This window comes from Chelon labrosus (assembly GCF_963514085.1).
Source record: "Chelon labrosus genome assembly, chromosome: 9".
Lineage (NCBI taxonomy): Eukaryota > Metazoa > Chordata > Actinopteri > Mugiliformes > Mugilidae > Chelon > Chelon labrosus.
In genome coordinates, this window is record NC_140359.1 from 19,238,070 (window position 1) to 19,471,134 (window position 233,065).

Genomic DNA, 233,065 nt, shown 5'->3' on the forward strand with positions numbered 1-233,065 from the left:
ATGAAATGTATCAATTGATATTCCCATGGTCTTTGTAGCTTCTGTCAGGCAGCCAGGCTCAGCCAACCACAATAACCTGTTTACATGTATCCAACACTGACAGTGGTGCCACAGGATGACTAAATCAGTGTATGTAGTTTGTCGAGTGTGTGTGTGTTTGTGTAGACATGTTTTTGTGTGCGCTGCAGCCCCCTTGTTTGCATTCCTCCGTGTGTCTGTTTTAGTGTGTGTGTGTGTGCGATCGAGGCCTTTAGGGAGTGAATGGGAACAGGTGGTAGCTCCAGACTACAGGAGCTCCTGACAGCAGTAAGGTCCCCAGACTCCCAGCCCCTCATTAAACATTGACACAAAAACACTGCAACTGTCTGTGTGTGAACAGTAATGAAGCGCAGACGGATACACGGGTATACACACTGCAACTTAGCACAGCACGAGCTTTCAGTCCTCATCCCTGTGTGTATGTGTGTGTGTGTGTGTGTGTGTTGTCCATCTGTGGGCGCTCATTAATGAGGTACATTTGTCCATAGAGGTGTCCACTTAGATATCGAGGAATTTGTCAGGTTTAGCAACAAAAGCGCCAGTCTGCTGTCAGAGGCCAGACAGGACTGTCCATTTCTTATGAGATGGATGCCTGCCTGTGACGAATAAAACACGCCGGCGCGTGTGTGTGTCCATGCGAGTAAGCGTACACTTGCTTGCATTTTTTTGTGTGTGTGTGTGCGAGACCACTTCCTGCGTGTCTGACCTGTGCTCAGGTCCCTGCTCAGTTCCAGTTGGTAATGACGTCCCTTGGGTGCAGCACGGTGCAGCAGCCTCCTCCAGTCTGTCTCACTGTATACTTCTAATGACATCATGATCACACACTGGCCCCCTTTCATGCCAAAAGCCCTCTTCCTCACCACCACCATCAAAACTCCTATCTGGAGCATTCAACGTCTCTTTCGCGCGCACACACGCGCACGTACACACCCCGCGTCACGACTTCACAAGGACTTGACATTTCCTTGTACAACTGAGGCTCTATTATGTTTTATATTTTCACCTATGGAAAGCATATTTTGAAGTCGAATGTGCTGCGTAAGACGGATTGTAGCAGCAGGCGAACGCTGCCGAGCAGAAAAGTGTGTCTTTAACTTTTTTATCTTTATTTTAAAGTCATGATCTGCACACAAGGCTGCTGTTGTACACCTCCCTGCTAGAATAGTGCCGATAAAAGACATGAGCCCTTGGAGAATATCTATAGAGTTGCTCACATTTGTGTCAAGGTTTTCTTTTAATCGATGTAGGACACTGGAGTCTCCTCTATGCTTTAACAGTACCATCTCTGAACTAATCTTGTTTCCTGTTACCATTTGAGACCTCAGCCTTATGTTATCCATGATGTATTCTGCATTTGCCTTTTTTTTTTACCTTTTTTTTTTTACCTCTAACTCAGCAAGGTACCTGTGTGACCTGTCTAACCAACTTCCCTGCTGCCCACAACTTGTTTGTGGGGGAAAGGTGGTCTGGAACCATTCCGTTGGAAACTGATTATGTGGTGATGAACAGAAGCGTAAAGGCTCATTTAAGGTACAGCGGGCTGTCGCGGGGAGCTACAGCGTCAAATTGACGCAGAAGCCTAAACCGCCTATAATAGTGAGCTAGTCATACGCGACATCTGAGCACCGTTGAGTTGAATTTGTTTACAAGTTACTGGTTCTGATTGGTACGATTAGTACGGTGGAGACCCTTTCTGTGTCCGGCTACGCCTTTTACCTTTTACCTTTTACCTGGAATTTCCACATGGGCTGTTCTCTTGTTTTTGGCTGGAAGCCGCATTTTAAGATTTAAAAGTGTCCCATGTAAACATGTTATCTTTGAAGGGACACAGCAGACATCTGTGGATCACAAATACACTGTGTACTGTGTATGCACTGGCATACAGTATCCATGAGCCTGTGCTACCACTGCTAGGATCAGGATCAGTTGGTCAGTTGTGAATCAGACCAACAGTTGCAGGATGTAACCCAGAATCTGAAACGACCTGATTTGAACTGCAAAATGTTTTGTGTCTACAAACCTTTCTTTCCTGATTTCTATTGGTGGCTCATCGCACGCAACAGGAGTGATTAGATGTTTCTAATAGAAACGCTGTCTGCGTGCTAGAACACTTTCCCTAAGGCGTTTTTTTTATTAATATTTTTCTAATGTTCAACTTGTCGTCCTGCTGATGTAACTGGGAGAGCTCCACACCAATTTAAATTGAAGGCCCACTCACTGCAAATCACCTGGCAATGTCTGAGCAGAACATGGCTGCTTCCAGGATCATGTATCCTCAAAATAACTCGTCTCACTTCGCAAATCTGGATTAGGCGTTATATCTGGAATCCGAACTATATTTATGGACAGGGGTTTATGAATGTGCATTGGACCACGCTTTTATCCTCATTCCCTAAGCTATAATAATAAGGCTTTCAGTGAGGTTTTCAGTACTAACAGAGTCCGTCTAGGAAAAGCTCACAGTCTGCACATTTACAATATCTGAGAGTGCAGTCTATGTTCTTTAAACACTACCTCTTTCTGCAAAAGGTCCAAGGCCTTTGTGGTGCATCAAGTTTGCCATCATTACAGGAGTACAAAAAGAGGATCATAGACATGTGTTTTTCAGCATTGCCTGCAGCATCAGCCCGGCTTCCACAGGGACTCTCTTCCTTTCCTGCTCTTCTTTCAGAAGGCCGTTGGAGTTTGATCTCCTCTCTCCCCCTCCATCGGCCCCGAGGCGTCTGATTAAATGCTAATTAAAGCCGTTAGCGCTGCTATCACCGCTGCTAACTCCTCTCTCTCTGTCACAGAGATTAATGCCCCTCGTTCATCATCCCACCTCTCCCAGCCTGAGTACCTGCCCGGCTCGCAAAAGCTGATCAAGTCATCAGCCCCCAAACCCCTCTCCGCCACCGCCTCCCATCGCACCAAGATGGACGAGGGGTTTAAATTTTAATTTGAAAATTGCCCTCAATTACGTCTGTGCCGACCACTTGCCGGAGCTTCTCATGTGGCTGAGTGGGAAGGGGTTACGGCGGCGGGTCAGTGGCCGTGATGAGCGATAAGGGGACATTAATAAGAAAGGCAGAGGTTCATTTAAAAGCAGAAAGGACAGTGGGAGCAGCTTTCTCATTATTTAACTCCCCCAGCTTTATTTAAAGGACTTTATTTAAGGATACCAAGTTAATGTGTCCTCCAGGACAGACGGTTAAAGCGCCTGACAGAGTGAGAAAGTTACGGTCATAACTTACACCCTGAGCACACACTGTGGTGCCATCTTTTTTACCTTTTTTGACATTCTCGCCGTTTTCAGGCAGAGCGGAACGAGCCTCGGAGGGACATAAAATGTTAGAACAAAGTTACACACATCATTTAATTTTATTCTTTCACAATTTCTGGCTCACAAATGTTTTATTGGTTCCAATATCGGTAATCATTATAAGCTATTGGAATATATTGAGCTATGTATAACAAGTCAGCCAAATGTCACTTGAACTACCACCAGATTGGGGGAGCTGTGCCCTGGAATATGCAGCTAGTCTGTGGGGTCTCATCTGGTGTTTGTTTTATGCATGTGATTTTTACCGGACTGCACTCGCAACTCTCAAACGAGAACGATAAAGGTTTTTCCTTGTACTTGAACACACCTCGGAGCAAAAAGGTTGCTGCTGTTGTCGGAGCGCTACCACTTGCTTGCGGAAATTTCTTTCATGCCTCCACGCTGGCGACAGCCGGGGCCGCAGGCAATATGTTTTCAGGTTGTACAAACATACAAACATAGGTGTGTCCTATACTTATGAATAGGGGTTGGACTCGATTAAAAAATAATCGAATTAGTCAGAGGCTTTGTAATTAATTAATCGCGATTAATCGCATTTCAATCGCAAAACAATATTTGCACCCAAAAGCAACATTTTTTTTTATTTAAATGGATTTTAGTGAATCAAACAATAGACACAGACATGAATATGAGACTCAAGCTCCTTTAATGTCTGGAAAAATGCATTTAATTGCATTTCAATTCAAAACAGTAGAAAAAAGAAATATCCCAAAAACAATTTGGGCTGCCGACACGTCTTTTTGACAGCTCTTTAACCAGAAACGTCCACATTCACTGAAGCAGGAAGTGATTTGATTTTGATAGTCAAAGTTCACTCCTACTTAACATGATATAATGATGAGGTGGTGACATTTTTGCAACCAAAGGATCAAAGGTCAATGTCATTGTGACTTAATCTTCTGCAAAAACAGAAGTCGAGTTTGTGGCCGTATTTCACAGCTGGTTGGACACCGAATGGAGGCCCATGCTGAAATTGCAGCTATTGTATAAATCTTCTGTGCTGTCATGTTGAAGATTTACATAAAAAAAGCATCTACGTTTTAAAACTTGAAGCTTCTTTAGTTCGAAATCAAATTAAATTCAGCTTTATTAGCCATGTATACATGTACACTGAATTAGTTCTCTGCATTAAACCCTTCCATTTTTACACATAGAGTAGTCAGCAGACTTGGAGCAGTGGGCAGCCATGCAAAGCCCCTGGGGAGCCGTTTGGGAGGTTTAGGTGCAATGGGCGTAGGGGAATTCAAACCAGTGACCTCACAGTCCCAAAGCTCTAACCACTAGTATTTGCTCCAACATGTACTGTATACTTGAAGCTGTGCCTCCTGTCACGGTGACAGCTTTGTCTTTTATTCGAAACAGCACTTGCAGATTGACTGGTTGGCAGATGCACGCGGCCACAAGACAGAAATAAATCGTGGACATGTCAGAGTGTTGACAGATAATATAATGTGTTAATATTTCTATTATTAATAATAAAATACAAACTATTTTGATCTACTTTAACCCACACTGTACCTGCCTTCCAGTCTGAGCAACGAAACCCAGCCAACAGTGCAGTCATCCAGTGGTTTCCAAACACAATTAACAAATACGCAGAGATTTATGCACCTGCGGCCTAGACTGTTCCCACCCAAAAAGAAAACGCTTTCACTTCATCTCTCACCGTTCTTGCCAACACTCTGCCGGATGCCTGTCCAAAGACTCTAAATCTGTCTGCCAGTGTTTATATTGTCACAGTGAATGCTGGGAAATGGAGGAAAACCCCACTTACCGTCTTTTTTTCATTCTTCTAACATGTTTCACAGACATAAAACACACATGTAACAGGACGTCAAACCTGCACAGCTTTCAAACTGAAGGCTCGGCGGTGGAAATGTCACAGACTTTAATAAAGGTGCTGCAGAGATAGAATTTGAGTTGATAATAATTTCACACATTCGCTTAGGTTTGCAGAGTAGCCCTCAGGGCCAATCAGAGTTTCAGATTCCAGGTAGTGTGACATTTAATAGTGTGTGCAACATGCTCTGGAGGGTCTGGGGCTGCTGCACGCTGCAAGAATACGCAACACCCCGGCGAAGGTGGTGCAGGCTTCTCCCAGCTAAGAGGTGGCTTTAACATTCCAGAGCTGCTTGATTAAAAGCCTAAATGAGTAACAGCATAATCTCCGCCACTCGCTCCATCATCCGTCCGCTGCTTCTTTTTTTTTTTTTTTCCTATCCGGCAGCAGCAGGCAGCGTGCGTCCGGCGATCAGGAACAAAGAAAGGGGAAGAGAGACAGAGAAAAAGAAGGATGGAGCGACAGGAAGAGGAGAGAATGAGAGCATATATCAAGGCCGGTTTCACTGACATTTGTGCTCTCGGTGTGGAGAGCCACTATGAATATCAATATGAACCCATGGAGAGGAAACATAGTCCTTTTTTTTTTTTTTCTTCCTTCTCACTGAGCTATTCATGCACACAAGAAATCTATTCAAGTCAATGTAATGGCCGGTCTCTGAGCCTGTGCACAGTTGTGTGAACAGCGCTGCCTTGGCTCCACATTTTCTCTCGCTCTCACGAGCGGTGTGGCTGGGCTCGTGTAAGTGAAAAACACTTTATGTCAAGTGCAACTGTGGTGAACACTACAGTATGTAAATTAGTTTTGGATGAAATGCGCGCATGAGCTGAGCTTGAAGGCACCAATCAGCAACAGCTACCGACCAACTGTGTTCTCGGTGTGATTTTTAATTTTTGTTTTGTGACAGTCCTCTCCTCTCCTCTCCTCTCCTCCTTCCTCTGCTGCTTGGAGATATACTGTAGAGTCAAAGGGATGCAAATCTACCCACTTCCTTCCTCCCCTCCCCCATCTGCAAACACAGATAGCCCCAGGCCAGTCCCAGGCCTTTCTATATGCAGAACCAGTGACAGGAGTTACGCACTATATTCTCCCACTGTAACAAACTGTTCCCTCCATAACAAGCTCCAAGCCTCGCTCTCTCCGGGCTGCATGTATGAAGCTGTGTGATTGGTTTGGTATGGTAATAATAATACGGGGATAGTGCGATGGCTGCCTCCTCCCTTTTGCATGTGGATTTTTTTTTTCTTTTTCTTTTACCGCCTCCTCTCTCCTTCCCTTTCCTGCTCACCTTTGTGGGTGTACGAGTGCGTGCACGCCGTGTCTGTGTGTGTGTGTGTGTGTGTGTGTGTGATTGTGGACTGCTGGATCCAGGCTTATTACTTTAAGTTGTCTCCAGCCCCGGCGCTAATCCCTGTCTTCTTCAGGGAGGGATAACAATAATACAACAAGATCCAGAGGTACTAATGAAATCCTATCAGGTTCCTGAATGTCAGAGAGAAAGGGGGGAGAGAGAGGGAGAGAGAGAGGTGAGGAGACTGAGAGTGTATGAGGTATTGATTGAATGGAGACCAAAGAGAGAGGGAGACAGAGGAGGAGGGGGGAGTGAGAAGTGAGGAGCAAGAGAAAGGCAAAGAAGAGTAGTCATGAAGAGAGTTACTGAAAAGCAAGTGAATAAACAGAGGGAGGTGTGAATGGGGGAACACGGCAGAAATAAATTAGACAGCGGCGAGTGAACAGAGGAGGAGCAGAGAAGGGGAGGACAGATTAAGAGTGGATACAAAAGTTGGGTATGAGTGCAGATAGAATGTTTTTTCTTCGGCGGCTGAGCATGCAGCAGCTAAAACACATCAGCCCTGACTTGAATAGGTTTCAGACCCAGACCAATTCTCCCTCTGCGTCTCCGCCAGACCCACCATTCGCCCCTGGGATTGAATTAGGCCTGCCCCATTATACAGTTGCCATGGGGACCCTGACACCTCCACTGACGAAGTGAGAGCCACGCAAGGCTGAGTTGCTGATCAGAATGTGTGTGTGTGTGTGTGTGTGTGTGTGTGTCTCGTGTGAGTGTGCACATGCGCTTGTGTCTGTTACTGGTACAGCCTTGTTCACTCAGATATGTGCACGTCTGTGGGTATCACTCGCATTTTATGAACAGGTTGAAATAACTGGGGACTTTTACATATTTTAATATACACATTTCATTTTTATTCACTTTTGGTTTGCATGTCAACAAACGATGCTTGTCCTCCGGAAACACTTTTCTTGAGTTAAGAAAAAATAGTAAAAGGATATCTCATTGCCTAATTTGGAGATACATGCTTTTACAAGACAGCTAAAAAAAAAGCTGGATGGGAACCTCCCTAATTTATAATGTTAATAATAACTAAAGTGGTTCCCTCAGTGCAGAATTATCAAGCTGCAAAGTTACTCCACATGTAATTTTTTTTTGCCTCAAGATATTCAAATCAAATCACATTTTGGAAATGTGGTGGAGTTCATGCTCTCCAGTCTACATTTTTTTTGTCACTTGGGGGACACAGTACAACAAGCAGAAGGTCACAGATTTGACATTATGGCCTCGAAGGGCAGAAATTGGTCATGTTTCTGGCCACCTGGACAATAGTCCAATGATAATTTTAGCTCTGTTTTGGTCTCCTCCCAACTGTGAAGTAGCAACACAAATCTGTCATCGGTACCTGCGTGTCTTTGGAAGGATTGGCTGGAGCCTATCCCAGCTGGCACTGGGTGATAGTGAGTATACAACTTTCACAGGTTGCCATCAATGAAAGACAAACAGGTTTATAAACGAGTACTTGTCTGGACTTGTGTTCTTACTTGTGAAATGTCATCATTTGCTAATGGTTTAAATGTTGGGATGTGTTACAGCCAGGTCAGTTTTCTCTAGGACGTATTGGGAGATAAGTTGGTACTTGGGTTTTCATCAAATACACTGCTGTTCCAATTCCAGAATGACTGTACTTGGTTCTCTAGAGTCGGTACATCCGTATTTCGCATGCTTGGTACTGATAAACTTGGTACTGGTAAACTCTCACACTCACATGCACACCTATGGCCAATTAACTTAACCAGAACCTTCTCACTGTGAGGCATCGGTGCTAACCATCAGCCCTTGATACCAAACATGTGCGTCAAATATTCCCTGACAACACTTCCATTTTGATTTTCTCAAAAATTTGATTTTGAAATACTACTGATTTTTAAAATGTCTACAGAGTTACAGCTGTGTTCAGGGACTGGCAGAAGATGGCTAATATTTATAATATTTCCCTAACTTTCAAAAGTCTGAACTCTGGTTTCTATTCCTGTGTTTCTGCAACCTGACCAGTGTTATTTTGTAATACACAAATGTAATTTTTGGTCGTTTTTATCAGCGCTTTCACAGTTGGTAGTACATGTAATGGTGACATCCCATAAAACCAAAGCAGTGTAGTGAAAGAACACGTTTCCAGAGACGAAGGGAAAAGGAGATTTAATTAAAAATTGCTACTCTTTATCACTACGCTAATTCATGTTCCTTTTATTCTTACTGGATCATTGATAATATGAAAAAAATAAGCATCTATGAGAATCAAAATTTTCTCTAAAGCCATTTAGACAGAAGGTGTCCTCCAAACATTTAAAGAATAAACAAGATTAGTGAAGATGCAGCTTTTTTTCTGTGACCAAAATTAATATAACAGAGTGAAAGCTGAAAATAAGCTTAATTAATTTTGTTCAGTTGCTGTAGTAAAAGTCCGCATCCAAAGGGGAGACAAGAGTAATTTTGCTCCCTAAATGAATCAGGTACAAATTAGTATTTCTAACCTCTTCCAAGTCCCTGCGGCGTGCAGACATAAGTTTTAGTTTTAGACAAATTTTTGGACACTGCACATACATTTATTTATTTCTCCGACTTAACTCGCGTCCCCGGAGATCCCAGTTATCCACTTCTAACATCCTCACTGCACACACACACAAAAACAAACAGTGTGACGGGCGCTGAAAGTGGATACTTTGTCCGTCTCCCCACACTGGAATTTTGTCACCAACACGGTTCTAATGGACGGCCAGAGAAAAGGATGCCACCCACAGCACCATCTGGCTAATGCCCCGTCTTCTGCTTATGAATTACGCTAAATTGTGCCCAAGAGAGAGGAGCCACATGTTCATTATGAAAGCTGCAGGGGTATTAGAGATCCCTAGAGTCGCGCCAAACGAGCCGCATGTCACAGGACGGCGTGACACACGACACGGTGCCGTGAAGGAGGGGGGTAAAAAAAAAAAGAAGATACAAGCATCTCCAGATTTAATAGGATGCATTCATCAGGCAGCCTTGACTGAGCTCTGACAGGAATGGTTGTCTTTTGTTTTGCGATGATCAACTTTTCTCTCAGAGCTGAACATGTACAGTGCGGTTAGGCTGCTTGGAAAGTCATACTGCTTCACAACCTCTAGGAGCCATTGAAGGTTGCGTGAAATCACCACCGTTGCCAAGCGCCAAGAAGGATTTGAACTGATGTCCTCCAACCTGAACAACTATGCTATGTACATTGTTTGTCTCAGTCGACTAAATACAACAGGGAGCAGTCAGTTTCTTAATTAGCATCAGATATTTTGGCTATGTATTTGGACAAAAACACTTGGATTCGTGGAAAAGATCCAGGTTCTGGGGACCTTGATTGTTATTGTGATATATTGACATGGGAACACTCATGTTTAAAAGTCCCATGTTCCAGCTCTAGTGTTTTATCAACCCAACAATCCACCCCAGCCTCCTATATGTAGCTCTATAGTGACAGTATTTCCCGATTACTACAGTAGCTACGGAGTATTTTCTCTAGGAAAACTTTTGGCTCGTGATGAGATGCAAATAACTCATATAGGGTTTTCAGTCTCCAGTTGAAACATGGTGGCCATTTTGAAGCAAAATGCTTACAGCAGCAGCCAGTGTACGCAAACCACCATTAGGAGTCTTTATCTGCGTCTAGACCATCATGTGAGCAGCCTAACAGCATCTGTCAGTCCCTGCAAAAACTCCCCTGGTACCATAAAAGACCGGGGCCCTTTACTAAAGGAACCGAGGCTAGAGAACCCAGCGGGGACCCATACGAAGGTATGGAGAGAAATAAAATGATCTGCTGTTGTTGTTTTTTTTTTCTTCTCTTACTTTCATTCCACCACGGCGTGCGCCATGCATCGCCATGGAGGCAGATGGGGGAGGTGGAGGTGGAAATAAAACATGCATGAGTCGCCTGCAGCCCAGGAAAATAATTACTGTCATTTAGCAGACATGTAGAGGAGAGCAGCGCGGCCCAGTCTGCCCACAGTATACCGCCACACCGCCTGCATACCGATGAACTGGAGGGAAAACAGAGAGGTGGGGACGCACTGAGTGGGAGAGAGTTGTGTGAGAGACGGCAGAAATTTCTCCTTGTTTGATGGTTGTAGACGCGGTAGTTTATTTTTGGGGATGTTTTCATGTGTCACTCACAGGCAGCCGAATCCTCACACACTGTTGCAATCACAAGAAATTAAACAATGAGAACAATTTCCATCGGTCCCTTTCCTCGCAGGATTTTTTTCGACATGGCTCCATACATTATTTAGCACTGTTCCCGGCTCCGGTAGTCTCAAAGGACACATGAAGTACAGTATATTTCTGCAAAGATCAGAGCATAAGATTTGACCTCTGTGTCTTGACTGAGTCTAAATCATGCGCTCCTTCCCTCTCTTTTACTCTGTCACTCATCCCTTTTCTCCCCCTCCTCCATTTTTTCCACATCTGTCCGTCTCCTTCCTTTCGTCTCCCACCTTTCCTTCCCTTCTTAGTTTTTTCCCTTTTTTTTCTCCGCCTGGAGTCAGACTACGGCACAAATTTATAGGAGTTGGGGGGGGGGGGGGGGGGGGGGGGATGCCAGTGGAGGTCAAACGCGTGAGCCGCTTCCCGTCTGCCTCCCCTATCATTCTTTATGGCTGATCTAGTGGCGGAGCCTTCATTACCCTGAATTATACGCTGCGATTATTACCTCTCCCCCCGGCCTATGCAGAACGGCCCTGGCCTTATCATCTTATCATCTTACCCAGGAGGAACGTAACGCAGGGAACTCTGGATATATGGCCCAACATCTGTCTCCAACATGACTCCACTGCGGATCTTTGAACTTCACATCTATACATCCACACTATGTGATCTATGTGGTGTAAGACTTAGATCACAGGTTTATTTGGGGAGAGCTATAATGGGCTGCAGAGGCATATTGTCTGATGCGGGTATGGGATTCCAGGCTGCGTATATTCTGTAGGTTTAATTACACATACTGATCCCCATGTGGCTGAAAATAAAAATGTCTTTCTTGTTCTAAAGTGGAAACCCACCAAAACTCCTGTAACTGTAGACTGTCTGCTCTCCAGGAGCTCCACCACACCTCCGTTGCCACCGTCTCCACTGTACGTTGAAGCATCTGAGCGTACAGCCTGCATTTTGTTAACTATTTTCCCGTTGGCCCCTCAGATGAAGCAGCTTCCACATGCTTATTTGTAGATTTTTTTCCCCCCCTCCCATCTGGTTTTGATGTTTGGGAGAAACAGCAATGACCCAACTGCAAAGAAATCTGGTTTCAAAGCTAAAGACTCACCCAGATTGTTTCCAAATTATATCCTCAAAAATTCAAACTGTACAAACCCACTCAGTCTGGACTCGTGTTGTTGTTGCTCCTTTCCTCACCAGCACACCACCATTACACATGTTTGTTACCGCCGAGGAACCGAGGTGCCACCGCGAAGCCCGATAATCTGGGAAATCAGCGGGGTGTTCAGATAGCAGCGAGCTTTGGCAGTCTTTATACATTGTACTTTTTCACAACTCATTTTTGAGTGGGCACGCTGAGAGAACCTGCGCCGTACCGTGGAGTAAATATCAATGCCGGCACAGAGGGGGGTAGCCAGACGAGGACGAGGATGACACACACACTGCAGCATGCTTCATCGTCTAGGTTACAAATCAGAAATGTATCTCAGGGAGTCTGACGAAAGTTTTGCCGTACGGATATCTTCCTCGCAAAACACGCAAAAACGCATTCTTTGGTTCTAGTCAAGCCTCGGGAGTTGTAAATGCGCACCAGGTGGAGACGTGAGGGTGGTTGCGGTGCTTTTTCCACCTGGAAATGTGTCTAGCAGCTCAAGACGTATACGGGCGTGCTGAAAATGTATTCCATTAAATGTAAAAAAACCCAACAACTTGTGTTTCCAATATTTTGTTCATCCCAGTTACAACAGTTCAACACTTCTCAACACTGAGCTAAAGCCTCCAATATAATCAAAGTTAAACCATCCCCCCTCAAACATAACTTACATCACGGACTGTCATGAGGTTCTGCTACAAAGGGATTGAATTCAGGATACTCCATGGACAAGGACAAGGGTACGACAGCAATAGTTTGTTGTGGTTATCGATTGGGTCGTGAAGACATCCACGGACCCCCTCACCCCCACTCCTGAGCAGAATGGGATCCAGCCAGACAATCTGGTTCTCCTCTCCCGCGCTCAGCAACAGATGCCAGAGAAGACCAGAATGGCTGCGAAAGAGTCAGCAGGCCTAGGCCGCTAAAGCCTGTCTGCAGAGCTCCTGTCCATCACCTATGACCCAGGTAAGACTACAAAAAGGAATAAAACCTTCCTGAAAGTAGGATTTATTATTTATTGGGTTTTGTTTCATTGGCATATATTAGCTCTACTAAGTTCTACAATAAGGGGCAAAATATATATAAAACAATATGACAACAATAAAATAAATAACATGATCTCTGAGTTATTCATCGGCGCTATTTGTACATATGCATCATCTCAAATTTTTGCATTGCATTTTATTCATTTCATTCCTATTTTTCTTTTTACTAGTGTTTTTTTTTTTGCAACTGAGCTACTGTGACCGAGCAATTTCCCTTGTGGATCAATAAAGTCTAAGTCTATAAACATGGCAGCCAATAAATGTATACAATATGTCTTGGTGAGGGTTTTGTTAACATGTTACTAGAAATGCAGCCATGGAACTCGTGGTACTCGCCAGAAAACCTAAATATATATATACGTGAAAATAGTCCATGACAAATGTACAATTTACTCCGGTTGGAGTCAGTTGTAAAGATTTATGACTTCAACAGGAACCGTGGTGTGCCCCAGACAGGTTAGTGAGTCAGAGAGTAATGAGAGATGGACATTTTTGTCTTTTCATGAAACTTGTTGACAACAGGAAATGGTAACGCCGGATTAGTCCTTAGAAGCAGCTGTCGAGCATGTGCTGCTCCTTAAAACACTGAGACCAAGATATTTAATTTATTAGTCAGCTAAAAACGGCAGGACCAGTGCAACTCATTACCATAATTCATTAGAGCCTTCCTGGTTAATAAACACCTATTGTATGTGTTTGAGACATGATGCCTAAAGTTTGTAGAGCATGCATGCATACATCATTATCTCAGACACCAAGCGGATCAGTTCAACTATCATGTGTTTTGGTACCTTTTGTTATCCAGTTTGGCTTTATTTTGTAATTGTTTTATTTTTTTTTTCATTGCATTTTAGTTTTAATCCCTGTCTTTTTCTTTTCCCGCCCCTGTGATTACGCTCACCTGTCTTGCCTTGTGACTTTAGCTCCTCCCCTCATTGGTTTCACCTGTGTCTCCTTACTCACCTAAGCCCTCGTGTGTGTATATATAGTCAGACACAAGCACTGAGTCCACCCTTTCTCTTTGTCTCTTGTCAAGTCATCTGTGGGTTTAACCTTGTTGGTGTTTCTTAGTATTTTGGTTCAGTTTCTCGTGCTCCTCTGTCTGTTTTCCTGAGTTCGTGTCTAGCCTTTTGTGGGTTTTTTTTGGATTTCACCTGTCTTTGGATTTGTGTTTTTGGATACCCTGCCAACCCTGCAGCGCTTTTTGTTCCAGTTTTCATTAAACTTCTTTTGTTTCCTGGTCCTGCCTCCCTCTGTATCCTGTGTTTGTGTCTTACCTCACCACTTAACATAACATGGAAATGAAGTCAAGTAAATAGTACAGCAATACGTTTTCACCAACACTCTTTGGAATGGAAACTTTTTAATCTATATCTGCATATGCTACAGTGAGGTTATATAATCATACGGCATATACACATATATATATATATATATATAGAGAGAGAGAGAGAGAGAATGTCTCAGTCTCCTCAGTCTCTCTAAACCTCAGTCTCCTGTATAAAAAAAATACAGGACACACAGCATTTGATTAGTGTACATAAACATTTTCTCGTTATGTGAACTTGCTTTCTATGTGTGGAGCTGGAGCAGAAGTACACTACCAGTTTGTTTTGTTTTTTTTGTATTGCGGCACTCGCTTCCAAACAACATGAAACAAAGCCAGAAGGTGAACACAGCAGAAGGCCGTGTAGCACATACAAGGCCATCAGCTCCATCAGTGTGCACAATTACAGAACTTGCTGTGCTGTATCATGACCTGAATGTAAGTACAGACTCAGCGGGGGGTCGTAGACAGGCTTTGGATGGCGCGCACACACACACACACACACACGCACAGAACCTCACCAAGTGTGCTGCTATATCAGGCAGTTGGGCAGGGAGTCAGGGAGCAGTAACAGGGCTATTAGGACTCCCAGGGACCCTATCGATCTCCTTATTGATCCCCTCCTGCCTTGGCTAGTCCAGACAACCACGAGGGTTTATGCAGCTACTACCGGAAAGAGCAGTGAAACACTACAGGTAAGAGCACATGTAATGGCAGAGAGGAGTGATGGAAAGAGCAGCAAGAGAGCCACTTGGAAAGTTTCAAACCTTCCTTTCATCCTTCCTTCCTTCCTTTTTTCCCCTTGCCTTCCCGCCTTCTTCCCTTTTCCTTCACACCATGTTTGAAGATTATCATTTCTCTCCACAGACATGGCCCACAAATCTCCGTTATCTGTAATAGCATCGTGCAAAAGGATAAAATGACACAATGGCTGGAGATTGCATGAATGGTTGAACGACGTGTTTCCTCAGAGCTCAGAAGATTTATAGCATGTGGCAAAACGGGGAGAGAGAAAAAACTAAAGCCACAATCCCCAGCATGATAGAGCAATATTGTGGTTAGTAAAACCAGGCTGGAGCTTTCACCCTGCTTCAAACGGGACCATATGCAGCCAAATGAATCAGATATAATTTAACTAAATCTAAAGAACCTATCAAACCAAAATAAATAAATAAAAAGCAAACATTTAAGATATATATTTCAAATCTTCCCACATCTACCAAGCAGTGCTGCAGGGCTCCCACTCACAAACCGCTGGTACAGGTCAAATAGAATAATACAACACTGCCCCCAGTGGACGCCCGGTGGTACTACTACTGCAACAAACAGCCAACACAGACTACAGTGTTTATGCATAAACTGCCCGCGTGTGGACATAACATAATCATCCAAACAATCCAATTATTGATATCTATTGAGTCAGTGGCCGCATAATAAGTGATGCTGTGTACTGCTGAGTGTGCAGTCTGACCCTGATTAATGACAAGAGGTGGCAGGTCCTCGTCAGAGTCCGTCTGATTAATAACCGGCCCTTCACTCCTTCCCTCACGACTAATGGCTCCCTGTCTCACTCTGTCTATTATTATCACTCAATAATGAGATCTAAAAGGAGGAAGAAGTGTGTGTGTGTGTGTGTGTGTGTGTGTGTTTGAGGGCAAGAGAGAGCTTGATTTGGCCTGTGCGTGCAGTGGGTTGCACACAGAATTTATTAGCTGTTTACATGCGCAACGTCTCCTGTGGTGGTGGAATGTAATTAGATTCTGCTCTATACACTTTTTGTCCACTTAAATAGGGAAATATATTGTAGTATTTTTTTTTTTTTTTTACTAGTAAGAGCTTTAGTTGAAAAATGAAAAATGAAATCTGCATTACAGATTAAACATAGAACAGTACATAAAATAGTAGGAACTGGCTTTTACTACATTGCACATTGATTGTCGGTTCAGTTATAATGACAAGTTATTGTGTTATTTAATACATGCTGCATTTGCTATCTGTATCTTTATATTGCAGAACTGTATAAAGTATCTAAATACACTTTTAAAGGGTCAGTTCGTTCACAGTTGAAAAGAAAATGCTATGGCTGATTTCAGAGAGGCTTCTTCACTAAGTAAATGGGCACTGCACTGGCTGGACGGACATGCTTCTGCTGAATTTAATGCTGCGAGGTTTCAAAAACAAAAACTGCAACCACTCAGTAGAACTGGTGTTGAGGACAACGTCTCATTTTTATTGTCAAGCGACAGTGCAGCGTGCGCAGAAAATGAAAAGAGAGACAGAGTTGGGTTTGGAGAGCCTGGACAAATTATTAATCAAGGTTGCAAACCAGGTGACAAAGGCAAAACCTGAATAAATACGTGGTGAAAACGCAGCTAATGCGGGGGCTTCTGTGCAGGGCATGAGGGGTCGCTGGAGGCTGTGATTAGTATGAAAATGATGTGAATAATATGCTATAATTATAAACTGCTTGCACTCTTAACACTGATGTGAGAGATGCTGCTCTCGGGCTCTGGGATTAACTTAGCAAAGGTAAAACTCTCTCTGTTTTACCAGAGAGAGTTTTACCTATCCATAGGTAACCTGTCCATAGACTTCAAATCTACAGGGGAGCTGATCCTTTGTTTTTTTCATATTTTGTAATGTGGGTGAACCAAACCTTTAAAGTCCCACTTAAAACAGTGTGTTTATATGTTATGTCTCACACACCGGTATCTGCTCCTGCTGTTTTAAGTATTTTTAATAGTATATTAGAGTTGGTCATTACCTGAAAAACCCCCAAAATATTAATGACTCATCCTGCACTCAGGGGTGTAAACTAATTTTCCTACAGCAGCAGCTATAAAAAAAGCTTTAAAAAAGCTATTTTTTATTTTTTATTGTGCGTTGCAGGGCTTGGCACAACAGGTGCACATCAGATACATACAGCAATTAAATACAAATAAAATAAATCACCAGCGAGACCTCCAAGAGAAGCGGGAAAACACTTTGCTACAGGATTTCTCACCTACAGTGGATCTGTTATAATGACGTACAAATCCCTGTGAGCAACAACGACTTCCCGGATGAAAATTGCACACGGCGCTGGAGATCGAGACTGCCGGCTTCTGCTTATTTGCCTGAGTATCTGCTATGTGCAGATAGCATGCTGCAAGTTTCATTCTCCCGGTTTCAAGACTTCAGTTTATTTCCTCTTATAGGTCAGCTCATTCGCGTTATCAGTCCAGACTATTTGCAATAACAGTGCCAAAGATAGAGCTGTCAGAGGATACACTATCTGCAGTCATTATTATCAAAACATTTCATAACCGAGTAAAGTTCCCGGACCACTGAAAGAATCATAATTTGACATTTCAAAGCTTTGCATCAGGTTGCTGCATGTGTAGCTCACACAGTGGTTCATACTCAGCTTAGTGCCACTATTACAAGAAGTTTCGTAGTATGATATATGTAAATATGCATCAGACACAGGAGTGTGTTAACATGCTGAAAAACATCACCATGGTGCAATATCCAGATACTACCCAAGCTGAGCTCAGGGGATTAAATCCACACTGATAAGACTGATAAGCTTCATAAAACCATTAAACTCTCAGAGTCCTTATAAGGGCTCTGTTGACAGTGCTGCAGTCATAAGAAGTGTTGGGGGGGTGTGGGAGGATTTCATTCATAATACCATTCATGAAAAACGAAACGCCATGCATAATAAAACGTAATTAAGTGACAATGTTGATCAGTAAACAAGGAGCAAGGTCGCAATCAGTCACGTGTGTCACGTAGAGGAACATACTGCTAACTTTTATTGCGTTATTATTCATACATTCATTCATTTTCTCTAACCTCTTGTCCTCTGGAGGGTCATGGAGGGGCTGGAGCCTATCCCAGCTGTCATTGGGCGAGAGGCGGGCTACACCCTGGACAGATCGCCAGGCTATCACAGGGCTATTGCATTATTATGTTGTATATTATGTAATTATAAATAACAAGCAGGCATATGCTTTGACACGATATCTTTTCCTTTGCACAAACTTTGCAAAAGCTGTTGTTTTGAGCTGCTGACTCTTTTCCAGGTGTGGCCATTCACCTTATAGTTTGTCATTCAGATTTATGTAACTAGGACGTCATATTTTCACAGTAAAGGTTTAAACATTACAGTTTGTTAGACTTGTGAAGTTCAAAGTACATGCAGGGCAGTGAAAGGTGCTTTAACCTGGAAGACACTGACATCAGATTTAAGGGAAACGAAAAGATGCAAAAGGAGAATTAGAGAAAGTTCATGTATATAGACAATATAATATATAGACAGCGTCAAAGCGCAGACTGCTTGACATTTTATCAGCACGGACTGCCTCACGACGTACAAGATCCCTTCCAGCTTTTGCGTCTGGTAGTGATGCGAAAGCTTAGTCATGCTCATCAAATTACAGATGCAGTTCTCTACATGAACATGGATCCATCTGAGATAAGATAAGATAAGATAATCCTTTATGGATGTCGTGTTGACGTTTACAGTGTTACAGCAGCAGAGGGAATGGAACAGTAACAGACAGGATCAGTACAAAATTAAGAATGAACAGTACAGAAGTGAAAAAAAGCATAAATACAAACAACAATAGTATAAAAGAGGCTCTAATATTGGTAAAGTACAAAGACTGTAAATGAAATTCTCTAAACACGAGTCATAATGGTGCAGGAGTTGATTCACTTCTCGAATCTTAAACAACACATCCTTCTGTTACATGCAATATGATCTACTTTATTCATATCAGTTCAGATAATGTTAGCAATGTATGGTAGATAAAATCAGATCCAATGGTTAAATCAGAGGAAACAAAAATATTTATATAAGGACATAAAGCAAAAAGATTTGAGTATGTATTGTGTATGGAGATGCATGTACAGGGCCAACATCTGGTGTAGATTTACGCTGAATTTTTGGATAAAATCTACTTATTTCTTATTTTTGTTTGCAGCATCATAATTAATCATTTAACAAAGCCTAACCCGCATATATAGGTATGACACTATGCATGGTGCCATGTACTGAGTGTGAAGGTTAAATGGAAAGATTACTGCAAAAAGACGAAGAAAGGAAAACAGTGCAAACAAAATTAAATAAATATTGAATTAAATACATTGCAGGATGGAGTTTTGGTGCACACTTTTCACTTTTGTTCATTTTATTTTTATATTCACTTCATTTCATTTATGTTGCTAATGTTCACAAGCATCAATAAAGCAACCTTGGATCTAAATATTTAATTAGAAGTGGCATTATCTATAAGTTTTCATGTTTAACATCTTTCACAATATGTGTTATTAAATTCAGTAAATGAGTACACGCTTTTACAGATAGGAGTCATAAAATTTTTACACAGTCAGTTATTCTGTGTTGACATGAATTGTAATATTTATTTTTACAGATGAGTGAATTGTCCTAGCCTTGACACTTTATTTAAAAAATATTTGCAAAAGTATCCCACATTTCACAATGGAAAAAGAAAAAAAGAAAAAAGGTCAGTAGATAAGTAAAGTCAAGATTTTTATTTTTTAGTGTTTTTCTTTTCTCTTCATGCGTTCTTAAGCATTTTGAGACCTCTTGGATTTCTACCATATTACCTTCAGCCTTCAACCGTGTATAAACAGCCAATGTCTTCAACACATGAAGTCAATTCACTTATCTGGAATCACAATCTTGCCAATCTTTATACGACCTACAGCATATGGTGATACAGTGTTTGTTGTCTTACCTGCTTTCGGCGAAAAGGATTTTTCTGGCTGCCTCTCTGCCAGCCCTATCTCTCTCCTCCGCCTGACCCCAGATTAATACTGTGTTAATATACAACCGAGGAGGCAGGTACCTCGCAGCCACTTCCCCTCGTGTCTGAAGAGGCAGGGCAGCTCAGACGGACAAACAAAAGCAGCTGCATTTGTTGCTACTCAATCTTGGTGAGGGTGTTTGTTTATTTATGCTAAAGAGGCACGACAGGACTTATACCAGTGGCATCAAAACTTGTGCAGAAGCCAAGAAATAGGCACACGTGAACTCCAGCAAGGAAGCAACAAGTGAGTTGACTGATCATGAATGTGAAGAAGCAGCTGTGTTCCCTGGCCCGTACGGTTCTGCCTGCGGTGGGGTTTGCGTTGACGTGCATCGGGGCCTATCTGGTGTCCCTGCAGGGCGACTTTAAGGACTCTTTGACGCTCATTCCTGTCTACATCATGGTTGTCTTTGGATTCCTTTTCATGCTGGCTGGGGTATTCTGGACAATCTGCCACAGCATGAAGAGCAAGATTTACCAGAGAAGAGGAGGACGTGAGCGGCACGTCCAGGTCTTCACAGTTGAACGGTAAAAACCCTGTATGGTACTCACCTTTGCAAAGTGTTCCTGTGAAACTGAGACAAACGGAATAAAGTGTGTCATTTAGTTTGTATTTCAAACCTGAACATAAATGTTAATCCATGTTAAAACCCTTCTTTTGTACAATATGGAACTTTTAGACTGTTTCTAAATGATTTAATTATTTTTGCAAAATAGTAACTGAACAAATTGTCATACTAGCATAAAAGTATGTGTTTTGTAGAAGAAACTGCTGGTCAGAAAAGTTTGCATTTTGTTTCTGCATCATAAGTCTTCAAATAGTACTGGTCACATACTCTAGGTCATGTTTCAAACATTGCATTTCAGCTATTATAGTTTTTTTTTTTTTTTTAGCAGTCTTTGCGTCACTGTAAAACAAAGCTAAACTAAAGGACTACGTTTTGTCCTCTGCAGACCAAGCAGCTTTCCTCCGTCGTACGAAGAGTCCCGGGACAGCCAAGTCTGTCCCGACACCCCTCGTGAATTTGTGGTCACAATCGACGGGGTGGATGTGGTGATGAGCCTGGCTCCTCCGCTGTACAGCCAGGACAGCTCGGAGGCCCCGGACTGCACGTGGAGCTGGGAGAGACCTCCGCGATACAGTCAGGTGGAGCGTATTCAGCAGGGACGGATGGATGCGGAGGTGCAGAGGGAGGTCGTGTCCGTTCACTGAGGGAAGCGCAGGTCTGAGCTAAGACGGAAAATTCCAGAAAGACTGGAGATGGTTTGTGTGCCCAACTGTCGCATGATGGATCACAGAGACATTAGCCTTGTGCCATGAGCCTATACCCAGTGTCCATGGTCTGACTGGATCCTGTATTGACAGTCTACTTTATGCCTGACAACCTGAGGTCACGGAGGTTACGGGCCATTGGTGCGGGGCTGTTACTCAGAAGTTTTGGTCTCTGTTTCCGTCCACTAGTGAGCTGCAAAACTCTACGTTGTTGTGATACATAACAGAGGACATCAGTTATTGGGTCTGTGGATGTCTGGACTGACAGAGATGACTTCCTTTTATTTGCACTGTCTCCAACTCTGAGCAAAATCAAACACTCCGATGTGTTTACAAGTACAACACAACCGAATGTATTCAAGTGTTCAGAGGTGATTTGTGTTACGCAGTAAAACTGTAATGCTTAACGTGTACTGTCATTAAATTATTTGTGTTTTGAAGCTTCAGTCGGCTTGTTTTTGGCTATGAAACACAGTACATGTACTTTCACACTCATCAAGAAACATTATAGAATAATTCATAAATAATTTGTTTTGTTTTTTAAAGAAATGTTCTCACCGTGCGATCTGATATAAAGTCAGAGTAGTAAAATCATGAATTGTTAACTACTGTAAACAACTAAACTGACTGTGGCAATGGCCCCGCTTCCACTTGAAAACAAGCTCTCTTAACTGCAGTAATAACGCAGCTGCACAGGACAATACGTTGTAAATAGTTGAAGTAAATACGACAGCAATAAATCTCACGTCTGACTTGAACCGGGAATACTAGACTTTACATGGAGGGCATCTTCAAACCTCGGCCAACTAGATTTTTAAAACATTGAGCTGCTGGTGGCTGCCTCTGTACTCAGATTTCTTGTATGCATGCTCACACGTAGTCAAGTAGAGCTGATTATGATTAAGTTTGAAAAACCCCTTTGCAAGATGGTAAACAAGGGACAATCAAAGAATAAAACTACAGTAAAAGCAGGAAATCACTAAACTGAAACGTCAGACCACAAACTTAAATTTATCAAGTTTTGATTTTCGATTACGAACTTTTCGTAGTAGATGGATTTATACGTAAAGGTTTCAGATTTCCGTTTGCATTAGTTGAACAGTACACCTTGTGACCGACAAAACTAACTTGCACCAATGACTGGTTACAAATATAAATGATGTGCTTGGCAGATCAGTATTTATTGTAGGACATCCGTATAGCGTGATCCAGTAACAAGGTATTTTAGACTGTGCTGAAATTACACATGCTTTCAAATCTTTAATAATAAAAAAAGGGATACTCTCTCAAGCACAACTGACAGCACACTTCACCACTATAAAAATGTCTGCGGGGCAATACCTGCAACTTCGCAGCTTATCCATTTTTTGCACGTTATAAATTAAAAGGTGGTTGATGGCGCTGTTTTAATTACAAAGACCCTTTGGTGGAACGTGTGAATTTAATCATGTTAGACACTCGTGCGATTTGTGCCTAAACCCGAAACATCTTTTGAGCAACAAATTCAGAGCTGATAAACTGCCACCGATCCTCTCCCCAACCTCAGAAAGAACCCCTGACATTATGAAACAGTTGGATGGGGCAATAACCTGTAATGGCTGACAGGTTATGTCTGGCAGACTGAGTGAACACATCCTTGCGGATATCCACTGGCATATCCTCAACTCGTAATGACGGCTATCAGCGTGTTTATGAGTTCCTGCTCTCTGTGTCTTATTCGGCCCGTATAAAGATCAGCCCTCTTCATTCCTTATCTCCCCGCAACACCGCTCGACACATTTCGTGCTCGGTTTCAAAACCACGTGCAGACAAAAGCCTCCCTTTCTTCCTCCGGGATGTTCAATCACCGCATGATGTATGGTATCAGCGCAACAGCGTGCTCTTAATTATGAAGAATTTGTTTAATTAAAATCCAAAAATGCCTAAGGGCAACATATCTCGCTCTGATGTGTTTTTTTTTTATTATTATTTGTTCCCATTGGACCTGTCCCATTCAATTAAATAAGGCAAAGCACTACACACAAAAATGTTTATTTGGATTTAAAAAAAAAAAGAAAAAAAAAAGTAATATATTCAAACTCCGATGAATAAAATAAAGGGAAAAAACGTAAAATCCTTTTGGAATATAGTATTTTGTTCCTTGTCTTGCCAAGGCAGCTCAGTTATTTTACATTTTGAAAGCCCTGACCTTAAGCGAGTGTGACTACTTCCCATGTCTTCACAGAGCAACAACATTTCACTTCACTGCGTTACATTGCTCGTGGTGCAATGCCGGCTTTCGTTTATTTACTTCGGCAGGAAACAGTTGAAAAGTTATTGCGACACGAGAGGCCAGATACATAGAGATATGAGACATGAATGCTGAGCTGTGATATAAAAGCAGGTGAATTTAACAAATACGTCTTGATAAAAGCGCAAACATGAGCGCATGCCAGTCTGCACATTCACAATATGTCTACTGTTCACACAGTTTCCACTATTTATTCATAGCAACACTTAAACGGCCTCCCTAGTTTAGACGGCTTCAAATTTTCATCAGCCGACAGATGATAAACAACAGAGAGAACCGTTACGTAACGTTAACTTAGTTTTTGGGAGATAAACTCCAGGAGGAAGCATTCGGTTTAGTCACTATTTTAAGAAAGTGGAAATTAGGCCGAAGCTGCAGAGATGGTATTCTGAAGTAATTTTTGTTTTTTTGTTTTTTTGTTTTTTAATCAGTGTGAGCAGGTAGATGCATGTGGTTTTTTCTTTTCCTGCTCGCTCATGTGATGACATTCGGGCCACGGCGTCCTGTCCTCTCATGAATGTTGGAGATCTTCAGGGCGATGGCAATGAGAGGACCCAGCACCACCTGCAGAGAGAACAAACACGGCTCCGTTCACTGCCTCGTTTTGAAACATTAGAACTAGTCTGAGAGGAAGTCTGGATTTTAAGTCCTGTAAGATTGAGCAGAAAATATAATAAAACACCAGGTTCTCTCAGTCCTCTCAGTCTATACCAAAAATATTTTATCATACTCTTTCAATGGGCAGATGCTGGCGACCAAATTGATTTCAGCATAAAACCTTTCACTCTATACTGCAGCTGATGAATGTCTTTTTTTTTATTGTCAAGTAGACATTGGCCTGGTCTTTTGTTTTGTTGTGCAAGGCAGCACGTAAAACACATACCTGTCATGTGAGGCCTAAAAACACAGTGCAGATAAACAGTTTCCTCAGTAGATAACCAAGTTAGAAATCTGTCGTCTTAGACCTTTAAAAAATGCTTTGACATGTACATCTTAAGGATTTTTATAGAGGCTTTAACCTAGTTGCCCAACCAGTTGTCGTTACTTGTTACATACAATTCATTCAGAAAATCTACACAAAGGAAATCAGCTTTGGGAAGTTGCTGTGTTGCACCATTTAAACGACATTAGATGCAACAAAATACGTCTTATAATAACATCCACTAAATCTGAAGAATGAATGACTGATAACCAAAAGGATGTTGACACAGTGCTTGCATGTACCCTACATGTGACTGACAATTATATGATGGCATGACTCAGGGGTTTTATGTTGTTGTTGAGTTGCTACTGTGTTTTTGAAACCTGCTATGATTTGGGGCTCGTGTGAAGAACCTCAAATGCTCATTATATGAAATGCAAACTTAATTATAACCTATGCGACACACCGACAACGTGTAGTTTGCATACAAACGCACACAGCTTGTGGCTTTTATTCTTGGCTGAGAATTGCGTGTGTATAAAAGTATATGGAGTACCTCTAATCTATCTGAAAAGCATTTAGTCTAATCATGTGCAGGTATGTGCCTCACTGATAATTAATATGTGCCAGGAAAGGGGCAGAATGATTGGATGCTGTATTTATGATCTTATTACAGATGATCCACGGGTTCAGCGTAGGTCCAAGAGCAGAAACAAGGACAATATCATACCAGTGCTACAAATAACACAATTGTTTTGATCCATGTTTAGCAGCTAAATATATGCTCATGTGTTCTGCTCATCAACAGAAGATGTTAACTCTGGACATTTTGGTCCATACTTGATTGATAAATATTTTATACTTTTCTTAATGTTAAAAAGGTATTTCCACTTTTCATATCTATTCAGTGTTCAAGGTTTAAATTCTTGCACCTGCAGTTTACTCAAATGCATTTGGCAACATTGATGCTCGGGTTTAATTTATGATAAGGCAGGAGGGAGACATCATTGGTTGTGTTTTGGGCATATGCACATACAGTATACATAAACAAAAATACAAAACTTGTACAAAGCTAAATGAGGCTGTCTAGTCATTGCGTCTGCAGCTTTACAACCCCTGGCTATGTTTAAAGTGCACTACCTATCCCGACATCCATAACCACACGAGCAGCTGGTGTTCCTAACCACTCCAAAGTCTACAGGTCGAAAAGCCCCAGTAGTATCGCCTGAGGTTTCACGTCACGCCATGTTTTCTCCTTTCACTTCAATCTAATATGAAGATCAAAACAATTTATTTACACTTCTTTTTTCAGTGTGCACACAGAAAAAGTGATTTAAACTGAGACAACTCTGTTTTAAATTAGACTTTGGAAAAGAAATGCAGCAGCTACTTAGGTTGTGCGTTGCATTATATATTCATGTATATAAACACTAAACCCGAATGCACATTCTGCAAATGTTATCTTTATCAGATAGTACGTATATATTATACTGAATAGCCTTGTCGTAAAGCGCCTCCTCAAATCTTTTCTATTGTGATAAAACCGTCTGAATACTGCAGATCAAGATCAACGTTGGATAAGTGCACACGTGGAATACTTGAGAGCAGAGTTTAGGATTTCCCAAAGGATGCCAAGTATTACATCTGCACGCACAAACGCAGTAAGAGCACAGACACACCCTCACAGCCTCTCTGTACCTGTGTCTCTCTGTTGTGTCTCTCGGGGTCCCTCTCAAAGCTCTCGGCGTATAAGCGAACGGTGGCACCCATCCCTCCGCCGCTCCCGCTCAACCGAAACACCAGGCGGGAGCCATCGTTGAAGACGATCCTTAAACCCTAGAAGCAAACATTTAATAAAGCAATTTATTAACTTTTGTTTTCAATTAGTGTTTGCCTTTCTTTTGAAAATGCTGAAATTAATTGGAAGTTTACATGGCAAACAATTGCATGCTTTATCATGCACACATATCCACAGATTTATTATTATAATGATCAGTGTATTCAAACAGAAATAGGATCAATTCATTTTATGATCGTCGGTAAAGTAAAATTAAAATAGCTCTGCAAACTTCCAACGTGTTGTTGTTTTCGCTAGTGTACCAACTCACTTGACAGTTCATTTGGTACACTAGCGAAAACAAATGCATTCAAATTTAACAGTGCTGCACTAAATCTAATCTGCATAAGGTTTATGGAACTGAGCATTTGTTTAAAAGCTGTTGATTCACCTGTGTTTTCATTTTAGTGACTGTGACTGGTAGTAATATCGGATGTCAGGGATTTTAGTAAATCATCGAACAGCTGAATTACCAACTTTCTTGCACTTTTTCAACATAAAGTGGCCATTATAACAGTCATAAAGTGGGTCTAGTGCTGGATTGTCATATTAGGATGCTTTCGTTTTAACTAATGTACCTAATTTACTGGCAAATTATGTATGTAAGTATCAGACCCGAATTCAAATATCTAATCCTATAGTGTGCAGTAACCACCAACACCCACTAGGTGTCAGTGTTACAGTGTATTTTGCCGAGAACGAATTCCTTCACAGCAAATGCAACACACTCAAGGATTCAAGGATTCAAGGATTCAATCCTCCTCACACCCCTCTTAGCTGTAAAGTTGAATGTATTAACTACTGCAGGTCAGTCCAAGAAGTTTTATGAACTCCAGCGCTGAATTTTATTCACTAGGTCATATCTGTTGTAATTCCACAGTTTCGTTATGATTCTGACAACAGAGAAAAACTTCACTCCACCATCACATCAAACTGGCCTCTATTCTTGACTCTTTAAACTTGACCAAGGCATTTTAAGCAAAAACAGGATATTGCTGCATGGGGGTAACAGCTATGTTTCCATGTGAAAGATAAGACCCTTTCACTAATGGATGAGTGACTCTTATCGGTCCTGAATTCCACAGTGTCTCTTTTCTCATCCCAATAGGGTAAAAGACGAGCTCAGATGAAAAGACAACAAAATGTTTTGACAAAAAACAAGAATGATCATAGATACTTTTTACAGAATCATACCATTGCCTTAGTTGAGTGTAATTGTCTAAAGATATATTCCCAGGAGTAAAGTCGTTGATCAGCTCATCAGCTTCATTGTTTATAGATCATTAAAAATAAAAAGCTCTCATTTCTCCTAATCTGACCGACCGAGGAAGGATAACATGTCAGAGTTCTGGCCGGGAGGGACGGCGATAATGAGAGATGTCCGTCCGCCCGCCCGGCTGTCTGTCCGTCTTTCTATCTGCGAGTGTGTCAGCTCATCTCTAACAATAGAGGAGCAGTTATCAGGGGGCTGACTAATGCCTGTTAAAAACACCATCCGCTTCGGGGCTCAGAGGCCCTGAGTGGAGCACATACCAGCTATAAATGATGTGTGTCTGCAGTCATCCGTCTATCGATCCATCTACCCTACTGCTATCCTGAGGTGCTCAGTGATTTTAGGAAACACTTGTGTGCGCGAACGTCTGTCAGCTAGCAAACTGTGTAATCTATGGATGTCTGCAATTATTAATGGACCAATTTTGGTGCTGAAATATGGAAAAAAGTATTTTTTTCTTATGCGCAATCACTGTTGGACCTAAAACAATATTTTCTTTCATCAAGGAGTGCTTTCAGGTGTGAGATTTTGTCGGACATCGGGAGTGTATGCAGGAAAGTAAGTGCCTTACAAATGTTAGCATTGCACTCTCAGTAAGTAGTTCTTGGTTTTCCAACAACAAAGTGGTGGTACCGCTTTCTCCTTGGATGTTGAAACAAGGATTCGAGATGCGGAATGAATTCAGTAGCCAGCAACAAAAGTGCGCCATGCCACTGTTGTGTAAATCCCCCACAGCTTTGTCTTGTGCGCTCGTGTTTGTGTCTGTGTGCCAACTTCTCCCCCTTCAAACACACTTGCTGTGGAGAGACCGCAAGTGAGACGACAGCTGATATAATTCCATCCTGGGAGGAATGCGCACTGTAATAACATTCACCGGGGTGACTGGGACGCTGAGGATTTACCAGTATTTTTGGGGTGACTGACTAAGTGTCTGTAGACCTGCTGTTTCCGTGGTAACACGGCAGAGTACTCACAGCGGGATAGAGACAAACGTTGTCCCTCCTTTACGCCGGGACAAAGTCGCCAGCAAACAAAAGTGTGAACAGAGGTAGGCCATGAAGGGGTATGCATGTGTTCACACTTGCGCACTCGGACAACTGGACAACTGACACTCCAAAAATCACAATGTGCGTGTGCGTATGTGGTATTAGGAGGGGCAGGAGCCAAGAAGTGTTGACGCCAGGGCCCAAGTTTCCACTCACTTCTGGGCAGAACAGAGGAGTCAGCTGGTTATACTTCACAAAGAACCGGTGGGGGGAGGGAGGGAAGGAAGGAAGGAAGAGAACAGGGAGGATAAGCTGACCTCGCAAGTTATCAGTGTTTGGAAGAATCTGTGATGTGTGCAACGTATGTGTATGCATATGTTTATGTTCAAAATGGAAGATGGACTGTAATGTCCAAACATGGAACCGCTCTAATGAGACAACACTGAAGCTCACTGGGTGGTCTGGTTTGCGAGAGGCTGAGTACATGTGCATGAAAGAGACAGAGAAAGAGAAAGAGTGATGTCTTCACCAGATTTGAACTAATGTGCAGCAGGTTCTGGGTCACACTTTCTAGTCCAAGTCAATGTGATGTTAGGTTTGACCCATATTATGCTACTGGTCTGGGCTATGAGCAAACATTTGAGTCAATCTCAGTTTCAAATAACCAGTCTTAGGTCGGATACCAACTTCAGAGGAGTATGTATTACAGAACAGGTTGCTCTCATAGACCTAATCATTTAAAGCGCCAATGAGAAGAGTTTGACAATATCCATATAACACGACACCAAAACTACAAGGACACTGTAAACCAATATCATTTGCTATCATAGTTACATACACGTCAGCTGGCTGGAACCTTTCATAATCCATGTTGACATCTCATTTGTAACGTCATAATTGCTGATAAATTCCTATGAACGTTAGGAAGTTATTTATAGCCTACAGTATGCTACACGTACACAAGGTAAAAACCTCAGACGCACATGACAAAGCTAATGCTATATCTTCTTGATGGAATACAATCACAGCTAGCTAGTTTAGCTGCCATCTTTACATGCAAGATGCTGTTTTAATGGCGCCATTTTGGGGATTTTGATCATTTTGATAGTCGTCTAACTCTAAGAAAACTATCAGACTTGTAGTGTTAATGACTAGGAAAAGGAATTGGTAATATCAGTTGTAAACGCTTATTAAAGGTACTGCAGGACTAGACTAACCTATACACGTAACCGACATTTATACTTGTACACTTGTCAGTCTGGCTCGCTCTGTAAAAACACCACCCAAACGCTAGTCGTCTTTTCTGCCAGTTGGATTAATTTTTATTTCTACTTCCTGTGTCACTTCCCACCTCCTGCATCACTCTCAACAATGGCGACTGAAACTTTCGCCGAAATTTCGCTTAAGACGAGTCATACAAATGTTTGTATCTCCGAACCTCCTCAGTTAACCTTTCCTCGATGTGTTCCATTATTATTGATCCAAAAGAATCAATTCGGATCAAATTGCGGAGATGGAGAAGCAGCTGGAAATACTAAAGCGGAAACATGCTACTACCAAGAGGACCAATCACAGCTCTTGCGGTCTGCAATGCCGCGGCACGTAGTTACATTTCTGGGGAGGTGCATGTCAGGCTATGGTGTTAGGGTCTGTGTAGGGTCTGAGCTGTCACGCCTACGGTAAACCGCTTACAAGTCCTCTCGTTGGTCTGACCACTAGCAAGCTAATGACTGTAGCTTCACAACACGTGAACTTGGACCGTAACAAAAATAGTCAATACACGAGATTCATTCGTCTTCTGTAACCGCTTAGTCCTGTGAAGGGTCGCGGGGTCTGCTGGAGCCTATCCCAGCTGTCATCGGGCGAGAGGCGGGGTACACCCTGGACAAGTCGCCAGTCTATCGCAGGGCTAACACAGACAGACCATTCACACTCACATTCACACCTACGGCCAATTTAGAATCACCAATTAACCTAACGAGCATGTCTTTGGACAGTGGGAGGAAGCTGGAGTACCTGGAGAGAACCCACGCAGACACAGGGAGAACATGCAAACTCCACACAGAAATTCCCAGTCGGCCCATGACACGAGATTCATATTGTCTTTCCTTGAGAACATAATAAACACAACCCCATCAGAAGGCAACATCTGCAACAGCAGCCAATTAACTCAATAAATACTTTTGTAAATACAATAAATCTACACTTCTGCAGTGCTATTTATTGTTGACAATTAACAAATAGGTTAATTTTGATATTTTGACATACAACACTAAGAAACCTTATTTCTAGTATCAATAACCATGTAAATGTTGATGTGATCAGTGATAACTTCCTATAAACACTGCCCTGTGTTCGCAAGCTATTTTGCATGTACACAAGATGAGAAATATCTTGCAGGAAAATTTGCAACAGTAAAATCTTGTCAATGTGTACCAAACAATACATAAGGTTTCAATCCCAGCCTCAATGGCTTCAATACAGCCCACAGTCGAATTAACTAGGGAAAAATTCAAGTTCAAAATTATTAAGGAAATAACGCATCTGCTCATTTGTACTTATCTAGTTCCGTCACTTAACATCCTGCTCTAACAGTCTTCCCACACTGACCTGGTTTCGAGCCACTGTTCCATCCACTGGGTCAATGTACTCAAAGTTGTCGGCCCGCTCCACACTGTAGATGTGGTCCCCAACAGCGAACTTCTGGCTGGTGAACGCTTTGTCTGAGATTACTCCTTCCAGATCCCTCATCAGGTAAAAAGCTGCACGTGGATCCAGGCCTTCATAGTCAAACCTGACAAACACAAGACCCAGAAAAAGAAATGAACACACACACACACGCTCACTCAGGAACTATGGCTGACATCAGGATGTAGCAAAGGGGATGTTTTTTATTGTCCCTCATACATGTTAAAACTTTTAGTCTCGTCAACTATGATAAGGCACTCGAGCCAGGTTATGGTCCAACTGATGACAGATGTTTGTGTTTTGGGCATCTGGTCCTTGGCCTGTCATGCATGTCCTCTCCATCTATGTGTTGTGGGAAACGTGCATCAGTTTAGAAAAGCTCTCTGTGGGAACATGAAAATCTGCAGCAACACTCAGTGGGAACATTAACTGCAGAAACTATCTCTGCCTCTCACAGGGGAGAGGTTAAAATAAGAGCGAGTGACAACCAGTGGGAAGCACTGGAGGAGAAACAGATGAAGGTGAAGGCCTGGGAGACATATTTGGTAGGGACTGTGATGAAGAAGACATAATTCAAGTAAGTCTCTGGGAGGAATGCAGTTATTTAAGTAAATTCAGCACTCAGTCATGGAAAGTGCCGTAATGAATACACGAGGGACAAGAGGAACAGCCGGTTAGTTCAATGGGCAGACAAATGGAAAAGACCCGACTGAATATATTTCAAAGAGATCGCTTAGCTGGTTACCTGCAGAAGAAGTTGCGTCCAAACTTGGCCCAGTGCTCTCTGACAATCTGCTCCACACCTTGCTTCCTAGCTGCCATGATGGACAACCACACCAACACAGACCACAAGCCATCTTTCTCGCGAATGTGGTCTGAGCCTAAAGGAGAAAGAAAACATTACAACTCATGATAAACATCACTTACTTTTTGGACGTGAACCACCAAATAAATGTTTTATTTTAAACCAAATTTAACATTATCGATTGCTAAATATGCTTTATCGAAAACCATGAAAAAAGCTTAATATAGCACAAAAACAATGTCATAAAGAGGCAGAGTGAGCTTTAGAGGTGACGGTTGACAGCATATCCGAAAAAAGAAAGCTGAAACAAAGGCAACTGGACTTGTTTAGCTTCTTGAAGACATTTATCCAATCATCCAAGTAGATTATTCAATTCAAACCGATGAGGAGTTGGTTTTTATTTTGGGAACATACTTGGTTGCTCCTAACTAAGCCCTCCAATTACAGGTAAGTATGTAGTTATTAACAGTCATGTGAGTTTCCAGTGGGCACCACCCTTAGCTGCTCCTAACTCCTGACCTGAAATTATTAACTTGGATTAGAGGCAAAACATCTTCAAGAAACTCAACAAGTCGTTACCCCTTATCCTAACCCCAACCATCTCCACTAAGTGCCTAACCCTAACCCGTGTTCTAATCTTAACTATAACCTAATTGTAACCTTTACCCTCAAACCAAGTCTTAACCCTCAAACCATCTTGTAAAGAAGTGAGGACTGGACAAAATGTCCTCACTTGCACAAATGTCCTCACTCGGATGGTGTAAAACTTGAAACAGGTCCTCAGTAAGATAGCTGTACAAGAGCAAACCCACACACACACATCTATCATCCCATACCCTAATCATCTCAACTTGGAGCCTATCTCCAACGCTTACCCTAATCCTAACTATAACATCATAACAGGTTTTAACCCCTTAGAGAGTTGCGTGGCACAGAAAAATGCCTCCACAGATACAACATGGCCCCACAAGGTTAGTGTTCCGCAAGAGTTTGGCCCCCACAACTCAATATAAACCAGACCGTACACACACACTTAAACAGAGGAGCAGATCACACCCTCGGTCTCCTTCGCTGGGAAGCTATCAGTTTGTTTGCAAAGACAGCTGCATAGTAAAGGTATCTGTTAAGGTTAAGTATGTGTCAGTAATATTTTCCTGCGAGTGCTTGAAGTGGGACATGGTCCAAGCTGTTGGGTTCAGTCCTAAGTTGCATCTATATCTTAAGGAAATGGAAAGAAAGGAAAAACATGGGAGTGTCTATTATAATAATAGTAATAATTCTGTGAGTCAAAAACGAGAAGTGTAATGTCAAACTCTGCGCCTGGCTCTAGACAGCTGTTAGGAAACTGACAGTTGTCATTATGTAATCCCTGCCTTACTGTCTGTCGCCCTTTGTTTGTGTCTGTTTGTCCCTCATCCTGAGAGAGAAGGAGACGGAGGCGGTCACCTAATAAAATAGATTTAAGAGTTGAATCCACATCGCACAACCGTATCTCATCAATAAACTTTCGTCACAGTGCGGCTTCTGTTTTCAGCTACTAGTCTGCAACTCGTTGACCTGTTTCTGTGGTGCCATTAAAAGGCGACAGCAGAAATCAAGACCTCTATCAAAAGGCATTCAAAGCTTGTGTGCACTAACAACATCCATGCAGCAAAGTTTGACACTTCAACTGGCTAAAATTAATACCGTTCATGCTATGTGTGTCTTGAGAGTTGGTAATAAGCTCTGAGACTAGCGAACAGCTCGGATGATTTACTACGCAGGGCTCCCTCTGAGTTTTTTGCCTTACAAGGATAGACAACGAGTAAGCTCCCATAGTCCTCTGTGCTCTCTCTGTCTCTGCTCCTTCCCTTCCTCTCGTCCTCGTCAATACTCTTCATATTTGGCCTCACTCACCACCCTCTCCTCTCCTTCCTACAAGGTTCTTTTCACTTCTGTCTGACTATCGTGCTCTATTGTGCTGCTGTATTTCTCAAATGCACTACCTTATACTATCAGACAAGTCCAAAAAAAAACTCCCAGATGAATTAAACAAAGACTAAATGTTGGGTCAGGTCAGAACTATGACATGTTGAACAGGAAAATGGAGTGACAGACACTTGGAAGGACAGCATGGATAAACCGTACTATTTAAGTGTGCAAACTGTTGATATTTTCTGACCATGTATGCGCGTGTCTGCGTTTGCATTCATTGAAAACATTGCCACTGGAGGCCTGTCGGCATGTTGCCGTGATTCAGGGAGCCCCTGTCTCCTTTTATAGCAGAAGAATGGGGATTATTTACACATGCAGTCAGGGTCACAGCCCTCTCTCATCTGTTAGACGACTCTGACTGGAGCTGCATGCAGTGAGGATGCACTGACTACAAACCTGGACCTGGAAGAGACTGGAATAATAGGGAAATTAGAATGAAAATGATGATTTTTATGAACACTTGGATGTATTTTTTTGTAGTTTCATCATCATTCCCACCAGTATTATCTCATCAATAACACTGAAGAACAAGGCATAAACACATTAGGGGTCCTGTGATGATTCAAGTTTTAAACAAATCCCCGGCAGAGTTAAACTTATTCTGCAGATAAAAGAAAAGTAAAGGTGAAATATTTAGAAATGTTATTCACTGTCCCTTTGTTGGCTTTCTGACTGTTCTCCGGTCCACCAACTAGAGGGTGACCCATTGTCAAATCCCGACTTCCTATGTTACTGTTACTAGGTTAAACAAATAATAGCAATGGGCAATTATAAATCTTCAAAAAATGTGACGTAACCATACATAAAAAACATGAAAACATGTGAAAATGCGAAAAAAATGCCTGTAAACGTTAGCACGTTAGCATGTGTCTTCTAGACTCTGTTATTAGAGGTTTTCAATGTTTTCTATGGGAATGGACCCTCGCATAACTATTGTTTGTCTAATAGGCGGTTTATAGGAGGGTACGGCAACAACGCAGACCCCTACGCAGACCATAGCACCGCAGCTGACGTGCAGCTCCCCAGAAATGTAACTACGGGCCGAGGCGATGCATAGTGCAGGAGCTACGATTGGTCCGGTTGGTAGTAGTGTATTTCCGCTTTAGTGTTTCTGCCTGCTTCTCCATCTCTGCAATTTTTGATTTGATTGTTCTGGATCAATAAAGATAGAACACATCAAGGAAAGGTTAGTTTCGGCAAAAGTTTCACTCGCCATTGCTGAAAGATAGAGGACTTGAGTAGAAGCCATCTCATTGGTGGTCAGCAGACCAATTAGAAGGCAATTGCAAAGGGGCAATTAGAAATATTTGTTGTAAGCAATCATCCCTGTTTACGGTACAATTTAGCTTTTACGAACTCAATTTACTGCAGAAACCTTAGGTTAGAGGATGTCATAATCTGTTCCACTCATCGCTTTCATTATATTAATGTTGTTTTGTTCCCTAATACAACGGTAATGTTGGATGAAACTATCAAAATAACACGCAAGTTGTGGCAAAAAGTAATTTTCTTATACTGGTTGAGGGACTGTTGACTGGATGCATTTGTTACTTGAATGCTAACCTTTGCTCTGACAAAGGCCTCCAGACCATGGTGTTAGCATGTTTGCTGAAAATTAGATTGTTTTGATCCCTGTGTGCTGACTTTTTGCCTTTAGGTATTCAATATAGGACACATTTGTTGCTCGTGTGTTTCATCGAGTCCTCCGTGCACATTAACAGCTACAGCAGCAGCTGGCTAGTCGAGTCCTCTAGCGATGGCCTTGTTTGCAGGCAGCTCGTCAACAGTTGTTGGGGAGTTGAGGGGAGGGGATTTCTCAGCCACACACCCACTCACATTTTCCAAGCCAGTCCAGGGATTCAAATCCGTGACCTTTTCTTCCCAATCTGACAGCCTGCTCCTGCCTTGAATTTGTATTCATTAAATTTATGTATCTGGAGTTTTTGGCCATCTCAAATCTCTCCTTACGAGTGGAGTGTTCTGTTGTTTGGATTGCGAGGGAGCATGCCAGATCATACCTGTCCCAAAGCTCTCCTCCCCGCAGAGGGAACACCGCCCAGAATCCATCAGGTTTCCAAAGTACCTCCAGCCTGTGGGAGTCTCGTACAGTGCCAGTTTCATGGCCTTGGCAACCCTACAAGCAATCAGAGAAGAACAGAGAAACAAAAACAAACCTAGTACTCACAGTATCGCTCACAATAAGCACACAATATATTTATTTCTCACTAACATCAGCCTCTCCCTGTTCTGATATCGAGATAAGCTTACACACAAATACTCTGACCTTTGAAATAAAGTGCACCAAATGCTGCATGCTCATCCAACAACTTAATAAGGCAAAGGCAAGAGGAACAAAGCGAGTTAACCTTTTAGCTGATGTTTGCTTTGAAGTGGAGCCATGTCCGAGGAGAAGAAGGAGTGTGTGTGAGTGACTGTGTGCATGAACACAATTGTAAGGGTCATTAAAGGGCAAACAGAACAATATGAAGTGGAGTGCAAAGGAACCTGCTGGCTAATAAAATCTTTCAGTGCAAACCTACAGCAAATTAATTGCCAGATACAAAGTTATGAAGTTAAAATAAACATAAAAAAAGCTGTATTTCTTAGAATGATCAAACTCTGCATTCCTTCAAAATTCAATGAAACGTTTTAGCAACTTCAGGTTTTAGGAGCCACAACTGTTTTGGTTTTGCGCTCATCGTTCTGGCAGCACGCTGTAGTTTTCCAGCAAGAGCAGCAGGCAGCTCTGCACAGAAAATGAAAAGTCAGCACCAAACTACAGACAAACAAAGAATGCAACTCGCTGGAAAACATAGTGGAGAATCCAAGGAGCCACATGTTTCCTTCAGGCGTTATGAGTTTTGTCACAAGGAGAGAGAAATTGGGATTTCCAAAAAATAACAATTCCAAGTAAATGGAATTGCTCAATTTTTCCCATAACAATATTAGAGCAATAGAAAAATATGTTATTTCTGGTAGTGTCGGAACAACTTGTCTATTTAATTTGCTGGTGACTAGTACAAAAATATACTCAGTATTTTTTAAATGTTTACTACAGTCCTGCTAATGGAGCTGTATTTGTCGCTAAGTTATAACTTTTCCTGTACAGTTTTAGCCTGGAAGCCAGCCCGAACTTGCCCCGCCAACAAAATTTAGGTGGGGGGAAAGCTGTTCCGGACTGGTCCGTTGGGAACTGAGAAAAAAAGATCTGCAAGGCCAATCATATCGTTTGGGCGGGCTTTATGCGGTAATAAAGGGAAGAGTAATAGCTGCATAGTCATACATGTCAAATGACCACCGTTGAATGGAATTTGTTTAAAAAACATATAAATACAAAATAGCTCCGATTGTTTGTAGGATTATCGAGTTGTGTGAAGATCTGTAGCGGTTGAAACACGCCTCATAATGAAATCCACAGAACCAACAGATGATAGCTAGCAGAGAGTGCTGAGACTTTAGTTACTATCTCAACTTAAAAAGAGAGAGATTTTGCAACACTAATGAATGCACAGTGTCCTCCCTGATGCCCGCAGACCGCTCCTCAATCACACCATCGTCCACGCCTCCTCAGTGATGTAAACACAATTCCCAGGACTCGGCTAAGAACTGCTGGACGAAATAGTCAAAACGACAAATCTGATGTTGACGTTGCTGCCGAAGAAACAAACAAGCGAGTCAACAACCTCAAATGCTTTTGCTGCGTGGTGCTGTGGGAATACACCGCGCAATATATGTGAACGTGGGTGGGTTTCAAGGATTTTAAGTGGCAGTGTACACATCCACATAATCGCCATGCATATAAATAAACGCCGCAGTGCCCTGTGCAGTTGTTTACAGGAGGACGGGATAAATTACCAAATAAGAGTAAACCAGCTTTATTCCCCTCTGGGGAAGCAAGTGCTGGAACGGAAAGCCTGGCATTCCTAAAAGAAAACAGAAACTCTGGCCTTCTGACGAGCTTTTGATGTTTTGGACTGCACGTCCTTTGGCCGACATAAGCACTGATACTGAATGTGGAAGCACGTATTGCAAAAATGTAAGGACAAAAGAGAAAGCTGTCAGAAAATTGGTTTCTAAAGTTTTATGGCTGCACCAGCTGAACTTTAACTAAACAAAACACAAGCACAGCTTTTATTCACACATACGGACTGAGTGTGGACATCCACTCATAGGCAATACCACAAACTAAATCACACTCAGAAATAAATCAAGGGTTCACTTGCACAATCATAACTGGAAGAATTATACTTAAACAGATACAGTACACCGTCTCAGGCCTGTCAGGATTGGTGGATGTTTTGCCAAAACAGAAAAATGCTGGCTGACTCGCACGACTGGAGACACAAGGAATGAACTTGGAAAGTTTCTATTTGGGTCTGTAATCCCCTCGTGTGTAGGTGTGACTTCTCAAATCTAAGGTTCTTCTGTAAGAAAAAATGAATAAATTCCTTATTTTCGGTGGCTAAAATGTGTTTTACCACTGCCGTTTATTGCTTGCTGCTGTGACGATACTCCTACTTGGTTTTCCAAACTGTGGGTGTGTCCACCACCATCTGCTGTAGGTAATACAAGGATGGAGTTGGAGAGCTTCAGAGCAGATCCTTTTCTTAATGATTTAGATGGTTTTCCCCCAATAAGGTGACCAGTACTTTCTCTCTCTCCACTCTCTCTGATGCACACACTCTTACAATACGACCTTACAAAGAACACACTACGCAGCCAGTATCTCCTTGGCTTTCCTTCCTTTTTTATAAATATCTCTGTTGCACATCTCTCGAATGCATAATGAGCAAAAGTTTCTTTGCGTCCGTGGAGTGTAATATTGCCAGCTTTCGGCCTTGGCTTTTATAATTTACCAAACATAGCATCCAGCGTCCTCACTCCTCACCTCGGCCTCTGAGGAGAGCTCATCGTGGGTTTAAAGGCTTAAACTGGCATTCAGACAAAGCACACAGGAGTTTTACTCAAGTTTGACCTGAAACAGCAACCGGGTGGTGGCATGTTGCCAGAGCAGTGTAACTCTGGGAAAATACTTAAGATGATTCCTGTAAGTGGTCATAGCTGATATCGACATTGTTTTCTTTTTGTGGCGCCGGTCTCCAAATACCTTCTCTGATTCCAGCTTGAAAGAGACTTGTCCAAAGTTGTGTCAAAAATATGTTTACATCTAATAATAGTACATAACTTGTTGGGCAAATGTTTAACTTGGCTACCTTCAGCATCTTGCTTCCTGTCTAAATATTGTTACGTAATACAGTGTTGCACAGTTTAACCTTAAGAAAAGAAAAACACACATACGCAAGTGGAGCCCCACCAAAACTCGACTGGTATGCTCTTATTTTGATACTGTGCTGAGTTCAAATAAGAGTGAATGTCTAAAACCAGTTCTAACATACATACATCACAATGGACCTTTGAAGGGAATCTGGAGGCCAGGTCAACACCTTGTGCTGTTTTTCATGTTTTTTGAGTTGTTCCTAAACCATTTTTGTCTGTGTGTGTCTGTGTCAGGCTGCATCCTGCTGGGGATGGCTGCTGCCATCAAGGAGTGTCATTGCCGTGGGGTGGGGCTGCCTGGTCTGGTCTAGGTGGGTGGTACATGTCTAAGTAACATCCACACAAATGCCAGGTCCAAAGGTTTTCCAGCAGAACATTGCATTGTCACAATGTGGTCAATGTCATTTACTTCTGCTGTCAGTGGTCGTGGTGTTGTGGCTGATTGGTGTATAAAGCAATGTGAAAATGTTTTGGAATCTTATCCATCATGCAATATCACCAGGGAGGCATCACAAATTCTTTCTGGAGCAAGACAGCGACTCCAAACACGCAGCCAGAGTCATAAAGAACTCCTTTCACTGTATTACAGCACAAAATTTTAATTTTTTTCTTTGCTGCAATGCTAATGAGCAGTACAGGAACTCATACTTCATCCTGGTAACCTCTCCTCTTTTCTCGCAACATCCTTCCATCCCTGGAACTGCTAAAGGAGAGGCAGATGTTTCCTTTACCAAAATTTCCCTCCCCATTTCCCTTCCTCCCTCGATGCACCGGCCTTCGTTTTGTATGTGCCCGGAGAGACCCGGACAGCTACACAGCACACACAGACTGACACCCTCAGCCCAGCCAAGAATGATAGATTTAACACCTGCAACTGCAGCCTCCTGTCCGTCTGAATCCAATCAATTTCCAGGCATGACAAAGCATCCTCTGAACGCTTATCTGAACGCAGCAACATCCTCGCCCCCGCTGTCATTTTCCCATATTTCCCTGTAGACACACACATCTACACGCTGTATATACACCATCACATTTATCAAGGCTTTTATAACACAGTTTGCTCCGCTGTGCATAAACACGAAGCAAGGGAGGGCGGCTCAGTCTAAACACTGAGCACGCAGACACACAAAGCAGGGCCACACAACTCTCCTAAAAAGGCCTACACTTGGGCAGGCTCCAGGGGTCCGACATCAAACTACTAAGTACTTCAACACTTCCTGGAGTTCGTCAAAGACATGCAGCTATGCGTGTTAGTGTTATGTGGGGACTACGGTTGTGAAGTTGAACAAAGTGACCCTGCAACATATCTGTAATTATCAATGAATAATCACAGAGGTAGATGTATTTTGCATAAGACACTTAAAGCGTTATTGTAAAGTAAAATAAATAAAGTGCTACATTATTTAATATATTTCTGAAAAAGCTGTTTGGAAGGCCCACATAATTATATAATCTGTGGTTTAAGCATTGTTAATGATGCAGGCATCATTCAGTATGGTAATGCAATTTGCACAACTAAGTTTCCAGAAAGTTAAATTAGTGCAACCCTCAGTACAAACAAGGCTAAATGCTGAGGAAAAAGGCAAAGATAGACGAGTGAGATATTTTTGTTGATGAAAAGTCTGTTTTATCTACAGCAAGTGTGTGCACCAGAGGAGAAGTCGGTGACTCATGGTTGCAGGGGGCCATGTGACACTTGTTTCTAAGATCTTAGTCAGTGTGCGTCTCAGTCAGGCAGGGTCGACATCCGGCAGGGTTGACCGTGTAAGAAAACCTTTCAAGCAGCTCTTTCAGAGCGATCCGTGCGGCTCAGCATCATAAGACTCAGCCTTAGGCGAGGGCACAGGGAGTTACAGTACGCGTGTGGGCGTATCTGCGTGCATGCCCGAGTGTGTCGGAGTCTCTGCACAAATAAAGATGACCAATAATTCTGTGATGTAACGTCCCCACTTCATATATCCACGCATCATTCGTAGCTGCGAAACCCAGAGAGGTCCCAACTGGCCGTGAGATCACTTCCTTAACGTCTGCCAATACTAACATACAGCAACGCGCACGCTCGCCCTTCCTCTTTGCATCTATTTCTTTAAGGCATCAGTATAACTTGAAATATTCTAAAAAATAGTATCTTTAATGAAGAAATCTTACTTGTCTAATCTTATAGCGTCTGTTATTCATGTCATACATCAGCATTCTGCCGGATATACTGAGGAAAACCGTCAGTAGAGGAGTAGAAAATTTTTCAGGGGTCTATCGTAAATACTGGCAGGAGGTCAGAAAATGGTTTATTCAGAACTGTATCTATTATTCAGAAATGAATACAATACATTTACATACTTATATCTAGTGACTAATTGCAGGACAAATCTAAACAGTGGAAGATAGTGGAAGAAACTATCCACTTAACTGAACTTAGTGAGTGCGGAAATATGCACTCACTTGCCAATTCATTAAGTACACTAAACAAAGGCATTCTAATATAACAGCGCTGCAGTAAATCTCAGCTTCATGAAGGTTGTGGTCTTCAGCATTTGCTTAGATTAAAGGACAAAACTGTGTTTTCATTCTGGAGGCTGTGGTTTGTGGTACTGTTGAATTGCGTTTGGTTCGTACCGACGCATGTTTCTATTATTTTGACAACCCTGTTTTAGCTTAACAACACCACTAACTACATCCCCCAAAAATTATCATACAGCTGAATTACCATGAACTAGATAAAGTTTCTTTACATCCGTGGAGTGTAATATTGCCAGATTTTGACCTCGGCTTGATATTTTACCAGACATAGCATCCGGTGCAGGGGTGTTATATTAGAAATGCATTAATTTTCACAAGTGTACCTAATGTATTGGCTTCTCGGTGTACACACACACAACCCACACACACACACAGGCGTAATGAACTGATCTTTTCTGTTTCCCTCAGTGTAAATGAGCAGCATTCTGTTGAAGCCTCAGCCGTGCTGGGATCTTTCGTACTGGAACAATGTCGACAATGATGACTTTATCTCTGATCACATCCTCTCACTCAGCTCCGCTCTAGACTTACATAACTGACAATATTTATATTTATAGTGTGTGTGTGTGTGTGTCTGTAAGGGGGGAGGGGGCGTGTATGTGATCTCAAATCTTATTCATAGAGGGTGTCATCCCTCTCATGAAATCAGGTGGCGGCACTAGTTTGTGGAGAGGGACTGAGTGGTGTGACCCACCAAGTGTGTGTGTGTGTGCGTGTGAGAGAGAGTTGTACCTGTCAAGGGCGGTGCTTGTGGGCATACTCCGAGCAAATCCTTTGACGCCTTGATGTCTGAAGAAGGGGATGGTGGAAAGGTTAGCAGCCATGATGGCCACAGAGTCTGACGGGCTCACAAAGAAGCCGTTCTCTCCGAGGATCATGTACCGGTCCTGAGAAGAGTTTGTAGAGTTAGTTATACTTGTAAATGTAGGGAGGCTTTGATCCGGTGATGATCAGGCAGCAGAACCAACCGAAAAAGATAACGTGCTGTTTGGTGTCTTCCATCTTCATCGGTTGGTTCTGCTGCCCGTCACTACCGGCTCAACTGCCCATTTGCGCAACGGTAACTCTACTTGGACAAACTGCCCGAAATGCGTTGCCAGAGACGTTCAGAGTCATTCTGAAGTAAAGATGGGTTAACTGCGTTAAAATTTTTAATCAGATTAATCATGATGATGGATTCATCTGCGTTAACGCGATCATTTTGACAGCCCTAGAAGATACCAATCCTTGTGGGAGGAAAAGGGCAGGTATGAGTCATTCCCCTGATGCTAAGCTAATTTACTTAGCAAAGGGTGTGTGTGTATACAGCAGAAATGTCTATTGGATGACACTGTGGAAAAAGTGAGCTGCTCGTCAGATCGTCTTAGATGCACTACTATTTCGCCGACGTTGCCGTTCTTCCTGTTGTCGACGTGCAAACAAAAACAAATCAAAAATAAACAAGGATGTGTCTGGTATCTATGGACAGAGCCTAAATAGCCCAAACTTAGTCTTTAAAAAAAAAATAGCCAGTTTAGAACAAATTAATGAATGTATTTTTGAGTGATTTAAGATATTCCACTGTGTATTTTATATACCATAAAAACATCAATGTAATAAAATGTGCCTTTTTCTACTGGAACTTCTCCTGTCTCTCTTTTATTATTTAAACTAATTAGGAACGAAGTGAGCCTCTTTCTAATGAAATATGACTACTAATCAACGGGCAAGTACACAGCATCACATTGTTTTAATATAAAACTGATGGATCAGTTGGGTCGCCTCCAAGAGCTCTAAGATCTTTTTATTAGTCTGTGAGTGCTACCTTCCAAGAAAATCCCTATAAGCTGAGCAAATATTGGGATCTTTTTCAAAACTCAAAGTATTCTTCGTGTTCCAGATTATTTGCTTTAGATATTTCAACTGTTGCTTTACTTACTGCCTTGATCGCATCCCAGACCACTATAGGGTCAGAGACAAATGTGTCACTGCGAAGCCAATCATTTTTACGATGCTACAGGATGCAAAATTTGCAATAATGGGATGCTGGACTCCTTACCCCATCTGCGTCAAATGCAGCTCCAAAACCAAAGTCGCCTCCTTTCATGGCATCTACCAGAGAGGTGGCGTAAGTCAGGCTGGGCTCAGGGGGTCTGCCACCAAAATCCTCCAGGGGGACACAGTTGACAGCAGAGTTAGCGGGGGCTCCCAGCTCGTCACACAAGATCCTACGTACGTACGGGCCCATCACTGTGACACAAAGAGAGGAGAGGCGGTTATAATCTGTTATAATCTGTATAATCTTCATTAACATTAACAACAGCTCGGGGGGCCGTTCAAGGCACCTCACCTCCATTCATAGCATCTATGTGTATCTTTAGCTGATTTGGTCCCGTGAGGAGACTTTTAATGGCAGCGAAGTCAAAGATGTTTCGCAGCAGTTGTAGATACACGTCAACCGAGTCTACGATCTCCACTGGAAACACACAGAAGAACAGTTATTGATGAAGGACAACAGGTTGTTAAAGACAGACAGGGTGGGCCGGTAATACGTTATTTCTGCAGCAATGATGGACAGTCACTTGTAGAGATACTCCAAAGTATGAGCCAGTGTTCATGCTCATATGTAATATTGATAAATTCAGAAAGGTTTTGACTGAAAAGTACCCCTGAAAGGTTTGAACTTGTTCTCCAGGTCAATCTCTTGTCTTCCCAGCCTAGAGAGGTCAATGCGGAGATCGGGGCAGATGGCGTACTCCTCGAGCGTCCTGCTCACCTGGTAGATCCTCTCCATCACTATGTCCGGAGACGGGCCTGTCACGCAAAAGAAAGAGAGAAATTCACTAACATTGCAGACTTGCATCTGCTCTCAGACTCGATCCTTTGACTTCTCAGTACACTGGACGACACTTTGAAAGACGTGTCCTCACCTCCATTTGCCACATTGAACTTGATTCCAAAGTCTCCACCAGGGCCTCCGGGGTTGTGACTAGCCGTGAGGATAATGCCACCAATGGCCTTGATCTTCCTGATGATGCACGACACGGCAGGGGTGGACAGGAGACCATTGTGGCCGATCACCAGACGACCAATCTGCACAGGAGATGTTAGTGTGGAGCAGTGTCAGTTCTTCATCATTCCAGGATATCGCCTACTTTAAAATAATTCTCTACCCTGACCTGAAAAAGTTCAAGAGCACTGTTTAGCTCAGAGTGACAGCAACCCCGGCCCAAGGCATCTCGTCACTCTACAAGTCTGTCTGCTTTATAAAGCAAATGATCTCCCTCAAGGGGTTGCCTAAATAACAGAGCTGAGCTCTCTATTTATACTTTGTATGCCACTTATAAAGTGGTAATACCGCCTGCATCCCATAATTCCCCTGCATATCAGCAACTCAAAATAAAAGTGTTCTCACTGGAGAGGAATTTTTTTCTTCTGGCATTAGTGTATCCTCCCAATATCCGGGATGTTGCACAAAGAATACACAAGAAAAGTGAGGGGAAACCCTTGAGAAATGCAATCTGTTATTTATTCCATGTATACGGGACAGTAAGTGCATCTGAGTCGGATGTTTGCAAATGTAGCCACTATCCTTTTGGTCCTTTGCCACCCAGCATGACAGGGGATCCCCAGCATTGTACAGTTTGGCCCTGGAGAGATGGAACAGCGAGGCGGGGGCAGGATGGCATGGGACAAACGTAGGCAGGAAAATAGAGCAGGATGGATGGAAGTGCTGATAAGGCTGACATCAAGAGACATTTGGCTGGGCCAGCAGAAAAAAAAACACCAACTGATCTCAAAAACAAATTATATTCCCTTCAGATTTTCCTTTGGCACTTGTCCAAACCAATCACCAAGATCTCACAGCAGCATTTTAAAAAGAGCTGCTGGGATTTTTTTCCTCTTCTCTGTCTCTCCTCACTCTGGTCTCCTATTTTCATTTGTCTTCAGCTGACCACTTGATTTCTGACACATTTTGGACTGGTGACAAGTTTGTCATTGCAAATAAGGAACAACTACTAAAGCTATAATTCAGATTTCTCATTTTTACATAAAAATGTCTCATTCTGAGTCATTCTATGCTTTTAACAAGTGACAGGATTATCTCTGGTGGCAGTAAATTGGCTTTGTAAATCCTTGCATTAGGCTTCGGCAGTGCCCCCCTAGTCTGCCTTGCTGGTGACCTCTAAAGACAAAGTTTAGGTTTTCTTGTGAGATAGGAGCTCAGAGCAGAAGATGTATAATTTCTGGTGCATTTTTTTAATGACTTTTAGTTGTTTTAAAGGCCTGAAGACGTGAAAAGGTTAAAATAAGTGGCCTTATTAGAAAAATATCGTTATTATTTATGGCGGAATTATGTTATTTGCTTCACTGGAAATAAATTACTTTAGATTCGTCCTGTGACCACTTGTTGGAGTCCCGACCCCCAGGATGAGAAACAGCTTAAACTTAAAGGTCCTGAACTCAAAATCTTATATATTGATGATTCTTGCATGTTTGTTGAAATCAAAACGATTTATCTTACTGATATGTGCTACATTGCTTTACTCTGATCTCACTATTACAATTCCTAATGAAGATGCATCAACTTGAAAAGTAATTGTATTTTTTTTAAATATATATATATATATATATATATATCTGCACAATGCACATGCATGTCAGCCTCTGCAGACAGGTGGTCGCCCTCGCCCTTCTTACCCCGTTGGCAGCTGCCATCTGAACTATCACCTCGATGGCGACTCGGCTGAAGTAGCGGCCGTCGCTGCCCACCACCATGGTGCAGCCCTGTCGGTCCCGCAGGTCGATGGAGGACAGCACGCTCTGGATGTAGTTCTGCAAGTAGTTCTTCTTCCCCTCGAACATGGCTGTCTTCCTCCTGAGCCCGTTGGTACCGGGCCGCTGGTCGTCGAAGGGGGCGGTTTGGACCGTCAACACCGGGATGGGGTTCGTCTCCATCTTCCTCCTCCTCGTCGGGGACCTTACAGGAGGACGCCTGTCAAATAAGCTGAAGTGAGGTCTGAAGTCAGACGTCTGGGTGGTGTGTTGGTGTGAAGAATTGACCACAAGATGGATCCTAACAGCCCTTTAAAGTAAAGTTCAGTCTCACACAGGCATGAATAAGAAGAAAAGGAAACACCCAAACAAACTCCTCACCTCGACTTTACAGTAGGTTAAAGCCAGATGATCTGCATCCCTCAGAACTGACTGAGCCAAACTCTCCTCTGCTGTAGGACAACTCCCTCTTTTCCTAATAAGCCTGAACAACTGACTGCAAGTCAAGAAAAAAAAAATCAGGGAGGGACAGAATCGTCGAGGCCAACAATCAGCTGAGCCACGGGCCAAAAATAGACATCTGACTGATGGCAGGGGGGAATTGTGTAGGGACCGATCTGCAACCGGACACTGGCTCTGTGCGCACTTGTCCGCACGTCCCGGTGTGAAAATACAGACAACGACGAGTCTAGGCACTTATAGCAAGTGTATATGTTGAGAAAATGCCAGGGCACCAAGCAAAACTTCCCTCCTCGGATCAGTTTTTATTTGAACGAGTCATTTCAAGATTTTCTATAATGTGTCTCTTCCACAGAGCCTGGGGTGAATTAGATTTGAAAATGCAAAAACGGGGTTCGTGTCTGTAACATTACTCCAAGTGTCATGCTATAGGATGACCCATAATGTTAAGTCAGCGACGGAGCAGACTGTTAGTAAACAGCGCCGCCTTGTGGCAGGAAGAAAGAATTGAACTTTCACTTGATAAAACTCCTGCGCAGCATCAGTCCCACTAAGACACAACTGCACTGTAAGACTGTGTTTTTGCCATGTATTTTTTGTAATTAAAAAACAAAGGTTTAAAACTTCAAACTTTAATTCAGACTAAAATAATCAGAGCTGTTGCACAAATGTCAAAACGGATGGCATCAAGACTTTTGTCCAAAAAGACTTTACAGTATTTCTAAAAGTTAAAATATCAGCTATAGTTGCATTAATTTACCTATAGTGACATATTTGACTTTAAATGTAGAGAAGATATCATCCTCATTAACTTGGGGGCTGCACATTTAGTTTGATACTTAATTTTTCCAGAGATTAACCATAAAACAAAGTTTTTTGAGTAGCCTACATTATTCTAACTAAGAGGAGGCTGGGCTACATTAATTAGATAAACGTTTTAATCGTGTTGAAATGGCTATAAGCAGAATATTATAATATAACTGGACAGAAGAGCTCTTGTATTTTCTACTCCTGCAGACTGTTCTGGTATCCCTTCATTTAAAACACCACTGTATATTTAATCCCAATAATCACCAAACATCAATTTATTTTCAGGCCTTTATTTGACACGTTAGTTAATAACAAAACATTCGTCAGCGAGGGCTTCCCCTGCTGAGACAAATATATTACCACTCATCTTATTTACATTACTCTTTCAAGACATAATTTTGAAGGAAAACGCACATAAATATCATGCAATTAAAATATTTCTTTAAGAAATGACCTACACACACATCATTGAACATAAATACACTGTAAAGTTTCTTATAACCAGAGGCTTTCAGCAGTGAGGGTACGAAAGTCTGAGATGCTCGTTTATTAAAGGAGCGGAGCTCAGCATTGGAGGAGGGCAGAATGGCGTCCTGGAAGGCTGCATGAGAGTCGGTACCAAACAGGCAGTAGGGCCCGACATGAGATGACCGTATGCAAGAGCGTTGTGAGGGCTTTGCTGTGGATTTAGGTTCTGCTGAAAGATAGGAGAGGGTCTGCTCATGATGCTGTCAATGCTGAAGGAGGACTTAGCCAGCGGGCCAGGCTTTGGCTCAGTGGGTTCTGTTGCGCACAGCTGAGCTCTGAAGTCTTTAGGCCCACTGCACTTTCCGTGACTGTTCAGGGTTTGTGGCACAAGGTGGTAGGAGGTGGGTGGCATCATGATGCCATCGTGAAGGGGCATGTATCGAATAGGAGCAGCTGATGTGGGGCTTCCATGACCCTGCATGCTGTATGGTTGTCCGTAAGGCCGGTAGGAGTTCAAGCTGGAATACAAAATAAGTCCCTCTTTGCCAAACTCTGGCTGGTTTCTCTTGAACCTCTTCCTTCGGCGAAGGAAGCTGCCGTTGTCGAACATGTCCTCCGAGGCAGGGTCCAGAGACCAGTAGTTGCCTTTGCCCGGATTTCCAGGCTCCCTCGGAATCTTGATGAAACAGTCATTTAGAGAGAGGTTATGCCTGATGGAGTTCTGCCATGCGGGGAACTTGTCTCTGTAGTAGGGGAACTTGTTGCTGATGAAGTCACATATGCCACTCAGCGTCAGCTTCTTGAGGGGGCTCTGCAGGATGGCCATGGTGATGAGGGCAATGTAGGAGTAGGGAGGCTTCACCGAGCTGCTCTGTGCTTTCCTGGACGGCGGTGCGTCTGCGCAGAAACTGTTCTCGCTTTCCCCCGAGGAGTCTGGCTCTGAAGAGTCAAAGTCAGCGCCAGATTCTGCTGAGCAACCGGCGTCCGCGGAGCACTCATTTCTATACAACCGCCCGTGGATAGGCTCATCCTCGCCCACGATGTCAATCTCATCCTCCTCTGGAGCCAGTCCAGCGTGTTGCGAAGCTTCAAATTCACTGGAGAGAGTCATGGTCACACGCAGAAAGTTCCACAACGCGTAAAAAACGCAATGTGCCCAAGAGGCCTTAATGGCTCGCCGTGCGTAAAAACCAAAGGGGTCCCTTTCATGCGTAAAAGCGCATCCGATTCCTCTTAAACCCTGTGTACCAGTCGTTTGCCGTAGTACTGAGAGCAGGGGCTTTATATCCTAGGAGGCTGCTGCCCTGCAGGCCAGTCCCATTAACCCTCCGGACCTATCAGAGTGGCCCCTCACCGCAAGCACACAGGTGGGGAGGGGGCGCGGGTTTTCATCCATTGTAAACCATCGATGGCAGTTTGTTGTATTGTAAGCAATATGCCAGCCCTTTTTCAGATGCTGTTTTCAGGTGTCAAATGGTTGGAATGAGAGCCCCCACTTACAGAGTTACATCAAATAAAATCTGGAGAATAAGAAAGAAAAGGCACACTTCTTCATATTTAGACTATTCTGGATAAATGCGGGCCCCAAACTCACTTTGGTTTTTAATTTGGACAATTCTTATATGTTGCACTCCTGTATGTAACACCATCACTTTGACTAAAACCCATGTTAAACCTGGTTGTACACGGTGGGTATTGTTCTGTGGTTGTCCTGTGCAGAGGTGCTGTGCCAAAGTCATGGCAGGTTACATTTTTCTCAATTGATATTACAAATCGTACAGCTGCACAGTCGGGGATGGGATGCTCCTGGGAATTTTAACACCACGCCTAACCCGTGATAAGAAACCAGTATCCCCCCTTGGAACCCCCGCGGGTTCGTTTAGTTTGCCACCTCTGGATGCCCGCGGGTGGTGTGACCATGAAAATGGCCGTGGTTGGGCTTCCCGCAGCCAGCAGAGAAAAGAGGCAATAGTCGCCTTAACGAGGCCATCAGCATCAGAATCGAGGAGGAAACGGCTCAGCTGCACGACGCGCTCTGTGTTACGGGCTCAGCTCTGGGTTTTACGACCGGGATGAATAAGCAGAGCAATCCTCAAAGCAAACCGGTCCGACAGCGGATATGTGCTAAGACCGTGCTGCTAAAACATCTCCATTGCAAATGACCAGGTTTGTGAAAACTCCACCAGTTTCCTCACCTGACGTGGCCTACTATGTGTGAGAGAGGGATGGTTCTCACATGATTGTACCAATGTAGGTTTAAATAACAAACAAAAAAGAAAGAAAGAAAGAAAAAAGAATGAAAATCAATGGATGGCTGTAATTTGTCAAGTGTTACTACCACATATATAATTACAGCTGCAGGAAAAACCCCACACAGCTGCAAAAGTCAATATGTAAAAGTAATTCTTAAATGCAATCCTGAATTGGAAAAGATAATCAACTACTGATAAACAAATTTTTTAAAAATATTTAAAGACTGCATCACATTGGGAACAAGAGCAGGAGTGTCCATTGGATGCAAAACTCTTTGTATGCGTTTCAAAACAATAAAGGATGAAATGTTAATTTTCTTCGAGGCCTTTTTCACACTTTGATTATCATAGTGAACTTACCACTGTAGCACAATGGGTCTCAGCCTCTATTATGTTAATAGCCTGGAGGTGGTCAAAGCCTAGTTTACTAATTAAAAGCATTATTTTGTTCAAGTATATTGGAAAAGTGGGGGGAAAAAACAGCATCTTCAGAAGATTTCTTATTTTATTGTTTTGAATAATTTAAAAATACAGTCAGAAAAATAAGAAGGGCTAGTTTGAATGTACCACACTTGATACAGTACATGCAGCACTTGGGATGCCAGCCTTCAACAACAGCCATCTTTCTAAAAATGCAATTGTCTAGATTACATTTCTAGACAACGCAAGTCTTTCTTTTAGAGGTCAGTTTCTGAGATCACGTTTGGTCTTTTTCCAGGGTCAGGAGGACCCCTTTATTAAGCACTCGTGCAGCTTTTGAAGCCAGTTGCAACAGTTGAAATGTCTGTTCTGACTACAGATATCTTAGCCATCCCCTTACGAAACCTCATCCTCAGATAGAAAAGGAAGTGAATGCCTGGAAGACAATCTCAGTTTTATGGATGGCCAATGCCTCAATTTTTTGCACCAGAATCAACAGCCTTTTATGCGGAGAAGTGAGCAGGGCCTTAAGTTAATTTCTCTCTGCGCCCAGTACCACTTTAGAAATGAACTGTTCCTGTAGAATGTCCTTGTCCAGGTTTCTACCTGCAAAAAACAGAGAGGAGACAAAAGTATGTCAACTTTAACAGAGCATGGATACGTGTAGAGACATGGAAATGAACATTGTTGCTCTTGCAGTTAAACTGATCTCTCTATTTTCCAAATAATATGCATTTAATTATACATTTTCCTAAAAAAATTACAGTAAAATGTTACATTATGTACCTGTATAAAGCGTTAACCAAAAAACTATGATGCATAAAAATAGAAAACAACTTTCAAATTAAGTGACTGTTGGCACAGACGTGCTTACATGTTTTACCAGAAGAAGCCAGTTTGATTAATATAGTAAAACTCATTGCAATGTCTGCCTTCACACAGACGTGTTAGAATTGTGCACAGACAAAAAGACAAAACTGAAACAAGTATGCGTGTCCTTGCCTATAAAGACCAGCCGGTTGATCCGTGGGTTCTCCTCCCAAAGCTGCGGAGTCTCATTCAGCTCGTACAGCTCGTGGACCCCCTGCAGCATCACTTGATGGGGTTTACCCGCAAATGAAACGATGCCCTGAAACACACACACACATACACGAGTAACGAGTGACACATTAACCGGCACTGAATGAAGCACTCGGAAGCGATTAATATAGATAATGAAGCCGGTGTTATTGATCACCGCGGCCGCTGGTGGCGTCTATTGTGCTCTGCTGTACCTTTAACCGGATGACAGTCATGGGTTGGCCCTCTTTGTTGGAGAACATCTTTTCCCACAGGAGATCCTGAACCGGTGGAGAATGGCTGTTTACTTTTCAACGGACTTTATAGCATTACAGCTGATTATTAGTAACGGGGTCTGAACTGGGCCTTTACCTGGATGAAGGCATTCAGTGCATCCTCGGACAGATCTCCAGACACTTCGAACGTCACAGTTAAAATACTCTGAGGATGACACACAACACATTAAGATGTTGTAAGAGTATATAATACATAATGTATAATATAAAAGTACAAGAAGGTATATGCAAGAAGTTTGATATGTTGTGGTTTAATGGGGAGCGGGCGCTGGTTTTCAACACACAAGTCACTTTGAAAATATAACTGAGGGTGGTGGAAATAGTATTTTTTAAGTTATAGCATAACCACAATGACGCAATATTGATTATAAACAAAGAATATGCAAGCAAGTACCTGTAGATGTCAGATAAATGTTGTAGAAAAATACATATTTCCCAGAGAAATGTGGCTTAGAAGTATTAAGTCCATTAAAAAGAACCACTGCTTTCATATCTTGAGAATCATTTTTTCATGAGATATGTGGGACACTGGAGACATTTATTTAAGCTGCATTTTCACACATATCTTCAGTTTACTGAAACTTGCAAAGCCATTATTAATCCTAAACAAAAGAAGCCCCTTTTCACGCCCCGACTGATGACTTTGCCAACGGACGTGTCAAAAACCACGACTCCGAGTGGCACCTGAAACCCAGTAACGGCATCCATCTTTACCCCCCTCTCTCTTTTTCTTTCCCTATCTCTTACACACACACACAGTCCCTCCTCTCCTCCATACTTCCTTCCAGCATTAAAAGGGCACTTTGCAGATATTTGGGAGGGGGGTTTGTGTCGAAGTGTTAAGCTTACACACTTCCTTGTCATTTGGTATAACAACAGAAAAACGGCATTCTCATTTGCATGAAAAGAGCAACAGGGGGGTAGGGCCTCATGCGGGAAAGGGAACCTGAGAGAAAACAGACAACAATGCCGCTATTTACCCACACAAATAACCCTCATCTCTCCTCATCCTGTGATAAAAGTTCATGGGTATAAAGCTCAACTGAAAACAATATGAGGCCTAATTGCTGCGAGGAGTCACTTGGTCTAACACCGGATGAAAAATAACATCCACAGAGATGACATAAAGCTGATTCTGGATGAAACAATAAGAGACCTTTCAGTGAAAAGACTTAGATGTAGGAGATTGAGGATAATCTGTATATTTCCTCACAAAAATGGTGCTGCACTTGATTATTAGAGGTACAATTTTACGACAACTGGACTCAACCACAACTGTAAAGTCGTAAGATGAAGCCAAGACTCTAGTCAGTCTAGCCAACACCCAAGTAAGTCGAGAGGGGTTTCAGTGTCTCAGTGTGTATGACCCATACCGGGTCCATTTGTAATGTAACAAGACAACATCAAAAGCCTCAAGTTGATCTCACCACAAACAGCAAAGCAGGGAGGGAGTTTTCACCCCAGTGTCACAGCCCGGGGGAATGCAAGGCACAGATTTAGAGCCTGAGGAAAATGCATGCCCCCCCCCCCCCCCCCCCCCCTTTATCCTTTAGGAAATGATGTGTTGAAATAAATTAGCAAACAAAACAAGGAAAACTCTTGGGAGGCGCACAAAGAGTAAGCACACGGGAACGAACACACCTCAGACGCAATCGGAACGGGACAGGCAATACCTTGTCGAGATGCGGTCTGGTAGATTTCACAAGTTGGAGCTTCTCTGCGAGGCTTTTGGAGTAGAGAAACAATTAAACACGCATTTTTCAAGACAGATTTTCACTTACAAGAAAATATCAAAAGATTCTGCAGTTATTGCATTTACTACTACTACTACTGGGAGAAGTAGAGCAGAATTAATTTACGAAACTGTTTAAGTGAAAGTTAAGTTGAGTTTAGTTTTTGGGTGAGCTGCCGTACATCCGGACCTCTTGCACATCATAACATGCTGGACTGACGATAGTAATTTTGGCAATTTGGCCTCGTTCTAATACGTTCCAATTTCTGTGGGAAGCCTGTGGAATACGGATACAAATTTGAAAACAACTGATTTTATGTTGGTCTGGTTTAGTTAATGTTTTCAGAAAAAAGCGGAAAAATCATTTTTGGAACAGTGCGGTTTGGGAATTATTGGCAAGCGAGAAATTTCCTCTTATTTTCTCGCAAATTACTGGAACATTTTACTTCTTCGAGACCCTCTAGCGTGAACAGGGATGAAAACAGTGATTGAACTGGTCATAACCTGATGGTCAGCCCCAGATGAGAGCTAACAAGTGGACACTATCTTGTATTTCGGGCTAACAAGTCTAAAAGTTTGTTTATTGTTGGTTAAATAAAGGATAACCAATTAACAAATGCGTCTTTTATTTTAGTTTGTCTGCATCCTTGCACTTTTCTGGAGAAGACGAGTCAATTATCCTTTTATTTTCCTCTGTGTTTCATCTCATAGTATAATGCTTAACGACACAGCTCTAAATGGACTTGGGAAGACTTTAGGAATTGCAATTAAATCCTATAGAACACCCACCACCACCCCCCAAACAAACTATAGCCCTTGTCCCCCCCACATCTCCCTGACCTCACAAGGAGGATAAATGTTGTGTCCAGCTGCTTGAGCCCTGCGTGCTGTTAGTGCCACACAGGCAGAGCAGCGGGGGGCCGCTTCAAACAGCCAGCATGGGACGGAGGGGAGGAGGGGCGGGGACTCTCAAAGACAGGGGGAAAGGAGCTATCTGTTGGGACAAGGGGAACTCCTCGGGAGCCAGTGGACACACACAGCTCTAATCCTCCGCAGCTGGTCCCAGAGACACTGACTCAGGGCATGTAAGAGAGCTTTAACGCGGCGGCCCGCTTCATTCACATGAAAGGATGAACACTGACTCTATTCATAAGAATGACATTCTGCCGGGGACACAATATGATGACCGTCCTGCGGTGAGACAGGGGGACGCTCAATAAAAAAGTCTGTTAATTAGAGAGAAACACGGGCAGCTACAGTATCAAAGACGGACGGATTATCAGTTCAAACAAACCAGCAACGGATGCCACAAACAAAGCCAAAATAAGTTTTTAATCCCTCAGTGCTACTTTTAAAATACAACACCATTGTTACACATATATTTTAACCCCAATATTATTACTGAAAACACTGACATTTGCACGTACAGTAGGTCCAGTGATAAGTATCGGTATCTGTGCTAGTGAGTAAGTAAAAAGTGTTTCTTTTTTTCACCTATGAAAGATGAAGTGTTCAATATCCACGTTGCATTCGCTAAACTCTGTAAATTTGAATTGTCATAAGAAATTATCCAGTATATAAACCTTTCAATATTAAATTAGTGTCAGTGACTTGTCAGCTGTGATACTGTATTTGACTTTCAAGTCATTTTTGTCTAATTTAAATAATTCAAGGAGCGAATGAATAGGTTTTCTGTTCATAAACAGTGAAATGGGACAGAAGTAACTCACTTTGCTCCGTCCTTAGTGTCGAAGCAATGCAGATCCAGCACCTCAGAGAGGTCCACCCTGTGGAAGAAGATCTCAGATTATTTTAATTTCATATCCAAACACACCACAGAGGTTAAAAAACAATGCAAAAATGCCACCAAATAATATTAAAGGTAATAACGTGAGCTGTCTCAAAGATATTTGGAAATGTTTTTTTGATTAACCCCTCGCTGCCCGGTGTCTTTCATCTGCTCACCCTGGTCTGAACTCTGTGGGAGTTCCCAGACCTTTGATACATGCTGCTCCTGTTAGCCAGATGCTACCTGGGTTCAATAACACAACACGCTAAATGAGAGGGTGCATGCGCACACATATCTGGACACGTGCACGTGCACAAACGTGCCATCCTGTCCGGTTGGTGACCTGGGGTCAGAGAGCAAAGACTTGAGGGTAAATGGACACCGTTGAAGGTTTGGTGTTTACTCAGGACACAGCGGTTCGTGTTTGCATATGTGCGTGTCCCGGGCGCAATGTCACGCCTGAACTGCTTCATCTTTGATACAAAGATCTGAGCAGGAGTTACACCGGACCCAGCGTGAAAGCTGGCCACAGAAAAGCCACTTAACCCTGTCTCACGGATTGATCCTCTGTTTGTTTGGGGGAGGAAAAATGACTTACCTTGATCTCTGGGTTTCAAGAATCTTGACAAGACCATTTATAGACCTGAAGTGAGAGAAAACAAACACTTCAGACTTACTTTCATTTTTTCCAAACAACAGATGCCTTAGAAAAGAGATGACGGGCAGTATGTTGACCTGACAGTGTCTCTGACTCGGTTTAACTCCTCTTCATTCACCAGGTCTGTCTTGTTGATAATGGTCAGGTCGGCGACAGCAATCTGTCTGAAAGGGAAGATTAAAATACAACACTGGTTTAATGTGGCATGTTGATATACTCATTATAATGTGTCTGGCACCAACAAGAAAGAAGGATATCCACCTTGAATGTCAAAAATTAAAAACAGCAGGATTTTGCATCTCGCACTTTTAATTCCAACATAGAAAAACCCAAAGTATATGAGTCTTAATGGGTGGCAGTGGGTAATACGTGCCAAACTCTGATGTGAGCGGAAGTCTGTTCAGTTTAGAGGTGAAAATACACAGAAAAACAATGCAAAGTGCATCCAAGGGGTCCTTTTTTCATCTGTGTATGTGTTCAACAACAACACCACCACACAGCTGCTGAAGAGACGAACTGGGAGGCAGACAGATCCGTGGCAAGAGTACGGCTCTCTGCAAGTTATGAAACCTGGTGTGGTAAACACTAAGCATTCAGTCTTTATGGTAAAAAGCCTATATGCAACTTGTGTCTGCGTGGCAAATGCATACACTCACTTGCCAGTTTATTAGGTACACTAGTGACAATGACTACAGCCCTGCCTTAAAACCCTCGTCTTGACTTGAAACAGTGTAAGAAAGGTGGTAATTCAACTGTATGATGTAGTTTGGGTGTGCTTTTAATCGTTTTTCTGTTATTTAGCCTTGCCTGCTGACTAGAAAGGGGCTGCCATACATAATGGAAGCATGCATCGCTACAACACAATTCGATAGTCCTGCGAACCACAGCCTCCAAAATATAAACACAGTCAAATCAACCTTCAAGAAGCTAAGATTTAGTGTAGGACTGATATATTAGAGGGCATTTGTTTTCCCTAATGCACCTAATGAGCTGGCAAGTGAGTGTAAAGCTATCACCAGCAGCTGGCAGCAGGTAGCATCTCATGTGTTTAATACATTTACACGGACAGATTGCAGCGAGCATACCTGGCCGCCTCATTGACGAGTCCGTCCGCTTTCTCCTCTGTTAGTTGCTGCAGAGACAATGAACATTACTTAGTTTGCGGCACAGCCTGATAAAAAGGCCCGCGTGTCATCTCGGCGACTTTCCCAACAAGCGGAAAAACCACAAGAGATCGCTTTTCATTTTTTTCTGTTTGCATCTGTGCTTTCGCGCTGGGGATGGCTGCATTTTCCAAAACAGTTTAATATGTAATAACAGACAAAGCAGGAGATGTTAATCTAGATTCTGACCACCCCCCTGTCAATCTGTCACTGCGCCAGTCACCACAGCTTGATCTCTGAAGGATTGAACGGCAAAAATGTATTAAATAAAACTTGATAGAATGGCCGACCGCCGCCTACATGTAACATCATCGGTATCGTGGGATGTGTGAGGGCAAGGGCAGGCGGATATGTGATGAGACAGATGAGAGGAGATTCAGGTGAGTGGATGTGACACTCCTATTACAGGGGTCACTTCTCTGATATCAATTACTTTGTCAGGATCTCCTTCTTTCTGTCAGGACTCTTCCTTCACCCCGCCTCCGTGCACTCTCGAGGACGGAGCCTAGGCCACGAGATGTGTCACCTCACCGAGCTTGACACCTTCAAATTAGAGCCCATTATCTAGGTGTCACTTGTCCCGTTCCTTTTAAATACTTCACAGAGCGGGGCAGGATGTGAATGCTGTCGTTCAGCGGGGGTTTACGAACTCTGCCGCAAATACGCTTTGAAGTTTGGGAACAACGTGATCGAAGCTGCATCTAATTCTTATTTTCAGTAGTGCAGAACTTTAGGATTAGGTTTTTAATAAAAAAAATTAGTCTATAAAGTGTCACACGCTTTATCCCAAAGATGACAACAGGTCCCAAACTGTAAATGAATTATCAGTTGATCATCTCCAACCAAAATAAATTTTTCTAGTCACATACCTGCAGTCCATATTTGGCGTCGATGACGGTGACGATGCCTGGATGAAGAAAATAAACAGGATCAAAGTGAGCGCCACAGTTTGTGCACAATCTGCTCCGTTTGCAGCCTTTTGGTGTTTAGTCTTTAAGACACTCTCTCTGTATTATTTGAACAACACTTTTGGTCTACCGGCCTGTCACAACAGAGCGGACAGCTGGGTATTTAGTGCGGGGAGCAAGACACAGTTCATCCAAACACTCTCCTACCGTATGACTGGGGCAGGTAAATAAATATGTTAGACACAAAATATGTGAGATAAAATGTCTGAATTATGCACATTTGCCAAATTAGTTAAGTAACACAAAAAGTTCGACACCTACCAGTTGTTATTTGAACGGAAAGTTGGATCCATGCAGTAAGTTACAAGTTAATCCGTTTAAAAATCGGACACAAACAAACCGCCGTCATTGCACGAAGTACGAAAACTCGCTTACCGTCCAAGTAGATGTCGCTGCCAAGCTCTGCATCCACCCAGAACATGGAGGCCACAGCTCCTGTCAGAGGCACAAACATATTCCTACAAAGTTATTTCAGTTAATTAAAAATATTTAATGTGTCTATATTTAGTAGATGCTCCTTTGGTCGCAATCACTTCAGGCTTGCACAACAAATTAAATTAACCATGATTTATTTATAAAAGAAATAAAGGAGGAAAACATCCAAGGGCACCGTGCATATACACAACTCAAGTGTGTGTTGAGGAGAAAAGTTGTTTCAGGCAGTCAAAGGAGGCCACATTGTTTTCTTTCACTCGTCTGCATTTATTCTTCTTCAAAAGAATAGAGGAAGCTGATGCTATAAATGCAGCTCTTTGCGGAAATACTTGATTTATACAAAAGAATACAGCATGAACTGTATTAGAGCTCTTAGTCGCACAATAAAGAAAGTGCATTGTTTCCTCTTAGCAGTTACTTTAAGGATGCAAATAGTTGTTTTTTCAAGTTGAAAAAATAATCACCCATTCAACTCAAAGTTAAATTGTCTGCAAAATGCAAATGCAAATATACTTAATGTGTACATGTATACATGTAGTATTACTTCTGATTTAGAGATTTATGGAGTAATTTATGTTGTGTTGTTGGCGTCTTATCTTAGAAGGTAAAATAGAAAATCCTCTCATCATGATTCACATTTTAGCTCATTATTCAAACATGTAATAATGTATATTTATTCACGAATCTATTTAGTAATACCTCCTTTATCTTTAAAGTTGGTAAAGTGTTATTGTCCGAAACCCTGCCTGTATTGTTTTTTCTGTCTGAGCTCTGTGGATGAGATAAAACCAATATCAGAATCTTTCAATTGTTTATGTCCTCCTGGTACATTTGGTTTGTTTCTATTTCCCTGCAGATACGGTTATCACAAGACCCTCTGTTACCATGCCAGCCACCGCTTGTTCACATAATGCACTTTTGTCAAACTGCCAAGCGAGAATAAGAAAGCATTGTAAATATTTGATGGGTGCGTAATGAAAACACTGTTTTTGAGTGGCATGCTTCACATAACTCATCGAGCCTGCCCGCGCACGGAAGCAGAGAATCCCCCAGGGGAGTCTTTATGATTGGCAGCGCTGCCAGAGCCAATGACAGGCCTTGTCCCAGTCCATAACAAGCCAATGACATGGCAGAGGAGTGAGGGCAGCCCCAGTCTGAGCGTGCTCTGTTGGTTCCGTCTGTGAAGCCGAGTGGCGTGTGTCTGCCCGCGCCGCTACCTCCTGACACCTGTCACTTAGCGACACACTCCGATCGCCACAGCACTCCCCCTGTAATAGCCTAATATTGATTTCCTCATTCAAATCCGAGACGACAGCCAGCTGAGTTTTTATTTTTTTGGATGGGCGGGGGGTCTTGATCATCCCATAACAGCAGAACAAGATGGATCCTCAGTTATTTATCAAATGTGTTATTGCTGGATCTATACACCGATCAGGCATAACATTATGACCACCTTCCTAATATTGTGTAGGTCTCCCTTGTGCCTCCAAAACAGGTCTGACTGATCAGAGAATGGACATGGGCCTTCTGAGGGTGTCCTGTGGTGTCTGGCAACAGAATGTTGTTAGTGGGGGCCATTGGGTCCTATGAATTGAGAGGAGGGGCCTCTGTGGATCATCCCACATATACTTGATCAGTTTGGGATCTAGTGAATTTGGAGGCCATGTCAAAACCTTAAGCTGTTTTTCATGTTTTTTTAGTTGTTCCTAAAGCATTTTTTTGTGTGTTCCTATGTCAGGCTGCATCCTCCTGGGGATGCTTACTTCTCCTGTCAGTGGTCATAATGTTGTGGCTGATCGGAGTATGTACACACATTCATAGAACTGATATTCCCTGATGGCAGTGGCCTGTTTCAGCAGGACACAAAGTAACAATCATATAGGAATGGTTTCAGAACCACCACAGCAACGAGTTCAAGGTGTTTACTTGGTCTCCAAACTCCCCAGATCTCAATCCAATTGCATCTGTGAGATGTGCTGGACAAAGAAAGTCCCCACCATGCAACTTGCAAGATAGATAAGGATCAGATACCATAGCACACCTTCAGAATGGGTGTTACACAAACTGTTAGCAGGACCTATTTGAATACCTGTTTCTCATTAGCGTGTTCACCGTCTGCCACCCACAATATAACACTGAAAAGCATTACATTCTAGGTTTATGCTGCTCTCAAGGCAAAATTGGGCAATCAGCAAATTTATGATTCAAATGTGATTAATTCCTTTTTCAAATACAGCAGATGCTGCCAGTGGGATGTCAAACGCCTGTGGCATGAGCTGTTTCTGTGTGTGTTTGTGTGTGTGTGGGCTGGAACAACCTCATTGCCTCCAGCCCACATACACACACACCTCCCGACGAAACAGCTGCTGACTCCGGTTTGACTGTCTATACGGCCCAAAAGCCAGACAAATAACGGTCTACAATGAAATACAAATTTATGATCCTGATTATTTATTCTTATTTCACTAAATGTATGTATTTATGTTACCTGGATCAGCGAGTCCTGTGGTTTCTAATAAAATATAGTCAAACTTTCCCTTTTTCTCCATCAGGTTTTCAATGGCTTTAAGACCGTTGTCCCTGAAAAAACAATGAAGAATCAATAATATTTAAAGAACACAGCAACTTGCAGTACAATTCAAGCTGTACAGCAAAAACTGAAATTGATTTTCAGCTTCAATAAATGCTTGAACACCAAACAGACTACAGCAGTTACTCCACGTACTTGACGGAGCAGCAGAGACAGCCATTTCTCAGTTCCAGCCACTCCTCATAGAGCTCTCCTGCCTGGCTCACAGCGAGGGACTTCTCAAGGGCGCTGCCTGCAGAGAATCAGCAGAAGCTCAGCTAAGACTCAGCAATTTCTACCAAAAATGTTGGTGTATATGTTCTACAGAGGTCTACAGATTTCCAAAACTCAAACACAAGATGCTTTACTCTAATTCAACAAATTCTGACAAATAAATAAATAAATAAACCACCCCCAGCTTAACTAAACATACATGGAAAGTAAATGTATTGTAAATCAAATGCTTAAAAACTCAGGACACATGCTGCTCTCTTGTGGAGACCTGAGGAACCAACATCAATCAACAGCATGTGTCTGGAGGTTCTCAGTCATCCAGGTCATGGTATTTCTAAAAACTGGACTTGTAGAGTTTCTTTAAGACAGACAATAGTCAAGCGAGTTTCTGGCAGGTAACGCCCACAGATGTGCCTATTTAAACCCCAACTCCAACTCCCTACCGGTCCTTTAGAACTGAATACACTACTTTGATAAGAGGCGAAACATCTTCAGGAAACTTTACCAAGTCCAGTAAGCTTTTTTTAACGTTTCTCGATATATCAGCAAACCACCTGGCATCAACTTCCTAAAGCAAACAGTATGAATCAGTTTTGATCTGAACGAAATCGGATGAATTGACTGTTTACCTTCTCCAAATTCATTGAGTATGACAGCAATTCGCTTGTTGTGTTGTTCAGTTAAGATATAGTTCAGCAGTGTTGTTTTCCCAGCACCTGTAAAGGAACAAGCACATACAAAAATGAAGGAAGCATGTTGATCATTTATGATTTTTTAAATACAACTGTTAAAACAGCCTGAGTAGACAACACCCTAGTACATCGCGCTGAAAATGGACAAACAAACGCCTGAGACTATAATCTTCTTTATAAGCTCATTACAGCTGTAAGTAATAATCCCTCTCACCGAGGTAGCCTGTGATGATGGTGACAGGTATCTGCTCTGCAGGAGGACCGGGCTGGGTGTCGATAGGCACCAACTCCGGGCAGTCATCCTCCTCCTCTTCCATCGTCATGCCATCCATCCCAGAAATAATGTTTGTCTGCAGTCACACAAGCAGGATCTGATCTGATGAATGAGCACAGAAACACACATTTAGCCGTTGCATTCACAGTGTGATCAGTCGTTCATGCGTGCATCCTCATGTTTAGAATCACATTTAATTAATTATTGTGTGTGCTATAGAACAAAAAGAAGAATATAAGACTTTAAGTTCATGACACGCCTGAGGAAATCCCTGAATGAAAATAGAAATCAGTCATGTTTGTTTCACCATATCATCAAATCAAGATGGATTTTTACTACTTAGATCTGTCAGGGGGTTGTAATACTAAGGCAATAAAATGACTGAGGAACTATATTGTGTTGATTTATACAAGACACAATCTAAACAACACAAAAAAACCGTAAAGTAATTACAACTCCTGCGCCTCGGTCACAAAATCCACTGAATCACAATCATGGAGTCCTACCTGTTCAATAGTAGCGACAGCGGAAGCAACACCTCTTTTCTTGATTTAAAAATACTTTGAATAGACACCCAAGAGGTCTTTTTAAAATTGCAGCTACTGACAGCGCTCTCCTAGCTATGCTGTTGCTTCAGACAGCGTGCAACACCGTCAATAATCCGTTAAAATCCTGACGCTGCAGCAATGGTTCCGCTTGCGTTGCAGCGATAGAGACACAAGATATGCAACAAGGAAAGGATATAGATATTAAACGACAAAGAATTTGTTAATAATTATAACGTTTACGTGGAAATAAATGCTCTAACCCGTGTGCTTAGCAGCAGTTTCTTAGCGAGGACTAAACTTGGTGTGATGAGCAACATCCACCGCAAGATGGCGACAGAAACCAGATCATGTCAACACCCTTACAGACAAGGATCAGTATCAAGCTACAGAGGGCAGTTGGACAAAAGAAAAATAATAGTAAATTATAACTCATCCAGTTAAAAATTAGCAGTAGTTACATTTGCAACACAAGATTCAAACATGATTTTGTAAAATTTGTGGATCCCAAAAGCACATTTGGATCCCTTGGGATAAGCAGCGAAAAAATGGAGGAATGAATAGATTTTACAGCTGTTAAGGACAACAACTGATATTACTCAAAACGATATAAGACTACCATGTATCAGCTATTCAATAGTAAAAGAGGATTCCAGATTAAACTACACCTCATTTCAAAGGGATGACTATTATGTGTCGTAAAGTTGGAAATCTTGTAGCATACACAACAGACGCAAGATATATCTATCTATCTATCTATATATATATATATATATATATATATATATATATATATATATATATATATATATATATATATATATATATATATATTTCATTAACTGACACAATTACTGTCACAGAAAAATGTTGTTAGATGTGCCTATTTCCTGTCTATCCAGCTTTACGGCATGGGAGTAGAACCGATCCATTCCCTCAGGATGTAACCCGGGCAGATAACCCCGATGACACCACAAAGGTGATTCAGCCACATTGCAGAAAACTTCCTCCAAGGAGACGGAGGATGTTACAAAACCCATTTTTCTGCAAGCTAAGGAGTTGGCTAATAATATTCGCCTGTTAAGGCTGGATTTTATACACACAGTTGGAGGAATTAAACTGGGCAAACATGCATAGGCCTAATCACTTTCTTATTAGAGTTAGATTACTGGTAACACGTTTATGGTAAATAACACAACAGGTTCTCCAACCTAAAAAAAACCCATGTGTCTCCTCTTTCATTTTATACTAAAGATTGTAGAAGGATATTACCCATTGAGCATTTGCAAAAAATAATGCTTCCTAATAATGACAAGAAACATGACTTATTGTCACTTCTGGTTGGCCATGGACAGTCCATGGTATAGGCACAAAAACAACTTGGTTAGGGTCAAGTAACGATTAACATTTAGGTAGATGACCTTATACAGTGTTTGTGATTAAAAGTGAGGTTTAGTGTGGATTTTGTGATGTCATAACTATTTTTATCAGGTTTTTGGCCAAAATTAACTGCAAAATAACATTTCAATTTTTTCCAGTTTTGTGCTAAGCTAGGCCAACTAGCTACATTGTTAAATACATTCACTGAAGTGTTGCGCAAGCTGATGATGATGTTGGTGAAGTTAACCGCCAATTTAACTGGTGATTGGTTGAAAATTTGAGGCCAACGCAACTTTGAGGTGTATCGCATGTTGCCAGATGAGGTGGTTTCACGCCCAATTTCAAATTACTTTTTAATGCTGATTTTAAACAAAACCAATGTGAACGTACTGTTTCCAACATTCCACTGAATGTGGACTGCTTGTGCCTCTTTCTAAAGAGCAGGAAATCTCCATCTGTTCATCAGTGGTCTACAATTTGTCATCATATTGCGTCATAGTAGCCAGATGTGAGTAGTTGTGATCGTTGGCTGCTGCAGTTTGTTGCTGGCTGATTTCTATGCTTTGACTGCATTGTTTGTTTGTTTTGTCATTTTTTTTTCATGATAGGCTACACTAGAGTAAGCAATCTGAGTGGTCACAGTACTAAACAAAATATGGATCTTATATTTTGTGTGGTTTTGTGTGCGTTTTGGTAGTTTTTTAACAGCTCCTGTGCAAGAAACCAATCAGCTTTATCTGGCAACACTGGCCACGCCTCTCACATATAAGGACAAGTGTCCAAGTTAACAATTTAAAGATGGGATTTGCAGTTCTTTGAAGCGAGCCAGGTCTTGTGGATCTGTTCCTTTAAAAGAGCCATTCAAAATACTGGCTCATTTTTGTATTTGAATTTTTTTTAAGAAGTCAGTTTGGGTGTAACTCGTTTTATCCAGGAATTAAATGCTCTTTTGGTGGGTTAGTTTGAATTATTGTGAAATAATGATTCTGGCAAATATTACACTTTCCTTTACCATTTTTGTCATCACAAAAGTGCATCCAGATGCTGCTGCATCTTGGCTCATTTTGTCTTTTTGAGTAGCCAGCCACGCACTTCAAGTGAAGGTGTCCTCTCCCTTCTTGAGATGAAGGCAGTGTAGACAACTCATGCCATATTTGCATATCAAACTATATGAAATAAGCACAGCACGTCTAGGGCTCACTCAGTGGAGTAGCAAAGGAGAGGCCTGTGTGTGCATCTGTGTGAAACAGCAAAAAAATATCATGGTCATGTTAAAGAGCCGGTCAATAGATTCAGTTCGTTCGTGTAGGGCCTACGTCACATCTCTTGTTCACATCGCGGGCTTCTTTTGAAAAGTAATTGTTGCTGCTTAATTATATGATACGCATTTCATTTTCGCTCAGTGGGCAGCAAGTGGATTTGGTAACCCTCACTTTTATCGGTCCCCAAAACAGAAAGCACGTTTTAAAACACACAAAGAAAAACAAACAGACTGTTAACGCTCATCTCAGCAGCGAGGGAGCGCGCGTGTCTCGTCCTGTCCCATCCTCCCTCGTGCCCTCCGGTGCCTCTCTCTCTCTCTCTCTCTCTCTCTCTCTCTCTCTCTCTCTCTACCTCTCTTTCTCTCGCTCGCTCGCTCGCTCGCTCTCTCTCTGAAATCAATTGCGGAAGTTTACACCCAGTGTAGCTGCAGCCGCCGCAACCAAGATGCGTGTTGGCATGACAGTTGAGCTGTAGCGAGGACGCACGGAGCGGTGCGTCTGTGACAGCGAGGCGGCGAGACCGCGAGAAAACACCACGGGCACCGCCGCTGAGCTGGACTTCAGACCCGCTTATGGCTTCCTCCTTGGGCAGCGCAGATCGACGGGCTTTCGCTCTGAAAATCAACAGGTAACAACCTCCTTATCTTGGCGGCTCTGCTTGTTTTTCATTCAGGGTTAGTTTAGGAGCCAGTGTGAACTATTGGTGGACTCCCGGAGGAGGCATAGGAGTGAGGGACCCCTGACACTGGGGAGGGATTCCACAGTGGAGCAGGCAGCCACATGTTTTGAATGTTAATATTGCAGGTTGATTCAGTAGGGGGGTTGGGGGAAAGGCAGCCTGGAGGATAATACAACTTTTACTTAACTTTACAAGTACTACACTACAGGAGCCATGTGATCAGTCATGAATACTTTTTTCCCTTGCTTATTATTAAAATGAAAAATGCTGAACTTTAAAAACTAGGCGGACAAAACTGTCAGTCTCATTTCCTCCTTATGAGAATGCCAAATCTATGTCTAGATTCTCTAATATGATCATTTCCCGCAGTGTGTGTAAGGTCTGACTAGACCATTGCGCTGGCGTTAAATGAGGAGGAGGCATGTGGTCACAGTTCCTGCTGTGGCACCGGCCAGGTGTGGAGGAAGTAGCTATGTACATGGAAGTCTATTGTGTACCATGCCTCCTGTGTAGGAGTCATCCAACTTAAAATACACATACAGTTGACTGTGTTTAACATCTCAGGCGTGTTAAACTCCTGCAGGACTTCTTAGTACAAGTATGCTTGCAATTATGTTTATCAGTGAACTGAGGTTCATTCACATTGTGAGAGTGGATGAGGGCAGAGCGGGATGGGATGATGAGGAGACACTCATATTTTATTTTATATAGCCTAACTAGAACTACAATCAGTTTTGATGAATCACCACTGACGGGCTCAAACATCATCAGTTTGTGTTCTAATTATGTGAATTATTGTCTTTTCTCCAGTCCTCCAGTATACACCGCAGGAAATGTGTCAAACTGTTGTTTTTATTAGCCAGGAGCAATCATGGCTACTTTGCTGTTCTGTTCTGTGCTGTGCAGAGCTGAGCTCAGCTGCTGAGGGATGTGAAGGATCTTGGGTCAGAGCCTGAATCCAGTGATGAGCCAGCAGAGTATAGTTGGCTGGGATATGCTGTACTGTTGTGCAGTTTCACAGTGTTATACACACATTGAGAATTAGCTTGTAGTGAGGAAATTCTGCTGGTGTTCCATATGAGCTAATTTCTATTCACTGGTAGCATTAAGTTAATATTATATGTCAGGTAACCATCCTAACACTGTTACTGTTGTGGACTGAAATAACAGTTACGAAGGCTTTCAGTGGCTCAGATTTGATTAAGAGTTGGCATTTAGATTGAGATGGAGGTATTTGTTGGTAAAGATCGAGTGAAGAAGATAATAATGAGACTTACATCTATTAGAGGGATATCAGTGGTAGTTAGTTTGCCACAAATCAACTGCTGGCGACATAAAAAAAGACAAGGAAACTAGCAGTTTTCTGATGACTGGAAAATCTGAGTGAAAAAAGACCTGTGACTGCACATCCAGTCGAGAATGGTCTCAATACATATTTCCTCAGTGACGATCAAGAGAAGATATTATGGGAACGAGCTCTGAGGATTCAACACAAGATGCTAACAGAAAGGCCAGGTGGCCATCCTCAGAAAGGACTGGAATGAACTTGTAGCCCTGGGACAAAGTTTTATGAACTGCTTAACAAAAGAGTGACCTCATTTACAATAATGGAAATAAGTATAGAAGGGGGGATAAAAAAAAAACATGGCGGTGCTTTTGTTTTGATTTGCACATGTGCCTTTGGAACCGACACACTGGGATTTATTTATTATTTCACAGTTGACGGAAGTAACAGCATGGATGGAGAGCTTTTGATGACACTTGCTGAAGGCGGGACTAAAGGCAGGGAGATCATTAGCAAGGAATATACTTGAATTAAAGCAGAGACTTGCGTGTTTCTGTAGTGGCATCTTTATAATCTTTACAGAACAAAGAATGTGTAATAATTCTGATAGTCATGTGCTGCGTGTGTATTATTTCAGACAACCTGTGACAAACACAGGTTGTAACTGCATGGACAAAGAGGAACAATGGTCACAAGTTGTAACTCAGACCTGCAGTATATAATTAGCTGAATGGAACTGTTATTTGTCACGTAAATCAATACAAACCATAACTGTAGAGTTGTCTGCATTGTGTGGTACTTTATATATATGTGATATATATATATCTTATACATCATATTCTCAGCAGCATGTCCTCCCTCGATATCTCTATCAGGAGGGAGTGTGAAGGAAATCCTGCTAACGTAGGGTACTATGTCACACTGGTTTCACTTCGCTTTTTTGCTCATGGCAGTTTTAAATCAGGAAACCGGCGTTTCTTCATAAGCAAATGATAAGGGGAATGAAAAACGAGAGAATACGTCAGTTGAAAAAGCCAAAAGCTTAGCATAAACAGTGTTCAGTTTTCTTTTAGGTGAGGGCCGATGGACACTTAATATACTATGGCTGAACATGAGTTGAATTAAGAGCATATGGTGGCAGGTGTGAGGACAGCTGTGGACATGGGGCCTCTGTTGTTCAGTGCTCTTAAGTGGCGAGGGGGAATCTGGATTGGGTTTCATCCGATTTCCTCTGGGCTTTAGAAGAGGACATCTGTTAATTCCTCATGTCTGTTGGTGGGCCATTGGGTTATGAGGTGGACATGCAGCCTCCTAAAAAAACAAAACAACAAGAAACCAACTAAATGAGTCACCCTGTGCTCAAAGCGTTCAGACTCAGCTAGAAGTCACATTCTCTTGCTTGGAGCCCCCTGTGACCTGAGTCCTGCCAAATGACTGCTGTGTTTGTGCGTGCCTCCCTTTGACAGGAAGCTGAGTCGTGATGTTGCTGATAGCAGTGAGACCCATTAACTCTGGAGACATATGATAGTATGAGTGGGGGCATCCCATTGGTGTGCTTTCCTTCTCCTGTCATGTATACCACCATTCTTTCTGTTTTCCTGTGTTTCCTGCTTGTACCAGACCAAGCAGAAAGGACTTATCATAGGAGGGACAGTGACTTTAAGGTTAAAAGAAACACCCACACCTATTTCACTGACTTGATAATAGGGATTAGTAGACCGGGTGAGCAGGATGCCTGTCGGGTGTCACGCCAGGAACAGTGCATACAGATAATTATTAGTTGAGACAATTGAGATATTAATCAGAAATGTAGCAGTGACACAGTTTTAGAGCCAGACTCGTTTTGAACGACGCTTGGGCGTTTATTCCAGAAATGCTGTCCGGAACGCACCATATGCACACAAAGTAAGCGCCGGCCTGCCATGTATGACATAAGAAAAAGGGGTCAACCTCTGTCTGTAAGAAGGGGATGATTAAAGGTGTTTTTAAGAAAAGAACCCACACTGAGATTTCTTCGCTTGGGAGAGATTGTTGACAGGAATCACATAGCTTGTGTGCAGGTACATCACTCAGGAAATACCCCCCTGGCGTAATGCAACGCAGTTATATTCCCACAGGATCATATAACAGATGAAAGTATCCAGTATTGAAATGAAATGGCCTGCTGCGGCTTGAAGTCTACCAGCATTACTGGCAGATTTGTTGCATATGTGACGACTTATAAATACTTCAGTCTCAAATTTCATTTCCCCCTTTCGCAGGGTCATTGAATGAGAGATTATTTTTACTTTTTCTCATGAAGAATTATTTAATTAACAGAGTGAGCATGAGATCAGCGACGATGACAACACCGAAACCATTGTCTTAGCTCATCTAACATATTATAATTTACCAGGTAGTTGTATAGTAATGTTGAAAAGTAATAATCCAAAAATGTCTACGTTGATTAACGGCTAATCAGTCCACTAATGAGTGCCTCGACGTGGCATTTTCTGTCATTGCAATGTTTGGTGTGCGTGATATGATTCATGATATTTTCAGCTCCTTCAGTAACAAACAATGAAAAATGTGCTGAAGTGTTGTAACAGCGTGGCCTAATCTGTCTCCAGCTCTGATTAATAGCTGCCAATGGCTTGTAGTTCTGGCTTGATGTCAGCTTCCTGGGAGCAGCTGTTTTAATAGTTCCTTCCTCATCAGTGTTGATTACCTACTCTCATTATATCTTGAGGAGGGAAGAAAAAGCTGCTAATTGCTGTCATCAGGCTTTGTGTGTAGGAGAATGCTTTTTATAGTGAATGTTACACGCCGAATAAGGAGTGCTTCTCAATATACTGTGCTTAATTTTAACTAACCCTTAGTTTGACGCCGAGGCCTTGAAGCGTGTTGTTTATTGACAATAAGCAGGTCTCCATGCACACCAAAAAAGGTTAGGTAACAGGAAATTCATTTTCACATGCATAGTGTGGTAACGTGACGTACTGTAAAACTGCATACATACACATGCAGCATGTACCACTACTCGTCCAACCGTACTTGACCGTAATCAATGAAGACATTGATTCATTTATAATTTTAAAATTTTACATTCTTCCCGGTGGCCACCTTTGGCTTGGCATCCTCTCAGCCAGCTTCATGAGGCATGTATAATACTTTCTGCTTACATTCCCACAATGCAGTGCGCCCCGTTTTACAAATGTGAAAATTACAGGTTCGCGACTCGACAGCTGTTGGCCATGATGCAAAATTATGATAAACAGTAAGTGAAATCTCAGTTCACCGCCCGCTGTTGAGTTGACCATTGAAAGGGAAATGTTGAATGACTGGACAAGGAAAGGATTTTGAACCTAAATGGTTTTGGGAGTCATTTATGCATTGCTCAGTTGAGTTGTAACATCAACTGATTTGCCTATGTGCAGGCATGTGTTCGGTTTTTCTTTTCTTTTCGAAACCGACTGTGGTTGAACTCTCAGTCCTGGGATTCTGTGTCCTGATGAGGCTGAAAAAACCTCAGAAGCAGCTTTCAAGACCAAACTGGTCAACGCCAATAACCGCTTGAGAGGACAAAGATAGGTCTAGTTAAAGAAAGGCGGTGTTCTGAACTCTCTCTGTTCAAACATTCTTGACTTTCAATAACAGTTGCTCATAAACGTTGTGTCCTGTCAGCTAAAGTATTGTTGGCGGTCAAATATTTGTCCCTTTGTGTTGTCTCTTGATCCATTATATGCATTCTTCACTTTTCCAGTCTTTGTGGTTTCAGTAAAACGTAGTAATAAAGACACAAGCTACTGCCAGGCTTATGACACAAGCTGCTTTTGGTATTATTTTTGCCTAAATGACCAGAAAAAATCCAAAAGCTCTGTTTTTGTCTTCCTGACAAGAGCTGCTGTGGTTTTATGTAACAAAAGATGCCAAGACCCAAGCCCGCTGAAGAGAGAGACAGATGCTTTCTGCTGTGACAAGCTGTTTGTCTACTAGTGGTAAAATAATGCCTGCTCGGCTCTGCTGGCAGGAGCTGATTACTGTTTTACTTGCACGGTCTTTTTATGGAATGTCCCTTATGGTGCGTCACCGGTTGCAAGTTAGCCATCCCCACGTGTGCATGTGTGTGAGAATGTATGTTCTGTGATATTGTGGGTTGTTTTGTCTCTCCAGCGGTAATAAAGGATAAAGGGGCACATGTTAGTGACAGAGTGGTTAAGGGCTTGGTCTGTACACAGGGCAGGGCATGTCTCTTTAAAATCGTGTTATGAGAAGGTTTTACAGGGTTTAAATTGTCTGGGGTACAAATTCAATATACCCACCAGACAATGTGCCCTTGGGCAAATAATACAAAATAAAATAAATTAGATGTTTTATTTTTTCTTGCAAAGCCCAACTTCCTTGCAGACGCTACCTTAGGCCGTCTTCTTGCCACTTAAAGCAGCAATTCCTAACGTCGAAATCTTTTAAATCTCGTCGCTAAGTCTCTCGTCGGAGTCAGGATTCACAATCAGTCCTCTACAGACGGATAACTGAAGGGGTTGTGAGGAGCGTCATACCTTGTGTTGACTTTCTGGAGCGCTGGTTTCTTGCCTACAACCCCTTTAAGCGTCGCCGGCTTATTGGATTTGACTCATTGCGATTTGACTCAGTACCTCGGCACATTCCCTTTAGAAGATATCAGCAGTGTAAGAAGTGGGTGTGTGCAGAGGCTTTTAGTTTGTTGATGTGCAGGTACAAGGTTAAAGGGTGCATGGGTGAGAGCTCTCTGTGCTACTTTGCAAGGCACAAACATACAGTCAGCAGAGCAGACATCAGTTGCGAGCACTTATGATATGTGTGCACCATTATCAGGCTGTAGCTGCGTTCTTTTGGTCAATAAGGGTTAAAATGAGCAGATTAAGCGTAAGGGAGAATTGCTCAACGTCATTGTTGTTGCTGGAGATAACAGTCAAAGTTGATAATCAGGCATACCTGTGACTCACTGGAAATCAGTGCAGATTAGTTCTCTACTATCATGGGATTCTTTTTCATGCTATTTTTCTCTGTTTATTTTTTTTTTAGTGTACAGTACAGGAATGTGCTGCAGTTTTTACATACCAGTTTTGCAATGGTACTTCAACCTTTTCTTTTAGCAGTATGTGTTTAAATAAAACAGTGCTGCTGCTTCACCCCTGGACTTTGCTCTTTGTGTAAATTTGTATACTGTTCTCCCACCCATGCCTCCTCTTGCTTTCACATATTTTATTGACTCAGCATGTTACGTGATTGATAGAGGGAGGAGAGAGCGCTATAGACGGCGTGACGGGAGTAGTAGGCGGTGGCCAAGGAGTTGTACGTCAGTCAGCTCAGTGTATTTCAGTTTGCATGTACTTGCAGATTTAACATGCTTTATGGCTCTGCAGCTTCAGTGGTTTTGACACTGGTATCCCTCAATTGCACTGTTGTTTATTGGTTTACAGTCATAATTAGTGAGAGCGATGTCGTAACAAAGTCCAAGGGGGCTTAATGAACCCATGAGACTGACCACAGGGGGAAGCAGTCGGGAATGTGACCCATTTGAGTTAGTCTTTGCCCTGTAACTCTTCTCTGCACGGCAGCGTTGCAGCAAACTCTCTTTGACACTCAAATGTAAAACAGTACATGCGAAACTAAGACATTTTGAAACCAAAACAGCCTTTTTGTAACTGAGCTGAAGAGAATAAAGCGGTTGTTGTGTTGAGTTTGGGAGGGCTCCAGTGATATGGTAGATTAATTACAAAGAAATAGACAGCGCGTTAGCTTGGAGTTGCATGGAGGACGGAATGTGTGCAACTAATTGGGGCGCTGTCTCTGTTCATGTCATTCTCTGCTCTCCCCTTCTTTCGGGAGAAAGCTACAGGCATGCACACACGAACACCATCTACCCAACATATTTGAATACTAACCCCATTCCGATGTCATGTTGATTTCTTGCTCGGTCTGACCCTTAAATCAGGACACCATATTTATTCCACTGCCTGTACGGCTGCCAGCCATGACAAAGCCCTTACACAGGGAGCAGAGATGTGCTTCTGTAGGGCGTGAACAATAGCTTGAATAGAATCACCATGGCTGACCAATTTAAACCAATGCGAGTATAGGAACAATAGTCGAATCGGTGTTGCATCTGTGATTCAATACGCCGTGAGCATGTTCGTGGAATTGTACAGAATGTATGTCCATACAATTATGAACTTTGAAATCGCGTACACATATAATATAATGGCATGAGCAACTATTATTTTCTTCCTCCCGAAACCTTACGAATCTGTGTTTCCGACGTTTTGTTTCAGGCACTCTTCCGCGGAGATCAGACGACACTTCATTGGGAGTCATGGCACTCCGAGCCACAGCCGAACCAACTCCAACGCTTCGGCCTCAGTGTCCCTCATTGTGGTGAGTTTCCTTCTGTAAATAGCTTCCAGCTTTTTTGGAGGTCGGTCATTTCTGCGCAGCAGGAAATTGTCACATTATCCAAATCTGTTCCTTTGAAGGATTTGCAGCTACCTTTGAGGTAATGTGGGTCAGTATAGCTGCAAGCGAGTTTCAGAAAGGAATGTGAGCAATATGACACTATTATAATATTTTGTTTATATGTATTTACGTAGTTACTTATCCAACTGCCTAACATGTTAAATGTGCTAATCTGTCTCAAGGCGTTGCATTAATGCTCAGTTTTCTGGACTAGTAGCCTTGTACATTGTCTCATCCATCACATATGTGCGTTATACGTTTGGTGGTTTATATTTTGCACATTCCTGCACAAACTCTACAGCCCCTCTTATTGTGTTTCCACTTTATTATTTTTATGTTTCTTTTCTTGTAGTTCTTGCTTGTACATGCCTTTTCATATTTTCTATTAATATGTCTACAAGACAAATTCCTTGCATGTACAACATACACAAAAAGTCAGTTCTCGTTCTGATAAACAACAAGGTGCATCTGTAATGTCACCTCACGTGTATTAGTGATGTAATGCAAATAGAGGGGGAAAAGTCACACTGAAAGACCACAGAGTAGTCAGCAGAGTGCTTTCCTCTAATGCAGCTCCCACACAGCTTTAGTGTTTGTGCTTACACCTCCAAAGGTTTATGAGCATGTCATCTTCACATCCTCTTTACTGTCATTAGCGCTGAGAATGTCTGACTCAGTGTCTAGTCTTGGAGATTATGCTTTGAATCCTGACGACTCTGCTGCAACATAGGTTACTGCCATTGGAAAGACAGTAGCCTGCATTTAAATTTTTTTTGTGGAGCTTTGTTTGGTAAGAACCTTTGTTTCCCTTACAGTAGCTTAGAACATAGTCAAGGATTAACACGTCTTTGTTGAAATGAGCCCGACACTGCCCATTGATGTAGCAGCGCTTCGAAAACCTTGGTTTCTGCAGACGATTGAACATCATTATGATAGATGTTGTCTTGCCTCTTCAGCTGAAGTGTAGCAGACGGTTAGAGTGATTCCTGTTCTCTCAATCAACCAGACAGAAAGATGCACAGTAATGCTTTGCATGGATTCGTACCCGCTACACTTTTAGTGTCTCTCGTACCCTTTGAACTTCTGTCTCTGCCTCTCAGCTTTATAGATTCCTCTTTTTTAGTCTTCCTGCTTTTTTCTATTTCCGTCCTTCCCTCACATTTGTTCTCTCCCTGCTGCCCTACATTTCTGTCTTTTAAAGTTTTCTAAAGCTCTTAGGTGCTAAGTCTCCTGACATGCAGCATATGCGTATGAGTGACTGAGCTGAAGCCCTTTGATACTTTCCCAGTGATGATCCTTGAGCTTGCCAACTGACGGGGTTTGAGGAGACGCACTTGGACGAGCCATCCCACCTCAACTTGTGGCATGCGACGTGGTTAATCTCTAACCTGCTTGGGAAGTGGGTCACTGCTTTGGCTACTGACAGGCGCGGGATGGGGGCCTGCTTACCTTGCAGCTTATGCCGGCAAATCTTTAATATGTCCGGATTTGGGATGCGGGAGAGGGGTTTTAATGCCGTAATCTCTGGGATGATAGTTTCCTATTATTCAGCACAGGGATGAAGGAGGGATGTTTGTTGAGAGGCGGTAGTGATGTTTGCTGCTGCAGTTGTGACACACATCACCACGTTGATGTCACTGTTGTCTCTCTCTTGCTCGGTTGCTATTATAAGTTGCTGAAATCATGAATATTGCCTGATCAGTGTCGTTTTACATTGAAAGAGAAAGCTGCGTGTGCTTTTGCGCATGTGTGCAGCGCCACTGTGTGTGCATACAAGCGGCATGCACGTGTGTGCGCGTCTGCAGTTTCTGTTCCTGTCTGTCGACACACCAGTTGATGGTGGGACGCCTGGCTGTTGTGATGCAAGGCTTGAAACTGCAGTCAGAACGGCTGTTTGTGGGTTAAAACGGTCAGGCTCAACTTAAACATCTATTCTCTCTGGCTATTAACTTCCACTTTCCGGTAATGCAGATTGGCTCTTCTCGGCTCTACTGGGGTTCTCAGCTTCGAGGAATATGAAGATTATTTTAAAGAGGATCTGCACTCAGCGTTGTGGCTTAGTTTCAACCAAAAGCATCTAGCGTCAGTAGGTGCACACTGTAGTTTCCCGTATCCGGGGTGCGCCATTTTGTACACTTCCTTTTTATGTTGCAGTTTTCAGCAGGGTAAGTCTACACTTTGTTTGAGCTCAGGAGGCATTGAATGAAAATTAGATTATTAATGTGCTTAAAAACCACAAGTCGTGTTAAACGCAGCTGTATTTTGTTAGAACATTGTGTGTCTTGAGTCCTTTGCTTGTCTCTTTTCTCTCCTGGGCTGCTTATGCCAATGTAAGTATTGCATGTATGAGAACAAGGATGTTGGCAGACACTTTTTAAATTGATGAATTTTACGGAAAACGGCCGTTAATATTAACTAGTGCAGTGTTTCGTAGCTTTTATTGCGCTGAGCTCTGTCACATTTATATTTTCTGGTGTGTTATACTTGTTATAAATTGTTTCTGCTGTCATAAAAGTTGCAAAGTTATCATGTTTATTATCGCCACTGAGTCGGGTGATGAAAGGTTTGGCTGTTGATTTGGCAAGGGGTGGCACTTTCTTTTGAGCTTCTCTGATGACTCCACATAGCAGCAGGCCCTGGTCAGAGGCATGCATAGATTTGCATTCATTTGTCTTTGCTAGCCTCCATACTGAATAAGAAAAAGGGGCCGTTCTACCGTGATCGTTTGAACTTGGAGGCCTGCAGCGTCTGTAGAGTAGGGTGAAGACTTTACTGACACTTCTACGGCGTCATCTGTACTGTAGGCCTGTCATTAAAATAATAATAATATAGCTGTTCCTTCTGACTACCTGCGTATTCTTTTCCTCTTGTGCTGCATGCTAACCACAGATACCAAAGCATGTGGTGCTATTTGCTCTTGAGAGCTAAGTAGGAAAAAATAACCCTTAGGGTGGACTGATGTGCAAAAACATGTCTGAAGGCAAATGGAATTTGCTGTTGCACTTTAAAAGTTGCGCACAGCAGTGACTCATGTTGTTGCTGCAGTTATCACCTCCTCTTCTCCGTCTCCTGTTCATGCACTCTACCTCTTTTTTGTGTGTGTGTGGGACAGTGTGCACAATTAAAAGCTTAAATATTTAAGTATCTAAGCATTCAGGTGCTAAGGCAGATTTTCATCTCTTAATACTGTGACAGGACATTGACAGGACGGCTTCCTTTCATATACTGCTATATCGGCTTCTTCCTGCAGACTGTTATCAGGTTGGAGGTCTGCAGAGTTTGCGGTCTTCTTTCACAGAGACACCTGCCATCGCACTGTTTCCTCTTTTACAACCGGGCATGCACCACAAAATGATCTCATCAGTTGTGCTTTTTTCCTTCTGAGCTCTTTCTAAGGATGCAAAGCTCATCTACTCCACTCCTTTTGAGCCCGAGTCGGCATTTATTACATCCTGTGCCGATGATCATAACAATACGTGCTGCTTCAAAGACATATGGACATTTCGACCCGTTTGTACTTTACATTAAAACGATTACAGCTTTTGATCTCCTTTAGCAGAGTGTGGGATGATAGAGTTTCCGTTTAAAAATAGGTTCACAGAGAGAAGACAAATGCCTGGCTGTCTGATACGGGCCAGTTTGTTCCAGTTGCTTTATGCTTTTGTTCCTAGACAGGTATGAGGTATTAGTAAAATAGTCATGATTCAACATGTTTGGTTCCACCTCCCTTACTATGCTTCCCTTTTCTCTTTAGTTCTTCTCTGCCCTGTGTGTATTTGACTGTACAGTCTAAAAAAACAGAGGCTTTTTTCTGTTTGTGTCACCTTATTGCTAATTCTCATGAGATTATTGTGACGCTCAGCCCTGAGAATATTTGCAGAGTCTTGGCTTAATGTGCTATGTTTGGATATTTAATGACATTTGGTGATTAGATACGTTTCCTCCAATCGCTCCTTTGCTCTTCAGCCTCCGGCATATGAAGCGGTGGAGCCCTTGGACCTGGAGGAGTTCCTGTTGTCACAGTTAAGAAGCGGAGAATCAGCCCTGATGCAAGAACTTGGGGACTTTCCTGATGATGATCTGAAGGTGGAGCAGGTGGAGAAGGAGTGTCGGACTATTCGGCACACCGTCCCGGAGGATGGGTGGGTAACAGGCCTGTTTAAAATAACTGAATAACTGATTTGTAGTACTATAGTACTTGAATTGTATTGTGTTGTATTCACATGTTACTATTTTAATCAGTGGCCTTAGAAACACTTAAGTGTTTCATCCAGTTCAACTGCACCACAAAATGCATCCTCCAAAAATGATCTTATAGTTGAATTACCACTTTTCTGATGCTGTTTCAACATAAACTGAACATTATAACAGTCATGAAGACTGATCAGGCATAACATTATGACCACTGACAGGACAAGTAAATAACATTGACAATCTGGTGACCATACAATGTTCTTCTGGGAAACCATTGAACCTGGTGTTCATGTGGATGTTACTTAGACATGTACAACCCACCTAGACCAGACACCCCCACCCCATAGCAATGACACTCCTTGATGGCAGCAGCCATCCCCAGCAGGATGCAGCCTGACACAGGCACACAAACAAAAATGGTTTAGGAACAACTCAAAAAACATGAAGAACAATGTTGACCTGGCCTCCAAATTCACTAGATCCCAAACTGATCAAGTATCTGTGGGATGCACTGGAACAAGCCTGATCCACAGAGGCCCCTCCCCTCAATCCATAAGACCCAAATGCCCCCACTAACAACATTCTGTTGCCAGACAACACACGACACCCTGAGAAGGCCCATGTCCATCCATGAGTCATAACTGTTTTGGAGGCACAAGGGAGACCTACACAATATTAGGAAGGTGGTCATAATGTTATGCCTGTTCGGTATATACACACACATTCACTACATTAAAAATTTAGTTTGAATGCATCCTTATCTTAGTTTATTCCAAGAATTCAGTTGTTTCACACCTTGACCATGAAGTACAGATTAAGATAGGAGAGGCATTTGAGTTTTCAGTTGTCTGTGAATGTCTGCATGTCTTCTTATTGACCTCATTCTTATTCTTCACTTTACAGGGTGGAGTTGGACCCCCACGTAAGAGACTGCGTAAAGAGTTACATCCAGCCGTGGCTTGTTGTCTCTAGAAGGTACTCCTTCACACACACATTGTAGTTGTCACTCTGTTTTCCACAGACGCTCTCGTACACTGTGACTACACTGCTTAAGACTTCTGTTTGTGCAGATATCCAGACTGATTAGAAGTTCTGAGATGTTGTAGCTGTAATCATGCAATGTCTTTTCGATGGTGTGTTTGATTTGTGTGTGTAGGTGCCAAGGGGATGGCTGGAGTGCGTATTCAGAGCGAGCTGGCTTGCACAAACTCCTTCGGAAGCAGACCTTTGAGTCTGACTTTCAGCCAGAAAACCAAGAGAAACCAGTAAGGCATACAAACACACCGTCACGCTCTTCCAACTTTAGTCTTAAAGGGGTTTGGATAAATTAACCAATAAATTGTCTATGTAAGAATCCCTCACTAACCTTCTCATTCAAACTCGAGTCTCTTAAGAGGAGATTGAGGACATCAATAAGGTTTGCTTTACACAAGTTTTACTTGTCTTCACCAGCACTCTGTTGCTCAATAAAAGAACCTCTTTTCAAGAGCCATTTTTCAAACAGCCAGACTTGTGCAGCGTGGCCTGACCTCTCTTTCTGTTATTGTGTCCGTGCACTGTTGCGTATCACTGATGTTGTGTTAGATCTGGTATTATGCCTGCTTTCGCTAGGTGCATTTGTTAGGCCCTTTAAAGTAAAAACCACTAACTGAAGACAGTTCAGATTCACTTCTGAGTGAAGCTAGAGAGTAAGTAGAGGATTATTAGCTTAGCACAGCAGAAAAACCATAGAATGGCTCCAGACAAAGTTCAAATTCTGTTGATACTGTTGCAGATAAACATGGATAAAATAAAAAGAAAAATGACTATTTATTTATATCTTAGTGACGGATAGACATCCAGACCTTTCCTTTGTTATATGTCTTATCTCTCTGCATGTTTAAATAAAACCAAAGAATGCTTAAAAACCTTATGAAAGAACTTTTGGAGATGCTTGTAGGTGGACTTTTTAAGGGCAGCTTTCTTCCCCTAAGCTCATCTAAGCTAAGCTAATAACCCTATTGCTGTCTCTCCATACTTAACACACAGACATGAGACAGATCTGCACATCCTGAAACTGCAAATCTTAAGCACAACTACAAGAACGCTACTGTTCGGCTTTGAATGTTAGACCCTAAAATACTCTTTTTTGAGGTGAAGTTTAGTGAGGAGGGCTGTATGGTAGTCCATACTGATCAAGGCTTAGGAGGTGGTGATGCTCTAATGTGAATAGTGAGTGGCTCTTCCAAGTCAAGCCCAAGTGTGTTACATAGATTTCTTCCGGAATATTTTACACTCATCAGCCCGCATTACTTTTATGGTATTCTATATTTTTTAGGCACTTACTTTCATTACAGATCCTTGACTCAATCATGCAATCACACAACTCTATGCCAAATTCCCATCCTCTCTCACTGCCTTCTTTCTAGCGTCTTTGTTTTGCTGTGGCCCAAATCTCTGGCTCCCAGAATCTACCCATTAAACTCCCAGTCAGCTCCGCTCCCAGCCTCCTGTCCAGAATCCAGTCTCACCAGCCCCCTCTCGTTGTCCCGTCCTTGCCAATTCTGGTTAATCAACTGCCTAACCAAAAGGCTCTTTTTGCCGCTGCAAGCTTCCCATGATCTACATGCCAGAGAGAGAGTGACAGGGAGGGGAAGAGCGGCTCTATTGTCCCCTAGCGCTTAATGGGGCTCTTCGGTGGTTCAGTCCGCTTTAACAATAGCCCCGGAACCATGGCTCGATGGCCCCTCGGAGCCTCCACGGGGTGAAGCCTCACCAGGGTGGACGCTCGGTCAGTGCTGGCCTGTGGTGTGAGAGCCGGGATGTGAGACTGATGGATGATGGGAGTGAAAGAGACAAGGAGAGTGGGGTGGCAAGAGGGACTGTTGAAATCAGGATGCAGCATGGGAGCAGTGAGGTTACGCCCGGCCCTGTGGCTGAGTCTGAGTAATTCCATATGCTGCTAGTGCCAGACCGAGAGACCTCTTACTGATGTGTTTTTAAACATAATGACAAGGTAGTAGGTGATTATTGGCTGTTAATTTGCTCACTAATTAGTCGACTAATGATTTAATGCAACAGACTGTTTACATGGAAGTCTGCAAACCAGAGTTTCTAAATATATTTAACAATACTTCATCTTCTAACGCCTATACCTGGTGCTCTTCTTGTGCACAACATGCCAGTGCTGTTTCTGGCTTGGCACTGGGTGTCAAAAATTTGCAGCAGCTTGCTTCCCAGAGCTAGTGTCTCTCTGGGTCAGCAGAGTCCACTCATCCCCCTTTGCTGTTATCATTTTAGCCTAACAAACCATCAGCCTGCTGGGACATCTCCGATTACAGAACTTGATCGGCTAATGTATGATGTGTCGATAACGCTAGTGAGGATAAGTAATTCATACACCCTTGCTCATTGTCCAAATTCAATATTTCCTGTGAATGATGGGTCACTGGGTCACAATTACAGTTATAAAGCTGCTTGTTAATAAGAAGAAAATAAAGAAATACACATGAAAAGTAGTGGTTTATACATCATGTGTCGAATGGAAGCACCTGCTGCAGTTTGCAGTGAACCTTTAATTTGGCTGCGCGCTGTGTTTTCTGCACTGAGTAAGCCTTGTTCAGGAAAACACAAGAGACTGTGTCATTGTCTCCAGGCCAAAACACAGACTGTCTAGACTGACTGAATGCCCGTTAGCTGTTTGTAGCGTCTACTGACAATGTAACCGCTGTTGCGTATGTTGTTGATGGTTAATAAAATGTTGTTTGTGCAAGGGAGTGTTCTGTTAAAATACACACTATGAGTTATATGTGTGGATGACTTTTTTTTTTCTCTATCTATTCAAACCCAGTTTACTTATATGGCTAAAACTGAGGAAGAAGAAGCTTTGACCAAACATCCATTAATGAAGAAGTCCCTGTCCTGCAACTGTTTTTTCTTAATGACTTCCCTCTGGATGTTCTGCCTTAATACCTTCTATTTTGCTCATGCCTTCTTGTTTTTCTTTTCATTTCATTCATCTTTGGCCCCTTCTCTTTGTACTCGCAAACCACGACACCGCCCTTACCCCTCTCCTCTCTGTCTTTGCCCCAGGTCAAGTCCCCAACTCTAGCGGAGTTGACTGATGACTCTGGCCGCACGCTGACCTCCTCTGACTTTAACTTGCGATGTTTGACCCCGGACCAGAGGGTGGAGGGTCTGCTGGCCTTCAGCAGCCACGAGGAGCTGGACCGCTTCAACCAGGAGGCGAGGAACGGAAACAGACACCCCGAGCTGTTCGCGCTTTACCCCCCAGCCGACGAGGTGAGATACGGAGACAAGTGGTCCTCATGTAAAGATTGTCTCCATCCAAATGAAGACATACTATATTATACCGCTATCTCGGCTCCATGATATCTGGGATCTGGTTTCTTTATATATGAGAATGCAAGACATAGCAACGTTACTTGCAATATTGCTTATATTACTTTAGAAAATGATCATATTATGCTTTTAATAATCAATGAATGATTATTAATGAATTCCAAGCAAAAGAATTGCAAGCAGTCCCAATGTTCAGCCAGAAGTTGGTATATTTCTTTATTTAATGCCATAGCAGATTGATTATTTGGGGATTTGTGGCTGCTGGTTGAGCAAAAAAAGCAGTTTTATAGAAGAAAATGTGAAAAATAAGTATATATAATAAGTAATGAGAAGTTGCAGGTCGTCTCTCTCCACTCCCCATAAAGACTGACCTTTATAATAAGAAAATATTCAGAAATGATGTTTGAAGATTTGGGAAAAAATCATATAATTCAGTTCTATTAAGTACTTATACATGCACACCTTGTTAACACTTTAATTCTCTTAACGCACATGTTTTAATTTCAGTTCCTCTCGGCCGACAAACACCTGCATTATTTGATTTAATTATTTCTGCAAATCCTCTTTTTCTTGTGCTTTAAAAAAAACATTTTCTTCTATTGCGTTTCAGGAAGATGTGGTAGAAATACGACCCATTCCCGATTGCCCCAAGGAACACATTGGAGAACGCATCCTGGTCCGATGCCAGGCCATAAAGTATGTCATACATTTTCATTTTATCATGTGGGAGGGAGAATGGTGCTGTCATTTCAACAGCTGCTTTGTGTAGATCTTAGGACTTGGACAGAGAGCCAACAGTTGGACGTATTTAAGCGAAAAAACTCCCCCTTGTTTATGAAAATGACCTTTTGCTTTGCGTTTAACATGGCGTGCATTGTTGTATTTGCATCTCATCATGACTTAGGAGACTGAGTGGTTGTTGCCCCAAAAAACAAAAAAGAAAATAAAACATGCAGAGATGGACAAGGCTGTGTGCAGCGGTGAAGGAGTGCTGTGCGGCGGTGGTTGCTCTCCAGAAAATCTCGGCCCCTCCCTCTCTCTGTGGGATTGTGTCTGTTTCTTTTTCTTTTTCTCTCATTCCATCATTCACACACAAACACACAGAGTTTCCCCGCTTTACACTCTTGATCTCTCCCGTCCTTGTGCAACCCGTGCAGCTGCCAAGAGTTTGAGTTGAACTGATTCCTCTGCCTTCTGTGGCTTGGCAGTGTCACCCTCCTATCCTTTAACCCTCAGTCCAAACATGTCATCGCTTACTTTAGTACATTGGGTTGCCTCCTATTATAACATTGACCTACAGGAATAGAATAGAAGTTGCAGTAAATGGAAAACTGAGTACTAATGCTAAAACCGTTCAACATGTGTCTTGTTGTTGTAAGCTCATAACTTATTTCCATTTCCTTCTTGGCTTCATAGGTTCGAAATTGAGATTGAGCCACTGTTTGCCACCATGGCTTTGTATGACCTGAAAGAGAGGAAGAAGGTAAGAAAACTTTTCACCACTGGAAAACCATCTTGTTTTTACTGTTAGAGTGCACTAAGCATTTTCTAACATAATAGGCCTGCAGAAACTCAGCTGTGAGGCTCATTGTGTTTGCTTGGAGGCTGTCAGTATACTTCTGGCCACATCAGTGTCAGTCATGTGGACCATATGAATCCCAATTATAGTGTAACCTCTTAAAGTCAAAACTTGAGTTCTGGTATCAGTCAAAGAAAAAATAAAAGGTCTACAAGTTACAGAAACAAATACCATACAAACAGGAACTGTTTCTAATGTAGTACATCCCTACTGCCGAGGGATCAAGTCAAGCTAATAGATACAACATGTCTTATTTTTTGTCTTCAGGTTCAATTTCATATTACACCAATCAGGCATAACATTATGACCGCCTTCCTAATATTGTGTAGGTCTCCCTTGTGCCTCCAAAACAGTTGTGACTCATCAGAGAATGGACATGGGCCTTCTGAGTGTTTCCTTTGGTGTCTGGAAACAGAATGATGGTCAGTGGAGACCTTTGGGTCGTATGGCTTGAGGGGAGGGGCCCCACAGATACTTGATGAGTTTGGGATCTAGGGAATTTGGAGGCCAGGTCAACACTTTGTGCTGTTTTTCATGTTTTTTGAGTTGTTCCTAAGCCTTTTTTTGTGTGTGTATGCATTTGTCAGGCTGCATCCTGCTGGGGATGGCTGCTGCCATCGAGTAGAGCCATTGCTATGGGGTGGGGGTGCCTGATCTGGTCTAGGTTGATAGTACATGTCTAAGTAACATCCACATGAATGCCAGGCCCAGAAGTTTCTCAGCAGAACATTAAATTGTCACAAGATTGTCAGTGGTATTTACTTCTCCTGTCAGTGGTTTTAATGTTGTGGCTGATCGCTGTATACTTCATTTTTGCAGATTATTCTTAAATGGCAGTTAAGGCCATTTTTAAACTGCAGGTCATTGTATAGTTTTGGAAGACTGAACCACAGTTCGATCTCGCATGGTAGCTTGTCATCATCAGTGTCTTAGTGTGTGCGTATAAATGATTGAGGACATCAAAATGATTGAGGCAAATTTTAAAGCCCTTTGCGTCAAAGAAAAATACCCTGTTACAGTTGATTTGTCAAATTGTAGCAAGACACGACATCTAAAAAATCATGGCGAGGTAACAACAACAAATGTTCTGAATGCCTCTCCAAAAAACGTATGAAGTACTTTATACATCTAACGGTAGCTTCTACATATCATGTTCTTCCTGTCGATGCAGGGTGGTCTCCCAGTCTGCATGTTATTGAGGGATCAAGGTTTTATATCCCATCATCCTCACATGTTTTTGTCTCTGACTGCTAATACTGCGCATAATTTTCCCAGTAAATTGTCCTGAGCTGTGGCTGTTTGCATGTTTTCTGTGGATTTACACAGCTGGATAGTTTTTTTTTTTTGGGGGGGGGGGGGGTGGTGAAGAGGCTGGAAGGATTAAGTGCTCATGGATCTCTCGGATGAGACAGGGTTTATGCCACCAGGCTTGTTCTCTGCTACGCATCGCCTCGCTACTTCCTAGCTTGTCTGGGGGAGTAATGGCTCTTAGATACTCCGCTGGGTAAGACACAGCTATTAAATGACCTCTGAGATGAAAAGCCAGTCTGGGGACAAGACATTTAGGGTTGAGTGCTAACTATAGACGTTATTTAATATAATAAATCTCTCACCGATTACTTTGTAAATGGAGGGAAGTTTTAGCTGCTTCCTGCTGATGCCAGACTGCAAGAGCGGAGCTTAAAATGTGACTTTGTCTCACTGTATTCAGCTTAAGGCGAGTAATTTTATTATGCGCTCAGCCGAAGTGTGTCCGTGTGGAAGTTAATACAACTTCCTGCCAATTAAGTTGAGTAAAGACAGATCCAGACTGTTAAAGAGCCATGAAATGTGTCTCTGTCTGAGCTGTCAGGAGAGGCTGTCAAGCTTGTTTTGGCCGTTAGATTTAATTGCAGTTGAACTGTGAAGCATTTCCCATTAATCCATTTATCTCTGTACTGTTCTCTCTTTTGCTTTTTGTCTTTCTCCAGCTCTACTCCGTGCACTCGTTTGTCTTTCTTCAGCTTTGCTTTGATTTCATTCACATTTTCAACACCTCTGCATCTGCTCTTACTACTTTCCCACGTGTCCAGTGGAGATTGTTGCTGCGTCTATGTTTGTTTTTTGTTGTTGCACATCTGTGAAATCTGCAGCAGATGTTCATATAAACCCACGTAATGCTCAAGCAATCAATCACGTCTCTCTGCTCCATCAGCCAAGGTGCAAACACACGATTTAACCCGACAAGTGGCCCACTTATGATATCAAAGTCTTGGACATAAGCAGACAAAGATTTCAGAGAAAAGACAAATACCGCGTGTCCTTGCTGTAAGTAGGAATGTCCAGGTTTAGTGAGAGCTTGCATCGGTTCCCTTGTTGTTCCTTTACGAGACGAGGAAGCCAAGCTTTGCTCAGCTGCGACTGGGGCCCACTGGGAGGACACGAGTGACAAATAAACCACAGCAATTTGACACTTGCCGTAAACACTCTGCAATGCAATCAGTGGACAAGACATTTCTTGTTAACCGACTGCCTCGGTGCGCAAGTATAACTGCGGATTCATTGAGCTTCGTTGCAGTGTGTTTGTGGGGAAGAACCCAAAGTCATCCCCAAAATGTGTCACCCAGCTCTGCTTTTTGAATAAAGAGGCCTTTGAGAACTTCAGATCGAGTTACGCAATAGTTAATTTAGCAGCATGGGGGTGTTCGCAAGCCTTAAGAATTTGTTCTTAAACAGTGTGTGTCAGTCATTCAGACACATAGCCCTTGTAACTGATTTTTTTTTTTTTATATTAATGAGCGTTATTACATTCCTTGAGTCATAATTCACTCAGAATGTCAACTCAGTTAAGACTCATCTTTGTCCTGTTTGACATGTTTATCCTTTTTAAGGGGACGATGAAGCATAATATGCTGTTTAAGTCAGCTGGCTTTGATTATTAAGAAATTATTTCTGGGATTCCAAGAAGTCCTTTGTCAGTATGAGGTTGACTCCCCTGACAACGGTTACACTAAGTGTGCCTCATTTTGAAGAGAACGGGGTCATTTACATCACTAAATAGGGTTTCAGCCCTCTGGTTTGTTACTCAGCCATGAGCAAATTTGAAAAAACAAAAGTCATCAATGTCCTTGCGGATTCTAGTTAACATATCGGGCCAGTTTGGCTTCCTAGAAGTGCTTTGGTGTGGTCAGTGCTGAGGTCCTATGGGATGAGCATGATGAAGGAGAGTGGTTAATGGCTTTCCAGTGAACGGGATCACATGACACACACCAGTCTCGGCCATATTAGGACATATGGCTGCGTTTGTAGTCTGAGGTCATTAGATGAGCAGAGAGTGGAGTGGATTATATTCCAGGATCAGTATTTGCTTCACATCAAAGCAGGGTCTTCCTTCCATCTCTCGTAACAGTATTCCGTGGAATAGTTCTGTCTTTTGAAATCTAAACCTCTGTCTCCCTCCAGATATCAGAAAACTTCTACTGTGATCTGAACTCGGAACAGTTTAGAAACCTCTTGAAACCTCACACTCCGCACGTGGATCAGTCCACATTGGCCAGATCGGCCATCTTCTCCATCACCTACCCTTCCCCAGATATATTCCTGGTCATCAAGGTAATAATAAAATGCATAGCATCCTTAAAAGAATGCCCAGTACACTGTAAAGTGATATATAATGAGATTTGGCTTTAAATAACTTATATTGTTTTTCAAATAGCATGTAATTCTGCGCATGATGTAACTTTGCCAGCAGAATATGGACATGGACATACTGAGCTGCTCTGATTTGTGTTCTCCTGCCTGTATTTCAGATTGAAAAGGTTCTCCAGCAGGGAGAGATCAGTGATTGTGCAGAGCCCTACATCACACTGAGGGAAAGTGACTCTACAAAGGTAATGCAGCAGAGCAACTGCTTCATGTGTCAAAGAAAGATGTTTCACATTTTTCAAGGCTTATCAATGCTTAATGTGAGAATCCTATTTGTTCTTTATTTTATTTTTTTTTGTTCTGTAATAACTTCTCTAGAACAAGGACAAGATTGAGAAGCTGCGAGGCCAGGCAGAGACTTTCTGCCAGAGGCTAGGTCGCTATCGCATGCCTTTTGCATGGGCCACGGTTAATATTATGGAAGTCATCTCTACTGCTGCCATAGACCGCGACGTCACAGAGACTGACAGCTTAAAAGGAGGTGTGTTTGTTTTTGTTCCACAGTAATACGCTGTAAAAGCTTTGGATTTGTGTGCATTTCCTTAGACTGCGTGCAGCTAAGTGAGTATCATTTGACCCGAGACTCGTTATTCTCCAGGTAAAGCCAGCAGCATGGACCGGAGAGCACAACTTCCCAGGAGGAACTCTGAACGTTACAGTACCATCGATGAACAATTTTGCAATGTTTCCGCCTTCAAACCTGCCACCATCACTATCAGCACCATCTTCAAACAGGTCGGACAGGAGCAGAATAGATCTGTGTTTTATTTACTAGAGATACGAGCTAGATCACAGGCAGACAAGCTTGTGCGTACAGACTGGCCTTGTCTCAATCTTTGGTCAAAAATGCAGTCACGCATTCCATCAGATTTTAGTGATTTTCTACTACAAATCCTTGACTGTGAAAAATGCTGTGAGATCTGTCCTCTGCTCCACTCTTTAAACCATTTGTAGTGCTCAGACAGCTTGTTCTGATCCTTGCTTTGGTCCTCTGTCAGGAGGGAGATCGTCTGAGTGATGAGGATTTGCTGAAGTTCCTGGCTGAGATCAAGAAAACCTCCACTCCACAGAGGAGAGTCAAGATGATTCCAGGTTATCTATCGTTGCAGCTAAACATTCAGAGATTTTCTTCCATCTTATGTTGTGAACAAAAAGGTCTACAAATGGGGAAATACACTCACTGGCCACCTTACTGGGTACGCCAGTTAAAGGAGAAAGGTGAAGTGAATTGATCAGGGTTGTGGTATTTCTGAAACTGCTGAACTACCGGGATTTTCAAGCACGACCGTCTTTAGGGCTTACAGAAAATGGTCTGGACTAGAGAAACCGTCTTGCTAGCAGCAGTTCTCTGGGCAGAAAGGCCTTGATTACAGCCGCTTGAGCTACCTGAGCATTGTTTCCACGGACCACATTTATCCCTTTATGACCAGAGTGTTCTAATCTTCTGATGCCTACTTCTAGCTGGTTAATGTCACAAAGCTAAAATAATTTCAAACTGGTTTCTTGAGTATGAATTCACTGTACTCAAATGGCCTTCACAGTTACCAGATTTCAATTCAACAGAGTACCTTTGGGATGTGGTGGAACAGGAGATTTCGGCAATATGCACCACATCTGCAAGATGCTATCGTGGACAGAACTCTCTTAGGAATGTTTCCCGTGCCTTGTTGAATCTGTGCCATGAAAGATAAAAGCCTTTTTTAACACAAGGTACTAGCAAGGTGTAGCTAATAAGGTGGCCACTCTCATTTCATCTCTTACCTGCAGCCAGTTACTGGCAAAAAACTGAACAAACAGCTGGAGTATTTCTTCTCATGAGTTCGGCAAGCAATCGCTGGCGACAAAAAATAACTGTGCAGAACTTTTAAAATGGATCAAATATCAATTAGTGAGCATCAAAGTGGCAAGCTGTGTCTTTCTCCACGTTTCCAGTGTCCCGTGCCAACCTAAGCTCTGCAATTGCTGGCTGTAGATTCATATTAAAGAAGAGGGGCGTTACAGTGGTATTGATCTTATCATCTGAAGAGCGGTTTATACCTCTGTGGGACATAGGCGGCGTAACCTATCCACGCATCCCCAAAATCCGCCAGTGCCAGTTTTTTGCCAGTCGGGTTAATTTTTGTTTCTACTTCCTGCTTCACTTTCAACAATGGCGACTGAAACTTTCGCTGAATGTTCGCCAAAGACGAGTCCCACAAATATTTGTGTCTCCGAACCTCCTCAGTCAACCTTTCCTCAGTGTGGTCTGTCTTTATTGATCCAAAACAATCAATTTGAAAATTTGCAAAGATGGAGAAGCAGCCAGAAATAAACTAAAGCAGACTACGCTACTACCTATGTCGTCAAAGTGTATTTCCCCAAATTGTAGGCCAATGCCTTAGACAAAGTGTGTTTGTTTGTGTATTTTGAATTATACTGAATTGTGAGGTTGACTTTTGTTACCAGGTTCCATAAAGCTGGACATGTCTCCGGTCCACGACTCGCCACTGGCATGCTTGTCCACTGAGCTTATCCCTATCATACCTGTGGCTGAGAAAAACCTTCGACCCATTAAGGAGGTGCTGGAATTTCCCTCCAACGAGGTTTACGTCCCTCACAACATTTACAGGTGGGTTTTAAGGCATAAACCAAACTACCGTTTACATTTTATGCTTTTAGATACGTTCTTAACTCATAGCTCTTAGCATTTGTCTGAGTCCATGAAGTAGAAATGAAAACCGTTTGTGTAAGGCTTTCACCTTCACCGGAACAAACACAAACAAGAAATCTTGTGGCTTGAGGTGTAAACAGGTTTGTTTGCTGTTACAGAGCCCAGAGGCAACAGGAACAGTCACATTGCACTCATTACTCTATCGCTGCACCTATTTATAGTGTTCCCATCCAGGCTACCTGAGAAGAGGTTTAATTTTACTGAATTTTCAATTCTAAAGTGGCTTTGTTTGCAGCAAAACATGTGTAAATGAGTCATCTGCATGTTAATTACATCCTGGGCGTTGTCTGAGCTGTTGTGGAATCTGTGGTATTTTCCTGTATTGCAGGTTTCAGGACAGATTACACTGTTGTATTAAACCCACTGAAGACCACAGCAAATTACTGGTTGTTTTAACATTAGTGCGTCGCCTTACATCATTAAAATGTTGCTGTACAGACAGTGCCACCTAGTGGTGTGTATTGGAGCTGCTTTGTTTTATGTAGTTTTATCTGATCTTATTTTTCTCGTGTTTCTGTAGGAACTTGCTTTACGTCTACCCCCAGAGGCTCAACTTCGTCAACAGGCTGACGTCGGCGAGAAACATCTCCATCAAAATCCAGTTTATGAGTGGAGAGGATTCTTCCTGCTCTATGCCCGTGAGTGCTGCAGTTTCCAGTCTGTCATTTCCAAGCGCTCTTATGACCGTATGCTGCAGAAGAAATTGTATTTCTGGTGCAACTTCTCCCGCTTTGAAAAAGTGTGACGAGGAGGAGGGAAAGAAATATGACGAGATGAAGACTCAAGTAACACTTTTAAACCACTTTATTTGACTGACATGTCTTGGCTCGTGGCCTTCATCGGATTTATTGCATACTTGAATAATTAATTACCAATAAATCCATCCTGTTTCCCATTTTGGAAATAATTGACAGTATTACTCTTGATGAAAACAATCCTAACCCTAATCTCTTGAACATTGGTGTAATTTATAGCTGTTTTTTGGATGGCTCAATCTTAATTCCAATCGGTATGGATGTAATGCAAATTTACAATGTAAAGTTAAAGATTTTTTTGTTTTCCTTGTCCGTTGTCAGGTAATCTTCGGAAAGTCAAGTGGCTCTGAATTCCTGCAGGAAGTCTATACACCTGTTACCTACCATAACAAGCAAGTACACATTATTATTTGACGTTGCACTGCTGGCAATAGCTTGTCGTCGAAAAAGCGACGTCTAATTGTCAGTCTCAATCTCTCTTCTCCTTTTGTGTTGTTTCCTTTGGTTTGCTCCGCGCCTTGCTGTCTCTCAGGTCTCCAGACTTCTATGAGGAAGTGAAGCTTGCTCTTCCAGCGCGCCTGACGGAGAGACACCACCTGCTGTTCACTTTCTCCCACATCAGCTGCCAGCAGAAGCAGAACCAGAGTGGCAGCTGCGAGACGCTCATCGGATATTCGGTAAGATTTCGCCCCGTTGTATTTTCACGTGTAGGCGAGAACCGACTGTGTTGTGTCAGATCAGATCAGATCAGATCCTTGTGTCTGGCAGGAACATTTTTTAAATAACTTAAGCTCAACTGACATGATACATTATCGGTTTGCTTCTTGCACAGTGGCTGCCCATACTGAATAACGACCGACTGCAGACCGGTCAGTTCTGTCTTCCCATCGTCTTGGAGCGACTCCCTGTCAATTACTCACTGCACACACCTGAGGTACGCACATATATACCTACTTCTGAAAAACCCATTCTGCCCGTCCACTGCATGCATGTATGTGTGTGTGTTTGTATCAGAGTCTGAGTATTTCCTGTGTCTTGTAGAAACTGCCTCTTCAAGTCCCTCCAGTCAAGTGGATGGAGGGTCACAAAGGACTATTCAATCTCGAGGTTCAGGCCGTATCATCTGTGCACACACAGGTGAGTGAGGGTTGCGCGCCGACAGCAAGATAATGACTCTCTTTTTTCTTTTGCTAACTTCATCTTTCTGCCTCTGTCTGCCACGCACGCCTGTAGGCTACACATCAGTGCACACATACCACAAGTGTCCACTCTGCTGTAGCGAGCCATTCACCCTGAAGCATTACATGCACTCGATACATCTATCCTCTTCATGTCTCTCTCTTCATTCCTTTGTTTTTTGTTTTTTGTTTCTCTGCCTCTGCTTCCCACACAAGCGCCACGCTGTAACAGACAGTTTCTTTTTCTGCATCAGGACAACCACCTGGAGCGCTTCTTCACCCTCTGCCATGCGCTGGAGGGCGGCGCCACGTTCCCTCTGCGGGTCCGGGAGGAGAAGATCCCGGAGAACAAGCTGGAGCATGAGCTGAAACTCAGCATCATATCCCTGTCCTCGTCCGGTTTGGAGCCTCTGGTCCTCTTCCTCCACCGGGTGCTGGATAAACTCTTCACCCTCATCATGCAGCCCATGGTCATCGCTGGCCAGACTGGTGAGGAGCTGGCTTGACTCAAAGTGAAAGCGCTGTTGCTGAAAATCATTCCTGAAAATAGGCCAGATTCTTTTGTAAGCTCTAAGACATGCTATTTTAAGTGAGCCAGCATAAGTAGTAAGTAAAACTATGATGTAATTGACATTTGAGAAACAAGAACCGGTGACTATTTCTCACTAAACGAGCCAACATAGTTTTTGGATCAGTTACCGTATTAGTCAGCTAATGGTTTTAGCGCTAATCTTAATGTAAGTCATTGCATAACACCAAGGAACAATGAATGAATCTCTGCCTCTGCTCTCCCTGTTCCACAGCCAACCTGGCCCAGATTGCCTTTGAGTCAGTGGTGTCTATTGTCAACAGTCTTCATAACAGCCAGGAGCTGATCAAGGACCATCAGGGTAGGAACTGCCTCTTGGCGACCTACCTGTACTGGGTGTTCCGTCTGCCTGATCCCCCTCGAGACCTGCAGAACGCAGGTGCTGATATAGTCATTTATTGAGATTTTTTCCTCGTGATTATATTTGCCGTGATTAGTGAAGTCATCTTTTCTCGCGTGTCCATGCACATGTGCTCAGGTTCAGGGAGCGCGATACCTTCGGCAGAGAGCCGCTACAGCACCATGGGTCGGGCCACGGCCGCCACGGTGGGCAGTATGCTTTTCCAGTCCAGGGTCCGTAGCAGCAGTAACCCTGACATCCCCGGTCCTCACACTTCTGCTGAAGATGCTGAGGTCAAAAACATCCTCTCTTCTAAGGTACTGCTCATGTTGAACCTTGTTCCCTCAAAATAGATCTTTTTCTGTATGAACTGCCAACAAACATCCATGGTGTGTTTAATTAATACAACTTTTAATCTTTCCCTTATCTCACTAGTCTAATGTATGGATTTATATATTTGACAAAAGGCAAACACTCACTACAGTATGTAAATGTCCCAGCGTGCCTGCTCATACACACAAAACAGCCATTTGTTATTCATCCCCACAGTACATTAGGTGTTGTAACTAGCCACTAGACAGCCACTCTAATGAACGCATCCATCAAACTCAATGTGTTGGAACTTGTGTGTTTCCGCCTGCAGGGCCACAACAACCCGGGCAGCCGCATGTCCACCATTGTGGATGTAAACAACCATCTGAACGCCACAGGGAGCACCAGGCCCTCCAACAGAAAGGTACGAAATCTTCGGTTGATTTTGTGTCACAACAGTTCTTGACTATTTAAACCGAGCTTTGAAGAGAAGATCTTTACACTTATTACTCTTATTAAAATGTTTCATAATTTGTACGTTGCCTTCAAACGTCTTAAAGTGTCGAATATGTATTTTCCCAAATACGGTAATTTTTCTTCAGGGAATTATTAGGCCCACACAATCTCCAAACTTCTCTAACTTTTTCGTGTCTCTACATTAAACTACATTGAATCTCTGCTTCCATCATCAGTGACAGGACATCTTTACACGCCACCTTTAATGTGACACAGTTACCACAAACACATAAAAAGCTTGAGAAGAAAAAAAACATCTAAAACCAAACTGTTCTAAACATTTAATCAAAATTTGATCGAATTATTGATCGTCCTCTGTTTCCAGCAGGGCAAGCAAGTATTCCTGTACTGTAATACTGCCATAGTTTAATGTAGCTGAGTTATGGTAGAGATTTAGAACTGGTTTTAAAAGTATGAATAGATTCTTGGAAGATATTTGACTTCAACTGCAGTAAAAATTTGATTATATAGCATATATTATCGTGTTTGATTTATAATGATAATAACAAAAGGACAATTCGGTAATTTTTGTGCCATACTTAATTTTACAGCAAGTCTAGAATAGATTAGATTAGATTAGATTAGATTAGATAGTTTTAGCAAAACTAAATAAAAATAAAATAAAAGTGAGATACAATGTATAAAAATATTTATAATATATACTAGTATATATAAACAATATGCAGTTTATATTTATTTTTATACAGTTTATATATAAAATATGCAATATACTAATATATATATATATGATGCAGTAATATGGATATGAAGATATCTGGTAATATAGACATTGTGTACAATGAGATATACTGTACAAGATATGTAGCATGCATGTTGTCAGCAGGGCTCAGATTAAAACCATCCAAGGAGAGCTTTTAGCCTCCAGTTCCCTCCGGCAACCACAAGGTGGGGGTGTAACACTGAGGACGCTGCTGTTGGGATTGTTTAGGCTCTGATTCACGTTTTGCCCAGATCAAAGTCCTGCAGGTGTTTTAAAACGATTTCACGCTTTTCATCGTTTTGTGCATTTTCTCTGTTACAGCAGTTTCACGAGGAGCTGGCCCTGCAGATGGTCGTCAGTACCGGAGTGTGCAGAGAAAATGCCTACAAATATGCCTGGTTCTTCTTTGAGCTGCTGGTCAGTGTGATTGTTTTTTTTTGTTTGTTTTTGTTCTTTCTTGAATGTATTTCCATAGTTTCTTAATTCCCACTTGGCTGTATGAGGGGAAAAAACTTCTACAGATGATGAATGGGTGAAGTAATATAAATGACTCATAACAAACAATGTAAGACCTCATGGCCACACGCCTTTAAAGATTAATGATAGTAGTATTGTGTGATTAATTAAAGGGCAGTTTGAAAGCGCTTTAGTCAGTAAATTATCCTCTTGACAGTTTTTCTGTTTTGCTGTTCAGGTACATCATCTCTTACATTCATACTCATTCTCTCACTTTATCTCCGTTATTTATGTTTCTGTCTTCCACCTCAAGGGAGGACGCTTACTTTAATTAATAAAAGGTTTATTTGATAAAAAAAAATAAAAATGCTCCTTTATTATCTGGTCGCCATTTTTATCAATTCAGCTCTGCATCTTTCAGATTATTTGATGAATTATTGGATTACATACTTATTCATCACTTTTTGCTCTCACCTTACTTAATCCGTATTAACCTTGCTTCGTGATTTACGACGGCTCAAACAGGTGAAAAGCATGGCTCAGCACGTGTCTCAGCTGGACAAGAACAGCGTCCCTCGAAGAAACCGCTTCTCTGACCGATTTAAAGACGACATCACTACCATCGTCTCCGTGGTTACGGCTGAGATCGCGACCATCCTTGTCAAACAGCAGAAGGTAAGAAATGTAAAGATGGCGATCAGTTAAGCGCATATCAGCCAATTCAGCTTAACTTCCGTCCTGAAGCTTTTCAACGCAGCATTTGTGTTGTACCTTCTGCTGTGTTGGGTTTGGCTGGACGCGTTTGCTACCTGAGTGTACGTGTTGTCATTGTCCTCCAAGCAGCGGGGAGTCGGAAGTGCTAATTATATTTGTCTCAGCAGTATCAAAAGCTCAGCTTGCACAGCTAGATGCCGGGGCAAGATCCACTGTGTGTGGCTTACCGATCGCTGTTTGTTAACTGTTGTTTTAGGAGGTAGAGCAAGCAGAGAAAGTCAACATAAGCCTGGCCTTCTTCCTCTACGACCTGATGTCTCTCATGGACCGAGGATTTGTCTTCCAGCTGGTGAAAAACTACTGTAACCAGGTACAAAAACACGCACAATACTTTTTTATTTTTGTATATGCATATATACCAGTCAGGCTCAACATTAAGAGTTGTGACTCATCAGAGAAAGAACGTAGGCCTTCTGAGGGTGTCCTGTGGTGTCTGGAAACAGAATATTGTTAGTGGGGGCCTTTGGGTCCTATGGGTTGAGGGGAGGGGCCTCTGTGGATCATCCCACGGATACTTGATGAGTTTGGGATCTAGTGAATTTGGAGGCCAGGTCAACACCTTGTAGTGTTTTTCATGTTTTTTGTGTTGCTCCTAAACTGGCTGCTGCCGTCAAGGAGTGTCATTGCTATGGGGTGGGGGTGCCTGGTCTCGTGTAAGTGGGTGGTACATGTCTAAGTAACATCCACACGAAGGCCAGTTCCAAAGGTTTCCCAACAGAACATTGTATTGTCACAAGATGGTCGATGTTATGTACTTCTCACGTCAGTGGTTTTAATGTTGTGGCTGATCAGTGTATATGTTTCTATATATGTGTGTATGTGTGTGTTTTAATTGATTGCACATCCTCTCTGTCTTGTTTAGATGTCAGCTAAGTGTGTTTCATTGCCGACATTGATCAGCATGCGTCTGGAGTTCCTGCGAATCCTGTGCAGTCACGAGCACTACCTCAACCTGAGCCTCTTCTTCAGCAGTCCTGCCTCGGCCCCAGCCTCACCGTGTCCATCCATCTCCTCACAGGTCCGCCCACTTGCTAGTCAATATTTTACATTTGCAACTCAGGCATCCGGTTTATTGTTTCATCACGTCTCGATTGTTTGTCATGCTCTAAAACCAAATGTTTATCTGAGGAGGTTTTACTTTCTGTGCATCTTAAAAAAAAGCCTCTTTACTTAGACCCTTATTTTAGGCGAACAACATCATCGTGGCTGCAAAAATAACAGGAAGAGAGTAAATATTTGTGCTCTCATGCTTTCACATGGCCATCTAAGGATTGACATCTTGGAAAATACAAATATGAGGTGTATGAGCGGATGGGATTTGGTTTAGAAAGAGCCTTGTTTCCCATTAAGGAGCACATTTACCGTAATCCTCAAAAGCTCCTGACTCCGTCACTGTGTCTGTGTCTCCGTCATGTCGTCTTTACACTCTAGAGTTCCGGTTCATGTAGTTACCAGGAGCAGCAGAGGATCTTGGCGCTGTTTGAACTTTCTCAGGAATTCAAGCAGCAACACTACCTCACCGGCCTGCTACTCACAGAACTTAGTGCAGCGCTAGACATGGAGTCAGAGGGGTACGGAAACGCAGACAAGTTGTTCCCCATTATCTCCCACTGCTTGTTATTACTAAGCTATAATATATGGATGAAATTTAAAATGTGTGCATGTGTGTTTGCAGGGGAAAGGTCCAGAGAAAGGCAATCAACGCCATCTACAGCCTGCTGTGTTCCCATGATCTTGACCATCGCTGTATCAAACCTGAGGTCAGGGCTAAGGTTGCTGCTCTCTACCTCCCCCTGGTGGGGATTATTATAGACTCCACCAACTACCTGGATTTTACTGGTACGTACACACACACATACACACACATTCGCTTGCCCTAACCCTGATTATCTCAACTAAGTTTAAGCTTTACTCTAACCTAACTGTCACCTTTGAAAGTCCCTCAAAACGTACGTTGTGTGGACCAGCAACACACACATGCAAACACCTCAATCGCATGCACAAAGGGTCCTTGGTTCATATCATCTTGCACATACAGTTACAGTATGCACAAGCAGAAGTTTCATTTAGCAAACCTGCAAAATGCACATAAAACAATTAATTTCCCTTGCTGAATTTTAGTAAGGGCACAGGTTAATGAGTTTATTATACCCATTGGAGTGCAACGCCTATTATTTTTTTTAAATCTATGTAATATTTTGGCTATAATAAAGTCAGCAGTGTCAAAGTTTTAAGTTAATCCTATGTGCTTCAGTGATCTCTACTTCAGGCTAACATTTTTGACCCCTGTTTGTCCCCGTAGTTTCTGACACACGCGGCGGGAAAAACAAGGCGGGCGGACCCGAGGACGACCTTGAAAACGTTCCGCCTATCAATCAGTCTGTTGCCATGGCGATTGCCGGGAACCCCTTCAACACGCTGGGACGAAATGTTCTCGTTTCCATGGCGTCCATGGTAAAATTTGTCCACGCGTACTTAATTGCTTAATGCCGAGATGTGAACAGATTATAGTTTGCTTTTTCGCTGTGTTTAAAAGTTCAGAGCTGTGTTTGTGTGTGTGCAACTCTATCTTTGAGTGTCCCGCTTCTTAACAGGTGAGCTGCACAGAGGCAGATTGATTAGCTGTCAGAGCCGCGCACACACTTCATCCATCCTGAAAAATCACACACGCACACATATACACGTAGACACACACACATCTGCAGGAGATGGTTTATGGGCAGGCATTGCCATCATAAGTGAACAGGGCCGTCCTCCCTGACAAACACATCCATCAAGTGCAGCTACAGCAACAGCACAGGCCCCCGAAACTGAACACTGCCATTCTCTTTCCCTCACAAGAGATGAAACGGTTCCTTGTATGTTGTTGCAAGAAACTCTGTTGTGGAAAAAGTGATTTTCGTACAACTGAGCCGTTCGTCTGGTATCCATCACGAATCCAGACGTGGCTTCCAGCGCACTTGTTCCTCATTTTCACCTTCAAACAATGTTTTTTTGGGGGGGAACCTTTTAGTCATGGCGACTGGAACAGATTTTCATTTGAGGCATATTCTCAAATAAACAAGCGGTGATCACACGGCACGGTGTTTGACGTCGGTTCTGGTGAGCTTCACTCTGCCCCGCCGTGAAATAGAGACCTGGAATCCAGGTTCTAGGTGGGACACCTAGAGCACTAGGAGGTTAATGGCTACATTTATCAAAGCTGCCACACAATGAAGCAGCGGTAGCCGTCTATAGTAGCGATTCATCATCGCACGAATGAAGGTAAATTAATCTGCAGTAGATTTAACACCTGTTAAGATGGGGAAGAGAACCATACTTCACTAAAGGCAGCATGAAAGAACTGACCAACCACATTTGTAGTTTAGAGAAACTTATGAATGACACACTATTCGTTTGTTTATTGTAAGGGTCTGATAAATATATAGGATTCTGTATGATAGGATTATAGGACATCTACACACATTTTTACTCTTCAAATACGTGAATCATGTTTTAAATGTATCGCGTTGATTTATATTCTTCTGAAGGGGAATTTTTCAAACTGCCATCGTCAGATAATGAGAGCTTCGTTATTGCTGTATCATCATTGTCCTCTCATCTTCCCAGCACGGTAAATCCATAGCCACCCTGGCAGCAGACACCAGTCGCCACCTGTTGGTGTGTTTCCTGTGGGTGATGAAGAACGCCGATAGGAGCCTGATTCAGCGCTGGACTGTCGATATGCCTCCGTCGCAGCTCAACAAGCTGCTGGAGCTCCTAACTATCTGCGTGTCCTGCTTCGAGTATAGGGTCAGTGACGGACTTTACAGTTCTGTTGCAAAAGTCATTTCATTTTATGTTTCTTTAAATACAAATTCGCTTTTTCTGAATTTGCATATCTGGTGTGCATGAGTATTTACAGTATTTCAAAATGCTATGACTTCATGCACTCTGTGTCTGAACCTGGTGATTGGTCTGTTTGTAGGGTAAGCAGAGCAGTGACAAAGTGAGCACCCAGGCCTTGCAGAAATCCCAGCAGGCCAAGCTGCAGCTGGAGCAAGCCCTGCTGAGAGGAATGGGAGCCCGCGGGGAAATGATGAAACGAGTTGGAGGTAATGTAGTATTTCCCGGCGCTTTAAGGAATATAGCTTGGAATAGCTTTTCTGTCACTTTCAAACCTGCCATATTTCAAAGTTCTGCGCATGAACTACCTCCAAACGCCAGAGAGCAGTCAGATTTACAAAATCTTATCAGTGCTTTGTAAGTGTATGGTCAGCAAGTCCCAGTGAGAAGCAGTTTGGGGTTATATAGTCCATGCCTAGGCATTCTTGTGCTAATCAGGCAGTTTGTATGAATGTGTGCAGAATTTTAAGTATGAGTATACTGCAGGAGAACTGTATAACAGAGAAAAGCAGTTTCTCACATCAGTCATCAGATTCCTTTTCTGACAAAACATGAAGGGCAGCACGCATTTCAATGATACGGTTTAGTTAATAACCGGTACTGAATGTGTAAAATTGTTTTTGATTAAATGAAAATGATCGTTTTTAAATCCTGGACAGGAACAGATAGGACCATTGGTCAGAGAGAGAACCTTCGCTGGAGGAAAGATCTCACTCAGTGGAGACAGACCAATGACAAACAGGATAAGTACGTTTTTTGCCACTCATTTCTCAATTTTTTGTTGTCTTAATGTCAGGCTGTCTTGCTCTGTGCCTTACTTAAGGGTTTAGTGGTTTAGTGGCATTTAGTGGTGAGGTTACCACTTCAATTTTATAAACATGAAAGTCCCTCTCTGGGCTACTGTAGAAACATGACAACCTGGATGAAAGAGGACCAGCTCCCTGTGTAGATATGAAGGACTCATTTTAAAGGCAATAAGCTCAATGATTGGTAGTTACAAGTGATTATACACAAATGAAACCATAATTCTCAGTAGTCTATTCCAGTTCTGCCAATAAAGTACATACACTGTACTTCTAATTTATTTATTTACCTATTTCTTGGTTTCATTTATCTCTGATATTTGTCTCACTTTCTTCCATCTTCCGTCAGGACCAAAGCAGAGTTGGATCAGGAGGCTGTGATCAGTGGGAACTTAGCCACAGAGACAAACCTCATAGTGCTGGACCTGCTGGAGACGATCGTACAGGTCAGAAATACGCCATTCATTTCCTGGAAGTGTTGCTATATTTTATTTGGCACTGTATTGTCTAAGCTATAACGTAGGACCTTTTTTTTTTTTTGCGCAAAGGAACGCCTATCATCTTCAAACCCTTGCCAGATGAGTTCCAACAATCCTGATTAAGCGAATCAGTGCCAGGAAAATCGCAGTATGCTGAAATTTGAAATCTGTTGTGCGTGGCAACATTCTCTCTCTGGCATGCCAATAGCAATGCATTTTATGTCAGCTGGCAATGATTGTTTGCCAGCGCTAAAGAAGGGAGCGAAGAAGGGAGTTTAGATACCAGAATTATGGCAGACCTTTGCGCCGGCAAAGTTATGACTGTAACCCGGGTTCCGTGAATTTACTGTCTCTGGGGGAAACTGGCACGGAACCTATGAAGTTTGTGATACTCCAGACAAAATTAAATCTCGCAATCCAAATGAAGGATTATCCTCTAGTCTACTCTCTATTTCACAATATTTTACATTTTTTGTTTTTGTATTATGTTCCAGCTGCAAAGGGTAACTAAAGGTCAACAAGGAATTGCCTCTTATTAGCGTGCGTTAATAAAGATATGTTAATGTGCGTGCATAATAAAGGTCCTGTTTGGGGATTGAACCCTTTTCATCTTTCTTTGAATTGGTTTAAAAGCACTAAGAAAAAAAAAAAAAACATGTTTTCAGTGAATAACAAGAAAATGATTCAAAAAAAGGGTTGAATGCAATGCTACACAAACATTAAACGAATGGAACACAAACATGGCTTAGTGTACTGTACAAACATGCTACGTGTTTCAATCGTAGTTTGAAACACAGCGCTATTTGTTGTGGGTATCTGCTTTTACATTAATCTTGTTTCTCATTGTAACCTGTCCTGTCCTTGTCCTTGTGTCTCATGTCCAGGCGGTGCCATTGGCCGACTGTAAGGACAGCGTTGTCGGCGGGGTGTTGAAGGTGTTACTCCACTCTCTCACCTGCAACCAGAGTAGCACTTTCCTCTCTCACACCTTCAGCACGCTCAGAGCGCTTGTCGTCAAGGTAGTTTCATTGTGATCTATGTGTGTGCGTGTTTGTGTGTGTTTAGTTTTGCTTTGGGAAAAACGCAGGGGGGCGGTGTGTGGGTTGATGTGTTTACATGAACACTATCTGTGTCTAAATTAAATGTTCTTATTTGTTTGTGTGGGTGGCAAACTGCTGATACAAGCCAGAATTATTCCTGTATATGTGTGTGGGGTTTCGTGCGCGTCTGATATTGTTTGTGCGATTTTCGTGTGCAGTTTGGAGACCTGTTGTTTGAGGAGGAGGCGGAGCAGTGCGCGGACCTGTGCCAGAAGGTGCTTCAGTACTGCAGCAGTCCCGTTGATGAGAACAGAAGCCAGGCCTGTGCCACCCTGTATCTCATCATGAGATACAGCTACAGTAATGCCAGCGTAAGCACACAAACACGCACACACACACACACACACACACACACACACACACACACACACAGTGGCAGAACATGTAATCAATTGCAATGGTTTATCCTGTTTATGTGTTCCAGACGTTTGTAAGGATGCACACTGGCACAGAAACACACTGACAAAGCAAATGTCAGGATCGCGTTATCTTCCTGTCAGATAAAACCTTATCCAACATCTTAGCTCGCAGGAGAAATTGCATTTAGATCAGATTAAATTTAATTTAAGTGCACATGAAAGTTCAGAATTGCATATGACACACAGAAGCAGGGAGTCGCACAGATCTTATCCCATTTTCCCCACTCTTCCTCTCCCGCTCCGCTTTAATGTCTTCTCCATGTCTATTTTGAGCGCGCTGCCGAAAGTTTCGTCTGAAGGATGTGCCTCTAAGTAGAGAGCAGAGAGATATGTCACTGTCTGCCTCCCAATGTTCCTGCCCCTCTTTAACTAATGACAGCCACCCTGTAAGTGTGTGTGTGTGTGAGTGTGTGTGTGAGTGTAGAGTGAATGTGTGAGCATTTTAGTACATATGTGAGTGTGGCTGTGTAAGCATTTGCGCCTGAAGGGAAGGGAATAGGAGAATGTGAAAGGGCCGGAAAGGAGAAAATCATGATGGAGACAGAGGAGCGGTTTCTACAGAGGTAAAGCAGTGATAGAAGGAAATTGAAAGAGATTGAGAAAAGACAGATCTGAAGGAAGGGAAGTATAGGACAGAGTATCTTCTTTCATCCTCTGTGCTGGTTCGATCGCTGCTTCTATTGCAGTCGATATTTCCTGTGTTTACAGTCTGTGCGCTTTAATGAAAGTCAGACACCAGTCTGTGGAGCACATTTACACACACACACACACGCACACACGCACGCACACACAGTATCTCCAATCCAAGGAGAGTATTTCCCCTCTGCGTGTCCCAGCGTATGTTTGTTTATATGATGTATACAGAGGGAGCCGTGATCTGAATTAGCGCCGCAGCCGAATGACTCACCAGTCCAGAACTTACTCTCTACTTCTTCCTTTGTTTATGTTTTCATCCCCTTATCCGCCCTTGCCTTGCTCTCCATCTCTCACACACTCCTTTGTCCTCTCCCCGTCTTTTACTTTAATTTTAGATTGTGGTAATAAAACGAAAGAAGAAGAAAAAAATCCCTCAAATGGAACAAATCACAAAAAGCAGATACATGTGGTTAAAACTTGTCCAGTTGTGGAACGGCTGGAAGTAGAGCTGGAGGTAGAGTGTCGCAGATGAGAAATAATAGTGGAGGGAGAGGCAAAGAGGGTTACGTGTTGACTTAAGCTATCATTTAGGCTAGTTTTTCGGCCCACACAACACACACACATATGCACACACTCGGTTAGAGGGCAGTGATGGGTGGTTAGGCTCTGGCTCCATGCTCAGTTGAACAGAATGGGGCCGTAGAGATGATCCATGGGTGATTATGTCTCAGCTAATGGGAGATCATTTCCCGCTTAGCTGGTCATGCCGGAGATAGATGGGACTTCACACGGGCACATTCTCTCTCTCACACGCGCGCGCGCACACACACATAAGGAAGATGGAGGGGTGTTCGTTAGACCTGTTTTCTGGGACAGGTAGTGTGAGGGATGGAGAGACAAGGGGACCAAAAGAAATGAGGAGCGTAAACAAGAAAACGCCTCGATGTGGGGATTTTTGTGCTCAGAAAAATGTGGCAAATCATTAAAATGAGCGTGGCACAAGCGAAATGCTTCCAAAGGGAGGAAATATTGCATGACGTGAGATCTTGTTTCAAAATTTAGATTGTTCTTTGCAGGGAGAATCAAGCCTGGGGTGAAATTTCTGGGGTTTAATTATCAATGAACTTCTGTTTAGATTAGATTTATTAAGATTTATTGGTGTTTTTATGGCGACACTGATTACAGCCATGACTAAAGCACAGAAAAGGAAAGCTAATAATAATATTTGCACATCATATCTGTTGCCTGCACCATTGGCATATTGAGAATAAGAAGTAAATATTGCATTGCGTGAAATTTAGAGCAATTTAAAGTCAAAGTTTCTTTCAGAAGAGACAATCTTTGCATACATACAGCATTTGCCTGTTATATATTAGCATCCCTTGTTGAGTTGAATACTTTTTTTTCTGCTGACTGCAGGGAAAACGTTTTAGTTTTAATAATGCGGTCTGTGGAAACTTGTAGCTGCATGAAACAGATATCAGAAATTGCCATTCGATAATACACTCTGGAAAAAGGCATTCACTGCGGCCTCTTCTTCATCAGAACTTCTCGAGAGTGAAGATGCAGGTCACCATGTCCTTGGCCTCGCTGGTGGGGAAGTCATCAGACTTCCAGGAGGAATACTTGAGACGCTCGCTCCGCACAATCCTGGCCTACGCAGAGGAAGACACAGAGATGCAGAACACTCAGCTGCCCTCACAGGTATGAACTAGTAACTGGCAGTTTAACAACTCATCTCGTTGCATTTCTGGGACTGATTCATCAAGTCTGCTTGTTGTGCGTGTCTCTGTCTTCAGGTGGATGAACTTCTCAGAAACCTTAACAGTATTCTGTCCGACACGGTGAAGATGAGGGAGTTTCAGGAAGATCCCGAGATGCTCATGGACCTCATGTACAGGTGAGAAAATGCCTGTCTTCTTGTTCACGTCTGTTTTTATCATCCCTCACGCTCTCATCTCATCTTTTTCCTCTCTCACCACTCTGTGGCTTCTCCCCACGTTTCACTCCTGGTTCCTATTTCTCTGTGGTCTGCGCTGTTTTGCCTCTATTTGCTGCTCTCGCTATGGAAACCATGTGGTAGCAGTTTAGTCTTCTGATCTGGCTTTGTGTATATGCAAATGCAAACAGTGTGTGCGCGCAAGTGTGTGTGTGTGTGTCTGAGTGTGGGAGAGAACATGAAGGGGAAACACTGAGACAAAGAGAGCATACATGTGCTGCTGTTGATTTAGGCACTTTACCTCAACATGCTTCTCTGTCACCTACATGTATCATTTATCATAAACCTTTCTGTTTGGGGTTTGGTCCCAGTCGCCGGCTAAGTGTCTGACAGCTCTACCGATTGACCTGTTAACTTAACACACTTTACTACGCTCACCCGCGCGTTTACCTCCAAGCTCCCAAACACACATGGGTCACGGAGGCGCGAGACATTTGGTCTCCAGATGCTTGAGCTCATTTATGGTACAGTGACTCACCTGCTTTAGAAAACAATAATAGTAATAGTAACTCAGAGTGTTTTTCGATTTATTCCTTTTCCTGTAACCTCAATGATTATCCATTCATCACACAAACAGGAAATCATGTTCCACATTTCTTCTTGCCCATAAAACAAATGAATCCACTCGTCTGTCTAATGCTGCTGCACTCATTCTCATCACATGTTTTCTTTTAGGATATTTTCTGTCCATGTGTAGACAGTTTTGTTAAATTGACTCACCCAATTCAGTTTAGTTAAGGATATCAATGGACCTCCATTTATGTGCGGTTTTACCTATCATTATTGATATACACCAATCAGGCATAACATTATGACCACCTTCCTAATATTGCGTAGGTCTCCCTTGTGCCTCCAAAACAGTTGTGACTCATCAGAGAATGGACATGGGCCTTCTGAGGGTGTCCTGTGGTGTCTGGCAACAAAATATTATTAGTGGGGGGCCTTTGGGTCCTATGGGTTGAGGGGAGGGGCCTCTGTGGATCAGGCTTGTTCCAGTGCATCCCGCATATATTTAGGGATCTAGGGAATTTGGAGGTCGGGTCAACACCTTGTGTTGTTCTTCATGTTTTTTGAGTTGCTCCTAAAACATTATTGTGATGTCTACTGCCATCAAGGAGTGTCATTGCTATGGGTTGTGGGTGCCTGGTCTGGTGTAGGTGGGTGGTACATGTGTGAGTAACATCCAGAATTAATGCCAGTTCCAAAAGTTTCCCAGCAGAACATTGTATTGTTACAAGATAGTCAATGTTATTTACTTCTCCTGTCAGTGGTTTTAATATTGTGGCTGATCGGTGTATATGGTACATATGCAAAAGCCTTCGTGGTAGTTATGAACCCAGGGTTTCAGATTAAATAAAGGGAAAAGGAAAGACGGTAAAATAACAACCATTTTTCTTTTCCACTCTCCAGGATAGCAAAGGGCTACCAGACGTCTCCTGACCTCCGTCTGACCTGGCTGCAGAACATGGCAGAGAAGCACAACAACAGGAAGTGTTACACTGAGTCAGCTATGTGCCTTGTCCACGCAGCTGCCCTGGTGGCCGAGTACCTCAGCATGCTGGAGGATCACAAGTACCTGCCTGTTGGCAGCGTCACCTTCCAGGTAGACGGCCCAAAACGTAGATGAGCATATAGTAATAGGAATTAACTAATGATAAATATTTGTTTAATAGGACAGAAAACAAGACAAAAGCGACAATTACAGCAACACAAAATGAGAATTCATGATTTGTTTGTTATGGCTGTTGGTTGTTTTGTTGAATGGAGGCAAGCCTTCCTCTGCAGACCACGCCACATCACACATCTCCCCACGGATCACTTCTATATTTGGTTGCGTGTGTCCAGAGGGGGGAGCTGTGCTCTCAGAACGTCAACATGTAAACACGGCCCCCGTGGTATCTCTGCCTAATACGATGCCTTTGAAGATGAAGGGGAGAAAAAGGCAAATGTGCTCCTGTGGGAACATGTGAACAGCCTGTTTCCCCGAAGTGAAAACAAACCGTTATAAAGACGATGGTGTTATTGGCGAACTGTGTCATACACGAGTCCTCAGTGCTGCTCAGGTACAGAACACTCTAACCTGCAGCAGCACATTGATTGCGAGGTCATCAAAGTCCCATTCCCCACTGTAGGACGTCTCATTTTAAGCCATGTGATTGATTGTTTGATTAAGAGGGGTAACTGATTGATTAACGTACCGATTTTCTCCTCAGAACATCTCCCCCAACGTGCTGGAGGAGTCTGCAGTGTCGGATGACATCCTGTCCCCGGACGAGGACGGAGTGTGCTCAGGACGTTACTTCACTGAGAGCGGCCTGGTGGGGCTGCTTGAGCAGGCTGCCGAGCTCTTCAGCAATGTGAGACAAGCTGATGTTTATTCTTAAGGATTAACACAGAAACCTGTAGTTGTGTCCCAAATCCCTGCTGCATACCAATTCTCATCAAGTTTGGAGTATATACCGGGAGTCGTTTTATTGCATTACCCAGCAACTTATTGGTTAACGCTGAAAGTAACCAGCCTTACAGTCTGTGCAAGACTCTATATACAGTACACTAACCAGCAGTGACGGCTGTCTGTCTCATCAGGGCTGTCTCTATGAGGCGGTGAACGAGGTCTACAAGATCATCATACCGATCCTGGAGGCACATAGAGATTTCAGAAAACTGGCATCCACTCATGACAAGCTCCAGAGAGCCTTTGATAACATCATTCAGAAGGTAAGAAGCAAATTGCATTGCAGGGGGCTGCTTCATTTATTCAAATACAATTGAAGTAGGGGTGAGACAGAGCTTAAGATACTGTGGAGAAAGATCTTTTGCAGAATGGGAAGCAATTTAAAAATAATTTGAGTCTTTAAATTTCCTAATGCCATATTACTTAAGTATATAAGAAATAATAACTTTTTTTCCTCTCCAAAATCATTTACAGGAATGTCATATTTTAAAATTATTTTCTCAGTAAAGACCCCATAAAAGTCTATTAGTATAATCTACTTTTGTCCCACTGATTCAAGTGGAATATAAAATCCTGTCTTTGTTTCCCCTTCAGGGTCACAAGAGGATGTTTGGCACCTACTTCCGGGTGGGTTTTTATGGGGCCAAGTTCGGCGACCTGGATGAACGGGAATTCATTTACAAGGAGCCTGGGATCACACATCTGCCCGAGATATCACACAGGCTGGAGGTAACATAGAGGAGACTGTGTCTGTGTGTGTGTGCGTGCGTACTGTACAAGTGTGTGTTGTGAATTAATGTGAGATGGAGTTAAAGGGGAACATGGTGCCCGGCCTGGAGTGGTGGAATCTGAAAATGACTGAGAGACTATGAGGGAACACCATGACGGAGCGCAAGACGCGCAATTGGATGAATCCTTTTTTTTTAAGCTTAAATGGAGGAATAATGCCATCGGCGATACGGAATAAATCAGTGAATCGGTTGAATTTTATTCTCGTTTGAATAGCCTACCTATGAAGTCTGTATATTTGCATAAAAATCTTGATAAACTAACAACCATGTGTAGTAACTAAACCATTTCTCCTACCCCTAGAACTTCTATGGTCAGTGTTTCGGAGAGGACACGTTGGTGATGATCAAGGACTCTACACCAGTGGACAGAAAACAGCTCAACCCCAATAAGGTAGTAATGTCACAACACTGACTGGTTACATTTATTTTTTATAACAGATTAAGGTTATTTTTATTAAACAACTAGTATGTAGTGTAAGTAAAGTAGTATCTTGAACACCGATCAGGCATAACATTATGACCACTGACAGGAGAAGTAAATAACATTTCCGTTTTGCATGTATTGAAAAGACAAGTGAACAAATATGTTCCAATAAACCATTTTCCCTCTTCTTCCAGGCATACATCCAGATCACTTTTGTGGAACCCTTCTTTGACGACTATGAGATGAAAGACCGGCTGACGAACTTCGAGAAGAACTTCAACCTGCGCCGCTTCATGTACACCACACCGTTCACCAAGAGCGGGCGGCCGCGGGGCGAACTCAACGAGCAGTACAAGAGGAAGACCATCCTCACCACCATGCACGCCTTCCCCTACGTCAAGACCCGCATCAACGTCATCCAGAAAGAGGAGGTGAGTGCGAAGCAGCGTGGAGCTTTTAGGGTTTAATTTTTCACCCGATAAATAAAGTAAATTTGGAAAATAATCTTTCTCTTTTGTCACCAGTTTGACCTCACTCCCATTGAGGTGGCCATAGAGGACATGCAGAAGAAGACCAGAGAGCTAGCAGTTGCCACGCACAGAGAGCAACCTGATGCTAAGATGCTGCAGATGGTGCTGCAAGGCTCTGTGGGAGCCACTGTGAACCAGGTGATGCAGATTTTATTTTTGTGAATGAAGGCTGAAAGGATCATTTACTTCAAACCAAACGAACACCCTTCTCCGAAAACAATACTTTGCGCTGCAGCCCTTGTTATCGCCTGACTGTTCTGTGTTAATGTGTCGGCGAAAATCAGAGAATGATTTACCTCTATTTATGTTATCACATTTACAGTTTCCATTGTAGTCGCAGAGTGCAGGTGGGAGACGTGACAGTGATCACACATCAAAGCCTTCACCCCGTCCATAACCCTAATCCTTCCTTTGCTTTTCTCCTGATTTAGTTAAAACGTCAATTCATGGGCCCTCTTCCTTTCATGTCTCGGCTGCACGGCGTGCTGAACCGGAGGTCTCTTTGATCTGATAGCTTCCAGGTCCTGCCAGCATGGTGAATGTTGGAGTAATGACGAGGCTAGCTATAGCGCCCCCGCTCCCTCCCCCTATGCTTTATCTTACCAGCGTCTAATCTGACAGGTCCCTCGCTCCGACCTGATGGTTGTATACATAACACTAATGCTCAGCAGCTCCGTAAACATATAACTCTTGACTGTAATCAGCACAGGAGGCTGTTTTTCCGCGTGTGCGTCCGCAGCTTAAGCCGAGGACCGAGGCCCCGGCCTGATGCGTTTATGATGCTAATCAGAGCTGTTTAACCGTGCCTGTCGTGGTGCAGGCGCTGCGCAAGCTGTGGTTTTATGATGAATATAAGTTAGGATAACAGGATCCTATATTGGGCAAATGAGAGCCAAATGGTGGGTGTATGCGGGGTTAGCAGCGACATTAGCAATGCAAGAGGCTAATCATGGCTGCTGCTCTGATTTGATCTCTTCCTCATGTTCTCGTTCAGCGTCTTGGCCCTCAGCTGCATTAGGCATTCAGTTAGCAAGTCATTTCCCCCTGCCTGAATGAGGGCCATTCTCATCTCTCCTTTGTTCACATGCTCTCAAACACTTCCTCCCTTTCCTCTTTCCTTCCTCCGCTCTGTTTTTTCTTTCTCTTTCTTCTCTCTAACTCTGCCTCTTTGTTCTTGTCCCTTTTCCTCCTCTCTCCACGCCCCCCCATCCCCCCGCCAATGCAGGGCCCGTTGGAGGTGGCCCAGGTCTTCCTGAATGAGATCCCAGCGGACCCGAAGCTCTACCGTCACCACAATAAACTGCGCCTGTGTTTCAAAGAGTTTATAATGAGGTAAGATGTGATCAAAGAATCACCACCCAGTGACACACACTGCAACAAAGTCATGCAAAATTATGGGGGGAAAAAAAAAAATCCACGGTGAGGAAAAAAAACACAAAGTTCACCAGCTAGTTTACTTTCTCTTTACTGTTTCCAGTGGATGGCACTGGCTCAGTAGGTGGCAGAACAACAGAACAATACCTCAAAGAGATTTTCTGAATAGTAATAGCACTATCTTTATGAGACCAGACTTATAAGCAGTAAAAGTCTTCTCCAATACGCTCTAAAGTATGTATTCGGCATTATTTGTGTCAGTGTAGGAAGATAAAAGTCCACCACAGAGAGATGTGACTGATATCCTGCTGTTTAATAGTAAAAGTCGAGACGCAGAGATGGATGTGGCGAACTAATCACACTTTAAGGACTTAAACAGGTTGGATTAATGTGACAGAGGATTTTTTTCCCATGTCCACTGGAGACCAGAACACGTTTTTTTTTTTCCTCATAAAATCTCTTCGCTATTATTCTTCAGGAATTGCAAAGGTTTATTGTTCCCAAGAATTCCATTTTATTTATGCTGTAGACATAATTTAAGCCATCAGGCCAACTGCAAGATGTGTGGGGATTTCCTGAATTTGTGCAGAAGCTGTGTCGTATTTTTCGGGCGTTCGCGCATTGGTGTGTCTGTGCGTCTGCGTGTTCTCATCTCACGGGCCCGTGTCGCTCGCCCCCAAAAGGTGGTTTTCATTTTCGACCCCTTATGTCAAATTCCGGCTGCCATGATTGCTACAAGCAGGTTGGCAAATATTTACTGTAATTTTAGAAAAGGTTTATTTTTAGTCCTGCATCCAGGCCAGTTGGGACTGGACCCTTTGTGTGCCTGTCGTGCCATCGGTGACATGTTAAATAAAAAATGATTTTTTTAAATTAAACTAAGCTGACAGACTGAACTAAACGCCTCCCATCATGTACAGCGCTCTATGGCCAGCTCAGACATTGGGGCTTACACCCGAACATGTCATGTGCCGTGCAACTCATTACACAAAACATTGCTTTTTCACTGCTCACTCATTAATACAAACAGGTGCAGTGTAATGTACACTTACTTGCCAAAACATTAGGTACACTAGTGAAACCAAATCTACACCAATTCGGTAACCTTCCTAATATTGTGTAGGTCTCCCTTGTGCCTCCAAAAGAGTTGTAACTCCTGTGGTATCTGGCAACACAATGTTGTTAGTGGGGGCCTATGGGTTGAGGGGAGGGTCCTCTGTGGATCAGGCTTGTTCCAGTGCATCCCACAGATATTTTGGGATCTAGTGAATATGGAGGCCAGGAACACCTTGTGCCGTTTTTCATATTTTTTTTGTGTTGCTCCTAAACCATTTTTGTGATTACTACTGCCATCAAGTAGTGTCATTGCTATGGGGTTGGGGTGCCTGGTCTGGACTAGGTGGATGGTACATGTCTAAGTAACATCCACACAAATGAATGCCAGGTCCAACAGTTTTCCAGCAGAACATTGAATTGTCACAAGATGGTCAGTGTTATTTACTTCACCTCTCAGTGGTTTTAATGTTGTGGCTGATCGGTGTAAGCTGAACATTATACCAAATATGAAGCAAGATTTAGTGCAGGACTGTTATTCTTAGAATGTATTTGATTTCACTATAGCGTACCTTATCTTTTGGCAAGTGTAAAATAACAAGACTAATCGTCACACATAATTTAGGTGCAAGATAAACCCCCAAAAAATAAATGTATTAAGAAACACTGTTGGTTCTTTAAATCTGTTTTACAAATTTGCTCTCTAAAGCTGAACGTCTGAACTATATTGTCTATAGCGTCAGAGATCTAACCTTTAAGATGGGGTTGTTTCGAAAGCCTGTCCTGTGCTGGATTGACAGGTGTCTCCGCCTGTCGCAAACTTTGACGCTGTCTGTGATGTTGCTCCCTTGTCCCGATTCTTTTGTCCAGATTTGGATCTATACCACCTACAACTGGCAAACAGGACCATAGTTAGTCGAATGCAGAAAGACTGAGGAAAGCGCTCTTGATGAAAACGCCAAAATATTGTGAATGCTCATCAGAATGAAAACTTCAGACCAGGCGGCAACATGAAAAGCTACATGTCAGTGTATTTACCGTGTTTACTGTATAGATTGCAGTTTCCACATTGCCGTCATTAAAAGCTAAGAGATAAACTTGGACATGTGTTTGCAGTTATCCCCTTCTCTCCGATTTCCTGCAGACTGCTCTGTATGTTGGCCATTATACACGTCATGAGAGAGCGCTGCGGGGAGAGAAACCGTACTTGCCCTTTGCTCTTAGTTCAGCTCAGATCGTTTAATTCTTTCCTTTATAATTAGGCGTTGTCCTTTATCCGGCGCATGAAGGAGAGTAGGATTTCTATTTCTTAGTCCTTTGTGAGTTAGAGTTTTACCTCTTCTGCTACTGTGGAAGAAGCCTTGTGAGTCATTTGAAGGCTAGCTTCGTCCCTGCAGTCCAATACATTAACTCATTTAGAGTTTTGGAAAGGGAAAGGAACCATATTTATATGAAGTAGTTGCAGGATGTTGCTAGCATTAGACAGTGCACTGTATTTCTGAAGACCTGAAAAGTCCTTTTTTCACCCCATGCAGAAACTAAATACTGTATAACAGGCTCCAACCCATTCGTCTTTCTCTCCCGTCTCGTAGGTGTGGTGAGGCAGTTGAGAAGAATAAGCACCTGATCACATCAGACCAGAAGGAGTACCAGCAGGAACTGAAGAAGAACTACAACCGCCTGAGAGAAAGCCTGAGGCCTATGCTGGAGAGAAAGATCCCCGAGCTCTATAAGCCCATCATCAGGCCTCGACTGGAGAACAGGTAGACAGACGCACCATTTCAAAGCCGAAAGAGGACGAGGTGGAAAAACACACGCCATTGATCTTTTCATCCGTCTGTATCGTCGCTAAACTGAAAGGAAAGGGAAGAGTAAACTGGATTGATTCGAAATCCATTCACACTGTCCGTGTCACCTTTGCAGCTATTGAATGCTGAACCAGCGCCATGCTACGCATTTCTCTTATTTATAGCAGTGCATTATGTGCAAGTATTTCAAAGGGAAGCTCGCCCTCTAAATTTAGATTTATCTGTTAATTACTCGTCCCCTGCAATGCATTCTTTTTTTTTTTTTTTGTCATTTACTTTTTATTGGTTTTTGATTTTACATGTAAACAAACAAACAACCAAACAATCAACATGAAGACCTATAGACGAGTACAAAAGTATCAAGGGGAAAGTAAAAGTGTACCCAAGGGGACTGGTAGACACCTCCAGACGAGGAAGTGAGAGAGAAATTAAAATAAAAATAAAAAATAAAAAATTGAATACGTAAAAGTATTCTGATAGTTCAGTCTGAGATTACCTGAAGTCCGGTCTTATGTGCAATGCATTCTTGATTTGTGATTACACACATAATTATCTCATGTACAGTGTGACCACTGTGCCGACCTGTAGCTTGGTGCTGAGCGGTTATTTAAGTATGAAAATGTTTTAGAAGCTTTGCTCTCTGTTGGAAATGGGTGTAGGTTCTTTTTATATATATTTGGCATTTCCGTATTAAGTAATTGATACAAAAATTACCCATTTTCATCCTTTGCTCATGGACGTGTCTACTCTTACCTGCCATAACCGCTCCACCTCCTCATCCTTGTCATCATGCCTTATCTTTTCCCTCTGTGTTTTCCCCTCCTTCCCCCACCTGCTGTCATCCATTTCTCACAGGGATTCCTTCAAACGTCTAAGTTTCCGCAGAGCTCAGGAGGAAAACTCCTGAGATGCCACAGCACGAGCGCTGCTGTCACGCAACGGAGAGAGAGAGAGAGAGGGGGGAAAATAAAAGACAAGAGAAGATGAAAGAGGAGAATAACAACAAAAGGAGCTCTTCTGCACTGGAGCAGCACATTGTGCCCACAATGGAGGACTTACAGTTTCTCAGCAATCCAGGAGTGTATAGTAATGTCTGCTGCTTGTCCACTTTCAGGAGGCAAAACGAAAGAGAGAAGCACATAAAAAAGGGGGGTTAAAATCCCAAGCAAAGTGTAGCTTATTGAGCATTTCACTGTAAAATCTTCAGACGCCATGGTTCTGCTGATGTACTTTTTTTTTAGAAGACTACCTAGTCCTAATAATGCTGCAAACATTTCCTCTGGGTTGGTCAAGAAGCTCTCTTACCGGCCTAAGGCGTGCATGTGTACCAACAGCGCTCTTGTCCCTTTGTGTGTATATGTATGTAAATGTCTGAATGGATGTGTGTTTATTTAGATCATGTTTGGAGTAGAAGCTTTTGGTGCCATACTGAAGTCACTTTGCACTCAGCGAGGATAAATGATTCTGTTATGTGCTACAAAGGGCCTCTAAAATTTCAGTCTGGGCATCTGTGCACGACATGTGCCAGTGAGAGCAGTGTGGGCGGATTTGTGCACTGGAAGAAACTAGGTACAATTTCCTGTGTTAACTCTTGCGGCCATTGTTGTCATATTGCTGCTGGACATACAGTGGCTGTGTAGCTAATAAAAGAGGTAATGGATGTTTTCTGTTCACAGGAGGCTTTTTCCGAGGCTCTAAAATACACATAGAATCCACATAAAATCTCCATTTTGTATATAGTAGCGGTATTAGATCAGATAATTGCAAATATGTTTACAGAAGTATGAAAAACTATTTTGCATTTTATTTTATGAAAATGTATTTTTAGATAAATAAATGTAAAAATGGTATTAATTGGAAATATTATTCAGTAGGTGGTATTCAGTGGCTGAACATACTGAAACGATTTCAGTGTTTTTTTTTTTTTTCAACTGCAGCTAGTAAATAGACCGCTTCCTACGAAACACACTGTGCCATATAGGTCCTTCTTTATTTACTTGAGAACTGGGGAACAAGAAATGCAATATTTTTAAAAGTCACTCCACACACCTGTTGCTTTGCAAACCGAAATGTGCTCACCCCCTTTTGTCAGAATACATTCCACAAGATAAATGTATCACTGCTTTCGAGTATTAAAAGTGATTTTTAGTAGACGTCCGTGAAGCACCTCATCTCATCGATGCGTTGATGCTGCAGCTCATACTGTGTTTGGCGTTTTACAAGTGGGTATACATTTTCATGTGCATCATTAATGCTCCTTTGAATATTCGTGTCTAGGTACTTTTGTTATTTATTAGCTGTTGAGAAATTTAAAAAAAATGGCTTAATAAAACTGCAAGACTTTTACACGTATTAATTGTAGGAATTCAGATGAATGCCTATTTTTGAAACGGTCAGAAAGTGGGTGTTATGAGATGCGTTGGTGGCATTCAGCCGCTGGAGACTGCATTCATGTTATTTTTAGATCCGTACCTGTTGAGTTTGTTAAAGGTGGAATTTTTACTTGTCCTGCATAAAATGCTGTTGAAGAACCTGAATAAAACTTAATATATACACACGGACACTGTGTTTTATTTATATTTTATTTGATTTTATTTAGGAATCTAGAATCCTTTATTGTCATTATGTGAGAACATAACAAAATTTTGGGTGTAGCTCCTGGCTTAAATTGTGCAATATAAAAAACAATAGAATAGGCATAAGAATAAAATAAAAAGAAAAACGAAGTAAAAATAGAGCTGTGCAGATAGCAAACCATGTAAACATACAGTGCAAACATACAGCAGCAGTTAATTTTATTTACAGTACAGTTAGAGTTTGATATAACAGAACTACAACTCATTAACAATAATATTCAATTCATTCATTATTCGTGACATTTATTTACTTAAAAACGTCAGAATGAAACCACGAAGCGGAATTTAAAACCGCGGCAAGTATAAAGAACTACAATCTGCTGCCGTCGCGTCAATGTGACGACATCACCGCGCGACTTCGACAAGCCGGATGCAGCTTTGTTGCAGAACTCATTCGAGACAAGCGAGTAGTTGTGATGCCCGACGGTACGTTGGCGGTTGTTTTTGTTAGATATTGCTAAATGCACGGTTCGCTGCAGTAAAGCTGGAGGTTTACGGCGACACAGCTGCTGTAGTTTTGACCTCTTTTAATGAAACGGACACGAGAACAGACTTGAGACGGAAAGTTAGCTTCAACTCTCTCCTGTCAAACTCACAGTTAGCTTCACTCCACAGTAAAGTTTCATGAGCGGTGTGTTCAATCAAGGCGTGCTACTAAACTGTCTGGGATTCTCACACTACGTTTGTAGTAATAAAATATAAAATGAAAGTGTCACGGTGCTCACATCACTAATAGAACATGTGATTTAAAAACTAAGATGAAGACTGACCCTTTACTGACCCTGGCAGCTGTAGCCAAAAAGTTTATTATTCCTCTCTAAAGCAACAGTAAGAGCTTTTAGAACAGGAGTGGTCATATACAGAAATAGCTGATTTAGCTGTAGCAGTAATATTATCTCGTTTTGTTGTTTTTTTTTTCTGCTACTCCTGCGTACACCAGTCAGCCATAACATTATGGCCAAATAGTCATAGTAACTGGTCAAGGGACTAACACCGATCATCTCAATATCATGGCACCTACCAGTTGTGGTGGGATGCATTAGGCTTTACAACAGATCACCCAGTGCATCATAGTTTGTTTAGTGTAGACATAGATCTAGTCAGAGTGCCCACACTGACCCCTGTCCACCTCTGAAAGGGTATGGAAAATGGAATACAGAGCAATGGAAGAGATTGGGCTTATGTGATGTACACCGATCAGGCATAACATTTTGACCACCTGCCTAATATTGTGTAGGTCTCCCTTGTGCCTCCAAAACAGATGTGAATCATCAGCGAATGGACATGGGCCTTCTGAGGGTGTCCTGTGGTGTCTAGGGGCTGAGGGGAGGGGAGGGGGGGCCTCTGTGGATCAGGCTTGTTCCAGTGCATCCCACAGATACTAGATGAGTTTGGGATCTAGTGAATTTGTGCTGTTTTTTCATGTTTTTTTTTTTTTTTGAGTTTTTCCTAAACAGTTTTTGTGTGTGTGCCTGTGTCAGGCTGCTTCCTGCTGGGGATGGCTGCTGCCATAAAGGAGTGTCATTGGTATGGGGTGGGAGTGTCTGGTCTGATCTATGTGGTACATGTCTAATTAACATCCGCATGAAAGCCAGGTCCAAATGTCTCCTGTCAGTGGTTTTAATGTTATGGCTGATCAGTGTAAGCTGAACATTATAGCAGATATGAAGGAAGATTTCATCCTGCTGGGGATGGCTATCATTGCTATGGGATGGTTGTACGTGTCAAAGTAACATCCACATAAATGCCAGGACCCCGGTTTCATAGAAGAACGTTACATCGTAATAAGACCAAATATGTTACTCACTGTACCGGTTGGTTGGTTTAATGTTGTGGCTGATCGGTGTATATAAATCTATGCCTCTACCCCTGCACTGAATAAAATCATATGACATCCTGCTGTAATTGGCAAAAGCACTTCTTTCTTGCCAACCCTTCTTCATGCCCTGAGCAGGCTAAACAGAAAAATCGTGACAGCCAAAGCTGTCACATACATCCGGAGCGGTTTTAATATACTGTAGGTTACTACAAACACGTAGCTTTTCCTGGCACTTTGCTTCATTAAAACTTACCAAAATAGTTTTCTTGTTTGGAAACATTTGTGTAATGTGTGAACAGAAGGAGTATGGCACTTAAATTATTTTTTACACTTCCCTCCTAGGTTTAACGATCACATTTGATTTAATTGGTGTGACATGGAGCCGGATGGAGACCTAGACCCTGACAAAGATGACCTTCCACTCCGAGCCAATACTAACCACATGCTTGTCAGACATTATGTGCTGGACTTGGCTGTGCGTTTTGAAAGCAGGGTCATCAGTGGTAGCATTGTCCTGTTTCTGGAGCCTTGCTCTGGAGTAAGGACTCAGGCGGAGGATGACTCTGGACCTGGACCTGGCGACGATGCTGAAAGTAAAGAGGATGAAGAGAGTCAGGAGGGTGAAAATGGTAGCGGGAAGAGTACAACAAAGATGGAGGAGATGTTTGGTGCAAAAGGAGGAGACAGAGCTGAATGTCATGCTGTGTCTAGGTTTGACTCGCAGACTTCCGCTGACAATATTCAGTCTTCACATTCGTGGCAAACCAGCAGTGAAGCTGATTTCACCTTAGTGCTGGACTGCTGTGACCTTGATGTGTCAAAGGTGGAAGAGGTGGACATCACTTCCGTGTCAGAAATGTTGAGCCTCCTTCCAGACGCTGCATCGGAAAAGTCAGAGGTCATATCCGCGGACACACAAGCAACCGTTATTCAGAACCTTATCTCCATGCCCTCCGAACAGTGGAAGCGGAAGCATCAGCTCTTTTTGCTGTGTAGCCGTGCCCCCGGAGCCCTGGGTGTCGGCTCACTGCATTTTCTCAGAGACCGATGGAGTCTGCAGGTGAGGAAGACGGGGGTCACGTCACCTCGGGAGTTCCCTCGCGCTCTCAGGATCTGCTACCAGACGAGACCAACAGGAGGCTCCGTGAGGTGGACCAAAGACCAGGACAACAGGTTCGTCTCATGATGCAAGCCATTCAATAATGGATAATCTGATTCCTTATTATGGTATTAAAACTAAAACCACATATCCTTTTGATTTCTGCTACAGTTACGTTATTATATCCTGAGCTTTCAGTGTTGGAACAGAATCGTACCAATTCATTAATTCACAAAAAACACACCTCAGGCTCTGTCATACTGTTCTATGTGGGGGTGCTTTACTTGTATCTGTGTGTGTGTATTTGATTGGTCCTTTGAGCACTGAAGTGAAGTTTTTTTTTTTTATAGTTTACCATTGTTTACCCTTCCAGGGTGTGTGTTTACACTGCCGGTTCTCCCATCAACAACCGAGCCCTCTTCCCCTGCCAGGAGCCGCCTGTTGCCATGTCAACGTGGCAGGCAACAGTACGGGCCCCCAGTGAGTGTGTGGTTTTGATGAGCGGGGAGGAGACGGCCGTACCCATTGATGACAAAGACACACGTAAGCTGATGTGAAGCTGAGACGAGCAGACAAGTTGAATTTGTTACCGTAGGCCGAAGTCACAAATCAAAAATACGCCTCATAAAGGAATGTACAGCTCACGACACACTCTCTGCTATGACCCTGGTTCAGAAAATGTGGTATGCTGTTTTCTAATTGTTTTTTAATAATGAAAATTGTAAAAAAAAAAAAAATTGTATTGGAGTTAGATACACCGATCAGCCACAACATTAAAACCACTGACAGTTGAAGTGAATAACACTGACCATCTTGTGACAATACAGTGTTTTGCTGGGAAACGTTTGGACCTGGCATTCGTTCATGTGGATGTTACTTAGACATGTACCACCCACCTAGACCAGACCAGGCACCCCCACCCTATAGCAATGACACTCTTTGATGGCAGCAGCCATTCCCAGCAGGATGCAGCCTGACACAGACACACACACAAAAACAGTTTAGGAACAACTAAAAAACAAAATGAAAAACAGGACAAGGTGTTGACCTGGCCTCCAAATTCACTGGATCCCAAACTGATCAAGTATCTGTGGGATGATCCACAGAGGCCCCTCCCCTCAACCTATAGGACCCAAAGACCCCAAAAGCACAGAGGCACAAGGGAGACCTACACATTAATTAGGCAGGTGGTCATAATGTTGTCCTTGATCGGTGTGTACGTATAACTCCTATCAACACAGCATATACCACCCTGTAGTTAAAACTGGCTTCAAATTGTTGGTAATAAATGTGTTTGAATTTATTTAGACATACTGACTTTTAATGAAAAATGTTCGGTATTACTGGGACCTGAACTCGTCAATTTTTTCTTGGCCAGTTCCAAACTCTGTCCTCATTTATTTCAGAACTTCACCTTGATATTGTGCTGACATCTGTTTCAGCCTAACCTATTAGAGCTTTTCAGGTTGGATTTAGAACGAGATGTTGCAACAATGCAGGCAAGCTTGAATGAGAATAATGTAACTCTACAGGTTGATGTAAGTTTACTTATAGAATTAAAAACTCTTCAGTTTATGTATTTCCTTGATTGATATTAACGATTTTATCAGCCACTGCCATATCTTTGGTGTCATCTGAACCGTTGGCATGAGAGATATGCGTCTGATTCACCAGACAGTGAAAGAAAATGTCACTTTACAGATTTTTCCTCCATTTCCCACTCCATGTTCACTGTCAGTCGTCTAAATTTGTCTCTTCTTCATTTTCGTCCTTTCCTTCTTGCCCTTCATCTGCTCTCGGCAGATTCCTCATCCTGGAATTACTACGTAACTATGCCCATGCCCGCCTCCACCTTCACTTTGGCCGTGGGCCACTGGCACCAACTCGCAGCAGAAATTCCCCCAGCTTTGGAAAGAGGGGTGAGGGACAGGACAGACTTCGGCAAGGCGGCCAAACCCAAAGCTGGGTATGGGGAATTCACTGAGACTGAGCTTGTGTCTGGACTTGGACGTTCTGCTAGCCAAGCGGTAAAGGGCTCTCCACTCCAGACTGGCAGGTATTTTATTATTTTTCCTGTGCTCTTTTTGTCTTGTAAGATGTCCTCCTTTCCAGACTGTTATAAACCCTGAGTCTGGCCCTCCAACAATCCACATTGAGACTTTCCTTTCACCACACCAAAAAATGGCCCAGGTGAAGTTAGGATGATGGATGGGGTGAGGCACTCAATTAGCTTTTTATGACGAATGCATTAAAACTTGCACCATATTATATTGGGTTCAGTGCCCAGCATAAATTATCTTTGGGGAGAAACAGTAAAGCTAACATCATTTTTTATAGAAGTACAGAATATAGAGTGCAGGTTGTGGCAGTAGAGAGGGCTGGTTTACTGTAGGCAGGGGATGGTGGGGCTGGGGTCTCCCTCCTCACTGGCCGGCAGGTTGGCAGGTCTGCCAGTGGTTTCCAGTAATCCCCCTCCTCCCCTCATGGTTTTCCTCCAGCAGCAGCCTGCTGCAGGCCCCATGAATCTCCAACTACAAGGAAAGCCTTTATTTTCAGTGAATGGCTCGAAGGAAACTTGGCTGTCTCTTGAAACCTTTGGAACGGTTCTGATGCCGGGGACGGAGTTAGTGCTGGATATTGGATTAGAGTGAATGAGATTGCATGCCGACGCATAGATATTTTTGGGATCGTTGTGGTTTCGCCTCAGCGATGTACGTATTCCATATTTCCATTTCTTCCATTCCGATGCTTGGCGGAGAAAGAGGGAGCACACATTGCTCCATATGTGGTTCATTAGCTCAAAGTCCATATATTCTTTCAACAAAAAAAAAAATAAAATTAATTAAATCGTCGTCATTAACCTCAGATTAAACTTTTCTTCCCTTTTTTAATCTACTACAGCGGAGACCAGACCACCCGCTCAGACTCTGCTTTCTGTTACTCTTCCCTTGAGGGCAAGGGGCTCTCTGTAACTGATTATTCAGGCATGGTGGATGACGGCATTTCTTGTTCCCATGGCGACTACCCTTGCCGATTTACTGAGCGGTCGGCTAGGTCCCAGCGGGTGATTCCGCACCGTGTGTTTAGCCCCGTCTGCCTGCTGCAGAAGGCCCAGGTAAGAGTTTTGGAAGAACTGAGCTAATAAGATTTAGCATCAGTTAATGTTTGTGTCATTGCGCCAGGAGGTTTCAGCTGCCATCTTTTGGCTGAATAGTCAAAGTCTAAGATTGCATTCCCGTAAGGGCCATTTAAAACACCGCCCCATACTCTAAATTTGATATTTATTTAAAAAACATCTATAACTATGAAATCAAAAGCCTTTGTCTTTGTTTAGTCAGCTCTGAGCTGACACTGGGAAAACATCTTCAAGAAAAAGTGACTGCATCTCCCTCACACTTAATATTCCTTACCCGGAGCACTTAGAGCAATACTAGATATACACAAGTATGTCGATTGTTTATCTCATCAATCAGTATAAATATGTAAACATCATATTGAAGAAAAAGTTGCATCTTGACCATTATTTTGAGAAATGTGTTGCTTTTGCAGACGGCAGTCCTCAAGCTGTTGCCTCGATGTTTGGCTGCAGCCCATGCCGTTCTGGGCGTCCACCCCTTTCCCCGCCTTGATGTTCTCATCGTCCCAGTAGGATTCTCGAGTCTGGGCATGGCCAGGTAAATTTACGCCGACACTGTGTCTTTGGTACGATGGTGTGGATTGTGTAAAATGTTGGAAGGAAGAAAGGAAGTTAGACAGTTAAAAAGTTCCTCTTGTACTAAAAAAAAATTAAATAAATGCTGTTGCTGATTTGTCGGCCACTCGAGAGCAGAAGAAACAACCTGTCAACGCATCATATTACTTCCTAAGTTGACATTGCAAACAGTTGCCTTTTTTTATACTTCATTTGGAGTTGTGTGTTTATAGCTACTTGATGAATATCCAATATTCAGTCTCACTTAAGCTCCGTTTTGGGCTTCACCAACTCCTGAGGGGAATATCTGGCTCATAACTGCTAAATGCTCCAGTATGTTCACCGGCTACTAAATAAATAGTTTGCTGATTGGTCCTTGGAAGTCTATATGCAGAAGGTCCTTCGATATTTTTTCGCTGCAAACAGCTGCCCGCTGCATCTGGAAACGGCGCTGATGAGAGCTGTGAGAGCGAACCGAATAGTGAAGCTGCTAGCGCAAAACGAAAACAATGAGCTGAAGGATCCTTATGCTCCGGGAATTGCACAGGTGTCGATTATCTTACTACAAGCGTCACCTGCCACAATACATATAGTAATTTGATCCATTGTGGATGTATAATGTTGTGGTTATAGCAGTTCTTCTGTTTTGGCTTTAGTGTTTTATTCTATTCTGCAGTCATTTATGCAGACCAGTTTTTGGACAATATTGTAAAAAGTTGTAAAGAGTCAAGCAACAAAGCTACAGCCATGTACTTCTGTTTCAACTTTATAACTCTGCTTCTGCTTTTGCTTTTTCAAGTAAAATGTTTCTGGGTTGCATGATTAATGACAGTTCACGTTTCAAAACTCCCTCACTCCGTCTCAATCTGCCGTGTGGGGATCTTCAACGTAGGAATTCTTTCTGAATTAAAGACTCCAACCATACCTCCCTCTGAACTTTGTTCAATCACTTGTCATCCCTCCTACCCCCCCCGAGCATAACTGCTTCCAAAACTGGCCGGTGGGACTTATCTTCTGACCTGCTCGCATGTCCATGGTGCTTATAGAATGAAGTGTTGCAAAGAGTAAATGCTGTCTCTAAAGCTTTTTTTTCCAGCAAGAAAAACGATTGCTCAAGTATATCTAGGTCAAATACAGTAAAGATGAACACATACACATGTTGTCAGTTGGCAGTGGAAGTTGGAAAATGAAAGAATCCTTAGCCTCTTCACTAGTCGTCTACTGAAAGTCCCCCATGAAGCGGCTAGCGGAGTGCTGTTTGATTCTAGCCACCTTCTCCCGATAAGCCCAGTGTCTTCTGATTGGTCAGCTCCAACTGCCCAATCAGACACCAGCTATACACGTTTAATCCGAAATTCAAAACCAGCAATGCCGCTGGTAAAGCAGAAACATGGGGGGAGGCTTAATTGAAAACAAAATTAGTCCACACCTCCCAGTGCAGGATGAGTCATCAACATTTTTTAGCGGTTTTTTTTCCCCCTGCAAAACTCACGTTCTGTATAATACAAGACTTGATTTCATTATTTTCTTTTCTTTTGACAGCTATTACTTAATTCATCGATTCATTCATTCTAAGTAACTGATTTGTCCTTTGGTTAGCCACTAGATAATAAACGTAAATCCCATTAAACAGCTTAAAACTTTTTTTTACACAAGTCAAGATTTATTCAGTGTTGATCTATTTCAGAAATGTGTTGTTCACTATTTTCTATCAATAAATAGCAACTGCAGTGTTGAATATGTTTTAATTTTTAATGCCTCGTGTTTATTTTAATTGGAAATGCACCTGTATTAGTTTTCTGCTGAAGGTTGTTTACACTGAATTAGAGCGTAACATTAATGGAAATCTGTGTAATTTAGTTTTCTACGCGTATATGACCAAAAACAAACTTTTTACAAATGTAATGGAAAGCTGAATTTCCACACTTTGGGAGTTCAGGATCGGGGCTTTTTTATTTTTGTAATTTTCCGGATTGTGTGGGAGTGGGCATAGTCGGGGATAGATGTAAAACACTGCGAAGCATCAACGTGTGCAACGCAAATGGGTTTACATCGACCTGTTTCCGAAGCACTAATGCTTGTCTTTAGTCATTGCCCCTTATTAGTTATCGGCTGTTCTTTATTTTTTTTTTCCTGTTTCTTCCCTTCACTCGTTTTCCAGACTCACCACCTTGATTCCATCCAAACAGACCCTTTCCTTATCCTTTCCCACATTTTTCACCCTTCAAACAAAATCCCAGTGTTTCTTTTAATCTGCTCACTCACACCTGTTTTTTTTTTTCTTTAAATGATTTTACAGTTTAATCATGACGTTGACACCCAGCCAAGCCAGTCCAGATTAAACTGTATCCTCTCCATCCCGTCCTCCGCATAAAATATGGCGTTTCTTTCTTTCTTCATTTTTTGTGCGCTTAATGTCAAACCAAAACCCTACCACATAACCCTGACCCTTGCGATGATGGAGGCTAACATTTTCTCTGGGCGCAGCTTCATTGAGTCAGCAAGTCAGTGAATAGGCTGCTGTGTATTTTTTTATTTTTTTCAAGGGGTTTCAGGTGGTCTGGAGGCTCTCCATTTCACGCCAGACTTGGGTGTATTTATGTATGGCAGATGGGTGGGTGCAAAGCCACAAGGATGACAGATTCACTGTTGTATGCACTATAGATAATTCACCTCTATGTATTTGTTTCCTCTTCGCCCTCACCCTGTCTTCAGAGGCTTTGCTCTCTCTGCTCCTTTTCCACATTTATCCTCCTTTCATTTTCTTACTCCCCCTGTTTTCTGTCATCGTCCTGTCCCAAAAATGATAAGTATCCTGCTCCTGTCACTCCTTCTTTACCCTTCAGTTCCCTCGTACTTTAAAACCCCTGTGTTTGTTTGCTTGTCCTTTTCAGTGCCTTCCACCTCTGCTGTGTGTACGGTCAATCACTCTTCAGTTTGGCCTCCAGCATTCCTCAGTAGTCATATTTCGCAATGCAGTTCTTTCAGGTGGCATATGCTGTCCTTGTAGATATAACTGAAACCAATCGGGAGCCATATGAATGAAATTAAAACCGTTAATTAAGTAAAATAAAGACTATCATCGTCTGGCCTTTCTTCTAATGGTGCTGATAAAGTAAACTGATTAGGGTGGTCAGTAAACGTCCCACTGTCTGCGGTCCACAACCACAGTCTGTCTTTACTCTCTCCATCTGCCTTTCTCCTCCCCCGCTGTTGGCCTCCCTAGGGAGAAGTGCCCCAGACAGGATATGAGCTCATACCTGAATATGTATCCCGCGTGAATTTCTGATGTTATAGCCAAGAGTGGTCTCAGTCGGAGATACGCCGAATGGCGGAGGGTGACAGAGAGTGTCGTAGTCTGGGCCTCGTTCTCAGCTTACTTGTTTTTGCTCCTTCGCCCAAAACACAGAGTGGTCTTTGATCTACGAAAAACCTCTCCCCCACGTTGCGAAAATTTGTCTCCGTGCTATATTTATTTTGAATGGACATCAAGTGCTGACACAGAGGCAGTTCTGCTGTGGTTGTTGTCTGACGGATGTTTTCTTTTCCTTATGAGGATAGCTTCCAGGCACATATTCCTCTTTCCTCTTTCCCTGGCTGCTTAGGCTCCAGTTAGCTGCAGATGACAGAGAAGAGATTTAAGGCCTTCATTAAGTTTCAGACAGCACCTGCACTGACTCCCTATAAAACTCTGCAGGGTTCTCAACCCAATGTCAACTCATTGCATCCTCCCCTCAATGCCGGTGGCTCAGTCCTGGATGCCTCCGCAGAGCTGTGCTCTAGGAATACTGGGAGGTCAACTATAATGCAAGCGTAGATTGAGATGAGAGAGAGAGAAAGAAGGGAGGACGAAGAGGGTAAAGGAGGGGTTCACGACAGGCCAGCAGACCCCCAGGATGTGGGAGAGGATGTGTGGATTATTCCCAGCAACAAAAGCCATTAGCCCCTGGAAGGACTTCAGAGACTGGCGCTATTTAATCTAGAGATTGGGAGGTATGTGGGCCCCACTTGTTGGGATCAAGCCAAGCGCACTGGAAACAGCAGGAGTGGAGGGGCTACAGGCCAGGGAGCTGTGGCAAGGAGGCATAAAGCTGTTGTAGTGTGATACAGAGAAGGGAGGGCAGAGCCGAAGCAGGCTAGGAATTAGAGTGGCGTGAAGTTTTTATACTGAGATACGAGAGGGAGGGCAGGAAACCGAAGATTAAGGAGTCAAGTAAGGGCATGTCTGCACTCAAGGGCTGTGCCACGTACACCGTGATCTGGTTCGGGGCATATAGACACACAAAGAAAACTTGCGTGGACGTTGCTTCGAATGTACGGTTCACGGTATTTCCGTCACAAATCTTTGCTTAACTTGTGTCACGGTGTGAGCAACAGTCTTCTGTGTTTCCTTTAGTGGTCCAGATTGGAAAAGCAATACTGCTCATGTCACATAGTATTGCCTCTTTTAAAATATTTGTGCACATTCCTACGGTCATCCTCTTTTCAGCTGGCCTGACAACAAACCGGAGAGCACAACGTAAGAGCACCGTTTGAGTTGCATTACCGCTCCCAATGCTTTCAGTAAAACATTGAGGAGCCCATAAGGGAGTGGAAGCAAAACACAATCTGGTTAAACACTGATGGAGGAGTATGGACAAGGGATGAAGAGGCGTCTTGAGTATAGCACAGCTGGGGAGTCACTTAAAGTTAATTTTCCATTCATCCTGTATAAAACACCCGTGATTGAAGGACAAGGGAATGGTGTCCACTGCTTCATTGCGTACAAGTTTTTCTTTGTTTTCATCTCCCTTACCTCATATGTTTCTTTTTTTTTCTCTCTTTTTTTCTTTTTTGCATCTGCAATCTCCTCATCGCATCTCGGCCACGTCATTTGCTTCTGGCTGGGAGTGACAGGAAGGGCACGGCACTTCCTCTGGCTCTTTGAAGCTGAGGTCTATGTGTCCCAAAGTGTTGGCTGAACTCGCAGGGCTAATCTGAGATCACTGTGTTTTGCATTGTGCCCGAATGAAGACATCCCTGAGAGAGCGAGCGGTGGTTTCCCCACGCTGGTGTTGAAATGGGCCTTTTAGCAGTGTGGGCGATGTGGGGTTTTGTTTTGCCTCGCTGTAGACAGGCCGATTCCTGTGCTTGTGATTGTGTGAATGCGTGTATTGTTCGAATTATGGTGCAAGGATGTGTATTTATTCTGATGGCTTGACGTCAGAGGAATGCTACACAGATCATTTATCACTGGCCTTTAACTGAGCCGGATCAATGCACGCTTCTGTCTGCCAATGAGAATTTTTACGTATTTATTTTTTTATTTTTTATGACACGGGAAAGGGAGGGCCGCCTCACACCACTTGATGGCAGGCTGTGATAAACCCACATGCATACAGTGCATATGTAAACATATCTGTCTCTCAGCATGTCTCATAACACTTTTATTTCCAGCTTTCTTGATTATCACATTGCACAAACGAGCTTCTTGCAAACATGTTTGTTTGGAGGCATTAATACTTCCCCCACACAATTTTGCCTGATATGACATTTCTCATCCTGCTGTTTTGTTTCATTTATTTACACAACTCTCACCTCATAGGGAGCGGCTGCCTGAAGAAACGGGGACGACTCCACTTGCAGCATATGCCAAACTAGGCCGTCATATAACTGTCACAGGCACAGCTAAAAATTATGACCGGTGTATACCTCTTGACCTTTCTAAGTGGCACTTGAGGATTTTCAGCTTGGCTTCAGTTGATTGCATTGTTTGTTTATGGGCTAGCAGGAAGTCACATTGGCCAATGGTCCCCGTTGAGAGGAAGTAGGGACCTGGGGCGCCGGTGGGTGGGTGGGTGGATGGCGGGGGGCTTTCGGGTTAGTACCCTGCAGGATAATCCCCCGCTGCCCTGGAGCTCTTTAGTGTGCCACCTGAGCTGTTTTTTTTCATCTTTTATAGGACCAGACCGGTGGCTTTACACGTTGTAGAAAACGCATATTCTTCACGTCACTGCCGACCATTGCCCCGAATTGTAGTTTTTAAATGGATTTCCTGCTTTCTGCAGAAACATTGGGTTAGCTGTAGCAGAGCACAGCAACCTTTTCGTCTGATTCAAAAATCACATTACAGGCCTGATGACAGTCTTCTTATTTTTTTTATTTGATCTGAAGGTTTTTGAATTTAGTTATCTCAGGCGTGCACTCATCATACATTAACAATAAATAATTATTAGTTCAAACTGTAAAGCTGATCATGTAGGAAAGGTCGTTAACTTTGAGAGAAGCAAACCACAAAATGTAGATTTAAAAGTTTAGACAGTACCCAGTTTCTAGTACCTGTCTCCCATCACTTTTCACCCCCACCGAGTTGCACCTCCTTGAGCGGTGCAGCCCCCTCTTTTCTCTATCACTTTCCCAATCCTCCCACTCTTGGTCCTTCCCTCTTCCTTCTGATGTCTCGGTGGATTTCTTGCCTTTCTGCTCTCCTCTCCAGTTTGATCTGCAAAGTAACCCTAGAAGTGTGTGACACAGCCCTGCTCTTTCAGGAGGCAGCTTGGGGGGGCTCTGGCTTGGGGCGGAGATGGGCAGGATGTTGGGGGGGGGGGGGGGGGGGGGGGGGGGGGGTCGTTTTTTTTTTTTTTTTTCTTGGCATAGAAGACAGCTGTTAATCAAATAGTCAAGGATGAGATGTTTCTTTCTTTCCACCTTGAGTGGATCTCCCTTTCGTCCAAAGCCTCACAAAAGAGCTCGGGAAGTTGAAAAGACAGCTCTGCATGCCTGCACCTGGACAGAGGAGGAGGGAGTGTCGTGTGTGCTTTTAAAGTGATTGCATGTAGTTAAGATTTTTAGGTGGGATTTATTTCTTTTCTTTTACAGTTTCCCTTGTTGGTGTGCTCACTTCCTGCTTAACACACACAGGACAGCTCCAAACCCCACAAGCGCAGGCCACTGCTATCAATCTAGTCCGGTCTCTTCTGCAGGGTCAGACCTTCCTCTGTGGTCTTAATGAAGATAGCAGGGTACAGCTTAGCAAGTGCCTTGTTATTGCAGGAACATTCCTTTCTAGTTATCGGGGGCCTCTCATCTTCCCCATCCGCAGTGTTGGTTTACCTGCCCTGCTACAGTATCTGCTCACAAACTGAAGGAGCCGCCTTTTTTACTCGTTTGCTGCTTTAAAGGACAGGGTTATGCATTTTGTTGTAACATGTAACATTGACTTTTGCCCTACTGCTGAGTCCAGCATTGCACACCACTATAACCACTGTCACACGGGCTGTTTTTTTTGGTGGGTGAGTGACGGCGCGTTGCTTAGAAACGCCCTCGGATGAGAACCTGCTGGCAACAGCTGGCATATAGTACTGCATTTAACAGTAACACAGACACACTGTGCCATAAGTCTGGATTAGAGGCTGTGGCAAGACAGCCCTGTCACCGCACACCCATTCTACTAACTAATGGATGAGTCCACAGGACCCATTCCCTGGAGTGATGGATGAGCCCATTGTGTGGCGTAGGGGACGCTGCTGCTGATCTTGGCGTGCATCCTGGGGCATGTGTGTGATAGTGGGCTGAGGGTAATTTCATTTGTCTGTGCAAAGCCAGACAGTTTAATGTCCGTGGGTCCCCTGCGCTGAACCGGCCAAAATGAGACATTTGAAACAAAGTGCTGTGAAATGCTCTCTGGTAATGCGTCTCATGTCTGGGTTGGCTTTTAGCCTTGGGGAAAGAGCAGTGCTCAAAGCTGGTCTGCCGGTCACTTTCGCATTTGGCTGTTTCGAGTCATGCTAGGGGCATGGCTCTGTGGATGGCCCGTGTTGGTCCGTCTGGCAGTGGGTCAGTCCATCAGCTTGGTTCAGACTAAAATATCATTAATAGAGATTCAGAGGGTGCAATCTTATCCACTGCCCTTTTCTATAGTGCCCTCAGTAAGGTTTTGTTCACCCTGTGAAAATATTTTCTACTAGAAGGATTGGCGCAAAATGTTGCATTGACCTTCATGATTTCCAGAACCTTTATTTCCTCTTGTACTGCCGTGAGGTGTGTGCTTCAGTGAAATATCCCAACAAATACTGGGATAGATTACCATGAAATTTGGTGATATTTCGTAAATATTTAATTGTCAAGCCCATAAATCTCAGTTGCACTTTTTTTTTATTTAGTGTGTGGCCTGTTCAGGTTGGATTTAGCTAGCTTAATACTTACGGCTCTTTTAGAGTACTGCGGGACCTAAACGGCGACTGAAACTTTCGACTGAAACGCGAGTCATACAAACGTTTGTATCTTCAAACCTCCTCAGTTAACCTTTCCTCGATGTGTTCCATCTTTATTGATCCAAAACAAGTAATTCCAAAATTGCGGAGATGGAGAAAGAGCCGGAAATACTAAGGTGGAAACGTGCAGCAACCAAGCGGCCCAATCACAGCCCTTGCGGTCTGCGTCACCACTATGGTCTGCATATGCTCTGCGCTATCAACGTAGCTTCTGCGTCAACTTAATGCGGAAGTCTAAACCACCCATTACTTAGTAGGTGTATTGAACTTAATTTGGAAGATGTACAGTTTACAAATACAATTTTATCTACTTCACTTTTAGTCTTTTCTTTGGGTTGACAATAACACATCATCAAAGCCTTATCTCCCAAGCATTCTTCTTTACAGTCACATTACTTCGTCTCTGCTCCTTGTGTTTTCACACCTGTTGATAGTTCTGGTACCTTGTTACAGCGCAGTTGTAATTGCATGTTATTGAATTGCGACAGCGTCCCGTTGCAAAGTCTTTATCTCAAACACCTTTTAACCCGCATTACATCCACCCGCTGCGGCTTTTTGTGTGACAGGCAGGCGGCCCCGGTCAGGTGGCAGCCTGAAACCTCTGCAGAGACGACGGCTCTGGTCACTGGCTAATTTCACTCCCATCTCACCTTCATTCATCTTTCCATTCTGTCAAACACTTCTTATGTGTCCTCGCAGCACAGAGCCGTCTCACTTTCCATCTCCTCACTGTCTCATTCTCTCACATTACGCAAGAGAGGGGGAAAAAAAATAGTCTATTTATTACCCTACGGGCAAGAAAATGTCTCAAATTATAATCCTGTGAAATAGATTTGTCCTGTCTTTTTCATTCAGACGGTAGTGGAAGCCAAAAGAGGGCTCTGAGTGCTGTGTGATGAGTGATGGGGTTTGCATGCAAATAGCTACATTGATACAGGAATGTGTGTTATGTCACATAAATGTCATGTCAACTCCTCCCTCAGGCTGATTGACAGGAGCTTGCTTTTCGCCACGTGTACTGCATTGAATTAGAGCTAATTAAAACATTGTGTGCCCCCTCTTAACCCCGTGACATTGTATTAAGATTGTAAAGGAGTGTGAAAGTGTGATATAGCGTTTCCGAGCGTTGTGATTGTACGTTTGGGTAGGTGCGTGCCCGCCGGTGTACTCTTGGAAGTGAATCAGACAGAGTTTGCATTCTAGACAAATAGTCATTATTGTTTTAAGTCTGTTGCTCCGGCATCCTGCGCATGCACGCACTCTCAAGAACATTCCTCTGGCATGACATCAGTTTGGACTCTGAGCTAAACAAGGAACAAACTGCACTGTGGATTGTTTTACTGTTAAGAGAGGATGGATCAGACATCTGCTATCACTTCCCAGCTGATACGCGTTGAAAGTAGATTTGTTCGGAGTATGTGGGTGTGTGTTTCTGCGTGCATGTCTGTTCCTGTGACTTTCTGCTGGTTTATATGGGTTTCTCTTAGGCCTCCAGCTTAGCCACTTATTGCGTCTTCATGTATATCCCTGTTCACACGAGCATTCTTGTCTTCATCAGCTTACGGCCCCTTTGACCTGCTCGGAGCTCTGTGTCTATGTACGGCCCTTTAAGTTTAAGCCCTCGACAGAAACTACAGTATAACTTTGAAATGTGCCAGTTGTTTGTCCTGTGCCAGCACTACAAAGCCTCATTTTCTCCAGACTTGAGCCACCTCCTTGTTCCTGATGACCTCTGATATCTTTTCTGCTATTTATTCCCGGGCTCTGATGCAATGAAGTGTATGTGGGTGGGGCGGCTCTCTTGGGGCCCCCGGCCTGGCCCCCTGCTCATGTGATCAGGCCCTACATGGAGTGGCATTTGGCCGGGCCCTGTGGGGCCCCGTCTGGAAGCAGAGAACTGATCTGCAGCCAGCCTGGAATGCCAGACATTTGAAGTCAGACTTGTTAAAAAAGAACGAAGGGTGGTAGGAGTTTGGTCAAATAGGCCCCTGTGTCTAAAATAGCCCACAGACTCTGTTCGCGAGGGAGGGAGAGGAGACAAAGCTTCTTCCCGTAAGCTGACATTAGGAAAGGCCCGCCCTTCATCCTCTACTTGAATAGAAAAGAATAATTGTACTTTGTTGCTTGTTGTTTTTGCCCATCTACTTTCTGATCTGTCAGTGTCTGTGCACAATATGTGTGCGAGATTTCACCAACAATGCTGCAACAGCGTCTGTGTCATACTGGTTCAGCAGTTCAGCAGTTATCACACCAGGGAGTTGACACTGCACTTGCAGAAAGAGCAAAACTTATCACTCAGAGTGACAGACAACAGTATTCTCCCTCTCATTCTTCTGGCTTTTGCTCTCTCTATAGATATATCCCTGAGATAATCCTTTCATTCACTCTCTAAATTCCCTTTTCTCTCTCTTCTCATGTCGTATCTGTGTTTTTCAGTTTTATCTCACCTCGCTCTTACTCTCTCATTTACACATGCAGTATACACACTCCACTCATATCATCTTTTTCCTCGTCCCTCTGTCTCGTGGGGCTGTTTTACCGGTGTCCCAGCTATGGGCTGAGCCGGGCCGCGGATGTCAATTACAGGACTATGATAGGGCTCCTGCTGCATTATGCATGGAAGTGTCCCACTGGGGAAAAAATGGCCTACAGCCAGGAACGATGGATGGAGGGATGAATAATGGATGGAGAGATGGAGAAGCGAAACACCATTGCAATCTGTGTCTCACCAAATTGAAGACTTGCCCTGGCTTACACCTCTGAAGCTCAGGGCCGAGTCACCCTGGTGACTCAGAGTCGCAAGGTAGTCGCGTTAGGAAGCAAAGGACGACTTTAATCAGTATTTCATTTTGTGCGCTAAAACCCAGTGGGGTGTCGGCATCACAAAGGTCACCTAAGGTCTTTGTCTGTTATTCTCTGTGCAGACAGCCGCTCATCATGATCGGCATCGTTTATCACCTTCTGGGCATTAATGTGGTAGCACACTTCTGAATGTGTGAGTGTCTTTTAGTTTGGTTTAAAATTTAACTGCATAAAGACAATCAAGAACGAGATGTAAAATTAACAGCAGGGGTTGCATTTTGGCATTCAATTAAATGTTAAAGAGTGTAATTCGATTTCTCTAATGCATTGTTCTGATGTTCCCCGAAACAGAAAGCGGAGTTAATCCTTGCCAGACAGCCTGCAGTCGATTTAAAAAAACAAAATTGAGATCACAGACATCAAAAGCAGACACAGGGTCGGGCTAACAAATATGAATTCATTTACATCCTTTAAAGGTGTCAGTGGCTGAATCAAACATCCAGTCATTAAACAGTAATGTGTAATCATCTGAAAATCCTTAGTAACCTTAATGAGAGGATCCATGCCAAATTAGTTTCTTTGATCCATTATTTATAATAAATGCAGTACTTCTTTGATTACTCTTTCAATCAGCAATATACACCGATCATACATAACATTATAACCACCTTTCTAATATTGTGTCGGTCTCCCTTGTGCCTCCAAAACAGTTGTGGCTCATCAGAGAATGGACATGGGCCTTCTGAGGGTGTCCTGTGGTGTCTTAGTGGGGGTCTATGGGTCCTATGGGTTGAGGGAGGGGCCTCTGCGGATCAGGCTTGTTCCAGTGCATCCCACAGATACTTGATCAGTTTGGGATCTAGTGATTTGGAGGCCGCGTCAAGACCCTGTGCTGTTTTCATGTTTTTTGTTTTGTGCCTGTGTCAGGCTGCATCCTGCTGGGGGTGGCTGCTGCCATCAATGAGTGTCATTGCTATGGGGTGGGGTTGCCTGGTCTGGTCTAGGTGGGTCATACATGTCTAAGTAACAGCCACACGAATGTCAGGTCCATAGTCACAAGATGGTCATTGTTATATACTAATGTTGTGGTTGATTGGTGTAGTTTATCTTCCTTCTTTGCGACCCGGAAAAAGTCAGTAACACAATTAAATGGGAACTCCTAAAGGTGCAGATGATTAGATGAAGAAATTGTAGGAAAATTTCCTGAACTCTCAGAGCTAACATAAAACACAAATAGTCACATTCAGCAGCGAAATAATTGTCACAAAACACTTGAAGAACAAAACTTTTTTTTTCACTGTTTTGGTCATAAGATGTCAACAAGTGTGTGATGCAAAATCAGTAAAGGGTGAAAATTGCGTTACAGACTATAATGTATACGCACATTTCCTAAAAGCTGTAGTTTTACCACTTCATGCTTTCTGATTGATTGTAATTGTGGGTCTAATCAGAAGCTTCGGTAAATAACTTCTACGTGAGTCATGTGTCTTGTTTGCCAGTTGGGAAAAATGCAAAAATTCAGAAGCATGTTTGACAACAGCACTTATCAGACACAATCAATGACCAGAGACTCACACGTTACAGGTATGCACAAATGTGGGTGAGAGTCCTCTCATGCGTGTGTCCCTGACAGGTCCCCGATGTCAACCGATGTCAGTCAGCGCATCAGTGAACGTGAAAGATGCCGTTGTTATTCATCACCGCCGTGGTGGGATGACACGATTTGTCACTGTAGTGACGGATTCCGTCTCCCTCGGAGGAACATGTGCAAGCGCCGTCACTGAAAGGCTGTCTTTGTGTTTCACACTCACTCAAACACAGATGCACACAAACACGGCGCTGGGACTGACAACAAAGGCGAGCTTATCCGATTGTGGGGGAATAAGATTAGGCTACAAAGAAACTCATAAGGCTAATGTTAGCATCTCCTGCTCCAGTGAGAGCCTTTGTTTGTGTAATCAGGACAAACATGGAATTAGATTTAAGATGCTGTCTTGGAAATCATGCTCATAAGACCCCATTGTATGATGCTGACATGTCCTTAAATAACAGAAAGCAAAGGCCTGCCTTCTGTCTGATATAACAATCCTCAGGGAAATAAAGAGTAGCTGTGCTGTTCAGATATCCGATTTTGTTTTCCTCTGAAATAGAAGGTCTGGCAGACCCGGCTTAACCTATGTCTTTACTCACTGTTTTCTTTTATAATTCACTTAGCTTGTCACCGTAATTAGGTTATGGCGAGGAAAAAAAAATAACTCAGCTGTCATCTGCTTTTTTAAGATGCTAATCTTTCCCTGATGAGGGCAGCTCATTTTACAGCTTACTGTAATACACCAATAGCAGCAATATGTGGGCTTATTGTAGCCATGGGAGTAGACTGTCAATCCAACAGGTGAAGTAATTGTAGCCGTTGGACGCTTTTTTTTAATTTTTTGGCTGGGGGAGGCATTTTATCGTGTTGCATGCAAGTACAACACAGATTAAAGTAATTTCTTCTGCGGCATAGAGGCGTCTTTAACGTATTTGTCACAGAAACAGCGTGGGTGACCCTTTTGAAAAATCGTCTTTTTCCACCGGGGACCTGCAGTTTGCCATAAATTCTCCCACCAGCGTCAGGTCATTGGCAGTTGGGACACATGATCTAGAGAGTGTGAAAGGATCTCTAGACAGTCCGATGTTGTTATATGGGCCAGGAGAGAGAGGGGCCATTCATTCGCACCTCCGTGACCCCCTTCCTATTCTTCTGGTGAAGAATGGCCTGCCTCTCACGCACAGTCAGCCCCTAGCCCCTCAGGGCACCCAGAGCCCGTTACATAAGAAAGAAGGAAAGAATGCTCCACAAGAGTCTTCAGCCATGACCTTGGCTTTGACAGTGAACTGGGACTGTCTCACAGATAAAAATCACATACGTATTCCTGTCGTACAATGCCTCTTCTATAATATCAAGAGCGTCGAAGTCGTTGAGCCTAACCCAACGTATGTCCGACTGCAATAATTCAGCAGGTTCATCAGGTAGATTATCGAGTTCAAGTTGAGCCACAGACATTCAGTGGAGTCTTAGTTTAAATATTTTTTTAATAAATCAATACAAAAACTGATGACATAAAGGGAAGTATTACCTCCATTCTGCAGAATAAAGTGTACTAACTCACATTTGTGAACAGTTTTTCTCTTAAAGTTTTGTTGGCTCAAGCGTTCTTATCGGTTAAATAGCTTAATGGAGCCTTTATCCCCCTTTATCAGCTGAAATAGCATCTTTATCTTTGGCATAACCAAAAATAGTTTTCAGCTCTGCTTGTTATGATCTTGATGTTTTACAATTGGTAATTTTGATTGTATTTATTTATTTCCGTTGTTTCTTGAAAAGCCCCGTCCGGGGAACACGATGTTCTTGCTCGACGTTTGTACAGACCAGTCAAGTTTGGCAAGGCTGCTCGATGAGTAAGCTGCCCTTTGCTGGAGATAATGTAGAAGATTAAATGAAGTGCTGTTTGTCATTCCCATGCTCATTAAACGCATGTGTGGGTTTGTCTTACATGACGTGCTCAGGCTATAAATTTTCACTAATCTTAGGTGTTGCGCATTACCTCAGTAACTCTTTGATCCTTTTAGATGTACACTATGTCTTCATCTTTCTTATTTTGTTTTATTTCCTCATAACCGATACTTGTGGTTAACCCTTGTTGTCCCCGTGTCATTTTCCCTCCTTGCTCTTACTTTCGAAAACAAAAAACTCTCCTCTTTACTCCTTACTCCCTCGCTTATTTCGCACTCCTTTCCTCCCTCTTGGAATTTATTCCTGGCTTTATCTCCCCTGTTCATCATTTATCTCGTCTCGTGTCGTTTGTCTTCCTCAGCCCCCATATAATTTTCCTGTCCCAGAGTGTGCTGTGCGCTGGGAGTCCCGGCTCGGGAGGGGACGACCTGTCTCTGTGCGGGTCTCGGATTTGCCATGAGATTGCCCACTCCTGGTTCGGCCTGGTTATCGGAGCCAGAGACTGGACTGAGGAATGGATCAGCGAGGGCTTCGCCACCTGCCTGGAGGACATCATCTGGGCCCGAGCGCAACAAGTACACTACATACGCTACTACTCTACGGTTTTCTGATTATGTAGAAAAACCCATTTTGATGCACTAATCAATAAACTCAGATACAGTTAACCACACAGTTGTGGAAAAGTACCACGCCACATGAACTTGTTTGAATATTGTATACCTCCCAATACTTCATACATATTTCTACAACCTGAGCCGTGAGGATTAATGGAAAAGAAAAAAGATCAGCAAACAGACAAAGAAGTGGGCGCGGCATTGAAAAACACTTGGTTGCAACACCAACTTCAGCTCTAATCCAGCTATTGATGTGCATAAAGACCTAATCCTCCTGCTTGTATTCCCACACCTTCCAGAGTTACACAAATCATGTTCTTTTGTCAGCGCTGTGTAATTGTGTCACTTTGCGATATAAACTTGGTTCTGGACAAATGTACTGCGTTTAAATGTTGCCAAAAGTCAGCGTCAGCGTCAATTCATTCATAAAGCACATTAAAAAATGACAAATGCTGACCATCGTTCTCTTTTCCGTCCTTTTATTATCCATCTCCCGCCAGCTGTCTTTGCGAGAAGCAACAGAACAGTTTGACCTGAAGGCCTTGCTGAGGTGGAGACGACTTTCTGATGAGCTGCAGAATTCAAAGGAGGAACTTCAGATCCTCAGGTGTGTCTCTCGTCATCTCCATCGGTTAAAATGTTGGCAATTTGTGGAGGATGGTAGCATTGTGCAAATCAATGCAGCAGGGATGGACTTTAAACATCAGCCTTTGACTTGGCATGACCTAGTAGGCTTAAAATTTGCATTATTTGCACTTTTAATTAACTTTATGGGTGCAAGATTTGTATAATTTATGTGAGAAACACACAGACTACCTAAGTAAACACATATTATTGCACAACACAATGTCCCGCCAAATAAAGCAATTAATATAAAAAAGCCAATGTTAAATCGCGCGACACTCTTTTTGACACACATTCATGGCGTAAATCTAAATTGAGCGAGGGAATAAACAGGTTTGAATGGGCTCCACTTGCATTTTGAAAAAAAAGTAGACACAGTGTGTTTCTTTTTAGCCTAGGCTACGCCCAGCTTTTTCAAAGTGTCTGCACACACACATGCACATGCAAGAGTGGAGGGTATACGCATTCCAGGGGCGCAGGTGTGGCAGGTGTGGCAACGGAGGCAACGGAGTATACGCAGGTGTGCTGCACCGTCATGTCTTTAGGAAAAGGTCTGCGCGCGAGGACAGCAGGCGCGCACAAACGCTTCATCTGATCCTTACAATGTGGGACCCACACCCTGTTTGTGTTATCCCCGGTGTCGTCAGGGGATTAAAGGTGAAAACCCCAGCCAAGAGTTAACTCTTCAAACGATGGAGACGCTCTCGTTAGCCTTTTATGCGTGCTGTTGCTCTCCTTTATGAAATAATAAGGCATCTTCACTGGAGATGACACTTGTAACACGGAGCGCTATTGACATTCACGCTTGTAAGAGGCTGCACAGAGCATAACAGCAAATCAGCGTATTATTGATTTCATGGCTCCTCATCTTGACACTAAGCTCTAACTATGTCTCTCCACTGATAATATGCTATTATCACACATTCAGACTTTAGACGGTGTTCAGAATTCAAATCAATTCAGTATCTTCTGAACTTCTGAACAGTTCAAGCTGCGCTCGAGATGTGCTCCCTCACGTGTGCTTTTCTTTTTGAGAGTGAAAGGGCTAAACGTGCACTCGAGTGCGCCCATCTGTCTAGCAGTCTATCAGGGTGTTCCCCTATAAGGCAGACACACGGGTGATTAAAAGGATCAGGATTAGGTTTCTCTGCACCTGACGGGGTTAAGTCAACAACGCAAAACTAACATTTGAACAGTGCAGACAATACGTGAACGCACAAATGCACACAAATGCATGCCCGTATGGCCCATTAGTTTTGCATGTTATCTGCAAACGGAACGTATCATATTCGCCTCGAAAATCCAAATCATTTCTAGGAAAGCCCTTTCTGAAGCATGTTGAGACTCACTCACTCACCCGCTCACATATAATTACGAATAAACACATTTAGCCCGTGCGTCAGACACTGTGCAATTTTTACTTTTGCTTAATTATTGTTGTGAAATTTCCGTGGAGACATATCGTGATTATAGCACGTGAACGTTTTGTGTTTACAAAATACGGGCTGACACTATCTTATGGGTCTTCTCTGAATATTTTCCTAACAATTACCAATATAATTATACTGAAAGGCGCTGCGTGTTCATTATGGGGAGGATACAGGCAGAGTTCCAGTGAACTGGCGCGTAACCTTTTCATAGTTAGTCTTTTAGTTCGCGGCGGGCCAGCTGAACATGTGAAAATGTGTCATGTGCCCACGGGCGAGCATAAATCAACATATTTGTTGATGGAAAGCAAAGTTCTGGATAATAAACGAATAATGAACGGATAAGGACAAGGGTTGAAATGGAGCAGCTCTTTTTGGGGAAATTCCAGTCTTTAACTATAATTACTTTCCATGAAAATTGCACGTGTAGTTTTAAATCAGTATCCTTTAAATAGATGTTGTCCAAATTAAAGTTTTGCAGCAAAGTGACAAGAAAGAGTAACAGTTCAGGATTAACTTTAACTTCCCTGTTGAACAACTGGGGCGCCCCATAAACTGAGGCTGTAGTCTTCCCTGCAGTGGTGCTGGTTCAGTTCCTGCATGCGCCCTTTGCTTCGCGTCATCCTCTCCCTCTCTCACAACATCAGAAAAGATAAACTTTCTATTTTTTTTGCATTTTGTCAGGAGCCGTGAACGTGGTTTAGGTGTCCTCCTTATTAATATATGAACGGGAGTAACTGCAATATCAGTTATATGATGGTTTTCAGTGTCGGATGTGAGCAGCTTCCTCGACGTTCCTCCTCCAACACTGACTTTTGACCTCGTTTCGGTTTACATTCATAGTTCTAGCGTTAATTATCTGTTTGTTTTTTTTTTTTTATCAGTTTGATTGTTTCATATGTCCTTGTTTCTGCTTTCTTCACGGCTCATTTATTGTCGTTCCGAACACGTTGACACGCGAAGAGAATAAAAGTAGTGACTCACCTCCAGCAGCGTGCAATAAAAGGCCATGCTGTAATATGTGCTTTGTGATACTGATTTCAGTTTTATCTTCCAGCCTTAAAATGGTATTCCAGATATGAGGGGCCACTGGAAGACGTAAGTAAGGTCTCGGTTTGCTCCGAGGCTGTGGACTAGACTGCCTGTATGTACAAGTCCTCGTGGCGTCATTAGAGTTACAACAGTGCTGAAACTTAATATGAAAACCGGTTGCCACAGTGCCTGGAGAAAAAGGGGAGGAAAGGAAAGGAGAAGTGATACATACGGGGACAGACACACAACAGCCTCACCAGATTGCACACATACACACACACACACAATGGCTAAATGGCAGGTTGTTCTTTCCAAGTTCAGTAGGTCACGATTGACACCCCATGATCCAGCAGGGGCCCCAGTGGCCAGTGTTTATCAGTCCATTTCAGATGAGTTATATTTAGGGCAGTCTGGGCCAGACGCCATTCTCCCTGCTGATTTACTGGGCTGCTGGGAGCGCTGCTCTACCTTATCCGGTTTCCACAGTCAACCCAGTGTAATTTGTCAGGATATGGCTCGCAGAGCTGTAAACCTCTTTTGTGTGCATGTGTGTGTGTGTGTGGGTGTGCGTGCGCGCGTTTGACATTAAGTTCTGTCCGTAATAGCTCCTGATTTCCTCTCGCTTTTTCTCTCCCTTTCAATCTCAGACACATCCAGGTGTATGCATGACTACACACACACACACACACACTGACAAACACCTCCCCCCTTCACACACACACGGCCTACAAGTCAGATAAGAGCACCATTTTTTTTGTGAAATACATTGAGCTATTGTGAGACGTTCCAAGCGGGGCGAGCAGCGATTCCTCTTAAAGATTCAGTTTATCATCTTTGACAAGGAGAGGAGGCAAAAGCCCGGGACTTACACATCCATACATCCCTGATCTGGACAGCGGGAAGGGTGGAGTTCCTTTGTCTAACACAGCGCTGATGGATCAACAATTTTCCTCTCTGTGTGAATCTGACGCACAGAATGGACACATTTTCCCTGGAAATACGTGTTCATGTCATAGTTTTTGCCTCTTGCCAAGAGTCCCTCTTTTTCTCGGTTTGACATACAAACACACAATTTCCAAGGGATACAGCAATGCCCCGCTGTCTTAAAAAGAGACTATTTCATCTTATCACCAGTAACAGACAGACATGGGCACTATGGGCAGCACACCGGTGCAGAGAGAGTGGGAAAAAAATAACCCCACAATTTAAAAGGGATATGTAAGGATGTCAAGAAAATGAGCGCCTCTTACAACATTTAAAATAAACGCTATATAACATGATGTAAGTTTTCATCGGCTTTACAGACTTGCGCTGGTCCACCTGTCCACTGACAGCCTGAGAGTGTCCTTTATTGTACAGACGCTCAGGATCATTAGTAAAATGTTTCCAAGCCAGGTCATTTGGTGTTGTGATTTATCTCAAACACATCATTTATATGACATGAGCCCGTGCGCACAAGTCGGAGCACACCCTCAGATGCATGATGAAAGTCCGTGCAAGCATGTCCAGTTGAGTTTAGAAATTCCAGGAAGCTGATGACTTCCCCTCTCAGTCCACTGAGCAAACCAAACATTCCTGTCTATCTCTTGTCCTCGATTTCTCCCTCACCTCCTCCTCCTCCTACTTCTTGTCCTCAACCCTAATCTACAGTGTACTTCATCTCCTCCCCTGCCCTTTGCCAGCTTTTTCTGTACACCATGCCTGCCTGGACAAAGATCCTAGTTGATCAAATATTTGTGCCCAACAGCTAAGGCCTAACTCGAAAAGATTGGGTTTTCTGTTAAGAATTTGGATGCATGTCTTTGGTGGTCTGTATTGTGTACATATGTGTGTGCCTGGCCCTGCCGTGAAGAGGCCCAGTGGAAAAGGGGTAGCCAGTGATGAAGGTTGTATTGATTGGTGGGCCAGGCGCCTGCCGTATCGACTGGGTAGGAGGGTGATCCTTCAAGGCCTTCCTATTGGCACACAGAGTTAATCTGCTCACCCTGATCAATACCAGCTAACTGAACCTATCATCGCACAGCAGCCCACGTCAGGGCTTTGTTTGTTTGGCTTTTTATTGGTTTTGTGTGTGTGTGTTTGTTTGTGCGTTTATGGAGACCGAAGGGATGATTTGTATCTGTGTAACAAGGGAAAGTGGAACCTTGAGCGTGGCTCTTTCCTGCGCCAGCAGTGAGGGGTGCTTTTTCGTGGAAGTGTTCGCTCCGTGAGTCATGGGCAGTAAAGTCAGAGCGGAGCGCTGTGAGGTCATATAAACACTATAGAACGCTATTATAAATATGCAGCTTGATTTCCAGCTGGGCCTCTGGCGAAGTATGGCAGCCTGGTTGTGTGTTCACCGTTGAGAGGACCGGCTGGAGTCAGTGTCGCTGACAGTGTGTTCTCGCTTTGTTGAAATTGTGTTATTTCCTGCAACCGAAACATCTCAAAGAGTGAGATAAAATAAAAAATGTGTGTGCACAGGTTTCTTGAACATGCCACGCTGTTTTTTTCCCCTGTCTGTGTTTTTATGTCCCTGTGCGCCATCCTGTTTACTGTCCCTTTGTGTACTGTACGTTCATCTGATTACCTGTCCTGTCTTTCCGAGCGTAATTTCGTTTCCCTGCTCTGTTTGTCCTCCCGCAGACCCAACATGGAGAGGACCGGTCAGGTTAGCGACTCCGGCTCCTCCACAGTTAAACATGCCCTCAATCCTGAAAAAACCTTCATGCAGGTCCACTACCTCAAGGTAAGTATAGTGAACACAGGAAGGAAAGGTGGAACAAATGTAGACTATACTATAAAACTAAAAACGCAATCCTATAATGTCATAGCTGCTGCTGTTAAAGTAGTTTCTCTGGATTGCCTGCGATTGATTGTTTTGCTGTTTTTAACTCGACTTGTCCTTTGTCCAGGGCTACTTCCTCCTCAGGTTCTTGGCCAGTCAAGTGGGAGAACAACAATTCATTGACTTCTTCAGATTATTCGTGAGGAAACACCACGGGCGGCTCATTTTGTCTCAGGTGTGTCTGCAGCACTTGATTAACTTAATGGAGATTCGCCACCTCGCCGCCGGTTCGGAGGCTGGTAATAAAATCTGAGCTCAGATTTGAACTGCTTTAATATAACCTGTCTCTGAGGCGCAATGCTATTTCCATAAATTAATTGGAGGCTGATGTAAGCTTGATTGCCACGGCGTTACAATAGTCGAAAGCGCTCCAGCAGCATCTCAAATTGATGACTGTACATCGGCTCAGCCACAAATGTTTATTCTGCTGGGGCCATGAAGCTGAGTGAACACACCTGGAAGTCTATATGTGTGTGTGCGTGTGCCTGTGTGTGTGTGTGACATGTGATGTGTTCCACCTGGCTCCTGTTTCTTCAGTGGCACATTGAGTCTTCCCTCTAAATAATGGATGTAACATAAACACTGTTTGACCTTGTACTCTCGAGTTAAGATCAGGTATGCCTTTCTCTTTCTTTTTTCTCTCGCTCCCACAGCTCCCTAAACGCCTCCATTTATTGTCTCTCTCTCTCTCTCTCTCTTTTTATTTTTCGTTCTTTTTCGACAGGATTTCTTGCAAATGTTGCTGATTACCTTTCCCGACTTGGAGAGGTATGTAAGTGGCTATGAATAATTCTTACTGTGTAATTCATGAATAATGAAAACATGCATTAAAACCACTTTCGTTTGTGCTAAAATAGCAGTCGCCTACTGGTTTCCAGTTGCAGAGAAATGAGATGTATCTTTTCCAGTCAGCTACTAATCAATTTCAACACACATGATTTGTTAATACACACATCAGCCACAACATTAAAACCACTGACAGGAGAAGTAAATAACATTGACCGTCTTGTGACAGTTCAATATTCTGCTGGGAAACGCTTGGTCCTGGTATTCATGTGGATGTTACTTAGACATGTACCACCCACAGACCAGACCAGGCACCCCCACCCCATAGCAACAACTCTCCCTGATGGCAGCAGCCGTCCCCAGCAGAATGAAAAAACATGAAAAGCAGCACAAGGTGTTGACCTGGCCTCCATATTCACTAGATCCCAAACTGATCAAGTGTCTGTGGGATGATCCACAGAGACCCCTCCCCTCAACCCATAGTACCCCCACTAAAAACATTCTTTTCCCAGACACCACAGGACACCCTCAGAAAGCCCATGTCCATTCTCTGATGAGTCACAACTGTTTTGGAGGCACAAGGGAGACCGACACAATATTAGGAAGGTCATAATGTTTTGCCTGATTAGTGTAGCTTTGATATCAAACACATGAGCATGTGATGATTTGACCGCTAACTAATCTGGTCCTGCTGTGGAAACATGGCCAACAAAAGCTCCCCACACCAATCCTATTAAGTGAACAGTCTCATCCACTCTCATATTAATTGAAGTGTAAAAGGATAACTGCTCCTCCTGCTCTCCTCCTCTCCAATTTTCTCCATCCCTCTCTGCACTCGCTTAATCATTCAGTTCTCTATTCCTCCTGATTGCCTCATTAACCTCTTGTTTTGCTCTGTCCTTCTTTTTTTCCCTCCCTTGTCTGTATTTTACAGCCACTCGCAGCCCTTCCTTTCCTACGCCTCGCTTCCCTAATACCCGTTTGTCTGCTCCGAGCGTCTTCATTTTGCCTTTGCCGTCATGTGGAGTGTGCTGCTGGACTAGCAGAGATTGATTGAATTAAACAGAGGGAGTTGGGCACAGTCAATATTTGGATGTGATGCCTCTTTCGGTAAACAGCCCACTGGAAGTGTAGGGTTTAGGATTAGAATAGACACTCACCGCTGAGGGGCATGGACAGTCTTCTCATGGGATCATATATCTAAATGATCCAGTCGCAATAATTGGAAGATTAAAAGAATAGAAGTATAAAGATTATAAACACACATGCTAAATTTTAATTTACTGGTTTCCTTTAATAAGAAGCCACTGTTTTCGAGGCATCACAGGCAGTCAGATGATTAAGTGGTAAAATGAAAGGAAGTTTCCATTAGGTTCAGGAAAAAACTGGTAGATACATGTCTCACCTGCTCTCGTGAGACGTGAAGCTTATTCCTCTCCAGTCCTATTATTAAACAGTGTTTGATTAGTCACATGTTGTATTAACAGTATTAACCTTTTGTTTGCCACACAAGAGAAGTATACTGACATTAAGATGTTTAGTCTATGGCTGAACTCCTCATTTCCTTCCAAACAGATCGGTGCTTTATTGGGAGCATTACATCTTCTAGTACACTCTAGAGCTTTTTGTGGACTTGGCAAAGATATACAGCGATCAGGCATAACATTGTGACCACCTTCCTAATATCGTGTAGGTCTCCAAAACAGTTGTGACTCATCGGAGAATGGATATGGGCCTTCTGAGGGTGTGTGGCAACAGAATGTTGTTAGGTCTTTGGGTCTTATGGGATGAGGGCAGCGGCCTCTGTGGATCATCCCACAGATGCTTAATAAGTTTGGAATCTAGTGAATTTGGAGGCCAGGTCAACACCTTGTGCTGTCTTTTGTGTTTTTCTGAGTTGTTCCTAAATCGTTTTTGTGTGTGTGCCTGTGTCAGGCTGCATCCTGCTGGGGATGGCTGTTGCCATCAAGGAGTGGCATTGCTATGGGGTGGGGGTGCCTGGTCTGGTCTAGGTGGGCGGTACATGTCTAAGTAACATCCACATGAATGTCAGGTTCAAAAGCTTCCCAGCAGAACATTGTATTGTCACAAGATGGTCAATGTTATTCGCTTCTCCTGTCAGTAGTCTTAATGTTGTGGCTGATCTTTGTACACCAAATGAAATATTGGAGCGGTATACTGTTAGTGTGTGGAAGCAACGAGTAAATCCTTGATTTTGCAACAAAAAGTCAGCTTCTCTGCACTGTCTCAGCTCCACTAGCTGTGGAGTAGCTGAGTGTTTGCAGTCTGCAGGTCCTCACAAGAGTTATGAGCATGTTAGTGTACTAACATTAGGCTTCAGCTCAGTGCGCTTGACTTATGTTGTACATGCACACTGAGTCTGACAAGGTGAGTCTAACATGTGCTTAAATAAACACTGTAAAGAGGTTAAACCCTTTGCGGCCACAGATTTCAGAAGATTCCTGGAATTTACTGAGCAGCACAGTCAATGGAAACAAAGCTTTTTACATAATGTGATTGGAACGCCTGTCATCTGCCAATGAAAACTGGAGAAATCTCCAGTATTGGATATCTTTTCAGATGATTATTGATAATTACAGTGCCCCAGCTTTTCTGTGTACACCAAAACACAAGTAATCGACATAATATTTTGTTAATGGTTTGGCGTACAAAATGTTTAAGCAGTGTAAAAATGAACAAAAGAAAAAAAGATACAAAGAGTATCATTTGAGTGGAACAGATGGTGGGAATCACTAATTGAGCTTAGGTTAGAAGAGCGTAACCCGGAGAAAATGGGTACACACAAAAAAAAAGTAGATTACAGTGTTTCATTACAAAATAACCACTAATGAACTGAACGTGACAGCACACAGAAATAGTGTGGAATTTTCCTTGAAGAGTCAGTCAGTAGGTCGAAGGGTACACCGTGTAGTTACTCTGTGACTGTGTGTCCTTTGTGAGAATGCTCAGTGTATACTTAACTTTGCATACAGGCTGCGGGCGGCTTGTGGAATGTTTGTTTGCATCCACATTTGTCTTTGCAGGTCAAGTTCTGTCACCGCGCGGCCTCTTGCGCATTGTATATGACCATTTTCACGTGCAAACCATCTGCCCGGGCCACTCCTCAGCCGCACACACACATATTTGCTTTCTGCAGATGCATACGTCTAAATCCATTTCATTGTCTGTACATGCCTGTTTGCTTGTCCTTCTATAGGAAAGTGGGTGTACCCTTCTTTTTGTTTAAGGTGTTGGCCTAAACCTCAAGTCTGCCATGACCCTAACAATATTTTCCCAGAACCGTGTTTTCATAGGGTGTCTTGGGCAATAACAGTCATTGCTGTAATAATAGAAATAATACTAACAACTGTGCCATTGTGTTCCAGAAACGGCCTCACCCTCGGTGCTATTTATGCTGAGTGGCTCGATCGACCGGGGATTCCAGAGGTATGAGGGACTCTTTCAATATTTTTCTTTTAAAATGCATCAACGTCTAGAATTTTAAAATGTTGCTTTAGTGTTTAGCAATGTCCTGGTGAAGACTTAGATTACAGTGTAAATATGGCTTTTTATTTACACGTATTTAATATGTGTTTTCATAAAAGTTAGAAAAATTAACTAGTTAAATACCCAGTACAGCTTACATAAAAACCTTACTGTACTGGATAAAGTAAATCACGGCTTCATATTCGCAATTGTACACAGTAGTGCAATCATTAAGTACCACTGATTTGGGATTGTTCATGAGTTTGTGCTTAGAGTCTTGGACTAGCAGGACTATGCGCCTGAGCTTGTCTTTCACAGGCACCAGTTCTGTACCTATAATTTAAGTAACTACCTTGTGTTCTGGCCCCTGTTTGTTTCTTACTTTGGAAAATGATTTGAAATCTACATGCCAAGACCGCTATCTTGATTAACCTGTACATACTGTTCTAATTGAATGCCTTCACACTATGGTCTGGGTTAATTTTGACCCAGAATTCCCTCGTAGTAAGTGTCTATACCAAATTTTAAACTACAGATCCATTTAGAATATCTAAATAGCCTATGTCTCATTAATAAATGTATGATTAATCCTTAATAAATGTTTCAGAGAGCAGGGAGAGTGTATTTTTTTAAGTTTTACAACATTCGTTTTTGGAGAAAAACATCTACTATTTCACATTATCGTGTCCAATTTTACATAAGACATGAAAACATAAAAGCCATAATGATTTAAATATATTTGATTGAGTTTGAAAATGGCATGAGCATCGTGGATCTGTTGGAATTTTATAATATAACCACGTTCAATCACTGCAACCATTAATATTCAATCAAAATGGTTTTGAGATGGTTTAATCAAAAAGACTTCAGCGTGGTTTAACATCTTGTTTTGGGATCCAGGTCCTTGTTGGCTTGTAGTTCCACAAACAGGAACTGTTATTGGTAGAAGCGTCCATCCTTTGGCTACGAAGCCCCATACAAAACTAACTGTATGTTCCAACACCTTTCTATCAGAACCAAATTTAAGTTTTTCAGTAATTTGAGCTACAGTAGCTCAGTCTGGGCTCGGATCGGGCTACGAAAATGCATCAGCGACCCTTGGCCACCATTGACCCGGTCGCCGATTCGCTGCTTTTCCTTCCTTTGGCCCACTTTTGACAGTTACTGACCACAGCCGGACCGGGAACACCCCTGACCCAATCGTCTGGCCACCACAGCCCTCCTCAAAGTCACTCAAATCCTTCCACTTATCCGTTTTTCTCCCCACCTTTCCTGTCACATCAACTTTGAAGACAAAACATCCACTTATATCCACAATATATATCCCACCAGTGTTATTGACTGTGGGTGATCATAATGTTGTGGCTGATCGATGCGTTCGTCTCGGTGTTGAGCAGCCGCAAATAGATGTGTAATGACTCTTTCATAATGAAGATGACATCTCATATTAGAAGTAAATAGCTGTCTGTATATAAATACTACAGCTTAAATGGTGTGTGACTTTAAAACAGCTCGTATACCGCCTCACTTCCCCATCACTCCCACTGACTGTATCTGTAGCCAAGAGCACTTTTTAAACTCAGGTTTTAAGCTTTTTAGCGTTTTAATGTAACAGATTTATCTTGCACACCTTTTTTTTTTTTTTTAGTACAGTTTTGCTATTTGTAGTTTTTATATTTATTTTATTTATTTTGTAGTGTTAGTAAGGGAGACTTGCAAAGTAAGGATTTCATTGTATGGCCTAGACTGCTGTTTTTACTTTGCATATGACAATAAACAGCTTGAGCCTTGAATGTTAGCTAGCAGGCCTTTTATGCACGCACCACTTGATTGTTCTTGAAAAGTTGAAGTATGTTACCAGGAAAAATGAGACGGCTTGATTTTTCATAACAGACGTTGCTAGTTCTCAAAAGAGCTCATTGTTTCCCTTCATTTCGTCATCGTGTTGTTGGATCGCTGTCATTGTCTGTATTACCACACTTTCGCCGAGCCTTGACAAGGTGAGCACCGCTGCTCTGCCTCTGCCCTCTAATAGAGATCATAGATACTCGGATTGCGAGGCGGCAAACACGCTCACGCAATCAATCCACTTTAACAGCTTCTTCAATTCTCCCATCTCCATGGTAACTGATCTTAATTACCGCTGTGTGTACGTGCATTTTTGTGTGTGTGTGTGTGTGTGTGTGTGTCTGTGCTCGAGTTGCTATCTGGGAACCTTCACCTTCTAGATTATCTGATGATGTAACCGGAGCCTTTCAGGGGCCTCTCAGGGTGGGAAGGACGGCGTGGAGGGACTGCTCCGCTGTTTTCTCACACCTGATTGGGCGACGGGCTGAGTGTTCTTGCAAATGCTCTTTTTCTGTGTTTGATGTGCCAGTCAGTGGCTAATAAGATCAGCCAGATCGATTGAAACCTTTTACAAATGTGAGTGCTTGTGCGTTATGTACACTAGACACACAAACACGTTTTTAAAAATCTCTCTGCCTCCGATCCATCGCTCCATGATTGGAGAGAGACAGGAAATGGTTTTGGTCTAATAATAAACAATGACATTCACCAGTCACCAGAGTAAGAGATGTGGAATGAGAAGGCCAGGGCCTATTTTAGACCTCAGTTTAGATGAGTAAGCACTCCCTTTGGGATGTTGGACCCAGGCTGAGGTACTTTGGTTAAATACAGGCTACTTTTGATACACCAGAGACCCCCGGCCTGATACCTTCTCCTCCTGTAACATTAATATTTTATACTTGTGCTTTTTGGGCCTGGGTTATTAATATAAGCCAATTATCACAGACTAATGTAGGTGCTGCTGCTGCTCTATATAAGCAGGTTAATGCTTACCGTTTTTCCCGGCAGAAATTGGATATGTATTTGCCTCACATGACAGGGTATCCTTTTTAAAAAAAAAAAAAAAATTAAATAAAAAAATGCTAAATTGGCTGATGTGACAGAACAGGCTGCCAGTTTCTGTAACTCAGAGCTTTCTCTGTTAAAAGCTGACTGTCAAACCTCGGTACATTTTGAAAATGGCAACTCAGAGCTGCGAGCGGGAGCAGAGAAAGGGAAAATGCTGCAAAATCCAAGAGCCGTCACCAAATTATTATTACTGAAACAAATATTGCGCACATAACCCCTGCTCGCAGTTGGACAGTCCTGCGTCCAATCAGAGCAATGAATCACGTGATACATGCTGAGCCTTTTAACTGTCTGTCCTTTTAGGGTTATTTTTCTGTCAATAGAGGAATCTAAACGTCTGCCCATCACCTCATACATCCAAACTATTAGATCAGCCCTGCAGATCTTCGACGACAATTTCCCCCACTAACATTCTGTGGCCGGGCCGGTTTCCAGGCTAATTCGTACCAAAACAACTCATAACATATAATTCAAGTAAAAACACCAGGCTCACGGCTACAGTCTCCGGAGCATGCGGGGACAAAAAAAAAAACACGCAAAATACTACTTATGGTCCGTTTTATTTGCTTCTCTAGTCCTCCGTCTAATATTGACACACTACAGAAACGCTACACAGATGAAGGCGCAGGACGAGAGAGTTGGAGGCAGACAAAGGCCTTGCTATTCGGAGAACATTTGTGGAGATCTAGGCATCAAAAGAGCTATGTGTGGTATCCTGTTACACAATGCCAATTTACTGCTTCAACACTCACTACATTCTATACTGCCCACTCCAACACCTCCCTCCCTCCCTCCCGCTCTCTCTTTGAGCCTCTCTGTGTGTCTGCCTCTCTCTCTCTGTCGCTGGCTTCTGCACACACCTTCATGCTATTTCTGCTGGAGCACTTTTGTATAATCCACACAGAGAAGTGCTCAGGCATGCAGTCATAGTATTGAACTTTGTGTGTGGCTATGGTAACGCTAATAGCAGAGACGCCGTGTGTGCGTGGGAACGTCTGTGGAGTGTGTGTGCCACGGACTGAGGCTGAATATGATGTGCTGCTGCTGCTGCATGTAGCCTGTTTGTGTGTGTGTGTGTGTGTGTGTGTGAGCGTTGTGACATTATAAACACCTCGCTTCCATGCGCTCCATGTCTGTCTCCTTCATTTCTCCACCTCACACACACACGCACAAACACACACCACCATCACCGCTCTGTTGCGTGCTTCACATCACTTGAGCAGCGGCTCTGCTGAAAGCTTTAATAAGGTGAGAGAGTAAGTGCTGTGTGTTTGTGCCTGCTAGCTTCTCTCTGTGCGTAGGTGTGTGTTTGCATGAATGGTTTCTACATGCGTGTGTGTGTGTGTGAGTGAGTGTAATGCATGTCCATCCTGCTGTTGATTGTAAATCAGGTGATTTTGTTCCGTCCTCCTCCTCCTCCTTTCCTTCCCACCCCTTTTTTTCCCCCTCTCTTCTCCTCCACTTTCCTCCTTTCTCTCATCCTCCGGAGTCAAGTCGCGAGTTTCCGTCAGAGGAACAAGTGATAGCGCTCCCACCTTCCTCCCTCTCCTCCCACCTCCTCCCTCCCCTTCCTGCTCTCTCTCTCTCTTTCTCTCTCTCCCTCTCTCTCTCTCTCACTCTGCCTCTGCCTCTGCAAAGCATTCCACTCTGTCCTGATCACTTGCCCCCGGCTCACTGCTTTTCCCTTCTCCTCTGTCGTTCAGTGGCTGTATGAACGGAGCGCCGCGTGGTCACAGGCAAGGCTGGTGGAAGAAGTCAAAGCAGAGGTAGGCACTCTCTCTCTCTCTCTCTCCTTCTCTCTCTCCCCCCTCCTCTTCTCCCTTTTCCCGTCTCTTCTTCTCATCTTCTTCTCGGGGAGTGGCAGACAGACTCAGGGGCAGCTCTCAGATTTAAAAATATTTCACCTTGGCCTGCTTGACGCGATTGTCATCTCATTCCCATCAGTTTCCTTCTCCAAGTTATTTTGCCACTGCTCCTCTGCGCCGCTTCCTTTCTGTGTTGTTTTTCTTTCTCGGTGTTTGATACCATCTCTCTTATCTCTGCCTCTCTTGCACTCCCTTTACCTTCTCTCTCTCTCTCTCTCTCTCTCTCTGTTTTCTTCTCCTTTGCTCCCTCTTTCAGTCTCTCTCCCTCTGTCTGTCTCAGAGTGAAGTGTGGCACACAGCGCTGTGCATCTGTTGCGTGTCATTCTGTTTCCCATGAAGCTCTCATGTCGCTCTGAATCCATTTGCCTCAATTTTACAATTCTCCCATTAATCTGCCCGTTGAAATCATTCTTAATCCGATCCGAATTTGCACTTTAAGCACCTTTAAAAACAGAATACTTGAGTGACTCCGCTTGAAAAATGACTCATCCACTTTAAGCTCTGTGTGGAAGCCTCACTTTTTCAACCTGTCTCGCAACAGCCTGTTTTATTTCGTAAGTCCATGCAGAGGAAAGGAATCACTGGCCTTGATTGGCTGCTTAATGGAAATCTATGGCGTGGGGAGTTGCTGCACTCCAGGCTCTGTTACAGGAACATGCCTTCATTACTCTTTTTGTCTGAGCTGGCTGTTTGTGTTGGTTATGTGTGGAGCACCAGTGAGCTCTGAATAGTTGGAATTAATGGGAGGCTGTAAGAGAGCAGGCTGTTGTGCATTTGTGTGTCTCTCTGTACTTTACACTCTGTCAAGCGTTGCATGCTAATGGCTCGTTCAGAATATTTTCATTTATATCCCCCCGAGACAGAAAGTCTGTTTACATTCACTTTTTTTTTTTTTGCAGTTAGATGTGACCACTTTTGTCTTTTTGTTCAGGCCCTTCTCTCTCTCTCTCTCTCTCTCTCTCTCTCTCTCTCTCTCTCTCTCTCTCTCTCTCTCTCTCTCTCTCTCTCTCTCTCTCTCTCTCTCTCTCTCTCTCTCTCTCTCTCTCTCTCTCTCTGCTGCGGTCACACCTTTTTTTTCCCCTGATTCTCCTTCACGCTGTCTTACCTCTTACTCAAATCCTGATACTTTGTTGTCTCCTCCTGTCTCTCCTTTCTTTCCCGCCTTCACTCCCCCCCCTCCAATCCTCCCTCCTGCAGGTTGTAAAATGGATTCTCCTCAGTCAGAGTCATCAGGGGAAGGGCAGAAAGCGGAAGAGAATAGAACCCAAGGTGAACTACAAAGAGGTAGGAGGCACTCTGCTCTATTAAGACCTCTGTCTACCTTCTTAACTCTTCCTCTTTGGGAAGCCTCCTTCATCCTGTCTGGATTTTTTTTATTTTTTTTGTCTCTCTCTTGTAAAGGAGCTTAGCTCTTTTTGCTTGTCTGTCAACACAATTATCCCCAATTCTGTTTATGTGTTGTGTCTGCGGCAACAGACTACCCTGTACTTGTTTAAGTCTGTGTTTATACGGTGTCCTCTTCCCACATATTTAACCTTTTAAGAGCTTGTATACATCACAAACTGTGCGCATGTGCGTGTGTGTGTGGTCAAGATCAATGTGACGTGTGTGTGTGTGTGTAGGGGTTGGATTGTCTGGGAGTATCTGGCCTCCAAACCAACTTCCTACTTTTCCCCTACTCCATGCCAGTTTTCACAGTTTACAACCAAATAGAATAGTTAAAAAAAAAAAAAGAGGGAAAGCCATAAAAACAATCCAAAAAAGCTGGTTCTGAATGTGTGTGTAGTGTTAATTAGGGCTCTCCGGAGACGGCTAATCCCCTCCACCCACTAATTGACACACGCACTTGCACACGCCTGCATCATTAATGAACGCACACTGATCTATAAGCCCACAGAGGGCCAGGAGTCATTAGTGAGAGTGGGGCGGCTTTTATATATCACTGGCAATATGTTCAGATATTGTAGACCGTAGGAAACATTTGCAAAGCCACACGTTTTTTTTTTTCTTTTTGTACAATACATTTCATGTCATGAATAAGTTAGGTGAGTGCCTCTGGGTGTTTGTGAATAAAATGTTGGGAGGGAGAAGTAAGACACTCACTCATTGCCAAGAATATTGAATATATATCCGCTGACTTTTGAGGGCTTTAAATTTCCTCTAAGACACTTTGCGCTTTCGACAGATTTAATGAAAACTTTATTCACAAGCAAGGATGTATACGTATTTTCACCACTCACGTGACTTCTCTGGATTAGATTACCTCCAATTCCTGTGTTGTAATTCGGAGAACACGGCGACTGGAATGCCAGCGCAGCCCCCTTCAACCACCTGATACCTACCGTCTGGCATATTTACAACACTCGCACACAAACGCACTTACTTCTAAGGGGCAGCAAAAGGGCCTCTTCCTGTTGGGGGAAGAGAGTGCTGAAATCAGCCTCATGAAAGAATAGCCAATTACTGTCCACTTGGCCATACACAATAGTGAGAAAGAGGAGGGAGGGACGAGTGGACGGATGGATGGAGCGAGGGAGCAGGGGGATATGGGGCGGGGGTGTGGGAGGTCAGCGTTTGAAGTTACACCATAAAAGCCATCCTGAAAGGAAACACGGAGTGATCCCTCCTCCCCCGTCATCCACTCCTCTCCCCTCTCTCCCCTGTGGCCCGGCCCTCTCCTCTCTCCTCTCCTGCGTCTCCCTCCCCTCTCCCTTTGTTTCTATGAACAGAGAGTGCCCCGTGGACGGACCAGGTGTATTTTATATTACTCCTTCATCTACTTCAAACGCCCGAGCAGCCCAATTTCTCCTCACCCCCGCCCCTCCCTCTCGGCCTACCTCTACTCCCTTTCTCTTCCCTCCGTCCACCAGCCTGTTGCAAGGCTATGAATCACTCACGCAGACCTGATAAGCAAAGGCAGAGAGAGAAACTGGAAGAAGGCGGTGAAAACACAGGAGACAGGAAGGCAGAAGCAGAAGACGTAGTTGAGGTGAATCGGAGATGAAGATGCTGCTGGAGGATGGAACAATTGGAGAGAGTAATAAAAAACACCAGTGCTGAGTGTTTCGTATCCCCTGTGGGTGTCTTTTAGATCAATTTAATTTGAAATGGAAACTTAAAGTGTGTTCAAGCCACAGATGATGAGCTTCAGTGGAAAAAAAAAAAGGAACCAGAAAGCAGATGATACTTGAGGAAAGAGAAGGAATAGATGATGGGATGGGCGATGGAAAGAGAACAGGCCCATGAACAAAACAAAGTGTTTTTTTTTTTTTTTTGTTTTGGAGCTGAAGATTGAAGCAAAAGCGATACCAGTTAGAGGCTGATGATTGTGAAATCCGGTAAGGTAATGAATCTGCTGTGGAAATTTGAGGGAAATGAAGTGCGGAGCGGATGTACGAGGAGGAGAAGGAGAAGCGCACGAGAGATGGAAATATTGTCAGGGCTGGTCAGGTGACGTGAGGGAGAGCGGGAAGAGGTGGAGGAGCTAGGACTTTTTGTGGGCAGGAATTAGGCTGAGCCCGCGCTGCATTTAGCTCTAATGACATCAGGGATGATTAGGGAATACACACACACACACATACACACACACACACATGCACACTCACATTAAACTATAGATGCACGCGGCGGGTAAAAGCCAGACACCCCCCACAGAGCCGCCCAAGATCTGGTCAATTTAATAGAGCTGAAGTTTATTACCAACTTCCCCTCGCCTTTTTTTCTGTGTAACGTTATTGATTCACAAGCGTCCCGGCGTGCACGTCTTTCACCCGCGTGCACGTGTAACTTGTGTGTGTGCACGCGTGCGATGCTCGTGCGCGTGTCCAGTGTGTGCGGAGAGGTCTGTAGGAGGATATTAGTCACGCCCGCGTGGTAATGGGCCTCATTTTGCTCTCATTTTCATCCGCGGTCTCCTTAATGAGGGGGTCCATCTGCCCCTGCTGATCAGAACAGGAAACCCTGTTGGGAGAAAAGACCGTGAATAGCGGGAGATCTTGGCCAACAATCTTTTTTTTTTGGCAATCACAATCTTCTATATGCGAGTAATTGATGCTATATTAAAATGGTCAGTCGGCATCATAATGGTTTAACCTCGGTGCTGCTTCGCTGTAGAGTATTTCCAATAATCTCAGGTTTCATGGAACAACTTGCCTATGGGATGGGTTTAATGACTGGGGTTAGTACTGTAGCAAGGTCAAAATAAAAGCATCGTTTTGTGATCTGGTGATTTAAAGTCAGTGTCTTCAGAGCTGTGCAGCTCTAGTTTAGATCTCTGCTCTGCAATGCATTATGTTTTATGCATTTTAACACGTTGTGGAGCCTTTGGTGCAGACGTGATAAGGTTCTCTGTGTACTGTAGAAAGTGTTTACATTTCTCTTCCCGTGCATAAACAAGTCCGGGAAATGGTTTAATCCTGAATTCTTGTCATTCCATCTGAAATTGTTCCGCACCGCAGTATTTTTAACTTTGAACTGAAACACCTCACTGTGAATGCAAGGGCGCAGCCACGTTGGACCAGACTAATAGGAATTATATTTGAGGACTTTTCGATAAACACTATGACTCACCAGGTATTTTCTATTGTTTGAGACGAAACTTGCGCCCTGATTGTTTCCCTAATGCGCGTAATTATTTGAAGCTTGGTCGTATTAATTGCACGCGCTCCATCTTCGCTTCGACTGCTCGGAGAGATAACGTATCTCGAGGCCGGGTCAGATTTCCGTGTGGACGCAGATGCAGCGGAATAGGTGGACAATGAGTCAGCCTCCATGTCAGTGTCACTCTGTCACCTCATTTGCATCTAGATGGCATATCTGCAGTTTGGCGGACGATGGTGCGAGTTACTGTGAAAACACGTTCCGGCAGGTTTGTGTTTCTGGCGGAGGAAATGTCAACAACAACAGGTTGAGCAGAACATCCTGTTTACACCAGATTGTAAATCTTTTGTGAGTTAAAACTTTTTAGGCAGTTAAAGATAATTCTGCTCAGTTTGCAGGCTTCACATCGGCTGAACTGTTAAAGACATTGCTCAAAGCAGATATTATTGTTAATAGTGAAACAGTCTCACCACAAAAGTTAATTTAATGGCTGTTCTGGCGCTTTCGAGTTTACCCAGCTGTCTTGATGTTTCCATTTTTGCATTCTGATCAAAAGCGCCGGAGCGGCTACTAAATGGACCTGGCGTGCCACAACGATGTAGATGTCAGCTGCTATTTTGGGAGATAATGTAAACGCACAAAGAAATCAGCTGAGCTAGAGTGGTGACTGAAATCTCTTGTGTTGTAATGAGGTGCGACGGTGACGGCTCGACAGGGGAAGTGGTCGTGGTGACTGGAGCCCCCCCCCTGTGGGAGAGTAAACAGTAGGGAGGGTATGATCAAAAAGCCTCTTCAGCTGGGTGGGGTTCGCAGGTGGCGCACATTACTCCGCCATGGTAGGCTCCTGTAAGTGGAGGATGGGGGGAAAAAAAAAACGAGAGCAATGTGGAAATTGTTCCAGTCTGTGTTGTTTGGCACTTTGCTTTGATTATTTTAAATATAGCTTAGGACTGGGAGATTAATTTGTAAGATGGCAAACCCATCCAATCCAAAAACCAGCCTAGACTTAAATATTTGTGTGTGCATGTGTAATAAATTCCATAATCAGAAAGCTTGAGTGGAAAATTGCCAAGCAGCCTTGTCTGTTTTTCTCTTGCAATCTGCAGCACGTCTTCCTCTTTTTGTCTTTGTTTGGAGTTTGACCAGTAGCCATGAAATAAAGCATATCCGTTCAGTAATGGTGTTTTTATGGCATCTATGTTGTTGTTTTCCTCAAAAAGACGTCACCGCTTCGAACTGCACCCGACCATATTTGGCAGGGCGAACTCCACCCCTGCGCAGTGTCGTACGAGGACGCATCTGGTTTTCCCTCATCTCAGTTTTACAATCCCTAGCGCGCTCCCTCATGGTTCACGCTGCCATCTCCCCTTCTTCCTTACTCTTTATCTTTTACACTTGTTCTTATTAACTCTCACTCATTCTGTTTCTCTCTCTCTCTCTCTCTCTCTCTCTCTCTCTCTCTCTGTGATTCATTGGCAATGAATCAGGGATAAGGGAGTATGCCGGAGGAGAGATGGGAACATTCAGGGAAATGGCTGTTTCCGGCCAGACATCGGGATGGGAAATGGTCGGAAGAAAAGTGTGTGTGTGTGCATGTTTGTGTGTTTCTCCATCGTTAGACCTTCTGGGGATCAGGGCCTGCTCATTTCCACAATTGTGAGCGAAAAACCCTTTAATTGTCTTTTGATAAAATCTGCTTTGTGCACATGTGGCTGTCTGTGGAAAATAGTCCACCCAATAATAGTTAAACTGCTCTCTGAATGGCACTAGGATAAAATTGGGGAAGTCACCACATCTGTGTGTGTTATGTCTAGAGGGCCTGATTATGTCTTTAACTGTTAAACGTCCCTTCATTATCTCCTCGTTTCTTTGATATTGTTTTAGTGGCTTGTGTGTTCAAATGAAGTTGTAATGTGCAGCCGAAGGCTGAGGAGTTGGCTGAGGTGTTGCTCATATCACAGATACATGCCAGATAAGCAGGTGGAGTGAAAAGCAAGGGAAACAGCTCTCAGATCTACATTTAAAACATCGCCCAGAGCGTTTGCAGTGTTGAAATGATATGATTATTTGCATGTGTACAAGTGTTTGGCTCATTTTTTTTTTTTTTGTTGGCGGACTGTCTGGACTCTCCTTAAGGCATAGAATGAGGAGTTCAAATGAGGAGGTTGGATGAGTGATATTGGACGTCCTTGTCAGACTCCTGCTGGTCCAATCACGAAGCGTTTTAAAATGGTAAAATTGTAAACGTAAGCTTAAAATGACCATCAATGGATTCATAGACATTTTAATGAACGGAGGGTAGCGCTTACTGCCTTTGTTTCGCCATCCTCTTCCATTTTCCCATTAGAAATCAAACAGTTTTTTGTGTATTTGTGGTGAGCTAGTGGAAGCTGTGAGTACATCCTGCTATACTACTAAGCTTGTTGGATAGAGATATATATTCATGACAAATAAAAAACTGAATGGACAGGAGGCATGGAGTAAGATACAAGACTGCATGGGACTGTCTATATATATTAATACATTCACTGACAGCATCACACATGCCTCAGCCAAAGAATAATAGGCCGCTGCATTCCTTTGAGTTCACTGGCTTCTTCAAGGCTTAGTGCATGATCTCAGACAAGAGAGGAAGAGCTACCGAAAGGGCAAGAGAGAATCCGAGGAGAGAGGGGAGAGGGTGAGTCCAGGACATCTAAAGAGACAATAGGGCCGGAGCAAAACAACAGATCAATAAATGTATCTTACTGGCTTTGTCATCTTCTGCGGTATCTGTTGTGGAAAGTGCTGACCGGGAGGGACAGACTGTGTGTGGAGAATCAAGGGATCACTGTGGTAAACAACCGCTGTTTGATTTCACCGCTCTCTCGCGGTGGCTTCACATTGATGAGCTGTTGATCCGGCGTTACCTGTCGATGGAACTTTTTCAGTCCGCTTGTGCGCACATCTCTAAGGACGCGCTGTTTGTTCGGGGACAAACCTGGCAGTAGTGAGACACAGTTGTGCGTCCGCGTGCTTTGTTACGCTGGAAACTGTCCTTCCTCCACTGTATGAGCCTCCAGATTTCTACTGGCTGTAAAAGCGCATTAGGCAAACATTTAATTAGTAAAAAGCCGAATGAAAAAAGAATGACATATTAAAAAATGGAAATTTATTAGCGGTGCATGATGTAAAGATTTATGTATGTGAGAGGAGGAGATGGCTCCATTTGTGCTGTGTTAATGAGGGAGAGACGGAAAGAAAGTGCGAGGGGAACAAAATTGCCAGTGTGTATTTGTCTCATTTATCACTCAGCAGCAGTTCTGTTTTCGGGGTCATTTGAAGCTCACAGCCTGTCTCATCTCGTCCTGGGACTCCCTGCTGTCTGTGTGCGTATGCCTTATTTGTACATATTTGCATGTGTTTGCGAGCGCGGGTGGGGATATACGGTAAAGCGGGAGGAGGCGGAGGAGGAGGAGGGGGTGGGGGGGTTATAGAGATCACCAGGCGGGGTTGACGATGCTGACAGGCAATTTTGTGAAAGGCAGCTGCTCAGAAATACCACTTAGGCTTCATCATGACACACGCACACACACATTTGTTCATCTGCCTTTTATGAAGGCTGCATTTAATCCCCTTTCAAAAAAAACAAAAAAAAAAACGGCCTAACCTCAACCTGAGTCTAATCCTTAACCCTCAAACTAAGTCTTAACCCTCAAACAGACTTCTGACTGTCTATAGCTCAGAGTTGTCCTCCATAAAGACTGTCGTACACACACACACACACACACAAAGATGCATGTACGACGTAAAGACAGCAGGAAGTCTGGAGGGGGACGGCGGTGGATACACAGAGAGTGGCTTCGACAGGCTTTTCACTGAAGTGGTCAAAATGAACACACAGATAAACATGAGCACACATACACATACATTCTGAATCCCAGAAGCATTCGAGTGTCATTAAAGTGCAGCTGTGTTTGTCTTTCCAGCACACATGGAAAACACATCAGGGGCAGAGAAAGAGAGAGAGCGAGAGAGAGAGAGAGGCTGCTGAATATGTCGGCTACAATACGCACTAAAACAAGCACCACACTTAGTCACTCGCACAAATGCACATTGTTCATTTTTGGAGTCCTTTCAAACGCTAATTTAGACGTTCAGCACAAAGCTCAGCGCTATAAAACGCGGCGTTAAAGCGATGTTAAAGCCCGCGACGCTTCGGCTAGATATTTAGTGTGGAGTCATGTTCAATACCGGGCTTGGCTGTAAAGTGGAACTGGCTTTATGGTGGTGGGAAATTAATCAATACTCCTGCACATAAAACCTGATTTAGGCGTCACCTTGTCGCTCTCATAGGTACTGTATGTAATAGTTGTGTTTGTGCGCCTGTGCGCACGGCGCTGAACGCAGAGTGCTGAGTGCTAAAACATCTGTCTTTCCTGGTAATGACTGGGGAGCCGACAGCGCCTTCAGACAGCCCTGACGCAGTTGGCCTCGTCAGAAACACACACACGCATAGATGCGCATGGGCCTGCACGCAAAGTAATGTCAGCTGTACGCTACTGGGCCCGACGAATGCAGAAATCCCTGCACATGAAACCAATAATATAACATAGATCTGACAGCGAGTGGCTTATGATTCCTTTTCGCCATTTGTTGGGCTGGGGGGTCACGGTTATTAATGCCGTGCGAAGGAGTTCCTGTCCCAAAAGCAGCATTGGGTTTGATCTAAAGCCGCGGTGCTTCAAAGATTATCCTAAAGTCCTGAAGAGCGGAGACAAATCGATGGTCTAACTGTGATATTATGAAGTGGCTTGCTGCCAAAAACACTCATGTGCAAATACCCCCGGACTGACACAGGCAGATGAAATACATATTCTCAAACCGCTCATTTTTCTGAAATACGAGCCTATGAGACCTAAATGCTGTTTCAGTTTTATTGTAATCATCCGATCTGTAAAATGTCAGAATAGCAATAAAGTCCAGTCACAGTTTCCCAATAACCAAGGTGAGGTCTCCGGTGTTGCTTATTTTTGCATGGGACAAAGAAAAAGAAACTCTTATTCTTTTATTAGTTGGTCAAGTGAGTTCTTGGCACTGCTGCTTTTGAAAAACAACTTCCACAAGCGGTCGATTGTCAAGATGGGCACTGAAAACTTCTGCAGTCAGGGGCGATGAAGTGCCACGAAACAAAGGTAAAATGGCACTTAAATTATTGAAGCGTGTTAAATCATGACACAAGATCTGTGCTATTCACGGTGAACCCACTGTCTAGATCTTTCCACGGGTCGTGTGCAAACTAGTATTAAGACTGTCAGACAAATACATGTAAACACCATACAGGTGACACCTCCGAAATCCCCCAGTCTGGGATTTCATGTGCTGCTGAGTCTTATCATAAGAAATTGAAGAAGATGATTGAAGGATTGTCTTCCTGGGGTTTTAATTCAAAGTAAACAACAAGTTTTGTATTTCTTTCCTGCTTCTGTCTAAGTGTCTAGACGCTCTCTGTTACTCCATCTCTCTCTTATTATGTGGCATCTTCTGCCCTTCTCTGTTATCTACCTCTTTCTTTCTCTTCTTGTGTGTACGGTGTTGCACGGCTCCACAGCTGCGTGTGTCCGTCTGTGCAGCAGATATCTGGGTTTAGTCCATCCCGCATACCTCTGTCAGCTCACACTGCTTAAAAACCCCAGCCAGCCCGGAGTTCACGCAGGAGACAACACACATTTATACGCCACTCACAGAAGCTCACGGCCGCAGACACACACACACAAATTTCGGACATGTTAACGCAGCTCACATACGGGCTGGACGGTCGCACGGGGACTCGGAGCCACAGGAGAATCCAGAGTCTCCTCCCGAACATGACCTTTCCTTTTTGACGGCTCTGGCTACAACTGCCCCTCTCTCTCTCGCCTGTTTCCTCTTCCCCTTCTTGTCTATTGCCACCACTCCCTCTTTGTGTTTGACTCTGTCTGCCAGAGCCATCCCATCTTTCGTTCTGCGTGTTTTCCCTCCCATTATGGTTCTGTATCTCTTTTTCTCGGTGTACCTTTCAACAGCGGCAGATGCTATCGCTCCGCGCTGGAGGTCATCACCGGTGCATGTTTGTGTTTTACCCCTATTATTGCTGTCATCCGACTAAACCTGGCTTGAATGGACAAATCCTGGCTGCCCGTGTGTGTGTGTGTGTGTATACGCTTGCATTTGCGTTCAGTGTGTACGCTGACATTTAGAAACCTAGCCGCTGCGAAATGGCACGGTGAAATTCGATTGCATGAGCCGACAGAAGTTTTTTGGCCCTTCGCTATGCGCGTCTGCGTCCGTGCCCCGTTAACCCCACTAATTATTATAATCAAGACAATATCACCCACCACTGATTATATTTATACGCAACCTGTTAAAGGAAACTGTAGCGTGGCTGGTTGTGACACTTTTTAATTTTTTTTTCTTTCTTCTCGTAGAGATAATATTTAACCACGACCCCTAGGCTGCTCTCATCCTCTCTGGATCAGGCAAGAACAAATGACATGAGGAAATTAAACCTGTGCTATTTTCAGCCTTAGTCACATTTCACACTTTTGTATCTTATGTGTTCAAGGAGCGGGCAGTTCAGAATCTGTGAAGCGAATGAGTGCGCTGTGAGAGTACGTACACTGTACAGTACACATTTGTGTTGAGCACCGGGGCTCACAAAAACCCCCAAGAGATGATTTTGGATTGAGATGTGAGTATCTTCCTCAGGATTTTGTTCCCTCCAGGTAGAAAAAATCCACTGAAGCGAAATATAGACAGTCAGTGCAACTCTGTGGGGAAAAACAATACTAATGAGAAGAATCTGTACATTTGTGTGACTCCACAAAAGTGCAGCCTTGAATTGACACACTTAAAGAAAGAAAGGAAGGAAAAAGGAAAAGGCAAGGGATATTTTTTCCTGCGTCAGTCCATCTTTAATACATCTTAAATCTGATATCATGTTTTTTATTTTTAAAGAATGCAAAATAGCTTCCTCACATATCTGAACTCTTGGTGACTTTTAGCAAATATTATTTGAACGTGCATAAGTCGCATTTTTGTGGGGCCCTATTTTAGTAGCAGGGATCTATGACTAATTTATAATATGCTGTATATCAGGATTTTATTCATTTTATTAATATTTATTGTTAAGTTATTGTGTTTTTTGCATGGGATTTGTTTAGAATAAGAAACATAGAGTATCACCGGGGTTATACTATGGGTATTTGTCTCTATCAGTTTCTCCTAGATACAGAGAAAAAGGGCAATGTGCGTCCGTTCTCCGCTACCCCTTTCCCCTCACCTCTCCCTTTGTCTAAGCTGACGTCCAGCTGTTTGGATGTGTCACTGTGGTACAAATGCTGCCGATTTTTTATTTTTTTTCTCCCTCGCACACAAACAGCAGTCCTTTTGTTCCAGCTCTGTTTCAAAGGCCTCTCTCTTTCAAAGGAACACGGGGTGGTGCAGGGGCAAAACACTGCTGAGACCTGGGTTCAGTCCGCAATTGTGACTTCTGCTGGTTGTTTTGGGGCACCTGCGTTGAACGGTAGTTGGATCTAAGAGGACCTGTGAAGAAGCCCTTGCCTATCTCCACCTCCCCAGATCAACAGTAGCACAAGAAGTGACAAGGACTGTCTTACAAGGGAGTTGTTCTTTGGATAATTTGGTAGAAAGGGATGAAAAGATAAAAAAAAAGTGTGAAATGTGCATGTGTTTGAGGAGTTGTTTGTCTCTCCATTGGGAACGGAACAACGGATTGTGGGAGGAGGAGGAATGGTAAGAGGGAGGCGAGGGAGGCATCCACTGGAGACGTTTAGATTTGCAGGTTGCATAAAGTGCCAGAGATTAATTAAACTTCCCTTGTTTTGGAGGTGTGTGTGTGTGAGCATGAGTCATAGCGGTGATGAGTAGGAGAGAAAACATGCTAATTGCCTTCATGATCCACACCAAATTGCAGGAACACAGGATTTTGCGTGATAAACGCCCCACCTTCTACTGTTGCGCAAAGAAACAACGAAACGCAGAGGCCGTGACGAAAAGCAATCCGGTGAGCGGCAATGTGGGCGACTCGTACGTGAAAGTGTGTACTGCTTTGCGGTGTACTTGCGCGCTCACTGTTGGAAGGTGTGTATTGCCTGTTCAGTTGATTGACCCTGAAAGCAAGTAGTCCTTTCCCACCGCTGGCCCCACTGTGGTTTTCCAGCTTAACCCTTGACTCACAACCCCACTGTGACCCCACGCTGCTTTTTGATTGGCCTACGACTGTGAACTTGAAGCCAAGAAGGAAGATAGGATGGGGGTAGAGCAGCTACTAGGGGCCACCTATCCTAACAGCCAGCAGCTGATAAAACACTCAAAAACTCATGAATTTACACAATCACACATGAATCTTTGGGATTTGTCATCTCTTAGAATCTCTCTGAACACTGGTTTTGTGAAGTCCTCGATAAAGATTCCTCAGATACAGCGTCCACGAGCAAAGTGAGTTTTGACTTTGAAAATACGTTCATCCTTGAGTTCAAGTGGACATTTGTGCCAAATCTGAAGATGGTTCCTCAAGATGTTATTGATTTATCTGGTTCAGAGTGGGAAGTACGGATGTTACTTATGTACGTATGGAGAACCAAAAAACATAATGCCTCCAGCAATGCCTATTGCCAGCACAGAGGCATAAAATGCATACAGCACACTTTACTAACTAACAAATTGGACACTTAGACACGTTTGTTTTCCAAATTGGCTCTGTTGATTGGCAGCGTATTATACATGCTGTGAATATTTGTTCCCAATTATAGTCATACTTGTGAACACTTGTGACACTTTGCCTGTTGTCAGCCAGCACATGTGTTTGCGCTAGAAGATAAATCGACGAGACAATCGATACCGGCAATTGCTGTGATTGCAAGGTCAAAACTTCAACAGCATTACCTCTCTTTCTCCTTTCGTCTCTGTTTTCACTCGTGTCTGACTCTCAAAAGCTCTCTGTATGTTTTGATTTCTGATTAGGCTCAAGACTGATTGCAATGGCCAGATAAACAAACACGCGCAAACATACGGCCTCATTTCGCTGTCTGTAGATGGTGTGGTTGTTGATTAGAGCAGTTTCCAAATCGGAAGGCAGAGAATGAATTCTATTAATGTGTAAATTACAAATAGAGCGGCGCTGTCTGTGAGATCATCGCCGCTCTGCAGCAACAGCAGGTGTGACATCATTTGAGGAAACGATGGAACTGAAGACAGCTCCATCGCACAAGTTGAAAGGGCAGCATGTGACTCATAGATAACCTTTTAGTATCTGTGTGTGTGTGTGCGTGTACTCCAATCATCCATTACCCAAAATTGGTTTACAAACCCTATGTCAGCAGGCTGTTTTATAATGTCTTTTTGGACCTTGTGATTGCAGTGCCACATCCCCTCTAGCCTAATTTATCATATTTATAGAGTCCTCTCATTACTGCCGTACTTTTAACTAAAGTCTCCCACGCATGCCTCTGTGAGAAGAGACTACCGCTATTATATGAAAGGGGCTCCCTGCTGACATGTGACCTAGTGATGTGACAATTGAATAAAGTCACCTGTTTCTTTGGAAGGTAGAAAGAACTTCAGTTATTGTTCAGAATACAACACAACCCGCGGTATAGCATTAGCAGTGGTTGGAGGACTTCAAAGAAGACAGATTTTGTTCCTGACCATCTGCCCTGTTCTGTTGCACCTTTTAATTTTGTGCAGCTGTATAGAGCAGTTACAAGCTAATTAAAAGCTAAGTATTCGTGATGCTATTTGTGCTGTCATGTCTGTTGAGACAATCCTAACAGCTGCCTGGCGTACTCGAGACCCAAGACCCAGTAGATGAATGCTTGGGCCCTTAAATCAAGGGTAAAATAAAGACGGACAACAAGTGGTAAAAGAAGCAAGAAGGGGCATTTAATTGGAGGAGCCAGACGCGCTGTTTGGATTGGTGAAAGAAAGAGTGTAAAGGTACGGAGACAGGGGGCAGACAGTCGTGGAGACAGAGGCAAAAGGAGAGAGAAAGGGAAAGGGTCTTAACGAAAGAAAAGAGTGAAACCTTAGTACCTGAGGCGTGGGCTGAGGCCTTTAGCTGCTGGTGCCAGAATGTGATTTTTACGAGCCTGCGGTCAGACAGAAATAAAAGGCAGCCGAGCGGCTGAATGGCATCACACGCACACCCAACGCGCATGCACACACGATTCAATGGCCTCTCAGAAATCACAGTTTGGTTTTATAATGTCACAGTTATTCAATGTCTCCAACCCCCATAATGCAGTGTGACTGCACAAGTAGCACGTTCTCCCCAATCGAGGTTGAGGAGTAAGAGAGGAAAAGAAAGCAGCAGCACCATATCTGGATGGCTTTTAAGTCAAGTTAGATTTTATTTATACGGCCCAAAATCAGAAATTTGACTCAAGGAGTAATTTGTACAAAATAATTTTTATTTTTTTATCCTAATCGTTATGGAAAATTCTCCCCAAAAGTTCTTCTAAAGAAACCTAAGGATAATTAAGATATTGAATAGATATCGTGCGTACAGTACAAAATTATAGATGCAAAGTAAACACATCTGTAGGTGGACATAATACAACAGTGCTAAACGTGTGGAAAAGTTCTCCTTTGTTCTTCAGAGGCATTTTACTGGAAGGCCAGTTGTTGTTTTTGTTTCCTGTCAACAATTGGTTTGGTCTGTTCCCCTTTATATTTTATTTCATACAATCATAATATGCCGATTCTCTAAATGCAACATTTAAAGCCATAAAGCTCTTCAAACAGTCCACTAAGAAGAGTGTTGAGAGAGGAATAAAAAATAGGATGAAAAACCTGCTTGATTTATTTTTTTGTGAATCTGTGCAAGTCAAAGCAGAAACGTGGAACAAGGCGGTGATGATTCACTTAGCAGGGGTCATCTGAAATCCCTCTGGCTAGACTTAAAGAGGTGCATATCATGACCTGGCACAGAGGAGGTAATGGACAGATGATGATCAATTTTTGCACATGAATAAATGGTCCTGAAAAAAGACTCTCCGATGTATCGTACAGAGTGGTGCTAAGTGCCGTTGCCATGGAAATACTGAACAAGTGACTGATTGTTGGACAGACACGGACAGACAAGATTTACAGGTTGTTGTTGCTGTTGTTGTTTTTTAAAGTTGGACAACCATTTTATTATGGTTATTTAATCATTTGAAATTCTCTTTCTTGGCAGCCTGATCAGTGGTAAGAATAGTGATAAGGGTGTGTGTGTGTGTGTGTGTGTGTGTGTGTATGTGTGTGTGATGCAGCAGTAACATGACTAATGTTTCTTAGTCTTATACTCCCACACATATGCTTTATCTCTCTCTTTGTCTTTCCCCGCAAACTTGTGTTTCTATCTTTGAAAGGAATTTCCATCCCCATACTGCATTCCCTGGTCCCTTACCCTAACCTAACTGTAACTTTTACCCTGAAACCCAGTCTTAACAAGTTTTAACCCTCAAAATTGTGGGGCCCAGAAAAATGTTGAAAAATGCGTGGCCCCCACAAGTTAATAAAAACAAGAACACACACAGACACACATGTGTTTATATGGTTATCTTTGTGAGGACATTCATTGACATAATGCATTACCTAGCCCCTAACTGTAACCATATCAACTAAGTACCTAACTCTAACACATACCCTAATCCCAACTATAACCTGATTGTAACCTTTACCCTAAAACCGAGTCTTAACCCTCAAACAGCCTATAAAGAAGTGAGGACCGGCCAGTATGTCCTCACTTCGCACCAATGTCCTCACTTGGCTGGTGTAAAACTAAAAACTGGCTCTCAGAAAGATAGCTGTACAAGAACACACACACACGTCACATAACTGCTAGCTTTTTCCTTTTTTTTTTTTTTTGACTCCTCTCAGTTATATTCCAAAGCGTCCTTTTTTCTCCAACTCTTCACGTGGGAATACCGTGGACAGCAGGGCATGGCCACCCACCTACGCACACTCACACTCACTTGACTCAATATACACTTCATTTCATTTATCGTTTGTGGTGGATATCATATCTTGTGTTTACCATAGGTTTGTCTCATTGTGGTTTCAGTCGCTATAGCAAACAGTCTATATTTGTGCATGTATGCATGTGTGTGTGCGTGTGTGTGTGAGTCATTGTTCTGGAGAGGTTTAGAGGTCAGTGTGCTAAGGGACATTTCAGTAACATATTTCCCAGAGGCCCTTGCAAGGCTCAACTTAATATACAGCTGGTGCACCTACCAAGTGGTTTGTACCAACGGGGAGTTTGTCCTGTAGGTTCACATGTGAACTGTTATATACATATATATATTTGATGTCCATATATATCCATAGGAGCAAGATGGTTCCGTTGTGTGTCTGAGAGGAAGCGGCTGTTTTCTGTCTCTTTCACCATTAGCATTCCTCAGCTTTGACTTACAGTATGGGAATTAAATGCCCCTTCAATGTGGACAAATTCTGCTGTGTGTGTGTGTGTGTGTGTGTGTGTGTGTGTGTGTGTGTGAGGAGATCTTTTCACATGAAGCACTGAGTTAGAGAGGGATACAGTTTTCCCCTTCAGAGGGGCTTTCAGCACTGTACTATTAAGGGCTATTGTTAGCTACCCATGACCCAGCCGTGACACGGGACTGCGTGTGTGTTTGACTGTGTGTGCGCTCTGCAGACTGCTTTTAAGTGTTTGTGTGCCACGCTACAGTACAGGCTCTGCCCATTAATAAGGGAGTGCTCAGCCTTGGAGTTCACCTTTTCCTCCATAATTGCTCTTTCTTTTCCTGTCTCGTCCACCCACACACACTTGGCTCTACCCAAGCTTCCCATAACACATTCACAGTCACTGGTGTGATCCTTAACACGTCAAACATGACATTAAACATACACGTTAAAGCATTCAGCCTGTATCACATCCCTTTTTTGACATTTATGACGTTTGTTAGCCCTTCTATATTCGTCTACATTGAAGAGGTACAGTCCAAACTATAGTTCATAGTAGGAGACAACATTGTATTTGAAAGTCCACATGACACAAGTGCAACATGCGTGCAGGTGTGTAGAAAACAAGGCAGAGCAAGCTGTGTGTGTAGGACCCATAGACTGTATATAAATATGGACAGTGCGTCCCCACTTACTTGCATTGGCTTGATGCTGATCCATCTTTATTCAGTCTATGGGAGGAACTCTGCTCTCAGAGAAAGCCTGTATGCAAGCAGTTTTTTGAAGGCTGAGATTTGCTTTTCATTGTTCGAGTTCAACTTTGTGACACCAGATTCCAATAGCAGGCGTCAGAAAGTCATGGGAAACAAACATGTAGTGAGATGATTTCATATTTTCATCTGAAATCTAGTATAAAGTGTTAAGTAAACGCCGTTAGTCTGTGTTTTCGGGACAGTTCGTCCAAGCCGACATTAGCTGCTGTTGATATTGGTGACTTCACCATGGAGATGTTACATGTGATGAGGGAAACGATCATGTTCGTGTCCCTGAACATGTGTGTGTACAGTGTGTGTTTGTGTCAGCGCAATAATAAGAAGAAGTAGAACAACAATGTAAATTGGTTCGTAATGCACCATCATTGACCAGGAATTTGTTTCTGGAGACACTGGTGCAGACATATTGATTACTACCATAGCAACATAAATACATACAAGCACAACAAGACCTCATAGTCACTGCAGAGGGATATGTGTGTGTGAGGGAGGGAGAGAGAGAAAGAAAGAGACAGTGTTTTTTTTTTTTATTATTACCGTGGACTCCCCACTTTGGGGGGTGGGAGATGGAGAAAGATCATGGGTGGGCCCCAAAGAGACCCTTTAGAGATGGAGACGCCACTTCAGAAAAACACTCAGCTTTCACAAAATGGAGGGAGGAGGGATGGAGAGAGAGGAGAGTCAATAGAGGGTGAAGGGAAAGACTGGATATCAGATTTTCCATGGAGTTAGAACATCATCAGTGTTTGTGTGTGTGTGCTGTAGCAGCAGTGGTAGTGGTGTTTGATTTGACTATTTGCCAGCTCGAGTCAGGGTGTTATTCCCTCAGCTCCAACAGCTACATGTTGAAATACTTCCTGGTTTTAGTTCAGGTATTTCCCAGCAGCTCTAAGGAGGTTGTTTACCAAAGATTGCTTTAAAAGGAAAAATAACAAATACACGCTGCACAAATCTGGCTATTCACTGGCAGTGTTTATTTGAATAGAAGGGTGAGGTTACCTCCTTTCTCCGTCACTATCTTCTTGTCTTTGCTCGTTCTCTCACGCTCTGCTTCGCTCAGTCACACACTTCAGACTTATTTTCACATTAGTCCCCACGGGGGCCCTCAGCCATTAATTGTGTCCCAGACTGGGACCAGAGAGAGAGCGTGGCTGGGAGTGCTGGGTGTATCCAGGAGAGAGGCAGGCAAGGCTGGGCACAGCCGTCCCCTGAGGAGGAAGTCACTCTCTCACATCGCCGCCCGCGTCCATGCTCAGAATGCACGTCTAAAGTCACTGTCCCCGAAGATGTTAGTCATCAGCAGAAAATAGGTTGTTTCCTTCAACTCCACCTCAGGACAACGCAGTCAGTATACAGACTATCAGGAAGCTATTTCCTGTTTCCTGAAAGAAAGAATTTTTAGTCTGTGAAACAGCTGCAGTCAGGGATTTCACTGCATTCGTGTGACCTATGAAGAATCCACAGTCTGGAAGGTGTAGCGTGTGTCCCTGAACACAGCTACCCTCTTTGTTTCTGTGCAACAGGGCAAAACCAAAAACTTAAAAAGCTTTGTTTCACTCCTCTCTGTCCTTGGTTCAAATCGTTATATTTCCGTCTTCTTCTTCTTCTTTTTTTTAATACATTTCCCAATTGTACAAGATTCACTCGATTTACCATATTTATTTTATTACCATTTCATCTCCGTTTTATTAGTTTCTTCGGTCTGAAAGGTTGCATTAATTGCCCGACTTACATTGACGTGTTTTTTCATCAAGGCTTTCGTAGCGTGGAGAAGAAAATTAAACTTGTGGAAAACAATGTGCTCGTGAGTGGGTGCTCCGTATCCGATATGTAAATGATTCTGCCGTTCTTGATAATCCTGGTAGTTCGGCGGAAGGAAGATGTGACTTTTTTTTCTCAGGATATTTAATAATAAGTCAATATATTTTTACGCCAGAGCTCGTGTTTGCCAGCGCCATTGATTTCATAAATTGCTTTGTCTCCTCAGCTGACGTCGGACCAGCTTGTGATGCTTCTGGAGCTTCTGTTGGAGGAACCGGAGCTAAGCGTGGCATCGCTGCGTGCTCTGCAGAGGACTTACAGGCTGCAGAATCAAGACGCTGAGGTAAGGCCGCGCACTCACCCACACACACACACATGCTCAGACAAGTGAGCATATGCATCCGAGCTCTACAATCTCCTCTGGTAATAAAAGAGTAGAAGCTTTCCTCCCTCTGTTCCCATCCCAAGGCATAGCGCTTAGCAATGTGTAGTAAATTCAATTGTAATAGCTGCTCTCTTCTTTTCAGCCTCCATTTACTGGCTGAATCCCACAAGTATTCGCATCATGTTTTAGGACACAGTTCCTTAATGGCGCTGTTAACAGTGTTTGTGAGCGTGTGTGTGTTTTCGTGGATCTGTGTTGCGCAGCTGTTTAAGGCCGACAGATTCTTTTACTGTACCGCGCCACCTCCCAGTACGGGAAAACACAGCTGCGCAAGAACCCGTAAACTGTCCACGCCAACCTCCGCCGTTAACACGCGGCTCGTCTTGAAAAGAAAAATGTAATTCATATTTGGTTTTTCACAAGTTCTTATTAGTTATATGAGCTGTTGTGTTGAGGCGGCGATGTACGTAATGCGGTTCAGATGTTCTGTTGAGGGGTTACTGCACTGAATCCAGGCAACGCACTGAAAAGTTACGTTTAAGAAAACTCACTCTCACGACAAATAATTAAGGTCCCAAAAATAAAACCGCTTCTAATTCTGTATTTCTGCCCGGTTTGTAGCTGAAATCTGAAATGATAAGGTTATTGTCTCATTTTTTCATTTTAGTAATCGACCCGGTGCTCACAAATCCGAGCCCACTCCGTGTTTGGCCTTGTGTCCAGCTTTAGTCAAACTTCCTGGCAGAAATAAAAACAGATTCTCATCTGCTGCAATTTACAGGAAAAAAAAAAAAAACTTTCAGTGTTGGCTAAAAATACGCAGGGCCATTACGCACATAGTCATGTGGAAAAACACACACACTCTCACTAACACAAACGCACGCACACACACACACACACACCTGCACACACCTGTCCAAAGGCAATGGCCCAGTCCTAATGTTGGTAATCTCATTCAGAAGAGGTTAATCACCAACGTCTCTCCTTATGAATGAGGCTGTTTATCCTCCTCTCTTTTCTTTCTCTTTTTTTTCTTTCCTCTCGTAGCTCAGCTTTGCTTCGTCTGGTACGGCTTTCTCTACGGATGTTTGATGATTGATCTGTTTAAAATTCTTGGATAAATACGGGCCTGAGTGCACTACCGCCTCTGTAGAACCCCTCGGTGTTTACCTCAGAGAGAATGAGAGATTTTCAGAGGGGATGAATGCTGGGTGATCGTAGTGGCTGTTATGACTTCTGAAAGGATGTTAGTAATATGGCGACTCTGGATGCATTATAAAGCAACTGATTGATCATCTTAAAATACAACTCTATAACCAGGTCTGGCAACATACAGTGAGGCTGCAGTCATGGTGACTTCAATTCATCAAGCAAGATGTTTTGAGAGTTTTGATATTTGATTATTTCAGTGAATCCATCTGTATTTTTATCTTTACTTCAACAAAATGCACTAATACTCTTTAATAGCAGCACGGTATGCTGTCACATATTGTCACGCCACCTGTTAGTTCCGCGCTTAACACGTCTCACTGTAAACAAAGCAGAAAGAAGTGAGACGCCGCACAGCGAAAGTGATAAAGGAGCTCGTCTCTGGGTTTAAAGGTCGCCGTGAAAGCCGCCGTGCGAGCTCGTGCGTGCGCCCAGTAGTGAAAGGAAAATATGCGGCTGACCACCGGAGTGCGTGCGAGTCCGACTGCTTTGTGTACGGTTGCGAGTGACCATGAATAAGTGTGTGAAGCGCGTCTCTGAGTCGGGGCATGTGTTTGCATGTATGAGAGGGAGTGCGTGACTTTGGCCCACTTCCTTTTCATATGAGCCTCATGTGATACGAGACGCCGCGTGCACGTGAGTGTGTGCGCACGCGCGGGGACACATATGAGCGGGGTGCGTCGAGGGCCATCTGTCGGTCAGCCACACAGGCCTTATTGTGCGAGCACGCCCGCTCAGGTTAGGTTTACTCCAGTGAATGGAGCACTTCAAGAACTGGGGAACGTGTGGAGCAGAGGAGAAGATACAACAGGACGGGAGAAAAGGATTTGGTTAGAGTTAAGTAAAAGGAGTCATCTGAAGTTTATTTGTGTGCTTAAATCAAAATGACAGTCTCAGAGGGCTTCACAGACAGACTGGAAACAAAAACAGCGAATAACCTCAGTCTCCAAATAAAAAAAACATGGGAAGGAAATCCCTTCCAGGCCTAATAGGTGCCACTGGGCAAACTAGATAAGGAAGCAGTAATGGCTGCATTTAGATTGTGAAGCGGAGCACAGATTTAAGAAGATTACAAGAAAGGAGTGGTTCGACACTGTGGGAAATTTGCTCATTTCCACTCTTGACATGTGGTAGGTTTCTGCAAACTGAATAAGAAGCCAGATAAAATATGGAAAAAAATATGGAATCTCTTAGTCAGAAAGACTTTTAGCTCTCAATCAGCCAACTATTTCCTGGGTGTAGCTTCATATTTATCAAACAGACATGAGATTGGGACGATCATCTCACGCAATTGTCAGACTGAAGTTTTTATATATAGTATTTGGACATGTCTAGTCTACCATCTTCACCTCATGCTTGATTCTGACTGTTAAGCTTGCGCTCTCACACACACACACACACACACACACACACACACACACACACACACACAAGTACTTGAGGAACAGTTGTGTTAGTTGTGTGAGTGGCGGAGGGCGAAGGAAGGGGGTGGGAGTGCAGTAATAAATGAAGGAATTTCACTGTGTAATTGCATGTGCTGTCAGAGGGATGGGGCCCAGCGAGAGGAAACAAGAGTAAAAAAAAAAAAAAGGGGGGTAAGGAGAGGTGCACCAGGCAGCTGCTTTGCCCCAGGGCTCTCCCCAGGAATGTAACCCGGCACAGGGAACAGCTGCCGGGGCTACGCGGGCCAGAAGGGCACGGCTGACACTAGAGGGCACGCATACTGTACACGCTCGTGAACACGGGCGCACGCACACAAACACGTGAGCAGGACGTTGGGTCTTTTGCAGCCGTCCCGGAATAAAACTGGAAATAAACGGAAGATTTTATTAAAATTGGATGACAGACAAACAGGGGAGCACTTCTGAGACAAATGGAGCTCGTGTTAATTTAGCAGGTTGCAGAGGTAATAGGAGGTTTTAAAGGTGTTGCTGTCAACACTTCTGGCACAAACAAAGCAGGAACTCCTATTAAGAGTGCTTTAAATAAGCGCTCTGATACACTCCTTTCTAGATGTGCCACCTCGAAATTAATATTTGTACTACTGCTCTAGGAGCTTTTGAAAAATAATCAATCAGCAAAAATCCCACGGTCAGTCAACGTCACCTTTGAGGGTCTAGTTTATTATCCTGAGTGTGTTGAGACAGTTACTGAGAAACATCCTAAAAAAAAATAAAAAATAAAACAGCCAAAGGAGACAGTCGAGGTTTAAAGTAGTAACCGCGCTTTGAAAGATTTTTTCATCTGGATTTCTTTTTTTTAATTTTTTTATTGCTCCTCTGTCTCTTATATCATCCTCCGTCCATCTCCTCCACTCGAGTGTATCCGCATGCATGCACGGCGTGTCCGCGCTCGCGTGCGCGCTCGTAGCAGATGATGAAGGATGATGGTTGAGGCAGGGACAGAGCCAGTCTCTGATCTCTCCTGTAACCGCGGCAACAGAGCTCCTATTGATCCTCCGGGAGAAAGGCCAAGCATTAGCTTACACACAAACGCGCACACACACACACACACACACACACACATACAGTAAAAACACACCTAGCGCACGAACACGCCGCGGATGTTGTCGGATATTCAAACGGAACTTTAACAACGCCCAACTAATTTTCTCTCTGATTTCTGGATGAATCTGTTCTTTTGTCAGCTCGCCACGTGGGCTGTTTGTCTTTTGTTACCGGAGGAGACTTGTTCACATTAGCGTGCGAGCACACTGGCAGCTGGCATTATAGTAAAATGTCATTCAAAATGGCAGCTTATTAAAGAACAAGTAAACAAAACGAACCGTTAACACCATTTTGTGGTGTTGAGTGTATTTAGGAGTAACTGATTTACAGTAAAGTTTTATAGAAGTTGGTGCAGCTTCCATTTGTTTAGTGAGAAATTGGGGATCTTGATAATGTCTTAATGCCTAATTCTACAATTTCTTGGTTTTGAAAGCATCAATTTTATAGTTTTTTCCTCTTTTTATGTTTCCAGGTTCGACACCGTTGGTGTGAGCTGGTGGTCAAGCACGCGTACACTCAGGCGTATGCAGACGTGGAACGCTTCCTGATTCACGACCAAGTAAATACACACAACCGTTGGAACATTTGTCCCTGTTTGAATAATATTAACACCCAGAGAGAAAATAAGACATAAACTAATGTGTCTTCCAGGCCATGGGTGTTTATCTGTACGGGGAGCTGATGGTTCAGGAGGACCCCGAGCAGCAGGCTCTGGCCCGCCGCTGCCTCTCATTAGTCCGGGAAGAAATGGACGAATCGGCGCGAAGAGTGGTGGAGGAGATGGTGCTCTGACGCTGGAGGTGAAGCTTCATTTTCAGTTCTTTATCTGCGTTGAATGTGTTAACGCTCTTGTCTCGGCCGGTTCTCGTTTTAACACTTTCTTATTCGTCTCATTACAGTTTTAGTGGTCTCTAAGTCTCTAAACAGAAATACGTTTTCATTTACAGCTCAGTTTTTAATGAGACAACTGGTAAAAGTTTGGTGTTAACTGAACTGTTCCCCAAATATTCGGTGTCATCTAATCATTTAAAAGTTCGAGATGTTGGGTTTACTATTGCTCTGAAGTTGACCTTTTAGTCTGAAATGGCGTGCGTTAAAGAGAACTTTGCCTTGAACGGAGCCTGATTGCATCCGCCCAGCCAACAGTCCCCACTTGAGTCACTTGGCTACCTATGCTGCACATTCCTTCCTGAGCCCATTGAGTGTGTACGCACATGTGTGTGTGTCTGTGTTTGTAGACTCCGAACGATGCCTTTTCCGTGGTTTCACATCAGCGCCGTCAGGATGTGTTTGTCAGAGAAGGAATTTGGGAATGTGTTCCTCAAACAAACGAGAGCGAGAGAAGACAGAAAGAAAGAGAGAGAGAGAGAGAGAGGGAGAGAGAGACCGGGTCAGCGAGCATTTTCGGAGGGGCTCGTGAGGTCTCCGCTCGATGTGGAGTGACTTTTATACTGTTGACCCTGAAATTCCTCCTGTGTGCCTGTGTGTGTGTGTGTACGCATAACCACAACTGTCAAGGGCCGGCCCTTTGGATGACTTGGAACAGTGAGGGGGTTTATTGGCCTGACAGTAAATGAAGGAGAGAGGGAAATTTATGGTTTGGAGAGAAGAAGAAAAGGGAGGAAGAGAAAGAGCGGAAGGGAGGACTGGAGTGAAGACAGGTCCCTTTGAAGCTGCAGATCTTTTCATACCAGTCCTGCTATTACCGACATTAACCTTTGAATAATGAGAGCGGCCAATTAAATGGATCTTGGCTTGACAATCTGAGTATAGAAACCAAAGTCTTCTTCAGAGTTATCGAATGCTGTAGCACACAAAGTAGCACACTTTGAATTGGATGCAGTGTTTCCCATGGGATTCTGTGAGACCCTGACGATTCTTAGTAATTCTACTGTCTTAAACAAAAGCACCTAAAGGATAACGTCATCGTAGATACAAATGTCTGCAGCACTTCATATACAGGAATACTAAACATAATGCTGTTGAGATGTGGCAATATATGCACAGATGTATGTAAGATTGAATAAAGTATAAAGGAATAAAAGTAATTTATAGTAAACAGTTGACTTATCATTTTAACTGTGCTAGCTAGCTAGCTCCTATAAAATTAAGCTAGCTCACGTTACGTATGGAGTCGTTTCCTCCGGGTTTTGACCAACTCTCTTAAAGTTATTTTAAATCTCCGTGGTCTAAAAAATCAAGAGCACAAACTTTGGATTTTAAACAGTGGCCTAATTTTTGTTAGTGAACAATATAAATAGCTTGACTTTACGTGAGTCCCGTACGTTGTCTGAGCCATTTTCTCCGTAATGTTAAATTGAGTACAGAGCAGGTGAGCGGCCGGTGTGTGTGGGCGGTTTTGGGGAGGAGAGGGAAGGCTAGACATCCAACCAACGGTGAGAGATAATTTTGGGAACAATAGGAAAAACACAACATAAGCGCGACGTTGTTTGAGACGTGCAAAAATATTACCGATTCGTTATAAGACTATGGTGGAGTAAATAAGACCCTGGCGGGCCGCCGTAGGATTAACGTTGTATGGGAAATCTTGACTGTAGTGAAATTCTACTGCCTTTCAAACGAAATACATTTATTTATTTATTTTAATTTTGTTTGTACTGTTATGTTTGACAGGAAACATGGAAATGAAAGCTGGGAAGGTAGTCAACAAATGTCAAAATTCTCTTGAGGACATCCAGGCATCAAAGGGTCATTGGGTGCAGAGTAAAAGGAGGATATGTGTTGATTTCACTCGTTTATCTGCTTCATTATACTTGAATTTATTGTATGATGTATGAAATGGAAAAAAAAAAAAAATATATTGTTTTTTGTCTCATTGACAGTCCAAAAGTTGATGAAATCTAATTATGTTAAAAAAGACAAAACATCCTCGAAACCAAAATATGCTAAAACGAATTGCTCCAAAGGTTACTTAAAACCATGAATCAGTTAACAAAATATGTGTGCTTTAGTACGTGTACGTGTATTTCTCTTGTAGCACAGCCCACTCTTTGTAGAATATGACAGAATATAACACACTATATAGGGGTCTCTGCACACAGCTGGATGGTCCTACACCCAATCAGAGCAATGGATTATGTGACTCAGTCGCTGTTGACTTCTATTTTGCAGGCAGTACATTTTACAACAGACACGACAGAGGAATCTGAACATCTTGCTTCTCCGGCAGCAGCCATTTAGTTGTAAACAGATGACGTTTATGACTACGATGACGATACTCTAGACATAATGTATTCTGAACTCCAGACCTAAATTCCCCCACTAAAATGAGGTGGGAGGGGAAAATCAGCTCGGCTTCTGGGCTACTTGTAGCAAACACCCCCACATCCGTCATCAGAATCTGGTAATTGTATTGATCAGGTGTAAGGGGTAAATGTAAATTATTTACATCATTTCTCCTAATAGAACTTTGCTCCGGGCTAATCAGACGGAACGCAATATCTGACGTGAACTCATTAAATTAGAAATATGAGGAGTACGCTGTCAGAGAGTTCAAGAAAATAGATTCTCAAGGCCTCAAACTATATTGAACATCACAGGCGTTTCATTTGGACAAAATGCTGCTAAAGCCAGTCTTACATCTTCAGCATTTTCATTCACACCAAACTCTTTAAACTCCTGTGTTTGTTGAACGTCTCCAGTTTCAGAGTTCAAGGCAGGCGCCGGCGACCTTGGGCCTGCGTCATGAGGCGCTGCTAAATACTAGCCCACATCAACCTGAGTGACTTACAGCACTAAATCCTTTTTTAGGCCGCGACAAGACAGGCTTTTATCTTCAGACACACATGCACACGCGCGCGCACACCGAGGCAGCTTTATGCGTTTGTGCAAAGGCTTTCTCGACAAGCGCTTGACATCTGGCTCAGTCCTGATAAATCTCTCGGATGCACAAACATACATGCAAGCACGCACACACGTATGTATCGCAGGTTTATCTGCTGGCGCCTTTAGATGTAGTGTCATCTTCCCTCAGTGCACCTCCCTGTGGGGTCTCGGCACAAGTACGGGAGCGACTGAACGAGGCGGCGAAAACAAAAGAGAATAGAAGAACAGGAGGCATTTAGAGATTAATATCCCAACTTTTACTATTGCTTCCCTTCGGGCCGACCCAAACAGGCCCCTGTAAACATCAGTGGATCATGGTGGTCATCTGAGCTCGGGTCCAGATCTCTCTCCAATTAAAATGATGGATGAACAGTCCTCCCCGCTGCTTTTTCATATTACACTGTGGGGAGATGGATTTATGTTTTACTGCTCAGTTTGTGTTCCCCCCCATCGTCCTTTTTTTAAGTAGAACAGTTCTCCCTGTACCCTGTTACACCCTCGCAGACCACAGCACAGTGGGATTAGGCTGAGGCGGACGGGCTGAGAGAGGGTTTTAACTGAAAACAACATGTCTGTCAAGGCGCACTCCCCGCTCTGTGTTTTTTTTTTTTTTAAACCTAAAAAGCACAACGCTTTAAAAGAGAAGGGTGGTCTCTCCCTGTCTTTTTTTTTTCCTCCTCTCCCCTTTCTCCCCTCCTGGCTGACTCCCTCGTTCTTTTCTTCCCCCGGTACATGCCTCTGGAATCCCTCTTGATCCGCTTAATGAGGGGCATATCGCCGGGTTAGCCGAGCGTAGCGAAAGGGAGACGAGGAGAGGGGTAACCAAGGAAATAGTGTGAGAGCGAAGCGGGGCGAGGATCTACAGGTCTGGTGTTTGGCGGCAGCGCTCTGATGGCAGGGAGTAAAAAACATAGGAGCGAGAGCAGAGAGAGTTGGAGGAACATTTTTTTGTTGCTGTTGTTTTGCTTTAGGGGTGTTGCAGGTTAGCGGTGGAGTGGACAATGAGGATGCAGGCAGAGGAAAAACAGAGAGAAGATCTTGTTCTTTCATGTCTGGGCTGTGAGGGTTCCTGGCGTGCTGATTTGTGACTTATGATAAAATCACATTGCCAGGGATTACCACACAGCTCTGACCCAGCCGGCTGCTATGGCAACCACAGCCCCTCCTATACACACACACACACTCTCTCTCTCTCTCTCTCTCACTCGTCCCTCAGAAACTTAAAACTTAAGAAGACATGATTATCTAAGGGTGCGTGTGATTGTGTTTGAGGAGCTGGTGATTTTGGACGTGCGGAGAAGGGAAAAAGGGATGATGAGGGGGCTCATCACTGTGGGTGTTTTCGTCGAGTGTGTACGTGTCAGTCCACAGAGCCGGTTTTTCTTTTTTCTTTTTTGTATCCTCTCTCCAGCCAGACACAGAGCTTAGCTGATTGGTGAACAGTGATTGATTTCCTCTTTGTTCACAGTGGCTAAGTTCTGCACCTGAGGAGAGCATGACCCAGACAAGCAGACAAAAGGGGAGACAGTACACGGGTGGGAAAGGAGGAAAAGAAATGCGGGCAGTTGAGCCTTACTTTCCCTGCTTCAGTTATCTAATGTCTTTTCATTATGAGGGCATTTCACTCAAAGAACCCCTCCCTCGATGTCCTCTGCCGTCTTCTCGCTCCGTAATTGACTGTCCTGCGCCTTCTTTCACATTCTCTCATTTCAGCTTTTCCTCTCCAGCTCAGTCCAGATAACTCTCCTCTAGCACGTCTGTTAAACTTTCCACCGAGACTCTCTCACTCAGAAGAATTAAACACCCGAGCCTCCTCGCTGTGCAACATTACTAATGAGCGCCACGCTCTCCTGCTTTGCCTGTTTTTTTTTTTCCCCCTCTTCCTTTCATCTTCCCTCTCCACTCTGTACTTCCACCCCTCTGCTTCTGTCTCCTTTTAGCTACGTAGCATGAAACATAATCCTGCAGACGGTGGTGGTTGCACGGCGTGTATCTCTAGCGAAGGTGAGCGCCAGGTATCTCAGGAGAAAGGCCGTACTTGCGGTACTAATGAGGCCTGGGGAGACCCGAGCTCTGCTTAATGCTGCCGACAGATATTTCATCAATCCTGGGACATCGTCACCCTCTTCAGTGTAGTCCTTTTACCAACCAAATTATGGTAGAAAGCCAGCAGGATTACATCTCATCCCAGCAGTATAGAACTATACTTCCTTCAGTGCAACCTGCAGGAGAAGATACTGAAGGCTGTTGGAAAATACATCCCTAAAAGACCCACCTGAGCTTCCCCTGAGCCCTGATCAGACACCCGTCAAACTGCAACTTTGAAACCAAACTCCTGCATTTTAGGGAAATATTTTGACATTTTAGGAGATGCCTTATGTTGCCCCAAACATGTGTGTGCATAGATTGAAACCTCTCTGATGCCAGAAGCCACTCAGCTTGACTCTGAGCAGAGGCTGGAAACTGGGGGATTGACTCTTCAAACTAAATCCGACTGCCAGCACCCCGATAAACCCACGATATGTCCCATCATATTTAATGTGCACAAAAAATTGGACTTCCTCGGAGCCCCTTCTGGTTTCTGCATAGTTTAAACAAGATCCGATTAGCTTTACCTCCAGGTTTTCATACTTTATGCTAAGCTAAGTTAACTGCCTGCTGGCTGTTGCTTCACATCGGCCCAACAGATAAGAGAGAGGAACCTGTATTTAACTTTATCATCCACCTCTCAGCAGGAAAGCAAAAAGGCATATTTCCCAAAAGTGTCAAACTGTTTCTTTAACTTCTTAAAGCAGGATAACTCCTTTAAAAAAAAATAAAATAAATGTTTGACAGGGTCATGATAAAATCAGTTCTCAAAATCATCCTTTTAAGTACTAAAAAAGCCTCAGGTTTGAAACTTAAAAAAAAAACACTTTGGCAGTGAAAATTGCTGCCCGGGCATCCCTGCCCTAAAAGTATTGATTTTTGATCTAATCTCAGCCTGAGGAAGCTACAGAGGCCCGCCAAACAGACGAATTCTGACACATTTCCACGCTGTGAGGGAAAACTCAGCTGAGGCGTCAGAGATGGAAATCTTGATAACAATTTCAAGGTCCTTCTATGATTTAGGTGTCAGTTTCACTTCACTGGGACAATTACGCGTTTCTAGAGCGGACTGAATTTGTGATATACAGCGATCAGCCACAACATTATGACAGGAGAAGTAAATAACATTGACCATCTTGTGACAATACAATGTTCTGCTGAGAAATGTTACTTAGACATGTACCACCCACCTAGACCAGACCAGGCACCCCCACCCCAGCAGGATGCAGCCTGACACAGGCACGCATACAAAAACAGTTTAGGAACAACTCAAACAACATGAAAAATAGCACAAGGTGTTGACCTGGCCTCCAAATTCACTAGATCCCAAACTGATCAAGTATCTGTGGGATGATCCACAGAGGCCTCTCCCCTCAACCCAAAGGACCCCACTAACAACATTCTGTTGTTACCCTCAGAAGGCCCATGTCCATTCTCCGATGAGTCACAACTGTTTTGGAGGCACAAGGGAGGCCTACACAATATTAGGAAGGTGGTCATAATGCTATGAATGATCGGTGTAAGCTTCAGTTGGTCTCAGACAGAAGAAAGAAAAAGCTGTGCTCTTGTAAAACACCCACTGAACATGAAAAACAGGAATTCTCAGTTGGGTTACGCCACATGCTTTGTTTCAAGCATTACAGGGAGAACAGTGACAAGGTTCCCCGGTTAGTCGAGATAAGATTCAACACAAAAGCAATGCAAACAAAAGGTAAAGCAATACGAGCGAGTTTAACATGCGAGGCTGTATTTTCGGAGCGCCTGCTGTCAGCGCAAAAATCCATAAATTTATTTCACATGCGGCAAGAAATAGATTTGCTGTGGAGCTGCTATGCAACAACCTCCATTTGCATCCCCCTACCAAACAAAAAGTTTCTCAGAGAAACTAATTCCTGCCAAGTGCATTCATCGGCTAACATCCCAGCTGTTGATATCCACAGCTGGACTATGTGCAAAGAATTAATCGTGCATGACTGAGACCCTAAAGTTTTAAATACTGACCCCCAGTAACTTACTGTGCAGCTCCCGCTATAACATGAGGGTAGTCTGCCAGAATCCACTTTCTAACTAGCTAATTGTAATGCAAATCTATACTGCTCCAGACCGACTGCTCCCTAATCAAAACAGTGACAGATGGCTGAAAATGTATTTTAAAACGGGTCAGTCTTTTTTTTCGGGCAATTAGAATATGAGCCGGGAGGAGGTATCACGGCGCTCTACACATTCACGACGACAAAATGGCGACTAAACGAGGACAGATGTGTGAATTAGAAATGAGGGCCATGTGGAGCCTGCCATTTTTAGACCTATATTTAGGGCCTGTTAAAAGAGTAATGACCATCAAAGGCCTGTAAAAGAGAGGAATTGCCATCAGAGCCCGTTTCTAAAAGGTGATTTATTACACTCTAATGGGAGGGAAATGGTGCTCTGCACATCAAAGGACAAAGCAACATTGTGTAAAGAAACCGAAAATAAACTTATTCTTATAACTTATAACATCATCTTCTCTTCATGCATGTTAAACTCTGATTGATTGTCTCTTTAAGTATATTTCTAGAAGCTGTTGCACTGGAGTCCGTTCCAAAGTATACATTGGCAACTTTTGCAATTCAGAGCAACGCTGGGTGTTTCTCGCAGAAGGTGGAGCAACGGGATTTTGATGGATTTATTCTATTATAATTGAGATCAGACCCCTAAATTAGCGTTTTTTTTTTTTTTTAATTTTGAACAGCTCCTACCATCCGACGGTGGTTCTGCTGACACTGTGGTGAAATGGTTTCATCAGTGTCAACCACACCTTTCATCAGCCGGTGAAGTCTTAACAGCTTTAATAAACCTGCAGTACTGTGGTTTCTTGTGGTTTTGGCACAGGGAAGGAACGCCGCTCGACATGCTGCCTAACTTGGCATTGGTCCTTGCTTTATTACAGATGCTGCTAAAAAAATAAGCATATTCACAGCGAGCGCTCCATGAGAAAGAGAGAGAACATTTGGGCTTGGCCTCCTGTGCCTACTGAGCTGATAATCAGTCCTACAGAACCACTGGCTCAGTTCAGCAGGAACAGGAGTCCGGTCCACTCACCACCAAACCAAAAGCCAAAGAAGAGTTACCGTCCTTTTCAACAGATCACAATCAAGAGCTGAGCTATTCCCGTTTTCTTTTTTTTTTATTATTATTTCATATGATTTGATAAATGATCACATCTGTGGAGGTCCCACATTTGTCACACAGCGGGTGCTCTGGTTTCGGATGAACTGCGCTATATTTCAAGAGAACATTTCAGCACAGTTTCAGCTGTCAGCGTGTCTATCTATCTCTGAAACAATTTGCTGGTGAATAATAGTTGATATTTTGATCATTAGTCCAGACTTAAAAATGAAAATTTTGGATTTTGAACCGCAGTTGGATTTTATTCAACATTTTTCACAGCTAACAACTAAAGCTATGTTACAGGAGTTTAATATATAAATGAGCTACATTACATTTTAGCCCTTTCCAAGTGAAGCAACAATACAGCCGAGTTTTAAATCTGGTGTCTGCGGCGACATTCTCACACTAGAGTAGCAGTAGTGATGTGTTTTACATCAACCAGCAATGACGGTTAGCCAGAGCTGAAGAGGGGAGCGGCTGAAGCGATGGAGATGGAGTAGCCTCTCGAGTTATGAACGTAACCTGGGTTCTATGAATTTACCGTCTCTGGCGGCCATGAGGAACAAAACAGAATCTAGGAACCATTTAAGGAAAGTTTCTGATGCACGTTCTACAGTCAGAAATTGGTTGAACTTGGCTCAATTTAGTTTAAATCTAAAATAATTATTACACGCATATAACTAGAGCAAAAACAGATGTTGGCATTTGTCCATCAGGAGGTTCTGGTTTTTGTTGTTTGTATGAAACAATCTTTTGCTATCAAGTCTTTTTATCTAGCACAAAAAGCTAGTTCTGTGTCTTCTTCCACCCGACATCTGCACTGGACTATTTTTTTTTTTTTTTTTTTGTCGTTTGCTTTTACAGCAGGTAGATGACAACAGTTAGACGATTGTAAACTTCTACCAAATGCTCTGTAACGCTTCAGTCTGTACATACTCTTCATTCTCTTCCAGGTTGCTGACTACAAACAGAGATGACAGGAGTCTGGCACAGAGGACGTACGAGGGGTCCAGCGCTCACCTCCCTTTTTTCTCCGGGACACTGCAGAATCGCTCAGCAGTGTGAACACCAGAAGGCTGCCTTACATACTCTACAGCCAAGGCCAACTGGCAAGGTTTAGAAGCACAGCAGTTCTGTTCAGTCGAGTCTAAAGAAATAGCTGGTGTGTGGACCACTGTACAAGCTGTTCACAGAGAAACGGTGTTGTTGGCTACACGGCCCCGGCCGTAAGACAAGAAAAATGACATCACTGCGCCAGTTTTTTAAAATGCAATGGAAAAGTAAGGGTAGAGGCATTTCATGGATAAAGTCACTGCACCTGCAACCTGCAATGTTTGAGAACCTGAGCTGCTGTGTTTAAGGTAGTGCCTGTTTGTGTAGGTGTGAGTTCACGTCTGTTTAGTCTAAAGTCATGACCTGATTCATAATAGTTTAGACTAGAAATACTTTCAGGTGAGTGATTTTTTTTTTAAAACAAACGACTACACTCAGGTTGAAACTGGACAACTCTCAGGACATTTGTCTAAATGATGGTGTTATTTCTTTTATTTTTATATGTCATTTTTCTTTTAATTGATTGTCAAATTGTTGTATCTCCATTAATGGAATAAAAATCTGGATTGGATTGGTAAAAGAAAACTATTTGGTGTCCTTTGTTTTCGTTCAGAATATTAAAGGTTTATTAAAAGCATTCCTACATGAACTGTGTATTGTGTGACTCTACACTTTAGTTTTCCCTCTGAGAAGTTAGGTGTTAGGTAGTGTTGACTGCAACAACTACTGATTTTGAAGAACCATATATTTCTACATCTAGTCAGATGGTGGGAGGAAGGAGATTTGCATTTTTCCTTGCATCCTACTTTGACAGATGACAGCAGTTCTCTGGAAGTTCTCACATTTCTGTCTTATGTCAAACATTAAGTCTACCCATCTGAAAGAACCAACCAAATCCCCCCCCCATGATCCGGAGTCAACTAACTCATTAAATGGAGATATACCGATCAGCCACAACATTAAAACCACTGACAGGAGAAGTGAATAACATTGACCATCTTGTGACAATACAATGTTCAGCTGGGAAACTTTTGGACCTGGCATTAGTGTGGATGTTACTTAGACATGTAGCACCCACCTAGACCAGACCAGGCACCCCCACCCCATAGCAATGACACTCCTTGATGGCAGCAGCCATCCCCAGCAGGATGCAGCCTGACACAGGTACACACACAAAAACGGTTTAGGAACAACTCAGAAAACATGAAAAACAGCACAAGGTGTTGACCTGGCCTAAAAAATTCACTAGATAAACAAACTGATCAAGCACTGGAACAAGCCTGATCCACAGAGGTCCCTCCCCTCAACCCATAGGACCAAAAGGTCCCCACTAACAACATTCTGTTGCCAGACACCACAGGACACCCTCAGAAGGCCCATGTCCATTCTCTGATGTGTTTTGGAGGCACAAGGGAACCTAAACAATATTTGGAAGGTGGTCATAATGTTATGCCTGATCGGTGTATGTCTCAATTTTTTAGTCTGAAAAAAAAAAAGGACACTCCAGTAATTTCTCCAATGTTTATCCCACATATTCCTTGAAGCAGCGGAAAACAAATTTGCAAATCACACATCTATACAAAATTCAGAATATCACCATGTAATCAAAAGGACAGCTTGCCTTTATCATCAATGAAGCACAGAATAGAAAATGTACATGCAGAAAACAGTGACCAATTATTTACATTATATCATATACTCAATGCTGTCAGAATATGTTTCTGAGGCAAGAATATTTCAGTGTAAGGCTTTCCTTTCCATCAAACCTACGTCCTGCAGTCAGCATGTGTAAGCCCGAAGGATTTATAGTGCGAGGCAATTATATGAGTGGGAGGACTCTGACACGTTGTACAAGCTGCTGCTTCTTTGCAGCGTGATCTGTCACTGCTCAAGTGTCCTTGTGGGCCTTGCAGTTGTGTTATGCGTGCGTGTAATTGTAGCCTCCCCATATAATCTGTCTTCGCTGTGTTGTTTTGACACACTCCTGTCATTGTACCGCAGCATATCAGCACAACACCATGGCTATTTGTCATTCTGCAAACATGCTTTTGGAAAACCCATGAGAAGGCGAACTCACGCCTGTGTGAGTTCATTATTGCGTGTATGCGTGGGTCACATACCTGTCTCATCCATTTCAGAGTGCATGAGTGTGTGTGTGTGTGTGTGCTTAGATCGCAGCGGGGCTTCGCGCTGACTGCATATGTGTTATTGTGTTTTGAAGTTCGCTGATCCTGAGATGAACTCCGTCGCTTGGTAAGCAGCTTCCTTCGTTTAGCCTGAGCTCCAGTGAGCTGAGAGCACACGCTGCTTCGTCAAGCAGACCAGACTGATCCACCACCTGGACTGACACACACGGAGACAAAAAGCTATAGCACAGTGACACAGCCAAAAACCTGTCTCACAGGCACCATTACAGAAAGAAAAAAAACGGACTGATCATATTTGATAAATTCTGATATAAAATTCAGCAGCACACCAGATAATTCTTCAAATACCCACCTCTTAATTAGAGCCACGGATTTGGTTTGTTGTTTTTTGTGAACTTTCTATTTTAAAAGCATAATAAATATAATAATTTATTTTTTTTTTCTATTTAATCGAACATTTCATGTACATACCACACTCAAAATATTTCTACTACATAGACCTGAGAGTGAAATACTTTTGTTAGGATCAAGATCAATCACATTTTATTTATTTTTGTGTGTGTGTCTGTGTGTGTGTGTGAATGAAAAAGCTGGACCGCTGTTTAGGTAGGAAACGATAATGGAATTGCAGTCCATATTGAGTCTCAACTTTTAAACCCACACATTAAAACTTGGCGAGGAAGTTTAAACATCTACCGATTTGAAATTCAAACTGAGGACATTTCTGTGATAAAACGATTCTTTTTGCAAATTGCCGTTTCCAACATGAAAAGAAGGAACTATCACTTATTTTAAAGCAGAACAAAAGATACGATGTCACGATGTGCATGACTAGTAAATGGAGGGATGCGTGGAAGGGGGGGAAAAAAAATGATTTTGAAGGGAAGATAAAGTGTTTTCTCACCGTCTGTAAAATCTCTGTTGAGGCACTCAGTGGTATTTGACAGAAAACAGCAAAATTAACCAAGAGGTTGAGGGTCAATAACGGAGCCAGGGCTGGCTGCTGAGGTGGCGGTGACAGCAGATTGACCAGGGACTGCAGGCGGTCAATGGGAAGAGGGCGAACTAAGAGCGAGCAAAGACGGCGTAGGTGGTCCCACGCTTCTTTGGCCTGTACCTGGAGATAAAAAGAGCGTGTGAATTACTGAACAAAGACAAATTTTTTGGAGAGCCATTGCTTTAAACATCTTTATTGTCATTGAAGATCAACAGACAAGTAATTTGCAAATGATAAAGGAAGATGACCTATTGTCAGAAGAATGCATAATTGCAAAGGGGGGAGACGGTGGCGACAGCGGCGAGTCTCGCAGGGTTATGAGAGGAGACAGAGAGACCAAAGTCAGGCCAGCTGGCCAGACACTCACTGAGAAATCAATACTACATCACCCTTTTCACCCCGCTCCTCTTCCATTGTCGATCTCTCTCTCCGTCTCTTCACCACTGTCTCACTCTCTCCCTCTCGGATAGGGGTCATCCATAATTTATTCTTTAACGTGTTATTATTCTTTCTCTGTATTGGCTCTGAGACTTTCGATAGCAATACACCTGCTCTAGAGAGACTGAGATTTTATGCCCTCCTGTAGTCACACCAAACAAGCCTCTAAATGCCCATACACAACAATGATGACGCTAGGCTCACCGTCTTAGTTAGCATGCTAATAATAAGTACAACTGAGACTGTATAACCGTATTAGTTTCACATTTAGTAATTAAACTATTGGACAGAGTTAAAAGAGGACAATTCAAATCATCAAAGTTATTATTATTCGTCATGAGGGGAACATGAACGTCTGCCCCAAATGTCATGGCAACCCATCCAACACTAACTGAGATATTTCGGTCAGTACAAAAGTGGTAGCCTATAGCTGGCTATTTCTTTGCTAGAAAGGGATACATGAACGTAACTTAATAAAAAACATTCTTACCAGCTGTAAAGCTCTGTGGTGCCACCTGTTGGTGGGGTGGTGGTAGAAGGTCAGCAGCCACAGAAGGGGGCCACAGTCCTCAGGGCCCGAGGTGACCAGCAGCTGGACAGCCACCTGCACCCAGTGGGCACACTCAACCAGCAGGAACCAGGCCTCAAACACTCTGTCATGCCCCCTACGGGCAAGGAGGACAAACAACACTCAACACCACTGGCAGAGAGCAGCATCATTTTTTTTTTTGAGTGCCACTAAAGTGGAAGTGCAGAGACGAATGATGCTGCAGATCACCAGAAAACAACAAAGAATAAAGCTTGTGCGATTTGATTTAAAACTTGGTAACGACTAAAACACGCACGTGACAACTAAGCAAATAAAAGATGCGACATGTGGCTGATAAACTAAATGAGTAAGCCTCGAAGTTTGTTTTTTTTCGTAAAAAGTTTGCAATGGTGTGTTACAAACACAGCATTATGCTGGAACTACCCAAGGCCACCAGGCTAACAGGGCTATAAACAGGTTTTAATATCCGTAAACTAAGGAGATTTTGGGTGGTCTGAATTAGTTTCTTTATAGCCTGGCACTTCACCCATTTCAGTCTCAGTTTTTCCAAGCTACATGTGTGAATGTGTGCAACTCCTTCTCCATTTCCTGCCCCAAACTACTGTTTAAAAATACAACTGATAATTGTCAGCACAACAATTTACACCCAAGCTGCAGTCCAAACACTTTGTCTATAAAAAGGAAACCACTGTTATTATAAAACGATCTGGTTGTGCTGTGGAAAAAAACAAGCTGTTTGTGGTAATTTACATGACACTAGCTTTATTAATAAATCTGAGGAGCTGCCAATAATATAAGTCTCATCCCCACTGACTACTGAGAGGAACAACAGATAATCTAAGGAAGACAAATGTTTTGAACATTTAAGCATCTAATTGTTTCTCACCATCTGTGGGAAACGGTGGAAGGCATTTTTCAATATTTTCTGACCATTTATAAATCAGATAATTTTATAGATAAAGACAATTAATTGGTACATTATGTAAGTGATAATCCCTGAGGAGTCCATTAATTCCTGAAAATGGAGATCTTTGAATGACATTACACCAGCCAAAGAAATACATTAAGTTGATTCATATATATTTTTATGCATTCGACAATCTAAGGAAGCCATAACTCAGCCTTCCCAAGTAACACCGGAGGGGTTGACTGATACGTGGAATAATCATTACCATCTCATAAGATAGTACAAACCTATGACTAGTACAAAGATACAACTTTGCAACTTGACACTTTGCTAGTTCACTCAAATCCTAGAACCCTTTGGCTTAACTATTAGCCAGAAAGCAAACATTACGCTAGCAAGATTTAAAGCTAGTAGCTTTGCATATAGTTGACAAACAGTAAATATTAATTGGTGGTGTGTTTAACAAGAACAGCTAGCTGCCTTTGCCATTCCCCATATCAATAAAAAACATTTTCACAAACAAATGGCCATGTGTACTGTCTGCTGCAGCAATCCTGTGGTAATCAGAAGATGGGGCACTGGAGGATTAGATGTTAGCTTGTTTACGTGCCGCAGTAAACTGAGGCTTTGACTGTATCCATATCGCTATGGTTACACGCTTTAGATCCTGGATGAGCCAGCGTATTAATTTGGAGCGGCAACCAGACAGACGGTTTCACTGGAACTACGTCGTAGGTGTCCTTTATCTGAAGTTAATGAACGCCCTTAAGCTAATCAGACTGGATTATTCACCCAGACCACGGAATAAAAGTTAATAGAAATGATTATTAGTTGCACCCCTAAAGGAAAAGAAAGCATAATTAAGAGGGAGGCGGAGAGAAGAAGAAACATGAGTGTCGTGGAGCGGATAAGAGACAGAAAGATCGCTAGATAAATGGAGATTTAGACAGAAACAGAGCAGCAACACAATAAATACAGCTACACAGCTGCAACAGCCAGAATGATGCGAAGTTAAAGGAGCAATAGGGATCTCTCTCTTGCATTTCCCTAATACCATCATTAGACCTCTCATCCTCATCTCCCCTTTTTCCTTTTGGCTTCGAAATACGAACAGCAGTAGCCCTCTGCGGGGCTTTGGCAGCTGAAACTCCGCTTGGAGCAACACAACTCAGTATTTTCCCACCGCTGGCTCGAAACAATGTTTTGGGAATTTTGCATGGAGCTCCAGACTGGAGCGGTGGTGGGGATAATGGGCCCTGTTAAAAACCGCAGCTGTAGGGGATCCAGTCCATCGTCTCCATCTCTACTACATCAAGGGTGCTCTGCTTTTTATCCCCAGCCTCTTCTTCTCCAAAATCTGTCCAACCAAGGTTACTCACTCTCTACTTATTGCTATTTAATGCTAATATGGTATCTTTTTACTCTTTTTTTTTTTTTTTCTTGGGTTCATCTCCTTTTTTCACATTTATATCTGGCTTTCCAACATTTGCTTTCTCCACAGTTCTCTCTTTCCCGAGCTAATAGCCTCTAATGAGTGCTTGCATGAGCCACACAGTGCTCCAGGACCTCTGCTGCTGTGATGCAAGGAGAAAATATCCAACTAACCAGCCCTTCAATGGCAGCTAATCGAAATGAGAACACCGCGCAAGCATTTAGCAGGGCGGGAGAAGCAGATACACATTAACGCATTAACAGCCTCGCTCACTCTTACCGGGCGCTTCTGCTATCTCTGACTCCCTCCTCTTCCTCCTCTGTCAGTCTCTGTAATGAGCTGCTGAGCCAGTTCAGGTGACTTCTCCAAGCCTCCCGAGGCATCTCTGCAAGAAGATATTTAAATATACAAACATGATGATTACAGTCAGTTAGTACTTAAGATTAATATTCAACAGATAAGACAACAGATACAACTGTCATCTTTGGACCAAAAAGTAGTTCATGAATGTCACTGCCTGTAACTCCACAGATTTGCAGCTGCAATTAAGTACTGTTTTCATTACTGATTAATTTGCTAGTTATGTTTTCATTAACTTAGTACCTGTTTTTCTGTTGAACGTGAAAACAAAGCAAAAATGCTCATAGCAGTTGCCAAGGTCATCTTCACAGAAAAGTGAGAAAGCAAAATATTGTTTGCACATTACAAACAAATGAGATCTAATGTGTTCAGTCAGTGAGTTTAAGAAGCGCTGGTTTTTCTTACAGTACCGCTGGACAGGGCCAAGCTACGTGTTTCCTCTTGTTCCTTGTCTTTGAGTTAAGCTAAGCTAACCCAGCTGCTGGCAGTAGCTTCAAATTTGCTGTCCAAACATGAGAGCAGTATCAGTCTTCTCATCCAACTACCAGCAATTAAGGAAAACTATTGTTATGTTAAGATGCAGAATGCTTCCAAATAAAATTCATAAGCAGAATATAAAGTTACTAAGGAGTAACACAAGTCAACGTGGCATGTAAACAACACTCCAAATGTAAGGTACACATAAATTCCCGAAGCAGAGCGGGAACAAGCACAATTACTTTCTCCTGTTTTCCAGCAATTATTTTAAGTGTTTTGGGGCCAGGGTGGTGTTTGTCACGTGCCACATTGTGGAAAACAGATTTCCTGTCACAGCCCAAATTTTACACTAATTGAAACAGGTTGACTCACAAATTTAAGCAAATATTTCAAACGCTTGACATCCTGATCCAGGTCTCTCCCCCCTCCTCAGCTACGCTTTAACAATGCAATGCTAAACTTTAATTTATGACCTTTTTTAGAGCGGGGGGGCAGGAATCATGCTAAAACCTCAAACCTTCTACTTTTCACAGAACCGCTTCCTTTCAGTCCCTGGTGAAAAATTGCCCTTCACTGCACGCACACACACAGTAATAATTAACTCTGAGTCCTGGCTGGGCTCCAGTGTGTCCCTAAATGGCTCAATTCATGTAAATCATTCCTGCCTACAGGCTGGCCTGGGCTCACGCTGATAAGCACCACTCTGTTGTGCTCCTGCACTCACCTAGTGTGCACCTCTTCAATGCTAAAGATACCCATACAACAATACAGTAATACATGCTCGGCAAAGATAACACAGATTGTACTCATATGAGGAAAATAGAAATGTTATAGCAGAGCGTGTTTCTGTAACATGAGCAGTGGTTTCCGTTGATCAAAATAAAAGCGGCTTGAACAAAACCGGTCGCTCATTATAACTCTTATAGATTTCAAATAAGTAATGACAGTGTCAACTTCCTTTTCGCATCATGTCAACTTTTATTTCTAACATTATGTACATAAAGCACAGTTATTAACTAACTATTATCGATCAGCAAGGACAAGACACACAGTAGCCCATTCAGTCTAGAGCATGAAAAACTGTTTACACACTGTTAAAGAATATCCGACTACTCACAGTACCAGTTTTTGTGCACCGTGTCACAAAGACATGTCCGAAACTAGACACACAGCAGAGCACATGTGTGTCCTCTTACTCACCTGACGGCAAAGTCATGAGGGGAGTCAGCAGACTCGGAGGAGACTGTGGGAAGAAGGCCTTCGTGGGTACACTCATTGTCTGAAACAACACAAAGCACAATTTTTCCTGAGCTTCATCAATGTAAATCATACATACCTTCAACTCATAGCTCAGTGCGCTCGAAAGCCTGAAAAATGACGTTTTGAATGGGAGGCTGTGTAATGGTGATACAGTAGGTGCTAACGTGTAATGTTGCGTATAATAGGTAGCGTTTAGTGCAGTGTGACTACAGCCATTAAAACAGAGCGCGCTGTAAATGCACTGCAGCACTGCCATCTAGTGGATTACTGAGGTGAAAAAAGCAATAAGCTGTTCTCATGGAGCTGTATAGCAGATAAAATGTCACACCTACAGAGTAGCACATCTGTTTTCTAGCCATTTGACAGCAATGGCTGACACGTAAGTGTGGGAGCTGGGGGCTGAGGAGTTTAAGAAAAGGTAGAAAAAGCCCATATTAACACATCAGTGCAACAACTCACAGTGCTTTCCAGACACTGCAGGTGATTTGTCTGCGCAAAGTTATTACCTGCAATCTGATGACTTGCATTTATTGTTTATGAAGCCGAGGTGTGAACTGTGGTGCTGGTGGTGCGAGCAGCAGGCTCCCAGTGGGAGGCAAAGTGATAATGGTGTGGAGGATTCATCAAAAGTTAAATGATTCTGGGCGCAGAGGGGAGGTAATTGTTCATGGCCCTGTGTGTGTGTGTATTTACAACTTCTACTTCTACATTAAAGTAGGAACCATTCTTTACTTTCCAGCAAAGATGGTGGATAAGAATCACTGGACATCTGTTATAAGGCTCAGAACTTGTTGCAGTAGGTGAAGTCTTCTTTGGCACTAAATACTAAAGACGAAAATGTTTGTTTTAATAACATGAAGTTATGAATGGAATCATTAAAACTTCAGCATCCTGAATAAAGACAGCTGTGGTTACACATGATAGTGTAATGTCTCTGCTGTTTGTGATTACATATTTTGGCTCACCTGAAAGCAGAGCTGTGACCAATGCAATAGAGCAGTAGAGACAAGAAAACACAGATTTTTATTTTGTTTCCACGCGACAAGAAATTTCGGAAATCTCCAAGAAACAATAGCTGAAAATATCAGTTGATTGATCCATTAGTCTACTGACTTACACCAATCAGGCATAACATTATGACCACTGACAGGGCCATCTTGTGACAATACAGTGTTCTACTGAGAAACTTTTGGACCTGGCATTCATTGGTGTGGATGTTACTTAGACATGTACCACCCGCCTAGACCAGACCAGGCACCCCCACCCCATAGCAATGACACTCCTTGATGGTAGCAGCCATCCCCAGCAGGATGCAGCCTGACACAGACATGAAAAACAGCACAATGTGTTGACCTGTCCTCCATATTTACTAGATCCCAAACTGATCAGGTATCTGTGTGATGCACTGGAACAAGCCTGATCCACATTGGCCACATTGGCCCCCCCCCTCAAAGGCCCCTACTAACAACATCCCTCAGAAGGCCCATGTCCATTCTCTGATGAGTCAAAACGGTTTTGGAGGCACAAGGGAGACCTACACAATATTAGGAAGGTGGTCATAATGTTATGCCTAATTGGTGTAAATTCATCAGCAGCAAGTCTGATAATCAAGTAATTAAAGCTTAAATTATTCTCTAAGCAAAGGTTTACAAGAATTTGCAGCTTTTCAGATGTTTGCTTATCTTATTTTATATGATATCTTGGTGTCTAGACTATTGGTTGGAACACACAGGGAATCTAACTCAACTTGCACTTTGGGAAATCACAATAGAAATCAATTACTACTAACTGAAATTTCAATAATCAGTTAACGCATAAAAATCCCCCACAAATTTAAAGGGAGTTTTTAGTTGCAGCAATTCAAGAAACAAATATTCAAGAAGGACATGCGGCTCTGTTGTTAACTGATGAAATGAAAAAGCCTACCTGAAGCTGCAGCAGTGCCCGTTCCCTCATGAAACACCTGGTAAAGGTTTGGATAAGAGATTTAACGGACTCGTTTCCTTCAGCTTGTTTAAGGATGGACCTGGCAGAGATACATGCACAAACAGACACACACAAGAATGGTGTATTCCATTAGCCATTAACAGAATTGAAATATAACCAATAAATGCAGAAATACACACTTCAGCATGCTGATACATTATTACACACACACAGATTCACCTTGACACTACAAGACAGTACTCACCTAAAGATGTCATTTGCAACCAAGAAAATCGAGTAGTGCTGAGCGCAAGCCTTAGGCTAAAAGACACAGAAACAAATATTATGCTTTGTAGATGCAAGGATCCAACAATACAAATCCAGACAGCACGGGAAATAATGGTAATGAACATAAGATGATGCAGCCTCCACACTAGGAATGCTTGAGGAGTATGAGAGTTTGTCTAAAATACTGGTCACCAGGTGTCACTGTTGCATCGTCTACAAACCTCCTGCACTCGCTGCTCAGCTCGTCCCTGTTCTCACTCTCCCCCCGACATTAAACACATCAGTTTACCATTCTGTCAGCCCTGCCTCCACACACACTCACTTTCTCATCTCCTCTTAATGCATACTCATCATGTGTTTTAGATTTAACACATTCTAAAACGCCCCAGCGCAAACATTTAACAGCTGTACCACTCATATCTCCTAGTCCCTAATTACCCCCCCAATCCTCCCCCCGCCCAACATCCAATTTATTATATAAAGACATGTGGTTCGCTATAGGAGGATCACATGTCGTCTGGCTTACAGGCTTTACTCCTGCAGGGTGATACAGTAGTGGGAAAATTAGGAATAGGAGGAAGATATCATGTCTGTTTGATTCACTCACAGCCTATTTAAGAGCTGTAGTAGTTGCAAATGTAGTAAATGGAAAAAACATTAGTTCGGTGTTGGTGTACTACATGACTGAAATGTGTACCAATAAGTTACAATATGGTTTTATAAAGGGCATTTCCCCTTAAGTTCAGGCACACTTGTGTCTAGGCTCACGGTAAGAACAAACAGCCCCACCAAGTGTTTATATGGTGTCATTACAACGTCGTAAAATAAATAGCAAGCGCTTTAATCCTCTGTGAACTCGTTTGTTTCTCTTTTTGTCCAGAAAACAGAAACCATTAATCAATGTAGCTTTACATGTAGCTGCGTGGGCATCAGAAATATGCTGGCATACGGTTTATGCATAACAGTGTACATCTGCATGGGAGGCTTGCATGCCAGCGTGCATGCATGCATGTGAACTGTCGTGGTTCCCCCTAGTGAAAACAGATGGGTTTTTTTTTTTTTTTAGAATCCTCCTCTATACCTTACCACTAACACTTCAAGGAGGGTCAATTACAGCACGCAACAAACATCCTGTTTTTGGCAGTCGGGCCCAGGAAGTGACTGTTTATTGTTATTGGGCTTGCGTTTCTCACTGGATCACAGGAGCGGAGGGGGGCAAGCCAAAATGAGGAATGCGAGCCTAATTTCATGTTTCCCATTTTTGATTGTAGTTTAAACAACTGAGTGAAAGGGAGGCGAGGAGAGAGACAAGCCGGTCTGCTTGCACGCTTGCTCACGTTATATGGCCTCGCACACGTGTGTCCCAACAGAGTGCACTGCACGGACACTTGCATGAAAATGCACATCTGACATCCAAACAACCTCAAGGCTAAGTGAAACTTAAACGTCCCATCGTCCCCGCCTCCCACCCTGTTAACGACAGACACACTATACCAGATGTAATATCATAAACAAAAGCGTGGCGACTAAAGGCCTTTGTGGGAGGGATAAAGTGATAAACCCAAAGGTCAGTCATGTAATGCCCACCCCCCACGGGCATTACATGAATACATATTTTGTTAATTCGAGAGTAAAAAAGCAAATAAACAAAAAAAACCCTCCAGGAAAAAAAAGAGTCTTTACTTATTTTCCCAGAAGTTCCAAAACATTTCTATACGGTTACTGGTCCATGACAGGACAGAGAAACAAACAGATTTCCTCTTTCTCTTCCACACGCACATACTGTATATATACACAGAGTTAGTTCAACTGTTTACAGAAATCCTCCTACAAACTCAAGACGATGGAAACAGGCTCAATCAACAGACAGGCATTATTTGTACATGCAGTGTTAGTAATCCATATAACATGTGCACCAGTGTGTCCAAATCCATCTTCATTTTTGAGTTCTAAAACTGAAAAAGTGTGCATTCCTTCCCTGTTATGTACACGGCTCCAGTGGACCATCACTCTGGGAAAACAAAAGCAACACAACTGACAAACTTTACCTACGTTAACTGGAGCAGAAATGGAAGGTAAGCTGTTGTTTCCCCACTTGGGTTTCACTAACATTCATAGCTACCAAAGGCAATGCAATCAGTAATTTAGAGTAACAGGATACCATGCAATTCTTGAAGGAGCGTACCAAGGTCATTTATTGCTGGATTGAGATGTTTGACTCAAACAATATGCAGGAAACATCTACCTTCGTGGCAGGTCTGGATTCTGGTGCATTCTGGTGAATCGGATTTCAGTGTTTTGTTAATTATTTCATTCTGATCTTTACTTTTCACATCCGCTGCACTGATTCGTCGGATAAATAGCACCCTCTGTTGTTAAAAGAACACAACTCACTGCTGGTAATTTCTGACTGCATCGCAGTAATGAGGACAAAATCTTCGATAACCAGTCATAACAATCTATAAATCAAAAATCACTTCTTGCTTTGGAACCGGGCTTGATTTTGGATTATATAAACTGAGGAGTAGCCAAGGACTCAAGTGATGGGAGAGTTCAGTGCTTACCCAGTACAGTAAAGCCAAATGATGTGAGATGCGGTTTAGAGATCGACAGATTATGTGAGATGTATGTAGAGCAAAGCCAAATGGCGTAAGTTAGCCAGGCAAAAACTGTCGATGAAGACGCATCGAAGAAGCAACGGAACGTTTCCAAGAGCTGTGCATATGAAAACAATACACCTCCATACTTCATGATAAAAATGCTCCATATTCAAATGGTTTGGTTTCACAGTTTACAAAGCAGTTCAAAGTGGAGCTAAACACATATGGAGTGTGCAACGATTTCTGATGTGAGACTCAGGGCAGATGTAATTCAGGGCAGATGAGGCAAACGGCGTAGATAATAAACTCGTTTAACAGCGGCTGTATATCAGCGGTTTATCAACAGCCTCAAACGATGCCAGTTCACGCAGCAGCAAATCAGGACAAAGTGCCACGGTACAATGGCACAATATTCTACACATTTATCTCCAACAATGTCAACGAAAAACAAGGCCACCCTTAGTTACTCCACAGTGTCACAGGTGAATAGGAGGTGTTTTCATACACGTTAGATGCAATTGGACGCATATTTTATTACTATTTCAGCTCTCCGAAAGCAGTACAGTATCCTTTGGCCTTATGGCTTGGTTGTCATGGACCACTTCCAAAATAGTTGTTCATTGAGGTAAATATTTGAGCATAAATCCAAGGATTTCACTCAGAAAAAAACGGATTCAAAGTAAAACCAGACATTTCCCTTATATAGCAACAAAATCCATGAATTAATTATCCTATCAATTAACTCATTGAGTAGTTGTCAGCAAATAACAATGCTTACAGGTTCCTGTTTCTTAAATGTGAGGATTTACGTTGAGTTTCTCTTTTATATCAATGTAAATTAAATAGTTTTGCAGTTTTAGACTGAATGTTACTGCGGATTCACAATTCACTTACTACTAATTAACTCACCACTTTCTAGACTATATAATTAATAAGTTACAAGAATACAACAAAGGGCTTTATCCTGTTTAAGTTGTGAATTCACACATCCTCACATAAAAAAAGAATAAAATATATATATATTACCCACCAGCAGTGACTGCGCTACTTGCAGCTCTAGCTTTTGTGGCGTTGACCCTGTGTTGGTAACAGACTCCAGCAGATTGAGCACTGCCTCCTCCAGGCTGGCCAGGCTGTGACACCACAGAGAGATTAAGGCCTGCTCCTCCAGTGATAAGCTTTGGCTGTAAGAAGAATGTTTACTGCGTAAGTCTTCACTCATTCGCTATTCCCTATAGGCCACAGAGACTCAACAGTTCGCTCTCTTGTGACCAGTAAATTGAGATTTTGGACACCTATCATCATTTTTACATCATCACTAACAGCTGTAGAGTCACACAACTGCAAAATGCAACGAGTGCCATTGTGGGAATGTTAGCAGAAAGGAGCGTACATCCATGGGTCATTTCATTGTAGGAATGCTCGAGGGCACTATATAGTGAATGTGTTTCACACTCATTTGGGCATTCGTGGGCAAAATGGTGAGAAACAAACTAAATGCAGTAGTATCGTAAGTTGAGAGTGATGTTGAACGCAACCGTGGTCTAAAGGAAACTCCACACCTCCAGTAAATCCCCATATGATCCCTTACCTTAAGCAGGCAGAGCCCAGTGCATCCAGGAAGTCCTCACTGAGACCATCTCTGACACAAGTCACCGGTCGCTGTAGCAACGCACCAATGAGAGAGGAAGCCTCGGGACAAGTGACGAGGGGGACACAAGCCTCTGACGTAGCCAGAATAGTGTCACATGAACACCTGCACAGATGAGTTTACTTTATCAGATTACATTTAAATAGACTACATATATACATATATCCCACTCTCCAAGCTAATGAATAATGTTGGGTAAGACAATCTGTTGTCCAAGTTTGTGTCTACTAGAGTTGCAACAATCAAGTCGATTAATCACTTACTATTTTGATAACTGATTACAGAACATTTGCTGCTGTTATAAATCACTGCTGAATAAATATTTTGGGGTTTCAGTCTATTTGTTGGACAGAACAAAACATTTGAAGACACAATCTTCCCTGGGAAACTGTGATGAGCAATTTTCTTGACGTTTTACAAACCAAAACAAATCAGTCAACAAACTAATCAGCCAATTATTTAATTACCAACCTAAACATTGTAGCGCTAGTCTCTAGTGTGATTTATGCTAACCTCTGATTGATGGTTCTCAGAAAGCTGCAGCTTTTCCCAGTATTTTCCTGCACTTTTGCCACCATCTGAATCGCAGAAAATAGCACAATTTAGATAAGTTAGCATGTTGACAGGATAATAATCATGTATTAAACCAACACAGTGAAAGAGACAATACCTTTTTTAGGACTTCGAGATGATACTCTTTAGCTGGTACACCTATATGCTTCATTAATGCCCGTGCTGCAGCGTCATCTTCTTCTTCTGTGGCAAGCTGACGCAACAATTTCTGTGGGAAGGCATGCAACAGAAAGAACATTAGAACTTTACACATACCATATCTCTAATAGAGCGGACAGGGCTTTGAAACAATCTGCCCGAAAAACCCCAAGATCCATAACATCAAAGCTAATGAGTTACTGGAACATAGGATGACTCTGCTGGCGTCACATCATTTGAACCACATGAGCGGAGAAAAGGTATTCCAGTAAGCGAGAATGTATGGACAGCATATGAGCAACTTCAGAAATTAACATTCTTCGTTACAGAGGGCCTTGGTGTTTTACAAGCATCATAAGGGGCCTCATGATACACTGATAAACCAGACTAATAAACCCAGTTGATCCTGGTCTGTGTAAAAAACGCTGGTTATGATGAAGGAACAAAGAGAGGGGAAAGCAATACTCATAATGTCATAATGTTACAGGAGGGGTTCTGAAAACACGTTCAAGAACAAAAGGGCTGATGATTTTTCTCATAAAATGAAATAAATACGTTGGGGAACAGTTGAGGCACGTTGACTTGTTTTTACTTTTAGGGTTGGCATCCTCGAAAACCAAAAAACGGTGCCACATTGCATTCAGTGGTCTCATGATTAATACACTGAATGTTTGAAAAGCGTTTTATTCTTTGGAATTCACTCAAAAGTGCTATGAAATAACCCTATAACATTAAATTAGGGGAATGATTTAAACCGTGGAAGCAATCCTCTCCCTTCGACCACCGAGCTGAATCGGTGGTACAAGTCGGGGAGAGAGAGAGATCCAACAGAAACAGCCAAGTCCTCACATCTTCAGCACACATCTGTTTTTGCAACTAGGATGAACCGAAAAACACAGAAACAGAGTTGAAAAGGTACAAATCACTTTCAAACTCCATGTAAACGGGGCTCAACAAAAGATGAGGAGAAAATGAGAGTGGGAGAGGCACAATATGAAGGAAAAAAAAAATCTAAATTCAAGGCAGAGGAGTGCTGCAGTGATGTTGGTGGAGCTGTGTGGTTTCTTTGGCCAGGCTCTACAGCACGCTAAGATGCTTACCCTCCACATAGTCTCACAAAACAACCCCAATCACTACCATCTGAGAGTCTTCAAACCCTGCACACTGAGTGCATAAAAAACCAATCACATTTATCCCACCCTTGGTAAAAGAGGCACAGTGGGGCTGGGGGGGACGAGAGAGAGAGGGAAGGACGGCTGGTTAGAAGAAATGTCACAGTCGCCCTGGAACGCGCTCCGATGGCTGCATTTGGAGCGGGGTAAAAGGGTGTGGTCTCCAAAGGAATGGGATGAAGGGCAAACGGATAGATGGATGGCAAATACTTTAGGTCAAAAGTCATCTTTCTTTCACAGAAAACAGCAACTGGGTTGGCTTTGGGGACACGGACATGCTGCTGCCATAGAAATTATCCCTCCATAAATCTAAAATTAAAACAGAGGATGTAGAAAAATGCGCAAGGCAAAGACTTGGGTTGTTTTTGATGGGTGTCTGTTAACAATTACCGAGCCGTGATTGAATTCTCCCAAAACCGACGAAAGGCTAAAGTATAGCACCAGACAGTCAAAACAGCAAAGACAGAAAAGGGAAGATGAAATGAGGGATAGACTGAACGTAGGCAATAATAAAGTTAGAAGCAAGAGCGCTTAAAGTAGCGCTAGTGTGCATGAATGACAGCATGAATAAAGGGAACCGCAATTAAAGAAGAAAGGTAATTTGCATAAATCAATATAAACTTCAGGTATTTTTGCATTTTGAGATGTTGACTTTTACATCAAGTCAGAAACTTGTGTGCAGTCAATCAACACTGAACAGTTATGTTTCTTTTATTCTGAATATACAATTTATGCAGAGAGACATTAAAAGAGTTTGACATTTTGAAAAATATGTGTATTTGCTGAAAAGCAGATAGTAAGTTCGTTAACATAATTACGTTAAATATTCAGTTTATATGTCAGCCCAAATATTTGTGCATAGTCGACTCCTAGTGTGCAGATTTGGAGACCTTACTTCTCTTGGCTGTTGGCAGCCTCTAAGTAACTCTCTACGTGCAGTAAAACAATGTGAGAAATAGTAAATGAATTCACCACAAAGGTCAAAAACATCCTCCAGCTTGAAAGGAAGAAATATAAAGGATAGTTTCAGTCAATCAGCCAGAGACATCTAAGTGTTATTGTGTCAAAGCTGCTTTCATCTTCAAAATAAAAACACAGAGAACAGCAGCCAATGTCAGCAAATAGTCAGAAATAGGTTTTAAAATTATAAAGCAGCCACAGTGGCTCCGGGGGCCTACCTGTGGTTCACCCTGTCTGAGTCACTAAAGACACACATCAAAGATTAAGCTATCAAACAGTTCATCATGTGGCCCTCTAATATTGGACTCCCATGCTTTACTTATCCGTCATCTCCTCAGAGATCACGCCATGTTACTGCAGCATTGTGTGGTCCCTCTGCTGCTACAGGATGTCGAGAAAAAGACCAATTGACTTAATGACTCTCTGATATCGCCTGCAGCTACTGTGTGCGGCCGTACCCAGAATTCATCAAACCCAGCGAGAACGCTCAGATGTGGAGAGGAGAGGCGCAGAAGGGAGGGAATGAGGTGAAAAAAAATGGGACAAACGGCAGAATGCTCCGCGCACTATGATAATTTAATGAGGAAAAATACATTAAGCGACAAACATACGCAGTAGCAGAAAACCACACGTATTTGAACAAATCCTTAAAAACATGTGCAAGCACTTGGAAAAACCTAGAAAAAAAACATAATAATAAATAAAACACAGTATTGGGTGCCACTTAGCACCAGACCTTCAGTTTATTATGGAGGCAGCAAGAAAACAATGCTGGGGAGCAAGATCAGACAGGGCTAACAGAAAACAGGCTGCATTCTGCATTCCAGGACAGGCAGCCCAACACAACGCAGACACAGGCAGAGACACAGAGGCAGACCATCTCTGGTCTTAAAACCATACATCTGCCCCACTCCCCAACCCCCCCTCGATGGGCTGAGTTGTGGTGAAAAGGTTTTTTTTTTTGTGCTTCCCGCCATTGCTGTCATTTGTGGTAAGTGGAATCTTATTTGGAGGACAAGAGAAGGACAATGAGGATAAGCTGCAGAGGTGGTTATGAGTTTATTGCAGTTATGCTCTTTTGGACACTTTTCAGTGAGAGCGCTGCAGTGCCGAATACATGCATGCAGTCTTAGTGCAAATGGCCCCAATGAACTCCACCCTGGTTGTCAGGGCTGCACAACAATTCGTGAACATACAACAGAAACCTGCAGTTTTAAACATTTATCAAAGTACCGCAACTAACTGTTATTGCAGTTACTGATTAATGGTTATTAAGGAAATCTCTTGATAAATAGGTCAATTGTTTTATCTATCTAATTACAGAAAAAAGTCAAACTCTGACATCTTTAAATTTATAGTTTCCCAATTTATTACAGCAGAAGATTAAGCGACCTTAGACTTGTTTTCTTGAATAAATTCCTAGATCAATGATTCGATTATCAGAAAAGCTGCTGGGTATTATCGGTTGGTTCTCTTATTGATTAATTAAATCATTGTTACAGCTTTATATTATTACAATTCAAAGGATCATTGGAAAAACATTCAATTAAGCTGTTATATCTCAACTGTTCTATCCAGGTTTCATTTTGCACATACGTTACACGTAAAGACCCCATACCCAGACACAATGCACTCCCCTTCCCCTCGTATCGGGTCAAAGACCATCTGGCACATTCAAGGTTTACGTTCAAGGCATTGTTTTAATTAGCACGACGTTTTATTAGATGAGAAATTAATCAGGAGAATACAAACACGCAGTTAATCTGGCAAAAATGTGAAGGTTCCACATTGTTTATCATAAGCCATCTGTGTGAACCCTCTCAAAGTTGAAAATTGCAGAATGTTTTCTTCCCTCTGTTCTCTTTCCCTCTTTTGTGTGCGTGCCTTGAGAACGCACAGTAAGTAGGATCAGCTATCTATAATGTGAAGGCTGATACTTTTCTGGTGACAAGAGGCAGTAAAGCAGTCAACTTTAATTTGCTTTCAAAATATGTTTTACAGTTTAGGGCACAAAGGCTTTAGGCTAACAGGCCCAGTCTATCTCATTCATCATCCCATGTCCAATTGGAGAGGAAAGACAAGGGAGCTGGCGAGCAAACTCCTATTAAAAGTAAATTAGACAGAAAATCTCTTCAGCAGCCCAAAGGCAGTCAAAGAGAGATTCTTTCAAAAGTATTTGTTAAAAGAATGTCACTGCCAGCTAATCTGTATGTCAAGTTTGTCCAAAACTAATAAGGACACAGACAACAAATAGGTCAGGCGTGAACACAATGAGAATATAAGGGACGATAACAAGAAAATACAGTTTCATACAATTTCACATTTTCCAGTAACGAAGCCAAAGTAAGTGAAGTCCGTCAAATGATTTCAGATCAAGTGAACTAGTGAGTGAACTTTTGAATGGCAGCCATGTTTTTTTCCTCTTTGTGTGTTGTGTAATTCTTTTATGTCCTTGTCTATGTTTCCTAACCGAAACATCCATAAAATAAAGTATTAGAAAACATTTCAACCTCAGGATTAATGAGTAGGCTTCCACTGGGATAATATGTTAAACTATGAGCAAAACACTGTTTATAATCTATAAAAAAAAGTTCAGTCTTTCACCAGACTGCTGTTTCCCCAACTCTCTACTTACTATACAAATGTATCTGCAGCAACATGTGAAAATACAAGCATCACAGTTGTGTAATTGTGTTATTATCTGAATAGATCTGTCTTAATTTGGGCAATATTATCCTAAATTTATAATGTATTGTATATATACAAGTTCTTGTTCAACCAGTTTTATATCAAGACAGTATTATTAAGATTATAGTCTTCAACTTGAGGTTATAGACTTCATCAAGTACCAGGACTGAGACCGAGACTGATATCAAAATATATGAAATGACACCCAGCCCTTACTTGCATCCTTATTTGAGAAATGAATTGATTTGTTCAATTCAATTCAATTCAATTTTATTTATATAGCGTTGATACAAATCGTCTCAAGACGCTTTACAAAAACCCGGCCTGAAACCCCCAGAGCAAGCCTGAAGGCGACGGTGGCAAGGAAAAACTCCCCTTTAACAGGAAGAAACCTTGAGCAGAACCCAGTTCATATGGAGGGACCCATCTGCCTAAGGCCAGCCGGGTACAGACAGAAGCTGTTTGTTGTTGTAGATAACAAACAGCTAATGTGCGGCACAAGCCAAGACGGAATGAATCAGAAAGAACTTGGGACATTATAATATGTTTTCTGTACATAACTAAAGTTGTACCTGTATCCACTGGTTGGCTTTTCTTTCCACAGCATTGCTTGGATGCTCCGAGTACAGTCCCCACAGACACTGGAGCAGCAGCCCTCTGCTTGTATCTGCAGACAACACACCACCACCACCACCACCACCACCACCACATTACAAATCATGTCAGAATCATTACCGTCATTATTACATGTGCCTGTCTGGTAGCTTTTAAAGCCACTACCGATGGACTGGAAGTTGTCCAGAGTGTGAACTCACCGCCCGCAGTGACATAAGGGTTCCAGCACAGACGGCCCAAAAACTGGCCTAAGAAGGGCAGCGTCTTCATTGTTTCTGTTGTGGAGCTCTTAGGAACAGACACAGAGGACCACAGAGAGAAGAAAAATATATTTAATGCAGTACATGTTTTTAATTTTGAATACATCTGGGAAGGCTGTGTATAATATTTTTTCCACCTGGCATATAATCAGACCAAAATATGAAGGAAGTGCAGCCAATACAAAACATATTTTATGTTTTGTTTCACTGTATTACAGATGTTTACACCTTGTCACCTGTTTCATCCTTTTAACCTAGCAACGCGGTGCCACAACACTAAACATTAGAAGATGCAAAGAGCCACAACTCTACTTAATGAGCGAGGGAGCTGAGGCGAGTAACAGACACGTCCACAGGTGTACAGTACATTGCTCATGCATCACCTGTGCTTCCTGTGTTATGGTCATGTCAGCTCCTTCCATAGTGTCAACAGTGAGAGATACAGAAAACAGAACATCGCGCGGAACAGAGCACCGGTCGAGGGTTTTAGTATGTGTTCGTCTGCGCTTGTTTATCCAGCTCAGAATAACAGACCATGTGATTTATTTCACCTCACAGCCAATTAAAACACCCAGAAGGGCTTTAAGCTATGGCAGACGCTGCTTTTAAGAAGTGGAGAAACCCCTAACCGTGGCCTCTTTTTTACATTTTTTTTATTTTACTTTGACTTGGGCATACACTTTCTTTAAGACCAGGATTAAAAAAAAAAAAAAAGGTGAGAATTTACAACTGGTATTTCAGCAGAAGCAAATACTGCTATTTAGCTGTGAGAACACCACATCACTGTACTGTATGTCATCAATTTAATACATCTGTCCTAAGACCGAGCACAACACACCGACTTCTAGGAAGGAAAGAGATGCGGAATAAAAACTTTCAAAATATTTTTTTATTCAGGATAACTGAACTTCAATTTGTAATGTTATAACTTCAGGTAAATAAACAGTACAGTATTTTTTCTGTTTCCATCCTATTACTTTTCTGCATTTTAATCTATAACTACAAAGAGCATGTGTTACGATACGACGACTCCACCGGGATCAAAGAGGTGACGTGTTACTTACATTTACAAGTCTACACATGTGTGCATGAATCATGTTTTTGTGCATGTACAGATTTACTTATTACTGGACCCATATTAACGGACTGTATCATACATTTCACCTCTGAGCTAATTTAACTCCACGGCAAAGCTCCGAGGCAGGAAAGTCCCACATGTTTAAGTGTGACGTATGCCGGTTGTAATCGAAACAGTGTGCCACCGCATTTCCTTTTTCTTGTCCCTTGTATTCTCTTTGGACTTATGCTCCTATCCAACCTTAATGATATCTATTATATTATTATAACATAAATGAATACATTATATTAATCATATTTTAAGTATCCCCTGAGTTTATGGTATCTGCACGGAAGTATGTTGTCTTTGTATTTAAAGAAACAACGCTGCACTTTTAAAACTGACCTCTGACTATTTTGGTAGCCAGATCATGTAAAAGTATTTATTGGTACTGGAGGGTTATTAATACAGTAGATGAAAAGAGGAGGAGGATTAAAAATACTAAGAGGAAAAAAGTTTGTTTCAGTTTGTTTCTATGCAAATTTGCGTCAGTAATGTTCTGTCCATAAAACACGCACAGTAGAAGTTTCAAAGTACTTTATCATGAAGAAAATGAAAAAACAAAAAGAGGCAGCTTTAGGCCTATGTGTTTAAAAGACAATTAGACTGTCAAGGAGACTAAATTGACTCACTCAAGTGGATGAGATCACCATTAATGGGAAGCATAACGGTAATAGGCCAAGGAGAGAGGAGGAATTCTCTAAATGCCCCCATTATGTCCCACACCACCACCGATGCTGTCTGAAACCCAGCTCTCACAGTCAGCCTTCCCATCAGCCCTCTCTAAATGTTGCCCGTCTGCGTTGCTGACGCAACAGCAAAAGAATGCTAGTTTACAATAGAAACTGTACAATGCTTTGTGATTACAGGAATGCCCATCACGAAGCGAAGTAATTATCACCGACTACCAGGGCAAAAACAACGGCATCAGAGCCTCGTCAGCGTTGTCGCCAATCGTAAATGGAGGTCGGGCGTCTTGTTTTGATTAGTGGCAGAAATCTCGGACAGAAGTGACTGATTATGTGCGAGCTGACGAGCCAAATGGGACAAGTTTATAGACAACGATAAAGAGAACAGTGAGGTAACACTTCTGTCCTTGACATCACCAAGCCACAATCAGCCCTAACAGGTTGCTATGGTGACCACATAAATATACACTAGAACGTGTCGTCCAGTTTCCTACACCCACCAGCCGTCTCACTTTAGAGCCGCGGGGTTTCCTTTGAGGATAATGTACTCTTGCATCTGTAGTGTAGCAGCCGTATTAATAAAGAGACAAGCCGGACGACAAATAGCAGGTGCGCATGAAAAACACTTAACAACATTTTCCTAACATTTGGGAGAATGTACTTATTGACTTTCCCGTTGAGAGGTTAAATAAGACAATACCACTCACACAGCTGTCCTTTCAATATGAAAACTGAATCCAGAAGCTTAGTTTAGCACAGAAGCTAACAGCAAATGGCTATCTTGGCTCCAGAAACACCTCCGAAGCTAATGAATCTACAAATGTTTAAAACAAAACAAAACAGGACGTGTCAATTTGTGGTTTTACAGAGACGTTCCGAAAATGGCCGCTGCTTGCCTGGAGACCGCACGGTGATAACAAGACCGTCCAAGAAAAAGGCTGTCATATAACGCCTCATAAAAACAGCAAATGTCATTTTTACAATTCAGTTTTTTTTTAACAGATTCAACAGACGAGATACAATACAGCTGAATCACTAGTAGGTGAACTTTGTTGCATTCAAACACAACCACGCTAGCTATTAAGCTAAACTGAGAGTGATATTGGTCTTTTCATCCATCTTTATAAGAAATCAACAATATATATTATATATTTAATATTTGATTCCATTAGCAGAAGCGGTATTTCAACAGAAAATGTCCACCATTCTAAGCAACTGTAGTGCTGTATATTAATTAACAACAACAACAACTAGGACTATTTCTCATCTTAGGCCATAAGCCACAGTAAAGTTGTGAAGTCATCAAAGGATGCAAAATGCTGCCAAGAAGCAGGCTATCCTCAGCTGGTTTTTTTTATGAGCCCACTGCCAGTAAAAAGGATTTCAACCCAATTAAGCTATACCATTCTCTTTCTTTCTTTCTATCTTTCATTGTATCCGCTTCATCACTCTACACTCGCTGACACCTCCGCATGACGTATGCCGAGAATAACGCTAACACAAAACCAGACAGACAAAGAAACATAAAAGCCGGTGCATGATCTATAAAAGTATGGCTGCCAAAGCCCAGGGAAGACAGACAGAGGCGCTGGGACTGACTGTAACGATTACCAGAGTGTTACAGTAAAACATATGGAGTGTGGAGCATTACTGTGGTTGTATAAACTAACAGAAAAACTATTTTATATATATATAAAAAAAGTAAGGACGTCCTGGTCAAGTTTTTTTGCCCCTCATTTGATTCAAGTTCCAATATGATCATGTGTCAGTCAGCCTAATGTAGGCCTATATGCTCGACAGATGAACAGCTCTACAGTGGATTACGAAAAAAAAAACACTGCTTCCGAATTCAAAGTGATGGGATCGGGATATCAGCCCTGCAGCTTTCCTGTCCTCTGCCCCCTTAACGAATTTGCTGGACCTGATGTGGGGATACATTAGGTTAGCGCTGGAGGTCCCAATGCGGCTGTTACCTGACTAACTCTAATGCTGCAGAGCTGCCAGCCAGACACGCACAACCTCTGCACAGCACAGAGACGCTTCTGTTAGCAGGGCGCCACCAAACGCTGGACTTACTGTTCAAGACCTGGCTCAGACCGAGAGTGAGCGTGTGCATGTTTTTGGCGTGTGTAAGTAGACTAGCTAATGTTTGAATTAACTTAGTGTTTCATTAATCAGACAGCTGCTTGGCTGCTCAGCCTGAATGATTAATCAATGCATTTCTTTAGGTCATGTGTGCAAAAACAACCTCTTAGATATGGAATATTTACTTAGATTCAACATGCACATATATAAAAAACTATCCAAATTTGTCATGAACATCTCAGAGCATCACTCTATCTGCTTACCATGTTGTTTAAGTGTGTGAGAAGTTGCTGGAGGAAATCCCTCAGTCTGCTCAAGTGTAGGCAGGTGTCTTTCTGAGAGTCCGGACTGTCCGCCTGGCCCCAAGCCACTGCTTTGTCCAGCCAGAACTGCATCTCCTGGGCATTCAGCAAGGGCTCCGCCGTTTGTTGGAGCTGACTCAATGGCTGCGGCGCAGACATTTTTCTGCTTGTCCTGGCAAATGCGCTCGGGAGCTAAGAGAGATCCTACAAAAGATAAACAACGAGACCATTGTAAAATCCAAATGTTACACAGAAAGTATCTTATCACCTAGCAATATCTTTTTTTTTTTTTCTTTTTTTTTTAATGAATGGGGCATGCACATGCAAAACACACACGGACGCACATGTGCACAGCAAGTGCAATTTATGCGGTGGATGTTGACATCATTGCGGTCTACTAACCATGGGACAAGATGTGCCAGGGCAGGCCAGCAAACCCAAACATACTGAGTTTACTTTTACAAAAGCAACATTGAGTAACTTGTATATATATAATATAGTTTAGCAACTGAATTAAGAAAATAATGTGTGAAATACACATAAACATGCAGAGCCTTAAAGCTTTTTTTGAACTGTGCATGCATGCAACGTGCATGTGTGGCCCATATCATCTACAACCTTCTACGAGAGCATACTGTAGGTGGCAAATGCAATAATAAGGGGGATTAATAAGTAGAAAATAAACTGAGGCAAAGTGTGTAATGTTAACCTCTTATTATCACAATCTAATGATCAAACATTTCATCCCGAGGCGATGAAGCCATCTCCCAGACATTCACGACGGCCTACTGAGAAATAAACAGCACATTCTTCAACTTTTATGACGACGGAGAGAAAAACGTGGGGGGGGCAGATCACAAGGGTGTGTGTGTGTGTGTGTGTGAGGATGTGTTTCATGTCTGTATATAGTTTTAGAATAGTGTATGTGTGTGTATTTGTTGTTTTTTTGCCATAATGACAGGTCTGTGTGGGACACCACAGGGTAGTGTTTTATGATCACCTCGTTACACACGATTTGTTTAATGTCTTGCCATCATCTCTGCTGGAAAGCCCCTATGGCTCGCTGATGTGAATATATAAATACTCATTTTCGGGGAGAAAAAAAAAAAAAATGGACCAAATTAGGAACAAACGCCTCTTGTTGACTCGTGTCTCGAGGGCTCAGTTTTCAGTAAAACAGAGGTGGAAAAGAACTGCACGGAGAATATGTACGTAGCAGACAGGCGTACCCGCAATCTCATCACATGGACAGCACATACAGAGATGTATTTACTCAAACCCGCTGGTAAAAAAAAAATAAAAAATTCAGCCAGACAAAAAAAATAAAATAAAAAAAATGTGTACATGCACATACGCACTCGTCGGCAGCCCTGGGGTTGGCTGAACACATTCTGGAGCAGGAACAAGATGTGACTGGTCAAATATTATTTTTGAAGATTTGTTAAACTAAGCTTGTGGATTTTGGGTTTCGCTGAGTTTGCGGTTCCAATTATGAGAATGTTGACGTTATTCCAGCATAATCAAATCAGTTAAACATCACTTTCTGCAAATTTACTTCCAGTATGTAACAGTTAAGAACACATGGACTGAATGAGACTAATGTAAGGAGTGCCTCATTAAAAGCTGTAAAATTGTTTTTCTCAGCTATTTTAGAGTAATCTTTTTAAACCAATACAGACACATCCATACGGTGCAATAGGGGCCAATTAATTGCTTCATTCTGCAAGTATGGAAATGGTGTAAAATATTTTTATGGGACTTTCATAGTTACCAGTTTATAACCCAACTATATTGATTAGACAAATTAAGAAACTCTGTGGTGTTTAATTTCTCCGCTATAGCTCTAGAAACAGATTAGGATATGGGGACCCATTATTGATGATTACTTTCATTGTTTTTTCATTCACTCAACACTAGTTTAGGCCACAAAATGTCATAAAACGGTGCAGAGTGCTCGTTACTTTGGTCACTTTTCTTGACTGAGTCAATTAATCGCTCGTATAATCTTCTACAACCCGCTGGGATGACTTTAATTTGGTGGTTTTGTTCAAAGAACTGCTAAACAACCCCAAGCATATTCTGTTTTAGACAATGAACGGCATCAAAGCATCACTTGCAACCGGAGAGCGTTTGGCATTCCTCGCTGGAAAACTTTGTTTATAATTTAGTAAAACAACTGCAGATTCATTCACAATCAGAGAACTAATCTCTTTATTGACTTGCTACTTCATCTCTACTCAGTTAATCTAACAATAACATCATTTCTTGGAAATTATTTTGTAATAGAGAAAGACACACATTGACCTACCTTTGAGCATCTGTAACAAATCTAATTTATCTGGAGGGATTTGTTAAAATATTTGTTAAAACATCTGCGTGCAGTAACCACACCACGCCACAGGGTGCCAGTATTTCCTCCACTCTGCAGCAGCTAGTTGCACTCATAGTGGAAGGCTGTCAGTTCAACGGAAAGACAAAATAACTCATCTTCTATGTGTCAGTCGACGTCGGGTAATCTTACAGCTCCGTGAACGTACCACACCTGATCCATTAGTTCAGAGTTACCTTAAATTCAGCTGTTAGCTAGCTAGCAGCATAACGGCTCTACAGTCGTATAACTTTTGTCGACGCCAGCTTAAAATCAAACTTACACATAAATGAAGGCGTGAAGCCATTAAATTCACATCCCCATCGAGCAGGAGTCGGCTATAACCACCCTTTCTCCATGTCTTCGGATAAGAGGACAAGCTTTTCGTGGCGCGGAGTAAATAAAACTGAACTTCCCTCTTTAATCGGGGTTCCGCAAATGAAAGAAGCCCATTGGCTGAGAGCCGCGTCGAGCGCCTACGTCATCCTGGCAATGCCTGTTGGGATATTGAGTCACAAGGCTGAGATTTATTATACTGTACAAACAGTAAGAGGAATTTTAACATTTTGAACAAATTAAGATTTGTGGAGAGCCTCAAGTTTTCTGAAAGTTTAAAGACTGAACTCATATTAATGTAAATCATGCTCTTTTGAAATGCAATCTGAAAAAATACAGGAGAGGGACAAACAGGAACATCCTAATTAAATATAACAGTTCATGTTCTCCTATAGAGCTAATTGTACAACTTCACTCACTTATTATAAAAGAAAATTCTTTGATAATTTGATAAAATGATTAAGACACAACAGTGTTTCGCAGAGAACATATAGGTATATACACATACTGCAAAAACAAATACAATGAAAAGCAGACGCATATCTTGGCTGATGCAGAATGTGATGTCTGTAGCCATGATGCAATTCAAATGAGCCAGTCAGTGGCAATTGATAAGAATAAAATTAAGTCTAAAAAAAACAGCATTTGTTCTGAAATGTGTGACGAATTATTTAGCAATGGTCTGCGTGTTGACTTATCTTAGTCTGCCGCCATGATCTCCACTATGATTTCCAAACAGTAAAGGAATAATTCTATTTCTGGTTTCACGTTTGCGCATCATTTAATCTAGATGGCCTTATTTGTGGTTTAGGGGTTAAAAAGGGGAATAATGACATTGCTGTGTGTCTGTAATATGAAAATGCACACCTACTCTGTACATATGCTTATGTTCTCATTTGATCCGGCGCATGCATTTGTGTCATACATTTCAGGGGTCCAGAAGGTGAAGCAGAATTCAAACCGTGTCCAGGAATTCAGGGGTCCCAGTGTGTGTCCCACTGGAACCCAAAGCAAACTTTGAGGGGTTACCGGCCTGCACGGCTCGATCTGACAAATCACCCAGAGGCTCCAGTCAGACCCAGAGCAGTCGAGCATACTGCGCCAGGAAGCGGTTGTTTAAACATACGTAATGCCATGTGTTTGTGCATGTAGGTGTGTGTCTGCATGTGTGTGTGTGTGTGTGTGTGTGTGGGTGGCTGTATGAGAAAGAGATTATACACAAGTAAAATGTAGGTATTTGAATAGCATACACATGCGCACACTTAGTCTCAGCATCTGTGTGTGGTCAACTGGTTGTTAAAGCATGTTTTTACCACTTGAATACTGCTGAATACACAAGTACAAGCCATGGTATGTACTCTATGTGCGCACACTATGTGTTAAAGTGAGCCAGTGCAGTCTGTTAAACGGGGAATGTGTTTAAAGTGGTCCAGTAGCTGAACATTAGACTTCTAAATTTCTGTGGTAGGAAAGCCTGAGCCTGTGGATGTGTCTGCATAAGCTAGCGGGAGTATGTGTGTGTGTGTGTGTGTGTGTGTGTGTGTGTGTGTGTGTGTGTGTGTGTGTGTGTACAGGTGTGAGTGATGATAGAGGGAGAGTGTGTGCTGGTTCCCCGCTCATAGTTTGGTGCTCGTGGCCTGTTTCCCAGCCACCACTGAGCAAACACGGATGTCTGTGAAGTGCAACTTTTTTTTCAAAGGTTTTTCATTAAAATGTACTCCATCACATCTGCTTAAAACTCATTAGGCATTTACTTTACTACTTTGTCTCAAGATTATGCAGACACTGCAAAAGAATAATCGTAGGAGAACTGTAGAAGAATGGAAAGCTATGCGCAGGAAATGTGTTATTCACGTCATCCTCTGCCATTATTAATCATATACTATAGGTCAAGGGTCAAAGAGGACCATGGAGCTACATGAAGACATAGGATTAGGTACAATACAAGCGACTGAGCATAAAGTGCACGTGTGCAAGCCTATGACAGATAGTATAAAAACAGTGCAAACTGTATGAATAGTCCAAATGGTGCAGACGGCGCAGACAACTGTGCCAACGAGAGACAGCGCAAAGACAAACAATGCAATACAGACAGCGCAAAACACTTGGGAGACAACACTTATACACTTACAAAAAGACATTACACAGAACAGAGCGGCACAGACTAACAGAGTATGAGTTAGGGTGATTGTAAATGTTTGACTGATTAGCAGCAAAATGTGTGCGAAAGACTACTAACCTTTTAATCAATGTCATAATTTACTGTAAGACAATAGCCTTTAAAATGTGATATGATTCTTGCTTGTCCTTCAAAATACTGTGAATCTAAATGTTCCTTTTTGATATATGGCCTGAAACTGACTCTCTCACACACACACACACACGTATTAACGTCTCCATCCAAAAAAGTCCAGCAAAAGCAGCAACAGAAATCAAAAGCCTCTGGCTCAGGTTCACCGTCAGCTCCACCCTGGTTGCTCGCCTGGCCCAACATGTAGGTCAACCAGGGCTAGAGAGCGCTCCACGTGCAGGGTACTCGGTGTGTGTCTAAGTCTTGTAAAAACATCAGTATATGGGTTTGGAACAAGGTCTTTGGCAATACTCGAAAAAAAAGGGGAGAGAAGGAAAGAAAAACCACGGCAAAAAACTTGAGAGAGTGCGGTTTGATGCCCAAAGTGGAAACCCGCACACTGATGTTTTTGTGTGTGTGTGTGTGTGTGCATGTGTGCATGTACGTGTGTGTTTTGCCGTCTGTGCCTGTGCTCGCATGGGCACACATATGGACGCTAGGAGAAATGTAGTGTGAACCACGTGTGTTTTTACTGTACTGCTACTCTGTGATTATTACAGAGCCGAGAGACGGGTAGTCACGCAGTAGAGCAGCAGCTCTTCCGTACGACTGTGCGTGTGCGTGTTTGCTCGTCTGTACGGCGCTTTCAGGGTTTGAGTGGCGGCCCTGATCGCAGCCAGCGATGTGACTGTGCCAACTGGGCAACTGTAAGCTGTTAATTCAACCTCCAGTCACAGTTTTTGACTCTTAAAGAAACTTAATACCAACTTGTCAAATTGGCAGTGAGATAAATGTTGCACAAAAGACAAAGATTGAATTTAATTAAGTTTTACTTTGGGAATTCTTTCTTGTGTAAAGCGTTTTGCAGCCTTGAATTTGCACCGTTTCACTTCTGGTATCACTCACTTAGCCCCCACAGCATTAAAATGTGCCTTGGCCAAATTATAATGCTGGAAGTCACCTGAGTACTATAAATCTAACCCGTACCATAAATAGATTTAGGCAAATCACATGATTGAGAATTTTTGAAGTATAGTTGTTTTTTTGACCTTGTGGTTTGGCCAGAAAGAGACGGAGCCGTGTGGGGAGCTTGAGTATCAGTCTCTGGAGCATATCACGGGCTCACTGAGACCAGGAGCTGCACAGCTGCTGACAAATTTGCCAGTTCTGGTCCAGACCGAAGCCATTACCAACCCAGCTCTGCCGCTCTGTGGCCCTGTGTGAACCTGAGTCCTGTCTCACACCAACGGCGCTCTGTACCGCAAGTGGAAAATATGTGCACTTTCGATAAGGTGCATTAACCTCAGTTCGCATGAGTTCCTTGTACGCAGTCGGGTGTTGTTGTTTTTTTTCCACAACACACCAACTCGTGCGCGAAACCTACATTTTCCAATGAAATGTTTTTGCACGCCCTAATTTGTCTCATTTGTCTCAGTGCAACAGGAGCACAGGTCAAAATGCACTGCAAATTACACACACCGCAAATTAGGAGAATTTTATTCCTACAAAACCGGTTTGAAATATTTTGATTCTTCATTGCCACAGCATGGGTGTTTAAATCCGATAAATCCAGTCAGATTGAATTCAGATACAACAGGCGTGCTGTTTTGACCTCATTAATTCTGCCTATGCTCACTCTATTGCAGAAAAGCTAATACCACTAGCAGAGAGAGTGTTTTTCAACTGTATACATTTTAAAGTCCTTGACTGTAGCTCAACCCCTGGATGACGAGGATTTATTTTTCTACTTTGCACTTGTGAAATATTCCTCTATCTATTATCTCTCTTCCTTTAGAGGGCTGCTTGCAGGCTTGAGCCTTTCCCAGCTGACATTGGGCAGGACCAAGAACCAGGACAAAGACCTTCTTCGGTGTGAGCAGGCTGTGCTGCCCCGGGCTGAAAAAATAATGAGTGAATTCTCAGGTGGACCCAGCAAAAGTTTTTCTTTACTCAAACAAATGTGGTTTAAATAATGAGTCAGGCCTCTCTTTCTCTCTCTCTCGTTGACTCTGTGTTTTGCTTCCTGCCATCCATTACCAAAGTGGTTCCAACTCATCGCCATCGCTCGGAAGCGGAATCACCCTTTAAAATATTTGTACAGTGGTTTGTCTCAGTCCGTGTGTCAGTGCTGGTCCTTCTTGGTGAACTGCTGTCCAACGGTTCGATGACAGAGCAATGGCAAGGAGGGAGGAAGCAAATGTAAAGCGGAGGAATGCGCCGTTTTAAATCTTCGGATCCGTTTGGGCTTAGCTCGGGACGTGTCCGTCAGGCGAGAGAAAGAAAGAGGGGCACGGTAATGGAGAGGAGGAGGAAGGCAGGGAGAAAGAGAGAAGGAGAGATTTTTGGAAGAAAAGGGAAGAACTGTCAGAGGTGTCTCCAGACAGAGGCCAGCTCTCCCTCATAAATGGATTGGTGTCTCACACAAAGTTTAACTTCCTGTGTGGCTGTGTGTGCAGTGTTTTTACTTGAATGCGCTGTTGTTAAAGGAGACTTTGGCCTAATGTCAGTTAAATTTTGACAATTCCTGGAAGGCAATTTTAAACTTTATCAGTCACATCAACTATGTAATTTGTTTTTCAGGCTTTTAAGTTTTTTTATTTGACTTTTTTTCAAATACAAGTTATTTTTACAGTAGACACTGTCATGTACTTGTCTTGACCTCATTTAAATCATAATAAGTGAGAAAATTCAAGTTTATGGAAACGTATTGGGGAAAGCTAGTAAGATTTGTCTCTGCCTGTTTCATGCAATATACAAAACATATTCTGAAAATAAAAAATGTCCCACGCAGAGGAGCCTTAAAAGGAAATCAAGCTCTCTCCAGCCTCTTCTGCCTTGTAATGTCTGGAGTGAGAAGTCACAGAAAATGTGTGTAAAATTCTGCCTAGAGGAACAGGCCTTACCTTGCATAACCCTTCTTACAGCTTACCGTCACCGTAAAATACACTGGACCACTTTATATAAAAAGAAAAACACACACACAAACACATCTTTACTGTATTGTCTCCTTCACGCTCAAACACATGTAGTCACAGGGATGCACGCTTTATGGCAATTCCAGGCATTTTTAAAGCATGCTTGTTTATTGCTTCGAGAGGAAGCCGGGGATTGGCCCGAGAAAGGGAGAGCGATTCTGTGACCAATGTGAAACAGCGCTGCGTAACGCTGCACACGTTATAATGCACGCACACACACTGGACACTGCATACTGAGAGTTGCACTCTTGCAAATAAGTCAACTTAGTTAACAGTCCACATGATGCGACGGATATAAATGCGCATTTATATTTGTTTTAAATTATTTTTTCACACAAGCCCCGCAGGTTAGTTTGGCGCCGCTCTCTCTGATTAAAAGCGGTTGCATGTTATACAGCTGCCTGCTAAGTCTGGTAATCAGCCAGTTGGAAGGGAACCAGCTGCAATCAGTCAGTGAAAGAAACAACCACCCATCACCAGTGCAACTCGTGGCAGCTGTCACATCTAACCTTTTTAGCTCCTAATTGTCCCTTTCAGTGCAAATCCAAAAATCAGCTGCAGTCAGTAGTTCAATAGTTTGCAGAAAGTTTGAATCATTGCCACAATTTGCAAAACAGTCCTTTAGAATGGCTTCATTTTTAATTGCAATGAGCAAATTTGGTGTTTTTTTTTTTTTTTTTTTAGTCACTACTACCTTCAGTTTAACACACGTAGGAGCAAAGACGGGATTGTGCTTTTTCCGAAAGATAAACTTGCTTCTGGCTATATCGGGCCCCATAAGACTCTACTTGACCTCAAAATGACAGTGAGTTGGCCCCCAAGACAACTTTGTCCCTGTCACTCATTCATCTCCCAAGTTCAACAACCAGATACCAGAGCTCCATTTTTACCATGACATACTGTATTATGCGCATACGCATTCGCTTGTGTCATTACCCCCACATTTGCCGCGTAGACACACACTCACACACCCACACACTCACACACAGACACCTGCTTTCTATTAGTCCAGTAGATTGCAGGGAAATTGAGTGGGAGTGTTAAGCACACACACATCCATCTATCTGGCCCTCTGTCCGCAATAATTACACACTTCCTGCTCTGAAATCCCTCTCCGACAGCTTCCACACAGATCGTGTCTCTGTTTAAGTTCGAGTGTGCGAGCGTAAATGAGCGGGTGTGTTTGACGGGCCTGGTCGCACAAGTCTGCACGGGCTCATCGCTGGCAACGCGGATGCCACGTACTTAGACATTTGCCACGCATGGAGATGTGAAAGACAATAACCGATTCCACTTCTGCTTATTTTAGCTGCTTCAAGTGCTTCCCTGCATTTGTGTTGATGATTCAGTGTTGCACTGTAGAGCCCATTTGAGAAAGATATATTAAGTGTTTCTCTGAATTTCAGTTTCTCTGTTTTATTCTGCAGCTGGTTTCATCTCTAAATGTTCCATTGTTTTACTTAGCTAGACAAGAATTAAGTTCCCATTAACCAAGCTGTCGGTACTTTGAGGAACTTTGAAGAGCTTCATTCGGCACTGCAATATCACCCTTGTCTCTGTATTTGTCAGCACAATAAGCTCTTATCAGCACAATCACACACTCGTCCCTGCGTATTATCTTTTCTGTACGTGCATGTGTGCATTCATTCAGACTGAGTCTCCCTCTGGGGTCCTCAGAGCGCTCCTCTAGCCCTGTTCCTTATTAGACATCTGTCATGGTGCCAGAATCAATAAGCACAGATGGGAGAAAAAAAAATAACTTTCCTCTCCTCTCCTCTTCTCTTTGTGAATGGGCAGATCATTAGCAAATTCCAAAGTGTTTACCATCCTCACCGAGGAAAAACCCTACTCAGATTTACTATACGTTTAGTAGTTTGTATGCCTGTTGTTTCCTTCATGACCCACAGATGTAAAATCCTTCTCTTTATCACAAAGTGTTAAAATCACACGCTCCAGTTTGGCTTTGCAGAATCGTGTATTTGCTCAACACTCCCAGACGCACATGAAAATATTTAGTTGTGGGTTTCTTTCTGTCTCTCTCTCTCTTCCCCTCTTCCTCCTCTCCCCCCCTTCGACTTAAGATGACGCATCTGTTTCCATACATTGTTGCATGTTTGCTGGCGAAGACAAACAGCGGCGTTTAAACAAAGAGGTGGGTGGTGCGCGCTCATCTGGCGCGTATGTGTGTGTGTGTGCGTGTGTGCGTGCGTGCCACCGGGACTTCATTAAACAAAGGGAAGAAAGCATGACAGCATCCAACCCCAGTTTGTCATCTTCAGTGTAAACGGCCGTACATCATGCTAACATCTTTCATGTGCTCGGCCCGCGTCACACGCGGCCGTGTCAACACGGCAGTAATGAAAACAAAAGAATGGAAAAAAAAGCTTAGAAAGAGATGGATAGAGACGGAGGGAAGGAGAGAGGAAGACGATGAGATGAGAGGAGTAGAGGAGGATGGGAAGCGAGAAGCTGAAGGACGGAGGGGAACGTTTCCAGGACTAGCAGAGGAGCGGAGACTGTGGCATGGCTTGGCACCACTCCGCAGCACTCGTCTGTAATGCAAAGAAAGAGTGGGTGGGTTTTCCACCTCCACAGAATAAATGATGCGAGGGGAAATGGGAGTAAACAACATCAGTCATTATAATTACTCTCATACGGCTACTCCCATCCACCATCAACCATCCTCCACCCCCTTCACTCTCTTCCTCCCTCTATTTTCCATCTGTCTTAACATCCACTCGCTTTTACTTCATTTTCTCTTTGTCACTTCTTCTTCACCTCTAACTGTCTATCCACCCTTGGCAAAGCACATTTCCTCTTTTTAGACTATATCGAAATCACCCAATATTTTCAGGCCATAGATCTCAAGCTAGAGTAGGGTGGTCTGAATCTGCGCCGCACGGAAGAAATATGAGGCTGTGAAAGTTGGAGAAAAACACTACGAATGGCCTCACATCAGCCCTTCGTTTACAGTGTTGTCAGAATGCAGAGACGACAGCCAATAGTCATAACAATGTTGGCAAATTTCTTGATATGTTTTTTTTTTTTTTTTCTGGAGACCATGGGAGATACACGCTTTGGCTCTGTAGGTGAATGTCTCTTGCAGCAAAAGCCTTTGAACGCTGCTGAGTGCACAGTGAATCATGTCAGCTGTTTCTAAGAATTGGATGTGGTTCCCTCACTGTCTTGGATCTCGCCCCAGCTCTTCCTCCCTCCTTCCTCTCGTATGATTCCTGGAAAGTGGGAGCCGTGTGTTTGAAAATGTGTTCAATGAAATCACTTATAGTCATGTCTTGCCTGAATGAAAGGACACTTGGCTATAAAAAAATTGTTGTGATCCAAATTGAAATGCTGTACGGTTTTGTGTCTGCTTTGGAACGCAACATCGTGTCATGGCCTCTGCTTCCGTACTTGCTCACCTGCAGCCTCTTTCCATGCCCAGATTTTTTTGTGTCTGGTGTGGAGACAGATGTGATGAAGCCAGGACAAGGCTTCAGCAGCTTTACCAGCTCCCATCACCTAGCCAGCAACTCTGCTCTGCCAGCTTCACTCGACAGAACGTAGATTCAGTTCAAGCACTTAGTTCTTGGTCCAGCAATTTTCTTGTTTTCTGTCACGGATTCCATCAGTAACCTGTTTAATTCTTGATGTCTTGTGCCTCTGTCTGCATTCCTGGACATCTTGCTTCCCTGAATCTACCTCAACAGCTCAGGTCTTAGCTTCCTGGATCTGTTTCTGCCTGGCTTCTTTTGCTCTCCTCCCTCTTCCACTCTCTACATCAGCACCAGCGGATGCCCCTGGTTTCCAGCTACCGGTACAACCCCTGGCCTTGTACCCTCAGCTAGCTCTCTGTAAATAAATAAACTTAATTAACCAGTTACTCTCAACTCTACTCGCCTCTTGTCTTCACTTGCGTTCACCTGCCTCATGGGCGGTGTAGGCTTAGCTAGGGCGGCAGCGCAGGGCGTACACAAACCCTACGTAGACCCTAACGCCGTAGCTGACGCCCACCTCCCCAGAAATGTAACTACGTGCCACAGTGACGCAGACCACAAGAGCTGTGATTGGTCTGCTTGGTAGTAGCGTGTTTCAGCTTTAGTATTTCTGACTGCTTCTCCATTTCTGCGATTTTCGAACTGATTGTTTTGGATCAATAAAGATGGAACACATCGAGGAAACGTTAACTGAGGAGGTTTGAGATACAAACATTCGTATGATTTGACTTCGGCAAAACTTCTGCGAAAGTTTCAGTCGCCATTGTTGAAAATGAAGCAGGAAGTAGAAACAAAAATTAACCTAACTGGCACAGCGCCGACTAGCATTTGCGAGGAGTTTTTACAGGGCGAGCCAGACTGACGAGCGCACATGAGGCGTCTATGTACCGCAGTATCCTAAATGAGCCTTTACACTGTGACACAAAGGCTAACCGGAAAATCAGAGTTCAGTATGAGAACAAAAACTAAGGAGAGATGGGGTTTAGTTTATATATGTGTTAGATAGATTGGTAACACACCAAAGACATTTTGAAATTTAGACAAATGGGGATTACCAAAGCTAGGTCATGGAAATCCATCTAACCCAAAGTTGCTGAGATGCAACACTCACAAACCACAAAGTCATTTGGGTATATCATTTATTCATCATGAATGATTGCACAGGATTTTGTGCACAAACCTGACATCAATCCCATCCATTGTGCAGAAGCTAAAGATGCAGAGGATATTAGTTATGTAACTGTTATTTTGTCGTTAATGTGAAAAGTATACGCGTGTGTGCACTTGCTGTATGTCAAAAGCAACTTACCGCAAGACATTTGATAACTTTCTCTAAACATCTCTATGATTTCCTCTCATTCCATCCACTCGACACTCTCATTTTCTTTGCTGATTGCACATCTGATTTCTGAAAGCTGAATTCCAGCTGTAATCACTCTCAGACACACAGAAACTAATAGCGGACAGGTGCCAGAGTCTCCCTTGAAGACAGCAAACCCAGCACAGATAAATGGTCGGAATTTCTCGCCAATATGTAAAACACAAAGCATATTTCTCACGTCATTTTCATATACTTCATCGTACAGTCTAGTTTTCTTATTCACCGCTGCAGCCTGCCAGACTGTTCTTTAATACGAAGCTTATGTAAGTTTGGTCACGGGGGACTTGGACCTCAAATTCTTCTGGATTGGTCTTGTAGGAAGAACGTACTCCCTCTGTGGGAGATAGAAGAGGCAGCCAAGCCAAACGAGTCCCAGAATTGGACTGAACACCAGCAACTAAACCACCCACTTTGAGGCTGCTACAGAAGAGAAGAGAGTTATGTTGTTGTCACATTAGAGCTTCATCACGTTGGAGTCTTTGTGCTTTGCAGGAATTTGTAAAAATAAAGCACCAGTGTGCAGGATTTAGGCTGCCTATTAGCAGAAATGGAATATAAGATTAAGTTTTCATTAGTGTATGATTACAGTTAACTATTAACTTATATTCTATTGTACAAAGCTTGCCAAGTTGAGTCACCATGTTTTTACAGTTGAAGTGACAAACCCAAAACCAAACTCTGGCTCTATAGAGGGCCTTTCAAATTAACACATTTTATGTTAAGGTTGTGTAGGTTCTCCTTCACGTTTAGAAAAGTTGCGGAGAAACAAGGTTTTCAAGTTGGTGGTATTCTGCGACCTCAACACTAGATGTCACTAAACCCTACACAGTGGTCCTTTAAAACTGTTCTTGACATGTTTGGGAAATAATCTTGTGCATGTCATGCATGAACAACAAAAAAAAAAATCAGTATCACTCATAGCATCCACTCAAGTGTATTCCCCCAAAGCTATGAGGTTAAAACCTCAGTTTAGGTTTGCATATTAAAAAACTTCCAGCCATCCATTACCGGCACCATTATTAAAAGTTTAGCGTTACAGTAATGAATTGTCCTCATCTTGTTTCACTCAACTGAGACATATAGTTCTCATTCACCCTGCAATCATTTTCTGCCGCTCTAGTCAGGTATTTACAGACCTCCAGTGGCTTCTGTCTGGCTAACAGTGCTCGTTCATACTCCTGCTGTTGCTCACGCACACAAACACACACATGCACACAGAAGCAAACACATGGTTGAATGCTTTTCAAGGTGTCTGTAAGGCCCTAATATGTAAAAACAGCTAACCCCCATTCGTTTGGATCCGGAGATTTATCCCCCAAACTCTCTTTTTTATTTATTTGTCATTTATTTATTTATTTTTTTATAAAGAATGTGCAAATCAGGCCCCGGATCTGGCTGGAGTGCATGTGTGCTCGTATGTGTGTGTCCCATGCAGTCATGTCAACAGAGCAATCATTCATGTAGAGGAGCGTATACACTTAGAGGGTTTAGCTCTGCCGGCAGGTGATGATGGACAAGCCTTTCAGGGAACAAGTGAGGGATGGAAAGAGGGAGGAGTGAGAGGGGAGGGATGGAAAAGAAGGACTGGAGCAGAGGAATCGATAAATAACACGTGCGTAATTGGAATCGCAAAGAAGAAACGAGATAAAAGAAAAGGGAGAATGAAAAAGGCTTTGTTGTGGTGCCTGTCTGCTCTATTGTCACCCAGCCGAATGCCACAATCGACCAGTCCATTAAGAACGTTTTAATTGCCTCCTCTCTCTTCCTCTTTCGTAGTACCTCCAGCCCCCACCCCTACCCTCCAATCCCCTCTGTGCCGGCTGAAAGGACAAGTACAGGAAACACTCATTCATTAACAACCTGGAGCTCGTTAGCTTCAGTGAAGCACTCTTCAGAATATGTGCAAGTCCACCTCTGAGGGCAACTCTGGGTGTGTGTGTATGTGTTTGTGAGGAGACTAGAGGTGAGGGGGACTAAAGGGTAAGGCAGGGCCACCGGAGGGGGGTGTGCTGCTTGGGTGACCCGGGGTCCTTCAGCAGATGAGGGGAGTGCTGGTGAAAGAGATCTTAACAACATTAAAAGTCAATGAAGCATGACACCTACAAACAAGCGTGGGGTGGGCACAGACAGACTTTACTGTCCCTATTTTTCATTAGAGCGCTGGACGACGTTGCATTTTCATTTTAAGTCTAAAAACGGCATTTAAGGAATCTGTATTCCCCCCAGTCATAGAACTACTTTGACGTGCTCTTCATGCTTCGAGAGCCACATCTGCGCGGGGAACATGTGTCTCTACTTTTGCTCCGCATTCTCATCAAGTAACAACATAAAAAAGTCAAGTCTAGTTAGAAAAGTTCAAAACATGACACACACCACCCTGCCACCCAGCTTTCCACACACACCCTGTCATTTGTAAGATGTCAGCCTGCCTCTTTGCAATGTTTGGACAGCACGCAGGAGAGCTGAGTGCCTTTATTGGCTTTAAAAGATAATGACATGCCTACTGCCTGCCTCTCACCGCCGATCCAGGGTCAGCGAGTTCCTCAGACTCCTTGAGGTTCAGGTTGACATTGTGGCTTGGGAAGACCGCGCTCGCATTTGTGCTCGGAGACAAACGGAAAGCGCACTTGTACCGCGACTGGAGCACTTAAGTTTTCAGTAGGGTGGCTAAAAACTTTCTCTCACAGCTCTCGGGGTATATAGAGAACAAATAGCTGCCACCCATGCAGTTGACAGGGCACTCTCACTCTTGCGCCATCAGTGCAGCAAGCTCAAGGCCACATGCCCTTTTTCATTACTCCGAACAGGCCAGCTGTATTGTAACTACAACCAATTTCCTTGCAGTCTATAAAGCTGTCAATCAAAATCATACGGAATAGGGAGCGGAGGTGGCGTGGTGGTGGGAGGAGGGGAGCGTAAGGGCGGAGCTGGGTGGGCTGTTGGGGAGGGCTGCAGGGCTCCAGACCAGATGTCAAGAGTTTTACACTGCAGGACGTGCAAGAGGGAGGGAAGGGACGCGGTGAGGAGAAGGATGGAGGGAGTGGAGGAGGTCGTGTTTACCTGCAAGAACAATCAAGTCACAGTCGCACCAAAGTTTTTTTTTTTTTTTCCAAGTTTCCATTTATTAAAGTTATGAACAAAGAGACAAATAAGTTATATTTTTATTTGTTAGAATTCTATCAGTGTTTGAACATTAATATTTAGAGAGCTAGTACAATTTTCTACTTTCATGGCTAGCGTTTGACAAACCCATAGAAACAGCTGTCTCTCTCTCCAAGGATTGGAACGTAATACTGAAGGGGAGGTGTCAATGTTGTCTCACAAGACAGTTAGCAATGAAAGTGTGCACCTTAAGGCTTTTTTTTTTTTTTTTTTTTCCTGTTATGGTATATCATTACATATAGACTCTTTAAAAATATACTTCTGTCAAATACCTTGACAACTACTATGTACACTACAAAAATAAATTTTCATATAAATAAATTATATGGCATACATTTATCTTTGTAACTGAAAACAGCAAACATCCACACCAACCGAGACCAAAATGGCAGTCTGGAAGAACCAATGATTTTTTTTTTTCCTTTTAAAATCCTCTAAGAGCTATGATGAGACCTGTAGTGTAAAATGTTATATACTCTTTTTTTTTTCCCTATTTAACATTAGTAAGCACTTTATACAGATCAAACTCCATTAATGTAAAAACATTAAAACTGTAATAGTGTTTTTTTTTTCAATAGACATAAAAATCCCTGCATTTGTTATCCACTGGCATCACAACAATAATGAAAGAAAAAAAACAACACATATTTTATATTACAAAAATATAAATATCGCAACTGAACAAAAAAAAAAAAACATTTAAAAATGAATAATAAAATAGTTGCCAGCTATAATTCTCTCCCCTACTGCCAATGTGACATCGGGAGAAAAACGAGACAAACAGAACAACCTATTTCATGCAAGCAGCTGATGTAACTCGATGAAAAGGAGGGATTGGGGGGGGGGGGCTGCAAAGGCTTCTGGGAAGAGCTACAAGTGTTCAACAGGAAGTGAGAGTGTAAAAGCGGAGGAGGCCAAAGGGGCCACGGGGAGGTTACAGGTATGCATGCTGGCATAGGCACGCATGAAGATATAAACTGGCCATTGCGGGTGGAGAGAGGGGCTGGCGGTGTAAACTCTGACCCCTGAGGTTCTGGGCTGTGCAATTTAGCAGTTGAGTGAAAGATGTCCAATTAGTGTCACAGAATTATGTTGTGGATTTTTATTAGCTGAGGTCAGTGGGGACAGCTGTGGCCAAACTTGGGCCAGTTGTCTTTATTGTCACTAAAGGAGAGCTTAGACAGAGAGACACAAATGTAGAACATATTGTAAAGGCCATACAGGGCTTAGCCCTCGGGAGGCTGCATGGGCTAGCTTATTGGATGGACAGAAAAAGCTACTTAAGGCGATATATTCCTGTGAATGAAGTTTAAATGCAGTCAAGTGCACGCTGAATCGGGTCATACAGTATACAGTCTGAGCTTTAGCTTATCCACGAGACACAGCCACTTAGGGTGCAGAGTTCGCGCCCCGTGTTGACCCTGTTCCAGAATCAGTAATGTGAACGTCCCTGTAAAAGGTAGAGTGAGTTTCTGAGGTGGGTTTACTGCTCGTATGTCAGTATACAAGACAGAACCTGTGTTGAGCCTGCTAGGGTTAAACAATACATAACCTCTTACAGTAAAACACAACCAGAGATCAGCCTAACAGACAGTGATACAAAGCTGAGAGCAGAAACAGGTTCCAATGCTGAGGCGAAACAAAACAGACAAAAAAAAACAAAACAGCTTTTAAAATTTCTTCATATCAACTCGTCTTAAATAGCACGCATGGCGTGTCAAGTTAAACAGTAATTGTTTCATAACTACCACAGGTTTGTGATAAAAAATTAATAGTTTTACAAGCGTACCTTTATACAATAATAAACAGTCACACGGAAACACACACACACACACACACACACACACACATATATACCATAGCTTTGTCGGATAATTCTAACAAATTCCCTCATGTTTCAAATGAGTGTAAATGTTAGTCTGTTCTGAGGATGTATCTGAAGTAGAAGCCAGAAAATAAAAAGGGCTGTTTCACATCATACAGCCCATCATACACACATCATACTACAATTACACACATACACACAGACAGATCACTTCTTTTGTTTAAAGAGACATTTGCATAGAGTTATATATGTATATTTTTAAAAAATATTTTAAGCAGCAACAGTGAATGCTGACGTGTATTTTTGTCTAGATGAAGCTTCCTAATGGCACAGATCCACAGATAAGTGAACAGTAATCAGAGATCTATCTCTCTCTCACACGCACACACGCATTTACACACACACACACACACACACACACACACACCATATAAAATGGCAGCCCCAGTCTGTTAACATGAGGAGTTGTACAGCTCCTAAAAGTATACCTACTTTTTGTTCATATTTACATATGTATACATCTTTTAAATATAGATAGAAATATCTAAGACAACAGTCCACTGGGTTACAGTAAGAATGAGCACCATTATGGCAACACTGGCAAGTTTCTCGCTGCTTAGGGTAAGGGGGGAGAGCCAGGTTGGGCTATGCTGGGCTGGGCTGGGCTGGGCTGGGCTGTGCCAGGCCGGGTCAGCTGCTTAGTAATACAGAGGAGTCCATCTTTGGCTGTAGTATTTGTGTTCTCCCAAACTGGAAACAAAAATGAGATTGTACTGTCAGTACTTTATGATGAAAAAAGGCTGTGGATGTGCCGATTGCGTATGAAATCTCACCTCAGCTAGCCAGCCTGTCGCTGTTGCTCTCAGCTGCCTCAAACTCCAAATCTTGGAGCTCCATGGCCTCCACCTGGACACCTCTGGCCCCTGTCTGAGTGTAAAGCGGCACATGTGGGTCCTGGAACGCAGGCTCCGGCTCCTCTGGTCCTGAACTGTCCGCTGCAGTGTATCCTGGGTAAGAGGAGGCGGGGCTCTGGCTGGACAACGGCGCCGGGTGAACGGCAACGGTAACCGAGGCTGACGCCGTTACCGTGGTGATGGGTTGGCAATACGGGGCGGGGTTGGGGTGATGGTGCGGGAGGTGGTGGTTGGGCTGTGGGTTGTGGGAAGAGCGGCCTCTGTGGCCCGCTGAGTGTTCTCTATGGCTGTGTGAGCCATGATGGCCCCCAGCCTCAGTAGCAGTTTCAAAAGCGTCCATGCGCGGGCGGGCTGGGGGTGGGGCCTGCCAGTGCAGCTGGCTCTTGGGGTCCCTGCTGCTGTTTCGCTGAGTAGCCCCATGCTGGGACCCAGAATCACAACCCTGTGAGAGCAAGATAATGAGATGTTTATTTCGATAAAGTCTGGCACAAGCAAAACTATGTAATTAGCGAATCATACACACAACACATGGAGAAAATATTTTCTTTCTTATAGCTTCTTACCGAAGACAAAGTATAGGCTGGAGGGTCAGACTGTCTGGCTGAGCGCCGGTGTCCTGAGCCTGCTCTCCGTTCCTCCTCTGTCCTGGCTGCTCTGCCCCTGCTGGTCTGGAGGTGGTGTTGCTGCTCCTCTGCCCGAGTTTGTCCCCTATGAGAGTGCAGGTTGTAATTCTGCAGCTCCTGGCTGATACCAGACACTGTCGTGTTCGAGCTGTACTCGGAGTCTGACGAGTCTGAAGCTGCACCAGAGGTGGTGGTGGCAGTGGCCCCAGTGGTGTGGTGAGGACGGACTGAGAAGTGGACCACGTGAGGAGGGGCCTCGGGGGAGGGCGTGGGTAACCGGCTACGACCGTCGACTGGTGACACCTGAGCAGCGAGAAGAGAGAAAGAGAGTGCATACCTCAGTCACCCAAGCCTTATCTCTATGATCAGCTTTCTCGGTCAACTTAGATTCAGTTTTACT

The 233,065-nt window shown here is 42.9% G+C and overlaps 8 protein-coding genes across 14 annotated transcripts in view; 3 read left to right on the forward strand and 5 right to left on the reverse strand.

Moving 5' to 3' along the window:
• The first annotated feature begins 20,240 nt into the window (after positions 1-20,240).
• LOC311492428 (transmembrane protein 252-like) lies at positions 20,241-21,900 on the forward strand. Its single transcript, XM_084550708.1, has 2 exons — positions 20,241-20,601; positions 21,028-21,900. The coding sequence occupies exons 1-2, from the start codon at positions 20,333-20,335 to the stop codon at positions 21,284-21,286; spliced, it is 528 nt and encodes a 175-aa protein (XP_084406834.1). The 5' UTR covers positions 20,241-20,332; the 3' UTR covers positions 21,287-21,900.
• A 2-nt stretch (positions 21,901-21,902) lies between these two features.
• pgm5 (phosphoglucomutase 5) lies at positions 21,903-47,146 on the reverse strand. Of its 2 annotated transcripts, none has more exons than XM_084550705.1 (12): positions 47,052-47,146; positions 46,596-46,902; positions 44,825-44,987; positions 44,562-44,708; positions 44,245-44,370; positions 43,954-44,144; positions 42,648-42,802; positions 36,140-36,255; positions 32,088-32,223; positions 31,265-31,448; positions 26,257-26,394; positions 21,903-24,200 (listed from the first exon to the last, which is right to left on the reverse strand). In XM_084550705.1, exons 2-12 carry the CDS (start codon positions 46,851-46,853, stop codon positions 24,111-24,113), a joined length of 1,704 nt encoding a protein of 567 aa, XP_084406831.1. In that variant the 5' UTR covers positions 46,854-46,902; positions 47,052-47,146; the 3' UTR covers positions 21,903-24,110. The 2 variants fall into 2 exon arrangements, with proteins under 2 accessions (XP_084406831.1, XP_084406832.1); XM_084550706.1 differs by having other exon boundaries at positions 46,596-46,890; positions 47,052-47,138.
• Positions 47,147-48,450: 1,304 nt separating this feature from the next.
• foxd5 (forkhead box D5) lies at positions 48,451-49,634 on the reverse strand (the record flags this gene model as incomplete). Its single annotated transcript, XM_084552407.1, has 1 exon — positions 48,451-49,634. The coding sequence occupies exon 1, from the start codon at positions 49,516-49,518 to the stop codon at positions 48,451-48,453; it is 1,068 nt and encodes a 355-aa protein (XP_084408533.1). The 5' UTR covers positions 49,519-49,634.
• Positions 49,635-51,150: 1,516 nt separating this feature from the next.
• On the reverse strand, positions 51,151-63,878 carry cbwd (COBW domain containing). Of its 2 annotated transcripts, none has more exons than XM_084551516.1 (16): positions 63,455-63,878; positions 62,889-63,045; positions 62,612-62,698; positions 61,905-62,001; positions 61,668-61,759; positions 59,120-59,179; positions 58,646-58,683; positions 57,699-57,745; positions 56,691-56,777; positions 56,554-56,598; positions 55,897-55,953; positions 54,108-54,159; positions 52,511-52,579; positions 52,354-52,419; positions 52,082-52,208; positions 51,151-51,685 (listed from the first exon to the last, which is right to left on the reverse strand). In XM_084551516.1, the coding sequence occupies exons 2-16, from the start codon at positions 63,004-63,006 to the stop codon at positions 51,612-51,614; spliced, it is 1,116 nt and encodes a 371-aa protein (XP_084407642.1). In that variant the 5' UTR covers positions 63,007-63,045; positions 63,455-63,878; the 3' UTR covers positions 51,151-51,611. The 2 variants fall into 2 exon arrangements, with proteins under 2 accessions (XP_084407642.1, XP_084407641.1); XM_084551515.1 differs by having other exon boundaries at positions 62,889-63,050; positions 63,455-63,877.
• Positions 63,879-66,546: 2,668 nt separating this feature from the next.
• dock8 (dedicator of cytokinesis 8) lies at positions 66,547-117,033 on the forward strand. 4 transcript variants are annotated; one of them, XM_084551127.1, is made up of 48 exons: positions 66,547-66,763; positions 74,393-74,495; positions 78,540-78,715; positions 79,671-79,742; positions 79,924-80,032; positions 82,839-83,048; positions 83,719-83,804; positions 84,525-84,591; positions 88,129-88,278; positions 88,476-88,556; positions 88,690-88,852; positions 88,970-89,106; positions 89,370-89,463; positions 90,817-90,979; positions 91,602-91,719; positions 92,158-92,228; positions 92,369-92,513; positions 92,669-92,770; positions 92,878-92,973; positions 93,269-93,503; positions 93,818-93,982; positions 94,082-94,260; positions 94,587-94,679; positions 95,814-95,909; positions 96,474-96,623; positions 96,919-97,032; positions 97,585-97,740; positions 98,154-98,293; positions 98,398-98,561; positions 99,025-99,176; positions 100,332-100,514; positions 100,690-100,816; positions 101,273-101,354; positions 101,760-101,856; positions 102,774-102,908; positions 103,148-103,300; positions 105,590-105,748; positions 105,844-105,944; positions 107,454-107,646; positions 108,257-108,400; positions 108,630-108,761; positions 109,093-109,227; positions 109,591-109,680; positions 109,908-110,144; positions 110,238-110,381; positions 111,469-111,575; positions 114,263-114,433; positions 115,334-117,033. In XM_084551127.1, exons 1-48 carry the CDS (start codon positions 66,708-66,710, stop codon positions 115,383-115,385), a joined length of 6,285 nt encoding a protein of 2,094 aa, XP_084407253.1. In that variant the 5' UTR covers positions 66,547-66,707; the 3' UTR covers positions 115,386-117,033. The 4 variants fall into 4 exon arrangements, with proteins under 4 accessions (XP_084407253.1, XP_084407251.1, XP_084407252.1 ...); XM_084551125.1 differs by having other exon boundaries at positions 66,548-66,763; positions 101,267-101,354; XM_084551126.1 differs by having other exon boundaries at positions 66,548-66,763; positions 95,817-95,909; positions 101,267-101,354.
• A 437-nt stretch (positions 117,034-117,470) lies between these two features.
• aopep (aminopeptidase O (putative)) lies at positions 117,471-188,287 on the forward strand. 2 transcript variants are annotated; one of them, XM_084551206.1, is made up of 17 exons: positions 119,175-120,106; positions 120,406-120,575; positions 121,836-122,088; positions 122,934-123,147; positions 123,582-123,706; positions 138,635-138,848; positions 139,388-139,494; positions 144,596-144,698; positions 144,865-144,972; positions 145,522-145,565; positions 148,970-149,030; positions 153,689-153,751; positions 155,048-155,134; positions 173,654-173,770; positions 178,001-178,087; positions 178,180-178,328; positions 187,566-188,287. In XM_084551206.1, the coding sequence occupies exons 1-16, from the start codon at positions 119,310-119,312 to the stop codon at positions 178,318-178,320; spliced, it is 2,691 nt and encodes an 896-aa protein (XP_084407332.1). In that variant the 5' UTR covers positions 119,175-119,309; the 3' UTR covers positions 178,321-178,328; positions 187,566-188,287. The 2 variants fall into 2 exon arrangements, 1 of the variants encoding a protein (XP_084407332.1); XR_014699228.1 differs by lacking the exons at positions 153,689-153,751; positions 155,048-155,134; positions 173,654-173,770; ... (1 more) ...; positions 178,180-178,328; positions 187,566-188,287 and adding an exon at positions 117,471-117,540 and having other exon boundaries at positions 119,276-120,106; positions 144,596-144,972.
• An 897-nt stretch (positions 188,288-189,184) lies between these two features.
• fancc (FA complementation group C) lies at positions 189,185-216,204 on the reverse strand. Its single transcript, XM_084551896.1, has 15 exons — positions 215,949-216,204; positions 213,259-213,501; positions 209,045-209,132; positions 208,802-208,896; positions 203,369-203,479; positions 203,212-203,276; positions 202,639-202,803; positions 202,078-202,231; positions 198,425-198,480; positions 198,160-198,259; positions 196,174-196,252; positions 194,416-194,521; positions 191,738-191,912; positions 190,717-190,929; positions 189,185-190,003 (listed from the first exon to the last, which is right to left on the reverse strand). Exons 2-15 carry the CDS (start codon positions 213,454-213,456, stop codon positions 189,833-189,835), a joined length of 1,776 nt encoding a protein of 591 aa, XP_084408022.1. The 5' UTR covers positions 213,457-213,501; positions 215,949-216,204; the 3' UTR covers positions 189,185-189,832.
• Positions 216,205-229,256: 13,052 nt separating this feature from the next.
• ptch1 (patched 1) overlaps positions 229,257-233,065 on the reverse strand; it is a 47,731-nt gene continuing 43,922 nt past the window's right edge. Inside the window, exons 21-23 of the mRNA XM_084551784.1 lie at positions 232,606-232,968; positions 231,962-232,484; positions 229,257-231,878 (exon numbers count right to left, since the gene is read on the reverse strand). Of these exons, the coding sequence (XP_084407910.1) occupies positions 231,963-232,484; positions 232,606-232,968 (885 nt within the window). The 3' untranslated portion in view covers positions 229,257-231,878; position 231,962. The remainder of the gene's footprint in view (positions 231,879-231,961; positions 232,485-232,605; positions 232,969-233,065) is intronic.

Excerpts from the sequence above, each read along its gene's own strand:
- LOC311492428 (XM_084550708.1), top strand. The coding sequence starts at position 20,333 with ATGAATGTGAAGAAGCAGCTGTGTTCCCTGGCCCGTACGGTTCTGCCT. Across the intron at positions 20,602-21,027 it reads CAGGTCTTCACAGTTGAACG|ACCAAGCAGCTTTCCTCCGT; the intron begins GTAAAAACCCTG and ends TGTCCTCTGCAG.
- pgm5 (XM_084550705.1), bottom strand. The coding sequence starts at position 46,853 with ATGGAGACGAACCCCATCCCGGTGTTGACGGTCCAAACCGCCCCCTTC. Across the intron at positions 44,988-46,595 it reads AGATGGCAGCTGCCAACGGG|ATTGGTCGTCTGGTGATCGG; the intron begins GTAAGAAGGGCG and ends TCTCCTGTGCAG. Across the intron at positions 44,371-44,561 it reads CAAGTTCAAACCTTTCAGGG|TGGAGATCGTAGACTCGGTT; the intron begins GTACTTTTCAGT and ends GTGTGTTTCCAG.
- cbwd (XM_084551516.1), bottom strand. The coding sequence starts at position 63,006 with ATGGATGGCATGACGATGGAAGAGGAGGAGGATGACTGCCCGGAGTTG. Across the intron at positions 59,180-61,667 it reads CACAGGACTCGCTGATCCAG|GAGCTGTGGCCTCCATGTTC; the intron begins GTAACATAAATA and ends TGCCTCTGACAG. Across the intron at positions 55,954-56,553 it reads CTTGAAACCCAGAGATCAAG|GGTGGACCTCTCTGAGGTGC; the intron begins GTAAGTCATTTT and ends CTTCTTCCACAG.
- dock8 (XM_084551125.1), top strand. The coding sequence starts at position 66,708 with ATGGCTTCCTCCTTGGGCAGCGCAGATCGACGGGCTTTCGCTCTGAAA. Across the intron at positions 78,716-79,670 it reads CACACCGTCCCGGAGGATGG|GGTGGAGTTGGACCCCCACG; the intron begins GTGGGTAACAGG and ends TTCACTTTACAG. Across the intron at positions 105,945-107,453 it reads CTCATGGACCTCATGTACAG|GATAGCAAAGGGCTACCAGA; the intron begins GTGAGAAAATGC and ends TCCACTCTCCAG.
- aopep (XM_084551206.1), top strand. The coding sequence starts at position 119,310 with ATGGAGCCGGATGGAGACCTAGACCCTGACAAAGATGACCTTCCACTC. Across the intron at positions 120,107-120,405 it reads ACCAAAGACCAGGACAACAG|GGTGTGTGTTTACACTGCCG; the intron begins GTTCGTCTCATG and ends TTACCCTTCCAG. Across the intron at positions 145,566-148,969 it reads ACCTTTCCCGACTTGGAGAG|AAACGGCCTCACCCTCGGTG; the intron begins GTATGTAAGTGG and ends ATTGTGTTCCAG.
- fancc (XM_084551896.1), bottom strand. The coding sequence starts at position 213,456 with ATGTCTGCGCCGCAGCCATTGAGTCAGCTCCAACAAACGGCGGAGCCC. Across the intron at positions 194,522-196,173 it reads CCTCATGACTTTGCCGTCAG|AGATGCCTCGGGAGGCTTGG; the intron begins GTGAGTAAGAGG and ends ATCTTCTTGCAG. Across the intron at positions 191,913-194,415 it reads AGAGATAGCAGAAGCGCCCG|GGGGCATGACAGAGTGTTTG; the intron begins GTAAGAGTGAGC and ends CCTTGCCCGTAG.